General features: G+C 39.2%; 1 protein-coding gene across 1 annotated transcript; it reads left to right on the top strand.

Moving 5' to 3' along the window:
• Positions 1-103,310: 103,310 nt before the first annotated feature.
• KCNJ6 (potassium inwardly rectifying channel subfamily J member 6) lies at positions 103,311-264,167 on the top strand. The gene is made up of 5 exons (XM_050713249.1): positions 103,311-103,558; positions 123,397-123,475; positions 151,940-151,988; positions 220,357-221,277; positions 263,842-264,167. The coding sequence occupies exons 3-5, from the start codon at positions 151,964-151,966 to the stop codon at positions 264,165-264,167; spliced, it is 1,272 nt and encodes a 423-aa protein (XP_050569206.1). The 5' UTR covers positions 103,311-103,558; positions 123,397-123,475; positions 151,940-151,963.
• Positions 264,168-288,358: the final 24,191 nt, after the last annotated feature.

Here is a 288,358-nt window from a genome sequence, read left to right as displayed (position 1 = left end):
AAATTAGACTAAAAAGTAGAATTCAACACAACATACACCTAGTTTGCATAGGTGCTGATCATCAAGTCTTCATTTACAGAGTAGAGCACAGACAGGGATATTTTGATGGAGCATGTAGATGTATCAGCATTCTAACAGAGTGTAAGCAACAAGATCTAATAATTTCTCCTCTCAGTTCATATCATGTTGGGATTTATTTTACGTAAAACATCCATTTAACAGCATAAATTGGTGATCTGGGCTCTCTCCAGAGGCAATGTGGACAGGGAACTCCAGGGGGCAACCCACTCCACCTAGTTTAGTCATCTAAATGGGGAAGGAGAAAGATATAGCTGATGATTCATAATAAAAATAAATAAATACCCCACACCTGATTATACCTCTTAAAAGAATGCTAATCCCCATGCTAATCCCCATCTCTGAATTACAAAATATCTTTACCTAAGGTGAAACAGGCACTGTTAGTAATTCAACTTTCTGTTTCATGTTGCTCTAAGATTAATCTATTTCCCTCCAAAATGAGTCATAAGCTTCTGGAAGGAAGACTGTAAACAAGACCACTCAATATTCAACCTTCCGCATTGTTCTGTAAAGAACCATCTCTAATCTAATGATCTAGTCCAGCATATTTATGGTGCTGCTCCCAAATCCACTTGTATTGCCAACAGATTATTTCTGTCTATGTAATGGGGCTGTCTATTATTTGCTGCTTATTCATTACTCCTAAAGTAATTGATGCTAAACCCATAGATGTTTGGATGAAAGCTCTGATAGATTTGCTCTAGGTTTGCAAACAAGTGTTATAATCCCCTGAATATCCATGTATTTTCAGTCGGTGTTAAAAAGCTGTGCAGCTAACTCAAGTATGTTATACAGCAAAGGCCCATGTTTTTAAGACCCATGCATTAGACATCAGTCTGGTCACAGTTGTCTAAACAAAGAGAAACAAGTATTCTCTCTAAGTTCCCACACTACAGGCTTGGTCTAGTGAAGAGGTGGGCATGTCTTCACAGGTGTTGTGGTCAAATAAAGCACGTGCTATGCTGAAAAAAAGGCTTGACCCAGTTTAATCTTTCTTTTGGCTTCCAATGCCCAGAGCACTAGCAACCCATGGGAGAGAGAAAAAGTGAAATATAAGTGAGCGGGAAGCAGGGGGTTGGGTTTAGAAAGGTTTATTCTTGTGTCTGGTTAACCACAGAGATCAAAGTCATATTGAGCAGCTACTGCTTTCTAAGAAACCAAAGTACATGAAGGGGTATCATGCATTCATCTTCATGTATGGATCTATATGGCATGTGTGGTTCTACACAGAGCAAGTTTGCTCAAAAATTGCCATTATTGTGTAGCAAATGTGAGATTTTAAGGTAACAATAATACTGCACTTATTTCCTGAATGTAAACATACATATATGCAAAACACTTGCTACATCTCTACTGGTAAATTCAAAGTGCCCTGGCCTGTTCTTTGGCACTGGGGCTAAAAGTCAAGGAGCAGCTCACTTTCATACTAATGAACTCAGCCTCTCAGACAACTCAGCAATATGCAAACTATTTATTTGGAGTTGCATCTCGACATGGAACTTCCAAACAGGGACTAAAAGACAACTGGGACAGCTGGCTGAGACCAAAACCACATTAGGGAATGCTCTAAAAGTGATACTATACAGGAGACAAATTTATGGCACCTGAGAATGTCTTCTGACACTGTTAATTTACTAGTAGCAATGCAGCATCTGTGAAAAGCACATGACCAGTAATCTAAATAGAATACACCAGACAGATTTGATGTTGTAAAATGGGTTGTGAGAAGAGATAAATATATAGTAGGAGTGACACTCAGGGTAGATTCAAAGGGATTGTTTTCACCTCATTTATAGCCTGAACTTCTAGTATAATTTCCTTGCAATTATAATGATTTATAATTACCTTTCAATGAAAGATGAAATTCTGGCTAGCAGGCTGTTTTAAAGGGAAGTGAATTTTATATGCTGTAGCACACAGTCTATTTGACAGTTCATTATAGGTTAATATAGACAGAGTTATACCCAACTCACCTTAGCAGCTTCTAATGTATTCCCCTCTGAGATCTGCAAACCTGGCTAGATGGCAAGACATGCTGTAATAGCTATATTGTATTTAAAACAGCTGTCCCTCCTCATTACCCAGCACCAACAGAATAATTAATCACCTGGGTCTGCTGTGCTGTTGGATGTACATTTCCCAGCTTAAATTTCCATTGGTTTACTAGAATGTGGAAAAAGCAACAACAAAACTGGAAGTCTGCTGTTCTTATCAGGAGCAGACTTCTATGCAATAAGAAAAAGGGTGGCATATTTCATCATGAAAGGTTTATAATTCAGCATGCAGATATACATACAGAGGTGAGGTTTTATTAAGAATTTCAGCCACTGGGCAAGATTTAAAGAAATTCCTATTTAGAAGCTACAGGGCTGAGGTTCCTGAGGACTTCTGGTGAGAAGAGGGTCTTAAAGCACTGCTATTCCATTTCTGCCATGGTAAACAGTATCTGAAATGACACACGGTATGCAGAACAGAGAAGGGAAAGCGGCATCTGGACTTCCCAATTTCCCCCTCTGCTCTGCTTGGTAGCAGTCAAACAAATGAAGTAATCCTATTATTTTTATTCTAAAAGCTAGCCACTGATTTATCTTTCCATAGCAAGCACAAAAGTCTGTGTAATCTTGTGGAGAGCTGAAAGATTCATATTTTGTTAAATGACCTTTTTCTCTTACCTTTTTAGTCAAATCATCTGGAGGCAGAAGAACCCATCATTTCCACAAATGCTCCCTCCTTCTGCATTGACTTGTAGCTGGAGTATAAGGTTATTCTTTGCATCCATACTTAAGAATTTATTATGGAAGAACTACATAGGCACAAGGACATGCATATAACATATATCTTTTATGCACAAATACGCTCTGCAGTGACCAGAAAGGATTCAGAAGTACCAACACAACCATTTGCATGTCCCAGTATACTTATTTCTCATTGCAGTATGACAGAGGTCAGGATATGGCCCAGAAGCGGCCCTACACAATGCCAGCACATGTTGATGCAGTTCCGTGACTTTGTACACAGATATATGAAATAGAGGCTTGAAAAATTGCCATACTACAGATGAGGGACTAACACTGTTTCTTTCCACATTGAATTATACCTGTGCAGTTGTACTGCAATTGACAAGGACAGTAAGGGCTAACCAGATGGGGAAATTAAAGAATCAACAGACTCCATCAGCCACACATCCATATGCAGACAACACTGTCCAGTTTTAAAAATATAACTTCCATTTCTTAGTTGTAGGAAACAGAACATGACTTTGAAGCCAGTGGCATTTGTCAACAGTACTCTGATAACGCTCTTAGCAAACCTGACTCAAGTGAAGTAAAACTTACAATCGTTTTCAATAGTCTCATATTCCTCCTCCCCCTCAATTTCCTGCTCATTACAAATTGCTTTTCTACCTGATAAATAAAATCAATTGACTGTGCTCTCTTCTCAGTGTATTTATGTACATGAAGAAGACTGAGAACAAAAATATTATGTGAACCACCCAGCTGCTGTTTCGCTTGCTGCTCCGGGGCTGTCAGGATCTGAACTGCTGTTGGAATCACTGACAGAGTTCTCGTCAGAGAGGAAGGGTTACTTATATCAAAGCAAAAGCAGTAAGGTAAGACAATCTACACAGAGTGCTTAGATAGCACTGTTTACCTCTAGGATAAAGTTTCAAAGGCAACTTATAAGAACGAGTTGTGAGACTAAGAAAAGAATTGGGTAGGTTTTGAAGTTTATATAAGCCACAGAAATGACTGGAAAACAAGTCTTAGCTAATCAGTAATGGGTGTGAGAATGGATGGGACACCAGTTGGTGAAAAACATTGGTCTGTGTTGGCTTTATCATGGACAGCAGCAGCAAAGAATGTGTTGCTGAACCCTTCCAGCTTCCTGAAAATTTCAGCATCCATGTGCAGATTTTTGTTCAATGTAGTCTGCTTTGACTGAGAGTTCACCAGCGTGTTATGGGTATTACTATTACTACTAGTTTGTTCTTAGGGTTTTTTGCTGAGGTTTCAAAGCAATGGTTCATGGCAGACCTGCCACCTAATTATACATTATACATATACATGACTTAAGTTGAAGAACATTTTGGCATTTTGGCTATGCAGTTGTTTTACAAACCAAGATCTTTTTTTCTTTTCCTTTTTTTTTTTTAATAGCTCAGACATGACTACTACATTTTTGAAGCAATGATAATAATAGTGCTGAATATTCCTCCATATATTTACGCTCTAGAGTTTCCAAAGATGAGAATAAAAAAGCCAACATGCATTTCTTTTTGCCTTTTGATATTTTCCCCTCTGCACACAAAGTGCTAATGATCAGTTCTTAAATAAATGACCTGAAAAACATCTGGCAAGTTTATGGCCAAGACAAGCATTGATTCACTTTCAGCAGAGAAAGAAGAGGAAAGACCAGAAGAAAATCTACAGAAGGAATAAAGAAAAGATGTACTATTGAAATAAAATAAAATAATAAAATAAAATAAAATAAAATAAAATCAACCTGAGAGAAGCAGTTGCTGCTGTCCAGGCAAAGAAAGAAGTATAAATAATACTCACACAGAAGGAGACTACTGCAGAGTCAACTGCAGCAGGCACTGAGCAAAACAAAACTGTTAACTGAGAACTAGAAAAAATCCACATAGGTCTATCTGTTCTTGGAAAACTACCTGCTACTGCCAAGGATGTCAGTGTTAGAAATCCCTCTATTATTCTGGCTTTGAATATCTCCCAAGTACTTTTTCAACTGGTGTTGACAGTGACTTGTTTGCTTGAGTCAATGGGATGAAAAATTTTCACCACTAATGCAGAAGGCTTGCTTAGAAGAACAGTGCTTAGTGCCCTTAATACTTTTCAGTCTACCTCACACTAATATTTAAACAACTCTTCTGTGCCAACTCCTGTGAAGACAGGGGAAGCCAGTTGCTGACAACCCATGTCCAACACATGTTATTTTGTGGTACAGATGGTTTCGGGAGTTTTGCTTGTACCATTGGTAACATAGACTCAATATGGGAGGTGACAGAGCAAACAGACCTTTGGCAGCAACCACCGTCTTGCAATGAGGTATTTCATTCATGTTCAGTAGAGATTTGGAGCACCATATTTAACAGCAACACTCTTTACTGACCCTATGGGTCAGCAATCCACTTGCCTTAGGAGCTGTGGCTTTACAGTGCTGGTACTGTTCTGGTATAAACAGAAAAGGATGACTTTTGTAAAATATCTTTAGAACAGAAGGCACTCCAATGAGTTGGGCAGCTCTTCCATCAGACCCATATATTCAACTGCAGAAGTAACGAGACAGTTGGTCACCCTGAGAATATAAGGACTTGGTTCTATAACAACAACAAGAACAAATAGACATCTTAAAGACATAAAATATCTTCAATGTTTTCAATTTTTGATTCCCACAGATAGAATCCATAACCCTGGTTTTAGTATCAAGACCCTCCCTACAGAGTGCAAGGAGACAGAGTCCTGCTGAAATGGTCTGTTTCTGGTGTAACAGCCTCACAAAAGATGTGTCATGGGACCCCTAGCCACAGTACAAGGAGCCTGGATAACTCCCTCCTGCATAAAACAGCAGAGCCAGGCTAGTTTCCCCACATCCAGGTTTTTCAGCAACTCAAGTCAGCACATTTAATCTTCTGGTGGACAAAATGATCAGGCTGTGATGATAATAAGAAGAGCTGCTTTAGCACTGCTTTGGGACCAGGCACTCAAGTAGCTATTTATAGATGAGAGAAGAACAGCAACAGGGAAAAGAAAGGAAAAATGGAACTGGCTGAATGTGTGAGCGACATTTTTCATTTTTAAATTATACATCTGCAAAGTGATCTCAGGAGCTAGAAACTCACATTCTGTTCTCCAGACATCTGATTTCATCAAGAATTTTTAGGGATGTTATAATCCCTTCGTTCGCAGTTGTGGATCAAGAAAAATGGCTAAATATATACATAGTGCTCTGGATCTTCAAAGCCCTCATGACCAGTGGTGCAATGACCATTGCTATAGTCTTTCAGTGTAGGAAGCAAACACTGGCCCCTTTTCAAGGATTAAGAATCACATGGAGTCCTGTCCTCAAGACCAGCTCTCACATTTCAGATCTCCTAGGTCCCAGTGAGGTTCCTATGAGTAATTTAGACCAAATCTGTTTTTTTTTTCTAAACTGCAGATGATGAAGCAGCTTTCTAGAGAGCTATTTGGAGTGGGAATTGCTGAGGGAACAACTGAACTGCAGGGCAATTTGCTCTAGCGAAGACCTAGACTAGAGCCACCCCAGTGGCTCCTGCTCTCTCACCTGACCCCTCCAACACCTCTGCTACCCCTTGGATATATTCCCTTCTGCATCTTGACCAGTGCAAAACAATAAGGAGCTATATCGCCTGTGTTCATTTAATTCTCTGGGACTTAGTATGATCTTGCAGGCATCAATTAATCAGCTGTTAACGTGTTTTGCTTAAAAAAAAAAAAAGAAAGAAATTAAAAAAGGTGCCACACTGAGATCTGAGTCAAGGCTGAAAAACAGCTCTCCTTCCCCCCTCCTGCCCACTCCTTCTCTCCGCACCACTTCGGGTTCCCAGCCACCTCTTGAGCATCTCCACATTTCCATCCATTTCATGCTTTAGACATTCACTGTGTACTGCCTTTCCTGCAGAAATGGGCTACTCTGAGGTGGACACCCCTTTGTTTCCTTCTGTTGAACGTGGTTGGCCCAGAGGGATAAAATGAGAGAGGGAGGGTGAGAATGACGCCCTGGATCTGAGGCTGGACTTCCCTGGGACTTGTGACAGGAGGATTCCCCTTCCCGCCCCAGGTTTCGAGCACCCTGTGTATGACTGGTTTCCAATACAGCTGCCAGCAGCTGCACCAAGTGCAGGAGTGAAGAAAAGCACGATTTTTTCCCCCTCCGCATTGAATGCTTTGGCATTTGGGTGCCTAATCCAATGTCCCTGTATGTCCCCTTCCCAAGGATGTGTATGGCAGTGGGGTTTAGCCCTCTGCAGCTCCCGACTGCGGAGCAAAGGGGACGGCAACTGCCCGCAATATTGTGCAGTGCCAGCACCGTCTCCTCCCGCAGAGAGATGCCATAGCCGTTTCCACTAGATGGCATCTCTGTCCTGCAAACACCTCCTGCTCCCACAGCGTTATCTAACTCTCCTCAATTCACACGATTCACAGATCCTCTTTCCAGAGTTTAGCAATTAAATACAGGCAAATATTTCATTAACCTACATCAATTTATCTGCCATGGTGACAAAAAAACAGTGCTGCAGACTTATGGCATTGGAGTATCTTCCTTTCAAACATCCCTTCCTAAACACTGGTATGGCCATAAAAGACGTGGTAGCAGAGAATTTGTTCTCTCAATACTTCAGCACATTTTTTTCCAGGTGTGCTTTCTAATTAGGGAAATCTTTTCAATGCTGATAGTGAATTTTTGAGATTTGTCATACTTATGGCTTAATCCATCAGGTCAAACTATCAAAACAAGACATTTATTGATACTGCAAAATTCCATCTGTGATCTGTGTTATAACATGTACACACTATATAGTCTGGGACATGGTTAGTGTCGTGAATAAAATCATCTCTAACAAACATCTCCAAGTCTCCTGTACCAAAGACTCATCAGAACCTATGCTGACTGAAACTTGTAATAAATGCCCCAAATGATGTGTCTGGAGTGAAAAGGGAGTCCTACTGAAATTGGATCTGCAATAACTAGTTCATTTGCTGATACCAGGGGTAAAAGGAGCCTGTCTTTAGTTAACTGGTTTTGCCAAAATACTTGCAGCTTTTCTGTGACTGATAGACAGAACTATCCTGGAGCAAAAGGCATCTGTTCAGGTGAACACCCTTAAGGACACCAAGACACCACATACCTGCCCCTCTCCTCTATCACATTATTTATGTACTTTGGATATCCATGATGTTCACCTAGATTACAGAAGAGAAGTTGCTCCAAAGAAACTTAAAGCACATTCCTTAAAATTACCTGTCAAGGTAGGATAACACCAATGGAAACAAAGCCCCAGTGCTGTCACGCAGAACTCCTCTTCAATAGCAGTCAAGTGGCTCTGATGATAAAGTGACCTATTTATTTACTTATTTATTTGTTTATTTTAAATTATATTACCATCCTATTCAATGGCTTCTGGTTCAAGTCTTAAATTACTTACCCCAATTCCATCCTTGAGCACTTCCTTAGTGGCAGAACAATATTTCTGAACTTCTGTACTGACTTTTCTTTTGAGGCAAATGAACCAGAAGAAATGCCAGGCATCAGCCCAAGAGCTGGTGAAAAAAGCCAGATTTCTGCTTAGGGAATTCATCTGTTTCTCCAACACTCTTCTGGTGTCACTGCAGCCACTGTAATGGGGAAAATGTATCAGAGATTAGATTAGGTTTGTTTTCAATGGAAGATACCATTAAGGTGGAAATGGTGATAACAAGCCGATATGTCATATCCATTGAGATTCTCAATATTCTTGCAGTATTTGACTAAGCTAGACTCAGACCACTTGCCCCTAATAAACTGAAAACAGAGAATAGTGCATATGCTATAATAATATTAATCAAACAAGAATTTAAGCTGTAACTTCCCTGATGGCTATTGCATGACATAATTAAGACTGGTATGGCTAGAAGGGCAAGGAAGCCATACAGATAAAAATATACAACACTGTGGTAATGGGGTAATAGGGTACTGGGTGGGGTAACAGATTACTGAATTGAATGCTGGACAAGTGTCATTTGATATCATGGCATTTCCAGTGATTTAAGGATTGTGTAGTAAGCAAGAACTCTGGCACTGCCTAGTTCTTGCACATGATAATTAGAGTTACAGCAAAAATATTTTAGTAAGGAACTAATGCTATCCAAACCTCAGATGCCAGGTGACAGCCCAGGCAACCCTAGGTGAGTTGATGAGGCATTGGTCTGGAAGCCTCAGGGCCTAAGTTTAAGTTTCTCCTGTGTCTCTGGCAGACCCTGTCCCTTCAGGTATCTCTTCATACACCTCCACGCTGTGTTTTCCACCAGCACCTGGGATGTCCAGCACATCCCAGACCCTAAGTGTGACCTTTGCCTGACCAACATCTCTCACACAAGGGTGTCCTCCTCATGAAGTACCCGCATTTTCAAGTGCAGAGTGGACAAAGCTCACACACCAAGTCATTTTCCAATTGCAATCTCAAACCCACAGTTGGTACAGAGATGGCTACTACTATTCCTTCCTGCAGCTACGTTAGTTCGCATTTGTGGGGGGGGCTAGGGGGGAGGAGTGGCTGGGGAAAGGGATTATTCTGCCAGCTTATTGCTAAAAATTGTCATTGTTTTTACTATTTCCAGGAGGAATCAAATGGATTAGGTGAGAAAAAATATAACCACTGAGTTCAAAACCTTGAGGGGCTATCTGAATTTAAAATCCCTGCAAATCCACTCTTTGCTAATATATCACTAGCATCATTGCTCAAAGAACATTTGCTTTAAAAAAAAAAATCTTTCTTCTGTGGGGAATCTCCATTGTAATGATAATGCTGTTTTGATACAGTTAAAAGCATTGGCACTTCTTCATTCATATGCATATTTCTTCTAAATAAACAATATGTCAGGAGTTTTCAGGTATGTTCTTTTGTGAGAAAAAATTGCACCCCAAGCCCACCGTAATTGGTTTGACTTTCTACTGGGGTAGTCAATTCTTTAGAAAAATTAGAAGTATAATGAAGGAAAATGTCACCATCTGTCTGAAACTGGCGAAGAGTGAAAAGACTAAAAAAATGCATATTATTCCCAAAAATAATTTATCATTTTGACCCAAAGATGAAGAAAAATTTCTATGAATCCAACATTATACTAGTCATGAAATCTGTGTGCTCAGAGGCTTTGAACCTTTATGGTTTCTTCTAGACATTTGCCAGCGCTTGCTGATGTCTGTGCCAGCAGGAAAGCTCTGCAGGTGGAAGAAGATCAGAAATGGCAAAACAGAACACGAGGAGCCTGATAGTCCTAACTCATAGCACCACAGTGGCGTAGCCCCTGGAGCATACAAGGAAGGTCTGTATGCAGCCTGTTGTGGGATGATTTGTGTGGCCTGCTACGCCCAAGTAAGCTGCAAAACTCAGGTGGTTCTTTTGCAGAGAAATAGTTAGTGTAATTATGGAAGACAAACAAGTTCTGATCAAACAAGAAGAGGTAAAAGCACTCCATAACTCTCCAGAATTGTCTTCCCTTTCCAGTGCATTAGGCTTTGCTTTTTCCCTTTTCTCCCTTTTCCTTGCCCTACCTCTTTTTTTTTTTTTTTTTTTTTTTTTGAATGTTTAGCCTTTTCTCTTCTGATTACAGCCTAGCTGAAGTAATAAACCTCTCTGTCAGAAAGCCCTGGTAGGATTTTTATGTCTTGTCCCTGGTGGCACAGTATGTTGCCAAGGTAATAAAACACGCGGAAACTTTTGGAGTCAATGAAGTCCATGGATGTCTTCCTGTTAATTCTCAGGATCTCCCTTGATTTCTTTGACATACCAGAGCTCCATATCTCTGACTCCAGACGCCATTTCTGCTGTAGTGCTGATGCCTTAGAAAATTGTTTCATTTCAAGAAGTGCTTTCATCAGGAGGAATGGTCACCATTCTTGCTGCAAGATGTGCAGCTGGGAACAGTTATACCACCGGAAATCATACTCAGCTTTACCACGTGTCACCACTGCATGTTGTGACCAGTCCTCTCATTTTATTACCTTGCCAGTGCTACTGAAGCTAGACAACAAGCAGGTAATTTCAGAACTGGCTGGAAAGTCTTGATTTCACAGGATTTCTGCTTGATTTTCTTCCTTCTGTTTATTTCCACTTTCTGAAGTTAAAGCTAAATATATATACAGAATTGAAGAGAGAGAGAGAGAGAGAGAAGAGGAAAAATAAAACAGAGATTAGTATTTTCTCACTTAAATTCCTCCCAGTCCAAAAATCCCACATTGAAATAGGGGCAATACTGAGAGTCTCAGGAACAGTAGCACTAATATATAGCATCTGATATTCATAAGATCTCACTGAGCTTCACACAGGAGGTAAATTCAATCCTCAGTGTTTTATAGATGAAAAAAAAAAAAAAAAGTACAGAAGAGAAATAACTTGCCCAAGATCTCACAACAAGTTTAACAGCAGGACTGAGACTAGGACACAGATACTCTGTGGTGTTTCCCACCAACTCAGCCAACTTGGCATCATGTTGTGCTTCCATTATTGAGCTCCAATCACCCTCAGACCCCAAACATGATTCAGCCCAAATTTATCAAACATAAGTTATCACTGTATGAATGTTTTAATTCTGACAAGTTTTTAGTCACTCGTAACTCTTTAGTGCTTCATCCTTGCTGTGTCCATTTCTTTACAGCTCTGTTTCTGATTTATATCATAGTGGTCAAGATTTGTATCAGTGTACATCTGCTATCCATCAGGAATTTTGCCAGAGATGATATAATTCACAACCCACAAATCAAGTCTTTGGACTCTTCCTAGAAGCAAGGAAGACAAGACCCTAACCAGCAAGTGGGAAGGGCCATTTGGCACACAAGGTTACTGCAGCCACCTCTAGTCTGCCCTGAGGACACCCCATGAGATGAGCCAAAGAGTACATGGGGACTCCAAGGCATCACTGTTGTCCTGATGGTCTGGCTCACCTAGCAGAAAATAAATAGTACCAAGCAGGAGATGGTCTAGCTGATGAGCATTTTTGATGCAGCAGTCCAGCCCAATCTGTGGGAAGCTGGTCTTTGCTACTGCCCAGAGCTGAAGCTAAGTCTTGTCAAGTCACACAGGAGAGAACTGTGCCTTTATGTTCAGCTGCTTCTCTTGCACTCTTGTTTTGCTGCTTTGCTGCCAAGATGCTGAATTACTTTAATCAGATATATAGCAGAGACTATGGCTATCCTCCCAGAGCACTCTGGGCTTGTCCTGCCCTAGAGCAATCACCTACGATCACTGCAGTCAGGCACTCAGAAGCAGAAGTAGGAGTACATGACTTTTTCTTGGCAATTTGTTAAGGGAATTAGGGAGCAGGGATAGAGGAGAGAGCAAGACTGAACAACCCACAAGGAAGCCATAGAGGAAGAGAAGATGCACTCCTGTCATGCTCTTGGGCAGACATTTTGGAGGTTGAGAAGAGCAAAGAAGCATGAACTCTGGATTTAAAGCCAGTTCAAGCTGTTTACAACTGCAACAAATCTCTGCTAGCAAGCAAGGGAGTGGCAGAAGCTCCTAGACCATATCTGAACCCATTATAAATCAGGAGAGTTGTGTTTGTGTCTCTCTAGACAGCAACATATCACAGTCTGCCTCCAAAATGGGACCCACAGAAAGGAGGAGAAACTAGGACTGCATGCTGTACTGGGGGTAATTGGCATTTCTTCCACCTTTTCACTTTACTGCCATATCTGTATGTGGCCACTTGAGGTAGAGTTAAAGCAGAAACTATCGTATTAGAAAGGAAGTAGGTTTTCCTTCAGATTCCAGCAGGGAAGGTTTGAAGAAACCTAGCTCAAGAAGATTATTTCAGGCCTTCACCACTCACTGCAGCATTTGCTTTCCCATGTGTTCCTCAGTTCACAGAATCTCTCTTCTTTATTCTTTTCTCATCTCTTCTTTGAGAAACTCCATCCCTTCCCTGCAATGAGCTTAATATTGCTCAGGACAGACCTATGAATCCTGCAGGTTAGTCTGTTTTTTCCCTCCACTTTCATGTTTGATCTGAAATCATAGCTGCTTTAAAAGGTGATCCTAACCTAAATTTTGAGCAATGTTGAGCCTCAGATTGTCAATCAGAAAACAGAAATGCCCGTCCAGATGTGTGCTGGGAACTTCGTAGGGTTTGGCATTCCCTCTTCATTGTCATGCAGACTTCTCACAGTGCAGGTTCCTGCTTTAAAATCTCACCTCAGCAAATAATAAACAAAAATAACAAAATTTCTTAGCAATAGTATCACTGAGGTTGGCTCCTGGGATGTGGAGATAATTTCTACATCATTTCATTTCCAGAATAGGATTGAGAACAACTAAGTATGGAATGAAAAAAAAAAAATCAACAACAGTTTACAGAAGGGAATTCTTTTATCTCACACAGGACTTTGTTATAAGTACAGTTGTTTTGCTCTTTAAAAAAAAAAAAAAAATCTTTACAAGCACAACTCCAGAGGGGTGTAACCATATACAGACTCTGAGGAGGGGAGTTTTAGGGGATTAAGTTTCTTCATTGTTTGGCAGACTGAAGAAGGGTTGGCAAGAGGAGTTTTACAGACTTTGCAAAGCTTCTGGGGATACAATAAATGGGAGAAAAGATGAGTCCAAAATCACCTTTTATACAAGAACATCAAAAAGGTATTTCACAGGCAGAACAATCACCTGTTGTGGTGGGTTGACCTTAATCAGCTTCCAGACAACCTCTCACTCCTTCTCCTTCTTCTCTGACCTTGGTATTTGCAGGATTTTTTTTCACACTGTTTTGTTTCCTCACTCCTCTCTCACAGTTGTCACACAATGATTTTTAACCTTTCTTAAATATATTTTCCCAGAGGCACTACCAGCTTGGCTGATGGGCTCAGCTTTGGCCAGCAGTGGGTCTGTTCTGCAGACATCTGGAGCTCTTTCTGTGCAGCACAGTGGCTGCCCCAGTCTCTTCTAACAGAGCCAACCACTGCACCTCAACCCTGCTGCTAAAACCTTCCCATGTAAACACAATACACCTGTAAACTCTACAGTGTTGGAGAAAGCAACAAAACCTTTACCTTTACCTCCAGCCATTCTGCTAATTGACACTCAGGTGTCCTTATAGCACCTCTGCCCAACGTCAGGGTGCAGAACATTGCCCTCCAGCAGACAAGCAAGAAACAAGATAGGTTGCTGTGGTTGGTAGGGTGTGTGCACTTCTGTGTACATTCATACACTGTCTTCAAGAAAGCCCAGAGTTTCTAAAACTGTAAGGGAGATAATCCCTACAATTGAAGGTTACTTTGTGCTATGAAATAGAACAAATTGCTGGAGACAGTAGCAACTCTCCAACTATGTAAGAGATGCTACAGTGAAACTGCTGCTTGGATTGGCAACTTACAAGATGATCCCATGTTCAAGTAAAATGAATTTAGAGTTCATTTTAAGGGCAACTAGCCTCATCAAGCAAGCAATGTTCATTTTAAAGGCAACTAGCCTCATGAAGCAAGCAATGTACAATAAAGCAAAAAGAGGAAGGGTAATCAAAAGTCATTACTCTCATCTTCAGCAATCTTAAACCAATTTTATTAACCGTTTTCTGATCTACAGAGATGTATTAACCAAATTTGTAGAAGAGTACGAACAAGTCCCAGTAGTTACATTACCCTGCCCAAACCATTATAGACTGATCATTGGTCAGACAATTAAGGATAATTAGGTAGATTTCTTATGACCATGTCACTCTTAGTTTGTAGGTTAAAATAAAATGAAAAGCGTGTAACATGGGGGAAAAAAAAAAAGGATATAATTCTGTTTGGTCTTTTTTTGGCAAAAACACAGTCAGACGAATGTGTTTAGAGAGGGGGAGCTGTCCATGAAATGCATGGGATCTCAGACTCTCCCTGGTGTTTAGCAACCTTTTGCAGTGTAACAGAATCCAAGTCCAGCCTTGGTCTAACAAGCAAAGTGGAACCAGAACAGTGGGAGAAGAAACGACATGACTTGTCCAAAGGCCACCCAGCTTCTTGGCTGTGTTGGGTCAGGCTTGCAGATTAGGTTCTCTTCCTCCAGTCCCTCCTGTGGCCTTATTCCTGTGCTTAGAAAGGGGGAAAGGAGGATGAAGTTATTTGGCTATTGAACTCCCATTTCAGTCAAGTGTGACTTTCCATTAACATTATATAAATCACAAGGATCTAAGCCAGATAGCTCTGAAATAATGTTCACAGTAAATTGTTATGCTGGACCAAAAGGCTTCTATGTAATATAAAAGATTTTAGGAGGAAATGAGGTGATTCCCTAGACAACAGATCTGGATTTAAACAGCTTAAGGAAGTTCAGAATTGCAATTTTTTTCTTACTTCTTATTTCTGGCAAGTTCCAAAAAAGAGAAGAGAATCATTTTGGGTGGAGGGAGAACTTTGGATAACTATTTAAAGAAATATGCATAATCATTTGAAAATTAACAAAATTAAACTGTATTGTAGTCTCCCATGCTTGTTATCTTTCATTGGCTTCATTTCAAATTTTTTCTGCTTTCCCAGTGGAGAGTGTGTTTTTCTCTTTTCTCATCCTTTGTACTTAAAAATAAATAAATAAATAAACCAACAAATCCAAACATTTGAGCAAAAGAAAACTCCAGAGTCAAGCTAGGAATGTTCTGTCCTTATGCAAGCCCCAGACTAAAACTTCTGCAATTGCTACTGTGAGAAATGAAGCAGAGCTTCCTTTAACATAGCCTGTTTTCTATACAGATGTAATTGTATTTTCTAGAAAGGCTAAGGCCAGTGTCTCCCATTAGCCTGGAAAACAGTTACCATTCCTGGAAAACTAAAAATAAGGCCACAAATGAGAGACATGACATAGAAACTTATAGGTGCTAGGAAAAAAAAAAAAAGAAAAGAAAAAAAAAGACAGTATTTTAACTGACTATAAATACATGGGGAAAAAAAAAGGCAAAAGAAAAACTTGTCTGTCAACATTTTAAAATAGGATTTAAAACAGCAGCTGAACAAGGAGGTGTTACTATCAACATTGTCCTAAAATTCGGTGCATCTTCTGCCCCTGATCCACATAGAGGGAAAGTCCCAACTCTTTTGAAGTGAAAACCTAGCCCTTCAAGTCTGTTTCTGACAGAGCTCCCCAGGCAACATCCTAGAGCTCGCAGCCCCAGGCCAGCTCAGACTCTGCTCTGGATGTGCTCCCTTGCATGGCCGGTGGGACAGAGGGGACCAGAGTTTTTGGACCACTAGCACATAGCTCTAGTATAACCACCAGTTTCAGGGCTATGAAATACACCTACACAAATCACAAGTGAGCACAGACATGCCTCAAAAAATAAGCTATCCTACCCATCCACCCTGCAGTATCTCACCTAGCTGCATCTAAAATCACCTAGATTCTTTCTTTGGGCAGTATATACGTAGAAATAATTTTAGTGTCAGATTCGTTTCACCTGTTTTTATTTAGAGATGGGAGGAAATCCCCCTGGAAATGTCAATTTCTCTCACTTAGAGAATAAACTCAGATAATTGCCCTACACGAGACATCTAGCTTGCAACTGGGTAAAATAAATCCCACCAACAATTATGATCTTAAGAAGCCTCACAGAAAATCTCCTCCCCTTGTCTGGGATCTCCAGGTGTACTTAAAACCATTCCCCATGGTTGTAGGAGCAAACTATGCTACAGAAAAAAAGGTATTCAAGAGGCACAGCATATGGATGTTTGTAAATCACACACATACCACGGCCAAACCATTTAAGTGTGTAAACCCCTGCACTGACAATGCAGATTTTCATTAAGGTCTTGTTTACACAGGGAGACCCCTTGAAATTAAATGCCAGGTGAAGAACAGAAGCAACATGCGGAAACTGTTTACATATAGTCAACTTTTCACTTTTCCTATATTTTTAACATTTTAAATATTGTTGCATACAAAGGCCTATGGTTTCTTTTCTTTTCTTTTTTTTTTTTTTGGGGGGGGGGTGAGGTGTTTTTTTCTTTCAGAGCCTAGGAACATATTTTCCAACAATTTTCATGGGAAAAAAATAAATATGAAGGCACTTGAATAATTTTCAAAATTCAGTAGGAGATGTTCACTTAACTCAGCATCCAGCTGTTAGGTCTAAGCTTCTTGGCTGAGCTGAAGAGAAAGCCAAGAGTAGCTGAAGACTACGGTTATTTTCCTGCCTACCCTAGGGCAGCTGGAGCATGGACTCTTTCCCATCAGCCACTTTCCAAGTCCCTTTGGCTGAAGGGGCTGGATTCTTTAGCTGTGTGTCTGTCTGCTTTATGTTATCAAAACAGTGCAAAGAAGCCAAAGGGTAGGGCTTGCTCAGACCTTCTATAGATTTTGGGTGCAAAGGGTTAAGACACCCCTAAAACCACAATCTCCAGAACAAACAAGGCACAGGCTCAGATGCATCCAGGGTACAGTGTCTAGTGTCAGTGCAAGTGCAGAGATCTGCATGAAATATTCTAGGATGGCCAGCCCTTAAACCTGCACGCTCCAAACCAAGAAATTTTTGTTGTTGTTGTTTTGAAGAGACATCAAAAATGCTTTCTTTTTTTTTCTTTTTTTCCTTTTTTCTCTAAACAGAAAGGACATGGCAAGACTGAATAATTTGTTTAAAAGCAGCCTGAATTACCCAGAGAAATATGATACTACGGAAGAACAGCACAGTACACAGCACAGCAAGCAGATAACATGCAGAGATGCAGATTTTATTGAAAAGCTACAACCTACTGCAGCAAACTACAATGACAGAAAGAGGGAGAGAGATCTTTTCTTGTATTGTTCACAGTGAAAGCTGTGTAGGGAGGGCTGATTTCTCCCTTCAAGGCTGAGCACTTTAAAATGCCAACACTGTTAACCACTTCACAGCACGTAAGAAAAAAAAAAAACACAGAAAACTTTGCCAAAGGTAGGACTCGTGAGGAAACAACTAGTTAAACTGCCTCCTGCTGCAGTCAGTGGGGTGGGATCAGACATGGGCAATGTGAACCAGTACCACTGGCAGAAAAAGACCTAACTTATATCTCCTTAAAATCAAGAAGTCATGCCAGACAGAGGGTCTGGGGTGAGGGGGATGCCAAATTCAGTGAATGTGGCACATTTGGTATGAACTCTCATTAGTCACTTGGAAATTATGCTTCTTTTTAGCCAACAGAGGTGGGAATTAGCTTGGTTTTGTGTATCAGATAGTAAGATAGGTATATAGATAAGAACATACATTTAATCACAGAAAGACAAAAATATATTACTTTTCACCTACTTGATTTCATCCTATTCAGAAGCAATCTTGAAGGAGAAAACATCATGCTCTCCTGCAGCACAGCAGAGCAGGAGCAAGCCCCAAGTGCTCTTTTGGACTGAAAGCCAGAAGAAAGCTGAATGTGTTTTCTCTGAAACATCTGCATTGCCAGCACTGGAAAATGCTCAGGATTTCTAAAAGCTGCTATTGCAGATAGTTTGGCCAAAGCTGGCACTTGAAAGACAAATCATTCAGAATCAAACAGACATAGTCCTGAACTTCCAGACTAGCTTATACCAGAAAGCTGATGGATAAACTGAATATCAGAACATAAGTAATAAAAGAAAGGTGAAATGGAGACTTTAACAAGGGGTTTGCAGAGAGGCTGTCTGACACACCCTCAAACCAGGGATTAGGCAAGGTTTAAGAAACCCATGAACTTGGTGATGTGTGTCTGCACAATTGCAACTTTCACCCTAATCAGTCTGGCAGTTATAGAGGAGACAGTGTCCTGCCTAAGTGAATATATTCAAGTGCTGCTGTAATTCAAAATTTCATATACACTGACAAATAATTTTGCATACTTACCAGCTCTGTTTAAAACAAGGAAACAAAACAATACATCTTAATAACTACAGTGATCTGATTTTCCATATGTGACCCACTATGCAGCTTTTGTCAGACATAGATGGATTTAATAAATATAGCTCTGCCTGTATCAGTATGGAGGTATACATACATGTCTAACTACTGCAGTCAGCTGCAGCTACACAAGTGCATTCACCTCCCCACTGTATTTCTATAAAACATATATCCATATATAGCAACAAAAAACATTACAAATACATAAAGAACTATCATTAGTCCATACTTAAACTTAGTAGGCTAAACTAATTTGAGCAAACATTCAAAGATAACATGCAAAATCAGAAGTGTAAGAGTTATATCGCTGTTTCATTTCTATAGTATTCAGATCATCTTTTCTTCCCATCATCTTCCATACTGAGTCTGTCTTTTCCCTTTTCCAATTTTTGTACGACCTCCTGTGCCATCTACATAGCTCCCCTTCTCCCCTGAAATCTCTTTTAGAGTTTCTTCATTCTTTCTTATATCTAGGTACTCCAGAAAGCCATGCAAAGTGTTTTTATTCATGAAGAGGGGTGGGAAGTTCTAAAAACAGCAATTAAGCCAAATCCAAACCTACAATTTCACAACAGGCTTGAAGCAAAGCTAGAAAAAGCTAGAGTCTAGAGCGCAGAGGAGGCCCCCAGTCTTACAGCAGCACCAGTTCAGTCATGTTGCCTGCCTGAGACAATCAGTCAAACCCTCAATTATGACACATAAATATGTATCTTCATGTGCAGCACTTACGCAGTTGACTTGTGAAGCATCAGCCATCATTTATAAATGCTAATAACACCTTTCTGCAGATTACTATATCATCTCTTTCTGATGTTTTGAAATTTGGTGTGTCCTAAACATTGGTGTTTATTTCCCTGCACAGTCCACATCTTTTATGGTTTTTAAACACCTTTCCACTTTCTTTACTTTACTGGACCTTTCATTTACTGGACCTTGTTGCTTTGCTGTATCTCTGTACTATACAACAATATCTGTTTCTATCACACAGTGGTATGGTACTCTGCCTTTATTTCAAGACAAACAGGTATGGATATTGATGCTATTATTTTGGCTACCAAGGAGCCCTTTAATTGGAGCCAAATGCACAAACAGAATCAGCTGGGAAACATGATACATCACACAAACTACTTTTTCAGGGATGTGCCAGGTTTGATGCAGGGATATTGCCATGCTTGATGCAGAGCCAGCTAACTGGGCATTTAGACCAGATGGGCAAATGGGCTCTCCTTAGAAAATATACTCAGGTCTCAAGTGTTTATTTCAATCCACATTCCTCAGTCATCCTTATGGTCCTCACGGTTTTACTCTGACCTTAGTCAAGCCTTAAGAAAGCCTGTAGTTTCTTCAAGCAGAGCTTCTCAGTTATGGGAAGGACTGGGGCTGGGCAGGGCTCACTGCTGAGCCCATAAATACTGTGTGGTTGCAGATGTCTTGAGTAATAGAGGTCTCAAGAATTAAATTCAAACTTGCCCAGAGACAAAGTAAGTATAGTTCCAATGGACTACAGAGGATGCACATCAAAGACCAGCCTGACTCTCGGTGGCAAACATTCAGAGCCAGAAACTGCTTTGTTCTGGCAAACTGAGCCCCTCTCTGCCTCTTTGCTCTCCCCTGTGCACAGCTCTGAACAGCAAGGTGAGAAGGAAGACAGGCAGCACATGTGTGCTGGCACTCTCTGGAGCAGGCTTGCTCTCCCTGGGGAAGCAGAGGCAGTTGAGCTCAGGTTACAGCAATCCCCAGGCTGCTGCAACCAGACACAAATCCTTCATAATTGGCTTGCTGGCAATCCCGGCCCCAGCAGACCTCGGCTGCTGCAGGGACTCTGACCCCAAATGCCCTGTAGTTCACAAAGTATTCCTGTATCTAAAAAGTTTCAGGTCTCATTTTCCACTGTTAACACTTTCTCGCAGAAAGAAATGCTGTCCAGGACAAAATTAAATGTATTTGCTACCCACAAGCTATTATTTCTTTCAAATAATGCTATAAAGGAAACCTATAGTCTGTTGTGATCAATGAAATTCATGCCACCTGTACTGCAGTGGAGACACAAGAAAGCAACCAAAAAAATATGAAGGCTGAAGAAGAACCTATGAACACTAATTTGTTTTCATATTGTTGTAGTACCTGAGACAGAGCTAGCAGCAGAGAATTGCAAGAGAGTTGAGAGATGAAAATGAACTAGTTCCAGCCTCCATGACAGATAATAGCTATGCTCAGTAAACATTTGTGATAAATGAGGGAATGAAAGCAAATCAAATATTGCAGCAACATAAGCTCTTCTTTTCTCAGCAAGGGATGCCTAGCATTTTTATGCCAAGCCCACAGGCTCCTCAGTGACATCCAGTGTGGTTCCCCTTGTTCATTCATGTGGACAAGCAACAATTATTGACAATTAGCATCTCTCCTGATGAAGGCAAATTAAGTTCTGTGACAAAAAAAAAAAAAAAAAAAAAAGAAAGAAAATGAACACTGGCTAAGCTAGCATGTATATCATTTAGGTGCTTTGTAATTGGAAAGCTACCTGGGTTTTGCTTTTTGGCTTATTCAACAAAGCTCTATTAAATGAGGCATGAGGTGAAATACAGTAGTGATTAACACAATGTCACACTGTGACAACGCACAGTACTTTAGGGAGGTTGGGAATTAATAGGTAGAGGCCACATTCACAACACTAATATCCAGTTTTGAAGTATGATTTCTCTGATCCATAGACCAGGTGCTCCAAAGGAAAAAGTGAGCAGCCCATACCTTTGGTGACATTACAGTCCTCTAGCATTCAGCTGAAACAAGTTCACAAGGTTTCATTGGTGTACTCCCAGCACTTCTGTGTTGTGCTCATCATCGTGGTTTCTGAGCAGCTTTCTGATACTATATCAATCATAGTATTAGAGATGGGAAGAGAGGAAGCAAGAGCAAAGGGAATAAACTATGCCAGAAAGTGAAGGGAGTACCGCAGTAGCCATCCTGGGCACTCAGCTGTCTTTGTTGATGTTGCTAGTGGGACTCAAGGTCACAGGGACTGAGGGAATGCAACCCTCTCACACTTCTCTTGCATCAAGAAGAGGACATGACATACATCTAAATGCAGGGGAAAGCACTTTTCAAGACATTTTCCTTCAGTGAAGTCCTACCAGGAAGTGCAAGCACACGGGTGCTTAGGAGGGCTATGGCTTTACATCTTGCTGGGGCTGGTGGGCTGAGCCAGGTCTCCCTGTCTTACTGCGGTGGTTTGTACCTTGCTGGGCAGCTGAACTCCACCACAACTGCTTTCTCACTACCCCTCCTTAGAAGAAGTGGGAGAAACAAGCAAAGGCCTCATGGAAGCACAGAGAGAGAAAAGAAATCACTCTACTTCCCATCACAAGCGATGTGTGGCCACGTCCCAGGAAGCAGGGCCTCAATACGCATAGCAGTTGTTTGGGAGGATGGACATTTTCACAATGAGAGCCCCCCTTCTCCTTCCACTTTCCCACCTTTTATTGCTGGTGTGACATCATATGGCATGGAATATCCCTTTGGTCGGTTTAGGTCAGCTGCCCTGGTGATGTCCCCTCCCCACCTCTTGCCCAACCCCAGCCTGCTGGCTCCCGGAGGGGGTTGGAGGGAGTCCTGATGCGGTGCCAGTATTGTGAAGCAGTAGACAAAACACTGGTGTGATACCAGCACTGTTCTACCTACAAGTGCAGAGCACAGCACTGTATGGGCTGCTGCAGGGAAAGTTAACTCCATCCCAGCCAGAGCCAGCACACTTACTGGGATCTGCAGAGAAGCTGCAGCCCTCTCCTAGAAATATGTGAACAGGCAGCACCACAGCAGGAAATCAAGACATAGAGACATTTCCATAAAGACCATAGATTGGTGTCTGATAATACACTCCTGGCCAGAAAGCTGTTAGATGTTCCTGCCATCAATTCAAGACTCCATCTTCAGACCTTCTCTAGACTTTTTTATTTTTCTTATTTGCTCAGAGGTGGACAAACCCACAGAGGAGAAAGATTAGACAGCCCTTCTGGGTGAATTTATCTCACCCCTAATGTGTGGTCTAAGCACCAGGCAGAATAACAAAAGAAATCCAGGAACTCAGGACATGAAGATGAGAGCTAACAGCAAAGAAGTGGTGAAAAAGACTTACATGTGCAAAGCAAAACAAGCTGCTTAACTACTTTCAGCACTGGTTCATACCATCCAGGAGAGCTCACACTCCCAGCAGCTGCATCTCAGCTGAAGTAGTAAACTAGCAGATGACAATCTGAAGTGGCTCCTGAGCCTTGCCAAGTGTCTTATAGCTGCAAGTTCCAGAACTGCCAACAGAAGAAGGTTTTGGAACAAGATTACTGGTCATATGTGTGCCAGTGACCAAAGCTGTTCTGAAATGGTCTTTCTCCTGCAGGGAATAGCTTACCAACTGCATCTGTGCACATGTTGGCTTGGCTTGTGCACATATGTGCATGGTTCAGACATAACAGCAAGTTAAAAGAATTGTAGGGCTATGTTTTGGGACCAAAGTATGCAGTGCAGGCCCACTTGTGAACCCTCACCTCTATCAAATCCTAATTAGAAAACATGAGAATGCCACTGCATAAACAGAGAAAGTTAAAGCACTAAAGTTCCTATGGAAGCATACCCTACTAAAACCAGAGCAGTAGCGCTGCCCGAAAGCTCAGGTGGACATACTGTTTAGCTAGAACATGTTCATTTCATAAGAACACAAGAATGTGATTGTGTGCTTTCATTTCATAAGAACACAAGAATGTGATTGTGTGCTCTCTCCCACACACACACCTTCCCAGCTTTATTTCCCGTAACACTGCTCAAGTGATAACCACCAGTGGCAGTCATGATGGATGCCATCCGGCTCACAGTGGGTCACAGATTCGGGGGAGATAGATAATGACTCAAGCCAAATTTGGAAGAAACTAACATCTGCATTTGGTATGCAAATATGACTGTAATTCAATCATCTTACCCCATAAATAGTGAGAAGCCCCACAGCCCTTTGTGCTCTCTTGCATGGCAGTGGGCTTCACAGCAAGATCTCCCCTTGAGTAGGGATGCCTCTCCAGGTTAATCCTGCTGCAGAGATCCCTTCCACCTTGACATCAAGAAATTCCTTGCCACTGCAGGTTCTTGGTAAGTGACTAATGGTGTGCTAAACTTTGTAAGCTTCATGAAGGTTATATCTTTGATTGTGCACATATAGTCCTTTAGACATGAACCGCTGACCACGTCTAGGACTAGGAGTGGATTCAGCTGAACCTAAACTCCTTATCTCTTCCATTCAAGTAGTTTAGAAAGGAAAGGGGTCCACTCTGAACCTCATGACTCAACGTGAAGGTCTCCTGGACAAGCATGTTTAACCCTACATGGTGAATAACTGAGTGTACCTTGCCATTGAATCTCATTAAGTCACTGTCTAATTACAATCAAGCTTTGTTAAATCACTATATTATATCAATAAAACATATTGCTGCTTCTCTTTTATGAGTGAACTGCATTACTCCTTCTGCAACAAAGAGAGAAAACCTATGCACTTCAGAATGACAGAAGCACTCTGACCTTGGAAAGAAATTTGGCTGTCTGTATGTGTGCCCAGAAGACAGAACATAGGTATTAGATTGCTGGCAGTGAAAAGCAGTATCCTGTACCATAAACAACACAGAAAGTACAAGCTGCCCAATTTACACAGTGCTACTGCACTCTCTACAGGCTGAATCTGTTTATCAAAACAGCAGCATCCTCTGAACTTGGTCAAGAAAATGATATTGTAATGTGGTTAGTTTCACAGAGCGTACTCCTTTACTTAAGCCCAGAAAAGTGTGGCCCATGCAAGTGGAAGAAGGGACAAGAGGCAGGCTCCAGTATCTCCATGTCCCTTTCCTCAGGCATCATCTTCTCTGTCACCCTGCTCTCTGGAGGGAGGAGTTCTGCTGGATCATGGACTTCAGCAGCATGAGCACAGCTCTTCTGTAGGACATTTATGGGCAGATGCCACCCAGATCAGAGGTCAAGACAAGATACATCAACCTCCAGTCTCAGGCTTTAGAGGCTCTAAAAGCCTGTTTATGGGAAACAAGCTGAAAACTGAAACGAAAAATGTGCAAATGTTAACAGAGCAGGCCCCCTTTAGTAAGAATGTTCCGCTTCCACAAAATGCCTCTTCACTCCTGCCCAAGCATGACTATTTCAGCTCCTTCTTGTCCTCAGGGCTCTGTTCAGCTCTATCTGACCGGTGTGTCCTCAGGTAATCTGAGCATCATCAGCACAGCCTTCAGTCAGTTGTATTTGCTCTCAATTTCTATAGATGACAGGGTAGGTAGGTGATCTTCTTGATTCCTGTTTCTCTAAACTCTTTAATGCTCATACAGGCTTGCAAAGGCCAAAGTCACCTCCAGCAAATGGTACCCATGCTCCCAGCTCACAGTCAAAGGCACCACTGGCTACAGATCCCCTGATGTGATTCATGTACTGGGTGACCCACCGGACCCCCTCCTTCATTGCATGTCTTGATGTGCTGATATCATGCTAAACATCTGCAGTGAACAAATAGAGCAGGACAAACTCACCATAGGTATCAGGAATGTTTTCTGTTGGGTCCTGGAACAGGAGTAATCATGGATAAAAATCACTCCTCTCTCCTACAGGCCTCTTTATAGATCTCTCAGCATGAGAAAAGAATCAAGGGAATACCACAATACTGGTTGTTTATTTGACATGCAGACTTTAAATGCATTTCCTGTTTTGTTTCAGCTTTATATGCAGTACCAAAAGTACAAAGATGGCTGAATCAGCATGAAAAATACTATGTTGAGTCAGAAAATGGATTTCCATTTTAAACAGGACAGAGAACTTATTATATCTAATAAAATATAGCGATGATCATTATCAATTCAGTATAACAAAACACCAATTTCTGCTTAGGAGATAACTAGTGGGTTTATGCCCATATTTAATTCACAGACTAATAATTTCCTCCTTACTTATTCATAATTATTGAGGAATGGTTGCTGCCAAATTCAGAAAAATGTACCCCCAGGAGTTTGGTTTTGTTCATTTGGGCTTTTCTGAACATGAAGGATAATCTTTTTACTAAAAGATGAGCCCAGTTCTTACTAAATGGAGGGCCTCACTAACCACAATTCTCATATTTTCTGAGAAAATTAGTGTCAGTCAGGTATCTAGGCAAATTCTTTCAGAACAAAATCCTGTTCCTTAGTTAGACTAAGTCCTTGTGATGTTCATCAACAACAGAAGCTTATATAAGTTTATATGGCTTAGATCTGGTATGCTGGGCCATATGGTACTATCCTTTTATAAAGAGAGGTCTTCACTAAGATGAAGCACTCTCTCAAAACTGATGGCATGTGTTTTGTAGATTTCTGTACAGTAGCTGGTGTTGCTGGGAAGCTTAAAATACCACCTCTAGTGCATTCAGAAATAACAACAGGTATGTTGGGGAGTGTTCATTGTACCTAATTTTAGGCATATAACCTTGCTGTCTGGTCTTCTCAGGACATCCTGGAGTTAGTGGATAAAGACAGGCTTCTCTCAGGAAGACCCAGAGTCCGTAACTTGGGTTTTGACTTGTACTCACTCCCCCATCATAATCTTCCTTGCTTTGCAAAAGACAACCATCTTCCAAAACTAAGTCTCCTCGCTTCTTTTGTATGGCTTGCTTGCTTCAGGGAAAGCTTCAAACCTGTGTTTAGCAATATGTTTCTAGCTACAGTTGGGCAAAAAAATATTTTTTCTTCCTTAAAGAAATGCATACAGATGCAAGTGTCCTTCTGCAAGTGTAAAATCAGTCTTCTTCAGCTCTTTCAGGAAAGACAAGAGACCAGCTAATCACTGGCTGTGGGATGCAGAATATCTGGGGTTGACCTTCTTCTCTACTGTACATGTTCCAGAGTGTCTACTTCCCATGTGAAAGCTTGACCCCTTCCTTTAGGATATTTTGGAAGAAAGAGATGCATTTTGCTCTTGGTATCCTCTGTTTTACCTCTTGTCTTCTGTCCCAAAGATTCCTTTCTGGACTGCAGATATGTAGGCTGATGAACACGTGTGGTTTTTTTGAAAGCAGTACAGGCCTGAAAATGTCCCAGTTTTTCCCACATTTGACAAAAATACTTCCAAAACCTGAAATACTCCAACCTGCCTAATTCTTACATCAATATTTAAATATTCAAGCCAGAATGTTCCACTTTTCAGAAGTAGTGAACAACCCAAAATGCAGTCCAAGTAAGGTACATAATATTCTTAATTTGAACTCATCTAGGAAACAGAAGCCTGGTACTTCACTTGTCTTGGGAGAGAAAAGGATGTTTGAATTTTGTTAAATACAAGAAATCACCAGGTATGGTAAACCGTTGTAGAGACTAATTTGCTAAATAAGAGGTCTCTTAGTTTATGAAAACAATAGCTTTGAAAGATAATGACTGTTTCTATTCAGCTCACATTAAGGTATTTGATACAGTTTTACATCTCAAGACATTTAATACAGTTTTTATTATGCCACTATAGTGTTAATGTTATTAGCTTCATCTATTCCTACTTGCTATTCAAACCCCCTAGCTGACAGCTTAAACCCCTCTGAGTGGGAAAATGTATGAGGCATTATATATGAAATGTCTAATAACCATGTCTACAGAGAGAGACAATAAATAGCATTTTGATGGATACTGAAAGAATATTTTGAAGATACAGGCTTATGAAATGAGTGGGAGTGGAGGCTCATGATCATATTTGATTCTTCTGAGGTTATGACTGTGTATTCATTTTTACTTTTAAAGAGGCAGGAATAGCACTGCAGAGTGTAAGCAAATTAACTTCTGTAATCACTTCAGTAAAAGAAAATGCTGAGCAAGTTTACTGAGATTTTGATCACTAAGTGCAAATAGTATAATATGTTAACAGGTCATCAGTCTGTCATTTAAAATAAGCAAAACAATTGCAGGTGTTAAGGCTAAAATGAGGCCATAGCATTGCATTATTTTTCCATAGAAAGTAGGTATTAAGCTATTCTGATGTCAAAGCAAGATGAACTGAAAACATCTCTCTATGATGCTCAGTAGGTTTATTAAGGTGCCAAAACTGTTCCTGGTAGTGAACTGATAAACAATAATCTTCCTTGCATCCTGATTAAAAGGTGAATCAATTAGTCTTCCTTAATGGGATTCTGATTTACAACAAAACCACAGCTGGTTTACTTCAAAATAAGGGAATACAGAGCCTGAAAAGCACTCTGAGTGGAATGAAATGCTGGCTTTCTCACATTTTTTAATCCTTGGTCTACTTAATGGAACTAGAAAAGCAAAATGTACTGATCTGAGCAAATTCAAAGTCCTAGAAATATATGATTATCTGTATCACCAGAAAGTGCGTTCCTAATATACTAGACCTGCTGCACTCTTTTAAGACAGCTAATCAAAATGCTGGGAAACACTCGCTCATTAAAAATACCAGTTTCCAAACCGTTAGGATCTGGACCTGTTTTCTCATTATCTTGTAAGTTCTATTCACTACATTTAGACAGAAAGGTTCAAATAAGTAAGCTGCCTTTGTCTAAGCTTCGTGCTGCTCTTTGTATTAGAAGCCACATTTTGCTTGCCTTGCTGAGCTGGTTCTCAGCTTTGGATCAATAAGAGAGCTCCTTGCTTCCCCTCAGTACTATCATCTCATGAAATAGCTAGACTGACCCTTAGTCTTTCTCTCCATCCTCTCACAGCTTACTTTCCAACAACTTACTCTTTTTTGTCTCTAGTCTGTGTAAATGTAGTGTATATTTTCCTTAACTCTTTTGTGCACCCTCTTCTGCTGCCACATAGCAGAAGGCCATGTACGTTTTGGGTTGGGCTTTCCCTTATGTAGATATATACCCCGTTTCTGTCCTATATATACCATGTGGTATATATATACCCTTAAATTATCCACATCTATATCATGTGCTCTTTAACATGACTTAACTCTTCCACATGAGGGTAACAAATCCATCTCCAGGAAGAAAAATTATTTCAGCCTTCAATACAAACACATATATTTGTTTGGGTATATAGAAGATATTTGTGTCAGAGCCAACAGTAGGTGAAGTGAACAAAAGAGGTTCACTCCATCTTTATACATACTGAAAGATGGCAGTCAAACAGTTTTTATAGAGTTAGAGTACTGTCCCTCCATATACCTTTCCATTCTCAGAGTTGACTCACGGCCCACCGCTGCAGGAATCCATCTTGATTAACATTAGCTTGCCCCTTGGCTCACCAGGTATGCATGTCAAGGAGTCTCATAGAGCTGGACAAACTGAACCAGGGCCAGAATGGTGAAAAGATGCTATCATCTCTTTTTAAATGCTTATGAGATTTTCTCAGAAGCTGGCAGGCAGAGAGTTCCTGGATGGTAAATTGATTAGTATTAGTGAATTAGTTCATTAGTGCAGAGTCAGCCCACAAACACTTCAGACACTCACTACTTTTGTCCATGTGTTGGTAAACTGCAAGTAAAGTCTAGGCAGAACTTTTCCAAAGTACTTTGACTTTTAATTCCTTATGGACATCTCATGCAAAATTTATGATATTTTGTGGCCTAGGACGTGAAATTTAGAGATGTGTTCTGATTTTAAGTTCTAGATTTCAGTATTTTGCCTTGTATTTGAGCACATACCGAAGAAGTCTAGGTCACTGTTGGTGTTATATGTACAGAGAGGTTCAGTCCTAATGCCACTTGGTTCCTTAACTTTTTATCTAACTTCTTGTAAGCCCTGCAATATTGCACAGAACAAACTCTGTGGGTAGCTACAAACCCATCTACCTATGTGTGCTGCTTTTGATGATGAACACAATTAAATCAGAAGGGAATTAAAATACAAAACGTTTTTCTTTTAAAGAGAGGGACACCCACTGATGGAACACTTCCTAAATATTAAAAATAGATGGGTTAGAAAGGAACATAAAATGAGGGACAACCTAGCTTATATTTTAATTATCAAAGATAAACTATCATTGCCACATCAACATTGGAGTGTTGCTGTAATAGCCCAGAAGTGACACTGGATGTGGAGGCTGTAGCATGTATTCATATCAAACAGATACTAGATGGGCATACTGAAACCCAGGTGTCCCCAGCCCAAAAGGGGCACAGGTCCAAGGCATGCTTTCCTGACTTATTGAGCTGGCTGTTCTCCTCTGCCAAGTGGAATAGCTTTAAATGAAGAAATAAATCACTTCTTTTAACCTGCTAGCAGCCTTGTGGCTCAGGGTAGCTCTAAGGGATGAGCTGGAAAGTCTGAATCCCTGAGAGGAAGGAAAGCATGCAACCCAGTCTCTTCCTGCCTGTGTTCCCTAGCCACGAGCAGTGGCATTACACCCATCTCTGTTAGTTCCAAGGATGGTCATGGCTCTGTTTCATTTTAAAAAGAAAAAACATTGGGAATTACTTTCAGAGTCAGCTCTCATGAGAGAAACATCTCTCAGTAGTGCTGGGTAAGATGTCTATGTCCCAAGTTTGAGACATACCCTTTAACTAACCTTTTGTTAATGATGAGTTTGGGTTGTCTGTGGTCTATGTTATGACACAGATGTTGGACTTCCCAGTTATCTGTGTTTACAATGCAAGGAGCTGCAGTGCCTCTCGCAGGTCGAGGGAGTCTGCAAGAGCGGGGAAAAGCATGGGACTGTGATGTACCCTGGCACAGCTCTCCCCCTTTCTGGGGAGAATCACTGGCTGCTGCTGCCTTTTCTCAGTGAGCATGGCAGTTTCCTGATTTCACTCTGCTCTTGCTAGTATAAAAGCATTCAATTTTCAGTGGGGACAGGGAAGGTCACGCATGCCATTGATGAAGAGCCACAGCATGATATTTAATAGCATTGAGAGGGCAATCCTCTTCTCACTGCTCATAGTAAATTCCTTCAGATACATTTCCTTGGCCTATATACTGTTTTTTGTTGTTGTTTTGTTTTTTGTTTACAGTTGGAACTGTTTTCAGAACCTGGATATAACCAACACAGTTAGCATTTCCTTTGCTAATATAGTGTGCTCTCATAAAAGAAATCCACTGTGCTTGGATTTTTACAGAAGACACCTTCCATTGTGTGTGTTGTAAGTACTGTTTTACATCATCTCTGGGAGAAATACAACATTTCCAATACATGCTTATTAGCTTCATTAAACAAATAATATTTCTTGCATACACAAAAGATAAAACTTGACAGCTGAGTCATAGAATAATGAGAGAGCATGTGTAGTCTCTTTGAGTGACAGCCAGTCCTTTGAGGAAACAAATCCTTTTGTGACAGAATCTTACAAACAGTAGGCCAGAGAAATCCTAGCACAAGCTTTGGTCAGTCTACATTTTAACGCTGTTAGTAAATAATTGGCCATTTCTTTGCTGGTGGAGCTGCTATCTCGATGTGCTCAGCACAGGATTAAGGAGGGGAAGTGCTATATGCTATGAATTAGTCTGAATCTGGTAGAATATAGAACTGTCTTAGGGCTATGCTAAATGGCACTTGATTCCCCTCCAAAAAAGGAATTTCTAACCCCACATGATCACCCTTACCAGAATGTCCATCCCTTGGAGTCACTAGAGCCATACAAGGAAGAAGATGACAGAGTCAACCCAAGCAATTCTTCTTGGCAAGTTATTTTAGAACAAATGAACTTTGAAGAATAATGTACTTGCATACTCCCACCTCCCAGCAAGCCCTCATGAGTCATGGGTAGAAATAAAAAACAAAGAATTAAATGTAGTTTGGGAGGTTACTAGAGCAATTTCTAGCATATATAAACTACATCAGATAACTTCATAGAGTTTTGGAAGATTTTATTCTTAAAAGATGAAGACTTACTAAAGCAGAAGCTAGCAGTCTCTTCCACTGTGTATGTTTAAACACAAATTAAGAATCCAACTGTGAGGACAAAAGAAAGGTAGCCTAATAGCAAGAAGTGTTGCGGTTGCCTAGCTTGGGGTTGGTTCAAAAGGATTGCTTCAAAAATCACAGTAAGGGTATGTTCTACACTTGTTTCAACAGCCACTCACACCTCCATTTAAAACCATAATTACAGATAACACAAAACCACTGTGCATTTCACCCAGCTTTCTAGACATGTCACAGAACAAATATTGGCAGTGAAATTGCAATGTGACTACAACTTCATCAACCAGATCTATTACTAAACCTCATGAAAATTACAGTCAGAGTCTTTACAGTTTAGTTTTCACTAGCACTAGTTTAACTTCAATGACTGATTAACCTTTCTGGAAAAAATCAGTCCTCTTTAAAGACGTAACACTCTCCCCCTAAAGTGAGATCAAATCCGTTCAACACTCCCACTCACACTGCTCTTGAGAAGAACCAGGGAAGAGAGGAGAAAATATATTTTAGAAACATGGCCAGACATTTCTTAAACAAGGTACGGTGACATAAAAAAGCAAAATCTTTCAAAAATACTTTGCATATCACTTTTAATAACAGCTTTCTCTTTTGTATCTGTTATCCATTCAGATCTGCTTTTTCCAGAGCAGAAGAGGAAACATAGTTCTTCTGTCTTGCTAGATGCCCACACAGAGGTGCTAAAATCCATGATGGGGTGGCCATTAGGATCACTGTGACTAAATCCCCCAAGAGCAGGGTTCCAGAGCAAAGCAGAGAAAGGCAAAGTTGTGGTTGAAGCAGAAACCAGGGCAGGAGTTCTGAGATCCAGGTGGAGAAGGGAATCAGATGTGGGGCTCACCATGGGGGAATGACCCATCCTCCAAGAGGCCTCCAGGAGGAAAGGCTGGGGATAATTGCTCCTCACAAGGCACCACTTCTGCACTGTGATCAGTCAGACATGATGAAAAGTTTAATTAGAGTTGTTCTAAGGTCAGGACACCAGTCACAGTAGTTAAAAAGCAATATCCCCTGTGTTTCTTATTGATAAGAGGGAATCCTACTGATTACCATAAAATCACAGAATCATAGAAGAGTTTGGGTTGGAAGGGACCTTAAAGATCATCTAATTCCAACCCCCCTACTATGGGCAGGGACACCTCCCACTAGACTAGGTTGCTCAAAGCCTCATCCAGCCTGACTTTAAACACTTCCAGGGATGGGGCATCCACAGCTTCTCTGGGCAACCTGTTCCAGTGCCTCACCACCCTTACAGAGAAGAATTTCTTCCTTTTATCTTATCTAAATCTACTATTTTTTAGCTTAAAGCCATTACTCCTTGTCCTATCACTACCCTCCTTGACAAAGAGTCCCACCCCAGCTTTCCTGTAGGTCCCCTTTAGGTACTGGAAGGCTGCTGTAAGGTATCCTCAGAGCCTTCTGTTCTCCAGGCTGAACAACCCCAACTCCTTCAGCTTGTCTTCACAGGAAAGGTACTCCAGCCCTCTAGACATCTTCGTGGCCCTCCTCTGGACTCGTTCTCATCTCTGGGGTTTTTGCTGCTTCTCAGTCTGAAGCCCCACACAAGATGAATGCAGTGCTGATATTTGCATACCAAAACTGCAATACAATGTAACAAAGCTCACAGACATGACTAGAAATACTAAGCAAAAGAGGTCCACAGGTAATATCACCTGAGATGGGATGCCGACCTTCACATTCACCTTCAAAGTCATAGCATCCCCATTTCTGTCCACATCACTGTACAGCCAAAGTCTGCTTTGTGCTTTGCTTCCTAGCACAAACGTCATCTCAGTAGTGAGTATTCATTTAAGCCCTTTTCAGTCAGTGGCACTGCACCAGTCTGGCATGCATGACACCTTGTGATGCTAAAGGTGGCTTAAGATCTTTTCATGCAGACCAGGCTCCGCAGGGACCAATAGGACACTGCCCTCACCTCTGCTGCCTGTGCCTCTGCCCGAGAGAACTTTCTTCCTCTCCATTTCTTCCTTGTCCTCCTCCTCCTCCTCCTTCTCACACCCCTTTCCCTCTGTTCAAAACAGGCAGGACTGAAAGCCCTCTCCTTCCTCAGTAGCTACCACATAGCAGCACTGTGAGGTCACATCATCAGGGACTAACAGCTTGCAAGGGATCACACTCAGTTTGCCCAGTGCCAGGCCCGCAGGAGTGTCATAAAGAAATGATCTCCAGAGAAAGACTTGCAAAAAGCCTCTTTGATGTTTAGAATGAGATACAGAGTGAAAACAATAAATAATGCAATTTTGTCTTCATTCAGTAAGAAGTAATATGCAAAAAAAAAAAATAGTTATGATTTTTCTTTTCAGATTTTTTGAAAATCAAATCATCAAGATTATTTTAAGTAGCCCCTGAAAACCAACTTGAGCATCAACTACCCTTTAAAAAGAAGCAAAGCAAGAGTCAGCAAAAGCCTTTCCTCCAGTAGCTCGTGGTGTGCTCTCTCCGTTGCCCTGACAACCAGCAGGCTCTTGGCTCTTTGGCAATTGCTGCAGATAGAAAAACTTTTAGATTTCTCTTTATAATGTTATTATTGTTATAAGACAACACACATAAAAAAAAAAAAAAAAAAAAACAGTTGTGTCAAATTTAGCCTGTTGCACCCAGGTAAAGAACATTTAGAAAGTCTGGTTTTTAAATAGCTCCTAATGACTGGGGCACAGTCTAATTTCAGAGCACTGTCAATCAGAAAAATTTTCTGTAGGTGCTTTGATTCTTCCATGGCAGGAACCCTGTAACGACCTACACTGTCTGATGTTGAAATGTGAACTCCCTGTCTGGATTTCTGAGTCTGGACTGTATCTCCTTCTCCTCTGAGGCTAATCCCCATTATCTTCAAAGGAAGCAAGCTGATATTTGTCCTAGTGATCCCAGTGACTACATTTACTTATGCTGCAGAGCTCCTGCACCCCGTTTCAATCCTATTTTGTAATAGATATCATTGAAAGCATTCACATACCCATACTTAGAAAAAATGTATGAACCTGCCTTTGTCATAATCTAGGTTTTTTTTCCTAGAAAATTAATTGTCACCTAATGTCTTGGCCATAACAACCCAGCCCCAAGAATCCAGCAGTGGATATTTTTATAACTGTGAGACTTGAACTAAAGTGAAAGCCTAGCTTTTTCCAAAGTACTAATAAATTTAAATCTAATTTTCACCTTTTCTTTTCCCCTTTCATCCAAGCTTTTCTATTAAACTGAAAGTCTGGCTATCATCATCTTCTGGCCATCTAGAAAAACAGTTATTTTAAGGGTTTATCCAAAATGGAAATGTTGCCAGCAATACACATAATAATCTAAATATAGTCTGAAAGCAATGCAAAGTAATGTTGCTTGTGTTACTTCAGCTGTCACCCAGCCCCCACTGCTGTCTCCCCCCTCATCCAGGAGAAATGGTGAGCCAGTAATCAAAACACTTCTGGGACATGCTATGCTCTCAGCTGTTCTGGTGTAAAGCTGGAGCCATTCCATCAGTTTCGCATTTTAGGTAACTCCACATTTATACTTCTAGGCATGAACAATTTTTGGCTTTCTGTGTGCTTTGATCCCATTTTGTCCAAATATACTCAAAAGTACAGTCCCTTCACCAGTCTAACATATTACCAGATACTGATTTACCATGTGCATTTTAGACTTTTGGCCAGAAAAAGCAGACATGAGTCATCTGTGACAGCATGTCTTCTGCTAGCACACAATCATCTGCAGACCATTGGTATAGCCAGTGAGCGGCTGCCTTTTACATCTCTGCAGGTCTTAATGTTTAGATGTCATGTGTATGGAGATTTCATTTCATTCTCACCCTCTCCTAAGTAACCCAGTTACTCACACTGTCCATGTTCATTAGCAGGCAAACAGACATATCATGCTGTCATTCCTCTCACTCCTATTTGTAATCTTTATATTCTTAACAGCTGTACTGTACTGTTTATTAAACAGAGACTTTCATAGATCATGCAACAGAATAGACAGATAAAAGTGATCTTTTACTCATAACTTTAAAGCTACATAGTTACATGCTTGATTTAGAACCTAACGGGTTTATTACACGGCAGAACAAACAAGACCAAAAAGAAAAAAAAAAAAGCACACCAACAACAGTCTTTTCAGTTCAAAGCATCATACTATTGAAAGGCTCATGGCCAAGAAACACAGAAGAAAAATAATCTTCTGGTATGTTTTAGCTAGGCAGACATTGCAATGAGAGTACAGTTCAGAGTTCAGTCTGCAATTTGTCCCTCATATGAAGTCAGATTTTTTGTAGGATCCAAGGTTGAGTTAGAGAGGGAAGAAATGTACCCAATATCAAGCCATATACACAGCTCCTCTAGCGTCAGCACTACATTATAAAGATTGACAAGCCGATTACAGCCACTTCGCATCTTCTGTGCAAAGCAAGTTTGGGGCCACATGATTTACATCCCATTCTTAGGGATGTTCCCCTTTCCCTTTATGGCATGGGAGCCTATCACAGAGCCAAAAGAGGAACCCAAACTTAAGGCAGCAATTGCAAGGATCATCAGAAAAAAAGAAAAAAAAAAGTTAGGTTGAAGGAGAAATAATCACATCTTTGCTCACACCTTAATGGAAAAAATATACAGTGCTGCAAATTCCCATGCTTCTGTCCAAACTGATAATGGTCAAGAAGCACAAGGCATCCAGCTACCCAGACAGAACTGCCTCCTCTCTGGCTTCTAGGCAAGCAGAACCTGAAAATGAAATACTGGCCAACCGGTATGTTAGATATATTTTTAAATTAAGTGCTACAAAAATGTTGCTCTGATTGTAAAATGAAGTGATAGAATTACTTCTGTTGGGAGTTTATTTTGGACTTAGTACAATATGCTAAGAATGAACACATTAAACTTCCTCTAAAGCTTAATTTTCCAGTGCATTATAAAATGATAGAAGATAGTATTGCTTAGTGATATGTGTTTTCACTACCACAATGAAGTAGTAGTGAGAGGCACTTTCTTACTCAAAAGCACTGTAAGGGGGGTGGGGGAAAGGGCCCCCAGTGCCCTATTCTCGTTGGAGGTTTTCACTGCACAGAAAGCATGGTGAGAAAAACCATGACTACTGCATTCTTTCAGATCAAACAGCCCTGTAAGAGCTCCTCATCGTTTTCAGGAAAATAAATAAATAAATAAAAATGGATGTATGGGGAAATATTTCCATGAGGAATCATTTCCAAATTCCTCACTGACAAGGGTCCACTAGTAAACAGACCTTAACTTACATACAGAGACTTTTTATCTATTCATTTGTGTCACTGCCCCAGAGGCTGGGCAGGAGGCCATCTGATTTTGTGCATCCCCAGACAGCACAGCATGCTGCAGATTGTCTCTTGACAGGCTCCTTTGGGCCACCCAGTGTGCCCTGGACTTTCTCCACTGGCATCCCATTGAAACATTGGCCAAATTCAAAATCTTGGTTCCCTCGGTAAAGGTGATCAGTCATCTGGATTTAGTATCTCCAAGTTAGTCTGTAACGTGTAGCTGAAACTTTTGGTAAGAAATTCTGTTCTCTCAGCTCAATGGCATTTCTTTCATAAGGATGAAGACATGGTACCTTCCATTCACAACCACCTACAAACAGCAACATAAACACTAAAAAAAAAATCTCTTTAACAATTTGCTACCAAAGTACTATACAAAAGTATTGGACAAAGCAGAAGTCAATGAACCATGGAAAGCATTTAGACACTGTGGTAGTGAGGGATGGTGTGAGAACTTTGACAGAACATATTAATAAAAGCAGATATGTTAAGAAAAAGGAAGGGACACGACTTCATTTCTCTGGTCTAGGAGGAATACTCATGTTTTTAAAGTAGTTTCATCACATTTACAGAAATAAAATGAACTAGGGATTGAGATGGGTCATTCGAGCTTGAACCTTCCCTTCAAACCTTAGGCTAATGAGGCATATTCCCCAGAGTTCACTGTGGACGAGATTGATTCCTTAACAGACTCTGGATTTGCACCAGACCACATTGTCACAAGGATGCTGAAAGTGTAAACTACAGATATAGAAAATAGTTAAAGGTTCTTCTGAAGTGCAAACAACCAAGTCTGTTGAGCACATACTTCCTTTTAAGTTTCCAGCTTTAAGCACAACCTTAAACTTAGACACAAATTTAATTACTTTGCTCAGACAGAACCCTTGAGAGCTGTTCACCCAAATGTGAAGTGCGAAGCAGAGTTTAAGACACATTTTCAGCCTCTTTTAATTGTCAGTACCATAATTCAGTTTTCCCTTAATAACATCCAATGACATTTTCACATCAACACTGCATCCTACAGCTTTCAAGAAAAGCAGAACAACAAAATACCTTAAAAGTCACAGTCCCCTTCAAAGATAGGTGCAATTCACAGAGAGAGGTTATTATCGTCACCACCACCATCATTATTGTTATTCTTATTAACTAGGCAGCTGATATAACCAGAATGGGGAAAAAAAAAAAAAAAAAACTTTCAGGCATAAATTCTCCTTCTTTCAAGCTATCATTTCCAATACAAGGGCAAAGACATTGCAGTTCATTACAGAGAAGAGAAAAGAAGAAGAGACAACGGATGGTGACAGGACTGTCTCAGAAAAAAACAAGGCCACCTATAAAGGCAGAATGAAATAAAATGCCAGAAGAGACAAAGGATCTGGGCAGCACACTGCACCTGCCTCCAGTTGTCAAAGAAAGTGCATCTTGTAGCTAACAGCAAGTGTAGCATCCATCAGCTTTGCTCAATGTTTGGGTTCAGGGGGTATAAAAGCAAAATCCTGCCTTGTAGTGCTTAGGTAGATGACCAAACCACCTGCAAACAGGCCTGATCCTGATCCCAGCTAGGATCAAGCTCCGTTATCATAGATTATTGAATATTAGCCTTATACTCTATTGTCTTCCCTGGAGAATAATATAACACACACAAAAAAAATAATAAAATTCCCTCACAAAAATTGATCTACTCTGTGTAGTTTCCCTCACTTATCATTGAGCACTTGTATGCCAGCAATAGTTAATACCCAGCCCTGATTTCCCCTTTGTCCTAAATTTTTCTGCTCCTTTTCAGTTAGAGATGCCAAGGCTCATAAAATCAGAGCTCTCTACAATTAGTTACTGTATGAACACAAGCCTCTGTACCGCTTTGCTCACTGCCCAATTCTCCCCATCAAAGCAATGATCAGTAAGGTAAAGCAAAAGAGAGACTATAAAAACTGTGTGCATGTGCATGTATCTCTATGCACACATGAGGTGGGAACAGTCCTCAGCTTATTATGTGGAAACAGCTGAAAAGAGAAGTTCAGAGCAGGACCTTCACAAACTCATCCTCAGTGATGGGTTCTTAACAGAGCCCCCAGGCCATTTTCTGCCCAGCACATCACCAGCTCAGCCTTTTAGCTAATGCACTTCCATGTTATCTCCAAACGTGGCATCTCTTGCTCTGCTTGGCATGACCCCTGTGAGAGATGCTCTCAGTCAGCCCTGCTGATACCATTGAGCCCTGCTTGGCTCACTACTGCCTGAGAACACTGAGTACATACATGGTTTCTGAGGTCTGGACACAATCTCTCAGGAACTTTCTAGTCCTCTGTCTCAGTGAGGGTATGAACACATCTGCTGTCTCTCTGTTCACATAAGGAAATGGCTGCCTGCAAAAAACATTCCTCTTGCACATTACACAGCAGTAACCTCCAAGCTTGGACTCTGTTTCCCACTCCTTTATTATATACTTATTTTTCTTTTGGGTGGCTTATTTGTCATGACCAGCTCTAGCATCCCTTAGGCAAGGCTAACCCAATTGTATTTCAGAGTTTGCAGTATTCTAGCTGCCTAAAGACACATAGACATGCAGGGGGTGACTACAGCCTTTATATATATGCACAGGAGTACAATCAAACTGAACGATTAAAATATATGCCGGTGATTTAATCAGATGAAGACACTTCTCCAGCTCCACTGAAGTCAATGGGGACACCCACTCATCATTCCTCATGGGCATTCTAGGACATTACACATTGTACATATGCAAGTTTCCACTATTGTGCAATGACACTGAACATCAGCTGAGGATCTCTCCCTGGCTGTCCCAGTCTTGCACAGAACAAGATGTAAACGATCTTCATTCATTTCAAGGAGTCACAGAGGATATTCAGACATCAGGAAGTTCAGGTTTATCCAAGGACATATTCCTCTCCTCACATGCTTGCTGTAGCACTTTTAAAGATTATGGCCACTCTCTACAGTGAGATCTATGCCTTGCATGATCTTTTGTAGAAAAAGTATTCAAAGAGAATTCCCAAAGTTGCATATTTTGCATTACCTTCCCCAGTTGGCAAGGGTGAAATTAAATTTGAACTAATTAGTCAAAAGTGATGAAAGCCTGAAAATAACTTCACACTGCAATTTAGAACTAGTAGCATTTGTGTCTAACTCACCCATTAGATACTGTGAGCTGTATTCAGACTTAGACACCTAAGTGTAGCATTGTAGCACCTGAAACTTAGACTTCTCACCCCACCAAGGTGATTCAGATGATCTAAATTAAATGCTTACGTAATCTTGGAAAAACAGAGTTACAGGTGCTTCTAAAAGCCTTCAGAGGGTGTTCCAGTAAACCTAGATTGGTAGTGCAGAGCCTGCACTTTCCTGTGAGACAATTCAGTGGTCCTACAGGGTGAGTCTTGCAATTCAAAAAGCTGAATTTTGTTTCAGCCTATTGCATGGAGGAAGCAGGTACCCTTTACAAGTTAGACTACTAGAAAGTGTAACTGCCAGAAGAGGACACTTGGTCTGCCAGCCTCATGTAGCCTGAATCCAGGAGTCCTGCTGACATACAAGTGTTTTATCTCCAGTCAGACATTTGGCTGCTGGACCATTTATTGCTAGTGTTAGGGGATGTAGCCCTATGTCATGCCATCTGCCAGCCAAGGCACACACTGAACATTACTTTGGGCTATATAGGATAATTGGGATTGGGTGACCATAGCACTGCACCTGAAAGAAGCAGGTCCCCTGTCTTTTGTCACCTGGATGTTGATTGAGGATCAAGTCTGCACTTGCCAACTGCCCTGGACAGTCTTCCACTCACTTTATAGAGCAGGTTTCTGCAAAGCACTGCTGAATCCTGGCAGATAATATATGCCCCTTCCTTTCTATATTCGGCTTCAGTCAATGTTCCTGTTTTTACAACAACGTGAAGAAAACAAAATTTTTTGGCTGTTATACTCAAAGCATGAGATTTTGCCCCAGTTTTGATTATCACTAGGCCCTGTACACTGTGCACATCCTCATCTCTGGATTACCCAGGGCCTCAGTAAGGATATCCACTTCTTTTTATCAACATTTGTGCTTAGCTTTGCGAACAAACTTCAGTCCCATCAACTCCAGTGTTTAAAATGCTTAACTAACAGGAATGGAGACAACCACATGCTTAAATCCTTTGCTAAATTTGTCTCCCAGAGAGGAAGAGGATTACGATTCATGTTCATTGATTGCATATGGTTTTAAACTATTACAGGTTCTACTGAACTTTCTCATTAGCAAGCACAGCAGGCCATTCACTTTAAAAAAGCACTATTTATTTTATTTTTTCAGAATGCAGTTTTATATTTTCAGTTAGTACATGAAGTTGAACCTGAACTTCTATATGGACTCAACTCAGCTTTATCCACCTATGAAATCAGCAGATTTCCATCTGTTTAAGGGAAACAATAACCACTATATTCCAACATGAAGGAAATTAGAAACCTCCCCAGGCCTTAGTTCAGTCAGTTTTTCTTCATGTTCCTCACTGTTCAGTAGAAAGCAGTGTGCAATATCCTCAACTATCCAAGGTATTTCAGGACTATAGCACTGAACATAATTGTAACGGTTAAAACGTCTACTTAGCAAGCCCTAATTGAATATGCAAATTGCAAAACCTACATTAACATCTCAGAAATGTGTGATTCTGTACCCACTAGTGTTTATTTGCAGTTTGAACAGTTTGTTTCTGGAAGAAGGAAAAAAAAAAATCTTTCAAGCTTGTCCATTAAATTATTCTACCAGCTGTCACTTTATTAAAAGTCTGCAGTTAATAATAAAACTACTTTAAACCACACACCAGAAATTGAGAATTTAAGAACAAGCGTCCTTCCCCCAAGGCTTCCTTGGAAAGGTTCTAAGATTCACTGACAACCTCAAATACACGTCTCATCCTGCCAATATTCCCGCAGTACAGCAGAACCTAACAGAACATGAATGCAGAATTTCAGATCTGAAGGTAAGGGAGAATAAGATGGATTTGTTCTGTGAGAAAAACTGCCCAAACACAGCACAGAAATTCTGACAAAAACTGAAACTACAAATAAACATTTGTTTTTTTTTTTCCTGCATTTATAAACAAGTGGTGTAAATTAAGAAATAAATCAGAAAGAAATAGAACACATGATTTTGTAAGACATGAAGGAAAAAAATGGAAGAGCAGTACAAAGCAGAAAATGTAATACTCTCTTGGGCACTATTGAGCAAAACATCAAAATTTAGATTAAAATGTAATTTGAGGTCAACAAGGGTCAAGAAAGTCAAAATTTTTAACCAGCCTTAATCATCACAATTCCCCAGCAGAAGAAAAAGGACTCCTAATGGAAAAAAGAAACGACAGTAAAAATCTCATCTCACGTATGTACAAACAAAAATTTACACCCTCAGAAATAAATCATGATGTTAAACTCATAAATTTCGTATCACACAAAAGAAGATGAATTGTGGCATCAGGTTAGTAAGACAATACAATTTAAGGTATGGGGCTGTTGCTAAAGCCCTGCTAATGTGAATTTTGCTAGCTCTGCACCTCTAGCTTATTGGGTTGCTATCTAAAGCTCATCCAACCGGAATTGGCACAGTTTATGTCCATTTGTTCTGTGCAGGAAACAAAAATGAAACTACTACTGGATTTGAGCCATGACTATCTCAAGTGTGGGGCAAATGAGGTAAACACCAAACCGAGACCCTGTACATAAGTGATAGTGAAAGTCTGGAGCTGGGGAAAAGAGACAAACTTTCATTTCATCACACTGCCATCAGCAAGAAGGAGGGGGAGAAGTTGCTACGCTTCTCCTATATTTGTGAACTGGGAAAGTGTACTACTGTGATCACAGTCACTGTGATAATCTCCAATTTAAAAATACATAGTTTGCATTTCCTTGCAAGGAGAAAGAAGGAAAGAAAGAAAGAAAACAGACGGAACTAGCATGGATGAGGTTTTATGACATGCCTCTGTGACTGTTGCTGGTCAGAAAGAATAAAGAGTTTCAGAAGAATGACTTACCTCAACCAAAACGAACAGTTTGGTATTGTCTAGGTGAAAAAAGCAGTCCGCCACTAGTTCAACCACCAACATAGAAGTGAATCAGACTACCTGCTCATACATTTTCCACTAGGCAGTGATAAATTTTTGTTTATGGATTTGTTGTTTGTTTTGTATTTTTCAGCCTTTTAGTCATTCCTCATTTCTTACAAAACTCATCAAAAAATCCAAATTGTGTTCAGCTGGTAATGAATGGGATAAATAGTACTTCCAGTCTCTTAGAAGTTGACAATACTCTTGTTCCAGCTGGTCAGCCCTCAGTGATGTTACATGATGAAAAGTAGCACAAGACTGGCATCAAAAAGGAATTTTCCATGTGGATAACCTAAAAGGAACAAGGACATTACATCCCATAAGCCCTATCTATCCATTTTGGAATCACCCCCAAAACTTGGCGTTCATATATTTTCATGCCCAAGAGAATGATACCAACATTCTTCTAGCCGTATGTCAGTTCAACTCATTACATTAGGTCAATCCAAATTCCACTGAAACTCATAGTATAATGTTCATATCCCCATCACTCCAATTTATTCCACTGCTTTTAGAAACCATGAGTGCTCTATTGTATCTGAATGTCAGTATGCTTGCTAAAGGCCAAGACCAAGACTGACCTTTTCCAAGACTCCTATTGACTATCACTGGATCACAGACATGCTGATGGAATAAGACTCCCTTTACTCACATTCAGTCCTGAGAATAACATTTGCAAGAAGAGTAACCACAAGGCTTGGAACAGAATGAAAATTAATACAAAACTATATATTTGTAGTAATGATGACACTAAAAATGTCTAATTTTCAGGATCACAAATTTCTTTAGACTATACTTCAACCAACAACTCTTCTCTCAGTGGCATGTTTGGTCCATGGGATTTTGTAAAAAACTTTTTTTTTTTTTTTTAACATCTTTGGTTGCTGCAAATGCTTATCTTGATAAACTGGAAATTTTTGAGATTAATTAAATCTGTTTACATGGTAATTTTACTACTTTTTTGTCTCTAACCGCTTCCTTCAATTTTAAATAGATTGTCTGATAAATGCACAGTGATGTCTGACAAGCATTAAGCACTAATCGCTCATTTGTGGCATAGATCAACAACATTCAAATTTAGTGATTTCAGAGGGTGAAATAGCTGCCAAGAAAATTCAACAACAAAAGAACAAAGACTGAAAAAAATAAAATTAGCTCATCAGTTATGCAGAGAATCACACTGTAAGATGCCTGTCATTGTCATGGCCCTGAGTACCCCAGAAGGCCTGACAGCCAAATTCACCCAGAACACACATCCAGAAGCCCAGGAACCCCATTTCAGATAAGCCTGGAGACATCGGTGCCTGCCCCATCAATGACACAACAGGTCCCCAGATCTGACTCTGGCTCTGCATCCTGGGTTGGATCTCAGCCCTGTGCTGCAGTAGCTCACCTCCCGGATGGATCCCAATGACAGACATTGCAGCCTGTCCTCTGCTCTGTTTCTGGTTCTGTCTCTGTCCAATGGATAAACTTTGGCTCCACATCATCTCTTTGTCTCTAGCCCTGGCCCTGGGTCTGACCCTCTCTCCCTGCTCGTCCCTCAGTATGGATCCTGGCTGTGGCTTACCCCCTCACCATGTCAAGGGCAGTTGATGGACCCTGCTGCTGCCCCAGCTCTGCCTGCTGACCTCACGCCCCAAGGGCAGCACTGGTGACACCTTCCCACCCAGCTCCCCAGCCCTGCAGGAGCAGCCAGCCCTAGTTGTGCCCTCATAGACATTTCTAGACCTGAATATACGAAGCCTGAACTGCACACCTTTTTTGAACAGCAGAGAGGATCCATTTAGAAGCCATGACAAATGACTCTTTTTCCCAGTAAAGTTTTTATAGCATTTCGAAACCCTGCAGCACCAGGTCTTTTTCCTCACTTCCTCTTACATTGTTCAGCATTTTATATGTAGCAACAGGCTGAAGTTAGGGTACAATGCTGTGATAACTAATTCCTCCAAGTGTGCGTTATATGTATTTGAGTCTCACACAAATTTGTATTAACAACAAAAAGCAAAATTAAAAAGAAGGGGAAGATCTCCTAAGACTCTTTATAAAACAAGACATTTTGGGAGTTCCCTCCCAAACCATCTGCACCAAAAGGTTGGGTCTGCAGAATTTCCCAGAACAAATTTACCGGCTACCACTCCTTGAGCTCAAGCCCACTGGTTTCTTCAGCCTCCAGTGTCTCCAACACAGTCACATGTCCCTCTTCATAACAGTTGGTGAACAGGCAGTTTGTAGGACTCCACGGTCCTCAGCCTGGAGTAAGGAGGTGCTCTTCATACTCAAGTCACAAAGCAAGAAGAGCTGCCAGGAAGCACTGAGGAAAGACTGGGTGAGGCAGAAAGGAGACTGTTGTGCCTTGCTTGCTACCCTGTAGTCTTCTTCATTGTAGTCTCTGCTAAGAGCTGCATCCTGAGGAAAAAAATAAAAATAAATAAATAAAAAAAGAAAATTGTTTACTGTTTTGTTTTCTCACTCATTTCAGTAATGTATTTCATCACATCTCATAGGTTGTAACTTTAGACTAACATCTTTATGTAACAAACCTTATTTTTATTTTAGTGTCACTACTGGCAAGATTTTGCTTAGTAATATCACAGTACTACTACAGTCAAAAAAAAATAAAATATTTAAATTAAGTCTGATAACCTACAGACATGTAACAGAACATATACCTTTACTCATATGAACTACTACTTCACTAAAAGTTAAGTTTATAAAGAAATACTTGAATCAAATAAGCGTATTTGTTTTCCCACTAAAAACCTTCTTTGTGGCATAAAGTCAGTTACTGTGAAAAATAGAAATGATTAAACTTTCAATAAAGTAATAGAGTGACTAGATTTTTAAATACACACAGATTTTCATTTTCTAAGTGACAGATCTAAAATTAGGCTTCTAAGCTTCCATACATGGGATTTTCAGAAATAACTGGGCTGATTTAAGTGTCTCACCAAATTAAAAAAAAAAATCCTAGTAAGTGCAGTTTGCTTCTCTCTCTTAACTTGTCAAAGTTATTTGAAAATGCTAGCAGACACAGATGTGACATGAACAACGTTTATCAATTCTGGTTTTCTTAGTATATTTTATTTTTTCACTGTCTTTTCATAGGGAGCTTGAGACTGAGAAGTACAGTAATTTATATCAAAGCTGAATTTCTATTAGTTATTTAAACTTTAATAAAACAGGTACAAGACAAGAACATTCACCACTTACGATTTTAAAGTATAATTCTAAATCTAGCTTTACATATTAAAACTCATTTTCCAAAGTTATACACGCTGGCATGGAGTTTCTACCAAGCACCTGACATAAGGGAAGTAGAAGAACAGTTTGCTAAAGTGTTTTCCATTGTTCTAGGCACATTTTCTCTGTGCTGACCCAACACTAAGTAAGCCTAAGTAGAAATATACCTATTATTAAAGAAAGCTCCAATACAAAGGTGTGTGACAAAAATAATATATTTTTGTGTTTCTAGGCTTTCATTAAAACTATTTCCATTAATTAAAAATGTGGATTTCCACTGTAACCAGGTATCTCCAAAGGATGAACTAGATTCAGTCACAACACTGTCATTAGCTGTTGTGAAGTAGCAATGCACTCCCCATGATCTAGGAAGTCTTGTAATCCAAAAATGGATGCTGACAAGACAGGTATTGAGTCCATGCAGATCCAAATCTTACCTGTTTCTGAAGAACTGCGTAAATGCTCCATGCTGGGACCACCCAGCTGGGATTTAGCTATTTTATGACACATCCAATCTGTGCTGATAAAAGAAACAGTTCTAATTTGAGATGGTTGCACAACCAGAGCGGACAAAAAATAGCCTTAATAGACACTACAGTATCTCTTCAATAGCCTTTACAAGTTTCTTATTAAGAAAACTTTTCCTTTACAAAAAAGGTAAAGAAAGTATGTAATCTTTTCAATCACAAAGTCCTTATCAGAACATAAATATTTTCTTCCTGGTATAAAACGTTAACAGTAATTTCTGGGACAGGTGGGATCAGTTCTTCACTGTTGTCAAATTGAATTAGCTTCATGTGATACACCTGAATAAACATAACTCAAAGGTAGCCACAGGCTTCTCAGTGTACTTGCACAGGAGACAAAGACCCTAAATGATTTTTTTCTTCCATTCACTTCATCCCTATTTCTTTAGTCTACACAGAGTACCTTTTCCTGCTTCCCAGTGGAATATACTGCAAAAAAAATAAATATTTCTAAATCAAATTTACTTCCTTTAAAGACAGAGCAGCATAGGAAGTCATTAAGTATGTTCAAGTTTGAAAATTACATATTAAAAGCAAAGAGTGTTACTGTAGAACAACTTCTCAGTGTTTTCTCTTTGATATGAGTTTTCACAGACAAAATTATTAAATGCTTCATTGACTGTCTCAAGCTGTCTTGTTCTGTGGTTAAGGCTAGCTGTCGTCTAAATCACCGAATGTCTGCCATCTAGAAGTTAGGCTACTTGTTCACACTCTTGCCAAAGTCAACAGAAAGCTAGACAATGCCATAAGGCAACACATCCCATCCTCAAACAAGTGTCTCAGATTGGCTGGATTACCACCAGCAACTGCCTCAGTGGGTAGCCTAGACAGTACATACAGATAGATGCCTCATGCAACCTATGATGTCTCAAAGGGCATTGGATGCCTACGCTTGGCACCTACATCATGCTCTATTTGGATGTCACATATTTAATGTTTTGTTTAATCTGTTACCCCTGTATACATGAAAATGATAGCTACCATGCATCATTCCCATGGATAGAACTACCAGGACATATTTTGTTTTAAATAGGGATTGTCATAATATTCTAGCTAGTGATATAGGTGAGCATGGACAAACACACTTTGTGAACAGATGTCAGGTTTTCTGGCCCCCGTCTCCTTTCAAACAATCTCTAGGTAATCTCACAAGAAAATTCTTAACCAACTCTTTACTTCTCTTACATTTTACTGTTGGAAGGACTAGCAGTGACACCATTGTGTTTGGGACTGATATCATCGTTACTTGTGTTGCAATAGTAATGAAGTCATCATCATTGTCATCATTTAATTGCTTTAATACCTAGAAACTTCTGTTCAAAGCAGTAATCTGAATGTATCCTGAGAAATTATTTACCGGTGTCAGGATTTAATGCAGTTGACAAAATAATTGATCAAAATCAAAAGATGGTAATAATGTAATACAGAGATAAGTATATCTTTCACTTGAATATTTTTAATTTAGTGACTTAATTTAATAATTTAGGAAACTAATTTAATACTCTTTGCTTCTGATTTGTAAATCCATCAGTATGCTTTAATTATTTCATTTGATTTTCCATTTTCCATTAATTTCTGTCAGAAGAACACTGCTCTAAGATTTCAATAATCTAATCTTCTATTTACTTTTGTTGATTCATAATTTAAATTTAAAATTTGATTTTCTCTTTGATAACTTAATCTGGTTCCTAAACAGATAATATACGGTGCTAGAGTCAGATCTCTTGCAGGAGGCAATAATCTTCCTCTCCTTTCAGAAATCACCTTTCAACCCTCTCAAAGCATTACCAAAATGAATAGGCTGAGGCTAACTTGTTTACTCTGAAATGAGCTCTCTAAACATCTAGATAGGAAAGGAAAGTTCCTCCTGACACGTTGCTGATTCCTGCAAGGATTACAGAAGTACTGCACAATTGGTATTACAATCCCAAATCTTCAGCATCCGTATTTACAATTATTATTTTACGCTATGTTTTACTTCAGGCAAGTGAACACAATCACAAAAATATCAGTTAAAAGCATTAAGTCAGATGATGTTTACTAAATAAAACAGAGACAAATACATTAACTATCTAAAAATGTAGGTTTATATATAAAGATGCTATTACAAAGAAAGAAGCATCTGGTGAATAGGAGAGTTTTGATTTGCTAGAATTAAAGTCAACTGAACCATTGTGAGAAGACCTGATTTACTAAACTCTCAGAAGTAACAGCACCTTTTACAAACTCAGTGAGATTCAATTGCAAAACAAATTAGCTAATAGGGAACTTAATTAGCAATTTCTTACACGCAAACATCTAATAGGAAAGAAAAAAGAACACACAGCTGCTGCCTAGCCCTTCTGTGAAAAAAGTCAGCACTATATAAATGAGTACAAGAACCAATCACTATAGAAAAGCAAGAGATGTTATTACTTAAAAAACAAAGTATATCTACTGTAAATTCAGAGATACTTAGATTAATCAAAGGTGAAAATACATGCGCAGTAAACTGCAAACAAAAGAGAATTCTGAACAATATATAAAATTCACAGTCCAAGAGATGTATCAATAAAGTTTCTCAACACTTAGCAGTCAACACGACCCCAGTACCTCCACGTGGCATATTTTTCTAAGGCATCATTAGATCTATAAATACATTTCAAGAATTCTGGCCCCTTTCTTTGGGAGTATAACTCACAAGGCTAAATGAAAAACAGTACCCAACAAGTGCTTAAATTAAGTGTTTGGATACTTTCAGAAATACCTTTGTGGATTGAAGTAAATCACTCATCACATGAAGAAATGTATTTACATTTCAGAGGGAGAGAGGAAAGTACAAAATAAATGCTCTGACCCTAGACTCAACCAATGCAAACATATGTAGTGCTTAAACAGCCAGTCAGTTCTGAGAGGTTATAAATTAATATTTTTATGGTCACTTTGGCTACTGTCCCTTCAGAGAAATTCAAGACAGCTGTGGAGATACTAGCCCTCTTTCACGTCTCCATCACAACAACATCCATTCAGCCTCTCTGGCCTCCCCCCAACAGAACATTGTCAATGATTTTGGAGGCTGCACCCTGCTCTTACCCCAGGGAAAATAAAGGGCCTGGGTATCTCTGTAGCCACAAACAATGGTAGGTCACAGCCCACCAGCAACTCAGTCCCTATCCCATTCTCCAGTGATGTCAATCATCAGTTTTCAACTTGCTGTTATACATAAATCCCTGGTTATGAAAATAAAATAAAATAAAATAAAATAAAATAAAATAAAATAAATCCTTTTATCTCTCTCTTCTACCAAACAAGGTACATAGAGGAGGGAAAGGAAGGTTGCACCTTTGCTCCTCAGGAAGTATAAAAATCCAAACTGCTCACAGAGGTTGTTACCATACTTAAATAACATGTTTGAAACACTTTGAATGGCAAAGAAGGAGCTTAAAAGTATAAACATAATTTGTATTCTTAGAAGATGTCTTCTCCTAAAGGCTTTTCAGGCTTAGATGTTAAATATCATCCAATACCACTGTTCCCACAGGAGCAATTGCTCCTTCTGCAGATTCCTCAGGGCAGTTCAGTGCCAAAATATGAGATTTACACATGGGACCACAGACCAGGGGTGTCCAGTCATGCAATGGGAGATCATATCTACTACATGAGCAAGGAGGCTGTAGGGTTTGCCTGCTGGAGGGGAGTGCAGGGACATATGGAGCACAGTGCCACAGTTTCTCCTGCCCCTATGTACTTATGCACCAGGTGCAGCTGGGGGACAGACTGCAGAGCTGTTGGTCAAGAGTGTGTGGATGGGAGCCCTGAGGGAAGGAAAGGTAGCAGCAGCAGCACTACTGTGTGAGACATATCATTGCAGTAGGCAAGTGTGAGGAGACAGGTGCTAAAGTATCTCACAGTCACTGCAGGAGACTTAACAGGCTTATTTGCAATCTGCAGAGTATGGAGCTAAAACAGAAGGTGAAAGAAATCCATATGGGAGCCTTAGTGTTGTAGGGAGTTATGGACCAGACAAGCAGTATCAGAGAACGGCCCAATTCTTTGAATCCCAACAGACTGAGAATCTACAGCTTTCACCATATCAACAGGACAAAACAGGAGTGGGAAGACAGCTATGCCCAGCTGTCTGCTCTGTACACATCCTACCACCAAGCACCACACACAGATGTTGGCAGGTACAGAAGACTACTGCTACAAGTGGCAGTCATTGCCACTGATTTACTGTTTCTGTACAACTACATTTTTGTCTCGCTCAAGTAGATAAAGAAAAGATCTGCTTTCTTCTGTTCTCTAGGGACCTGCAAAGAGATCATAAACTGATTCCAGATACAACTCTAGGATGTCTCTATTCATGCTCCAGAGCTTCCCAAAAATCTACACACTTTTCAGTGGTTTCTAACCATTACTAATTATCCCATAAGTATTTAATAGTCCTTTCCCAACTGTTCAGTAAGTTTGTCTCATGACATGGATCGATGTCCCTTTGCTTTGTTTTCCTATTTCACACACTCAATCTGAAAAACACTGGATTATGGATATAACTTCTATTTACACATAGCAATGCTACATCTGTTATGGAATCTGTTTTGTTTCCAAAACAGAGCATTCATTAGAAATATTTCTACAGACTATACCAGTTATTTTTGCATGTGATACATAAGAACCCTCACAAGGATCACTGTGGAATTGTACACATCCACAGGTGGATGTTGGTTGCAAGAATATTTTAGTGAATCTCTTTGCAAGCTTGATGGAAAAATGCCAAGGACGTCTTACATTTAGAGGATGGCACCTCTGAATTACCTATCTATTTAAGGTCACTATTCTTGTTGCAGAGATATTGAAGTGCAATAACTTTCAAGGTGTGGAATAATTATTTTTCTACATATGCCCACCACCAGGTACCTAGCAACTATCCAGGCCAATTAAAATAAAATTAACCTGTACAAGTTAAAGTCAGCACTCACTATCAAGTGACTGTGAAAGGCAGAACACTTTTTAGCATATTAAGAATTTCTAAAACTATAGTGAATCTTATAGCTGACAGAAAAAAAAAAAAAAAAAAAAAACAAGTTACAGAAAGAGAGAATATACCCTCCTTAGTGATCATGTAGGATTTCTTTAGAAGACTATGTTCCCTTACACTTGAGAGGAGATTCTTTTGATTACAAAACCAGGAACTAGCAAGGATCAGTAAGAATCTAGAAACCATTTAAAGACTCATTTGCTTTCTGCCAAGCACAGGAAAGAAAAAATGATTTTGGCTTGGAGGGAAAGAGAAAACTTGAGGAAGAAAAGAAAAGCAGAAAACAGAAAAATACCGTGTCACTAAAGATAAAAGTTTAAGTTTTGGCATCTCATTTGTCTTGATAACTTGATAAAGGAATATAACAGATATTTATTTCCAAATTTAATTTGTACATATTTGTTGATAGGGATGTGCCCTTTCAACTTTTTCATAACCTACTGGAGATAAACATCCTTAAAACTGATCCTCCAGCAATTTCAGAAGCCAACCTTCCATCTATAATTAACAGTTGTTTTCTTCTTCCCACAGTTCTGACCTATCTTCTATATGGATTTCAATAATTTATTAGGCTCTTTATTATGTCTAATATGTCAGACAGTCTGTCATAAACAGCTTAAAATGCAATAATCAGGAAAAGAAAGTCACTAGATTTATCAACAAGTAAGTACCCAGCCACAGGCAGATTTAAGCATGCATTATTTCATCATACTTTCCAAAACAACAAGACTGGCAAGGAGATACATAAGAACTTGTCAATTATTGTGATAAACAACCTAACAGATATGATAATACAGTACATTAATTAGTCTTTAAAGCCTGCCAAAGACTTATATGAGTGACAGATGGTCAGGTTGCCAACTAAAGGTAAGATGAGAATGAGAGTTATGCACCTGAATGTTATTTTTTCCCTGGTGAAGAGGAAGTTAAGGAGAGATGACTCATTAAGATAATCTGCAATTAGGAACAAACCGGGTTTCATAAGAGTAAACTCAAAGGCCAGTTTTGGACCTTATGGTGAATCCCACTTTTTACGTTTTTCCATGAGCAGGAGGACTAATGAAACTGATTTCCTAGAGATATGTGTTCTTCTTCTCCTGCTCATTGTCATACTCCTTCATTCATACTCCCTAGCTCTTGCATGACACCCTCCTAATGTGGGAACACAAGAACAAATGTTGATAATATGACTAGAAACCACATGTGGTCAATTAATTGCAAATGTTTTGCCTATCATGGATATCTGTTAGCAGCTAATTGATTAACAGTGTAGAAATGCTGTGCCCTGCCACAGCGGGGCAATAGTTGGGGTCTATCTCTTGCAGATGGAAAGTTTCACAAAAGTTATGAAATTTTAGTTATCTTAACGATTTGCAGTTCAACTTGCCCAACCAATTTAAAAGATATTAGAGAAAGGGTTTTGCTGAGACATGGATCATACCAGACTTATTTATTTTGGAAAACAGCCTAAGAAAAATAAATGCAGCTGATGGTATATAGGAATATATATTACTGACACATTGGGATTCTGACATCTGATTTGTATATTTGAACAAAGTTCAAGGGAAAGCAGAGGGGGGATTGGTAGAAATCATTGGTGATCTTTAATACCCTGGTGCAGCAGGTGCTCCCCATTCATCTGGCAATGCATTGATGTACTAATTTAGGTATCACCAAACTGGTGATATATACTGGCTACTGAATTTTGCCTATTTAGGCATTTATTGCACACAGCATGATGAGAAAGGCTTATATGCTGAAGCTTTACTAGGGGAGCCCATCATTGATGTCCTACATTACTTCCCATGAGGGCCCACCATAACAGCAGTATCAGGGCTTGCACGTACCTTTGAGCCTTACGCTGTCAGGACAACAGCATAAAACCCACAAGGAAAATGTTACTACCACCAAGTCTACAGAAAAATCTGTCAAAGAAGCTTAACTGAAAGTGTACAAAGGCATAAGTGGAAAGTGGGCTGTGAAGTTGCAAGTGAAAAGCCTTTAACAAGGGTTAATTCAACTAAGAAACTGTGCAGCACATTGAACTGTTAACATTTAACTTGTCATTTGTGGAGGTTGCTCAGAGCACTTCAGACTGTGAAAGTCAGTAAACAAAACCAAACTCTATTATTGCTTTCTGTGGAGTAGTCTGCTTCCTAGCAGCATAAGTCATTGTCAAGAAGTGGATATGCAGTGCATCTGCAGCTATAAGAGAGCTATGAACTTTCTCTCTCCTCGAGCACTGATTTCAAGGTGCCAAACCCACTGGTTTAAGCATCTCAGACAGTATGAATGTTCTGACAGTGGTATAGCTATGGCCAGCTCTATATCATGCCTCTGCAGAGCCTGTCTTTGCCCCGTCAGTCTTAGCTGTGTCTCTGTGTTGTGGTCACAGCTTGGGGCAGCATCTAACTCGTGGTCTGATTGCCAAGTGGCAACAAAGCCCTTTATCCATGAGCCATGAAGAAATACAGTCTAACTCAAAGAGGCACAGGCTCAAGAAAATTGTTACCTTTTCTCACAAGTGAACCATCCCACCATTCCACATGAATGTGAACATGAGTTGTGGACTGAGGATGTAAGAGCACAAAATACCAACCATGTATTTAATGAACACATGACAGATGAGTGAGTCTGGTGTGAAAGGTCTGCATGTCTCACCATTCTTCTCAGATGTATAGGGGTGGATGGGTTTATGCCTGAGACCTGCTGTGGAAAGCTCATTAAAATGCATGTAATATGAAACCACATCCCCAGCTCATTTACCACAGGTGGAATTATTTTATTTCATCACAGCTGAGGATCTGGTTATATTGCAGAATAAATGAAGGCAGATTATTTCAGTTTGTAGTCAAACTGGCTGCTCAGCTCATTTTGGTCACCCACTAGCATATATGTTGTTTGGTCCTGGCTATATGAAGCAGACAGTCCTCTGGTGCATATAACACCTTCATCTATGCAGGTGATGTGATTTTCATGACCAGAACATGCCCCCAGAGCCACTGCAGCTGCAACATGGGCAGACCCAGTGCAGGACACAGAGAGTCTCCAATCCAATTCGAAAAAACAGGTGGTCCCAGTGAAGGTCTAGAATGCTAATGTTTCTCTTTATTAAATTCACCTGCATTTATGCCCCAATTAGGTTAGTGGTTTCCTTTGCCAGGTCATTAGCACAACTACAATATTTCACTAATGACAAAGAAAATACCTGGAAAGGTTAACAACCTTGGACAATAACTTTCCAGTGAGCAAAGATCTTTATGCAGGATAAGGGAGATATTTTACATGATCAGAAATTCCTGAAAGATCAGTTAATCTGTAGGAAAGCTAAAGAAGGAAAATAAAATAAATAAATAAATAAACAATTACAGAAATCTTTCACAATTTTACAACAAGAAAATATTATAAGGAATACGTTTTACATATCTGAAACAAAAGGAAAATCAGGTATATTCTGTATACCTTTTCCACCAGCTAACCCTTATGTCTCTATCTTGCAGAGTTTTCAGAAAGCATGAGGCATCTGGCAGCTGCCAAATGCTTCCCTATTGCACTACCTGAGTCTATAAGCCATGCAGGTCTCTAAACCCACTCCCACTCAGGGTACCTATACCTCGGATAAGTTTTCTGTGTGCCACAGGTCACTTGTGCACAGTACAGTGGCCACAAAGCCAGAGAAAACCTGGAGAACCACATGCAGATTCAGTGTTTGTGCCTCCAACAGTGTCCTTTCCCAGTGCACCCTTACTAGATGACCTCTTGCTGCAGCTAGTTGCATCAGTTTTTTGTCTACAATGTGATCCTCCAAGCAAGTGCATGTGCATGTGCACACTTCCTATCCAGTACTGCAGGAGAAGGAGGCTGAGTCTAGCTCAATTTCTTTAAGATGACTGGCTCAAGGTGACATTTCTTGTTCAAATCAAAACCTATGAAGGAAGTCAAAGTAAAGCAATCCTTCCAACCTATGAGCCCTGCAATCCTCCACAGGCCTCCATGTAACCCTCAGAAGGAGGGATCCAGTTCTCAGTTCCTTCTTGAATGAGGTGCTGGCCAGGCTGTTATTTCTAATAGAAAAAAAAAAAAAAAAGGGCAAAAAAAAAAAAGGCAAAAAAAAAAAAGCTGTTTTTGTATGCAAGTTGGACCAGACAAAAAGACTGCTGTAAGTATGTCAGTCCTGCCCCTTGAAATGGAGACTGACCTTAGATCACTCCTGATTCCTCCACACACCAGCAATACAATGCCATCCTGGAACACAATTGCCTTGGAAGAAAAATGTTGTAAAACAAGAATTTCAGCTGAAATGCTTGAGGGGGAAATAAGGGATAGCAGCTTCAGAGTTGTGTAGGGAAATAGTGGCAAATGCTGGAAACAGCTGTTGTCTTTTGGAAGTAGTTTGGTCTGGTTCTGGAGAAACTAGAGCTAGTTCCCAAGCTATCTGTCAAAAAGCTGCTTGTACCAGCTACTTTCCCCTGGCTGCTGTTTCCTGTCACCGGAGCAGAACCACCTGCACTTGGTTCGGTAGGAAACTGTTCCTCTGCCTCTTGCTGCCCCCTGCTTGGGCATGGACCCCAAAGTCCTCATTCGGTCTGCAGTAAGCTCTCCCTGCTGGATTCCTTGTCTCAAGCCTCAGCCGACAGTAATGCTGTCTTCTTCCACCTCACCATGCAGGTGAGAGCCCTTTGGCAGAAGGATATCCCAGGGACACTACAGAAACTCAGATCTAGCTGTGGCACAGAGGGGAGGAAGCATGCCACTGCAGCCAACAAAAATGGGCTTGGGGGATACGGCCCCCTCAGTCCTCCACATCTTGTGGCATGTTGTGTTTCAGAAGATGGACTGTCCTGCTTCCCATGCCTAGCATCCCTTACACACCACACAGATAAAATGCCACCATAGCTAGGAGGGCCATGCTGGACAGATATCTATCTTTGCACAATAGAAGAGATGGTTACAGACTGCAGAACATAACAACAGTGTCTATGCTGCATACTGTCAAATTGTCAAGTGACATCTAAGCTACTGGTGTCATCTATCCCACTGAGATGCCCCAATATGGGGCTCAGCACAGACCAAATCAGGCTGTTTCTTCTTCATATTTGTATCTCTGTATTTCTTTCTGGCACCATCTTCTGAATGGGGCATAAATAAATTAAAAAAAAAACAACAACAACAACAAAAAAAACCTTCTAATATCTCCACAAACCTTCTGTGACTCTTGTCCTCAGTTTAGGAGATGTCTTTGGCCACATATTCATTGAGATGTGTGCTCATTTTGTGGTGCACTCCATGTACCCTGGCACCCCACAGTGTTCCTAACTGGATGCCAGAGCTTCTTCTCTGCTCTGTGCCCAGGTTGGATAGAGCCACTGACCCCCAGCACCCTTACCATGCATATCCAGTGAGGGCCTAAGTTTTGCTTGTTCCAAAACTCATCTTTCCCCAGTCTAGTGAGGCAAATGCACTGCTTAGAGTCCTTTCCCATCAGGCCCATCAGTACAACTGCATTTACAGCGCTTCCTCCTCCTTCTTTCCCCACTGCAGCTATCCAAACAAAATGTCATCTCCCTTTACATTTTGGGAAGTGCTCCAGTGAAATAAATGCACACAGCTTGGACAGCGATACTTTGGAGGTCCTCTCAGCACTTTGATGCCATGGACTGACAGGCTATTTGTCACTTGCTGGCTCACCCAGATAGAAGCTGAGGCAGTAAGATAATGTTGTCCCCCATGCTTGCTTGTGCTATGGGCTGTGTCCTTTGGCAGTGAACTCTGCAGCCAGGGTGAGTGTGCTGTCATCCCACTGCACATTGCAACTTGTAAACTCTTTTATGAGAAATCTCTCTTCAGTTGCCTGCCAAGTTACAGGGATAACCAGCAATTCATCACTCGCAACAGTCCACTGTATCTATAGCCCATCTAGCAGTTTCCCATTCTGCTCTGTTTTATTAATCCCTGAGAGTGCATCAAGAATTTGTCTTGGATCCCTTCCCAAAGAGGAATGCTGGCTGCCAAGAGGATCTCCTCACATATGGGCCTCCAGTCCCCTTACACTCACACACGCATGTTCCCACATGTCCAATGAATCAAAAAGCTTAGAAAAGAGTGGGTAGATTCTGTTGAGGTTACTGTACTCGGCTGCACTTATTGAAGTTAGAGTTACAGATTTATTTTAAAAGCATCTACAGCTGAATTTAAATTTGATTTCCTCTGGCAACAAAGTTAATGGGGCTTTTTTTCCCCCCTCACAGAGCTGTAGGCTTCTTAGCCTTAATACTCAGCAAACATGAGATTGATTTCCATGTAAATTGCTTCCTCACTTGCCCTCAAGCTCTCCCTCTGCATCACCTCAGGCATCATTTATTTTTCAGCCAGTCCCTTTTAGAGAACTTTGAACCTCTCAGAAAAAAAATAAAAATAAAAATAAAAATAAAAATAAATCTTACATTATAGTGCCCCAAAAACTACTGCACAAATTATTTCATGGCATTATCTAACCTGTTGATAAATTCCTGCACAGAAATATGTAACTCCAGCCATGGGCAACATCTCCTCCGTCACTGTGAGAAGCAACTTGTAGAAGAGGACTGCACTGTGCAGGTGCTTGTGCTGCGTGACATCCACAGTGCTAATGGGCTTTGGTCTGTGAGGGTCTTAGGCTGGTTCTGATGCCTTGGCAAGTCTGGGCTTCATATCACAGGACAGATTTTTGCAGAACAGTTAGTTAATTTCCCCTGTTTTTTACATAACAAAACCAGGTCCACACCAAGCTTTGGTTAGTCTAAATTTTTAGTATTAGTATTGCTTTTATTGTGCAAGGAGTTTTTGTGATGACATTTTCGCCACTTTAGTCTAGGACTAATGTTTTTTATTCTACATTTACTCCAAAACGCACATACACAAAAATCCTAATTAATTCATTTACTCTCGGTAATCAAACTTTCTGTAGTAGGTAACTAAGTAGCTGAATAAATTTGAACGATTTCTTAGGGACATTTTAGTATGAAATATTTTCTATACAAAATCTGTTATATTCAAACTTGTGACAAGCAGGAAGTAGTTTCCCTATACCACAAGAATTTTTAAATAAAAATAAATAAATAAATAAAAATTCTGTCTGTCCTGTGTCAAGACACAGTGAAGAAATAGAAAAAAACAACTACATAAATAGTAATAATAATAAAAAAGTCATCTGAAGTCATATCGTGTAGCTTCTGAGTGATTACAATGTTTTGCTTTTACTTCATTTTGTTGTCCTTTTTTTTTTTTTTTAAGTTAGTTTTTGAAATCTTTTGGGAAAAAACAAATTTGAATCATCACCTGGATACCCAAAAATAGTTTTCTGGATTAAAACAGTCAAATAAGAAGGTGAGTACTTTGCAAGTTTTTTCAAAATAAATAAATAAATAAATAAATAAATATATCCAGGTTACTTTTTGCTACCATATTTGCTTTTGAACATAGTTGGAGAATTTGGGAAAAATATAAAAATAAGCAAAAAGGAAAAAAAAAGAAATGTTCAATGAATTGCTGACAAGTTCTATTCAAGATATCCGAAGCACTACATCTGATTCCATTCTGCATCACATCACATCAATAATCTGCAGCCAAACCTGACAATTTCTACAGAATTCTATGAGACCATCTTTCTGTGAGAGGTTGGTTGGACTGTGAAATGTATAGGAACCAGAAATGTATAGGAACCAGACCAAAAATGCAAAAAATACAGGATACAAAGAGCTGAGCCAGTAGAATATATCTTTGCTGGTTGAAACTTTTTCAAAAAGATGTCAGAAAAGTATGTTTGTCTCAGCAGTCTTTATACTAAACCAGGAATAATCTGTCCTCCAGACCCAGGCTGAATCTAGCAAATACATATCATATACTCAGTTTAATTTGAGGAAATTCACTTTGTTGTTCATATCTCATCCAGCTGAAATTGAGACAGCCAAGTTAGTGCACTGTCCCACATAAAGAGCTTGCATGGCTATTTTAGGTTGAAACAGTCAAAATGTGAGTTAATATTGCATGTACACATCCTCATTACAGAGCACATGATTTTAATAAAATACATCTAGTGTTACAACACATTGTCAAATCCCAAGCTGAAAATTTGGATGCAAATGTCTAATGATCGAACACAGGAATGAATTCACAAGTTCTGTGCCTAGCATTGCAGAAAATAAATAAATAAATAAATAAAAAATCACCTAGAGTCGATGCCTCACCAAAATATTCCCTTAGCCCCTTTGCAATGAACAGGGAGTGAAGGACACAAAAATGTTCCTTCCCCTGCTAATTCCTAGAATGTGAAATGACAGTGGAAGATTTTTGCAGCCATGCACCGGGCAGATTTAAAAAAGAAAGTCTGTGTGTTTCCCATGGGAAAGAATACACAATTTCGAGTCAGATTGCATTCTCACAGGCCAGGCAACTCCAGGAGTGAGCACAAGCACAGGGTTAGAAAAACAAATTCAAGTAAAATGCAAAGCGTGAAAAGAAACTGGAAGCGGTAGAGAAAAATCCTGTCCAAACAGGGAATATGGGTTGGAAATGAGCTGTACTTTCTGCTTGGTGGCTGTGTGGCAGAATGGCAGCTGCTCTCCTTCGCCTCAGCACTGAAATAGGCTGAAGGTGATACAGGAGAAATTGGGAACCCCAGGAGCCCGCAGTTGTCAAGTCTTTGCAACACAAATTAAAAGAAACCACTCGTTAAACATGATTAAAAATTGCCACCAATACTTAAGAAAGAATTTTTGTGCCTGGAGTTCTTTCAGGGATGTTATAGTTAACAAAGCCCCGTGGCTGTGACACTGGCACCTGACATGAGAAAATACCTAACACCATGCCAATGAGAACAGAGGACAGAATTTGAGCCATTTAGGCATCTCCTGGTTAATCACTGCCCAGATATGATGCATCTTTTGTTGGATCCCATGCCTACATCATGGCAAAATGTCATTATGTTCTTCACAATGAAGTGCCAAGGTTCTCATAGGGTCCTATGGATATTTTGCATGCAAATTCAATAAATGAATCGATAAAGACAGTTAGGATTGAAGACATCTAGGGATTTTCCATAGTTTCCTTGAAAAACAAGGTTTATGCAACTGTATGGTCAGTCTGCTGGTCACCTCCCTCCAATCACTTCTGAACGTTTCACATGAGATCACTCACATTTAGTAGCACTGAGCAACCAAACAGTGCATCTGTACTGGTAGATCACCTTATTCCTTGCTGAAGAAGTAATTCACAGGCATATGTGATGCATACCTGTTGGGAAGCAGCTTTCATCAGGTTAGACTTGACTCTGTCACTTTGAGGCAGATTTGCTACCATTGAAACTGAACACCTTCAAGCCTAGTGTGCAGGGAGTCTTTTGTCAGTTCTCAACACACTTATACCTTCACAATGTATTTTCAGCTTCTAACTACCATCGTATCCTGTAAAAATGCTATTCTGGAAGGCTAGATCAAAATCCTGACATTATTTCTGGAACTTTGAGCTGAAAAATGACAAGAAATTTAACATTTGCTCCTTAGATGCTCTATATGGGGCCCAGAGGAGACCCAGACAGACAGCTACACAGTACGTGTGGCCAATCCACTCCAGAAAGGACAGAAGCTGCTCTGCAGCATTTGGCCTCTGGGTCAGGGATTGCTCCCTGGAGCAGCAAAGCAGAGCCATTTTCAGGAGCTGGGAACATAATATACATATTGAGACCAGTGTTTACAGCACAATAAGAAATATGTCAAAGAATGCATTAACCACAGACTGGCAACATGAAGATGATGCCCATAAGAGAAGAAAAGGTGAATGGCGGGTCATTTTCAGGTGCTCTGCTAAGACTGAATATCTAGGACAGACTCACTGTGTGCATTTTGTGGTTAGCATTTAGCCTTAAGTTTTGCCATCCTCATACTGTTTACAGACTAAATTCACAAATGGAACAAACCATGACAATGAGCTTTTGCAAGAAACAACGATCTGTGCAAGAGCTTAATGAGACAATCAACTCATAAGGTCCCAAAATACACTATTACACAATATGTTGCCAAGTAGTTAAATCAGTGGCTACTGAAAGAGAATAACTGGAGGACTCTTTTGCTAATGAAATAAGTTATTATTTCTCCTTTGTATCTCCATACTAATTTATTGAAAGAGATTTCTAGCAGAGATGTCCCCTTGAGCAGGTGTGAGCTAAACATTTTTCTTCCCAGCCTGTCCTGGAGGGGAGGAGTGCTGGGATTTGACTCATCTGCCCAAGAGAGGATACAAACTTGCATCCCCAAGGATGAATGTTTCCTGCTAGTCTACAATCTGTGTTAATTTCTTTAACTGTGACACAAAAAAAATACAGCAAATATGTAATATCTGCTGGAGTGATGGTAGGACCAAGCAGGAGACCTGCTGGAATTTTCAAATTGTCTGTGGCAAGTGAACACAGAACCATGTTTCATGGAAACAGTGAATTGAACACTCGCCTGATTTAGCAAAGAAGCTGTCTTTATAATTTGTCTTTCACCTAAATTTTATGTCCCCTAGTTTTATTTCCAACAAGTTTGCTTTTGATAGACTGATTTTTTTTTCCACTTGCTCCAAACTTCATCTCCCTTGAAACAATTTTTTTTAATTAGACTTTTTATTTATCAGTTGTCAAGTATAAAACCTATTTTGATTCAGCATGAAACCTAGTTGTAATACAGAACAAAACTGAAGGATTGAATCAATAGCAAAATTTGGTCAGCTGGTCTTCAATTCATGTTTAAAGAAAATTTACTTTCCAGTCTGTTGAATGTTGAGCTGGCATTTGAGCAATGAAAGGAATGCAAGTAAGGTGTCATTTTAAAAAAGAAATTATCAGGAGTCCAAATCTCAAATAATAACAACAACAACAATAATAATAATAATAATAATTTTAAAAAGTTGCTTGTGCAAGTCAAATTCCTGTAAAGGAAGAGAGGATGGTGGGTAGGGGCAAATATTTTGAACACACTTCTGACAATTGGCCAAGCTCTCTTTACACAGCTGGCATCTGTCTCCATGGCCTTCCAGGACAAGGGCTAAATACAATTGTATGCAATCACTGGGATCCATACTCCTGAAATATCAATCAAATTGAAATATTTGGTAACATTTTGAGGCTGCTTTTCATTGCTGGAATGTTGGCAAAGCTGATTAGGAGGACTGACAGTCAGATGTCCTGTTTGCTCCCAGATTAATCTGGCTCTTTCACTCAGCAATGCAAAGATGCATTGATTAGAACTCATCTGAAACCATGCAGAGCCCTTAGGTGCTCTTGTTCAGTAAGTCTGCTTAGGGGAAAAAGGTGAGTTATTGCACCTTAACCTTGTGTAATATTACTTCTCTTGATGGAAAGAAAACAGCTCTTCCAAGAGTGGGCTGGGAGAAGAACAGGACCAGCTATGTGATTTCATTTAATTTAAAAAGCAGTTTTTATAAGCATCTGAGTACAAGTTTCTGATTCTTCACTGTACAGCAGGGAATATAGTACTTGGCAAATCAAGTGGGAGGTAAGGTTGGAACTGATTAGAAGTGGTTGAAAGGTTTCTTACTTGGTTTTAGAAAATCATTGTGGATTATGCCAGCAAATGCCCTCTCTCTCCCACCTCCCCTCCCAGTTCCCCTGCTCCCCGCAAAAAGAAAATAAAAAAACTAATACAACTTTCAGAAAAGTGTTAAAATGGTTGTGTTTGGTATGAAGAGGGGCTTTATTTAAATTCAAATGAAAACTATTGGTGATTGGACTGATCTTTTAAAATTACATTTTGGGCTTCATGAAATTTTAAATAAAGACAAATGACAGCAAGCATTTTTACTGCAGTAAATGAAAAATGTAAGGGAATTGACAGTCTCCAAAAGCTTTGCAAAGTGCAATATCTGGAATTCACTGAGTCTTAAGGAGAAAACAGGAAAAAATAAAATAAAATCAGAGAAGAAATAGTAAAACTAAATGGTGGGCAAGGATATTATGCTACACCTAGATAAAACACTTGCATGAAAAATTTGTGTGTGACAGATGAAGCTAAACTACAAGACTGCTTAGTACAAATTACAAGCACAGAAGAATTAAGAGTAGCATGGCATAGATTTTTTAATCAAATAAATGAAGTATGCAACAGCCTGTAAAATCCATTCAATATAAGCCTGATTTAAACTCAGTTTTGATCACTGGAAAGATGACAGTGGACTTCGCATCAGGACCCAGGATGCCAGCACAGTAATTTGAAATATAAGCTGAGACAGTATTTGAAATGTGTTTTGAATAAGACCAAGAATGACTGATACTATCTCTATAGAGCAGTCTGAACTGTGGTTTTGGAGAGATGAAGAGGGAGTGCCTGTTCAGGTTGCCCTGGTTTTAGCTGGGATAGAGTTAATTTTCTTCACAATGGCTGGTACAGTTCTGTGTTTTGGATTTAGGAGGAAAATAATATTGATAACACACTGATGTTTCAGTTGATGCTCAGAGGTGCTTGCAGTAAACCAAGGAATTTTCAGCTCCTTGCACTGCCCTGCCAGCGAGGAGGCTGGGGGTGCACAAGGAGCTGGGAGGGGACAAAGCTAGGGCAGCCAACCCAAACTGGCCAGAGGGATATCCCATGCCACATGGCGTCACATAGAACAGTAAAATGGGGGAGTTGGGTAGGGGGGGCTGCCATTGCTTGGGGACTGGCTTAGCATCAGTCTTCTGCTGGTGAGCAAATGCATTGTGTATCACTTCTTTTGTGTATCTTTTCTTTTTTTCTCTCTCCATTTTCTTTTCTATTAAAACTGTCTTTACTTCAGCCTGAGAGTTGTACTTTTTTCCCCCCAATTCTCTTCCCCACACCACTGCAGCATAGAGTGAGCAAATGGCACCGTGGTGCTTAGCTGACTGCCAGGTTGAAAGACAACACAGGTGCACAACACTGCCAGCACACCTGCCTGCAGTGATGGGCGGGAATTCAGAGAGCAGATGCAGTGATGTTACTGTGAAAGCAAAGCGTTCAACAATGACATCTCCACCTGCTGGGCAAACATGAATCCATTGCTATGCATAAAATAGAAACACCATGTGTATTTTAAATGAAAACAGGCAGCAGGGTTACTTTTTGCCTACTACTGAAGATTTTCAATGGAAGAAAGCTTTTACCAGCTCTCTTAATGGGCAGGCAAGGTGTTAGGGCCTCCAGAAGAAATGAATTCAGGAGGTGATAATGCACTGTGAGAACTACTGATGTCAACTAGGGAAAAGACAAGTGAGCTTAACAGTGATAATATTAATCTTAGCTTTGAATTGTATTCACTTTTCAGATCATTTGCTCACACAGTATCTAGCACCTGCTGTCTTAAAAATACAGATCGCTGTACTTCTTATTGTTGAAATCCATTTTTCTCTTTTAAGAGGCTCAAGCTTGGCTGTACATATGTCCAGACATTGTAACAAACTCTGTAAAGACAGACCCCTTTCTATTATCAGTGGAGGTTCTAGCAAAAGCCCTGGGAATCCCTTTCAAAGCAAGCTGTCCTGTTCTATTTGTAAACAGTGAAAAAAACCTGTATGCACTGAGAGGACTTCTATTAGAAATGCCGTTCATCAAAACCGGATGAATACCTGCACAGGAGCAGACAGCAGACTGAAAACTTGTTTGAATAAAATGAACATCATAGGCTAGTTTGAGTTCAGTATCAGTAAGAGACTTGAGCAGAAACCTACAGACTGTGTTCCTTTCCACTAAATGCCACCAATACCATTTCTGCCATAAGCTCACGGATTCTTCTGCAAAGATCCAGCACTATGATTGGCTGCTCCAGGTACTTCCAACCAGTGCACAAGAGGGATGCAATAAAAGGCTTATAAATACATGATGCTCTTTTGCCAAAAGCCTTTCCTAGATAGGAGAAGGTAAAGTTCAGAGATCTGCCTTAATGCAAAGTATCTTGCTCATGGAATCAAATGGCAGAGTTCATTCAGAACCACAGCTGCTAGGCTCTCACTCTATCAGCTAGTTTTACAAAATATCATTTCCCTTTGTTACAGTTTGCAGAAACAGTTGGTGGCAAATATTGAAAATAAATTGGGTGAACATTCATTCATTTTATTAAAATGATGTAACCACATTTTATGCCACTTTAGTAGGAAAATCCTAAAGCAACAGTGAGTTTCATAAAACATTAATTTTTCTAGGGTATGAAATAACTCTGTCTTTGTTGCATAAAGCTTAAATTGGCAGCATGGGAAAAACATCAGTACGAGGCTTAATGAGAGAGCTGATGCTTTCCAAATGCCTCTCACATTTTCCAAGAGTGTTACATGTTGGTCTTCCAGGTTTACTACTAGCAATTTCTTCACTTTATCCCAGTTACTTATACTTGTTTCTCAGTCACTCCTTTCTCTTTTTCTCTGTTTCCTCTCATGCTCTAAGTATGACATCAGTTTTAACCTTTGACATGGTTAAATCAGCCACTAAATTAGTTGTTACAACTCACTTTCTGCTGCCTTTACCTTATTAGACATATTGACAGTGCAAAATTAACAATTTCACATTAAAAAGGGGGAGGAGGGAAACACTGAGGTTTCAAAATTAGTCCTTGTGTGTAAGGAAATAACAAAATTGTGGTTTTCTATTTTACCCTAATTAAGCCTTTCAGTATGTATGCATGATGACAAGTACCTGGTCATGTACTCCTTTCTTCCCTGTGGGAACCTTATCTCATTTCATGCACAAAATGGATGATAATTGCCCAATGGATTGCTCTACAGTTGCTTTTTACTGCTGTAATTCAGTCTGTGATGCAACCCTAATTTACAGCCCACCTTGCAAAATCAGCATTGAAGACTAAAGTGTTATCTTTCTGATTGATCTGTCAATAGGGCTCATGACAGATATATGGGAGATTCCTTCCAGCATGGAAAAAAAAAAAAAAGTACCTTCAGAGCTCTCCAGTGACATTAGGTAGGCCTTATTCTTCTTCCTTATACCTGGACAGCTGGAACAAATAATCTTCTGGAGGTGTTTGTCTCTCTCCACTGACAGAGAGAGAGTTTGCATGATAAGCATAACTTTTAATAGCTTAAAATTAGGCAAGATTTATTGATTTGACCAGCATTATTGTGCTGATTCTGCAGTGCAGGTAGAGAGACGCAGCAACTCTCCAAGGCAACATGCAACCTTTTGCAAAAGAAATATCTTTTTCCCTTCAAATTGTCTCCATCCTCCTTCAGCATGCAGCTTTCAGCTTCTGCTAGTGAGGTGAGTTTCTTCCCTACAAAGGTCTTCTCTGCACTTTACAGCCCACCAGCAAAAATGATCAGGATCACTGATGGATTAGGAGCTGATTCTTCTACTGTCTCTGCTGATAGTATTCATTGCCAGACCCTTATAACACTAAAGTAAGTTATATGCATGCTAAGATGCGAAATTTTAGGTCCCAGCAAACTGCAACACCAGAAATACCTCAGGATGCCAATCATTGATACAGACTTATAGCTCTGCCAAGGAATTTCCCTTCATCAGTGTCCCCAGTAAAGGATTTAAGCCACCTGTTTTTAATCCACTTACTTAACTTTGTAGTTTGGAGGACCATGACACTTAGATGCTGTCACAAATTTATTTCAAACTCTTGCTGAGGCAGTACTGGAACAACTGCGGAGTGAGCATTAGAGGCAGCATTACCACTAGCAACAGCTGAAGTGATGCCTGCCCACTGCCCGTGCCCCACACAACCAAAGAGGCAGGGGAGGCAGAAAGAGGGAGAACAGCTAAACCTGGCATCCTGCATTACATAGATAGTAGCTGTCTCTAAGACAAGGATAACAGATTTCTACCTTTATGTCCATCTTAACAATAAATGATAAGCTTATACCTTTTTGTCAGAGGGCATGACTTTGCAAGATAGCAGATTCTTTCATATCCTGTGGTACCATTTGCACTATTCAGTTGATAAAGAAGTCTCATATTTGCATTTGTGCAGAAAAAAAAAAAAAATTATCATGACTTACTTGCTCAGGTAGAGCTTTATAGATGCTGTCTTAAGTTAGTATCATTTGCTTATTGGCTGAAAAACACTATTGTGCAATGCAGTAAAAATCGTAGGTACCTCTTGGGGCGTGTAAGCCTGGAGGGTAACTAGTGAGCAGATATTGTTCTTGTACTTTACACAAGAGCAAATGCCATCCCATAGGAATTAGTTGATGTGCCTTGAATGTTCACAGCAGATGTTGTGAACTCTCTTTTCCTAACAATATTCTCTATATTTCAGTGAAAGAGCACAAATATTATATCTCTTTGCCTCAAAACACTAATGAACAAGCAACAGAAATACTCCTTATAATAATTCAGTATCCTTTCCTTGCTATTATAATTCTGATTTTAAATTAGAACCATAGTCAGGTGGTGTAGTCTGAGATTACAAATTTCAAGCAAAAATGAGTTATTTTTTCCTGTTGCCATTCTTATAAATTACACTTTCTGGAGCAGCCCTATTGCAAAATATTGGGAAATACATGAACTGTTAACCTTTATATTTGAATGAAAGTGCTAGGCTAATAATAAGTGGTGAAAAAGCTGTATTTGTTCTGCCCATTTAAGAATCAAGATAGTTATATAGGGCATGATAGTACAAATGTGTTTACAGAGCAGGAAAGGCTTCAGAAACAAAGGAAGGAAAATATAACAACTCGGGTTGCAGCTGAGGTCTCATTGAATAACCCACTCAAAAGCACATCAGAAAAACAATGACTTGGTTGATTTCAATGGTAAGAGGATGGGATAATGCCAGACAAAGGTCCAATGCATAGCAGTAAACAAAGGGTCTAAGCTGAATGGAAAATCTGCCAAGTTTATAACAAACCTTGCTGATTTACATGTGCTTTCCACTGTTATTAGACACCTGCATTTGGAGATCTGATTGATCATAAGTACGTGCAGGAGTTGCATGACTGTAACATCCATGTTGTTGATCACATAAAGTATATCACATAAAAATTCTGTGATACTTCTCTACACTTGGCATAGGTACACAGGCAGTTATGGCAATCCCTTATCCAGCATCTCTGTGTTTTGTAGTCACCTTTCTCATTTTCAGCCAGGGCTCCACTACAGAGTGTAACCCATTAAACTCAAAACAAGAAAACTGAGAAATGCATGTATATGAAACATTGTTCTCCCTCTCTGATCTTTATGTAATTCAGCTATTGTACTGTGACCATCACTACACTGCAGTACCTGCTTATCTTTAAATAAGTATATGCTTATTTTTAAGTACATGAGGAATCATATTCATGTCAGTGCATCGGTTCCCATGTCCTAACTTCCCTATGTTTATATTGCATTGTCCAAAAGGAGATTTAAGCCACAGAAAGAGAGGACGTGAAGTTTTCTCTGTAATTTCACATCTACCCAGCATACTGGGAACATAAATGCCTCTCAAGCCCAGTGGTGAAAACAAAATCTATCTTCCTGACATGTTGGGCAATAGGATACTCACTGAGTCTTGCAGCAGGACATCTTTACTGCAGACAAGCTGTGTTTACAGAACACAAGAGCTCACTTCTGAAAATCAGAAGAGAATACCTGATATCCAGAGTACTTCTCATACCTGAAGGTATGAGTTTACATACAACTTTTGAGATTTTTCTTTCAAGTAATTACGGATGTGTTTCAGCAGTCTGAATGTCAAATCATTCTTTGCCTACATTTGAATCTATGGGTGTTTACCTAACAGGGATTGTTAACAGAATGGGTCAAAAACCCAAGGAAACACATTAAATCCATGTAACCTGAAGCTCAAGCAGTTTGGTAGGTACAGGGTTACGTATACACATGTGGACAGGCAGAGTGCAATGATGGACAGAGTGGTTCGTGGTCTGAATGCAGCCACACCAGACAGTCATTGTATTGTGCCTGTGCAATTCCCTTCATCCCTCTGTTGTTTCCCTTGTTTAAAAAAAAAAAAAAAAAAAAAAAGTCTAAGTCAAAAGAAACAGAAAATCCCTGTTGGACAGTCCAAGAAACAAGGGGAACATCTCATGTAAACCTGAAAGAGGAGGGATAACTTTTCTTGCTTTTTGCAGAGGAAGGGAGGAGAGCTGTTCTTTTCTCCTATCTCTCTTACCTTCACCTCTGAGGGTTACAACATGTTTACAGTACATAGTTTCTGTGAGGATCAGTTAGCTAATATTTGTACAATATTTTGCTCATGGAGAACACTATGTAAGTATTACGATTAAATGAAAAAGCTTACTGCAAATGTTACCCACAGCAAGTGGGATAAACCAAAAAATTCAAGACGGGATGTGAGTCATCTGCCTATAATGATAGCCCTGTGAATTCTGCTGCTTTCAAATACAAGCATCAGATATCAGATCAAGATTAATAATTGTAGCCCTGTTCTGAGGAAGACAGAAATGCAGAGTGACTCGTGTGTAAAAGCGAAGAGGAAACAAGAGTCAGCACTGTCATAGATGTCTCCAGAATAATCCAAAGTCATTAAGACTTTGCAATCACTTTCCACCAAGCATAAACAATTCACAGAGTTAAAACAAATGCTACATAAACAAACAAATGTTGAGATTTTTTTAAGATATAATGATAGGTTGCTCACAAACACATTCAGGCTTTGCTAGAGGATACTGGCTGAGAATATAAAACGTTGCCTATTTACATAAAGAGCCATTTTTAGTTTGAATTTTAAACCCATTCAAGTCAATGACATCTGCCAATTTTAGAAACAGTCCAGTCAGGCCTACCAAACAGAGAAGCAAGCATTGGCTTGCCTGGAATATCAAATAATAATCGAGAGCTCAAATATCCAAGCATTACCGTAGGATAACAATTTAATATGCATCTGCTGATCTCTTATATCTCAACACATACACTACAAGCAGAAAAGGTAAAGTACTGAAGTACTTTGACTTAACTCAACCAGCTTTCATTGAAGAAGCTAAGCTTGCATAAATTACATCCTGTTCGGCAGGGTAAATATAAAGCGTGCATGATCATGTATCATCTGTTGTATAAAGATCTGTTGCCCTCTGATAACCTATTTTGCTACTTCTTCAGTGAGTATAGCAAAACTGTTTAATTTGGTGTAAAATCTGTCTTAAGTTCTTTTACCTCTGCTCAGATACTGTTATTTTTAAAGAAATATAAAAATATTTTTATATACAATATAAATATAAAGGTGAGTTTTGGAGGAGTAGTGATTCGGTTTGCAAGCAGTAGTTACAACCTACAAGCTGTACAGGATATTGTAGCAGGTGCATCTTTATAGTTCACAACAGTGAAGGAAAGATAACCTTTGTGGGTCTTCATGGAAAACCTGGGCCTGTTATTTAGTGTACCCACATCCCCACTATGAAGTCAAACACTGAAAATAAGAAACAAATTTCAGTATTTAGATCACTGTCATTTTCTACTCCTGCTTCAGGATAAACAGAGAACTGGAAGGAACTCTGCAACTTTTTCAATGTCGAGCAACTTGAGTGACTTGTGTTACTTCTACTCAACAATATAAACATTTTTTTTTTTGAGTTTTTGAGTCTGTCTCACACTGTCTTAAAAAACATACAAGAAATCTTGTAACTGCAGCTATTCAGGTTGTCCTTCTGTGCTCTCAGGTCTACTATGAGCACTTTAGATACCAAAAGTAGTTGGCAAGACAGCAAATACTTAAACCTGCTTTTTGTATTGTACCCTCTATGAATGAGTTTCATTTCATATACTTTAGGCAATTCTTTAGTGTCAGACAAGAAAAAAGTCTTCAAAGCATAATTTGTCTCTCTTCAGTGGTGATAGGTGGGGCCAGGAATGCAGCATAGACTAAACAAGAACATGAATTGAACAGGTACTGTTTGCAGTTTTGGGCACTACAGTATAAGAAGGACATAAAACTATTAGTGTCCAAATGAGGGCTATGAAGATGGTGAATGGTCTAGAAGACAAGACGTCTGAGGAGCAGCTGAGGTGCCTTGGTTTGTTTAGCCCAGAGCAGAGGAGGCTGAGGGGAGGCCTAATGGCAGCCTGCAGCTCCCTCACGAGGGGAGCGGAGGGGCAGGCGCTGAGCTCTGCTCTCTGGGGACAGCGACAGGACCCGAGGGAACGGCATGGAGCTGGGACAGGGGAGGGTCAGGCTGGGTGTTAAGGGAAAGGTTCTGCACCCAAAGGGTGGTCAGGCACTGGGACAGGCTCAGCAGGGTCATGGCACCAAGCCTTCTGGAGTTCAAGAAAGATTTGGACCATGCTCTCAGACATAGGGTCTGATTTTTGGGTGGTCCTGGGTGGATCCAGGAGTTAGACTCAATGATCCTTTTGGGTGCGTTCCAACTCAGGATATTCTGTGATTCTGATTCTATGAGCAGGTGAGTCAGTTGACGGTAGTGTAATTAAAATTTCCTGATACAAAATTATCCAAATAGTCGTCTCTGTGCAGAGGTGAGTTGTTAATATATTAAGACTATTGTCTTATCTAATCTGGTTAAGTGTCATAAAGTAACACCCACACAACAAAAATCCTGAGGAGAACATATGTATTCGGTGGACATGTAGAGAGTTCTTCCAGGAACCAAGAAATCCAGTACAGTGTTTTTCAGAAACATGTAGAGCGGCTGACACAGCTTTATGTCACCAGGCAGCAATACAAGGCAGTTTTGAGGTTCTGGCATTGTACTGGCAGTGACCATTTCATGACACCCATTACTGTGCAGCATTATGAGAAGGAAAGATAAATATGTGTATATGCATACACACATCTGCAACAGATATATTTGCCCATTCTTATCACACTATTCTCATTTAAAATGCTCTCAGAGTTCCAAAACAGTATATCTTTTTATTTTACAGAATGGAGGAAAAAAGTAAATTGGACTCTTTCCAGTCATCTCACAAGTCAGATGGTAGATGCCATGTTTTTAACCCTTCAATTAATTCTAGAAAATAATACTTTCAAAGTTTAGTTCTGTGGTATTTATCTAATACACAATGGAAAGAGTAAAGATCACTTTTCAGCTGGACAAAACATCAGCTGATTAGACATCTCAGTGCTGAGCTAAGCCCCAGATTTGGGTTTTAGCCTGCATTTCAAAACAAATATGCAAAATGTAGTCCTTTTATAGCAGTATTTTGATAAGTCTTCATTCTCCTAATCAGTCACATTGTTAGAATGGCACTTAAAAGAAACTGAAGCTAGCAATCTAATAGCAAAATCCATATAGGCCATTGAATCACCAACTTTATGAGTCACCAACAGTACTGCACACGTTATCTAAAGGTAATGTTTGGCAAATTATTCTGTTTTGACAGGGAAACATATGCTTCTGCATTGACTGACTAGGTGTTGTTTTAACTGTAAGGCATCAGTCTAGTGCTTGCCCATTGCCTTCTTCCAGCTCAGACTATGCTGAATGAGCTAAACAAAGTAAGTAAGGGGCCCAGTGATCAGCCTCCAGTTCATGGACTGGTTATTTCTCGAAGAAATCCTGTCTCCAGTCATCTAATCCTATCTGCAGACATGGGTCTCCTGGCTTCCCTATTTACACCCAAAGCTGGGGAAGAAAATCTCTTGAAGTCAATTTGAGTGATAATTTTGGACAGACTCTGGGCTAAAAGTTCCATAGTTTTTAAACTAAGATTTTTGGCTAGGTTGGATAATATATATATACGTATACATATATATACATATATATATAAAATCTCACTACTTCAAAGTTGGGCTGTTTTAACTGTAAACTTTATTTTCAAAGAAAATGATAAATGCTGGCGTTCTGGAGACACAGATGCCAACTAAGTGGCTAAATCCTATAGAAAATGGGCAGAAGTTGGGTGTTTTGTGCCCCATATGACATTAAATGTCTCCCACTAACCCTTTCTATTAAGCAACCAACAAAATATCATGTTTTCAACTTATTTACCTGAGTCTTCTTACTAAATTTGTTGAAAATGTTGATCTTAGTATTGGACATTTTCATTTGTTTCTTCTTAAAATTATGGAAGGAAAAAAAAAAATCCACAAGAGTTTATCCACAGCTGATGGTTATTAACCTGAGGGAAAACTGAAGTGAAGTATACTTTCTGGACAGTAGTCAGTAGTCAGCATCTATATTTTAGCTTACTTCTTGTTCAGTTACCTGGTACACAGCTTGTGGGCAGCTGATTCACAGCCTCATTGTCTTCTCATGAGTGAGCCATTCTGGGAGCTCCCTGTGAATGAGACCTATCCTTGCCCTGCCTTGAGTGGTGCTGAGTGTCCCATCTGCCCTCAAAGTCAAGGGGCATTCAAAACATCTCATATTTTATACATTGATCCCTTCAAGTGTCAGAAGAAAAAAAAAAACAACAAAACAAACAAACAAACAAACAAACAAACAAAAAAACCCACATACTTTAATCTGTAACCCACCATAGCTTTCTTTCCATTTGTGTTACATGATTACGCTCATGCCCTGGAGCACATGATAAATGAGACTGTTTATCTTCCTGCACGTAGGATATTGATAACACTCTTGGTAATATTGCAGTGAGACTTTCTACTACAGTTATATTGTCCAGAAACAGAAAAGTTACTTCTGCTCTGCTTTACAGGTACATTGTGCATCTGTTCAAAATGCACTTTTTACCCTTTGGAAATCCCTCTTTTCCTCAATAAATCAGCACAGTTCTGGACTACTTATTCATATTAGGGAGAGAAGGAAGGGAGGTTGGCCACCTTAATTTAATTTCCTCACTGAAGTGGAGCATATTTTGATTAAGGGAACCACAAGGAGACATTCTCTATAGGGACCCAATATCTGAAATTTAATTTCCTTCTTACTTGCCTGTATGTTGTTGTTGGAATCAACAGACAGAACAGCTAACCAAGTGATGAAAAGACCTACCTGAAGGTGCTGTGACTGCAATTTTCTTTTCAAAAATCCTGCTAATGTTTCATGGATTTTGTGGCAAAGAATTGCAGAATTTATTATACAATACTTTTTTAAATAAAATGTATGAAGTGCTTTTGAGATGCAGGAGGTCAGCTACCTGTGCAGAGTAAATTGTACAGCAGGATAGGAAAAGGAAAATCCCAGATCTGGGTATTTTATACTCATTTAATAACTGTTACTTAGTAGAAATTCAGAGCCACAGTTCATACTAGCACAGCTGGAACATTGGAATGGAGGGCTACAAGCTTTACAGGAGAGATAGGCTGCATCAAAAGGAGTGTGACCAGCAGGGCAAGAGAGGTGATTGCCTCTTGTGGGGACCCACCTGGAGTACCACATCCAGGTTTGGGGCCCGCAGCCAAAGAAAGATGTGGACCTGATAGAACGAGTCCAGAGGAGGGTCAAAAAGATGATCAGAGGAATGGAGCACCTCTCCTATGAAGAAAGGCTGAGAGCTGGGGATGTTCAGCCTGGAGAAGAGAAGACTCTGGGGAGACATCATTGCAGCTTTTCAATACTTAAAGTGATCTTATAAAAAGGATGGAAAGGGACTCTTTATTTGGTTAGATAATGACAGCACAAGGGGGAACGGTCTTAAACTAAAAGATAGATTTAGATTAGACATCAGGAAGAAAGTCTTCACTGTAAGGGTAATGAGGCACTGGAAGAGGTTGCCCAGAGGAGCTGTGGATGCCACATTCCTGGAGGTGTTCAAGGCCAGGTTGGATGGGGTCTTGACCAACTTGATCTTGTGGATGGCATCCCTGCCTATAGCATGGGAGTTGGAACTAGGTGATCATTAGGATCCCGTCCAACCCAAGCCATTCTATGGTTCTATGATTCTAGCTGTAATTAACCAGTGAGGCATTTTGACTTGTCTGTGAACAATGGATACAGATAACCCTATTTGCTTTTGATTGAGATGGCAACATTATAAAGTTGTCTCTTGCCACATTTTTCTTCTCTCTTCCTTTACTCTCCCTTTGTGTTCAGCAAGTGTTATGCAATGAAGTTAATGGTGACATTAATAATAATAATAATGACAACCAAAAAAAAAAAAGAAAAGATGTATTCTAAGTCCACAAGAACTTCTCTCCATGGGGGGAGACAGGCCTATCCCAATCCAGATAATTTTGTCCCCAGAGAACCATTAAACTTCACAGCAAGAAAGGTTCCATTTATGTACCAGGGTAGGGGACCAGGCTATATTTTGTAGGTACAACAGCTCTCTCTCTGCTCTGAGGTTCTGTGAAGTTATGCTTGACAATGATATATTTGGAGCTTTCATGTAAGCTTGAATGAAATAAGAGCAACCATAGCACTTGGTATTTTATATACACACATGCACACAGGATTATTTATAATCAAGATGATTACTTCCAATTTGAGAGTATCTTGCTGTACAACATGATGCCATAAAATGTATATGATGCCTGGGTTGTAGGAACAGCTGGCACAGTTAGTGGAATAGAAATTTATTCTTTTAACCCTTAACAAAATAAAGCATGTAAAATTTTCAAAATTTTGAATTCAGTGATCCTACTTTTGTGCTTCAGGACTAGCACTAATTTCAGTGCTGTGCTGAACTGGAGTCATAATGCTTATTGCCAAATCCCATTAGTCCCAATGGGGCCTAAGGAACACAGAAAATACCTTTCAGTAACTTAACAGAAGTTTGATACCACAGCTATAATAAAGAGTTTGCCCAAATGTACAACATTATTGATAATGCAGTTGAAACAAACAAACATACAAAAAAAGCCCCACAAACCATAAAATATGCAACTACAAACGGCAGTATATTAAGTCAAGTAGTAAATATGAAACTTGATTATTTATATAAAGTATTTAGAGACAGGAAATAACTCCTGGATAACCGTTTCAACACCTATAAAAATTGGTAAATTGGAGCAAAGAAAAGAACACAGGGCTTTAACAAGTCTTCCCTCCTGATAGCTGGATTATACAAAAAGAAATTCATTATTTTGTTGCTCTCTCTTTTCTTCTAGCGGTGAAAGTAAATGTAAAAGCAACTCTCAAACAGAGTTTCCCTTAAGGCTCCTAAAATAAAAACAATACTCAGGACAGATGCCAAAGTACATCCCCAGCTTTTATGTTTATCCATTTTTCTAGTGATGTGCATAGTAGAGGTACATATCAGAAAATTAACTGTACAATATTCCCTTTCATATTACAAGCAATTGCAGTAAACTGATGTAATACGTGCAGCAGAATCTCACTAATTTACACGAGTGGCTGGCAGATGAATTGTGAATTACCACAGATTTCAAATTAATGAATAATCAAAGACAAGCAGCGAGCAAGCATAAAGCTTCACATATTACACTTCATTCATTAATACTGATAGCTACCCTTAAGTTCTCTTATTTATGATAATTCAGAGTATTGTCTTGGTAAATGAAGTGTATTAGATTTTGTACCAAATCCCACAGTCCAACTCCAAGACTTCACTGCAACATGTCACTTATATGTTTTACAAAGGTATAACAGAGACTACTAGATTCTTTCTGAGCATAATAAAATGTGCAGATTTTTTTTTCTACCTGAGTTCTGAGTAATATGAAAACCAATTGCTCCAAGTCATCTCCTGAATAAGGTTGTCCTCACAAACTTGAACAGGTGAGCCCTGCTGGTAAATCTGGTAAGAGTTACTGCAATTTATAAAAATGAAATCCTAGTCTAACAAATTTAAGCAGACCTAACATCCATATACTTGAAACAGCATATTTTGGACATATGCTGTGCTACTGATGATTTTAAGGTTTTGAGATTTTATTTTTTAATAACACACTGAAAAATCTGATTTCTGTCTGAGGTTTTTACATTGCCCCCACTGCACAGAAACTAGAGGTCTTACTATTACTTTCCTAAGTATTCATTTTTCAGTCTTTCTACCTATCACCTCATAAACTGCATGCTCTGCCTCTTGCGAGTCTGACCTGCCTTTTAGCATTATTAAAAATACTCAAGGTTTAAATTGGATCTCTGGAAGATACTAGGTTCAAGTTCACATTCATAAAATAGAGCTTCCGTATATGATCAAAAATATTAAAGAAAAAAGATTTGCCTGGGTTTTGCAATCTCATTGTTAAGGCAAAAAAACACCAGTTGCATCTTAGCACTTTCCAAGTGAGCAAGTCTGGAAAATGTATATATACGGGCACTCACATACTTACTTTGAGAATGATATAATATAGATGCAAAATGCTTATCTTGCTAAGCAAACGTTGCATTAAAGGAGTTTTGCTAAGTATTTCTACAGGACTAGTGTTTCACCCAACTTATTAGTTTATTTAAACTGCAGTCCTTTTTATTACTATGTTATTCGTTTTCCTTAACTGTTAAAACAGGATATAATAACCACCATGTTTTATTGTTTGTGAAGCTTGCAGGGGGTGGAATTTTGTTTTGATCTGTTTTGTTTTGATTTATTTGTTTGTTGTGTTTAGTTGTTTTGTTTTGATTTGATTTGATTTGGGTTTTGTTTGTTTGTTTGTTTGTTTTTGGGGGGGTTGCTTTTTATTACTTTTTGTAAGACCTAATTTGCTTTCTTCATTCAGAGCTTGTCTTGCCATTTGTGGAACTATGGATAGATCAGATCCATGGTTTATACAGAAGTCCATTATTACAATGGAAACTATATGAGAAGCAACTAGCCTAGACCAAAGTTCCATAGTTTACAAAGCCTGTTTTCTGGCAAGTGATTCCTTTTCAGATTGTGTCCTGGTACATCCCATCCCCAGGTATTTTGTAGAAGGATGGGACTTAAAGGCAGTACTAGTTGCTGTGAGAATACTTCTGCCTGAGAGAATAAGAAATTCTCAAGAACAGTCCCTGTGTCTGGGACTACAAATTTAATGCCTTTGCTAAAGCAGGAAAATTGCTGGGAGATGGCTGGGAGATGAGTGGTTGGAAAGCTGCCTGGCCGAGAAGGACCTGGGAATACTGGTTGATAGGCAGCTGAATATGAGCCAGCAGTGTGCTCTGGTGGCCAAGAAGGCCAACAGCATCCTGGCTTGTATAAGAAGCAGTGTGGCCAGCAGGTCTAGGGAGGTGATTGTCCCCCTGTACTCGGCTCTGGTGAGGCCGCACCTCGAGTACTGTGTTCAATTTTGGGCCCCTCGCTACAAGAAGGACATGGAGGTGCTTGAGAGAGTCCAGAGAAGGGCAACGAAGCTGGTGTGGGGTCTGGAGAACGAGTCTTACGAGGAGCGGCTGAGGGAGCTGGGGTTGTTTAGCCTGGAGAAGAGGAGGCTCAGGGGAGACCTCATCGCTCTCTATAGGTACCTTAAAGGAGGCTATAGAGAGGTGGGGGTTGGTCTATTCTTCCACGCACCTGGTGACAGGATGAGGGGGAATGGGCTAAAGTTGCGCCAGGGGAGGTTTAGGTTGGATATTAGGAAGAACTTCTTTACTGAAAGGGTTATTAAGCATTGGAATGGGCTGCCCAGGGAGGTGGTTGAGTCGCCATCCCTGGAGGTCTTTAAAAGATGTTTAGATGTAGCCCTTAGTGATATGGTTTAGTGGAGGTCTTGTTAGTGTTAGGACAGAGGTTGGACTAGATGATCTTGAGGTCTCTTCCAACCTAGACGATTCTGTGATTCTGTGATTCTGTGAAAATTGGCAAATAAAAATTATCAATGTGCATGAGGTACTTAACAGGCAATGAACAGGGCTGGTGGAGTTTAGACAGGAAAGGATATGTCTAGGACATCATTCATCTTGTCCTAGGGTTAACATCTCAAATAGATTGAAAACAGCAGTATCCATTCCTGGAAATATGCAGCTGTCTTCAATGACTACAGAAAGTCCCAGGTGAGTAGTACAGATGCAGATGTCTATATTGGATTTGTTTAAAGTTAGGTAAGGGAAATTCCACCCTGAGGGCTTACATGACTTTTAGATAAAATTACTGAATAAACTCTCTAAGAAGAAATTGCAAAACCAAAGAAAGAAACAATTGTCATTCAGAGTTCTAACAGCCATAATTCTTTGGAAAAGTTCCAGGAATCTTTTCTATTATCATGGTCTAAATGATCTTATAAAAATGTGGTTTTTCTCATATTTACCTGTTGTTCAGGGATTGCATGCATCGTTTTCCCACACCCTTCCTTCACTTTCCAGGCACAGCAATAACAAACATCTCTCTGCAACAAGCATTACTTTCCATCATGGAGTTCACTGTTCTCTTTCCCTTCAGCCAAGGTGCTCCCTTACTCTCCAAGACAATCCCTTCTCCACTCTCCAAACTCTTATTCATTGAGCTGCCTCTTTTTTTTCTCTTTCTTTCTTTTTTATTTCCCTGTCCCATATCAGTCTGTGCTTGTCCTTCTGCTTTTTCTCTTGTGTTTCTGTAACAATTTGGAGCTGTATTTTACAAGATAGTCTTTGAGTGCTTTGGAGTTTTCTGAATTTCAAACTTCTCTGGCACTATATCATGCCTCACAACATTTTAAAACCAAACCAACTAACTGATATCCCTGGTTAGCTAGTTTCTGCTCCCTTCTGTGCAACTGCTGTCTAAATACAACAGGATAGAGCCAGCATCTAACCACAGACTTAAGAAGTCTGAGAAACAGATTACTTGGTACCTGACATTTTGGTCTACTTGTTCAGTTTGAAGAGACAAGGCACTCTCTTAAAAGAAGAGGCCTTATCTCCACTCTTTCACATGTTATAGGTCATACTGCTGTTATTTTTAACAGCTTCCCCTAGCAAACTCCAAAATATATATTTCAAAATTTCTTGAATTTTTCATTAAAAAAAAATGTACACTGTGATTGAATATGAAATGGGCTCTAAAACTGATACTATGATGAATTCTTCTTCTTTCCTTAGGTCTTGGTATTTGTGGGTCCCAATCATTTGAATATAAAGCTAATGAAATCCCCAGCTGGAGACAAACAGGAGTCTTTTCATGTCAGCTCCACTGTAAATATTAGACATTTGCTGATGCTTAATAGTCTAAACCCTGAGTCAGCTATCAAAACTCCACAGCTCATAAGGGATCAGGCTGTGCTTAATATCTCAGCATTCATATCTGAATTGACTTACAGCTCACATTAAGTAAATATATTCTTAGCTCTACCCATCAAACTCTGTTAAGAGGCATAGAAGTAATGATGAAACCTGTGCAGTAACTTTAGCTTTGTTCTTCATCTGACTTATTTACTGTTGCAAGCTAAAGTAATTTTCTGAAAGACTGAGTGAAAAATCATCTCTTAAAAATTCAAGGCAAGATGCATGCAGCATGGAAGGAAAATGTAAAGGGATGAAATGAGTCAGGGTACCATAGTGAAAATCTTTTGCTGTTGTGCCAGCAATGTATAACATTGTTCCCAGACCAATGGAGACTCTAAATTAATGTTTGTTCTTCAAATGATACTATGAAGTAAGTTGGCAGTTTTAGTTCAACTGTCAAATAAAAAGGACTCTATATCACCCAGGTCATCACACTGTCTAAGACTGGCAGCCAGATTTACCTTAAGTCAGCAAGAGGGGAAAAGGTTGAAATATAGGTTATGAATGACTTAACCCTGCAGACAAAAGTGGTCCCTCAAAGGACAACTGCTGGGGAAGCTGGAGAGGTTGGGGTTTTGCTCTCTTTTGTTTTATGTTCCCTGAAGAATGAAACAAAACAAAGCAATAAACAAACAAGCAACAAAATACACAAACACATTAAAATAAATAAATAAATAAATAAATAACTGTGAGGGTATAGGTGTGGGGCTTTTCTATCCAAAACAAGTTCAAAATTATGGTGTTCCTAGCTGAAGCTGAGAGACACAAGAATTTCCATATCAACCTTTCATTTACACATTCGTATCAAGCTTGGGGAAAAAAAAAAAGAAAAGAAAGAAAAAAAAACTCAAAAAGAAGTCTGTAGCCAAGATAATGAATTCTATCATACATCTTTAATTTAGATTTGGGGAGATAAAGTTTAAAAAATATATCATCTTCAATTATTCTGCAGGCAATATAGACACATAGAGATTCTACACCCACATAACTCATTTGTGAGGCCAGCAATATTTATGACTATAAAACCTTAGCAGAATTTATAAAAACATACACTTTTCTGAGCGAAACTTCACAACTATTTTTATTTTCTGATAATTTAGCTGCAACAGAAAAAAAAAAAAAAAAAAAAAAAAACACATTCTGTGAGCCAAGTTCTCAGCTGTTGAAACTTAAGTCAGTGGCCATAAGTGAGTTTAAATGACCAAAGCATGTGGTTGAGAGAGTTAACCCCTTCAAATCAAGAACAGCTCCATAATTGTGAGATATAGCTAGGTAAAGTCTACTAAAACGACACCTCTGTTTTCAGAAATATTGGACTTTTTCGTACCGAAGAGAAAGTTGCCCTTTCCAGGTCAAGTCATTTATAATATTAAGACCAAATACTTTTTCTATTGCTACCTTAGTACCTTCTGTGTACCTGTTAAAGAAGGTAAAATCTACCACTGTACTATGAAAAGACCCTAGTTAGGCTTTCACACTTCTTAGGGAAAATAAATAAATAAATAAATTTTAACAAGTCATGGATCCAAAGACTTTATTTCTTGGTAGGAACATTCTATGTTTATTTTTAAGAAAGCTCTCTATTTTCTGCAGTCCCTGTCAAATGAAGAAAAATTAACATACATTCTCATTTTCCTAGTCATATTTAATGATATATTGAGATTTTCTTAAAAAGGGTGGCTATAACTCTCAGGATATTTGTAGATCCACTGCTCCCTGCTCATTGGTTCTCTGTCCTCTGAAAGAATTGTAGAAGTATAGTATTTTCAGATTTTAATACAGAAGAACCAAAGCCAACGCTTCTTCTACTTTGGAATTCATAGTGCAGTTGTCATTTACTCTGCTTCAAAGATGTCCTCCATTTGAGGATATGACTTAGATCTGTAGGAAAAGGACCAACTATAGAAGGAGAAGATGATCTGTTGTAAGCAACCCTTGTAGACAACTCCAGATAAACAACTTCAGTTAGTCTGACAGAATCCTGAACAGAGGATGCAATGAAGACGGAAACAGGCTATTTTCTAAACTGATGCACACGGTTCCAGATTCTTTCAGTAAGGCAATCAGTACCCTCACAAATGAAAATGCTCAAACAAATATTAATGAGTACATCATGAGTCCTTCTACAAAATATTTAGAGCTGTGTTATTTATCACTGCACGAAGTGCCTGCATGGTGAAGGTCTAATTCATAAAAACTAATTTTTCTAAGTTTAAGACAAGAGGAAATGGCCTTAAGTTGCACCCAAAGAGGTTTAGGTTAGATATTAGGAAAAAAATGTTCACTAAATGGGTTGTGAAGTATTGGAACAGGCTGTCCAGGGAAGTAGTAGAGTTACCATCCCTGGAGGTCTTCAAAAAAACTGTAGATGTAGAGCTTAGTGACATGGTTTAGTGGTGGACTTGGCAGTGCTGGGTTGAAAGTTGGAGTAGATGATCTTGGAGGTCTTTTCCAACCTAAATGATTCTATTATTCTATGCTGCACTTTAGCCTAATCTAATGTAAACACAAGTGTTAAGGTTATTTATATAGATAGCAGAAATATAGTCCGCATTACTGGTTTGAATAACTATGGAAACTGGAGTGCAGGACTTCCTATTGTATTTCTCTGGAAGTAAGCTTATACAAACATACTCGCATACATGGAAAGAAAATAAATAGATAGATGATAGATAGATAGATAGAAAGATAAAGAACGTCTGCTAATATGTTGGTTGTCCAGCTTCTTTGCTAACATTAGGTTTATATATTTATATGTTTATTTAAATTTATATATTTATATTTCCCCAGTTACAAGTATATGCACACTGTCAGAGTGACAGGCAATATGCTTAGAATGCTTAGAATGGTTTGTGCAATGATGCTGTTGAAGATGCTACTGAGCAATAGTCATTGTGTTTTGGTTGAATTTCAGGCAGTATTTGATGATGAAAAACACCTGATGGATGTGACTAAAACTGACATATGTGGTTTTTAAGAATAACATATTTCTTTTTTCTGCTACATATCAGAAAAACACATAAATGAGAATTAAGTGTATAGCTGTTCATAACCATCCAATATCTTCCTGTCCAAAACTCCGATTAGTTAAAGCAAGTCCTTTACAAATACAGGTTTACAGATTCCAGGAAAAATTCTTTTTAGAATAACAACAGAAAAGTCTCACAAGGCATGCTCTACAATTTAAAGAACAAGATAACAAGTGTACCCAGCATACAGTGTATGAGTGTCTCTGTACATTGTTTATTTGATTACCGAAGGATATGCACAACACTGCAAATCACAGTACCATAGTACCACAGTATCATAAATGTCATGAAGCCCAAGATGTCTTGATGAATACCTTCAAAAATTCCTTTCTAACTATGAACTTTGGACTTTTTCAATTCTGCATAAAATAATGCTGTGAATATTTGACATAGTGTCATGTGTCAGGGATCATACTCAGTAGGTACATCATTAAAATGAATGGATTAAAATGAAAACGACAAGGAGAGTGGGAGGAAGGGATGGAAGCCAGGTACCAGGGTAGGAAGCTAGCTTTCAGGAATGATCTCAAAATATTCTTTGTTTTGGTCAATCTTTTATGGTTTAAATGAGTAATGAATTACATTCCTGAGAGATGTGTATAAAGTAAAATCCATGGTGATATTTTTATAGGCATACTGAAAAGAATTATTAGTTTACATTCTAATCTTTAGTAAGTATTTTAGTAATACAATCTAATGAATAACAGATACGGCTGTGTTTTCACACCATAATTGCATTACATGTCATTCACCCCGTTGTCTCCTTACCAGATGGCATACTGTTAGAATCTAGTGGATATATAAATGATGGATTTGGACTGAAATAAAATCAACCTTAACTTGTGAAATGCACTTTACATTCCATTGCTGGTTTCAGGACAAAACTCTGAAATGTAAAAGCTGGAAAACCAGCAGAGGGAAATCACCAAGAAATATTATAAAGCCATACAAATGAATCACAGCAATTCATGCACTCCATATTCTATACTTTTTCTGCATGCTCAGCTCTCATTGATATAGTGAGAGTGGGAGAAATAAAATTACTATTTATGAAATTTGTGGAGGACACAAGGAGTGTTAAATACTATTGAGGACTGATCAGTTATATAAAGCAATCTGAATTGCTTGTTAAGCTGAACCTGTTCAAGTATCATATATGTAAAGAATAGAAAAAGCAAAGTTGTAGAAGCAAAATTTGTGGTGTTCAGCCAGCAAAACTTGTAAGACCTTAAGAATAGGCACTGGTGTTTTAACTGGCAGAGCTTCTCAAATGGTCTCAAAGTCAGAGGATTCACACAAGCCAAAAATTCACACATCAGCACTGAATGGGGTGGAAGGGCGGGGGTTGGGGTGTGGGGGAATAAAGTAAACATGATGTTTGTGTTGCCACAGAGAGAAGTAACAACAAGAAGATGATCGTACAATGACATTGGTAAGAGTCACATGAGTTTGTTATTACTAGCTCTGTTGTCCACATTGCAGAAATTATAAATGAAAAACTGGGGAGAACTATGGGAAGAATAAATATTCCCAATAGCTGTTGAAGGCACTATGCAGATTGAAAAACAGAAATTTGACCAAATGTGATAGTTAATGAATAAGATAACAAACTGACCCAAGTACTCTTTCTAAATATCTTGAAGTTGAGAAAATGCCAGATAATAAAGCATTATATGCTTTATACAGTCTAGTGAAAACAGGTTTTGTGAATGTTGAATAAATAAATTCACACCAGATATAACACTATTATTTTTGGCAGAATTATAATTAACCTTATTTGAAAGATGCCATGATGCCTTCTACTCGCATGGAGATATTTTTTTTCTATTATTATTTGGAACATACTCTTTAATCAAACACTTAAGACTTACGCAAAAATATTTGATAAAAGTTATGAAAGAAGTAATATTAATTTGGGGGTGATATTTCTGAACCTTAAAATCTCAACATGGTATTCATGGACCAAAGTTATTTGACATAATCTCATATATAGACAGAAATCAAGGCAGAGATGCTGCCTTTTAAGTAAATGAACTATGACATCTTTTGTCCCACTATAACAGCATAGATAAAATTTATGTTTTTTCCTATTTTCTGATATTTTATATTTAAAATCCATTTATAAGTGAAAAAATAGATAAGACAATGTTTATATCTTTTTCTCCCTTATTTATTATTTATACAGTCATCTCCAGTGCAATCAATTTAATCTTAAGTACAAATGGTATCTACCGCTAAAGCTACAGTATTAACCGTAATTAGGGTTTCCAGTGGGATACAGACCCTTATTTCCCTTAATTTCTGAACTACAGAAAAGGACTGGAGGACTTGGCTGTTAATCCTGGAAAAATGAAAGCCATAAAAAAATTTGATTCATCTCACCAATAGACCTATAAAACCACTATTAGGCTTTTATCAATAGGAACAACTTAGTGTGGGTTGTACATGTGCAAATGAGCACAAAATCACAGCTGGTATTTCTAATTCTGTCCAACCCAAGAGATATATGATCTCAGAAGTATCTGAGATAATTGTACAAACTAAATCAAACCCAAAAACTGAATTCCCAAGTGGAAAAAATCTTTAATGTGTCATATATAACTATTGAACCATTTACTTTCCATTTACATACTCTAATTTTTCTTGTCACATATTATAATTATGAATATAATAACCAAACACGTGTTTACACATCTCCCATCCACCACTCTGAACAAAACCTGCTGAGACAGTACACAAGCTTGTTGCTCTAGCATCCTATCCAGAGGGATCATAATAAGCCAGCTTGCAACTTCAGTAGGCTTTAAAACAGGAAATTATGCTGAACTACAAATAACCTTGTCTAAAAGTATTTTGTATGAGCAGAGTGGATACCACACAAGAAATTGCACAAGAAATTGCATTACATGAGAATTTTGAATAAATTCTCTTTCTTTCACTGGTTTACCCCTATATGAAGAAAAGCATCACTTTTCTCACATATTACAGTTCAAGACTGACCCCGTTCAAATAGCATGCAATGGTTATAATTACAGCTTTAATTCTAGACAGGAGATAGCCTTGTTACGGTGAGTGTAATTCACAGGAATTTTGACAACAGTGGAAATGAGAAAATCTCTCTTCTAATGTAACAACCCGTATTGCAGCATTTCATCTTTCCACAAGGCAGAATGCAGAGGCTTTTCAGGACAAGAGGGACTTGGAGACTTCAATAAAGCCTCATCCACACGGTAAGAGGAATTCAGATCTGTGGGGATAGAAGGGAAAGGGTAAAACATTGTAGCAGTGTGTACCAATTCAATTGCTAGAGCTCTGTTTATATTAAATGCAATCCTGTGAGCAATTGACTCATGAGTAGCTCTCATGTTATATGCAAAAAGTAATTAACAGAAAAAGCAGGCTGTGCATAAATTCTTCCTCAATTCAAGTTGTGAAAATTGCAAGCTCAATGCTGAGTAGAGTTAATACAGTTTATTTTGTTTGAAATCATCATTCAGGTTATATCTTTAAAACTATTTTGTTTGATTGTTTTTAATCATATATCAAGCAACCTGTTCTATGAAGTTATACATCAGAGTTTGGGGCACAGATTCTATAAATACCTTCAAAAGTCTCATAACAACTGTGATATCTGTCTGATATGTGTTTTACAAATACCACTGCATATTATACACATATATTTAAGTACATTTTAATGCATTAAAAACAAATGCATTATTTTGTCTTGTTTTCTCCTATTCTAAAGATGTACAAACCCAGAGTGAACTGAAGGATGACTTCCAGGAGACTCACTCCAGCCACTGCTTAATCGCTATTAGTTATAGTCAGGGTTCTGCCCCAGGGTATTCAGACAGGTATCCTTCCAAAAGCGTTAGGAGTCACCAAGCAGGGGAACTGGCCATAGGACTTTATTTATATCTGAAATTGAGAACCGAAACTGTTTCATGGGATAGAGTGCTTACATTTTTCTCTCCATGTGTGTTCCACTAGGCAGGGAGAAGTCTCTTGTTTAGCACCTCTAAATAAAGATGCTGAATAAGTGACAGTTTATTTATGAAATATTGTATCATTTGGTATAACTGCAGCTGGCACAAAAATCCGTTAAACATATGTGATTGTTTGCAAACTTGTCCAGTGAAGGTGAAAACAGTAATATGTTTCTTCTTTAACCTTTTTCACCTGAAAACGTCAGTTGTAAATCACAAAGTTTTACAAGTCATATTTAAAAAGAAATCTGCATAAAATATGCATAGATAATATGTATTATATGATAGCATTCACTTGTCACTGTACTGCCTGTTTTGTAAGTGGGAGTTGTTCATACAAGTGCGTGAGGTGCATTTCCATAAAGCAGCACGGCCCCACCCCTGTGGCTACATAAGGGTGGCTCTAGGGCTAATCTGTTAAACAAATTGGTAAACCACAAATACACCACTTACTTTAAAAATTGCATTCAGGGACAAATTAAGTGTAAAGCACTTGCCTGAGAGGCAAACTCCAGCTCTGTCCATTGCTGACGCAGGGCACCCAGACATGCTCTTGCCTGCAGAGCAGATAAGCTCCACTGTGCTTTGCTTAACCCAGCTACCTGCAGTATATCACACCTGCTCTCCCAACTTTGTCACATACAAGCCTGACACAGGGCAAATGAGAGGGCTGGTATCCTTCCTGTGTGACTGCTAGGATCACCAGCTGGCAGAGCAGATGGGATTTGTCAACAGTTTGAACCTATGTAGACTACCTGCCTGACAAAGATGGGTCTGAGGGGTTTATCTGCCATCTGAGCATAAAGCCGTGCTTTAGTCTGCAGTACTGTGTATGGAGACATTTTGCGACTGAGCAATTCCTTTGTAAAAGGTATGATTTTCCCATGATCATATATAAAATGAGAGACAGAGCTGGAAAGGGAATCCAGGAGTTCCAGACCAAAGTATCTTAATTTATAACTAATAGAGACAGAAAGATACAAGGGGAGGATGAGAGTGCCTCTGTCAGCCTTCGGGGAAAGTCTTACTGACAAGGAGTAGTATTTCACAATTTAGCATAAGCAGGTTTGATTTCTAAATGAGCAGGCACTCAGAAATGATTACCAAAGACACCCTCCATATTTACATGTCTTCTGTCCCCATGTTCCCAGCAGTTCAGCACATCATTAGAGTACTGCCAATTTCAATGGTTGTTTACCAGAAAATGGTACAGTGGGAAGATGGTTGTGTTGGGTAAACTGCTGTCTTTCTCTCACAGGGCTGACATGGAGTCACAAGCACAGAAGGTGCACAAGATCAGGCTGTCTTCCTCCATTTTTCTTACAAGTCAGTACTTCATTTCTAACAATATTTGGACACCTCAAGGCTCAGCAATAAGTTTGAAATAGGAAAGAGCCAGCACTTACAGGGTGAATCCATGGAGTAAAAAAAATAAATAAAAAATGTCTTCCGTTGAAATAAAAATGATGCTGCAAACTACAGCAGCATTATACCAGAGTTAGGAGAATTGAAGCTGGTATATAACCCACCAAGTATCATAGAGAATCAAAGATCTAAGTACTTACACAAACAGGAACTTTATACATCTATACATTACTGTGCAAGTTCATGCTCCCCCTCCTCCTTTTTTAACCATGAACAGAGACATAAAGTATGGGTGAACTTCTGAACCTATTTTACTGCAGAGCGCAACATGACTGTTAGGTAAGAGGGAAAAAATCTTATGGACAGTCAAGATCCGGTGGTCTGAGAAACCTCCCCCATCAACAAGCAAGAGCGCACTTCAGAGATACTACATAAATCTTCTGAGAAACAGATAAGAAAATGAGCAAGGTCATAAATCCTTAATATTTAACTCCTCTCAACCCCACAGAAGAAACACTTTTTCAAAGAGGCAACCAGTAAAATCAATCAATATAAGCCATAAACAGATGATCGTGTAGGGAGTGAGGGGAAATTCTGACAGTTGAGAGAAAATAAAAAAAAAAAAGAGAAAGCTAAGAACTGCAATGTCCTGCTGATCTGCTCAGACAGGAGAGATAGTATCTTGGAACAGGTGACACAGTTTTGTATCCCAAATAATTAGGAGATTCAATATGTATCTATCAATAAATGTGGGTTGAAAAAACACTCTCTAAGTTGACAATCTTTTTTTTCCTGCTGAGTGCAAACAGAATTGGCTTATGTGATACAAATGACACCACAGAGCATTTCATGCAGTTATAGCCAAACACTCCCTAATTAGTATCAGCTATTAACCTTCAGTCAGTGGTCATTGAGGTCAAGACTGGGGATTTATAATCCAGCCAATTTACACCTATCTCCCTGCAGAGTCAGGACTGCAGAGTGGCCTCTCAGCAAAAGCATTTCCTATGCAAGCAAGTCATTAGGCCCAATTAAAACTTGATGCAAACTGTACAGTTGGCCTGTCCACAAACCAAAGTAGATTTCCTAGTTAGCTGGAGGTAAACTAAGGCTGGCTGAAAATGTTTCAATCAATACTGTTTTTCTGCAGGAAATATGTTTTTTTGATAAATAAAATTTCATGAAAACTATCTGCTGTATACAGAAAAGAATTTGCTTTTGTCAAAAGCTAACTACCACAGATGTTTTGATTCATTTTAAAATGTTGTCATGAAAAATCACTCATTCTGATATGCCTGTGCCCCTGTTCCAGACTATGAGCTGGGCCAGTGGAGTCTCCCAGGCTGTGCCACAGAGCCAGGATGCACATCAAGGACTCAGTAAAAAACTATGGTGCACGAAAGAATGATTGTTGCAGTCTACTAGCCCACCCACAGAATGGTGGTGACAGGAGACATCTAAACTGTAACATCTACTATGTACAAATACATCTGTTTTCAGCCAAAGTTTTTACACAGAACAAATATCATCTCAAAAAATCTTATGAATGAGTAAAGCAACATGGGCAAAGACACAAGACATGCTGTTTAGGCAGAAGAGTGCAAAATTGCCTCTCGAAAACATCAGTAATCTCAAAGGACTTGATCCAAACTTATTAAGTTAATGAGACTCTTTCTATTAGCACCAACTGGCTTTCTATTTGATCCCACGCAGCAAGATGGAAATTTTATTCCTTTAAAAAACAGTGTGGATTAAAAGAGCATTTCAAGTGAAAGGGCCTTTATACTCTTACATAACAGAAGTCGTACTTCTGCTATTTAACCAGAAATCCTGAGAGTCGAGCTCAGTGTAGTGCATTTCACTCCATGCAAAATTTTGTAAATATTTTGATGGATAGAAGGGAGCCCAGAAGCCACAAAAATTGTAGAGCTTACTTTGCTTGAAAATGAAATATTTGCTTTTCAGTGTTGGAGTTGCAGTAGACCCAATGTAATTTAGACTCTGGCAGATCAGGAAGAATCCACGAAAATACTGGCAGCTTAAACTGCAAAGTGCTAAAGAAGCCTAGAATGCCCCAGGCTACTGCCCACTATTTGGCAGGGCTACCAAAGGACTGCAAACTTATAGCTATCCTATTTCTTTCTTTCTTTTTTTTTTTTTTTTTAAGACATTTATATCAATCTCACACTGAAATGTCAGAATGCTGGGAAGCAGAACAAAGCTGGGAAGACACACAGGCTAACATCTAAGAAAGGACAGCCAACATAGGCAGAGAAGTTAGAGAGAAAAGCAGAAAGATATTACCAAAGGAAAAAAAATAGAAAAAAAAAATAACAACAACAACCAGCCACCAGCTACCCTGGCAGTCTCTACTTGCCACTCAAGGAGTCCTGACTGGACTTTTACATGAGTGAGTGCTTGACAAATAGGCCCATGGACACCCAGAGGCAAAGCCCTTTCTGCTGTGTTTCTTCCTGGATGGGAGAACAGAAGTCTGCACTAGAAACAGGCAGATGAAGCTACGTACAACAGGAGCTTCCCCATACGGGTCATAGCACTGAAAACAGCCCACACGTGGCTTCACAAACCTAATTAGATACTGCACAGGGAAACGAGAAGATATTTCCGTGTCTAAGTTCCTTGCAGCCTTTGGCTCCTATCCAGAGGCTACCAGCAAGGTTGCCAGCAACTGCCAAGCGTAGCAATGGTGTCATCATGTAAACACCTGTCCACGGGACCACAGCTATACAGCTCACTCAAAAAGGCCGCCAAACAACAGATGGTATCGACTTTTGATCACTACCAACATGGATGGGATTTGAACCAGTGAGTTAGAAGTAAAAATATCTCCAGCTCATTTCTTATTCTCTTCAGCTATTTTTCCCCCTGCTAGCATTATATATTATGTATTACCTTACATTAAGTCCTGGGGAAGGACTTGATTAAAAAAAAACATCCTTCTTCTTGCTGTGTAATACAAAATAGAAGTGGCAAACTTGGATGCCTACTGTTTACATTTTACAGTAAGAGGGCAATTTCACACTGCCTACTACTGATGCTGCAATATTTCCATATCCACTTTTTTGTTGTTTGTTTGTTTTAACTCAGTTCATGCCAGAATTAAAATTAGAAGACTCATCAAAAATGCCATGTCTTCTCCATTAGAAGGGGTTTGTATCAGTCCTCTGCCTGTTTTTTTTGTTGTATTGTAACATTGATTTACTTGCAGAACCAGGTCAGCTCTGTGGATGGCCTAGATAAAACAGCGGGGATTCATCCCTTACCCAGTCCCTGCTGCCCGTCAGCCAGCCTGCGACTGTGCCCCTGCCCATGTGACTGTCTCCACACGCGGTTGCAGCTCTGGCCCTACAAACCCAACCATTTCCTGCAGAAGCCCTCAAGATAAGGAATTTCTTTGTACCCAAAAACATCCAGCCTGCACTCACCTAGACGTCCTTTGCCATCTGCAGAAAGTCAATGAATCAAAATCGAAGCAGAAAGCTAGAAGTTAAAAGCATCTGAGTGGATTGCTGAAAGCATACGTCGTATGGCAGGCGTGCTGCAGAGATGTGTGGGTGGCTGGCTGCTTGTCTGGCTGCCTGCCCGCCGCTCCTCACATGCTGGCGGTACACCTCCAGGAATCTGCCCTGCAAGGATCAGCTTCAATGGCACAGACTGCACACTCTTCAGGAGATGTGCACAGACTCCTGGGTTTGGGGAGCTTTTAGGTCTGTGGTTATTTAGGCTTCTGTTTATGAGCCTGTTGTGTAATAAAAAATGTGCTAGGGGAAAGCGTAGCTTTTCCATATCTCAGACGTTATTACTTTGACAGAAATTAAATTATAAGCCCTTATCACCACTTAGGAGTGGAAAGCACTGAAAGCTACAAACCTCCTGGGTGAACTCCTAACCCTATGGAAAGCAAGGGCAAAATTACTACTGGCATTAATAAAACCAAGTCCTCATTCAATACAGAGGGTGGGGGTGCATTTTCACAAAGAGTCAGGATTACTTATTAACTGACATGCAGAGACTGTGGCAAAGGCTGCCCACGGTCTCATCAAAGCTTATGGAAATATTCCTAAGATTCTCACTTCCATTGAAACTGCATGTACAAGCTAAATAAGAATCTCCTAAACCCAATATGTGTTTTGGTTTAGATACAACTTATTTTCAATAGAGCATGCTTAAACAATTACATGTTTTTTGTTGTTTTCTAAGATTAATATCTATTTGGGAAAATGAAAGTAGGAGTGCATTATTCTGTGTTTTATTAAACCACATTAGTTACCAAGCTTTAAGTGGCCTTCTCAGTAGGAAATAAATCTCACCACACTGGCTAGTAAGTTTAGACTACAGATACTGTACAAAAGCAAATTGGCTGTGAATGCATTATTTCTAATACTGTATTTCTTTTATTATGTATCTGCAATACCTGTCTTTCCTAGAGGCAAGATGTAAGAAATGTTTTGCTGTTTTCAAGCAGAACTAAGGATGTAAGTTTTGCGACATAATTTTTCCTAACTCATCCATTTGCTTATTCTGAGATCTCCATGGAACTAGATACATAAATTTTAGGAAATTCAGCTGCCTGTTTCTTTTCGCCTGAGCACTTTCTGGCAAAGGCAGATTCTCCAGTGACGCTAATGACTACAGATCCTTTGGCACACATGGAAATACAAGTAACTCCAATGGAAATCTGCTCCAGGTAACCAAAATACCATTTTTCTTAACATCTGCTAGGTTTCACATTAAGTTGTATCTGGGTACAAATTATTTAAAGAGAACTGATAGCTCTTTTTCAATCCAAGCTTTGAATTTAGACCTTCACCTTTCTCTTTGTCATTTATGTCTGAATAGGTATAAGGTTGCTTTAGAACATGCAGACCTGCCATAAGTTTATCTCGTCCTGACCAGAAGTCTATTGTGCTTTGCCTCGAGATTTTTCCTAGCTGTGTGCTGCTCCTTCACTGACTTTTCTGTTTTTCTCATGTAGCCACACTTCTGCTCTCACACAACTCCCTGGTGATGCCCTTTTGACTGAATGGAAATGCAACCTTTTTTCTAAGTTTGCCCTCTGAGTCCTTCTCCTGCTTCTCAAGAAGCAATGCCACTCAGTCATCTTTCAGTCTTCACAGTGTATCTCAGGACAGGATTCACACGAGCTAATTCCAGCACAGATATCTAATCCACACTGGTTGTAAGAGCACCTGTGAGAGCTTCCAGAGAGGGAAGTATCAGCAGGGGATAATTTATCTCATTGTTACTGTAAATGTATCCTGAGCTGGCCAGGTAGATGTGTCTCCACAAAAAGGCTGAGAGGTTTAAAACTTCAAAAGGCAAGGAATTAGGTAAACATGAACTACAATGATGAAGTTTTACTTGGAGAAAGCTGTTACATGACAAGGAAAGACATAAAAATAAAAAGCACTTAGTCATCACTCTTGCACTCTGTTCTTCTGGTTTCTAGAACTCAACCAAGCCAAAGATCCAGACCATCCTGCACCATTTTTTCCTGCTGCATCTGGGTGCCCACAGCATTTGTGGTCCTCAACCCTCCCAGCACTTTCTCAAGCTCTCCTTGAACAGCAAGTCATGAGCACCGTAATGGGAATTTTTCCCTGCCTCTTTTACTTCCCATACTCAGTGATCTCCAGCATCTGCTTCACTGAGAAGGCTTTGCAGCTTTCCTTAAGAAGGAGCAAACCTCTCCCTTGTAGGGTTCCTCCTCACCCACTCTTCATAGAGGAACACCACCCTGCTGGGAACAAATAAAAAAGCCCAAATATCTTCTGTCACAATAGGATATGTCTATGACATGAAGAACAGAATGGGTCTACTTCTCTGCAGATCACAGAAAGAGCCTTTCATTTTGCTCTTAAATTTTAGATTATTATTAATCCAAAACGGCCAAAGATACCAGTGCAAAACCAATGTTTAAAATATCTTATAAGATGGCAGGGGGCATAGCAGCAGCTTTAGTGTTTTGTTGTTGTTGTTTGTTTGTTTGTTTGTTTTTCTCAAACACACACAAAATAAGCGCTAATTCAAACCTTGGTTAGACAAGACACATCAAATCTGTTTCTGCACACCATCTTATCCCAGGCCATAAGGTGATGTGAAGATGAGTGTGTGTGTGTCCTTGTGGCCATATTTAGGACAAAATTCTCAGGATATGTGTCAGGCAAGGAATCCCAGGAGCACATCCAAAACTTTCAGTACCACTTTACACTATATGAAAGAGCTGAAGGAGGGAAGGATCTCATAATCTGGTTTATTACCATGAGTAACATGTTCACCTCTAGATTTTCAGCAATTTTTCATTTTGAGACAAGTTCTTTTAGCTGGACTTTGTAAGGGACAAATAAACAATTGCTTGTTCCTATTCTAATGCATTATCCATGCACTGTGAATCACCTCATGAAAGAAGCAGCAGTATGTGTATTTCCATTACATTTAGTTTCTTTTGAGGCAAGAGAGAAATGATACACCAACACCACAGCTGGTGTGTCTCTGTTATCATAGACTCGGACCAAAAAATCTTAGAGATTAATCTAATGCCTCTCTTCAATGTCTATTTCACTTAGTTCAGAATTTACAAGGAACAAAAACCAAAATGTAGTTAAGTTGTAGGAAGAAGGGTATCAGCTTTTAATTAAAGTGTTGGGGTTTAGAATTGCTAGCACTGAGCTATGCAGTAACAGTTTATGGCTGACATGAAACAACAAATGCCTCTCACATAAGTCCATTTTTCCAGATTTTTAAAATTAAAATTTTAATTTTAAAATTAAAAAAAAATCATATTTGTGTTCTTGCTTTAGAGAGGCCATATATTTTAATTAAAAATCATTTAGAACCAGTAGGTTTCTGTAGCCAGACATCACGCTTCTGTTCATTTCACCAAACTCAATGCCTATGCTTACAAAAGACCACTCTTAAAAGAGGGATGTGTGCACTTTTACTCCAAGGTATAGCCTCTTTAAGATTCATTGGTAAACAACAGGTGGATGGAATCTGGCTTCCTTCAAAACCCCTCAGCATGTCCTCTGAGTATATTATTTCTGTGTTAGGGCATCTGTGATTGATATGAACAGTCTGTAGTAGTTTAACTAATTACCATGTTTTACTTTGAAATTATGGCAGGAGCCAAAAACCTGCTGTTTCTTATAGCTGTTTCTTATCCCTAAATCCAAAGTAAAAAGATTTCCTTTTTATTATTATTATTATTTTATCTTTTTTTTATTAACCTTAAATTGCACCAATATATTCATAGTGATTTCTGAGACCTTTTTTTTTTCTAAATTAACATTGCCATCTTCAGTTTGTTTCCTATCCACAGATTTGTTTTTATTGACACAGATCTTTTGCACTTTTAAACTCAGTGTCAATTTACCTGTGTTCTTTGGAACAGATAACTGTGATGGCAGAAATAACTCCAGTATGACCAAAAATGAAGGGATTGATGAGTATCTGAAACCCTTTTAATACAACAAGAGATACAGAACAGGTAGAGGCAATATCAGCTTTCAAATCTAACCATTTAGAGCAAGGGGTTTCTTGCTTAGCTTGCTGTGTCAGCTTGAACTGTACCGTGTTTCAAAACATTATTATTTTGTAGGAGCATAAGGCTTTTAAACTACTTATTATACACTTTGGAGCCTTACCAAAGACACCAACCCCCAGACAAAATTGTAATAAATAGTGGTAGAGAGAAAAGTAGATACTTCAAAGCCTAATTAAGTATTTTGATTAGTTCATACTTGCTGCATTTTGGCTGCTGTTTATAATTAATTTTATTATCTGATGTTAGTCAGTGGTGGTATTTCAACTACTTCTTTGTTTACTTAATTGGGCAGTTTATAATAATTACTTTGGAGAAATACATTTTGCTCTTTGCTTTTATAACTGATCACATTTCACTAAGCCTTTTTTGCCCTTTCAGTTTCAATACCTTTCATAACACTGGCAGAATTTACCCCAAGCAATAAACAAGCTTTCAATTTGCAGTGGCAAGGTACTGAGCCTCATTTCTTACCTACAGTCAAAAACAGACCTTCCTTTACCATCAGCCATCTTTTTCCTGCAATATGCAACCTATTTCCCTCTAGCACCAATTTGCTGTTTGGGTTCATAATAGTGAATTCTTGCACCTATGAAGAGGCCCACGGCAGAGGAATGTCAGTCACTGAGCCTTGCCATCAAATGACTGCAAAATCAGAGCCAGTAGCACTTTTGACTTTTAAAGTTAGTTAATTCCTTTCTCCTATTTAAGCAAGCCAGTAATTTAGTAAGAAGACAGAAGAGCAGATATCCAAAACTGATTTATATTGAAATATGTTGATGCAAATTGAGGCAGTATTCTCTGTAAGACAGAAAAACTGGGAATATCATAGTGACTTGCATGACCTTGAAGACTAAAGTAATAGGTATGGAATGAGATTTAATAGTACAAAGTGAAAAGTCATGCTTTAAGGAGAAATTCCTGCCATCAGGTACAGACATGATTGGACTGACAAGAAAAGAGAGAGAATTGGCTGTATCCTCCTCAGTCAGAGGATAACAGAGCCACCAGTGCAATATAACCATAAAGAAGTAAATGTGATCGTACATCATATCAGCTAGGACATTTCCTCTAGAGTGAGGGAAATACTCTTTCTGTTGTGCATGACACTGATGAGCCCTTTTCAGTAATACTGTCAAAATTCTGGTTCCTCCTGCACAAGTAAGATGAATTTAAACTGATATTGTACAGAGCAGGACCAGCAAGCTGATCAGGAGAATGGAGAGCTTGAGGTATAAGGAAAAGATTGCAAGAACTCATCTAGTTTACCTTATGAAAATAAAGACTAAGAAGGGATTAAGTTATTTGCTATAAATACATTGGATCAGATGAAGGGAAGGGAGGAAGAGATGTAAACATGGCCTTAAATTTATTGAACAATTCACTACCGGAACAAAAATATTTCAACTAGATGTGTAAAATTTTAAAGTACAATGCAAAGGTGGATTTCTAAGCATCACAAGAGTGAGTAATGTTTGAGGAATTGTAGCAAGAATTAAATAAATAAAACACCAGAATGATTTTACAGTAAACTGCAATCACTGAAAGAAAGGAATGCCATAGGAAGGATCCAATGACCTTGCACCTTGTTTCTGGGTCTTTAGTCCAAAGCCAAAGCAGGTTAACACAGCTGAGTTTTTATGATCCATATATCAGTAAATGGGAGGCTGGAGTATACAAGGTAGGCAGTAACTGAAAGTAAAGACTAGATGCAGTGACTGAGAAACAGTCCTGGACTGCTCTATAATGTATATAAGGAAGACCACAGATGCCATATTTACCCTGGCCACCATAAGAAATATTTACTTCTTGAAAATTAAAATTCATAATTGATTAAGAAATCCCAGGCAGAGAGAGAGAGAGAGAGCGCTGAAAGGAGTCAGTTGTGATAATAATAAATAATAAATAAATAAATAAATAAATAAAGTTGACAGAATTCCACATAAAAGGAATAAAAGCGGTTTAAAATAGAGCAAGATTTGATTAATTAAATTGGCATGATAAAAAAAACACTGTTTCGTATGATTCATATGTATACTAGAACTTAAGTAGAAAGAAAGAAAAATACAAAGATATTTGTTCTCCCATCATGAAGCTACATATTGCAAAAGACAGTTTGCCCATCAAGTGGGATACTGTGGAAAACATGCTGAGATTTTTCTTCTGCGTGCGCCAAAAGTCCAAGCTTGACATTGCATCTCTGTGACGGTTGCCAAACAGCTTTATATAAGCAGTTTTTATAACATTCTATGATGAGCTTTAGGATTGCTTATTTGTTTTGTTTTGTTACCCTGTTAAAAAAGTACTTGATTGCAAATAGGAAAGTTGCTTTGTTGTGTCAGGTATGATCCAAAAATACCAGCAATGGTAAACTTTGTCCTGCAGAATACAAAAGATAGATAAAGGGCAAAGGGGATAAGGTTATTGCAAACCTCTCCATAATAAATCTTGGCCACTGTGAAACCTAACTCCATATTTATAACCATTCCCTATCTTGACATCCAGAAACAGGAGTGCTAGCAAGTGAAACAGAAGCCTGTGCACAGTAAAGCAATCTTAAATATCAGACAGGTTTTCAAAACAGCTGTGCTAGGTTTACCAGATTGCATTATGGAAATGTTAGACACCAAAAAGTCATGCATTGATGTGTAAATAAGGAAAAAATGGGGGTGGTAGGCTGGGAAAGAGAATTCCCTCTGGTATTCTTCCTGCCAGAAAACAAAATCAGACAGCTTCCACCCACTTGTCTCTCCTTATCTCCCCTATAGTTTCCAATGGCTTGCTCTGCAAGATTTCTCCAACTTCAACAAGCCATAAAACCTACTGAGCATTCTAAACTACTGCTAGATTAGCAAATTTTGACCCTTTGTCAATATTATCAGGTTGTGTGAACCAAAACTGTTTTAACTGATCTTTAAGCAGAAATTTTTAACCATCACTTTTCTTATTGTTGTGCAAAAAAGCTCTCAGTGTCAGCATATGGTCTGAAGCAATATCTAGACTTACACTTTCTAGGCCAGTGAGATACAAGTGTAAAAATGAGAGGAGGAGCAAAGGAAGCTCTATGCAAGGAGACTTCTCCAGATATGCCAGATGATTTGTTCCCTTTGTACATCAGAACTCCCTCAGGCCTGATCTGTATGTGCTTTTTGCTTTGCAACAGTGTCTAAAAGCCTTGGTTCACAACCAGCTAGCCATAATACTGTCAAAGGGTACATCTTAGACACAAAACCAGATGCTTTCTGATGCATTCAGGAGTAATTTTGATATCTACAGGTTAAGCACCATAATTCTGAGAACTTCGGACAAAATTTATCTTACAGCTAAACAACAATCCTTTAATAAGACAAAATAAAACTATTAACCTTTTTAAATAGTTAGAACTCAGAATTCATGTATGAAACACTATTCTGTGGCCAAAATTCTTCTGCAGACACATTTCAGACTCATCTGCTCACCCCTTCCAGAGGAAAGGAGGAACATATACCAAGAAAAGTAGACATTTCAGAACCCAGAGGGAAGAAACAAGAGCTCTGGCTCAGTTTCAGCAGACTTCAAATATGTCATGTTGTTTGTCATGCATGGGACTGCATTTGCAGGATGCACACAGCAAGCAAACCCCACGCATGCAGGACTGGCATAAGTGATTTTGTGCATTGGAAACTGTCGTGCAGGTAGCAAGTTGATGGCATTGCCTGCACTTATGCATGTGAATTAAATAATGCTAGCATGAAGTTATTGTCACGAGTTTGCAGGATCAGGTCGTGGGAATAACGCATGCTTTCTCATTTTGTACCAGGAGCTGTAACTTCACTGAAATACAAGTATCTCCGGTTGGCAAGCATACATCAAAATCACTCACAGGGAGGTGCTGGCAAGTGGCTTCACCATGTGTAAAATTGCATTGGCAAAATGAAAACTGGAAGGGAATAATCATGTGTCAGATTTTAGATTAGGCAGATAGTCTCCATATAATCTCTCTGCAACCTCCGCACAATCTCTACACAATTAACTGTTGGTGAGGGAGTAAACCTCCCAAGGGCAATCCATGACCCAATTTGGTTTAGGTGCTCTGAATAGCCCTCTGGGGTGTCCTTTCTTTCTCCGGTGGCCTAAGAGCTTACTCTTCATGTAATCCCTATGGTTAGGCACCTAAAGTAGAATGTACCAATTCTCTTCACCTCCTATGCTTATCAACCTATGCCCCTGCTTCTCCTACTGTTTAAGAAACATACTCTTAGTTCCAAAAGCAGTTCCAAAAGCATTTCCAAAAACCTCAAGCTGATATAAACTTCTGCTCCTGACATAAACTGCTCCCTCAGGCAAAGCACAGGTCTGGTGAAGTCCGGTTGTTTCTGGGACTATCTGTCCAAAGGGGAGAGGGAGGGATCTCTGAGTCAAAACCCATTAACTGAAATCACCTTGAAAAAGCAATACAGATTTAGAGACTGTCAGTTCAACCACTGAACTGGCATTTAAATGAAATACAAGGGGAAAAGAAATCTCAGCAACATACGGGTCAGACATTTGCCTGAGACTTGAAGAAGTAGTAGGCATCTTTTCTGTGTGTGCGAGCATAAATATTAATAGACTCTCAGAGGTTCTGCAGTGAGATTCATGGAGGTGGTTTTGAGAAAACTGCAACTGAGACAAATAGATTGAAGGGGGACAGCAGGTTAAGTATAAAATTATTATTTGTGCACCTGTTCAAGAGACATTTTAATTTTTGAGCCCCAAGAGAAAAAAAGTGCCATTTGGAACGCACAAGAGTTTGTTCAATTTAATGATTCTATATGGTTCCAAGCTCAATGTAACCATCCATATGCTGTTCCTCTTGAAATATTTAACAATTAATAAAGATAAAAGGACCTATCACATATCACGTGGTGTCAGGATCATGAAGTCAAGGATAAGCTCATACATAACCTTGTTACACAGACGTCCTTCCTCCACTTTGAATATACTCACTTTTCCTACTGTGTTGGCAAATGAAAGCACGAAAAATTAGTAACAGGTGGAGCAGGCTCTAGACAAGCAACTTCAGCTCAAAGGGCAGATACCATTTCAGTAGATGTGCTCCTAGCCTAATGGAAGAGATCTTAAAGAAAACAGTAATTTGCAAGAAGAAATTAATAGTCATGCAAACCTCCAAGAAAGAAGAGGTCTTCTATTGCTCTTTTCAGTGAGGTTCCTTTTTATGGCAAAAGCTAAAGAAACTAGAACACAGCCATTTTTTTAATTAACATGATATAATACATCCACAACAAAAATGCATGGACTTGGATGAGATTAGAAAGGAAAAAAAAGAAAAAAAACTCCCAGAAAGTACACTAGGAAATGTAGGAAGGTGTGAAGAGGAAGGGTGAGGTGAGAAAGGAAATGCAAATAAGGAGATTTCACAAGCTAAAGTGGTGCTGGTTTAAAATCCTACTTTTGTCTCAGAAGGAGAAAAAGATAAGGTCACTGGTGATCCGTGGTCACAGAGCACAGATGAGCTGTGGAGCTGATGGTTGTGCTTGCAGCTAATCTCAGAAAAAAAAAAATGCAGAGAAGCTGATTTGACACAGAATCATAGAACGCCTTGGGTTGGAAGCGACCTTAAAGATTGTCGTGTTGCACCCACCCTCTGCCCCCCACCATGGGCAGGGTTGAAGTGGAAGTGCAGACTTACTTGTTACCTAAAGAGCCACTACCCCATTCTGCTACCCACTGCATAGCTTGGAATATGGGTAATTTAACAAAGTATAGTCAAGAGAGATAAAAGGCAAGGTGAAGCAACCTCGAAAGGATACATCCTACAAGGAAAATGGCCAGGATGATGTCTGGCAAATACCTTCTTGGTTCAACCTTTTTAGCTAGGTTTTGTAAGAGAAGGAGGCTTAAGTAAATTGACCGTCTGTGTCTGAACATGTGCACCTGCCTGTTTGTCTGGCAGCCACCATTCCTTCCTAGGAATGTGGAATCTGGTGGCCAGTTTCAACCAAACCTGAGTGGTACAGTAGTGGCAAAGATACCAATGGGCTAATCCTCGAGGAGGAGGGTGGTGGAAGATGCTATTAAGTGTCGTAAAATAAGTGGAGGCTTGCTTGCAGCGTGAGACCAGCCCTCAAGCACCGTAGAAGCCCTGCGGGACACAATCCCTTGTCTGCTGCTCTCCACTGCTCACCTGGCCACACTCTTGCTTCCTCCGGACGCCTCACTGGGGAGGACGCACCTGGGGACAGAGAGGGACGGTCCCACGCCTCCACCTGGACCTTGGAGCACCCAGCAGGGCGACAGGCTCCCGGAACAGACTCCACACTCCGCGGGAGGGCGGTGCAGGCTGCGGGCAGGGCCGCCCCCGCGGAAGAAGCGCGCCGCCCCCGCCGCCCCCCGCAGCCCGCAGGTGGCGCTGCCTGCAGCCGCGCTCAGCCCCGCCGCCGCCGCCGCCGAGCCGGCCGGGCTAGCGCAGCCCCCCGGCGCCGGCCGCAGCCCCTGGGCCCTCCCGCGGCTTCCTCGGCGGGGCCGCGCGTCCCCCGCCTCCCCTCCCTCCTTTTTCCCTCCCTCCCTCCATCCCTCCCGCCGCGCTCCGCGCATCGCCGCCTCCCCCGTCCCCACGCCAGGCGGACACGGGGGCGCCGCCGCGGCCGTCCGGTGGCCCCCCGCTCCCGAGGCCAGCGGAGCCGAGCGGAGCCGAGCCGAGCCGAGCCGAGCCGGGAGCCGGCGGGTGCCCGTGGGTGCGGCGCGGAAGGTGGGCGAGCGGCGCGGGGAATGGAGGACCCCAAAAGCAGCCTGGGGGCCGTGTGACAGCCGGCAGCGCTCGCACACACGCAGACGCTCGAAGCGGCCGGGAGCCGGACCCGGTGCAGAGCCGGGCAGCAGCGCCCTGCCCCGTCCCGCGGGGAGCCAGCATGGAGTAAGAGCAGCGTGCCGCCACCAGGTAAGGAGGACAGGGTTCCCCGAAGGGACTCGGAGGACGTGAGGGCTCGGGGGTGGCGTTTCGGTGCCCGGCGGCTCGTGTCCGACGCGTTTCTCCAGCCCCCAAAACACGCACCCCCCAAGAAACGCCCTTCCCCGAGCCCCCCGGCAGCCACAGCGGCGGTGCCGGGAGATGCGGTGTGCGTTACTTATGTAACCGGGGGGCGAGCGGTCTCAGCCGCTCCCCACTGGGCAACCGGCGAGCTGGCGGGCGGGGAGCCGAGAGGGGACACGGGGGGGAGGGCGGCGGGGGGCTGGCGGCCGGCCCCTGCGGCCCCGTTTCCAGCTGCCGTCGCGGGAGCCTCCCGAGAAGGAGCCCCGCGCCCTCGGGCAGAGCGGTGCCGCCGCGGACCTGGCCGGGGCTGCGCGGGGGTCCCCACGCTCCGGGGCTCGGCAGCCGGCACCCGCGGGCAGGGCTGAGAGGGAAGACCAGGGTCGCCCCGTCCCGCCCGGTCGCCCCCTCCCCGGCGGCGCTCCGCCTGGGAAAAACTTCAAGGGGAGGGGTGTAGAGGGGCTGTTTTGGCTGCTCCCGTCTCACTGCTCCTCTGGGAGGCCAGCGGGGGGCGGCCCCGCTGGGGGGAGCCGGGGTCGCGCTGGGCTGAACCGGGCAGCGCTGAGGGCAACCGGGGCCGGGCTGAGGGGACCCGGAGAGGTGCGGAGGGGGCAGCGCGGCCCCGGCCCCGACGGACGGACAGGGAGGGAAGGGTCTGCTCTGGGGTAAAAGAGCGGCGGGAGCAGAGGGGACGGGGGGTTGTTCGCGAAGGGGCTGCCCGTCTTCTCTTCGTCGGAGGGAGAGCGAGCTCTGTATCACCATGGCGACCTGAGGGAGGAAAGAGCTAAATAAATAAATAAGTAGGAGATAACTCCCCCTTTCCCCTCCCCCGGCCCCCGCCGCCGCTGCCTCCCCTTTCCTTCCAAGTCCCGTCGCAAAGAGGTGGGGAGAAGAGATATCGCAGACAAAACTTTCCTCTCGTGGTAAAAGCGTTAAAGAGGCCGGGGGCCGCGGTGGGGAAGGGATCTCCGCACACAGCCGCGGGGATGCCGGTGCCCGGCGTGGAGAAGGGAAGCCCCTTCTCCAGCCGCGGCGGGAGGTAGGTTTCGCGGGAGGGAGAAGCTGCTTCCAGGCGAGCTCCACATCGCTGCTTACACCAGCCTCCCCCTCCGCTCCCCGGCCTCTCCCCTCGCTCCGCGCTGGCCCCCGGGGCTCTGCTTCCCCCGCTTCAGCACCGCGAACAGCGGTGGGTTCAGCACCATGGCCAGCGGCCGGGACCGCTGGGGCTCCGGGAGGCAGCGGGAGCACCCCTGCAGGCGTCCGCGAGGAAGAATCGGTTGCCTCTCTCAGCTGGGGACACCCCTGAAAACCCCATGCTGCTCCCCGCAGGGTGTTGGGAACCGTAGGAAGCCTCACCTAGGGCCGCTAAACTTTCCTGAGGCAAACGGCTGCGGGAGCTGAGAGCGCAAGTATTAACGAATGGCATGCTCGAAACGAACTTGCTTGAGCTTTCTTGTGAAGAGAAACAACTTCTTGTGAGTCTTTTGTAGTGGTTCTCAGTAGCTCGTTATGGCTCCCCAGCAGGACCGTTCACATGCACAACGTCCATAAAATGAGCCCTGCAGAAATGGTGAAAAATATATGCTCTCAACTTGTTTTCCCGAGGAAAACTTGTGGAGAAATTGCACTTAAAGAAATTGCAATCTTAGCTTTGGGAGATACCACACTGCTGAGGTGTACAATTGCACAGGTGAAGTTTGTGCCAGTCAGACAGGAGTATTCAACTTATTAGAAAATCACCTACTGATCAGGAACTGCTCTCAGACATTTGGTGCACAGTTTAAAGAAATATACAAAGGGGGAGGGAGGGAAGGATTCAGGCTGGTGACAAAAATTAAGAAAATAAAAAATATATATTTATTACACTGATAAGCTGTGAATTATTGGCTCAGTGTTGCTATACATATCTCGTACTAGTAGTTATATACGCAATTACTGCTTCAGACTAGGAAAAATATTCTAGAAAAGCAAACAGCATAATGAATAATATTCACTAGGGAAGACAGAGATGGATTAGTCACTTTTGTGCTGTTCACTATGTCAGGATGTTCTTTTCAGCAAACAAGATTTATTTAACCTTACCCTGGTCCTCATGGGCAGTAAACTATAGATACATGCAGAATTATTGAGTTTGAGTCTATATTCCCAGACAATTGAGGTTATGCTTCAACTATAATCACATTTCAAATTCACACCTGCTTCTAGATTCCTTCTTTGCTATAAATTATCCATTTTAAATAAGTCCAGAGACAATCACATAGGTGATTCCTATCCGTGCATGGGAGGTAGTCAGGATCTCTACTCATGCAGGGACCCCAAGTAAATTTATCTCTAAGAATTATAGATGAAGTGAAGTCCTTTAGTAAAGAACTGTAGATCCACATTTTGCCCAAACTACACTTCAGGACAAGTCAAGTGAACTAACAAGTTAAGCCTTTATGGAAATAAAGACATGAATTTCTTAATGACAGGCCCAACATTTTCAGGCTTATCTCATTAGGAGTGTAGAAATTAAGGACTAAACTGTAAGTATGGGCTTCGGAACTCATTACTTTCCTGTGGGAAAATGGGAAGAAGTAATAGATTACAAATCTTCAGGGCAGTTACTAGCTCATTTATTATACTTGAAGCTATTGATTTTGTTATGTAAGGCAATACTCCTGCAGTGTCAGAATAATTTTATCAGATAATTACAAAATGATTTTACCTTGTAAGCAACAGAACTATATATATATAGATATGAACATCAATGAAAATCCCACAACCACAACCTCAATCAGTTTAGTAAATGACAGAATTCTTTATAGAATTTTTGCCAGTGCATTTGCACAAAATTTAATACAAGCTTCCCAAGATGCATTATTTTACTGCAGAAAACATTTTTTTCACAAGCATCTATTTGTAAACTTGTTTTATATTCATTCAATTTATGAAAGAGAAGTGTGATTTAATTTTCATAAAAAAGTCCAACACAAGGAATTTATTCAAATATTTCATAGATGTTAATCATATGCTGTTCTTTCTTTCACCTATAAATACCAAGAACTCTGGACAATGTTGAAGTAAGCTTACTGGTTTTGTCATGATATCCTTATAGTATTTTTTTTCAAGAATGTATTTATGTGTTTCTACAAAAGTAAGAAGTAAAAGAATGCATATAATTCAGATACATTAAGCTGTGTCTTAAATAGTAGTGGTTTATGCCTTGTAGAGTGCATGTATGTTCATGTTTTTTTCTTTTTTATTTTCATTGTTATTAAAAGCATTAGAGCTCTGATCAGTGTTTTTATCATCTGCTTGCTACAAAATGTTGCTTTTAACTAGGAAAATTAAACACTGACAGTTTTAAAAGAGAGAGATGGTGTTTATTGCATTTATGTAGATACGTGATATTTAGTGGTGGAGGCAGTTTGATAGTAGAAAATGATATTCCTAGTATATTATATATCAATATTTAATAATGATTATGCAGAAACTGACCAACACCTTTTAAACAATGAATGCTAAATTTACTGGCCGGTAGACCCAAGGAAAAAGTTCTAATCTCATTCATGCTTGACAGAGATTTCCTGGAAGATAGTTGTGTGTATTTTTTTAAACTGTGTCAGATGTATTACTAAAATGCTATTGGTATTTGAAATACAGTTATATTACCTGTGTTATGAATAGCTGAAATTAAAGACTTGAAAATAAGAGGTTACTAAATCCACTTTTTCATACAACAATACAATTTTTAATTATGTGCAAGGGTGCTGACTCTAATGGAACCTGGAAGCTTTCAGCTTTTCAGATTCAGCTAAGTACTACTGCCAGTATTGTGGATTGTGTGTCAAAAGGACAGCCCACCCCAATTCAGCATACTGAAAAAGTGAATGGTAGCTGTCCTGTCCATGCAGGGGCTGGAGGAGGAAAAAACTCAGAAGTCATGTGCAGAGATTGACATTTTTTAGTCATTATATACTTTGGTATGGCAACTGCAAAGGTACTGTGCTGCAAGTATGAATTATAAGGAGGCTCAAAGCACCATCCTCATTTAACATATCACCCATGGTACTTCTAGTAGGATATCATGCAGGGCTAAGAGAATTTCACAACGAAGGAAATATACCTTATTTACAGCTTAAAGGAACATTAAAATGCATTTTTGCTAGCTAATGACATGCACTTTATTGTCAAGCTTATACATATGGCCAGCAGAACATCCTGCCTTCTGGTACAGGGAAAAAAAAATAAGAAAAAAAATAAGAATAAAGTTCTTAAATGATGTGCAATTTCTACCAGCAGTTCAGGTGAATGGATCCTCATGGCCACACAATGACCAGTAAAATCAGTGAAGATCTCTGTAAATGGAGGGACTGTATACAGTCTTGACTGCAGAAGCCCCAGTTAATGGCAGAGGTTGCAGGACAGTCTCTAACATAAACAAGAAGAACTTTTGCTCTGGAGTATTAGTTAATAGAGTTTCGTATTAAAAAAAAAAAAAAAATCACCTAAAAGGTGAAAACCCATGGGTTCACTGTTTCTGTTTGTCAGTTACAGCTTCAGGTCAGCCATTAATGGTATCTGCATATGAGGTACATGATATTACCAGTATAAGCATCCACAAGAACAGGAATCATACCATTATTGTAGCTCTAACTGACAATAAGATCAGAAAAAAAGGCATTGCTTTATTACAATAGTATATATTACCTTAATATTAGGAAAAAAAAAAAAAAAAAAAAGGGCCTATTCTATCAGGCTTGTCTATACCTCAAAATGAATGCAAGAATTTGGATGGAAGTATATGTTTATAACATAGACAATTCTTCAGTTTGAATATTATTTACTTCCAAGAAACATTTTCTTTCTCGTCTCATTTTGGTAGGAAAATAATATAGTATACCCAAGGGCATAACTAGTTAGAAAACTTGAAAGGGCAGAAAACTTGTTAGAAAACTTGAACTCTCTCACACATAGCTTGCAATTCACAGGACTAAATCACAGTCCTAGAGAGATATAAGTTTTTAAAGCATTTGCATTAATAACACTGTTAGTGCAGACAGTGAAGGCTCATTCAAACATCTAAGTCAGAGAGCCTGATATTAAACCTTACTGCCAATGACCTACCCGTTCATGTACATCAGAAGTGGTTCATACTGAGGGAGCTAACCTTCAGACTTTGCAACGTATGTAGAGACCTGAGCCTTCAGAAAAGTATCCCATCCAGAGGAAGTATCTGACTCATTCTAACTCAGAGACTTCAGGTAATTGTTGCAAATGTAAATGTGATCTTTGTCATTCAGTTGCAAGGCAGTGACACCTGATCCTTGTGTGCCCCAATGGCTAAAGAGAGTGGCTGGAGACAGTGTTGGTGTGGAGAGGAGCTTTAGCACAAGCTTTTTCCTACATCTTACCACAGCCCTGCAGACAGACCCTTAACCTTGAATTTCATTTCCCTTCATACCTTTTGACCTAACTGCATCAGGTCTTTAAGTTCAACCGCACCTTTAGAAAGAGAAGTCCTAGTTCTGATTGCTGCTGTCATACCAGTCACAGCAATTCATATTCAAATAAACAGTAAAGATCATGGGTTTATACAGCTGTACTGTGTTATTCTGTATTCATTTAATCTAGATAGACTGTTGGAGCCTGACTGGAGGAAGCCACCAGTGCACAGGACATATTGAGACTCTCTGGAGCAGAATGCTGGGGCTTGTTTTCTAAGGAAAGCAGAGTGCTGACATTTGTGCTGAATCCTCAGGAAAAAAATAAATAATAATAATAAAAAAAAAACTTCTGGACAAGAAAACAATAATGTGCAGATTGAAAGGGTGAAATAGAAGGCTGAAAGAAAGAACAAGATGATGAGAGAGAGAGTGCACGAGAGCATAGTTAATTCAATGCTCTAATCAACTGTGTTCTGCAGTGCTTTATCATAAGCATCCCTGCATTAGGCTCACCAGCTCAGAGCACTTTGCAGCATTGCAGGAAATCCTCTGCTTTTTGCTTTCTATTTAAAACAAAACAAAACAAAGAAAACAAACAAAAAAAACCTCTCATTGTATCTAGTCAATACAGACAAGTTTGTCAATGAAAGCAAAGGAGAAATTATCTCACATAATTTAGTATTTATCATACTCAAGACATTAGCAATTGCCTCAAAGTATTAATTTGAAGAATGAGAAAATAATGACATTTCCTACCTTCCTACTTTTTCTCCCGCCATCTCCTGTTGACACACATAGTCTGCAGTTTCTATCTGCTTGTAGATCAATTTTCCATTCTTGAAAATAAGCATTTATTCTAAGTGATTGTAATTAAGATGCCTCTTCTTCCAGCTCAGTATCTGTCTGGACATGAAGAGGTAATTCCTCATTGATTTCCATGAGGCTAGATTTCCGCAGAAAAATCTTCAACAGTCAATGTCTGCTTTTCAAGAATAGTTTTCCTGGGCTCCCTGTAGAGTTGGTGAGAAGAGACGGGTAACTCTAAAGTGAAACTTCAGTCCAGCAAAGGTCTCAGTAGACCTCTAGAGATGTCACATTTTGGTGCTTCAGGTTTCATGGGATGCATCTCAAATAAGTAAACCAATGTGGCATCCTATTTGTGCAGAAGGTGTGGAAGATGAAACCCTGTTTTCAGAGCTTCCAGACGGAATTGTACCCACTAAATTTCTTGATTTGCGTGGTCCTACATCACTGTTTTCCTGACTGACTTATAAAAATCTCAAGAATACATGGAAATAAAGCTTGGTGTTATTTTCTCCCATTGTTTCTGATGATCTTCAGCTGCAGCATGGAGCAGCTCAGCACTTCCTGATCTCAGAGGTGGCCTTAAACCATCAGAACTGGAAACAACAGCAGGAGTGGAGAGAACATAGATATGCAAGGGTAGAAGGAAACCTTTTTTGGTAATTAAAACCAGTGGTTGTTTAAGGACATCAAGAGTGCCATCAGTTGCAGTGGGCTCTGAATCATGGCCTCTGTGTCAATGTGGAGATGAAAGAAGGCTGAGCTGGAAGGGAAGTAATGGAAACTGTGCCAGCTCCAGTGGAAACAATACAGACATGGTGCTGTATTCTCCTTAGCATGCTACTTGCTTTCTCTGGTACAAATGCAGGAAAGCATATTGGTTTGTGCTTCAGTCCTTTTAGATGGGAGATAAATAAAATGCCTCATTTAATTCTTTACTGAATGGGAACTAGGGATTATCAAATCTTCACCCAGCATTATTTTTTACAGGGGAGGAGGAGAAAGGAGGCTATTAGGTTGCAGCCCATTAACACTACCCAGTGTGGTGTGAACATCAAACTGGGGCTGCACCATAAAATGCAGTGTCTCTCCAGTAATGTTGCAATTCTCGGATGTTACAAATTGCTGTATAAGAATTTTAATACTTCAGGTAGTTAATCATGTTAAATAAACTAGATACCCGTTTATCTCAGCAAAGTATCCGGCAGGGATATGAACAATCTTTATGAAGCAGCTGTATTCCATCTATTAGGCATAATTACATTAAAGTGCAAAGTGCATTAGAAGTCTTTCAGGATTAAAAACAAAGTAATGCTAATCTACTTTCCAGAAATATACTGAAGTTATTAATAAAATCAGAAAGAGAAGCAAGCAAATAGAAGATCCTATGTATTAAAAAAATTGTCCAGCAATATGTGCAATATTCTAGTGATGGTGACTATAATTATATATAGGGTATTTACAGTATGATTTTGTGGTAGTTGTTGACCAGTGTTGGTTTGGCACTTGTGAGTGCTATGAGCGCATGTGAGAACACAGATCTCATGTAACTGTTCTCTAAACATTCATTGCCATTACTTCTTTCTCAATATTTGGATTTACATATTTAAAAAGTGACCACAAACTTCTACAGCATCCCAGTGCCAAATTCTGGGTCTGACTGAGTTCTCCATCTCTAGTCAGAGATGCTACACACAAATTTAAGACAGTCAAAATCTGGAAGGGGTGGGAGGGAGAAAATGTCAAGAGAGAAGGAATAAAGACATACAAAAAAGTGAAAGGAAAAAAATAAACAACCCTTGAACTGGATCATAAACCCTCCCACATTCAGAACAATTAATTCCACCGTTCTGGGGTCGCTCTCTGAAAATGTAAGGCTATTTCCAACTTCTCAATATTGTTGATTGCTATTTCCCATCTCTCTACCTCTTGCAACTAATGAGTTTATCGTTTTCATACAAATCAATCTCTTACCAGGTCACAGGATTCAGAAATACATTTCACAAGAAACTACAACATAGCTAATACACTAAATTAACACTAGCAGTGTCCTTGCCTTATGGACATATAAAAAATAATTACTAAAATATTCTAAACTGCTATATAGAAAAGAAATAGTATGCACTGTGTATAAGCTACAAATGTCTATTATTGTCACGCTGCATTCCAGCATTGTGTGCTGCAGGGAATAACTTTGTTCTGTTCATGAAATAAGAGGTAACAATAGCAGATATGAAAAAAATTCATCTCCAAACAGAATTCAAGCAAAAATACTGTATAAAGTCAAAGACTTAAAAAATAAAGAAAGCAGAACTAGGAAGAAGTTCTGGGTTGAACTGTTTTCAAAGAAAAGAACTCATGGTTTGTTTGTTGTTTTGTTTTTAATTACACCCGCATTCAGAAGCCAAACTGGTGGGTTTGGGGAGTCACACACAGCTCACATCTTAGAAGAGAATTAAGCTGGTGGCTGGTAGGAAAAATCAGGTAGGCCCTTAGAGATGTTGAAGAGAAAAGATGTATGATGTGATCATGATGGAAAGTAATGATAATAAAAGAGACCAGAGGAAAATTTGCTGAAAATGTATAGGAATAGTAAATCCTGCCAACCCGTTACAGAAATAGAATCACGGGAAATATGTGATCTTGTATATGCATTTGAGTCAAAGAGTATTAAAGTCTTTCCATTAATTTCAATGGGTTTCATATCAGACCTTAAATGTAAATTTATTTTAAATAGGCTAGCACATACGAGAGAGTGGTCTGACATACAGTTTCCTTAGTATAGCTCAGGATGGCTTCATTACTTACAACTGTCAGCAGAAATCTTTGTATAATCCAGCCTAATTTTTTTTCCTATTTGCGCTGTGTAATTCTAAGAGTACAGCCAGGAGATGGAGAGAAAGTGATTAACTAACATATTTTAGAAGTGTCTACTAATATTCTGAATTCCTTCTTCTTCATGATGATTTTAAGATGCAGTTTCTCACATTTCACTGCAGTACAAGCACATCGTACTCCTATGGGTGTTTAGCAGCTCCCTAGGAATACAGTAAGCACAGCACATTTCCAACAAAGATGGCTGTGTATCACCCCAAACATTTACCAGAAGTTGGAGCCAGAGTATTTTTGCTTGACCTTGAACAAAGATCAGTCTGTTTTAGATCCAAAGCATAGATTTGGGAGTAAATATAAAAATACAATTCAAAGGAGATTATTTTAAAATGGATGGCTGTTGCAAATTGCATAGAATGTCAGTAAACAGCAGTAGATGAGCACATCTGAAATAGAAAAATCAGACACATAAAAAATGTCATGTTATACTTCCTCACACCAACAAATGAAATATCATCATTCTTCTTAAAAAATCAGAACTGTCAGATTTTTGCTACTGCTACTTTCCCTTAAGTAAAATTTTCCATAAAAAAAAAAAAAGTAGTGCAGGATCAGACCCATATAGATTTATGACAATAAGTCTAAGTTTAAGTTTAAGAGCAAAGCAAAAATAGTTTAGATCAGCTGTTTAGACAGACCACTATGATGAAGTAGAAACTGAGAGAAGGGAAAAGATATTCTTTGTGGAAAAGGTATTATGGCTCATAATCATGCTGGACTAGATACTGTGTGAAGACGACCTTCCCGATAAGTAAGCAAACATTAGATCAGGCCTAATGAAAAGTTATTTTCTTGAGCAGTAGGCCCATTGAAATACCAAGTGAAGTTGTAGCCAACAAGTGTGTAGGCAGGGCTACACCATATGGTTCAAGAAAAAGACAAGCTAAGGAGCTGGGCTGTGCAATTGGGAAAGGTGAGAGGAAACACCACCAACTGAATCAACAGGAAATCTTCATGTTGTTCTTTAAAACAAGACCTCAAGCAACTGCCTTATGAGTAGAAGAGGGACAAAAGTCAGGCTTCACTTTTTAAACATTACACAGAGGAAGAACTTTAACTTTCTACACCAAGCAGGCTTCTGGCTTCAGGCTAGCTTTTATTTTCAGTGAGACCTAAAGTTGAGTGAGGGTGGACCCAGAGTGTGTATTCCAAAACTCAACATATTCAGTCTAAGGACTGAATTTTGTCAGTTGTTCTCATATTCACTTGAGCTTCACCAAAGATGTGCTATCAGGAAAAAAAAAAAAAAAAAAAAAGAAACCAAAAACTCAATCCCAAACTGTGCTCTCTGGTTATAACTCTAATCATCAAAGCGATACTCAATAACCTAGAATTAGCACTTCTACTTAATCCTACACACCGATGTGGGAGGCAAAGAGGAGGAGAACAGTGTAGTTCTGTTGCAGCTAGATAAACATGTATTAAGGATTAGTACAGAGGTCAAAATTAGAACTATTAGAACTAAAACTTAAAAAAAAAAAAAAAAAAAGCTTCATCCCCCAAATAAAAAATACTTACACAAGTAACTGCAAAATAAAATGTTTTTCCTTCGCATTACCTGTGAATATATCTAATAATCAAGGATCAAATCTTGTATGTCCTACAGTCTTTCAGGATTTTGGTTCATGTGAACAGGCTCTTGTTGAATGTATGTGTAACAATTACTCTATCTTAACCTTACATTGGATCTCTAATGCACTCAAAAAAGCTTAATTAATATGATTGAATATAAGAATTATGAAATCATTTCACAGAAATATACAAAAAGTAGGTTATAAGGGACCTCTGCAGGTCTCTATTCAAACCTTATCAGTGTCAAGCAGTAGGGAATAATCACTTCCCTCATCCTTCTTGATATTTTATTACTAATGCATCTCAGTATACATTCATCTTTCGCTGATTTAAGGGTACACCACTGAGCCATGTGCACTTGCTGTCTGTAGAACCCACAGATCCTGTTCTGCAGAGCTGCTACCTAATGAGTTGGTCACCTGACTGCACTGATGCATAGCTTGCTCTGCCCCAGGTGCAGGAGTTTGCATTTGTCCTTGTAGAACTTTATGATGTTCATAGCCCATTTCTCTTGCTTGTCAAGATCCCTCTGAATAACACCCCTACCAACCTTGTGCACCAACTGCTCCTTCCATTTTGGTGTTATCCAGAGGCTGGCCATGTTAAAAGTCCCTGATGAAATCATTAGACAACATTGGCCCCAGCAGGCATGAACCCCTGGCACCACCATTAGACTCGAAACCGCACACCCTTCAAGCTCAAAGGTCCAGACAGTTCTTCACTCCTCCTTACAGTCTACCTGTCTAGTCCACTTGTCCTCTCTTTGCCCACAGACCTCATTCACAGACCCAGTCACTTCATTGTAGAAGACTGCCAGATTGGTAAAGCATGATTTTCAAAGGGCTGTTCCTGATCGTGTTCTTGTCCTTCATGTGTCTGGAAATATCTTTTCAAGAATTTCCTGCACAGTTTTGCTCAAGGACTGAAGACAGACTAATCAGCTTGTAGTTTCCTAAATCCACCTTCTTGTCTATTTTAAAAGGAAGGCATATCATTTGCCTGTTTACAGTCATCAGGGACCCCCTCATCTATTTTGATTTTTAATATTCTCATGTTCATTATTCTCATTTTTAAATTTTAGATTTCCTTCCACTTTGAATATCCTTGTCTCTTGCTGCTAACTTGGCTGCTTCTCAGTGTATAACTTGATTTTTCTATGTGAATAGTCTATCATCAGATGATTACTTGGCAATCTTTTCCAAATTTGTGTCATATTTCTAGAAGGCTTATATTTCATTTGCAAAGCTTTCTCCCACAGAAAGTAGGTGTACAGCATCCCAGTCCAAAAAGTGGTTTTGGAATTTTCCTTTCAAAAATGTTACATTCCTTCCCTCAACAAATACTTTATCTACATTCTTTCTGTGTGTATGTGTACTAGAATAGGAAGCTACATCATTTGGAGAAACTTTTAATTCATTTTCAGCAAAACAAAAGTAAATGTTAATAATTTTAATCATTCTCATGGCGAATGTTTGTTGTGTGAGTCACTCTGCACAACTGGAGTCCATAAGGTTATCTGGGCATATATAGTTATTCACAGGAATATTAAATCACCTCAGTTTTGGTTTGAGTTACTTCTAAGCCCTTAACATGAGCTGTTTTCTTCTGATATTTTCAGTTGGGTATTTTTGCTACTAGTCATACGTACAAAGTAACTGCTGCTTTTGAAGTGAACAGGAGTTTTTCCTACTCATTTCAGTGAGGAATACATTCAGGTCCTTAATTAAATTTTATCACCTACATCACATCAGTCTTCATGGAAGAATCATAGTATAGTGATATTCTCCTCATAGACGCATGAGGGACAAATGTTGTAAATGTGAATTAACAGCATTAACTATCACATAATCAGTATTTTTTTCTAAGACAGATTTCTGATTGACTTTCAACGTGACAGTAGTGATTTGAATGAAATTATTACAATTTCCATCTGCTAATAAGAGCACAGCAAGAGCCTTACAAGTAATTCTGAATCAAATATACCCCTTCTCTGCTTTGCTTTTGATCAGCTGTTTCCTCCAGCTTCTTTCTTAGCTCCAGTAATACAAGTGTCTCTAGACTATACCCTGTGCCACCAGAGCTGTTTTAGGTACTGAAATAAACTAAATAGTCATGATGTACTCCCCAAGTTGTTGATCTTTCCCCCACCTTCTTTTCCCTATGCTCCTTCTGCTCCTTATATCTGCATCAAAAAAAAATAAAATAAAAAAAGAGGCTTTTTTTTTCTGCATTCAGGTTGTCAAGTCTGCTGAACAAAGTATTTTATCCCCACTGGTCCTCTGTAAACATGCCATAGCTGCCCTCCACACAGTATTTACACAGGAGGGAGCTGCCCTCCACAGAATTCCCATAGCCCTCCTGAAGGCACTCATCTCTTTTTGTACATTCCTTGATGAGAAAGTTCACGGCTATAGAGGTATATTAAAAAGTGAACCAATTCTCCTGTTATGAAGAGTAGACAAATTCTAATTTTCCCAGATTAGAAGGAAATAAACTCTGTCCTCTAGTATATGCCCTCACCTACACTGAAATTGTTTTCATTCACCCACTGGAATCATAAATTCTTTCTCCTACCAGAATGACACACTTTGTCTCCAAGATCATGCAGGGGTGAAGTGCTAAGAAACACTTCAGAACCATAGGCAGACAGTGTACTCCATTTTCTTTAAAAAAAAAAGAAATTATAGCCCTTATTAACCTGTACACCTTCTACAGACAGTGGGACAGGATCAAAGAACACAGTCCTTAAAATTAAAAAAAAAAAAAAAGCAGTTTCATCTTAGGAAGCAAAGCAGCAGTATCAGGACAATGACTGAGAAGTCAGTTGCAGATCTCTGTTTATTCCCTCTCATACTCATCAAGGACTCTGAGATGACACATGTTCTGTTTAAAGTCAAATAATGTTTTTTCCTAATTACTAACACTTTGAACTTTTAATTAGGTTCTCAAATGAAGCTCTCCTGCCTCTAGCAATTCCTACAGAAATAAGAACATTTCAAGCTTAGCAAAGCACTAACATAGATGCAGCATACAACAGCTTGCAGCTCCACAATAACAGTGTAGTAAAAGGAAGATATGATGAAAAGAGATACAGGCCAAACTAACTCTTGATTTGCATGTCATGCAATCTCACTGTGTGCTATATGGAATGAATCTTATATTGGAGGACAGAAACAGAGTTTTGTTTGAGTGCAACAAACCCACACCAGGTAGAAATTGTATCCCTACAGAGCTAGTTCCTCAAGATGGGTGAGTACAGGTATGGAAAACTGATCCAAGGATGAAATAGAATGTCTGGTTCTCTGCTGGCATAGATGATATAGTTGCTTTGCACTGTGCTGGTTGGTTCCTAGCACCTTCGGTCTAGTGCCATGAGTGGAGAACACCACATTCCAGAACCTGATCATACAGCTCTGCTCACTTGGGGATTCCTGAATGACAGAACGATGTCATGGTCAGTGGTTGCAAACAGTCAACTATTCAAACCAAACCAGGACCACAGGAATCTACTGCTAAGTACACAATTATGCATGCTTTTTATCAGGACACTTAATTAAAGTAAAGGGTTGCAGCAATTTTTTACATTCACAGAGAGATGGACATTTTGCCCAGTACAATTATCTTCTAATTCAAATAATCCCTGTTAAAGAACCTCACTTTCTTAGCTGTGATAAACTGAAGTTGTTCACCTTTATAATGAAATTCAGTGCTCCATTCGACTGTCACTTTCCTCATCAAGCAGTTCCTGCCTTCCCATGCTGCTGCAGTATTATATAACCAGCCATGGGCAAAAGCTGGATGCAAATCCAGTTTAAGAGCCAAGTTCAATGCAACAGAGCCATATTCATTTACCTGTTTCGAGAAAGGTACAAATTCTCAGTTGACAAGTTCTCTTTAAAAAGTGACAGTTTTTAAGTGACATAAACATGTTTTTTCCGTGCCTCAAACTCTGCAGAGTCACATACATCCCTGTGAAAATCAGGATGGGAATATTTGGTATCCATTTTGCAAGAATGTGAACAGCATCCAGAAACGCTAGCAACACACCATATTGGCATTAGCATGAAGAGAAGTAAATCCTTCTTCTCAGTAAGACTAATTCCCCAAGGTGCCACACGTGCATGTGCAACATTTGCACATACTGGACATGATGCACAGGAGAATAAGTGACAGAGTGACAGATGAGGTCAGTGCTTCATCCCAGGTCTTGGACTGGATTTCCAAGGGATGTATTTCCCTTTCAGTGGGGGTTGAGAGGGAAAAGATATTGGAAATGTCACTTCATGGAATTGTGTAAGACTCATGAAAGAAAACTGCAAAAAATGAGCCATCAGATGAATCAATGATCATAAAAATTTCATCACAGGAAACCTCTACAAAGTCAGTAGATACTTGTATAGGTTTTGCAGCAGTACCAGTAACAGAATAGAAGGAAGGATAAAGTTGGCTGCATTCATTTTTGGAAACATTTTCTAGCTCCTGAGTAATTATCAACGGATATCAGGAACAGTAACATTGTCCAGGTGGGCATAAAAAATAAAATAAAATAAAATAAAATAAAATAAAATAAAATAAAATAAAATAAGTTTATTCCAGGTCTATTACCAAAGGACTCTTCAAAAATCCAGGAGATGTGATACCACCAAACAGCCTGTGTCTGAACAAAGTAAATGGAAAGTTACTTGGGCTTGTGTCTGAACCAAGTACATGAAAAGTTACTCGGGCTTATTTGTGTCACTACCCACACTTCTTACTCCAGAAACTGTTACTACCCTCAATAAACAGATCAAAATTAATCAAGAAGCTCAGAGAGCTGCAGCAAAGGTCTCAGGGAAATAAAAGGAACATGAACATCAAGAAAATGATCTTGATCTTGGCCCGTTCTTTTAGTGAAGTTCCAAGCTCATGAAGGGATAAGAACTAGCACTCAGACCCAGCTGCTCAGATGGTATAAAATGGGATAGACTTTGGATTCTTTGACCACAGAATGTTGTTCCATGAACTAGTGGAAAGAGGAGTGTCATCTCCTCAAGACAAAGAAAAAGCACATTTGCTTATAAACTTACTGGAGAAGGATTTTATCTGTCTTTGAAGGGAAGGATGACAGAAACTTTTAGTTATGTGCAAACTTGAGTAACTTTGACAAGGACTTGGAATTAAAAGGAAGAGAAACCAGTGAATTATGGACCATTCACCTCACCTTAAGCTCCTGGAAAAAAAACAAAAACTAGTTTAGGTGCTAGTTTTGGTTTTGTCAACAGCACATTGCATCAAGCCAATCTAATTTCATTCCATAGTAGATCAATATGGGCTAGGAAAGAAGCTGAGAAGGTCATATTTTTTAACCTTGTGAAGATATTGCCCTGTCTGCCACAGTATTCTAATAAGGAAGCAGTGAAACTTGGTCTAGAAGAAATTACCTAATTATGGTTACAAAACTATTTATAAAAGTGTGCCAAAGAAGAGTTATCAGTTGATAACTGCCAGTGTGAAAGGATAAAGATATTGCAATTCACTAAAGATAAAGCAATTCACTCGGAAGAGAGAAGAAGCAATATGATTTATTGATAACAAAGCTTATGTGACTTAACAAAGATTCGGTGATGGCAAGGTACACCTGATTATAACTGTCATTTGCACCTAATTACACACTATATAAAAAACACCATATACTAATCAAAGACACTAAATGAAGAACATTATATACTACATAAAGACTGCGTAAGGAACTGGGTTAGGTGACATTACATCAAGAAAACCCTCCTATTGAGTCATGAGGTTCAGAGTGGACACCCTTGCTTTCTAAACTCCTTGAACCAAAGAGGTAAGGAGCATAGGTGTGGCTGAATTCACTCCTAGTCCCAGACTTGGTCAATGGTTTATGTCTAAACAATAATATACATTGTGTGAATCCTTTATGCTACTTACCTAAAATTATAAAGTGTAATCAAAAAGCACCATTACAGTGCATGAGCATGCTGTTTCTTTCCCAATCCACTTACCAATTATCTGTAGCAACAAGGGTCCTCTCAATCTGCAGAAGTAACCTTGGTAGGCATCCCTGCCCAACCAGAGGTCCTGGCGTGCAGCCCGCTGTCACGTCAGGAAAGGTCAAAGGGCTCCTGGGCTGCTCACTATTTATGGGGTAAGATGATTGACTTAAGGTCATGTTTGCATACAAATGTTATCTTCTTTCAAATTACGCTTGAGTCATATTTTCTTCCAAATTTGGCCAACACTGGAGTGGGGTGGGTGGGTGGGGATGCATTGCTCAATTTAGCCCTTGGCTATTTGTCTTCTGTCTTCCCCAGATCCAGGATACAACATGATCAGACACACCACACATATCCATCACAACTGCCATTGATGGTTATTTGTTTAGGCCAGATGCTCTGCTTAATGCAAGGAGTTGGGAGTTCACCATTACATAAATTGTACCTACGAAGTATGATAGTATGTCAGAGGATAAGGTTAGCAATCCAAATGGCCTTGACAAAGTGATGAAAAGGTCTGAACGAATAGAATCCAGTTCAATAGCAACAAATACAGGCTATTCCACTCAAACAAGAATAATTGGCTACAAAAACAAAGGACCGGGAACAACCAGAGAATAACATAGCTTTCCTAAACATGCTAGATCTTCCGTATTCCATCCTGAAATATATGTTTCTCTGTACTCTAGGGAGTTAGGCACAAAATAAGCAGTGCATCCCACTCCTGACAGCAAGCACCTAACAGCTAGGTTTGATCATGCCTGATGACTTTTTAACATTCTTTCTTATGCTTTGCTTTCACAGAACATTTGCTCTAAAGAGCAAAGTTGTTTTACATTGTTTTTAGCCAAATGCTTCTTCAACGTGTTCAGTACTTCAGAAATGTAGGACAGCTGTTTTACCAAGTTGCCTGTAAATTACAACAGACTGATTGCATGTGCCAGAAGCATCCTGCCCTATTAGCAAATGTTGAGAAAGGATTAAGCATGCTTGGCTGCCTCACTGAGATATCTGGAGGAAGAGGAGGTAAGAAGAGGCCTTTAGCAAGAAAGGCTCCAGAACACTGACTGAGTCACCCTGGACCTGAGACCCCAGGAACAGCTATGACTGGGGAGGAGCCCTGATGCCAGTCCTGAAATGTCCTTGTCTTGAAGTCCATACAACATGTGGGCTGCATAGGAGAACAGGCTGGGAAAAGCATCAGCTCACAAAAGCATGTTCTGATAAAGATGATGCTAAATATCCATGTTGTTTTCAGTCATGCATATTGAAGAAATTGATTGTTCCTTTCTCATTTTTGAGTGACAATCACAAAAAATAGATGTTACACTGTTATTTTTTGTCACTGGCACCTAGCCCCCTGGCAAGGTTAAAGCAAGTCTTTTGGTATCCTTAGAACAGTAGGGCAGCAGAGCTGCTTCCTTTGTTTACACAATACCATTCTGAATAACCTTTGAGGCTAAGATTTTGTTGCTTTGTAATCCATGTTTTGGCAGTCTTCTATTCCACTCCACCCCTCCCCCTACCCCCCCTTCAAATTTGGTATTCCACAATCCTTGCAAAGCCTAGCATGTATATCTATCACACAGTAAGCTTTGAAGACAAATACATGTAAAATCCTTGACATCTATGACACCCATTTAGCTTCCAGTGAAGAAGGAAGGACGTTTTCAGGGTTATCTTTGCAACTTACTTTATCAGTGTCTTTTTGAATTCAAGCTTCCTAAGTAAAGCAGGACAAATAGACTTCAACATTGTGTCATACATCTCATCTGGATACCTAATATAAATGCTTAATTTTACATAAAACATTGACTACTTCTAACGTTAGATGTTAAAGAAGATGTAGAAGTAAAAATGTCAGTTGTTGACAAATAAATTAAAAAAAAAGTCATTTGGAGAATGAGTACTATTAATTCCAACGTTGATACATGGAACAAATATTTCTTCTAAATCACCATTCTTTTGCTAGGAGTTGCATGTGATGTCTTTGGAAAAAATAAAAACAAAAGCCTACAAAAATTATCCACCTGTTGATCAGATGTACAACATTAGGAATGTGTCACTGATACGATACAAAGAAGCAGAAGGTTCACTGGACATTAGACATCATTTGTCTTCCATTTTAATTAATTGTCAGTAGGAAAGAAAAAATAAGAAGTCCAAAAATAAACAATGAGCAGCTTACTACTTCTGCAATCTGCACTTTAAGTTGTAAGATCATGTGATAAAATACTAGACAGTGCTATATAATGTAAATCCTATAGGTGGGTGTTCCAGCAATAAAATTGGAGATTAGTAACTAGAAAAAAGAATCGTGATTCAAGGGAGAAGGGGAATGGCTAAGTGGAACAATGATATGACGCTCTGAGCAATTTTAATGTTTGCAGAAAGACGATGTTTGTTCAAACTCTACCACTTAAAAGTGTTTTTCTGAAATTGAGGAATAAATTGATATCTTTCAACTAAATGGCCCTTGTTCCTCATGTAGCCAGTACTGTAGACACTTTATTTTCTCCCACCAAATGAAAGCTGAGTGAAATAAAAAGTAAAAAGAATATGGAATGAACTCAATTTCCAATTACATATATATAAAGGTGCTAGCTTCCCAGAACGAGTAGGACACCTGTAATATGTTAAAAGCAATTTTATATGACTTGGAATATAAACATCCCCCACCCCCCTAATGCCTGTAGGACATGTAAAGTTACTTTGACAGAGCCCAACAGGTTATAATAATGCTAAAAATCTCATAAAGAGGGAGCATAGATAAGTAAGTCACTGTCATCATAAATTAAGCATGCCTGGGACTAACCTCTGGCACTGAGGCACTAGGACCACACCCTGTCAGTTTCCAAAAGTTATAGTTATGTCCATATTGTTTGTCAGGGATGGGCTCGGGCCCATGTTATTTCCCAGACAATACTTGAGAGTGGGAGACTGCTTGTTGGTCTAGGCCAACATTATGCTCATTGGCCTTCTAACAGTTTAAAATTACAGCCAACTGAGTTCAAGTGGCAACAACATTCATGCACATTTTTTTTACTTACACATGTAGATCTTGGATCTAAGAGACCTAAGAAGCATATTGATTGGAATCATACCAACTATCCCTTTTTGACCCCGGAAAACAGAATGTAAGTACTCTATACTAGTATTTCATCAAGAATGCATAATAAAATGGCCAATAATTGTCATCATTTAAAGTATATCTTAGTAGCAACCAGCCATTTCAGAAACAGCAGTTCTCTGAAAATTAGGAATTTAGAGTAAGCTCGACTGCTTCCTCTGCAGTCAGTGAAGAGGAAATAAACACTTCCTGTCTCAAATCCCATTTTCAGTGGGATGAAATGATCCCTGAAAGTGCCTGCCTGTTGCCTGCTTATTTCTGCCTTCGTTGTCTGCAGAAGAAGTGGCATCGTCATTTAGAAAGAAAAAAAACGAGGTGAAATGCCACCACAATTGCCACCTAAGATTTCTGTACCTTCTGCAGGCTTGGTGAATATATTATCTGTGATAAATGTGTGCATGGAAAGTTCCACTGAAAGTTTAATTTGCGGCATTCTGATGAAAGGAAAGAGACCTGATACTAAAGTGATATGGCAAGTTGATGCTAGAATACAGGAGTTCCTGCCTTTTAGCTTTTGTTTAGTATGCTGGACCTTGAAAGCAGTAACAACAAATTTGAGAGAAATAGGTATTTTAAAGGGAGAATGGTGTGGTAAAATAGCTCTTCAAAAACAGTTTGGGAGAATACATTCATTGTAGCCTCATGAATCGTTTGTGAAATATCTGCCTGTACTACTACGAAGGTTTTCAAACAGCACTGTACTTTATGAAAATGAACTTGAAGTAATATGGTCCTGATATGAGGATATGTTGTAACTAAATCTTTTTCAGATTTTACTGGACATATGTAGTGTGGAGAATAACTGTCAAATACAAATACCAAAACTGAATATTTTTTTCATAAATCTAGAAAAAATATACTAGATTTATCATAGATCTGTATATTCAGTTTACATCTTTCATAGACAAAACTCTGCAAGACATATTTTTAGATTACTGCATGGTTTCATGTGACTTGAATCTATATTTAATCCCAAATTAAAGTAAATAACAATGTTATTCCAAACTCCCAGAAGCTGGGGACCATTCCAGCAGGTAATTCAATACCAAACTGAAGAACTTGACATTCAGTGGGCAGAAAAATAAAAATATATCTCAACAAAAGAGGTGATTAATTAGTTGAAAAACCGTTAAAGTGTCACCCTGGAACCTAGGAGGGACTTCTATCTAATGTAAAGAGAGATAGAATTGCATTAAATGTTCCTATAGTTACACATTTGAGAACTCCCTAAAATCAGGTGATTCAAAGGCAACTTAAGAAATTTATTTATATCCCCTCTCTCCTCTAGGATGAATGTGGATTTAGAGATAGATGCTTAACTGTTGGCACACTGTACTGAAGTCCCTAGGACATCTGGTAACACAAATTCCATGCTTCCCATGAATCTGCAGTCAAACCTCAAACATTAATAGCAGCCACTACTTTTTTCCCAGGTCTGTTAAGACCTTAGATAAAATTCTACTTTCTGGGGCCAGGGCCTGTGAACTAAGGGAAACACATGACTCAAATATACATTTTTTTCTATTATTGTTAAGAGTAGACATCATCATTCATTCATTTCTTCTTACTTTTGTAAAAATCAGTCCATACCAAATAATCCTAGCCTAGTGGCTTGTCTTTGCCAAAAGTATATTTTTTCCAGGCTGTTTTCAGGTTTTGTCAGAACTTAAGAAGTGGTAAATCCACATCATACCTGGCAGCTGTGCCCACAGGTTATTACACAAATATTACTAAACTTTTGTGCTTCTCTTTTTGTTTCTATTTGTCTGGCTTTAAATTCTCTCGGTTGTTTCTCATTATACACATCTTCCTCCACTGCATCAGAGATATCTGTGGTTCTAACTGAACTGCGATTAATTACAAACATGAAATTATATTGTCAAATAATTCCACATTGATTACATATGGCAAAGGCTTCCAGGATATGCTGGCTTAAGATAGGTATAAACCAGAACCTTAAAAGAAACCCATATTATCACTCCTTCCAGACCATATGACCTAGTAGTTCATATGCAGACACATGCATTTTGTCATAATTTCCCTTTCTCCCCAGTGTTTTGTAGCCATCTGTATCTACCTTCAAGTATGCTGCACTGAAGCTTTTTTAAGCCACAATACATTCAGTTATTAGTAAGTACAGAGAAATGCCAGCTCATAATAAGCCAAGATGAAATATTTAAATATCCACTATTTTTTGTCAGTTCTGAAAATGATGAAAGCCTCCCAATGCCATTATAGATTCAGTTCCATGCCTCTGCTTCAACACTGCAAATCTACAAGCAACTCTTATTAACTGTTTTTCTATATTAAAGGTTATATAGTCAGAAGTCTGTGGAGGACTTTGTTTCACTGTAAATAGCAAATTTTCCTCACCAATTTTCAATGTGAATCATTCTTATATTTTTCACTGGTACTGTCAGCATAATATCCCTTGCAAGCATATTGGAGATACTATACTCATAAGTAAAATCCAACATGCATAAGAAATGTATATTGTTGTCTGGAGAGAAGAATTTTCCTCGAATTCTTTTGCCATACATTGGCTTTTCTATAAACTTGCCATGAAGGGAATTCAGGAGTCAATATGGAAAAAAGAAAGGAATTCACAAAAATCATCAGTAGGAATAATGAGGAAAATGTGTGTAGTAAAATAAAAATGCAAATTAAATGATGGATGGGTGGGTGGATGGATGGATGGATGGATGGATGGGTGGATGGACAGACGGACGGACGGACAGCATGTGCATGTTTGCCCACATGTTTGCGTACATCAGCACATGCAAAGCTATGTCTGTGCATGCATGCACTAGTGTATAAATTCAAAGGGACAAAAAATTCAGCAGCCTGACTGTAACTGAGTTTGCAAGAGTCACCCTTCCTGTGACAGTCAATTTCTAGGTATGATCTGCCTGTCTGAAGAGGTGATAACACAGCAGACCATAGAGCTATGTGGAGATGCTGAAGCAGCTCAGATATAGGCAGGCAGGTTCATCCATGTAGCATTATTTAAAAGGCAATCAAGGCATGTGTGTCTGACATTGTTAGCCCCTCATGATGCTGGTTGTGTTACAGTTCTGTCATGCATGCTTCATAAACATGGATGAGTCCATTACCAGTGAACACCTGAAAGACAAGAAAATAACCTGAGATACAGAGCTAAAACAGAGAAAAAAAATTTAACCTTATTGTCTCAAAGGATTTATCCAACACAACTGACTGCAAGATTCAAATTTTTACTGCCCCAATTCATTTATTACAGAAAATTTGAGGGAAGATAATGCTGCCACCATGTTCTTTTTAACAGATCACCCTTCTCAATTAAAAAGCAAGCAATGCATCTCTGATGTACAGATATTGCAAAATCTTCAAAAATTCAGAAATCTAATAGGGGTAAAGCAATTCCAGTTGATGACTAAGATTGTTTTCTGTGTTTAAAAAGGCAGTGTGTTTTGTTCTTGTAGAATGTTGAACTGTTCTTGTGTGTTGCTGCCATTGAGCCTGCATTATAATGGAAACATAGAAGATGCCAAGCCCCGGCATGTGTTTCTAATTAAGATTCTTCATTTTTTGTTCAGATGTTAGAGGATGACCTGATTAGCCCTGCCAATTATCAGAGCTCAGCTACAGTGACTTCTTATCTTATTCAATAACTACAGTCTGATTTGCATATTTGGAGAAGAAAGAACAATATACCTCAAAGAATAGGGCAAATGTCCTGAAGTCCGTTGACAATGTGGAAAATTTAGTGTGGATCAGAGGGGAACGCTTCCAGCCAGTTTTCTTTTCTCGAGCCTTCCATTTCCTCTCATACATTGTAATAAGCAATTAGCACAGCTCAAACTACAACTTACAGACTAACTGTGCAGGCAGATGTCTATTTTTCAGGTACAATTACGTGTAATAGAATTTATTGCAGTAGAATTACCTGAAAATTTAAAACAACAGGAAGATTTATTTCTTACCATCTAGGATTCCTCAGTGATGTTATGAAATAAGAAGAAACAATAAAATCCTTCCTTGAGAATTAGTGTCTTTTGTCAGCTAGCAAACAGTGTACTATTTAGAGAAAGCAAAAAATACAGAATCAGTGAAAACAACTGGCATGAAGGGTTGTAGATGAAGTGCCAGCTTAAGTTTGAGCTTTGAAAATGCTTTATAAGGTTATGTTCACATAAAAAGTACTTCAGTATGTCTATTAGGTAAATTGTATACAATTATCAGAAGATACCTTTTTGTACAAGTATTACCTTAGGTTTTAATTTCAGTTTGTGGTCACATTCAGACTGTGTCATGAGAACCCTTTTTAAAGCTCTTCTAGATAGTACGAAGGCATCAGCCACCTCTCCTCACCCCCTCTGAAGACATACACATACATATCTTGCAGCCGTTTTCGGTGTCTCATCTTGCACCAGCAACATGAAAGAATAGCAAGAGAGATGAGGAGAAGAGGAGCAAGTTCACCAGCTGAGAAAGCAAATGTTTTTAGAATAGAGCTGCATACGCAAAGACTTAGCCTGGAGGTGGGTGTTAAGATAACTTTTCAAAAACTGACAGTAAAAGTGCAGTGCCCATAAATGGTGGGCCAGATGGTTATCTTTCTGCTGTAACAGGTTATGCTTCAAATACTGCAACGCATATGTATTTGGTGTGTGAGATGATTTTTCCTCTTGGTGACATATATTCCTAGCCATTGCACCCAAAACTTTCTGTATTGATAACACCATAGATAGACTGAGAGTTTTCCAGGCATTGGGATCGCAGGTTTACACTTTCTTGACAAGGTTGTCCGTAATCTTGCTTTCTCCTTGTGGTTACCCCAGGCAGCCTCTAACACACTTACACATATTGAACCATATTTTTACTATGAAGAAGATCATGTCAAACAGAACTGAAAAGACTATATATTTGGGGCTTGTGAAGATATTTACTGCACCTCATGAAATGAAGGATGACTTCTCATCCCTCACCATACTGCCAATAAGTTAGATCTCTGGGTTCAGACCTTTGTATGAGTTCCCCATCTAACCAATCAAAAGAGACAGAGAGTGATTCCCCATGCCATCTTTAGGAAGGAGTAAAGCTGTGCAGAAGTAGAATGCTTAATTTCAGCATAAGTAGATGCTTAATTTTCAGGTGTCTGAAGTGAAGGCTGTCCTGAGAGTGTTTACACAGTGCCTTAGTGCAGGAGAGAAAGCCTCCTATAAATGCTCACCCTGACATACTACACAGTATATTCCCAATGGGGACCACTCCAGCCTAAGCAAACACAACCTGACTCTCTGGGAATCTAACAGAGTTAAAAATAAAAAATAAAAAATAAATAAAATCTTTAGTTTGAAAAATGTATTATGATGTGTGTGACTGGAATTGTTAATTTGTTTCATTGAGGTTTAGAATGTCTTCACCTTTGTCTTTCAAAATCTTTTTCAAAAATAATTTTACTCCTGGAGCAAGCTTTGCAGAGTTATGTGGGATTACAGTTATGAAGATTGTACTCTGCTAGAACTCACTAGCCTGAGTTGCACTTGAAACTCCCACAGACTTGCACTAGAAATTTTAGGCTCATCAGTCTCAATGTAACTTTTCAAAGTGTGATAACAGAACCCATGTCACTCAGATGTTTTTACATATTAAACTGCATTTTGCTGAAGTCTAGATCCTGAAGTCTCTCTTGTTACTAGTCCTTTCCAGTAAGGTTGCTTAACTGAAAGTAGGAAGGCTTAAGGAGTAGGTAATTAGTGTGCTTACTGTGGGAGGGAATTTGAACAAACAAAAGAAAAGCAAAAGGAGTTATAAGCTTCTGTGTAATCATGAAAGGAAAAAAATAAGAAAAGCCCTTTTTACTGTACCTTAGGGAGGTTCATCACATCATGTTTCAATAACAGGAGTGTTCTCAAGAAAAAGAGGCAGGAATGTACAAGGTTCTGTCTTTAGACTCCTGCTGAGCAATAATGGAAGTATAACTAATTAAGGGCCTGAACAAGGGCTCATTGAAGCCAAGTGAAAGCCTCCCACTGATTTCAATGGGTCTTGGATCAACTTTAAGTGTGTAGAGTGTAAATATGACTGCATTAAAAACATGATAAGCCAATGTCTGCTTTCAGTCAGGGCTGGTTATATTATGCCAATCCTCACCCAGAGCCGGTTCACAGCTTCCCAGGAGAATCAAAGGTTAATATTCCAAAACGGAGAGCTTGAGCCAAGCTACTCCTGATCTGAAATGGGTAATGAGCAAAGCTGGTAGAGAAAGGACTTGGTGAGAAAGGCTTGCTGCTGCTCCTGTCCCTGAATGGATGAAGGACAAGAAATTAATACCTCTGCAATTGTTTGTCCCCATCTCTTTGTACATACCCATCTCAAGCAGCCTGAATTTCCAGAGCTTTGGCTAGATCAAGCTGCAAGACAAACACAATTTTGAAATTCCCAGTAGTTTAGTGTCTACTTTTCCTATGCATTTGCCTGTACACAAAGCCAGTCCTGCTTTCACCAGTGACAATGATCTTTCTATCATACCAATCAGGTAGCCCTTCTTTCTTAACTTGTAAGAACTGAAAGCCAATGACTCTATCAAGGAATGACACTGATTTTATAATTACTTTTAGCTCAGAGTCCCGACTATTTTAGTGCTAAACAGTTTGTAAAGAATGGAAAATCTTTAAGCGCATTATATATTAGCCCTCAGTTTCCCAAAATATTTCTTTTTAACTGCTTAGCTATTTACAGTATATATTAGCCTGCTTCTTAGTCAATGTATATCCTCCCCAGTTCCCAAGTGTGGTCTGACTTCATACGCACAAACTTCATATGTCTGTTCCTGAGTTTTCTAAGGACTGTTACACAGGGGACTGTAAAAGTTGACTCAGCAATGTCATAGGAAAAAAAAAAAAACTAGCTTGAAAGGCTATTAGCAGTCCAAATAAGAGTTTGGAGAACCAAACCATTGATTTTCAGTGTGTTACTCTTCTCTTTCGCATCTTGTTAAACACGTAATGTCAAGCTGATCAGGAGCCTTCTTGCATACATATCTGAAGAGCAGCCACATCTTTTTTCTCTACCCCAAAACATAAGTAGACAAAAGCCTACCCACACAACAAACATCTGTTTACTCTCTTGTATTCTGATTCATTGGAAAGATTTGCAGAAGAAATGTAATGTAATATGTTGACAAGTGGGAGGCGGGTTCACTCAACTGTGACTAAAAATTATCCATGATGAAAAAAATATGTCTTCTTTCCATTCCTGTGATAATTCTAAGCTGTAAAATGATTGCTCTTTTCCCACAAAAAAAAAAAAAAAAAAAATTTTTAAAACCCGGGGTGGGGGGGGGCAGAGTGAATTAGTGAGAAAACAAGAACTTGTCAAAAAATTTATGGAGTTAGGCCTGTTATTAAACGAGTCAGTTTAAAGTCATGGACTCTGCCAAATTTAACACCCTCTTCAGCCTACTGAAAGAGCAAAGTTGAATTAGTAGACTCCTTTGCGATGGCAAATATTTTAAACATCTGAAATGCTGGAACTCTACATGCCATGCAAATCAGATATAATCCTCTGTACTCTAGTTCTAATCAAAATAAAAGCATATCCTCAGTTCAAGCCAGAAAACAGAAAAGTTGGGCAAACACACAAGAGCATACATTATGCAAGCTGGAATGAATAAATAAATAAATAAATCTTATTTCCCAATGACCAATAGGAAAGGAAAAATAGAGTCGCAGTCAATCTGTTGTTTTTTTCATTTTGTTTTGTTTTTGAACAATTCCTTATTTTATTAATTGGTTAATGAATGGTACAGCTGAATTCAAAAACCTACCTTATAAACATGCAGTATGCACACAAGACTAAACTGACCCTGATGGGAAAACAGATATGACTGATAGTTAATCTTTATAAGATAGGTTGCAAAAAAGTAAGTGATTTCATACTGTTGTTTGTTCTCTGGGGTAACTCATAACACTACCTTAAGTTTGTTCAGATTAACTCCTTAGGTACTATTTTACATATACTTTCTTTTTAATCAATGACCTATTGATCACTAGTTGTGATAATCCTTTTTTTCTTGAGAAAGAAAGAAGTAAACATGGAAAAAAAAAAAAGATTAAATCAAGAATAAACAAGAAAGTCAGAGACAGTAAAGAACCTTTAGAAAGAAAAAATAAATGTCTCTAGAACAAAAAAGAGGAGATTTTTCCCCTTAGACAAGATACAACATGTATTCTGAATGAGCGTATAAAAATGTTGACCAAAGAAAAATATATATCTCACTTCACAAATTGATTTATCCTCATAGTCCTAAACCTTCACACTGAAAGTATTCTGAAACCTTATGTCACTATTACCATTACCTTGCTGTCACGAACTGAAGTCCAACAATGTCTAATGAATGAATTAATCATTCTGTTGCCCTGTAGAAAGAGATAATGCAGTTTGAGTCCTGATATCAAGCAACAGTTGATATCACACATATGATAGCTAGAAAGATAGACAGACAAACAGACATTTGTATATATACATACATATATGTATCTTTTATTGTGAAAAAGTATGTGACAATAGTCCTTCCTTTAGACCAGTGCAGCAGATGGTGATTTTGGATATCATGAGCAAACCCTAGCTCTGTGTTTAGGTAGATTCATTCAAGCTCAATGTGGTCAAATACAAATATCTCTCTTCTTATAAGTTTTTTGGATAGAAGACAGATCTCAGTGCAAATATCTTTAGACTATATTTCATTAATGAACAAAGATTTGGAAAGGGGAAGCTCCTTATTTTATCCAAATTAAATGATACATCTATAATCCAAATCAGTCCATTTATTTTTAGACAAAAGTGAACACCCTAGGGGATACATGAAAAAGCTGTATAGATTGGTTTGTGTTCTAGCAAGTTCAGATATTTGGCCTACAGCCTAAAGTGATTACTAAGCGGAAATAAAATGGATATTTCAAAGTTCCATTTGACTTATAAATCTTTGTTTAGTAGGAAGTACTATTGACATTTGTTACTGTTAAATTTTAATTAGTCCAACTTGAAAAGTCAATGTTTTAACCTAATGATTTTTGAACAAGAAAAAAAAAGCAGAACACATTGTTGGGCAATTGATAAGGAATGATAAACACAGGAATTCAGGATACAATTTTGCTACTACAGTTTTTCTATTTAACATCTTTGTCGGTAACGCAGAGAGTAGAATCAAGTGCAACCTCAGCAAGTTTGCCAATGACACCAAGTTGTGTGGTGAGGTTGACATGTGGAAGGGAAGAGATTCCATCCAGAGGGACCTTGCAGGTTTGAGAGAACCTCATAAAATTCAACAAAGTCAAGTGCCAGGTCCTGCATCTGGGTTAGGGCAATCCCAAATGCAAATACAGGCTAGGCAGAAAAAGGATTGGGAGCAGCCATGAGGAGAAGAACTTGGGGGTGCTAGTTGATGAGAAGCTCAACATGAGCCAGCCAATTGTACTTGCAGCCCAGAAAGCCAACTGTATCCTGGGCTACATCAAAAGAAGCATGGCCAGCAGGGCAAGGGAGGTGATTCTCCCCCTCCACTCTGCTCTCATGAGACCCCCTATGTGGAACACTGTGTTCAGCCCTGGGGTCCCCAGCACAAGAAGGACATGGACCTTTTGGAGCAAGTCTAGAGGAGGGCCATGAGGATGTTCAAAAGGCTGGAGCACCTCTCCTGAGAAGACAGGCTGAGGGAGTTGGGGTTGTTCAGCCTGGAGAACATAAGGCTGTGGGGAGGCCTTATAGATGCCTTTCAGTCCCTACAGGGGGCCTATAACAAAGCTGGAGAGGGAATCTTTGTCAGGGAGTGTAGTGAAAGAACAAGGGGTAATTTAAAAACATCTTTAAACTAAAAGAGGGTAGATTTAGATTAGATATAGGGAAGAAATTATTTACTATGAGGGTAATGAGGCATTGGAACAGGTTGCCCAGAGAAGCTGTGGATGCCCCATCCCTGGAAGTGTTTAAGTGCATGCTGGATGGGGCTTTAAGCAACCTGGTCTAGTGGGAGGTGTCTCTGCCCATGGCAGTGGGGCTGGAAACAGATGATCTTTGAGGTCTTTTCCAACCCAAACTATTTATTTATTCTCATATACACCAAAAATTAATAGCAAACGAACAAATTTTGTTGAGATTATACCATCATTTGTATTGGCTATTTTTACACCACAGATTCCTACCAACAAAGCACTGTTTAGAGATTTGGCAACTTGCTGATATAGCTGTTCTGACAGTATTTCTTAGGACATATCCACCCAATCAAAAATGCATATCTGTAATATCATGTCTTGTTTAACTTGAGACACATGAAGTTGTCACAGAGAGGACGCCTCTTATTGCAACTCCAGAACCAATTTTCCAGTAAAAAGTACAAACATTCCAATAGCAGTAAAGAGATCCTTATACAAGTATAGCCATTAGAATAAAATACATTAACACATACAATGCAACTATATCACAAATACTTCTCAAAATATATTTCAAAACCATTTTTCAACATTGCCACTAAATACTTGGTGCTAGTTACCACACAGATTACAGCTCACCTTTTGAAGAATTAGTATTGCAGTACTAACAATTGTAGATATGTAAAACTTCCATGTTGCTTACATACTCTCATTTGGAGTAATTTAACCAATGTGTCCGTATTGTTTTCCAGAAAAGAAAAAAAAAATGAGGGTCATGTTCTTTAAGTTTTTGAGGTGCCAAAATAGGCAGATCTATCCCATGAAATGCTTTCAGAACTGGCTGGACATCTACTCTCATTCATTTATCAGTGTCAGCACCAGCCTAGATGTTTTTGAAATTTCCACCAGTCTCCATATGTACTGTATGAATACATACTCAACTGTATGAAGTTCAACAAGGCCAAGTGCCGGGTCCTGCACCTGGGGCGCAACAACCCCAAGCAGAGCTACAGGCTGGGAGATGAGTGGTTGGAAAGCTGCCTGGCCGAGAAGGACCTGGGAGTATTGGTTGATAGTCGGCTGAATATGAGCCAGCAGTGTGCTCAGGTGGCCAAGAAGGCCAACAGCATCCTGGCCTGTATAAGAAGCAGTGTGGCCAGCAGGTCTAGGGAGGTGATTGTCCCCCTGTACTCGGCTCTGGTGAGGCCGCACCTCGAGTACTGTGTTCAGTTTTGGGCCCCTCGCTACAGGAAGGACATGGACGTGCTCGAGCGAGTCCAGAGAAGGGCGACCAAGCTGGTGAGGGGTCTGGAGAACAAGTCTTACGAGGAGCGGCTGAGGGAGCTGGGCTTGTTCAGCCTGGAGAAGAGGAGGCTCAGGGGCGACCTTATCGCTCTCTACAGTTACCTTAAAGGAAGCTGTAGTGAGGTGGGGGTTGGTCTGTTCTCCCACGTGCCTGGTGACAGGACGAGGGGGAATGGGCGAAAGTTGCGACAGGGGAGTTTTAGGTTGGATGTTAGGAAGAACTTCTTTACCGAAAGGGTTATTAAGCATTGGAACGGGCTGCCCAGGGAGGTGGTGGAGTCGCCATCCCTGGAGGTCTTTAAAAGACGTTTAGATGTAGAGCTTAGCGCTATGGTTTAGTGGAGTACTTAGTGTTAGGTCGGAGGTTGGACTCGATGATCTTGAGGTCTCTTCCAACCTAGAAATCTGTGTCTGTGTCTGTGTCTGTACTCCAGAGCTCAATGTCTTCTATAATTTGACACAGTGTTTCTTAGGCTGGCAGGGTGTAAAATAGCAGAGAAAAGAGACCACAAATAGAAGAGAGTATTATGGTCATTGTGTTGTGTCTTTTCTGACCAGTGCAGCCAGTAAAGTTAAACCAAAGTCATAGCCTTCTGAGCAGCCCAGAAGGATTTAAATTGTGCACAAGGGCAGGCATACTGATGAATGAATTCCCTGCAGGGAACTCAGCAATTCAGTCTGGGGTACTCCTAAAAGGATATTGGGTAGCTTCATGGGTTACAGCTGATTTGACAAGAGTGATAAATGGAAATAGAGGCCACAAAATCTCCCGTCTCACCTCCCCCTTTCAATTCCACTCTTGATAGACTGTACACATATTAACAGCTTTCTATGCCTTTCAAGGATATTTATTTCTGGCAAGGACATATACTTTTCTGACAAGGTTTACAGAACATTTTGTTTTGCACCATGTATATGCATGCTGCTGGATCCTATTTCTATTACATATTCAAACACTACACATAAGATTGCCATCACACAATCTGTCTTGTGCTGTCCCAGGGAGAAGAAAAGGTCCAAACTGTGATGTAAAAAATAATTCTCCCTTTACTAATTATCATCCAGAATTTTCAGACCTGGTCTTTCTTTCCTGTTAAGAGAAAAACACTACGGTACCTGTTCCTCACCTCTCCTCATCCATTCTTTCATCCATCTGCACTGTTGGTAGTAACTTCAAGGAAGTTTCTCAATACCAACACATCTAACCAGGATGGAAGTATTCCATCAATAGAAGTCATCATGCCCTTCTCTATTATATCACCACAAAACAAGTTCAATGGCATTTAACCATCCACTTAAACAGGTGTGCCATTGCTTTCATGATTAAAGAGATTTTGCAGCATTGTTACTTCAATCTATGATGAAGGTTAGCAAGAACATGTGTAGACTTTGTCAAGAACTTTAGACAATCAATAATTTTCAGCTCAGTCAAAAATACTACAGCACTAAATGTACTTTGTATAGTCATCAGCAGGTGAGCTCAAGAATTATCAGAGCTAAGGTATTTATACTACCTATTGAAAAAGAACGGAGAAAACAGTGTTAAATTAATCTCTGAAAGGGATGAATTAATGCATATTTTACATTAAATTAGTACTCTTTTGGTACTGCTAGATGACTTTAACTGGATATGGATAAAATGAAAAGTCAAACTCACTTTTTCATGGATGAGGTCAAATCCTAGAGACTTCCATTTAAATAAATAAAAATAAAAATAATAATAATAATAAAGTAAATATCCATTGTAGTCAGGACAGTTACACATTGAGTTATTCTCCAAGCCTTACCACATACAGAATAAGGAGGATGTAACTTTATGCTCTTTTCAGAAAACAGGGCAAGCAGAGGGCTGTAGCAAAGCAAGAATACAGAGCTACTCCATGTGTAAAAGGTGTGCAAGGAAGAGCCTATGGAATACATTTAAAGATAATTTTTTACCTGATTAAAATTTTTATCTTGTACCTAGAAACTCATAACCTAACCAAATACACCAAAGGCAATGATTACTCTGGGTCTGAAATTGTGCCCCAGGTATTAACATCAATGTCTCCAAACAGAAGAATTCAGGCATTTTTTTTGCCAAATATCTGTCTTTGCTGTAGCATCTCCATTAAAGTGCAAAGAAGAATTCACCAGTTTAAATTTTCCTTCGGCACTGCCAGAAAAGACCAGTGATTCATCCATCTAACTGCCATTGTTTTGGCTGGGGAAAAAAAAAAAAAAAAGAAAAAAACCTTGGATGCACATGTCCACATAATCTATTGGAACCTAAAAGTTATCTCATTTCCAGAGTGGTTTTATTTAGTTCCCCTCCCTATTAAGCTGTTTTCACTTTCTTCTGTCAAACAAAAGGAAGCATCTTGGACCTTCAAGGTCTAATGCAAAACTCCAAAAGCTCAGTTCTTTCCCCTTTTCCTCAAACATCTTACACTAAACCCATCAAACAATGTCCAATCTCCTGAGACAGATCTAAATAGGCTGGTACCCTTCACACAGTGTGTCTTATGAATAATTGCTCAAGACTCAAACACACTGCAGACATATTAGCACAGTACTACGTCTAACCTAATAAATTTGGCTTCTCAGCAAACTGATTAGCTCCTCTAGGAGATTCTGCCTTGCTAACACAACAGTTCTGCCTCTGGTCTCCAAACCGGGGCTGTGCTCTACCACAAAACTCATCCCCCTGCCCCATCAACTAGTCAGACTCTCACATTGTCCCCCATCCCCAAGCAATCCTCTCTTTCATAATTCACATGGATTTCTCTGTCCTTTGTATTCCTTTGACCTCCCTCAAGGGAAGAGGAAATATTTCTGTGAGATATTTCCTTGCCCCTATCTGATATTCTCCCTCTATTGCCCCCTTTTCCCTATTCTTGCAGCATGAGCTGGTTCTGCTGAAGGCAGGTCATTTCCTCGGGACTAACTACAAAAAGTCAAATTCCATTGTTTATCCCCATAGAAATTAGGAATAAGGTACCATTTTATATGGCTATGCCTGGTAGAACAGGTCTTGAAGAATAAGTTCAAGATTTTAGCTCAATAAAATAAATAGCAACAGCAGGGAAAATGAAAGGGGAAAGGGAAAGGGGAAAGGGGAAGGGGAAGGGGAAGGGGAAGGGGAAGGGGAAGGGGAAGGGGAAGGGAAGGGGAAGGGGAAGGGAAGGGAAAGGGAAAGGGAAAGGGAAAGGGAAAGGGAAAGGGAAAGGGAAAGGGAAAGGGAAAGGGAAAGGGAAAGGGGGAGGGGGAGGGGGAGGGGGAGGGGGAGGGGGAGGGGGAGGGGGAGGGAAGTGCATTAAATGTACCTTCTGTAGATCTGAGGCCTTCCAATTCAGAGAACACTAAGAAAAACAGGTTTAAATCACAATGCATTTCAACAAATATACAAACGAAACATGAAGAGTGCCATATTGGGCTGTCCATCTACAAGGAGAGAGGTCCATGAGGAGACAGGCCAGGGGGTGGGTAGATGATTCATGGCTCTTTTCAATTTTTCTAATCTGGCTCAGATTATAATCATGAATTTCAGTAATAGAGATACTGCAAATAACTTCTGTAATAAAAAAATGTACTGCATTGTGCTAGACAGAATGAAGAAATGATTTTAAAACATTATAACAAAATTTATGCTGAAGAATACAGCCTAGGGATCTCAAAGTAGTAGGACAGATTTTATTCACTAAAAAAACTTCAGTGGGATATTTCTCTTTTCAAATAAGGAAGTATAATATAATTATAGTATCATAAAGAAGTATAAAGTGCCTGAGTTAGATACACTGTGCACATCTTATGGAAGTGGAACAATGACATGATCAATCCGTTAGTTCTTGACTAGTGTTAATTATGTGTTTGGGCATGCCAAATAATTTTCAGGACATGTCTAGTAATATGGACATAATTTCCTTCTCCTTCAATCTCAGATTCCCCCCAAATCACAAAATAAGTGATTTTGGAAATGATGTGACCTTGTGGATAAGGTCAAATAGAGCCCATAAACAAAAAAACAACAAGCATAAGGAACCCCTTCTAAGCAGAAAATTAAAAATAATCTGAAGGTGCTAGAGGTCTCATGCCTGTTTGATAATGTGAGAAAGAGTTCTCCTTCAAAGGCTGGAGTAACAGAAAACAAAAGGTAATTACCATCTGACAGCTTTCTGTATATACAAAGGATTGGTAGCTCCTAATGGGCAGGTGTCCACATTATAAAAAAACATTAATTAGTACCCCTGTTGGCAGGCTCAGCTGAGAAAAACATGACTAAATGAGCATGGAACTGAAGTGCCTTCTGTGATGATAATTGCATATACCCACATTTATTATAATTTTGGGATGTGATTTTCCATTTGGATCTGAATCACTGAAAGGGTCTAGTTGTTGTGACAACATACAGCGATAATGACTCTATTAAAACACTCAGGGCCTAATTTCCAAAGGTATTCATCACCCACAACTTTAATGGGATCAGAAAACTTTTGGTAACTTGGAAAATTGTGACTCTCATCATAATTTCAGTACAGAAAATGAAAAGTAGGAATTATGAGAAAACCACAAAATAGCAGCAACTGTGAACAAAATGGAATAGCAACACCAAACATTAAAAGAACAGATTACATAAAAATAAGGAAGACAGAGAAGTTTGAAAGGAAAAATATTTATTATTATTATTGTTGTTGTTGTTGTTATTACTATTGTTTATCTTCCATGAAGAGAAAAAAAACTGTAATAAGTGTTGATCCTGGTTATTATGTATAACAGCAACTTCCTTTAGCAGCAGAAACAGAAATTTAAACAGTATATTAAAGTTGAATAATAAAGTTCATATAAAATTTGAAGGGAAATTGTATTTTTCACGAGTAGATTGTAAGCAAGTCATGAATGATATGGAAAAGGCTGTTGTGATAGAATTGGACCCTCAGAAGTATTGGATGAAACCTTTCACAAGAGGCTAATCCCTAGGGTGTAACACCGAAATGTTATTCTGGGCTCCAATATACTGGGGACCACATCTGAAAAAAAAAAAAAAAAAAAAAAAAAAAAAGACCAACAGTTGTAAGCTGAGAAGCTCTGGGCCTTTCTGGTGATGTTCCATAAACCAAATTTATCTGGTCAATTGCAGAAACAAATACACACCATCTCATAAAGCCCAAACAAGTCATTTTCCCCTCAGGTAAATGTTTGGAGTGCCTACATTTAATTTTCCAATACTTTTTATAATCACTATGTTAAACATCATGTTGTTTTCATGTTCTTGATATGAAACCTTTTGTGGTCATGATTCATACCAGTCTGTAATTAGTAATTACATAGCAATCAATTTAGCCAAGTGAAAATCATTCTGATCTGAACAGGTGTGTCATTGGTGTTGATTTCAGAGGATGGGCAGAAAAATGAAGATATCTGATTACTACTGCACACTCAGAGAAAGAAAGAAAGAATTTATTTCCACCCAACAGAATTCAAACTGAGGTAGTCACTTTAATGCTTGGCTTTTCAAATACTACAGAAGAGCCTGCAAGGAAGTCAGAACCTTAAGCCATGACCCTGTACTTAGACAGCTCTATCCAGACTGAGCCTACCTGGGGTCTGACCACATCCAGCAGCAATTCATGAAGACATGTAACTGGTCCGAATGCACTGAATTTCACAATCAAAGCCTTTATGCCTGTGTTGGATAGCATTTTCCAGGCTTCTGCAGCTGAAACTGCTCTTGAAAGAGAAAGAAAAACAAAAAGAGATAAAACATAGTCTATAAAGTTGCACATCAAGTTGCATACGAACTGTTTTATTGTGTAGTTGGAAAAACCCAGAAATGCTGCAGTATGAATGACTGGAAGAATCATAGAATCATAGAATGGTTTGGGTTGGAAGGGACCTTAAAGATCATCTAGTTCCTACCCCCTTCCATGAGCAGGGACACCTCCCGCTAGACCAGGATGCTCAAAGCCCCATCCAGCATGCACTTAAACACTTCCAGGGATGGGGCATCCACAGCTTCTCTGGGCAACCTGTGCCAGTGCCTCACCACCCTCATAGTAAAGAATTTCTTCCTAATATCTAATTAAAATTTACCATTTTTTTAGTTTAGAAAAGCTTTACTTTTTAGGAAAAAAAGAAAAAGAAAAAAAAAACACATTTTAAATAAAAGATGTCAAGAAACAACAAAGCATCTTACCTAAATCTTGTTCCCATTTTCTGTGAATAAAGATTAATTTAACCTTAAATTAACTAGAGTTGTCTGAAGTGTTAAACATTGAAGAACTACGCAACAGACATCAAAATCAAGTCAAGCTGCAAAACTCTGTTTTATGACTTTAGGACTTTTATGTATCTCATCTATTTAGCACAGTGGTAGAATACCTATATTAATAGGACAGTACGGGAACTGTAATGTGCTTATCTCATTAGCCAGGTTTGCAGTTAACTGAATGAATGTTGGGCACAGTCTAGAACTTGGGGAGAAGAAAAGGTTAGTAGAGTGGGAAATAAAGGCATTTTCAAAAACAAATTTTAAATATGATCATAGCATACAGTGTTATGGAGATACAGTCTCCACAGGCATGTGGCTGCATTAGCTCATGTCAGTGGTGGACAGGAGATCTCTGCACTGTGGCCAGTGTGCTAAGACATCCCAAGTAAGCAAGTAACTGCTCTCAAGCTGACAGAAACCAAAAGAGATTCCCAACTGATAACCAATTCTTGCTTGACATACTGATGCTCCATGATGCTCTTGGGAGTCTTTGCTGTCTGGTATTGCCCTCACTGAGTGCTGTGTTCATGTAGCTCTGGGACAAAGTGAGCACCTCACACATTCATACTCAGGCTGGACCTGAGCATATTCTGTGCTCTCTGCACTCTCTGTGTCATTGTACAAGGTGTTCATCCACACCAGGAGTGTTCAGCTTTCAAACAGCTCCTAGGACCATCGGTAGCTCCAGCTCTCAGTCTATCATACTGCTGCTTCTACCTTATGCATGGAGGCTTTTCAGACAAGAGGGAAGAAACGTTAAAACAATCAAAAAAGTTGGAGGAAAATGTAGAGTATTGTAATGTCAAAGAAGCAGGGACTTTCCCAGATAGTGAGTGAGGGAAGGGTGTGTGATACAGGAGGCAAGATGGCTGAAGAAATGGTAGACGTAGAAAGGTGATGGGCAGCCTGCCTAGAGACATCAAGGTAGAACAGAGGAGCCCAGAAGATGTATCTGCAAGAGGTAATATCATCACAGTTTAATATCTTCATAATGGAATAAAGTGCTTTATCCCATCCCTATTAGAGCACATATTTTAGCCTTTAGAAAATAATAGATATAAATATTTTATTACCATTAACACTTAAATAGATTAAAAGCAACATAAATGCCTAGCTTCATGACCTGACCTTTTATCACCTTTTATACATAGTATTCTGGGGATGGTTAAACTTAGAGAGAACTCCAGCTAGCACATTTTGAAACCTCCCCAAGATATGGAACCATATATACAGTACAAAGTGTATAAAATATAATCAGCTGTACTGTCTAAGGAATATATAGATTTTCTCTGTCTGGCTTGTTAATCTTTAGTCTGATTCATATAGAGTTTATCTATATATTCAGTTATATATTTCAGTTTAAACGTATTCCAACCCCGAAGATGCAATACAGGAGATGTCTACATGGCACATGGCACAATACAACCATGTCTAGGTAAAAAGCTAACAAGTACTAGTGGTGCAGTTACATTAGTGCAAGGCTCTTGCAGACCAATTTACTTGTTGACAGCTATTGCTCTTTCAGTGGCTGCTTGGGGATATCTAGGCAGCATTGCACTATGCTGAGCAGGCATTCCCTTGCCGAAAACAGCCTTTTGTTTTGGTTTGAAACAATAAATTCCAATGATAACTCTAGCCTCAGTTCACAATAAGCATGAGTCTCAGAGCAGTCAGACCCTTTGTCAGCATGGTCTAAATAAAAGGATAATGGCAAGAGCAATATTAAAATTATTTTCATCCTGTGTGGTATTTTTATTAATGAACATTTTGCACTTCTCTGTCATTTATGATCATGTATAATACATCACAATAGATTGTACATAATATTAAAGTAAGAGTATCAACACAACGTTGAAAGACCTTGGGAGATGCTATGATTGAGCATGTGCAGTTCAAATAGTAGGCAGTCCCTGCCTCAAAGATGTACAGTCTATTTAGATAAGATAGATAGTACTTGTGGGTTTAAGGTGTAGAGAAGGAGGTGGATACACTGTGATTGCAACAAACAGCATGCTGGTTTCACAACCGTTCTTATTGGAAATGTGGGAGAGTGTGAAGAGGGGGAGAAGGTTTTTTTGTTTTGTTTTGTTGTTGTTGTTGTTTTTTGTTTGTTTGTTTGTTTTTAATAAAGGAACAAGTTAAATGGAGAGAAAAGGGAAGGGAGAAAGCATTTTAGGAAAGATGATGAGCTGGATAAGACAAGGGAGAAGCAGCAGCACATGAGGGTGAGAAGAACAAGAGGTAAAAGATAGGAGCAAACCTTTAGCACAGCAGAAGGAAGGCAGTCAATACCACAGAAATTCCAGAAAGAATTACCTGTTAGCCATCTAACAGGTAAGTATTTAGTCTGATTTAGTCATGTATACTGCATTTCTAATGAGTTGAGAACTGCCAGCAGTGATTCATCTACTCGAGGCACCCAGATTAAGATAGACTAACTTTTCTTTAGATGTTCAATATTTGCTCTGTTGATAATACAGGGAGTTTAATTTACTTAGACTGTATATTCACAATTTTAGGTGGATAAGTTTATGTGTATAGTATGTATATCCACATAAACTTAGGTGGCATGAGTCCCAAGCCATATGTCTAAACGTCCCCATATTGATTATTTCATCTGCAGCTCCTGTTATTATCTTCATTAGCTCTGAGAGGCTGGCAAATTGAAGGCCAGGGTCTGACTTTGTCCATTTAGGGAAAGGGGGATTTTCACCCTATGTTGGAAGGTTACTGATAACAAAGTAATCATGCAGAAAGTACTACACTATCATTTTCTGAGTTATCATTGTGGAAGACTTAAACAAACCTTAAACCTTAAACAAAGTCTCAGTTCTCAAATTCAGAAAAGCTGATTTACCACAATGTTTCTCTATTTTAATGTTGTTGCAGTTTCACTGAAAAATATCTGTGTACAGGAGTAGTAAATAATATGGACAGGGAGGGATTTTCATTATTAGCATTTTTGCATCATCTGACACACTGCTTGTTCATTTTCAACGTTTGCTTTTGAAGATTCATTTTAACAGATCTAACAAGAAAAGGGTGCTAAAATTGGAAACTCTGTGAGATACTTCGGTATTATTCAATCTGGAGCCAAATCTGACACTGAGGACAGTTTTTGCTTAAGAACTTTCATACAAAACAAGATCACAAGGTACCTGAAGAAATAGGTTCAGTTTGAAATGTTTGATCTATTCTATTCACTTATGATTTATTTTTTACAATACATCAAGGCAAGTAATAAGCAAAGCATACTTTATTAGATCATTATTCTCTTAAGTAGTTTAAATAATCGTTTCTAGATTTCTTTGGGCATGCTTCTACCTATAATTATTCATGTGAAATCCCTAGTTTATAAATAGTCTTCAAGTGATTCTTACAAAAATCTGGAGTTTAATGCTATAAGAATACAAACAACAAGATGAGTCTTTCCTTTGCAGGTCAGAGAGGCAATGAGTTCATGAAAAACTAAATGCAGACAGTATTAATATCTGAAAATAAATAGATGGGCATTTTTAAGTCTGTTTACTATAGCAATTCTCCTCTTTTATGCTTCCACCAACAACTTTTTTTTTTTTTTTAATATAAGGAAGCTGTTCAAGGTACCTTTTATTTCCTCTATTAAAATTCAGAATATATTAATAAATTATGACCTAAAAAGGAAAATAGCAGTTTCTTAAAAGTTTGATCCACAGGTCTTTGAATTGTTAAGAGCATTTCCACTGATTATATAGCTTTTTAACATGCATTAATTGTATACAGTCACCCTTCCAGCCGTCAGGAGATTTAGATGACAAAGCATATGTAAAATTATCCACTCCGTCTTGAAGACTGTTTGCTGAGATGTAAGTTATGCTGGTTTGTCCAATATAGCTTTAACAACCCAAAGTACTTTTTTGCTATACTTTTTAGTATAGCATCACTACACCATTTTGTTGCCAGGATATTCTTCTTCATTTTCATCTTACACGTACACTTGCTAGTTTCACATTGTTGGCTACTAATGCTACATTTAAGCTTTAACAACGCCATTGCAATTACCTTTGTCCATAATCTGTTAGAACATTCAAGCCCAGTTTCTCAAAAGCAAGCAGTACATACAGTGCATTGGCTGACAAAGTACAGAAATTGAAGTTCTCCTAGTTAGGCAACACAACTTCTTCTTATAAAAGATGTGTTTTTACTGGGATCTGAGGCAATCAAATAAATATTCGGGTATTCTGTAGGGTCTTTTTAATGGCAGATGAAAATTAAACTGACATACTTTACCCACTAGAGCAAAGAATCTGAGAACGTAAACCTGCCTTTAATCATGTAATAATACCAGCAAATTATTTAACCCCTACCTTTGGTCTTTCTCCTTACCCCAGATATTTCTTTTTTTACCTATAATGTTCCCATTAGATTCTTAATGGCTATTTCACTTTGCTACTTAAATTACTCTTCTACAGTTGACAGCAGAAGAAACAATTACTTAACAGCATAATAATGTAAAACATAATTTTTTGTAAAATAATCTGTATATTCTGGCACCGTTACCACAATAAACTAGGGATAATTAAAAGTTTTTAGTTCTCAGATTTGCAGACAAAAGTAGTTCTTTTAATATTATTTTTTAGATTCATGTTCTCTGCACTAAATTTTTAAATGGAAAGTTTTTTCATTTATTTGAGAAAAACTGAAAACCTGAGATTTACTGCAGCTTATATCTCTCTTAAAATACCAAAAATATAAAGTCACTTTCTCTCTTCCTTTGCTTTTGTTTTTGTTCTTTTTTTTTATTATTGTTGTTGTTCTGTAAATATGAGTATTATCTCTCCTGCTAACATAAATTAAAAACTGTTTTTTCTTTTTCTCTTTATATTTCATTTATTTATTTTTCTTCTGGTAGATGCAAGTACACTAGAAAATGTTCATACATACTCAGTAGCAGTCAGCAAAAGCTATTTATGCTCCTCCTGTTCCCAGAAAAACTTTCTACCTTTGGAACTACCATATGCCATCCCCACTATATAATACAGGAATGTTTGTATCTCCTTGTTAGAGAATGACAAAGTATTTGCAGTGGATTTAATGCAATACTCTGTGAGCTCTGTATCTCGAGTTCAAGGAGAATTGAAAAGCTTCTCTAGTACTGCTGCTGGATTTTCTGCCTAAAATATATATATATGTGTGTGTGTATATATATTTGTATATATATTTTTTCCATACATATTTCACAGTCCAAGCATGAAAGATGGGTAAGTTAACTAAAAACTATGAGAAATGTAAAAACCATATTCTAGTTCAGAGAAATAAACTCAGTTTCTCCTGTTGTTAATGCCAACTTCCTCCATGTAAGTCTTCTGGTATCAGAGCTACTGAATGTGCTTTACAAAATCTGAACACTTTAATGAGCCATACTCACACCTACTGCTCAATAAGTATAGTGAATCCAGGTAAGGTACATCCTCAGTGAACTCTGCTCACTTCATCTATTCAAATACTGTATTTTAAGTTCATTCCAACTAATGCAAATTGAAATCGCCTCTTGTGGCAAGCACAGTATATTCATCTCTAATATATTCTTAGCCATTCAAATGCTGGTATCACTGCAAGGGAATATGGATTAATTGCTCACATTCTCACCTTTGAAGCTGAGGGTGAGGCCAATTTGCCTGAGAACACATTGTTCTGGGTCTGGCACAAATATAGCCCGTACAGGCCCTATCCCAGATGTTAATTCTAGAAGACAAACAAACCAGGAAGATAGGACTAACCATCCTACTTGGGAAGGGCAAGATGAAATAATAAAAATAAAGAAGACACATACCATATTTTAGTTTCAGGGTGGAGAGAGATGAAGGCAACTCAATAAATTTAGACAGGTCTTACTTACGGCAGGTATTTTAGTAATAGTAGAAGAACGCAGCAACACAGCTCATTTTATTGTTAAAGGTCCTAAAGATGAGCTATTAAGCCATTACTTTTCTTTGTTGTATATGTGTCCAGATAAAAATGAAAGTTTCTGTGGTATTTTTCAAAAAGAAGAGCTCCACCTCCTTCTGACAATCCCTCTCCACCTAAAATAAGCTATGCTTTCGAGAGCTAAGTGTAGGCTATTGCTAAAATGAATAACACATAATGAGTGCTGCATTTGCCTACACATCATCACTTAACAACCAGTATCTAATTCATTACTGTAAAGCATTTTAGGGTGTCATGAGTATGAAAGACACTACATAAAATGAAATTCTATTATTCTCATTTAATAGTATTTCAAACATAACACCATTTCCATGTAGTTTGAAAAGTAATTTAAGATATCCCAAGATAGATTACTCTGAGTTAAAATTTCAGAAAAGGTTCTTCTTGTTCATTGAATTTGCATTTAGCAATTGAATAGCTATTGCCTTAAAGGATATATCAACGAAATTACTAGGGATTTGCCACTGAATTACTTTTGAAAGTAACAAACCTTCAGAAAAAAAATGTATAATGGATATAATGTATCTCAGTTCTGATCCATAGTTCAGTCGGTACAGGACTCATGAAGTACTATTAGAAATTTTAGCCAAAGTTCTAGATTGCTTCAATAGATTCTTAGCATGCTGGTGCAGCTCTTCATTTGGGAACTGGCAAAAGTACAAGAGTATTTTCAGCTGTGCAGTAAACAAACAAAACAAAGATAATGCTCTCATCAATTTGTCTTAGCTGAAGTAAACAGCCATTGACCAGAAAGTTCCAGTATGTACCCATGTCCTTCGATTAGAAAAATTACAGGAAGATCATCACTCTCTTTCTCAGTAATTTTTCCTTACAACACAAGTATATTTCCTTACAACACTCAATATTTTGATTCCCATCTGGAATTTGTTGCAATCCTCATTCTCTGTTAATGCATGACACTGAACATGTTAAGTCTGCAAGGTATTGTTAGCACTATTAACATCTTCTCATGCATGCTTTGACAGTACCTATGGCAGAACATACAGCAAGAGAAGTCAGGCAGTGAGAGCTTTATACAAAGGTGCCTCATTTTCTTTGGCTGAGAAGCAAAAGAGTAATTTAAAGTCCACAATTTCTGTGCATGTAATGATATGATAAAAAATTGAGATTTAATTCAATTTAAGATTAAGGACTGCACAATCTCAAAATATTGCAGTATTGAGCAACAGTTCATTTGCCTTTACGAAGCTTATAGAAAGGAAATATCTCTATATTTTTTCTGACTGTACAGTGGGAAAAGATGCCATGGAATGATAATTAAATTTCATAGCAGTGTCAAATAAAACCTTTAAAAAAAAAAAAAAAGGAAAAAAACTCCCCTAGGAAAAGAGCGTTTGCTGCTTCTTTCTCACACCCTCAGCTGAATAATGACCTCAATTCTCACTGACAGTGCAAAAAGTATAAAGAGTTTTAAATATCCATTTTTACTAGTTTAAGTCAGCATGCTTCACACACTAATTTATATATCATGCATATCACACATCACATATTTGTACATTTCACACATCATTGTACTATATACATGTATATGATTTCAAATACGAAGAGCAGGTTTTATTGCTTTTTATTCATCCAGGAAGACAATAGCCATCTCACACAGATATGCAAGGGTAGCACATAGCTGCACACAGACCAGTCTCTTACAGTAGCAGAATCTGTCTTTGTTGCTCCCCTAAGGTTGTTGAAAACTTGCATTCCTGGCCCTAGAACAGGTCCAGTTAGCAAGAATCCATGGACTCAAACCCCTCCAGAAATCACTACATGCTGACTAAATAGCTACAAAAAGATATGAGCCTATGAGAGATAAGAGCACTAGGAGAGATGAAAAATAAGGACTGAATTGTTTGGTGTACTTTCTAAAGTTGCAGTTCTTGTTTTCCCAGTAATCTTGAGGAGGAATACTACCAGCGAGTAGTATAAAGAGGAGTTCTGACCTGAAAGGAAACCACACCTGCTGAAGATAGGATGAAAAAAAATGTTTTAATGGCTTTTTACCCCCATGCTAGTCTGTCAGAACTCATTCTGTTGGAAAGGATGGAATTTCTTACTTATTAGCCATCAAAATCAAATTTCTTAGAGTTGTTTCAATTTCCTTAAAATTTGCCATTTTGACAAAACAGATGAGTGAGAAAATATGCTTTGAGTTTCTAGAAGGACTTCATTGTGTGTATGTGTGCACAAACTAATATTCATTAGGGAAGGGGAAAAAATTCAAAACCTGAGAAGAGTTTCATACAGATTCTAAACATCAGTGATAACAGTAAAAAGTTTTTTTTTCAAGAAAATACCTGGAAAAAGGGATGTCATTTTTTGAACCTCTCCTATTGAGAAACCACACTCCTACAAGACTACCTCTGTCTTCTGAAGAAGGAAGATCAGAACTTGAGTAGTCCTGGTCATTTCCTTCCAGAAAAGGCAGCCAAACTCTTCCTATATTTTCAAGTGCAGCAATTAGCTGAATCTTGTCAGTCATTTCATGTTGTCTCTCAAATATGGAAATTCACATGGGTGACAGTTTCATAAGCCTGAAAACCTTAGCTTCTTGCCGTACATGATATACCCTAACTGCTGTAGAGAAAATCTGTAGTCTCTTTAAAAATAAATATTTCTGTTTCATGCACTTACCTGTCAGTGGTCTCCAAACACTACTGGAGGAAGAAGTAGGAAAAAGTACATTCTGCTAGTGTTTGCCTGTACCAGCTTCTTCAAAACAAATATTTGATCATTAGCAGAATTCCAAGGCTTAAAAATGTATAACCTTTTCTTATATATTTTATTTAATACTTTCATTTAAAAGGGAAATAGTATACTAGTCTCCTATGTCCTTACGATAGACTTCATTATTAGTGAAAAGTATGTAATAATATGCAAGAGAAAAGTATTAATATTTAAAATCACTACTAGCTATTAGTCTAATAAATCCAACCTTCCATCTTCAGGGCTCCACATTGATCTTCCCCAACTGTTCATTCTTGATAAACTGTGAGTTCTCTAGTAGGAGGGGGTGTTTTAAGGTCACATTATACAGCAACATGGACAAAAATTATTGATGATTTTCACAGTGCTGTGCTTTGCTTTGATGATTAATGCTATGCAAGAAATTGCTATACATTAACATTAACTTTTTTTTTTTTTTTACTGGCACTCTTGTGCTATTTCTAATGCTAGTTCTCTTTCTTCCTCGTTTTGTGGTTTTGTTTTGATTTGTTTTGTTTCTCTTCCACAGTCATGCATGAATCTGATGCTGAATGATATGTTATCAACATGGCTTATAGCATTAACCTTGCCATTGATGCAGGATATAACCTTAAACCCTTCTCTTAATACTAATTACACTAAAGGGTATGCATAGAGTAGTGAAGCATTATGTCCTGTCATGGAGTTCCTGTCATGAGTTCCAATGTTTCCTATTGCTATGATATGTGAGCTTTTGTTTGCAAATCCCGGGCTTTCTGAATTGCAAGTAGTAGTATGTTTGGTATAGAAAATTTCTTTTAGATTTTTATACCAAATAGAAACCAGTACTGGGATAAAACAGAAATGAACAACCCTCTCTCTTCTCATATCATAGTCAAATAGCATTGTAAGACTATGTCTACACTGTCAAATAACATCTGGTCAGGGCTACTCTCACATTCAGTTTACCCCAGTACTGTTTGTTCATACAGACTCAGCCAAAGAAATATGGTGCCACACTGAATCCTGTCCCCAGCCATCTCAGCAGCTACCGAAGGCCACCTCACACAGAAGTCAGCACCTTGTCCCAGAGCTGAGATAGGGAGCAAGGGACATCTACTTGGGGTTACAGTCCATTAAAGTTATATCTTGGAGACAATTCACTCTGTTTATATTTTGGGGAGAAAAAGCTCCTTGTATAAAAAGTCAACATCTGCATACTCATGTCCTATCAGTCCCTGTCTCCTGACCTCAACAGGAGCTTAGGCACAGCTCCCACACCCGTTATTAATAGAAGCTGATACCCAGTACTTTTCCCTTCATCTGGAATTGTCAGCTGTGATTAAAGCTAGTGAACATCTAAAATGTTTGCATTTCAAAGACAGCTGTGGTGTAATAGGCAGGTAACTGTTAGCTCTGCTTACCCACAGGGCTGAGAATGAGTCACTAAAGAGGCTTGTATAGTTTCTGGGATCATAAGGGTCAGAGTAGCCATAACAACTTCTCAGAAACAGCTAACTGGGTTTTAAACGTCTGTGAAGGGTTGACATTTTTAATTCAACCCAAACTCTTGCTCTGTAATCAGTAGGTGAGATGCAGCCTCCATGAGGCATGCTTTTGGGCATCAGTCCCTGTTAAGGGAAACTCCACCAAATCTGAGTTTGACCAAGACTGACCAAGCCATCTGCCAAAACAGGCTTAGTTACTGCAGATACAAGTGCATGAAACAAGAAAACAAAGCAGACTAAAAATTTGATTTCACAAACAAGTGACAAAGACAAGCAGGTTTGAGTGGGAGTCCCTCACACACCAAAGGGAAAAAACAAACAAACAAACAAACAAACAGTATTTCAGTCAATTCATTTAGTTGTCAGGCCCAATATCACGTCATTCATTCAAGCTTCCATTGGAAATTCATATATCTCTAAATAAGCTTTTTTTTTTTTTCCCAGTATATCTGTTCTGTGTGATGGCCATTTTCACACATTTTGTCAGAAAGCCCCAACACACTTGAAAATTATAGTACAGAGCATAAAATGAGAGAATTTCTTTCTGCATTATCACAGTGAATGAATAAGTTCCATTACTCCAACCAAATACACATGCACACACAGAGAAATAAATATGTTTCATCCTTCAAAGTTGATACAATCCAGAGACTACAGTAAACAAAAAATAATAATAATAACAGGGGCACTGGCTATTTAGAAGCAAATATATATCCCTAAATACAATAGAAATATATAAAGGAGTAATGTCCTTCCCTCACATTGCCACTTGCACTCAAGTGTATTTTATATATATATATCTATATATTTGTTTTTTATTTTGTCTGTTCCCCCAGGAGAAGTCCAAAAGAGAAACAGAGATGGCCAAATTGACAGAGTCGATGAGTGAGTACAACAAATAGGAAGTTCAACTACTTTCTTTTTCCATCTGTTCCACTGCCTCACATAACACCACAAAAACCGAAAATAGTGCTTGCATTCAGGAATCTCATTCCAACCCTGTCTTCACTCCTAATTTCATCATAAATCATTCCACTCCTGCCAAAGAAAAAGAACCCCTACTGGAAGGACTATTTTCTTTGTTCACTGTTTAAATCACCTGTATTTGGATGTAAATCCAGCAGAACTGCTATTAAACTTCATGAGCCTTCAAGAGAATGTATCTACTTGTATATGTAATGAGTGTCTAATTTATTTGATTCAGGTTAGAGTGTAAATTTCTTCATTAACTTACAAAAGGTCCCACTAAATCCAGTGCAATTATTCAGGATTGTGCCAGATTTATCCAACGGGAAATATGCCCAGAGATATTTGAAGAAAACTTTCCATTGATTTCACTGGTTTCTAAGACACATGCATCGTCTTGAATATGCAACCCAGAAGTCATTTGTGCTTCCTCTTTAATACCAGATCCAGATAATGGATTAATGCTTATAACCACTTGTATCTGAGAGACTCAGACAGGATAATCTATTCCAGAATAAGATTTGGAGAGAATTTAGGAAGAAATCCTGGCAAACAACCATCTCTTTCCCAAAACAAATCTAGCTCCACAGCCTATGCAAGCTTAAATAAATTGACTTGAAAGAGAGAAATCTTTTACTCTGTTTAACCAGAACCCATAGAAAGACAGAAACACAGACATACATAAGACTCATTTACATTAGGAAGTTGTTTCCAGTTTTTGTTTTTGTTGTTGTTGTTGTTGTTTGTTCCAAGAACTGTTCTTAGGGGAGCACTCTCATGCCTTTTTGCTATCCTGTTTGCTCTGCTTCCTTTTGAAAACGTTGACTGTATTTCTTTACATATGTTATTGCAAGGTAGAGTAACTACTGTTAGCTATAAAAATGTATATATTATTTCAGTATCAGAAGTGATCTATCCCACAAAAAATGCTGCAGACCTGGGAGAAAAAATAGAGGTATCAAAGCATCCAGGTATTGGAGGCCATATTCCTAAAGCTTTGTGCACACATACAGAACTCAGAAATCAGTCTAAGAGCTCCCCTCCCAATTGGGAGAGCCTTACTAACCAGTAGCAAGCTGCAGGGAACAGTGTAAGATACATGGCAATCTACTGATGGGTAGTTAAACTCTTGTTCAAGCACTGGCTGGAGTTCTTTCCATTGAGCTGTGCATTGATATCTGAATGCTGCTGTTTCTATTTCTTGTCCCCCACTCTGCTTCTAGTAAGACCAGGCAAAATTCAGGTTTCTATGGGCAGTGAAGCAACAAACTGGCATATGGGCAAAACAGGTCAAATAGTTCTTAAAAAAAGCAAAGGTTGTTTAGACCTCTGGTTTGGATTGCAGAGCCTTTTTCTTGAAACTGAGAAAATAAATAAAGGCCTCCAGAAATAGTTTGTTCATGGCACCAGTATGGCAAAATGATTATTTGCCCTTCACCCAAAAGCTCTGCATCTTCTGTCTTTCCTCTGTTCAACTTTTTGCACAATTCCAAAAGTAATCCGTCACCTTCCCTCCACTTCTCTATTTTGTTCTCTCTACCAAAATGCTGTGATGAAGTTACCAAGTACTGTTCTGTACCCTTACTTCTCCATACGGATTCTCTGAATGTTTTTCCAGTAATAAAATCTCAGTACCTCAGATTCATGTCATACTGTGCACTAAAAGGAACACTGGTGCAGTAGTTGTCCCAAGTCAGTTATCCTTACTAGCAGGGACAACAGTTTATATTTTGTCACATTCTGTATGTTCATCTGGCAGTGGAGGGGGAAATCTGTCATATTATAGATAAAATTAGTAACAACAAAAAAAATGTTTAAATACCTTCTGTCCTTTTTCTATAGGACCTATATGATGATGGAGAGATATGAGGTATCATGACAGAGCCCTGCACTTGCGTGTGTTGATGGAGCAGTCTGCCTTGAGGGTTAAAATAAGAAAAGAAAAGAGAGAGAGGGAGCGAGAGAGAGAGAAATAATTCTGATATAAAAGTTAAAGTGCAAACTAGAAAAAAATGCTGTGCTGATAGTCACTAAGAGCTGATATATAAGCAGAAATGTGTAGCACATAAGAGCACTCTTTGCCCCAAGTTATTATTTTACAACACTTGCACAAAATTAATAGAAAGCCACCATAATTGCATTGAGCCCCGGGGAGCTGTCCAAGAACTGCTTTATAATGCCTTAAAATCCATATGTATTCTGAAACTTCTTTATAGCCTGAGTTGGGCAATTTACCTCATATAATCTTAGAATACTTGAAAGCTGAGGTACAAATGAAACCAGGAACCAGAATGTTTTCCTTATGCTTTTCTTTTTCTTCTGTTTTTCTCCTGCTTCCCATGCACTGTTGGTCATTTTTAAACCAAATGATGGTACTATCTTTGTTGGGACTACCTAAAGCGCAGCAAGCAACATAGTAGAGTAAATATTAAGGAGCACAGGAAGGTAGCAGAAGTTTGGTCTGCTGTATTTAGAATTATAGAATCACAAAATGGTTTGGGTTGGAAGGGAAAGACCACCTAATTCCTACCCCCCTGCCATGGGTAGGGACACCTCCCACCAGACCAGGTTGCCCAAAGCCCCATCCAGCCTGGTCTTGAACACCTCCAGGGATGGGACATCCACAGCTTCTCTGGGCAGCCTGTGCCAGTGCCTCACCACTCCCATAGTAAATAATATCTTCCTTATATCTAATGTAAATCTACCCTGTTCAGTTTAAAGCCATTACCACTTGTTTTATCACTACACTCCCTGGTAGAGTTCCTTTCCAGCTTTCTTGTAGGCTTCCTATAGGTACTAGAAGACCACTATAAAGTTTCCCCACAGCCTTATGTTCTCCAGGCTGAAAAACCCCAACTCCCTCAGCCTGCCTTCATAGGAGAGATGCTCCAGCCCTCTGAACATCCTCATGGCTCTCCTCTGGAACCACTCTAACAGGTCCATGTCCTTCGTGTGTTGGAGGCCCCAGGGCTGAACACAGTGTTCCAGGTGGGGTCTCACAAGAGCAGAGTAGAGAAGAATCCCCTCCCTTGACCTGCTTGCCACACTGCTTTTAATGCAGCCCAGGGTACAGTTGGCTTTCTGGATTGCAAGCATGCACTTGCCAGCTCATCTGGATTGCAAGCATTTACTGCCAGCTCATGTTGAGCTTCTCATCAATAAACACCCTCAGGGCTGCTCTCAATCCATCCTCCACCTAGCCCATGTTTGTGTTTGGGATTGCCCCAACCCAGATGCAGGACCTTGCATTTGGCCTTGTTGAACAAAATGAGGTTCACACAGGCCCACCTCTCAAGTCTGTCAAGGTCCCTCTGGATGGCATCCCTTCCCTCCAGCATGTCAACTGCACCATACAGCTTGGTGTCATCAGCAAACTTGCTGAGGATGCACTTGACCCTCTATGTCACCAACAAAGTTAAACAGCCAACGTTAAACATTTGGCCAATATGAAAAATTAGATACTTTAGAGAAACATCCTGTACTGAACTATTCAGTCTTCAGGAATGATCACCATTTTGAATAAGAATATTTATAAGACCCTTAGTGAGCAGCCAAATACGGTGATACCTTGGCTGTAGCTTAGAAAATTCCTTTTAGGTCACAGTGTTAAAATACTGGAAAAAATATCCTCACCAGTTTCTCCTCCTGCTATCCATCTAGTCAGGGTGTGCAGCATGTTCCTGAGCTGCCTCAGGTGAAAGAAACCTGTCTACATCACAGCCCCTAATAAGCATCTGTGAGATGTCTGCCTTATGTCAGGGGCTACCTGGATTCTCCTTTTGCAACACGATGGCTCTTGGGCTTGGATAGCAGCTGCAAAGCTCTCCTCAGGCTCCTGATATTTCTAAAAGCCCTGCCAGGGCTGTGTTCTTTCCTGAGGATCAAGTGAGCTTGTCCCTTGTCTTTCATCCAGACCTATCTCTGAGGCTAACTGGTTTACAGACAAGTTTGGAAAAACTTTTCTCCCTAAGGTAACATGAAGGTCCAAGGTCTCAACTATGAATTATGCAGAAGCATGGATATAGAGCACCATATGATGACTGCAGCATAATCAACGTGTGACATGAGCAGCATGAACTTGTTTTGGGTTACAATCAGAAATGGGCATAGCTGGCTGTCTTAAACCAGTTAAACAGAGAAGTGACATCCAGTTAAGGTGCCCTCAGGCAGTGGAGATATGTCAGAAAACAGTCATGCTTGTTCTGGTTCCCAGTTAAGCCACATCATGCTCCTGTGTTAGACCAGTCAGAAGCAGAAGAGTTGGTCAAAAGAAGGATGTTTCTTCATTTGTTAAAAAAATATATATCCCAAATGTGTGTAATTATAATTTCAATGTTAGTGAAACAACGAAGATTGAGACCTTAGATGACTCTGAATAGAACTTTCTAAATTATGTTTGCCATTAATTTTACTCAGAAAGAAAAAAATAAAAATGTTTCAAGTTAATTTGAAATACTTTTCAGGAGCTCACAAACCCTAGGAAAGGTCTGTTTTGCGATAGAGTGCTTTTCACTAAAGTTCTCTTTTTATCTCCACCATCTGAATCTGGTGTCCCTAGTGCTCTCTCACACTTGTAGAGAGGCTTTATGAAGAGAAAAAATATTTCTGCTTTGAGTTACTTTAAAGTGGCAGCATTTTCAGATTTACATTTACTCGGGTAGGGTCTGGATTTTTTTCAGCAATTCTAATTATTTTGAGTTACTGTTTTAAAACATGTAAGAAAAGAGTTTGGTACATTACAGTAAATACATATCCAATATACTATATATTGGTATAGAATATTGTGAACTTTCTACTTCAAATGTTTTCCCCCTATACTGCCCTCATTTTCTTTATGTTTTTGTTAAGAAACATGACCCTCTTTACCATTACATCACAAGTTGGTGGTACATGTGTAAATGCTGTCTGGTGTGAACACAACACCAGCTGTACACACACAAAATTAGGAATTTGAAGAAATGATCCTAAAAGCTGTATTTCTGTCTCAAAGGTCTAGAAGACTGAGTCTTTTGCCTCATAAAACAAATAAAAGTACAAATATCCAGTCCAACATTTTCCACTGATATTACATGTGATTATTTAATTAGAAAGAGCAGATTTTTACTCGGCAAAATTCAAGTGCAAAAACTCCAGAGTGTTCAGAAAACTCATACATAAAGGGACTCACATTCTCAAGAAAGTTACAGTCATTTATTTTCAAGATACTCAGTTATAATTTCATGGTTAACCTTTTTATAAGAGCATGCCAATAGTAGAATAGTAAGTTTGTTTTTTTTTCCAAAATATGTGTTTTCATCATCTCTTACATTTTCAGTAACACAAGAGCTCTGCTATGATAGATATTTCTATAAAAACAGTTTCATAGCAAATATTAAGCCATAGAGCTACTTGTTTTATTAAATGGAATAACTAATTACTGTTGACTTGAAGGTGTATATATAGATTGATATAGTTTCTTTCAAAATTGATTACTTAAGACTTTGTTCAAATTTAAACTACAACTAACCAGAATGTGTATTTTGTTATTATTGTTATTATTTCATCAACAATTAACTAATGCATATAATGAAATGAACAGAGAGAACTGTGCTATTATAATTAAACAAAAATACAGTCTATTCCACATAGTAAAGGTCACGTTTGGAGAGTAGAATGAGATTCTAAAACAGAACTTCATTATGCAGGACAGCAGAAAGTTCTTTTGTTTCAGTGCTGCATTAGAAGGGGTTTAGAAGAGCTATGAAATAATAACTGCCCTAAGACACAATGTATAGAAACTCGTCTTAATCAGGAAGATGATTGACAGTATTTCTAGTACTGATTATAAAACAATGTGAAGAGTTTTTGCTCTTCATTCTCTTAGGTTCCAGGTGTCTTTCCTTTAATTTCTCTCTGCAAGTATGAGGGACAGAAAAATTATTTTTTTTCTAAATGACAATGAAGACTCTCATATAATCCTATGATTCCAGAAGCTTAGTACTACTTTATTAAGCTAAAATTTGCGTGAAAATTAAACTCAAATTATCAGGGATGAGAAAACCAAGAGCTGAATTATAAATGAAGTAATAATTTCTGGTTGTTTTTGTATTTCTTTTTCCAGAAAGAAGCTGTGAGTGTAGATAGGCTATGTTGTAGTGCATATTACTGAAGTACAGTATTTCCTGTTACCTACAATGTTAACAAAAAAAAATATTCTATTCAGATTGCATTTTGCATGGTAGGTGTGTGTGTCAGTCCTACCATTAGTTTTTATTCACTCAGGCTTAATCATTTCTAAGACAGAGGCTGTAGTTTGTCTGATAATATCTAAGAATTTTCAGTGCCTTTGCTTTGCATTGCTATGGTCCCTATCACAGTGGAGCTAGGTTATTACAGTCATATGCTTCCTAAAGTAAACACTCACCTTCTACACTAAAACTAAGTGGTCTAGGCACAAAGACATCTGGAAAAAAATCTTCCCACAACTCCACTCTCTACAGAACTCAAACAGTCATATCACTACAACATCTGAACAGCACTGTGAATCTGGATGAGATTAGGTATGAGGGAGAATTAGGGAGAAGAGACTCTTCAAAGGGGACACAGATGTTGTTGGACATGGCTGGACTTTAAGCATGCGTGGAAATTTAATATCAAATGCAAAAGTCACTTCAGATTTTAAGTACCAGTTTTTGAGGACCTCTTTTTGGGAATGAGCTGCCAAAAATGTCAGTTAGGTGGCTAAAGTCTATGTTGAGACGACATTACCTCATTCATATACCCTTATAATAAGCTATGCTGGTTATGGTCACATACAGACCAGTCAGCATTGCACAAGCACTGACAGCTCTGTATCTCCAGCTGTTTTGTGCTTGGTTTCACAATTTGAATGCTCTCCTAATGCAGAACTTTTTTGTATTTATTTAACATGTGCTTAAATCTTCCAAAGGTGCTATTCATCAACAGATTTTGTTTGGAGAAGTGAGCAGTATGCAGTGCTGAAAGAAAAGCCCACACTGTACATGTAATATTCATTTCATGTACATATTCATATTCATATAGGATATGAATATTCATATTCAGATAGGATAAGGAAGACATTAAAAATCTCTGAGACACCAATCAATTGTCTTCACGGTGAGCAGTCAAGATGAATGAAATGGTGAAAAACAGGATCAATGTTTCTGAAAGCTGTAGAAAACTATCTAACTTAGATGTGACTTATTGAGCTATCGAGCAGATAAGAGACCGTAATGGATTTTAGTTCTAGGAAATAAACATAACATGATCAATAGCAAAGAACTGTTCAACAAAGGACAATAGCAAAGAACGGGTCAACTGTTAACAGAAAAACAATCCAGGAAAAAAAAAAAAAAAAAAAGGTATCTGAGATATACAAGAACAGCTGTTTAAAAGGTAGCACCACAAACATATTGGATTCTTAAACTCTTAGACTTTGAACATGAGTTGCAAAGGTCTCCAGAATCAATGTCTGGAAACCTCATAGAATATGGTATGATAAACTATTTGATTTGAAAGAAAAATATCCCACTGTACTGCAAAAAGAGAGCAGTTGCATTATTCAAAATATTCAATATAAACAATGAGTGAAAGGTCTTATCATGGTATTTTTGACAGATGTCTTTTAAAAGCCTACAATCGGGTATTAAGCTAATCCCTAAAACCAGACTATATAGTCCCTGCATTTTTCACCTGCCTCCATTGCTCTTCATACATTTGAGAGGGAATATCAGGGACCGTATTAACCATATTACAGACAAAACAATACCAACAAGTTAAGTTCTCTCTTGTGTACAGAACACATCAAATCATTATTTCTGAGCCAGTGCCTGTACTCATACCTCAGGCTCCTCCAACTTTATTTACCACTATTTCTTCTGCCATAAAATATGTTGAACTACATGCAGGAGAAAACCAAAAAGACTCCAGTGAGAGTCACTCCCAGCAATAAATGAGCTGTTAAAAAGAAAAAAAAAAAAAGTAGAAAAAAAAAAAAAAAAAAGGAAGAGACCTGTAAATCTGTCCTCCTTCCAGGCAGTGCAGCACTGTTTCCTTCCAGATGCAGGGATTGTGGTGACTGTGCAAAGTGGCTCTTTCACAGTCCAACATCAGTCTGTTACAAAATCCAGTGTTTCTCCCTTTGCCATCCCAGTCAGATACATTGTACAGACACATCTCTCTGACAGAAAGGGAGGGCACAGTTTTGTGCACCTCTCTGTTAGAAATATGTACTGCATGAAACTGAGGTATAATTAGAGATTGCTCCTTTTTCCTACTATCATCCTTTCTGTAAATAATTCCCCTACTTCCCTTCTTCAAATATTTGCCAGCTTACAAAAAAAAAACATACTCTAACCCCCTTATTTAAACTGTAGGGTTAGGTTTTATAATCTCAATTCAACATTCTGTGCCTCCAGCCTTTGTTGTTCTTTACTAAGCACCTTCCACTTTGTCATGATTGTAAGCACACTTTTTAATCCATATACCTATAAGCAAAATAATGAAAAGCAGTAAGGCTTGCTGAAAAGAAAAAGATTACTGGTAGCAGCAAAAGAAGACATGCAGCTCTTACTCACCTAATTGGCAATTAAAAAGAAGTGCTTAAGAAATGTGGTGTTTCTTTAACTCTCAATACAGAAGTAGCAGCAACAAAGTTACTTTGAGAAGCGTAGCGCTTGCATTTGTATATCCCTTTTCATGTGGAATTCATCCACTGGATGTTGGAGTCAGAGCCCAGATACGACATTCTGATCCTAGTTTGCCTTAATGTCTTACAACTTCATCGAAAATAAATAAATAAATAAATAAATGTTGAACTAAGTGAACTTATCAGAATCAGTATTTATACAAAATAAAATTCCATGTTTCCTCAGGACAGACACAGCTCAACAGATGGAATAGCACCATAGATAAGTGCACTTCTATTTACCCAACTTGACAGCACCAGCTTGTGGAAAGGGGAGCTGGTGAAAAGACAAGTTTCAGAAAATCTTAATGCCATCACATTTAGCAACACATCTGAGGAAATACTTTCCACAGAGCATGTAGTTTATGGAACAGTTTGTCACAAAGTACAATAGAGTAGGCAAAGAGTTTAAAGGAATCCTGGCTGGCGTGGACTACAAACATTCAGTTTAGTAATTCAGATATTAAAATATAAGGAGTTAGAAGGTGATAATCCACTAGGAGAAAATATAGAAGGAAGTGATATACTAACCTATGAAAACTACGTAAAAGTTATTCTGTGAATGGTTTATTCCACATCAGTCTGCTTGATATACTGCTTTATATCTCCCTCTTCACCACTTATTACCATCACCATTACTGGCCCTACAAGAGGAGTATCATTAAGTAATTATAAGATAACTTTCCCCATCTTCTTATAACTTTAAGGCCAAGTACCCTTTTAATCCAGCATCAGTATGGGCCACCTGTGGCTACCTAAGCAGTTGTAAGAGCTTTAAGTACAGCTTCAAAATTATTTCATTTTTGTCCCAAGACCCTGGAGATCCTACCAAATAACCAAAGAGGGCCAAGGTAGCAGCTTGTAAAGAGGCAGAAAACCAATGACATTTCTGAAGCTGTAAGAGTTGCTGGCCACCATCACAACAGTTTTCACTGAGACCTGTCCTTCCCTATCTGGGTCCTTCCTCACCTTGTTAACATGGGGACTGAGAGCAGTGTGGCCAAAGAGACTAGAGACAAACCTCACAATACTGTTGGCTTGTAAAACATAGGCTTTTCTCCTGATATCCATCAAGTCAGTCATGTTTTAGTTGTATGTAAGTGACTGAGTTCAGCCATTTGATGAAATTTAATTGGTTATTTTGTTTCAGAGGTCAGATTTTATGCTCCTGTCCAACTCCAAATCTGTCTATAAATCTTCACGCAGCTCACACTTTATGCACAGAACAATATAAGGCTCTGTTCTACTACAATTGATTGTGAATGGCATACAGAGATGATTATGCTTCCAAATCATGATACTTTAAATTACCACTTCAGTTCATTCACAAGAAACAGAATGATTGTCATCATCTGACATATTTATCTTTGTCAAGCTGAGCCTACTATCTCTATATTGCAGGTTTCTTCTGTTGCTCCTAGGAACTTAGGCAATGGAGTCACGTCACATGTCATGAAGGGTTCGCTAATCTAGCTGTAAATCAAAAAGACAACAAATACCACAATTACTTGTCCTTAAAAGTGGTACATTTTTGTTGAGTTTAGAAAACCTATATTTTCACTTGACAGGTTTGGGAGGCAGTTTAAATATCTCATTCTGCTCCATTTTCTCATATTGTTTGAATAGTTATTTTAATGATAGGCAAAGAATAATATCCTCCAAAACCTACTGAAACATAGAATACCATATTGGAGTACATTTTCTTCCTTTTTTTTTTTTTTTTTTTTTTAATCAGGCAGAAAAAATCTACAGACCTCCTGCTAAGTCAGTTTGTTTCCTATGGCATATTGCTCTTGCATGCATTTGAGTGTCTTTTTGGTGATAACATTATTATTTAGGGGAGTATTACTATTTAAGGCACATGTAGCTCATGCTGTTGTACTAATTTGTGGGTGAATGTTGCATATTTTTAGTATCCATTCAATCACATGTGCTGTAATGTTTAAAAATGAATTCATGAAAAGCATGACACAAAACCCATTAAAGTGAAGAAAAAAAACTCCTACTGTTTCTCCTACCTCCCTAATTTTATAAGGTGCTCATGATATTAACGTGAAAAGGAAGGAAAGAGACTTATGAACTCATTTAAATGATTTCTTTACACAAGCAACGCCGAACAAGTAGAACTCTGCATTAAGGTATGACCCTCCCCAACCGCCTACCAGGGAGAGCAGTCCACACAATGGAAAGACTGACAATGTCAAGGTCATGAGCCTGTGATCAGTTTTGAAAACCCAGTGTTATCTTGGTTCATTCAGTGCCCTTGCAAAAGATTTTTTGGATTTTGTCATGCACTTGATTGACATTCATAAAACTTCCCAAGGCTGCTGACAACAAAAAAAATAAATAAATAAATAAATTTTAAAAAGCTTGCAGGTATAAGGAAAACATTATAAACAACCACATTTCAAAGTAGCTTAAAATGGTGCAATTTTAAAGTAAATTTCTTTAAATCAGAACAGTTTGCCTTTTCTTCTGTTGTAGATCTGAAACAACCATGTAAAAAAATGTTGGACAGGTAGACTGGTAGCAGAGCCTGAGTCAGGCTGTTGGCACACTTCTGTTTGCTGTTCAGAAACACCTGTTGACCTTTGAGCAGATGTCTATGAAGAACAATCAGGGTTCAATAGCTGAGTCCATTCCTATGAGATGCAGAAACATGAGGAAAATGAGGCGGTGGGCTCCATAGCCAAGTTCACAGCCTGAACGTTTAATTACAAAGGATGAACCTTTTGGCCAAGAGGAGTCTGATTTGAAGAAACATTGTTGGGAGTGCAGGGCAAGTAACCGTGGGCATTAGGTTTCATTCTGTGCAAGTGATTTCATAAAAGGTGGTGTGTCAAACAATTTACACATGGGCCATTTTCAATTGGTATTAGTTCCTTCCCCAGACACCCCACTGTTTAGAACTGGTTTGTTGACTCTCTCTGCCTCACTAGGATAGTCCAGTTCTCCATGAAACATTTGATTCCTTCTGCATTTTGGATGTTACAACTGTAAGAAAACCCTTCTCTTCTCCTTCCCTTCTTCCCTCCCTCCTTCCCACTTTCACTTCCACTTCCCAATATTTGACAGAAGAACTTGCAGATCTACTTCTTCCCACCCAATAGGAGAAGGCCTGGAAATACTTCTTAAATGCAGTTGAAATTGGTCAATAGATTAAATATTTTAAAGTCATAACATTGAGGAATAAACAGAATCAATAACAGTATATGTCTTAGAAAACTAGTTTAAAAATCCAAGGTATATTAAACTTGAGAAAGGCCTTTCCAGTAGTCCTTGCAATTGTTGTTGATTAATGAAGTTATCCTTTTTCCATGGCATTAAACAAACAGTCATAGTGAAAGAATTTAATAATTTAAGAATAAGATAAGGCCATAAACCAAGAGAATTATACAAAATTTATATTGTAAAGAGAAAATATTGTACACAGAAAATAAGTGTTGAGAATATGTATTTTTAAGTTCAGTAGTGCCATTAGGTGATGAGTCTTAATTTTAAGAAACTCTTTTCAAACATCCTTTGGAACAGAAGAGAGGTATACCACTGTGACAAAAACGATGTTTTTCTTTTAAAAAAATAAAATACTCTGAGATGGGGGCTGGGGGGAATCTCATCTTTATCAAGAGATTATAATTTCAAATTAAGTCTGCATTGTGTGTTACTATAGAAACTCCCATTTTGTGACATGTTTATTGGAAAAAAAAAGTCAAAAATTGCATCTTAATGAATGTGGATCACACATAAGCTTCCTCAATATAGCAAAATAAAAAAGAAGTTTCTACCAGAAAATGAATAACTACCCAAAATAAGGTGAGCTAATTAAGGTCATGGGGAAAGGACATTAAATCCTGAAGTGACATGTGTCATGTTCATTTTTCAACACTTGTCTCCGCCTCACAGATTATGTATTAGATACTGCGGGAGTCTGATGGATTGAGAGGCTTGTTGCCATGGCAATATTTGCTGCTTTGCTGGTATTCCCTACAGAAAGTAAAGGATTTTTTTTCTACTCAGTTAGACAAATTGGCTATATATAGCAAGAGATGTTGGAGAACTGAAACAGCAGAATCTGGTGGGGGCAGGCTGCGGGAAGGACTGACATTTATAAGTTTAAGGAATCACAATAGACCATATATCTGTGAGGAGTGAGGGAGGTTGCTGAAAGAAGGAAAGAGAAAAGGAAGAGAGATGGGAGAGAGGGAAGGAGAAAAGGGGAGAAGGAGGGGAAAATGCTTATACATTCATAATATATCTTACTTTTAGGGGCAGGGAAGCCAGCAAAGGAGAATAGGTACTGTTGCCTAAGAGGAAGCTGCAACTGCTGTTTTACTATGCTTGAGATGGTTTATAGCTTCGGGGAGAGCTAAAAGGTAAAAAGCCTCTCAAATGGGCAAAGAAACAATGGAATTGCTTACCACTGAAATTGTCAGTATAAACCACAATTTGAGCTCCATATATAAGCCTCCTTCTTCTGTTCTTTTTTTTTTTTTAATCTTTGCTTACAGCATTTTTAAAGCAAGGTGTTGATACAATTTCCACCCTCCACTTGGCACAGTGAAAGCAAATGTGCTTCAGTCAGATGTTAGGGAGTACTGTCTCTTATGTATGGTTCTGTCTGTTGCTTAGAGGTGTAGGAAGAGTGTGACAATGTGGTTTCATTTTAATATTAGCCCATCTCAGCCAAGTATCTACAGATTACTGCAGAAAAGGGGGGGGGGGGAAAGGAAGAAAAAAAGGCTGGTTTATTTCTTCCTCTTTTCCACTCTTATCCCTTTTATACACAGAAGTGCACCAAGTAATCTACAGTATTTGCCTTGAGGCTTAGAAAAAACACTATTCCAGTAAGACTGATCGGGCAGCTTTAACTGTCCTTATTGCTTATTCACTTGCTGTACCCCTATCCACTGTTTCTTCCCTTTCATGGCAGACATCCATTACAGTTTTTAATTTTTAGAGTATCAGATGCATATAGTGACCTGCAGAAAAGAAGATCTATGGCAGATCATTAATACAGTCCTTGCCCTGGAGAGTTCACATGTACTAGAAAGAAGACCAAAATGAAGAATGTGTATTTCAGTGACCACTACTGATGGGTAGTTTCATGACTATGGTGCATCCTGAGGAAACCCACTTTTAAGGGATGCAAGGTGAAGAGACAGAGAGAAGAGCAGACCTATAACAGGGATCTGATTTCTTGTACATTCTGAAAGGCATAAGAAGCTTTAATTTAATAATAGAAAGGAAAAGTGCTAGCAGAGACATAAAAAACTGGGAACATGCTTGCAACAGTGAACAGTGGAGGGGGATGTGAGAGTATATGTTTGCAGAGGGGAGGAAGGGGAAATCTGAGCAGCAGATTTACAGTGTGTATCCGTATGTATCTTATACAGAATGTATATTAGAGCAGCTTTAGTAATATGGTTAGCTAGAAAAGATGTACAGGATCATAATAGAAACACTTAACACATAGTGAGGAAAAGCAGGGGGAGTTAAAGGTGGTACTGAAATGATGAAATGCTATGGAAACAAAAGGAACAGAGCCCTCTGTTCACACCAAAGACTAAAACTGGGAATGAAGACAAAAGAGGGTTTTTGAAAGGGAGGAGCAGAGCACAAAATCCTTTCTTAGACATCCTAAGGTTCAGCTGTCAGACCTTAGCAGAAACAAAATAGAAATCAGAGAATTCATTACAATTCAGTAGAAACAGAGAAAAGTTGGGAGAGGGAAGAGAAAAGAGAGAATCTTAATGTCTTATGTTCACCTGTATAACCTTACACAATTCTTTGAGAGTACACAGTCTTACACACTCTTTGAGAGTACAAGTACTAGAAGACGTCCTCACATAACTCACCATTCAAAACAACCACACAGAGGGGTAGAGGATGATGAATAAGCATCAGAAGTAGAGAGACTATTGGGATAGATGGAACGGACTAATGGGATTGGGGCTGAGTGAGCAATGGGGAACAGCACGGACAGAGGCAAGTTTTCACTCCTATCACCAGCAAATATATTTAACACACACAATTATCAGAGGTTGCTGGGGGAAGGAGGAGTTGACTTCTTGTTGTTGTTGTTGTTGTAGTTGTTGGTTTCATTTGGTATGTTTTTTTGTCTTTTCCTCTGTGGAATGATGTTTCTTTAAAAATAACCCCCACACTATAAATGCTAATATGTTAAAGAATAAAACATATTAGAATCAGCAAAAACGAATGAGAGACAGTTTTAAAATAAATAAATAAATATGGGGAGAGAAAATTAAAACTCAATGATGGCAGTGATCCAAAGAGAAAGAACAAGAGACCTGAGATTTAGAAAGAGAAGAGTACAGAAAATTCATTACAGATCTACAGAAGCATAGAAGGAATTGATGAACTCTGTTGCTAGAACAAACAAATGAAAGAGACTATTAGCAACGTGAACAGGAGTAGTTTCAGAGGAGTAGCACAAGTGAATACTTTATAGATGTGGTAGAAAAAGACAGAAAGTTAGGGTTGTCAGAGGTGAGCTGTGTCTATTTAGAAATCCTTTGTCATAGCTTCTCTATGATTAACACTTAGAATGCCAGAAGTATTAACTACCATCATTAATTAACATCATATCATTAACTAACCATATTAAATAACATCATATTAACTGCCTAATCTTCATTATGTTGCTGAGATTTACCACTGGGGGCAAAATTATGCCATATTGCCCCATTCCTGACACCTGTCTATGAAGCCAGTGGTACACTGCTCAAATAAATGCCAGCTGTACACCTGTGTATACATAAATTCTGATTTTCTTAGGCATGAACAGTGAGGATCTCAAGTGCATGGCTACAAGGCAGCAGGTTACCCTGCCAAGATTTTCAATAGAAAATGAAAAAAAAAAAAAAAAAAAAAAAGACCAGAACAAAGATCTGGATGGGATACGCAGCATCAGGCATTCCCAAGGTGGCAACAGAACAGATGTGGTGCTTTAGTGTTTGTCTCCCACCAGCAGTGGGGAAGCTATTAGAGAAGCATCTGTTATTGATTCACACTGCTTAGACTCCATTTATACTGGCTGGTTTTGGAGCCATTATAATTTACAGTCTGTCATGTAAATTGTTCTTTGTCTGTGAAATATTGATCTATTAGATATACATGCCATGCATGCACAGTGAACACATGGACTCAAAATCCTTGGGGATTTTGCTTTTTAAACAACAGATTATTGCCTACATTCACTAACTACTTCTATGAACAGCTCAGTAATTTCAGGTTTTAATGTTCTCTTCAACCCTCTTTCCACATAATCAGAAGTAATATTTGATGAACTAGGGATTAGAGACCTGAGGTTTTTTCATTTAAAATGATGTTATTTTTATGTGCACAAAATATTTCTTAAATACCGAATAGATATATACACACATATACGCACAGATTTGTGTTTATATGAATGTATAAATTAAGTGTCTTACACAAATTTTGATTAGATTGTTTAGTTCAGAGGAGATGGTGATGGAATGACTTTTTGGGTGGGAATTTGTTTTGGTTTAAAACCTTACATTGCCAGTAACATAAACGAGAAACTGTTTACAGTTGGATCTGTAAATGACAGTGAAGTATGAGAATAGCAGGTAAAAAGCAATTTGGTCTATTCATATTCTATACCCATCAGTCTGCAGTGAAAGACTTGAAGCAGCTGTGGTTTCAGAGTGTTTTCAAGCTAGGAATTGCCAGACCTATCATGCCCAGACAACCTTCAGCTCACAACACCTGCTCACACATTTCCTCCTGGGCTGTCCTGTGGGGCTTTCAACACTGTATCAAAGTACTTTGCAGAAAATAAAGGAAGTTATTGCTGTCTTCACCTTGCAGGCAGAAATTGAGACTGGAGTTCAGAATTACCTGCCAAAGGCCACTAGAGAAATCAGAGAGAAGGGCTACCACTAATGATGTCCCAGGTCCTAGTCCTGGCTTCCCAGTTGGCCTTCTGCCATAGAAGCTAAGCTTTAGCAGTGTCAGGTGCAAAAACTTGGTAACCAAGATTAAAAACAAAATCTCCAGGTCTCAACTGAGCACCCAGGAAATGAAGAGTGTGTGGTTTTAATGACAGCCAACCAGAATTTTAATGAAGTATTTCTGTAACCTTTCAAATAGGAGAACTAGATGAGAGTTGGGGACCAAGAACTAAATAACCTTCTCATTACAATGTCATCCTTTTTACACCAGTGGATTTTATGAGTGAAAGAGAAATTAGATCTACAACCAGCCACCTTTTTCATCGTATATGCCTTACTCGCCCACTAAATTCTATTCCTTCTGCAGATGGAGATTTCTCAAGGGAAAATCAAAAACAACATTTAGAGACTATATTATTGATTAAATATGTCCTAATTTTCCTAACAGTGTGGCTTTAAAAAGATCTTTTAATACAGTTACTTTTGAATACCAACTCTTCTTTTTAAAAGGGAGAGGAAACTGTCTACTATTGTACCATGACAGGATATACATGGGATGCATGTGTACATCCCAGGAGCAGCAAGCTAAAATACAGATCCCATACTAGTGCAGCAGATTCCCTTGTATGGCACAGAAATAACTGCTTGAGTGGCAGAAGGCAGCTCTCATCTTGCTTAAACTAAGCACTAGAGAAACAAAATCTACTAAAATAGCAATGTCTGTGTTAAACATGTACTAGTGGCTTTGCTACATGATCAGGTTAGTCAAGAGGAAAGAGGCACAGTTTGCTCTGAAACGCAGTGCCAATGGGTTTGATGGGCAAAGATGTTGCTAAAGCTGCAATCTGATTCTGCTGCCAGCTCTGACCCATCCCATGAATGAATAAGCCTAACTTTCATTAAGAAAGGAAGGAAGAAGGGAAGGAAGGAAGGAAGGAAGGAAGGAAGGAAGGAAGGAAGGAAGGAAGGAAGGAAGGAGGGAAGGAAGGAAGCATCAAGCCACCTCAGCATGACAGATATCTGCACCTCGTAGAGATGGAGGCTGTCAGAGCCCTCTGCACTTGTGGTGGCAGGTGTTCATTGCACTACAATCACACTCAAAGAAGATTCAGATTCTCTTCTTTCATATTTTTTGGTAAAACTTCTGGGCTACTTCCACCCATGGGTCTTAGAAAACTGAAGAAATTGGTCCTCATAAACTGAGCGAAATCTGTATGGCAGTTGGTTGTGGTTAAAATGCCTCTTTGGGATTTAACATCAAAGAAAAGTGAGCTGGCAGTATATTTGGCTTTGCACATCATGTGAAAGTCATCTAAGAGAATCACTGGGAATATGTTCTCACAGATACAGTGGAGAGATATTTTAATTTTTCATCTCTAACTGCCTACAAGACAGGTAGTAGGTCACTTATTCCTCACAGCAAGGTGAGCAACAGCAGTCACTACCACATATGAAGATAAGCATTAGCAAAACACCAAAAAACTCAAGCATAAAAAAGCTACTTGATTTACCAAGCATTTCACATTCACTCAAAAAAAAAAAAAAGCAGTAAAACAGTTTACTATTTAATTGAAGCGAACAGACATAAATTCCCCCAAATCAGTTAAACAAGTTTCAAAAAGACATGAGGATCTGCTCTCTTCATGACTTCTCCTGAAGAGGGGTGTGGCAGAAAGCACTTGTCTTTAGAATACAAGGTTTCAGTGCTGCTAATTCTCACAATGTTCATGGTAAAATCCAACTATTCAAAAATTACGACCTTGTACCGTGTTTCCATCTAAAAATCCAACATATTAATGTATTTTTATTTTGGATTTGAATTAATGCAGCAGACTTCTTTATGTACTATGGAGAGAGCAATAAGAATTTCATCTAAAAATGATCTTGAAATATGGTCACACAATGGACCAAGAAAACAGTCCTTCAGGAAGCTGAGTTTCAATGTTTTTTGCCTATTTAACAAAAAATGATAGATCTGGAGTCACTCCAAGTGCACATACATATACACGTTTTAAAATAGAAATTAAAAGAAATCAATTAGTTCTTCTATAATGTCAATTCATACAAAGCAAAATATGTATTTTGTTTTATTTTTCCCAAAATAATTGAAGGTACTAAAATGTATTGCTATGCTTTAGCACCATCCTGAGAATAAAGTGACAAAGATCATACAGTTTATTTTACTGCAGTAGTCATTTCTTCTATAGCAGCACAGAAAACTGATGGGGTAAATCCTTGTTCTCTCTTCCTGTAATCATCACTTCACATTATTTTACATTCTCCCCTCTAAATACATCCCAAGAGCAGAGAGTTATGTCACTGAAGGTTATTATTTGCTACTAGTTTCATTATATAAGCAATACAGTTCAGAAAATGATAGAAAGCTCTGCAGCTACATTGACAACACCTTAATGAATTGTCATTTTAAGATATATTCTAACTAGCTTTGATGGAAAGCAGTACACAAAAGTTATGACCTGAGTTTTTAAAAGTGATAAATATTATGAAGACTATAAAAACATGAGAAGCAGGAATTGCTTCTCTGTACCTCATGCAATTATTTATTCCAGCTTCTTAATATAAAAAAAAAGTTCTTTGAAAAATCCATCTTAAATATTATTTTAAAGCCTTTTCCTAGAAATAGCTAGCAAAAGCATTCATTTCAGCTCCCTTAATGAATTAGAAACAAAAGGTCACAAAAAAAGAAATAAACAGTTAAATGGAAAAACTGATACAAATCTTTTATTTCCAAAGTGTACCAAGAAGCTATCTTAAGGAGTGTTTACAGAAACCTAGGGTCACATTTGTGTGACACACACATAGGTGTGCACACATTAAGGTAGACAGATTTGACAAATTTTCTAAACATTCACATGCATTACTTCATATATCTGAGGTTGCTAGGGATCTGACATTAACAAAATTAATAATGTATTAACTGAAATTCACTTCATGTGTATTTTAGTAAAATTGTACAAGCAATATTTCAAATCAATGCTGTCTGGGAGACTTTAAGCTTCTGTTCTGATAAAATGCTTGTGCAAATACAAATGCAATGGATAAAGCCAGAAGCAGCTCAGAGAGACACCTTGCAAGCTTCCCCTGACAAAATTGCCAGTGCATCTAGTCTCTGTGGTCCTGTATTCTTCACAGTCATGCAGATCCTGATTCTCTCGCAAACACGCAACAAAGAGCAGTCAATTACTGTGACTTTGCAGGTCATTTCAGCATTTCTGGTCTGTCATTATTTCCCAGTTGCACAACCTAACAGAACGTAAGCTGGACAGCAGCAGGCAATTTGTGGTTCTCAGAGTCCAAAGATGTAATTGTGAGAACCACCAAGGAGCTTCATCTCATCTCAGCATGAGAAGTTATGGGAAGTTATGTGCAAAGATTCTTTGCTCAGCCTAATAAGCCCATCACAATACTTTGTGAAGACAAGGTGAACAAATGCCTTCTTTCCCACCATGCCTCCCTATCTTGTTCTGCTTCCATTAGCAGAACAGGTTAACATTACTCATATCACAGGGTAGCTTGGAAGCATGGCACCAGTGCTCTAACACCTGAGATGCCAGAGGAAAAACAGGTCCTCTCCGATAGCTTTCCATCTGTCCATGTTCCCTAACAGGCTTCTGCACCAAGGAAGCCCACAGAGTTTTATTACATGCCCACACTGTTTAATAAGGACAAGAGCAGGGATTACATTTGGCTTATGATGCGTTTTGCACTCATCTGAGAACATACAAATTGAATCATCACCATTTTCCCCTTTTAGTATTTTCTAGACAGGAGGTGGACATATCTCCTACCACTATGTAGAACTTGGTATGAATGTCTCACCCTCTGAGGACAGCCACTCTGTCCCCTGTGTCTTGTCCTTGGTCCACTTACTGAGAATTCCCAACCACACCACACACAAGAGGGGGAGTGAAAAGGCCAGGTGAATACTCTATTCCCCTATGTCCCCATCAAAAGTATAACATGGTTTTTTTGTTTGTTTGTTTGTTTAAAAAAAAAAAAAAAAGAAGATTCCAGTGACAGCATTATTGACATAAGTAGTAAGTAAAAACCTAGAGTTCTTCCAGAATAATCTACCTGAAAATAAACCCCAGACAAAACTGAAAAATGAGCATTCACTTCAGCTAAAGTCACATATCAGATAAAAGGTGTTTCTTGATTCAAAGGTTCTTCAGTATCTTTTGTGAAGCTTATAAATAAGGAGCTAAAAGTCTAGCAAAAGCCTTTTTGCTCCCATTCTTCCCAAGGAGAGCTTGGTTTTGGAGCTCAATGCTATAGTGGCAGTTACTGATGCTGAAGCCAGTGCAACAGCATGTCAGAATCTGTGATACTTCATATTCCAAGGTCAGAACTTTAATCTGTGAGCAAAAGGCGGGAAATAAAAGTATGTATAGATTAAAAAAAATAATAATTAATCACAGAAAATTCTCATTTGAAGGGTTCCCCTGGATCCCATATCCCTCAGTAGAACTGTATCTTATATGCCTAGATCCAGAAGGCCAAAATTCCCCTGCAAGGAAAAAACACTGTGCATCCAACTCTGCTACCTTCTACAATACTCTCAAACTATTTGCAGCAGTGATGATTTCTGGGTGCAAAGAGGCTGATGCACATGGACATCTTTGTCTTTTGACCCTGCCCAGAGACCACTTCTATCTAGCCTACAAACTAAGCTAGTTCAAGGCAAGTCTTCTAGCTGAACAGTACTTGTACATACTACAAACAGTGAATAGAAAGCTATTCAAGAAAAAAGAAAAGGGATTGTTTTTAACAATCCATTGTATATGGAGGAGTAAACAAAGCAAAACATCACACAACGTTTGTGCAAATGAACAACACACATGCACTGAGTACTGTAATATTTCACATTACAATTGTAATGACTCTGAGTTGCCTGAATTTTTGCTTTAAAAATGCATTTGCATTTTCCCCTAGGCTAAAATAACCAACTGCAGGCTGGCTTTTGGTATGGCAGTTTTCATGTGCAAGTTCTAATAAAGCCTTGGGAAAAGGCCATAGCATAAATTCACCTGTTTATGAGATTCTTAATGGTATTTCAACAGTCATAATATTGTTGTTGCTTTAAACTGTGTCAGTAGTTATCTAGTTTAAACTAATTGCTACAGTCCTAATAAAATAGTTTAATACTTAGAATGAATAGCCTTCCTAGCCAAACAGACAAATGTCCACATCCCTGCTGCACTGGATTGTTGAATACAGATGCAGAACTAAAAGATAAAATCTGAAATCTGACTTTGCCATTAGAACTAAAATAAATCATCAGTTGTTGTAGAAGTGGGTGTAGGGAAGTAAACCAGATGTTGTCAATGTGAAGGAACACACCCTCCTATTAAGGCTGCCTACTTACGCTTACCCTTTTTTACCCTTTTATCTATGTGTAACTCTTTATATAATTACATTGCTTTCCTCTGCAATGTAGTCCTCTTTGATAGAAAAGCCTGCCTTCTGGAGAAATGAAGGTCATGTAAGATCACAGCTCTATTTATCAGAAATTAACCAAGAAAGCATCAATACATTTTTTATCTGATTAGCCATTATAGGCGTTTTACTGATTCCAGTATTCCAGGACAGACTCACGTCCAATGCTCAGGTCCCAATCATGCAACAAGCTTAAATGACATGGGTGGACCATTGCACTTTGTTGCTGAACTGGAGCCTCAGGATATATCTGCAGTGCAGTCCCTGCTGTGACCAAAGCTTGTGCAAGCATTCAACGCCAGTTTTAAACCAGCTGGCATGGACCTGCCTAGCAGTAAAAGAGCATCAGCTTGGAAGTTCACACTGAGCAAAATCTGCCTGATAAAGATACAGCTCTGGCACAGGGTAACAACAGCTTGTTTTGGGAAAAGTGAGGATGCTCCCAAATATAGAGGTCGGCCTGAGAGACTCTGCCCAGAGGTCTGAGCTGCCCAGCAGGCAGCTCTCCAGTCACTGCAACTCACAGTGTGCCTTTTTAAGGCAAAAAATCAGCAGTCTCCGTGACATTTCAGGCTCAGTCATACCTAGTCATCAATTAAAGAATTGAATATTTACTCAGCTGGTTAGTCTAGACTGAGCACTGTCAGCTGCTTTCCCTTCCAGTTGCATATATCTTTTAGTTATCTAATACCTTATATCTTTTTAGTTGCAGATATAAACACAGCAGAACAGAACAGAAGGCACTGGTGGGCAAACCCAACTTAATGCACGAAGAAAGGAAGACACATGAAGACATCCTCTAACTGGTCACAAGCCAGTTTCCCAATTAGTAGTGTAAAATGAAGGGATGATCAGTATGACTATTGTCAGCAGTGACTGTATAAAACTCTCCCAGGCATTGACCAACAATAGTCGCATTTGAGATACAACCTGCTATCCAGCCTTGGAGACGTCGATTAATTATGCACTGCATCAGTCTCAGGGCATACACATTATTTTCATCCACATTATCAATGCTGAAAAAAGTCGTAAAGTTTTACAGGGATTTTGAGTTTTATATGTTTTATTCTTCCACTTTTCAGTAATCTCATCACCAGTGCCTCCTCAGTGACTCCAGTGACTCCATTTTCACAGATATAAGAAGGTGTGGCAATACTGATTTGTCTTTAAATAACTTTACTACAGACATGATATATTATATATACGTTTGCAAGAAAAATATTTACATATTTTTAAAGCGTTCAGTGACCAAATGTCTTCCATGTATTTGAAAATCATTCCAACTCTATATCAATACATCGTGTGCATAGTTTTTAGGTATTTCTATATGTGAAAGCTCCTCAAGCCAAGGAATTCACTGGTTAAAGCCAAAGAAAGATATTAATAATTTTATTATTATTATTATTATTATTATTATTATTATTATAGAAGACAGAATATAAAGACACTACAATTTGAAGCTTCTGAGATCAGGTCAAGTTTTATTTAAATGTGCAAGGGTAAAATAATCAGTTCATGTATTCCATAAGCAACCTGAACTTTCATTTCCACATATCATTTACACAACAAATAAATTTCTTGCAATAATCAGGTAATAATAATTACATTTTTAAATGATCTTTTAAATGCCAGCTAGAAGCACAATGAGAAGCTCAATGCATGTTTCAGCAAAAAATATGCCTTGGCCAGTTTGTTCTGCTATCTACTGGGAATGTAAGCAGTCTACTAGACCTCTGGTATGACAACTGATGTTACCACAGGGCAATACAGGGTGGATTAAGGACAGAATTATTTCCAGCTTTAACTCTTGGTATGAGTCAAGCTCTTCATACTACTTAGCATTTGTATTTGCTTAGGTTTAATAATATATCTTCAGTTGTTTGAAGGCAAAAAGAAAATAGCCAATTTACTAGGAATGTTTGGGCAATGAGAATTCAATTGATTTGATTTTTGTTATTTAAAGGCATTGCCATATTATATTTGAGCTCCTCTGAAACATTAATTTTACCTTCTCATAGGACTGCAACGTGAGGCGGTGTTGTTCCCTGAGGTGAAAACACAGACCTATATTTTCAAAAAGTCTGAGCTGAGCTGTGATGCACTGCAGCAGAAATGTCGCTGTTCAAAGGGAACTACCAAATCCAAATCCCCCAGTGTCAATGGACATATGCCAGAAATTAATAATAATAATAATAATAATAATAATAATATGATTATAAGACTTGCCAGAGATACCAAGGTATGTCTGAAAATACTAGAAACAGATTTCCTGCGTTCTGCACCTTGGGCCCATATTCAGTCTTCTTCTGGGACACATTGTAGTACAAATCTAACTAAGGTTTACAGAAATACCCCAGGTCACCCTTAGAGCTCATTGCTAGCTTCTCAAATAGCATAAATATGCCAGTTAGCCTGAGAGGAAATCTGGTCTCATATACACACTTTGCACAGGAAACCAATACAGAATTAATCATTTGAGCCTAATCCTGTTATTCAGCTCACAAGTAAGGAATGGGCTGCTATGTTATGCCTTCAGTGGCTTTACCTTTCATCTCATTTGGAAATAAGAAGCTGGTAGAATGGATTGCTGCCTATGAAGATGGTGCCTTCTCCATATATACTACCCAGTGTCGGATAAATTTTTGCAGCTTTACAGGCAAAACTGCTTTTCTTTTACAAAGTCTGGTTGCTCGTGTGCTAGAGATGACATACTGTTTGGCATCTGGGTATGATGAGCTCTCCCTTGAACAGCAGCCTGGTGTCCATTTGACCTCTAAGATGGGAATGAAAATTTCCAGTACACACACAGTTCAGAAGCAAAATTTTACTTTTCATGACTGGTGCATGCACACCAACTGTTCTCTTGTTTGTGTCTGTGCTCAGCTGCAGTGCATATATTTCTATGCATATTTGCAGCAGAGGCAGATCTCAGGCAGAAGGGTAAAGGCAAAGGGGAATCACAGTTCCCTAGTATGAAATATATTAACTGGCTTCCTGACAGAGAGAGTTCAAGGCACCTCACATGCCTTGCAGATCCCCTTGGACCAGGGGTGCAGAATTCTGTATTATTTGTGCTAGAAAAGGCCCTCATCGATGTGCCAAACTGCCATTAACTAATCAGTGAGCAGCAAATACAGAGTAGTTTCTCTTACTGCCTTCTGTAGGAAATGCCCCAGAGTGAATCTTTCATTGAATTCCCAAAGACTGCTTAGGTACACGGAGAATTTTTTAGTGTGCTGTGAATTCCTTTGCACAGAGTAACTATTTTGAGGACAACTCAGAAATAGCACTGGGAATTCTCTGGATGCAGACAATACAGATCCACGTCAGCTGGCTGTCATTTTGACAAGTAGATGGCATGTCAGGAGTATCTAGAGTTTTTCTCGTTCTCCCTCAGGCATGCGCACATAAAGCCTAACCACCTTTACTCTACAGTGCTAGAAGAACAATGCAGTATTTTAAGAGCCCACGTTTGTCTGTTACTGTCAGCTCATAGTAAAAAATACTTCTGAAGGAAATCAGAGGTTTTTTGCTAGATGGAACTGTGTGCTCGGCAGCTGGGTGAAATGTGTCACTCATACAAGGAGAGTTATCAGTCTCTTAAAGTACCACAGTAGCACAAAGGCATAGAGAAGAAGAGATCCATATCAGATTTTGCCCTGATGCGCCTTATGATATTTGGCAGAGCAGCTCCAGCAGTGGAAAGGGTGGCCATGAAATGCAAATATATTTGAACTCTAAAATGCAGTCCCAGATATACCGAAGAACTTGATGATTTCTCTAAAGTGGACATAAAATACAGCATATGCTCTTGCTTTTTACTGGTAATAGTATCAATATATGCCATTTTATTTTATTTCTGTACTCTGAACTGTTGAATTAAATGCATCTTGTACCTGTTGTTACCAGGAAATATAATACATGTATGCATATGAATAAATAGATGCAGGTATAGATATACATGGATAGATATGCATGAATGCCACTCCACCTAACCCCCCACCCCCAGTTAGTTAGCACAGAACTAGAAACAGAAACCAAATGACTGTAACTTGCTCCCTCCAAAAAAATAGCCAGGGAGAGCCCTGCACTCCCAAATTCCTTACACAAGAGATGTTAAGAGAACTTCAGATCCCTGGGAGACTTATCTAATTGTTATTCCTGAAGCACTGAGAATGATTCAGCCACTCAGAAAAAAAAAGGCCTTAGAAACAAAATGCAACTATCACGTTTTGTTTTTTCTTCATAGTCTTTGTGACACTTCTCAGTAATTTGCCTGCTGTTTCAGAGAAATTAAAAAACTGTGCCATCTGATCAAGAGTGTTCTTTCTTCCTTTGTCCACCTTCCAAAACACAATTACTCCTCTGGGGAGGTAGATTATCCTCATCTATTTTAGTGTCATATGATACTTATATGCAGATCAGTAACTCACAGGGGTTTTTAGTGTCTTGTTTTCATAACTGTCACTGAAATCCTTTCCAAGCCTGCCACATCAAAATGCACCACCTTTCATTAAATGTCATTTGGATTGTGTCATCAAGAAGGTGCTTTTATTAATTTACATTTTTTAGTTAAAGCATACATGCACATGTATTCCTTCTTCCTTACGCTTGTATTCTTTATGGTCTTGTAGGCAATAGCTTGGTCTGAAAGCTTCTCAAACTCTCTTACCAAGTTCTACAGCGGGAGCACTGGAGCCCAGACTTGAAGGAATTGCTTCATGAAATGAGCTAACTCTCACCCAACACGATACAAGAGCCAGCAAATGAGAATTGAATCTCTAGTCTCTTAGGTCTATCGTTCCTTTACCAGAATCGATTCTACTCATTTTCCTGTCTCTATAAAATATGGACAAACAGAAAACTTTATTGTAGCACCATCAAGCACTGGAAATGTTGGAAAAGATAAACATTTTTCTTATTAAGCAATTTAATTTTATCTTTTTCTTGCAGTAATGCAAGCTGTTTCCCTCCACCTGAAATAGTCCAGGAAACATTTTAGGAAACATCAGAATAATCAGTGACACCATCTAACTCCCAATGCTGTCAGGAAGCTTTTCTTCTGGGGCTTCTGCATAAGTTAGTTTAGGTGTCCAATTTAAATTCTCTGAACTAGGGAGCCTTGGAGGAGATCCTATGCCCCAGCTTCCTCCAGAAAGAAGATGGGAAGATCAGTATCCTAGATGATGAAGCCTAAATCTGCATGTATTCATTTCAGCTGTAAGTTTCCATGTTCAGATTACAAGTCCAAGCCAATTACCCTAGCCTCTGTAGGCATAATTCAAAAAAAAAAAAAAAAAAAAAGATAGCAACAACAAAAACATGCTTCAGATTGACTATTTGTGAAGGAATAAATGGATTTACAAAAGTAAAGAGAGGTCATTTCATTCCTGTAATATCTATGAGAAATTCTTCCTCATTGAAAACCTGTAGTAAAAGTGCAAGAGGCAGCAATGTTTCAGATAATGTCCCAAGCAGGTCACCCACTCAAGCAAGCAACCTGGGGGTTTTGGTACTATGCATGTGTCCTCATACACAGTAAGGGTTAGGTGTAGGCTTAGTTTTGCTTCTGTCAGCCTTACAAGTGAAAATAAAAGTTTTTAAAACTCAACTTCACTTTCCAAATCAAAAACCAGTGAATTCTGAAAACTGTGGACAAGTGAAAATAGTCCCTATAATTTACTCTTTCCTAGGTAGGACATTTAGAGGCATGTCTACATGCTTTCATTGTCCAGTCATTTATTTTTATTGTCATTTATTGTGATAGAAAAAGGAGCTACAAATGGGAAGATGACAAAAGAAACAAATCAAGTAGTTACATCTAATGCAACTAAGCTCCTTTATTAATTATTTAAAAAAAAAAAATGAGGTTGGCTTCTAAGGGTCTTAATAAGTTTTCAAAATATAGTTTGTTTTGATGGAATAACTGCACGTGAGCTCCATTTGTTGGGATTTTCTCATTGTTAGAAACACTAAAAAGGATGAACACTAAGAAAACATTGAAACATGCCTAACAGAGAGGGTCTGTCATGCCATGGGACCCACAGCTTGTCTAGCAAGCCTCATGACCCTTTGAACTATATGTATATCTTACCTTCAATAAACTGTCTCTGAACATCTGTTTGTTCAACTAATGATCATAAGGAAATAAGATTATGTTATTCTAGGAATTGCAATATTTTAAAGATAGTGGCCTAGCTCAGTAAGTCTTCCTGCTTGGAGTTTTTATCTAAGCAGAGAATACCATGGCATATTGCTGTTTTCCTGCTCTACCAATGGACTTCCATGTGCTGCCCTCTTGACTTAGAAGGCAGCTTCCTTCTTGACTCTATATTAGGCTTTTTGTCTTGATAAATGTGCTTAGACATTCCCTTCGGTAAAGCACAGTATCGTCAATGCTTACACTTGTGAGCCACTATGTGCAGTCACTTCTTTCTCTATGTCTCTACCTTTGGATAGAAAACACATACAATCAGACCCAAAGTACACTGAACATTCAGGGAATCAGTGAATAGATTTTGATCAGCAACCAGAAAAGGGTCAATGAAGGACTTGCAGACATGTCTGCAACTAGTTAGCAGAATCATTGACTTCTACCATCCTTGCAGTTGACTGTAGACTGTGAAGGGAAAGCCTGTGAGGGAAGTCCCACCTGTTGTAGGAAGCTTGTAGAGAAAGAAATATAGTAGTGGAACTAAAAGAGCCTGTGGATTGTGTAGTGCACTCAGCCCACAAGATCTTTACAACGTGTCATATTCTAGCCGTGCTGAATATGGATTATAATAGAAGAACAACCTTTAAAAAAACTCTGAAAAAATACCTCTGTTAAAAGTCTCTTGGTTACTTATAATGTTTTACAGTTGCAGTGCATCACATACTATATACTGTGTCTTTTTACCATAGTGAGATAAGAAGTATTTCTATTCCTGTTCATACACAATATCCCCCTCCACATAACAGAAAAGTCTTATGAAGAAAGCTTGGTGGTGAGAACTCACCTTAATAATGCAGAGGGAGATATACCAGTTGCTAAGACTCCAACACCATGAGCCAAGAAAGATCCATGTGTTTCACTTTCCTTGTAGTCTTTTTCTGAAGAGACCTTTACAAAGGCTTTTAGGAGTTTTGCAGCCTGCTGGCTGAACCCGTCATCATTCATTAGGATTGGATTCTTTCATGTGAAAACACTTCAGAACTTCTTTATAACTCTAACTACTTCAGGGAGGAGAACAAAGTGTGACATTCTTCGGGTGACATATATTGCATCAGGACATAACTGTCTTGCCGTGTATAGCTATGGAGTAATTTTTAATAATACAGTTTGCATTACAGCTTGATGCAGAGTTCTCAGTGTTAAGGGAGAAGACACAGAACTGACACAACATCAATTCCTTAAATTATCTTCCCCCTTAACAAGGAAGAGTATTTTGTGACTATCACCGTATTCCTGTTACATTGGGATTTCAGAAAAGAGTCCCTTCCTCCATGTTTGTCACCCAGCCACTTTATATTAAATATGTTGCTTGCACATACGATGCACATTTAAAAAATGAAAGGTTAAGTTTCTGATTTCTGTGCACATGAGCTTAGTCTGAAGTCCATGTGATAGCTGGTAAGTAGACAGAACATTAGTTGCAGCAAACTATTTCCTTTAGTGTCCAAACCTGAAGGAAGGCTTACTCAATGAGGCAAACAAAAGGGCCAGGCAAAAGAAAAAGGTGTGGATTTATAAGCTACTTCAGCTGTTTGGGAACTGATATTTTGTTCAAGGCATATTTAACATCTCCAGTAGGAAATGCAATGGCCCTGATCCTGTGCCATTAGCCATGCTCTCAGGCAGGAGCTAACTTGATTCTGATAGACCTTTGCTTCCCTACACTTATCTCTAATGAAGTATTGAAGTTGAGACCATCCCCTACAGTTTCACAATATTTATTATCAGAAGGCAAGCACCCTTTTCCAGATTCTCCAAGTTTAAGAATATCTAGAAGAGGATTCTTTAACTTGGAGAAGATGAGTGTCCCATCCTTTGGGGCCAAAGTATGGCAGCTTGCTCAGAGTCTCAAACATCACTCAGAAAACAACCAAGAAAACCGAGATATAAAGCTAGGAGAATATAATTGTTTTTGCCAGACAAGTGAAAATGTAGAAGTGATTGCCCAATGTGTGACACCAGACACAGTTTTTTGGCCTACCAGCATTATGAAAGAATATCCTGGTCATGTAAGTTCCTATTCTGGTGTCTGAGAGAAAGTTGTGGGAATATGGACATTTACAGTCTCTAGAACCAAAGATATGTTTGACCATCTCAAAGCAGTTCTTTTGGACAGACGCTTCCCCATTTCAAATTAAATGTCACACATGTGGGAGATGCAGAGGGAAGAAGACTGACATCTGTTTCCAAGGCTTTTTTTTTTCTTTTACATTTACTCACTCACACATATCCATTCATATCCATCATATAATTTCTCTGTCCCAAGTAAGGGGACCACTGAAGAGCAGAAAGGAACAATTAAGACCAAGAGTTATAGCCCCGGGCTCTGGGCTCCAGGGAAGGGACAGAAGATCTCTTAAAGAACTATTTTCTCTTTTGCAATCCTTAGATCCATCACTGGAGAGGAAGTAAGGTCTGACCCCAGGCTGTAAGTGTGCATGTGAAATCAATCCAAACCGGTATGTGCTCTGTCATCACCTATGCACAACTCTCTTATGCAGATTTTGGCTTCTTGAAGAAATAAACCTTTCTTCCCCAAGGGAAAAGAGTCTAAAGTGTTTAATATAACAAAAGGGCTTCCATTTCATCTGTTTCAGGATTACTAGTGCATTGAGACAGTGATTGATTTAAAAGTATAACTTACAGGAAATGTTTAACTCTGAGAGTGCTAAGTGCTGACCTGGAAGAAAATCAATCATTTAGCTCTTGCATGCTGTTGTCTTGTTGGTTCCAAGCTCTGGCCTACAAACAGGAAACTTAGTTCAGTTGCCTTTGAAATTAAACAGCTATATCAGACTTAGCAGTCTGGAACTACAAGAAAGCATCAGTCAAATAGCTTAAATTATTCACATTCTCCACTTGCTCCCTTCTTTCTCCCTCCTCATTTTCCTCCAAATGACGAAAAGCTCTGCTGCAGTTTTTGTCATGGAGTATCAAGCAAATTTTCTTATGTTCTGCAGGTATCAGTCATAATCCCATACATCTGAGCAACTTAAAAATGACTGTTGCAATGTGATCTAAGCTGCCCCAGAGAAATAGATCATTAGGTGCAACAAAACACATTTTTGACAATGATAGTCATGAAAGTCTTCATAAGAGCGGAGAGAGTTTTTTCTAAATCTGGAGCTAGTCCCCTAGGCCTGGTAAATTTCTCCCTTCTGCACTATGCATCCATCCCGCTTGACCAGCCAATGAGTTCACCCAGAGCAGGCCAGCCTTGCTGCACATCACATCTTCAGCTCCTTTCCTTTGACAGTCAGAGGAAGTCAAATGTGCCCTAGGAGTACATGCAAGCAATAAACAACTTCACAGGAAAATATGGTATAACAGAGTCTGTTCCTTGTGCTACTAGTACACATAAAATTTTTGCTCTCATTATTATTCCTTACAGACATGGTTCTTTCAATTGTTAACCAAAATATATATTTCAACTGTTGTCGTTGTGGATGAGAAACTGATAAGTTACGTCGAGATAAAAACTTCTCAAGCCAACTTCAGAACAAAATTCTTGCAACACTATTTCTGTCCTCAGAAACAAGTAAAATTAATATGTAAATTCCTATGTAATCCACCAAGAAGATGATGAACTGTCAAAATAACACAAAACAAAATCTTATTAAAGAAATAGGAGCTATCAGTGACAACTGCTCATTGGCAACAGAATCATCAAGTGTACAGAGCAACATTCCTGCCAGGCACAATATAGCAGAAGAGGCGTCAGAAAACTTTCTAAGGAAATCAAATGATATTTGACATACAGAAAGTGTGAGACCCACAGTGACGCTTCCTCTCTCTTACCCAGCACAGTCTTTCTTAACATAGTTCTTTCCACAAAACAGGGTCCCTATGAAGCCCTCTAAAGAAGCAGAAACCAGCAGGGTCCATCCCATACCCATATGAACTAAGCCTGTAATTAAACTCTTATTGCAGGACAATTCTGCACAAACCTTCAAATTACATCTGAAAGTATGCAAGATATGTTCTCTTGCTTCAAATGGTGCTTGTATCTTCTGTTAAGTTAACGTGTAATGGCAAGGTACCTTCTGCTACAATGGTGAATGTACTTCAAAACTAGAAAATTACCAAATACTGTTTTATCAGAAGTTGAAAGTATCAAAATCCCACTTCCTCACTAGCAGGGTATTTTTCAGTCTGAATCTTCTGTCCACTACCTCCTTCATCTTTCCCAATTCCTTGGACTGTCTTTCATCTGGGTACCATAAAAACCTGCAGGCAACCAAAGAGATAATCAGCTCAGTTTTATTTCCTCTTGCACTACCACAGACTTCTGCCAACATGAAGCTGCCTAGGTCTTGTCTTCTCCCTTCTCCTGTTTTACTGCAGGGTAGTTCCAGAAGGGAAAGGTCCCTGCAGGGCACTCTGCAGTACACTTTGCTCTATGTGTGGTAAGTAATATTTGTGCTATGCATTATTTGAGTTAAGTGAAAGAAAAGGGAGAGAAAAAGCTACACCCCACTCCATATTCAGTAATAAGTGGCCTTAAACAACCTGTTCATAAAAAGACACATGATGTTTTAAGTTGTAGCTTCCTTGGAAAAAGAGGATGCAGCCTCTTTTTTGTTTGTTTGTTTCCCTTGTAAAATAGGGAATAGATACTTTTCCCAAGAAAAACAAATCACTATACATCTTGACATTCTAGATTACTACAATTTCATTTTCATTTTCTGCCACACATTCGTTAATTTAGCTTGTTGGCAACCCCAAAAGCAAATGAGGAGAATGCAAAGCTCTCACTAGCATGCCATCATGAGACCATGCTCCCTGAGTGACTGTGGGAAGCCTGAAAGCACAAGAGCAGCCCAAATCCCTTGAACATTTTGAAAAGGTGCTATAATTGAATCTGCTTCATTATAAAAGGGCAACCATTAGAAGAGCAAAGCCACATTTATGAAGGCTTGGGCATTTTCTTACATTGATTAAATACTGTTTAATACCTGAAAATGACAGGGGAAAAAATAAAATCAGGAAAGCCCAAAGGAGAGAAGCGAGTCAGCATGGCAAATAAATCTGCAGTGATTCTCGCACAGAAAACAGTTATTTTTATAGAAAAATGACAAGGAGCAATACGCAGACCCATTAGGAAAATTCTAGCATCTGTCTATTCATCCTAATTAAAAGTATCAAATGCATTCAGCACATGTAACAATAGCTTATTATCATCATCTCTCCCATTTCTGTAAGAGAAAAGAAAACTCACTTCTTATGGCAATTTGAATTCTAACTCAATGTCCCATCACATGAAATTTTTCACTTCATCCTTCCTACCATGTTCCCTGCATATTTGCCATATTTACATATTAACACACCTTACACATCAAAAAATCATTTTCTTCCTTCAGAACAATTCCTATCAGACAGAAGCAATTAATGCATAAGTAAAAAGAATGAAATGCAAAGCTAATGGCAAACTTACCTATTAATCTGATAGCTTTGTTTTTATTAGGTATCTTGAGGATAAATGCAGTGTGACTACTCATTTAAATATTCTTTGTGGGTATTTCTTTGAAAATTTGAATTCTGGCTTTTGCACATTGTCTAGATTGAACTCATTATTGTTTAGAACAATTTTTAGAATGTTAATCCTGCTCTGAATAAACTGAATAATAAAACACCCCCGCAAGTGTTGTTAAGAAAGTCAGCTGCACTGACAGTGCCCTTCCTCTCTGAAGGAGATCTCATTGCATTTCCAGAAGGCCTGGTTACAGGAATCCACTCTCAGCTACTCCCTGTCAGAAGGCAGTTCAAAGGATCATGAAGGAAAGGTTGGGATCAGTTAATTTAGGAGTACAGTAAAGACATGGAAATTGGATTTTCCACTCTAACTTGGTGATTTATTCATAATTTGAAACAGCTGAGTTTTAAAATCTATGAAGTTATCAGAAAGGATAATAGTTACTAGCATTAAGGAGTGAGAAAATATGACATAGCTACTTGCCCAGGGGCGAGAAAATATTGGGGGTTCCTGTCCTAAGCTTTAATGTAGCAGCCAGGCAAATACAGAGAGTTATGGACTTCAGACAAAACATTTTACTGGATGTGGCAGGGAGGAAAGAAATTAGGAAATGTGCTTATTCAGAAAAACTTCATATTCCCACTCCTTGAGTATATACATTATGGAAGAGCATTTCATTACTCAACAACACTATTTCTTGTTTCTATGGGTCCTGTCTAATTCAGTGCACAGATATGTATAATGTTCACTTGACTGGAAGATATTCAGTGTTTTGTTTTATCCTTGTTGTTAACGTGGCTTTACACTGTCTCTTGTAAACCATTTACCCACAGCTCAGCAAACAGAATTACTGACTTTCTCATGGGTTTTGCTACAGAGCCACAATAAGACAAAAGAAAACTGACAGAAATTTGCACAATGTTGCAGAGGCTGACCTTAGTAATAGACTGTGTGGAACAATGGATAATTGAGCCAGGCTTGAAAGCATGGCAGCAAAAAGAGAAATGGCAGTAGATAATTACTTTATATTATTAAAGAATATATCTCTTTCTCGGTTAACACCCAGGCCCAATTAATGGCTCAATTATATTCTAAAATAATTGGTTACATTACACTAAAGCCATGTATTTTTTTGTATCCTCTTTCCTCCTCTCACTAAATATATTTTTTCTCCCTATGTCAAGAATAAGTTGGGCAATGATCCTGCAACCATTTCTGTTCATGTTGGCCCCTGCATCCATGTCAACCTTTGCTGAATTTACCAAGGCATGAGAGAGTGCAAGGCAAGGAGATCACGCTACCTAGGCAGGGTAGATTATAAAATCAAAGCTCTTAGACTTGCGTTAGTCATACATAGCTTTAGACACCTACCTGAGGGGGCTGCATTAGAAGAAACATGGTCAACTTCTGTAGAGAAAGGAATACATTGCAATAAAAGATTATCCAGTCATATAGGCCATATCATCCCTGGATGGTACTGAACTCTCTCCTTTGACCATATGAGGGGCCTGTGAACACTAAAATCTAAAATTAGGTGTTTTAGCTGTGGTATCCATATTTATGCAAGATCCAGGCAAGCAGTAGTCTAGAAAATATTGAGGATAAATACTGAATCCTTCACTCTGGAGCTAGATAGACATATTCTGACAAATACTTCTGAACTGTATATGAGAACAGTATGAAATCATGTTCCAAACCAAGTCAAAATGTGCTTGGCTGTGACTCTACTCTGCATATCCCAATCCTTCAGCTAGTATGCATTATCTTCATATTAAAAGTACATCACGTGAAACATAAGGATGCCATATGTCATCAGATAACCACTATATGAGAAAAATTACATTGCAAAACCACAACAAAATATAGATATTTCCTCTTTGATCAAGCCTGCTGAAGGAATGGTGAAGGAATAAGACTAGAATAAGGCTCAAATAACTGCAGCTCTCTTGCTAAAAGCAAGAGTCAAAGCACATGAAGAGCATGCAGAAGTCACCCTGTCTCACTATAAGATAATTCTCACAGACTGGTTTCTTGTACCTTACAAACCCATCCAGGGTCTTGCTTGCACTATAGCATTTTCAGGCTGAGGACTGGTAACAAACACAGCAAAGAAAAGAACAGAGTGAAGAGGCTTCATGTGACTCATCACATGAGCAAAATTTAAAAAAAAAAAAAAAAATCAGACACCCACCCCTTGACATTAAAGAAAACTCTCCAACAAACCTGGAAAAGGCAAAACAAACAAAAAGTTGCCACAAAAAAAAAAGGAAAATTGTGTAGTTGTATAGATCTGTATCATTCAGGCACTGGTAGGGGCTGGGGCAGTTCAGTGGGACCAAGGCAATCAAGCTGGGGATCTTGCTGTACAACAAGGCCATCTTGAAAGCACATGTGCTGAACAGGTCATGCTACAGCTCTGCTGTTCTTACCATCTTCAATAAACCCATACCTTCATGTCAACAAGGAATATAAGCTCTTCTCTGCTGGAAGGTGAATTTTTTTTTCCCTACTTTCTCTACTGTTTTTAAGGCCAGAAGAGACCAAAAGCTCTGTATAACACCTGCAAGAAAATTTCATCCAGTTACCCTTTTAGAGAGGTTATTAATTTGCTAATGTATTCCTCCTACACTCCATTTCCCAACTAAAAAAGAACTCTTCTGCCTAAATGCATATTGGTTTGTTTGTTTGTTTTTGTCCCCAATTATATGAGTCGATCTATTAGGATATAATTTCCTTCTGCAGGTAATCTGGAGTCACCTTACCTTCCATGTGGGAGTAACCTAAGGAACAATTTCCCACCCTGTTAAAAATAAGTAACTTCTTTCTTGTTTAGATTTCTCTTATGGCTCACAGGCTTGCCGGTCCCATAATTTCTTCCTGTTTCCTGATTCTGATTTCTCTGCAAGCCCAGAAGAAAGTTGCCACTATTAAGAACAAAGAAGAAATACATCTGAGTACTATCTCAGAATGAAGGAGACACAAAAAAGTAACAAAACTCCAGAATAGAAAACCAGCTTCTTTGCTGAACTGTTTCTTTTTGTACCCACGTATACTGTATCTCCTAAATTGCCCATGCATCTCATCCTTCCTTGCACCTGTCTCAGCTTTCAAACCCAGCACTTCGCGCAAAAGACATGCCTAACAGCATATTTGTAAGTGCTGAGAGATAAGGAGAAAAGCTGCCTCTAATGTCAGACTCGGAGGCAGGGTGTCTGCAGACTGCATTTTCCCCTATAGGAACCATCCATTGTTTGGCATGCAGTGCAGTCTTCGTCATCATCACCACACGCTCCCTACCACTGTCCTTGTAAAGCAGTTCAGACAGAGGGCAATGAGCCATTTCCAGAGGGAAGGGAGGGGGATTGTGTGTAATATCTGTCTAAGGAAACAAATGGGCAGGATGTGGAATAGATCCCAAGAGAATCCTGATCAAGTCTGCATCAAACAACCCCTCCATATGCTGAAGGAGCATAACACTAAACTCCGTTTGAAGTTAGAAACAGTGCAGTTCTTTTCTGTTAACGCACAAGTAATAATGCTACATCTGAGTGTGGGTTCTGCTGTTTTTTGGTTTTCCACCACATTGCAATATTTGAAGTACTTCTTAAAAACACCAAAAGTAGGAAAATTACGTTCGTGGGTTTCTGCTTCAAATATTTATATGTTTTTACAAAAGTGGGGGGAGGACTGCTGGGATGTACATATAGATGCAAATAAATATCTGGGAACTGATCAAACTAATTAATGCAGGAAAGTTTTAGCAATCAAAGAATACGTATGCAAATCTGGGCACAAAAGAAGAGAAGAACGTATGTTTCGTTAGAAAAGAGGTGTGGGAAGGCGAGCAGACAGCCAGGAAGTGAAGGATGGAGTTGTGTTATTCAGCAAACAGTTCTCCACGTCAAAGGGAAATCTGTGTGTTAGGTCAGACAGTTGGCACATGGAGGAAAACAAGAACAACAAAACCCTTAAAAGGTAGTCAGCACATGCTTTTGGAAGGGGTTTTCACTCCTCACCACCATACTGTACTGTACAGCATGCCAGTCCCATATAATACAATCCTGCTGGGGCAGGGCAACCCTCCATCTCTCACTCAACAAATGGTGTCCCGGCCCTGCCAACCACAGAGCCCAAATCTTGCTGGAGCAGAGTCCCCAGCCCTCCCCCAGATTGTGTAAATCAAGCTAAAAGCCATGAGAACTGTATCTGCACTAGAAAGATCTGCTGAGCAAATGTCTTGGTTTGCAGCTGCTGACCTGCTTCCTGATGGGAAAATGTTTTTCTGGTAGCTATCTGTTACCTGCAGGCTTGTACAGCTGGAGAAGGAGGTGGTATTCAGGGGCAAACAAGTGAAGTGTAGCCAGCTTACATTAACTGTGTGCATGGATGCATGTAATCTCTGACAGGCGACTCCCATTGTGGAAACTGTGTATTGCAGCCCAGGCCCAAAGCAGAGAGAGGGATCAGAGGCACTTTATAGTAATCAGGATACCAATTTTGAAAAAAGATACGGGCATCATCAAGAGACTGAGTTGGCACCTCAGCCAGGAAGACTCAGAGCAGCTGGTGAAAGAGAATCATTTTTTATCACAATCCAAAACTCCCCTCATATGAATAAGCAAGAAACGTTTAGACTACACCCCAAAGAGATACCTAGCAAGCAATGTCCAACATTCATCTCTGGAGACTTGCTCTTCACAACTGTCCTTGCTGAAGTTAAAGACAGAGCATTCAAGATGCTTTCAGTCTATTGTGTTTATGAGTATCATACTGTCAGTGGCTATTACCTGTAGGCTGATGTGAAGTTTTACTTTAATTCTCTTTGTAGTCTTGGCACCGCTCAGCAGTAGAAATCTGAGCAATTTGTGAAAAGTTTTTCATGAGGGGTTATTCTGGTATACAGATGTTATGTCTTCTGCTGAGGTGAGGTACATAAGGGTCTGGTCATCAGTGATAAAAGGCAGGTTCTTCTCATCCATTTCCAAAATACAGAGTGGATTCCAACAGAATCAAGCTACTTTTTCAAACAATGTAATATCCCTTCTCAATAAAACAAAGTACATATTTCATGATAGCATCTGGCAGATGCAGAATTAAAAATGACTGTCTCATTTGTTCCTGCTAGAAACCTTGTTTATGCCATGAATTGAATTGTTTCTTCAGCTTATTTGAAGACAAGGTGGTGTCCTTATCATGTTTCCCTTGGTATACTCAAAGTATCCCTCTTACAGGGAAACCTTATTTTATCCTCCTTTATCACAGAAGAGAGGAGAAGAAGAAAAAAAAGGAAAATAAAAAAAAAAAAGAAAAAAAAAATCAATATATTTATTTCTCTGAATCCAGGCAATATTTAAAACTAGTATTGGTAGATTTTGAAGGCAAATCCTCCAGAAATCCTTACTATGTAAATGGTCTTCTATATACTCTCCATACAAGCAATGAAAACATGGAAAAAATCTTTTTCAGAAACAAAAATATCAAAAGGCTTATGCAGAAAATGAAGGTATATACCAGCTAGTACCTAAAAAGAGCCAGATTTCCTATTGGATGTCTATTTTTTTTAATTGTGCTAAAAAGCACTTTCAGCACAGCAACCTACTGCACAACAAAGGCAGCAAATCTGACAGTGCAGGAACTTACACTCACTTTAGTGGGAAAAAGAGGGTGTTTCAGCAAATTTCTGGTCCCAGCGTGACTTAAAATTCAATGGAAATAGCTTCTGATTGTCTGGCATGGGCTTTAATGGCTCTGTTATCATTTTACTCTTTGACATTCTGTTATGACTATAGACTTTTTCTCCAGCTTTATTATTTGATGCAATTATGCTGATGGCCCACAAGGAATTTTGATCTAGACAACTTTAACGATCAGGAAAAAAAAAAAAAAAGCGGCATTAGTAAAAGCATACGTAGTTATTATTTAAATTACAAGCATGGAGCATTCTCCTCACTTGAAATCTTATTTTTGTCTTCCCACAGTACTTCTAGCAGAATGCCTTACATCAGATCTCCAGCTAATATACATCAACAAGGCTCTAGTGAAGACAGTATCTACCAGCCAGAGATTCATTCCTTATGCTATTTTATTTTCTCAGACCTCTTGAGAACAACAGATTTTAACCCACACTTATCTCACCTTAACACACATTCTAACACCAACAGAGTTACTTACATCTTACTCCATCATTAAGCTAGGCTCAATGATTTAAAGGTCGGTGTGGTATAGTCACAATTCCACAGTAATACGGGGTTTATTATTCATTGCACCACACTCTAAGTATTGTGAGGAGAAGGCATCTAATGCAACACAAAAGCTAAGCCTGCTCTAGGGGAACCCACACCTGGTAGCTGATGTGGTTGGTATCCCCCAGGTATGGAAAATATCCTCAGCCACATAGGTATCACAGCTGTGGCCCTCTTGGCCCCAGCAGCAGGGCAGGGCACTTCTAACACCCCATCAGGTGGTGGTATCCTATCTGCACCTTCAGCGATAAGGACAGCCATGAGTTTGCTCTCAGTGGTATCCATGTGTGGAAGCAAATGTCCTGTAATTATATTCTTACCAGGTCCCTGCCCTCAATTCTCCTAGGGGGACATCCACTTGCAGTGGTTCAGTGCCTTCTCTTGGATCAGTTTTCCTCCCTCTCAGCTATCTTTCTGGAGCTCCCTGTTCCCCCAGCAGTCTGCAAATCCTCATGCAGCAGGAGAGCTCTCAGAGCTGCTTTGTGCCAGTGGTTACAGAGAGGTAGGCAACACAAAACTCCAGCAATGTCATTATAGCCCTTTCATTTGCCAAAAGCGCTCCAGCTGTGCAACGAACCACCAATGTGCACAAGAGAGATTTCCCCTAAAAAGCATTCTATGGCTGGAAGACCTAAAACTTCAAAATATCTGTCTTGCAATGTGGCATGATAAAAGTTAATTTTTGGTTTTCAAAAGGCTTTTTTTTTTTTTTTTAAAGCTGAGGCGTCTGTTGGAAACCCTGACAGATTAGGATGCAGACTGGTTTTGCTAGAAAGGAAGGAGATATGTTCTTTTATTTGTATTTCTTTTACGAAGCCCTAAGATTGGAACTTCAGGAAGCAAGAAAACCTTTTCTTAATTTTTCTGCTCTTATGACTCTCAGAATTGTTTCTTTTTATTGTCCTACTTTCTTTCTGGGCATTTTTTTTCTTGTGTGTTCCTTGTAAGCTAAGACTAAGAGTCTAAATGACTGTTACTCATGATTACAGGGATTGTACAGATTCGACCAGAACTTGAGTCTACCAGAAATTTGAAATTAAACATAAAGAACCCAGGATGTTTCTGAGGCTTTGGTGAATTACCAAAACCACATTGAACCCCTCCACCTTTCTTCACAGTTCTCTAGAATACGAAAACACATACATTTTTCCAGATTCCAGAAAACACTTATGTTCAAAATTGTACCTACTTCTCAGTAGAGAAGCCAAAAATTGAGAATCTCTTTCACCAGCTGCAGCATTTCTTTGCTTTGTCTCAATCAGAAGAGGAATCTCATTTAGGAGTCTTATTTGTACCTGAAGTATGAGACTGGAAGACAAGCATCAGGACTATTCTGGTTGTATGGTTACTTCTGTCCTGATTAATATTACATCTTTTTAATTCCTTCCATGAATTACCACTGAATGAACTGAAATAACCTTTAGGTCAGTCTTTCCTGTGAAGTCGTGGAGGGTCTTTATTTAGTTTTGCAAACTGTGTTTACCATAGAATCATAGAATCATCAAGGTTGGAAAAGGCCTTCAAGGTCATCTGGTCCAACCACACTCCTACCACCAATAGCAGCCACTAAACCATGTCCCTAAGTACCACGTCCAACCTTTCCTTAAACACCCCCAGGGACGGTGACTCCACCTCCTCCCTGGATGGCTGGTGAAGTTTGGCTATGGAACATGTTGCCAAGAAGCATCCAAAGGAAATTAAAATAAATGTGAAAGATAGATCCAGTTTTGACCCTAGGCAACTGGAGTCACAGTCAGTATTGGAATTTAACATGAGTTTGAAACAGGAGCACACTTTACTTACTTGTTCTTCTACTGGGGGAGGGGAGAGTTTAGCATGTTCTCCATGAGCCCTGTGGAGTGCAGAGAGAATCACAGTTGTATCACCATATGTTAATGCATTTACTGAGTACTGCATTTTAATAATTTTCTGTTGCAGTGAGTGAAAATCTCATTTGGCTGTGATTTGCATTGTGCCGGCATTAGATATTATTCTGTGTTAGATGAAAATCAATGCTGTCACTGAAGTATCCTTTCCTTTCATTACTCTAAATAGTATTTCATCCTAATACATTGAATCATTGCAGTACAAGCAATAAAAATCAGCAACTACTACTGTTTTATTTCAGGCTACAAACAACCCTTAAATCATCCCCTCTTCACTGAAGGGTAGGATCAAGCAGAACAAATATGGAGAGGCTTTATTTATCACAACTGCTATTTTTTCCCTAGAAGCAAACAAAAGGGACTATTTGGGGATGGAGAAAGGTGAACAGCATGAGGAGAGATGGACAAGGCAGCACAGCGCAATGGGATCATGCCTGTTTGGGTAACAGTCAAAAGACAACAGGTCAAGCCATCCGAATGTTGTCATCACGGGTGGAATGACAGGTGCCAGCAGGTCCCAGAGTGAATGCATTGAAAGAGCAGATGTGACCAAGGTGAAGTAGTAGTGCTGCACTTTGTAACACCATACACCAGCTACAAGAGAAAAGAGACTGATCTGTACTTTGCACGTCACCCAAAAACATGAACTTGAAATTTAGATCATGCCTAATGTACAGCACGCACCATAGCTGTCTAGGTAGTCTCAGCAGCAAATGAGACTGGCAAACTTATCTGTTGTCCAATAAACTTCCTGGATTTTAAAAAGTTCCTAGTCTTTGCTAAGGCAACTATCTTGTGTCCACCCAACAGATTGTGACCAGCCACACGCCCTGGGGAAAGCAGATTATCAGATCAGAGTCTGCTCCATGGATCAAAGAGGAACAGATGTGCCCTCATTGGGCCAAGAATACTGAATGACTGATTCACAGATCAAAGATGGCTCAGTGCTTAATAGTCACATTAGTGCATTCTTATATCAGAAGTAACCCAGAAAACCTCAACGCCCTGACAGATTAGCCTGCTCATCCCAGAAAAATACTTCCTTCACTCCCCTGATCCCCAGCAGTTATTTTAGTCTTGATGTAGGGCACAACATCTGTCAGTTCCTGGATAGAAGAAGCTGTTCTAGACACAGCTTCATCTCATAAAGACTTTGGCTATTTTTCAGAATTGTGCTACAATATGCCACTTCTCATGTGAAAAGACAAAGCAGCTTGATGTTAGTAGCAGTTTGATTAAATATAGGAAAGAAAACAACATAGGAACAGTAAAGCTGTGGAAATATTTTGCACTGCTCTCAGTGAAGTATATGTCTTGCTCCTCACCCTCCTGACTTCTCCTTTGTCTCCCAGAGTCCAGGTTGGCCCAGCAGTTTTGCAAAACTTCAACAGCTTCTATACAATTTGAACAAAATATTTATGGTACCTTATATTTCCTCTGGTGGCTTTGTGCTCTATGTAAAGTGGCATGAGGCAAGACAGAGGAACGTCCAAAAATCCATCAGGTTCTTACAACATTTCTACGCATAGCTTGATAGGGGAGCAGGGGCCAGGCACCCAAAGAGGTTGTTGGAGTGGTTCTGGCAAAGAAATTCCTTCAGAAAGCTTTTTCTTGAAGTGTCAAAATGCGTAGTAAGGTGGGTTCCAATTTCAGGGAAATTAGCACTAGAGGGGAGTTTCTAAGACTGCAAACTGGGCCATCAGTTCAGAGGGATTGCAGAAAGGAAGTAAAGCTGAAAAATCTGATCCTTCCTAGACAAAAATGGAGGTTTTCCACTGATTAATTTTATAAAACACATTCTTAAGGGTTTGGTTCTACTTCAATGCAGAAGGAAAATTTCAGAACCTTGAAAGTGGTCACAAAAATTGCAGAAGCTATCATAAAATACCAATTGCTTCCTGGCCAGCTTGACTTCAAGTCTTTAAACAGTCTTAGGTTCAAGTTTATATTTGCAAAGGTGCACAAATACCTCAAGTGTCTTGCACATTGCAATTTCATACCACACATCTATTGCATCCAGATTTAGATTACTTCTCTTGGGAAATGAAAGCACATTCTGGGAAACTTAGCTGATTTCCAGAGCCCTTCTGACCCACCATGGAAGAGTGTTTAGCCTATAGCAAATCAGAGCAAGGCATCTAACTCCCACTGCAGCTGTAGTGCATTCCATGTGCAGGGCTGGATTGCAGGACTGTGCCCTTGTGGTCAGGAAGAACAATGTATTTTGTGATTCAAGTGCTGGCAGGCAGCAGATGAAGCCCTGCTAATGATCAGGAAATCATTTCTATGCTAGTACAGAAAAAGAATTGAAAAAAAAAAGCTTCAAACATTTTCAATGTTACAATATTTTTTAAAGCTCTCACGCTCTTAGGGGTTTGGTTGTGGTTTGTTTTTTTTTGTTTTAGTTGTTGGGTTTTTTTCATAGTTTTTTAAACCTTGCAAATTGTAGCTAACTTAAAGGCCTCCAAAGACTGCAGGTATAACCTTAATTGCTCTGGCAATTACTTGGAAGAGACAATCAAAAGGAAGAAACATGCATTTGACTTTACATCTCTGTTGACTCAGTCAGGTACTTTGGTTTCCATGGAATCTGTGGTATCTAGTTTTGTTAAGCCTGTTAATTTACAGCTTTGATAGCAACCAGTTTATTTTAAATTTGTATTATGATAGGAGTCCCAAGTGAATTACACCTTCCTGCCAAGATCCAATGCATGATAAAACATACTACAAAGAAGTTTTCTTGATTTTTTAAGACAACTGGGTAGCAAAACTAAAGACGTGATTAAAAGCATTAACCTCACTTTTGTAGATTAACAATTTCAAAATCTTATTACTATGTTTTTACTTTGAGCTAATTAAAATTTAAGGATGCACCTTGGAGGTGACTGGTTACCTAATAAGCACTTATTTCAGATGCAAGCCAAGCATGCTTGATAACAAACCTTTACAAAGCATTTCTACTAGATTTTGCAATAAGCCATCTAATGGATATTACAGAATGAATGAAAATCAGTCTAGATGGGGTTATCAGGTAGGAATATATTCAGGTTTCTGTGACTCAGCCCAGATAAGGAGTCTGTCTCTTTTTGCAAGCAGCAAAAGCAGTCAAAGTACTCCTGAGAAGTTATTTTTACTGTACTGGGGAGAAAAAAAAATTAAATCTAATAGGTTTTCTTTAGACTTAATCAAAGTGGGAGTTGATTATGTTGGTGTTTGCTCAGTACTGAGAAGAGACTCAATCTCATTATTTGCTAAATCATTAACAGAAAAAAAAAAAAACTTTTTTTGGAAAACTGGATTAACGGAGCAAATCTGTTAATAGATTTTGCTGCTGGACATCTAATTTATCTCCTTCTGTGTTTCTGCATCTTTATACACTAGGAAAAAGAAAATCCACTGTCAAGATGCTTTGATAAAGTTCTACTAATGAAAGTTAATATTGTTTAAATTAAACTTTGCATTAACTTGCTAGATTTCACTTGAAAACTTCAGCCTATAGTTTGGGATGTAGATAACATGGTCCTCAACCAGTACAGAGGTGAATGCAGGTCTACTGGTAGTTAGGTGCCACTATCCATAAAACTAATGCACAGCATTCTATATTTGGTCCTGTAGAACTCACAACAGCTGGACAGAAATCTTTGACGTAATTTATTTAACACATTTTATCTTCCCCGGACTAGGAAGAACAGAAATGCAGCAAGGTATTACTAAATACTGAACAATCCATTTAAAACTGAGTTGTGCATGCTTTTCTTAATCACCGTTTACCACCCAATTAATGGCAGGTTTGTTTTTCCTTTTAATAGTCCGTAAGCATTAACATCTGATATCAATTTAGAGAGTTGTGTTTTTTTTTTTCCCTAAACAGCATCCTGAGGCTAAAGTATGCTAAAAGCAAATGGCATAATTTTTTAAATAAAAAGACTGCAGACATTTGTCAGAAAAGTCTTCATTATGTGTCAAATGAATTGAATATCCATGCCAAGAAAGCTGAATACGGCTCACCATAGCTGTGAAAGAGCAAAGCACTTCCTAAAGGATGAGACTTCATCCTTCATAATAAAATGGCAAACATAACAAGATTAAGGCTAACTCACAGTAACATGAGCATCTTGCTATAACCTGGTCTCTCTCAGAACAGTGCCAGTGTTCAAAGCCAAAGCTTTTTAACAAAAATCACACAAGACTGCCATGAACAAGAGGCAACTTCCTCTGGTTAGGGGTTCAGGCAATGGACTGCACTAGTATGGTAATAGCTGGTTCTGGAGCTGGGCTGGTGTGCCCATGCAACAGAGCACTGCTCTGCACTGCAAAAGTGCACTAGCTTGGGGATCCCAGACACAATCCAGTGGCTCCCTGCTCTAGTGACAAATTGAGAGCTTCCTTGTGTTCTTCTATCCCTCGACCCCAGGAACAGCAATAGTGTCATGAGATTTATATGACTAGTCCCAGCTGGAGAACAGAGCACAGATTTCAAATGCAACATATTGAATATTTGCAGCAAACTCTCTAGGATCATTTCATCAAAGAGAAGTGGAATGGAAAGAAAAATCTCAGGAAAAAAAAAATTCTGAAATGTTTTCCAGTATGTTTCAAGAAGTCATGAGATGTTATGAATGTTACAGTGTCATGAGATATGAACAGAAAATAAAGGAACAAAAAATCATCAAGTTCTTCTCTAGAAATTTTCTTCTGTGCTCTCTCTGGTGTAATTTTGGAGGAACACTAGTTTTTTGTTGAATAAAAAGCACCTTGTATGACATATCTCTTGCTCAGCTCCATATCTATTTTCCATTTTGGTCTTTCCTTATCAGCTGTATGCTCCACAAATGGAAAAGGTCCCAGCAAAGATCTGACACAAGAAGTTTGCTCCAAACACTAGAAAAGAAGCATTAAAAACATGTATCACAGGTCCAGCCACTAGAGGGGACAGAAGACACTCAGCCAGATCAGTACATGAATAAGCGAGCAGAAGGCAGTATGTCCTGTATGTAATCAACTGTAATGAAATTGTTTATCTAAAACCTCTTGGAAGGGCAAAATGGAAAACACAGACACAACATAGAAATGTTCTGCCTTAAAAGTAAGTACCTGCACATAGCATTTAAACTCAGTGATAAAATTTTAACTTTCAAATGTGCAAGCCAGGGAAGCATAAAGACTCAGTCTCAAAAATAAAAAATATAAAATAATAATAAGTAAAAGAAAAGGGCCTGCCTGGCTGTTCTGCAGACAGAATGCTCCTGGGAGCAGAGTGTGATAATTAAATTCACACTAGCGCTCAATTTTCTAGGTGGAAGAAGCTCTGCATTTTCCTCAGACAATAGAAACTGTAATTGTACTGCTTCCTTCTCCCAGGTATTTCCCTCTAATTCGAGAAATAAACAAAATCAATACAAAGTTATAGGATGAAGTTTTGGTTTAACACCTAAATATACATTTATTCCCAGGAATAATCTTACCATTTACCATGAAAATTGCAGCCTACGTTCTGTGTTCTGCAGTGAAAGTTTATAGACCTACACAGCTAACTAGGTCTGGTAGTGCTGGAAATTGTAACAGAAGATGAACACTGGGTGTGTTTGAAAAAACAAAATTTTAAGGAAAGATTCTGGAAAAAATAACAACCTGAAATTAAAGTAAAAATAGTCACAGTAAATAAAACTGCAGCGATGCCAAAACACTTAACTCTGTAATTCCACAAAAGGAAAGATTTAGCTTCTCTAAGGTCTGAGACAAAGCTTAAAAATGAGAAGGAGAAAGAAGAAACATGAGAGGTGGAAAGGGAAAATCAGTAATATTCAAAGGAACCTTCAGTTTTAGGGTTATATTTTCAGACCATAACACTTTGTCTCTTGCCCCCAGAAACGTTGCTCTTGACAAGTGCCACTTTTGCTCGACAATGTCCCAGTAGCAACCACATGGCCAAGTGCCATTTTTAATATATTCTCCACTGGTCAAGTAGCTGAACTCTTACCTTCTATATGGCATAGGCCACTTGTTTCCTTTCTCAGCACATGGTTCTGTTTAACTTCAATCAAAAGGGTGCCCTTAGTGTTGGAGCTGTTGTGGGGAGGACTTAGTTTAAAAGATATTATTTAAGGTAATAAATAATTTAAGGTAAATTAAGAAGATAGAGCTTGTAGAAGGGAAAGGAGATTTTTTTTACTGAAAAAGAATTACCTAGAAGAGTACTCCTGATAGGAGGTGACTGGATTTATAGTGTATGCACTAGGTTAGTACTCAAAATAAATCTGCAAACTGCCTCATCTGAAATGCTATGGCAGGCTGACAGATTGCACAATAGAAAGAAGACGTAATATTGATACAGTTAACAGCTACCTTGGCATGAATAATTACATTAATACCAGGTACTGACTGCTGAAAGACATTGTTTAGACAATGTCTGGGTAGTAAACTGTATTTGAAAAGGCAGACCAATATCTCAGCTGTGACTTCTCCAATTTCTCATTGTCTGTTTCTAATTTATCCTCTGTGATTTACACCATCTACAGTCCAGACATTTAAGAGTCTTTCAAAGCTCTACTTTTGCCCACAAGTGCAAAGCTGAATAGTTGCTAAAGTATTTAGCATATTTGGTGAGGAGTTCACCATCTGATAACTTAAAATGTTCAGGGTGCTTTTACTGATAAATTACGTTAGCATGACTGGTACCTTGACAACTCTTTTGGAAATAGTGCACAATTCAGAAAAGACCATGAAAATATAAGACACTAAGATGGTATCGATTTCCACCATTTCTGTAACTAAAACCTGTGCTACATAGCTCTAAAAATAGAAGGAGCTATAAAAATACAAAGAAAAATGACAAGAGAAAAGAAAAACAGAACATCCAGATTGCCTTTACATTCAGAGGCATCCCAGTGCAACTTGGAAATCAATTATATTTCTCTTTTATTTTAGACAGAAAAGTTATTGAAGATAAAAAGCCTAGTGAAAAGAAATAAAAAACAAATCCCAGCACACAACCTGAGAATTCTTTGCTGATTTATTCCATTGCAACTAACATATTATGTCTCACACCTATTAAACTCTACTTGTGGTTTTTACCTCTTTGAAACCCTTCATCTATAACAGGCTCTCTCCATTTTCAGAGCATCTCACTTTTCCACTCCAAAGGACTACCATACATCCACCAATACATAAATAGAAGAAACCATAGATTGTAAGTAAATGCTAGCAATAACCCTAATCAACAGACTGAGCGGCACACTCGTCTCATATTGGTGGTTGCAAGGCTCAACAGAAAAAACAGAACGTTTTCAAAGAATCTAATACTTCAAATATTCCTTTCCATATAGGAAGTTTCCTTAGAATTTGCAACTAGCAGAAAGTCTGATTGTCTTCATCAAAGTGGATCTATTAAAAATAAATATTAACATGGCCATTAAAATGAGAGAATAATTTGTTACTTTTACACAATTTTATCAAACTATTCAGGACTATATAAACCACCAGCAGAAAGATCCTAAGAGGATCTTTTTACTTGTCTCCATAGTAGGAACAGGATGTTGTAAATTCTTGCTCTCCTTGCAATATTGAAATATTTACATTGACAGTATGTTATCCTTCCTCAGTTGCATTTCTCTTTGGTTTTGCACCATGAAAGTTCCTTTATAGCTTTTGAAGAGAGACAATGAGTATAAACTAGAGATACAGATGCTTCTGAGTCTGTATGAAAGCAGTGAAGTGCTCTGGGAGGACATGTATGCAAGGAGTGTTTAAGAGTACAGCCTTCCACATTCATGTGTGAGAAGTTTTGCAGCCAATCCTCAATCCAGTGCACCAGTTTCTTAACTTACACACAACTTCCTATTAACATAATGCTAAGACAGAGAATGCTAAACCCACCTCTGACCTGCATTGTTCAAACACATCCGTAAGAGCCCAACAGCTCCAGAAGCATTGGAATATGTCAGGCTTTCAGAAATCAGCAAACCCTTCAGAGTGAAGCCAGATTTTCCAGTAATCTTGCAAATTATATTAGCCAGTGTAAATCCAAAGCAGGAACTTGCATGTATCTCCTCATGTTAAAGTCACATAGAAATGTCAGAGAGGTTTCTTGTACCAACTCTCCTAAAAGACACCAGAAAGCACATCCTCATTCCCTTTCCTTCTCTATTGGCTGTATTTGTGAGCAAGCCAAATGGTATAGAAAAGTCATTCTCACTATTTTAACAAGACATCTGCATACAGTTCCTTTCTTTCATTTTGTTTATTGAATACAAGCTGGCTTTTGTGTTGTCAAACACTCCTTTGGGGAAGCCCTAAAAAATTAAGAATCACCACCCTGTAAGTAGGCTGGTCGACAGAGTCAGTGGGAAGAGCTGTGTGAACCACCTTTCCCCTGTCCTCCCATCTGCACACATGGCACTGAGCAGACCCACAGAGATGACCAGATAAAGCCAAGGTCCTTTCACCAGGACAGTTACTTTTTCCTACCTGCTGCTCTTTTCTTGAGCATTATGGGTAGAGCTTCCTTTTCAGCATCCAGATACAAGTGGAAAACAGCCACTTGCCAAGTACACCCACTGTGTAAACCCCCTATATGCATTACTCCTGTGGGCAAGAAGCTTCCCACTCCTCCTCCCCTGCAAGCCTCCCTGCCCCATGCATCCACTGCTTGAAATTAGAAGGCACAGTGAGCCCAGGAGCACCTACCAGCACCTGGATAGCCCACAGCATGGAGTTTGGCAGAGCCTCAATCATGGGAAATAATCTTCACAAAGTTTAGCATGTTACAGAGACAGTTTTTACATTCTTTCTCCTCTGCACTTGTGCTTTGTAAAAGTAAAAAAAAAGGTCCCCCAAACCAGGAGTGCTACAGCTAGGAGCTTGGCTCCCCCTTTCTGATAATTGCTGACTCCCAGCTTTCAGTGCCAAACCCCAGCACACCGGCAGTGTGTCTTCTGCAAAAGCACCAGGCCCAATTCAGCAAGAGCCACTTGGACAAAAGTGTGAAGGTGCCACAGGTACAGAGTGTGGCAGTGGGAGGTTCATCCTGTCCTTTGAATCTGGAAACACTTTGAGCACTTAATCCCGTAGCACAGGACTTGAGGCCAATATCGGGTCCAGCCCCAAGTGCCTTGCCGGGTCACAGATTCCACACTGCATAATTGTCACTAGCCCTGGCTTTACATATGAAAACAGAGCACAGACCTTCCTTCCTATGAATATCAGCTTATTTTCCAGCTCAAAATTTCTTAACCAGAGGCCATCAGTTTCATTTCATTTTTAAGTAGGAAGAGAATGAAACAGGACTGAAAGCAGTGGTGGCTTTATGAGGAGGTGGTGGAGGAAAAAAAAAAAGCCAGGAGTCCTTTTGATTAAAAGGTCAAAAAGGTCCTTTAAAGCCACTGAATCTGATGCCCAGAACAATTTGTCCCCTGGAATTCCACACTGAAATTGTTGATTAAGAAATATACATAATAAATAACATATATATATTTATATATGTATTTATATACATACATATATGTATATATATATATATTAAAATATAACTTCTCTTAGGGGGGATCCCAGGCTGCCTTTGTGTTAATGATCCTAGGATAACACCACAGATAATTAAACGTGTTCAGCCAGCCAAAGAAAGGGAGCATTTTGTGAACAGCACCGAGCATTGCATTTTCCCTACTGACTTGGAGATAACATTATACATTGCTGCCTCCAACAAACATGCGTTTCAAAAACCCATGTGTTAATCTGCATTTTTTTAGCTCTTATTATTAATTTTGCCCGAACCCATAACATCAGTACATTATGTTAAACAGTACTGAGAGGACAGACAGGATGAGAGAAGAATCAATGTTCTTTATCAATTTGACAGGGTGGCTTTACAGAGACAAGTCATACAATAATGTTAAGTATAAAAACAAATAATAAAGGTAATTGCAAGAGAGGGGGGGTGAAAGCAAGCAAGTCAGTCAGTTTGTTAAAACAGATCACAGATGAAAACCAAAATGTTACCCATTTAGCCACAGCAACCCTGCAGTAGGAACTTGCAGTTAATTTGCATGTGAACAGTATTACACTTTTATTGCCTACACTCAGGTCAGCCATGAAATGCTGAAATCAGTTGTAACTAACAGACATTTATCACAGTCAGCTGTCATTAATGGCTTGCCAGATGTTGCTAGAAGAGCTTGCTCTATAGAAGACAGTGGCAATAAATACTTTATCACAGTGAAGGTGTAGTGCCTGTCATGTTGCATGCTGGGGACAGTCCTGCAGCTATTCAGGGCATCGGCTCCTTCTGCAGGTCAGAGCTCAGCCTGGAGGTTAACAGAGAAAGGGGGGTTGCATCTTCCTTGGTACCTGCACAAGTCACAACCAGTGTGGGTCATTACGCATTTCCTTGCTCTTTCTGAAGGTCTGTGAGTGAGATTATCTCTGTTGTATTGCATTATTATAACACTCTTATCCAGGCCTCCTGCCCAGTTTTTGTAAGCAGGTAAGCCCTACCTGCTCCTTCAGATCCTGTCCACCAAGAGAGGCCAGCTGTGGCTGGGGAAAGGAGTGCTTTTTCCATCTTCCTTTAGAGCTTCTGATCATTCCAGATTCTCTGGGAATACTGATTTACAAACTCACTGCTCTCTTGGGTTTCAGAGGAAAGCAGTAAAGTGGGGACTATCTCGAGTCTGCTGACAGCCACAAACATGAGGCAGAAGGAAATGTTTGCTCTGCTGCTGCTCCCTGTTGCCTGCTTGGAGAAGCATCAGAAAAAAAAAAAAAAATGTTTCCAATGCAGCTTCATACACTGGCCTTTCAGAACCAAGTATCAACTGCACAAACTGCAGAAGGAGTAACAGCCCCAAAATAAAGGGTTTAGTCACCATTTCAGAGCTCAGTATCTGATGGAAAAAAAAAAATGTTTGTATACAGATAAGGAAGAGGTTCCTATGTGTCTCCCCCACTCTTCCTGAATACATATTCATTGCTTTGTATTCTACGTATCTCAGGTCCTCATTATTCGTTTCACACATGACTCCCACATATTCTGTGTAGACGGAAATAAATATGCATTTGCTAACACAAATAAGGTCCATATTGGGATATACGGGAGGTGTGAAAGTCAGAGACAAGCTCAAAATCTTAATCCGATCCTTAAAAAATTATACTAATAATGATAAAATGGTCAGACTAAACTGGTATATTTTTCACTCTTCTACCCACACATTATGTCTGGCTAATGCTAACTCTCAGCCACACTGACCTTTCCACAATTAATATTTCAAAGAACTTTTCTTCTAAAGCCTTTCTTTAAGCATCATCTTAGATGTGCCTGAAAATCACATCAAGACATATGCTATAAGATATTTTTATGGCAAATAGCTTATTTACAGGACAAATGATGTTTTAAGTATTCTAGCTTAAAATCTGTTTGTACGGGTCGAACTCACTAAATATTTTTCAACTACATATTTTTTTAACTTTTTTTCCCAAGGTGGAAAGTATAGCCATCATGTACAGAATCTGTACTATACTTGTAGGTTAGATTAATAAGGAAATGTGGGTGGCATTCCCAAGAGAGTTAGGAAAAGCTAATACCTTTCTTAGCCCTCCTTCACCCTTCCTCACTCCCAACACCTGTTGTAGGCACCAGTCAAAAAAAAGGCAAACAGCCCAAGTCCAAATCCTGTGTTTGCTTCACTCAAAGGCAAATCCAAATCTCACCCCATATAATGGCCATGCATGTTTAACACTAAAAAAAATAAAATAAAAAGAGAAATGTTTTATGAATGGCACCTGCCTTTACTCCTCCCTGCCCTATGACTTTTCAGAGCATTCAGTTATAAATACAAACTATTTTTATTTATAGGCAGGCAGACTAATTCATCAGATCCTACTTTTTATTTCCAAATATTGTGAAAAATATCCTATCCAAATCAATCTATGTACGTTTTCCTTTTATCAGTTCAGTCACCAATCTGAAAGACAGTTGTGTACAAAAATCATACTGTGAAGGCAAATGAGGATATATTTTCAAAGTCTGGAAAGAACTGATCAGATTGCTTCTGCATACTACCCATTAAAAGAGAGAACTGCTTTGAAATTTTGATTTTTGCCAAGAAGTTCTCTGTGTCCATCTTGCTCGCTGCTGGCTAATTACCACCTTCATAGACAATCTACATGGTGATATCTCCTTGGAAACTAGCAAGTCTAGGAAAAAAATAAGTCTCTGTATTTGAACTCAGAAATCATTTTATAGCAATGAAGTAAGGTCCAATCACCTCTGATGTCAACTCATCATGGTATTTACATGTGCAGGAAAATCATCCAATCAGAACAGAAACAAAATATCTTTCTTAGCATCTGTCCACATCTTATGAACCACTCATTAACCTCAGAGTTTTGTCAATGACTTCAGAAAGAGAAATATATACATTATAGAGTTGGGAGAATAGAAGAAGTGCCCTACCATGCCAGGAAAGGAAGAACACATAAGCCTAGTGGTCCATTCCCCCAAAACTCCCACTGCAACCCCAACCCCTCTGTTAGTGCTCTCAGAGGCAGCATCCCTTACATACCCATGACAGTGCCCAGACATTTCATTCTGCCTGTCAACTTTCCCCCCACATCTCTGACATCCCAGGATCCTCGTTCCTTTCTGATACATTCATGTTCACTGATGTTCCCACATCAGCACACATACTGGGAAAGCAGAATCAGACCTCTGGGGAAGGTCTTTAAAGGGTTTTTTTTATTATTATTATTATTTCATTAAAAATGAATCCATGTGCACTTTTACGTGCCCTGACTGAAAGTCCTCTCCTGTAGCTGCTGTCCCTGTTGAGAAAGCCTGGCCACCTACAAAGCCATCAGTCACACCCTTTAGATCAGCCAGGTGAGCTCCCATTGCGCTTGAGCTGCTGGGGGACTCAGGCACCACAGTGGGCAGCTGAACCCCTGCATCATTCCTGGCAAAGCGTTACCCTTCTGCTGCTGGCCTCAGCCTCACAAATGGGCTTTGAGTTAGTTTTAAACAGAAGCAAAACAGAAACCTATCCAACACACAAGCTAATTTGTTTGCAAATGTGCCACTCATTTCATGCACAGAAAGCAGATCTGAAGCAGCCAAGCTCTATTTTTACCATCTCGGTTTTCCATTTAATTTTGGTTTTGGATGCACAAGAAATGTGTTCTTGTTACCAGCCTATTCATTAATCAAAAGCTCTCTTCCGTGGGCTCAATACTTTTATTTACTGCACAGAAGCTCTTTTCTCTTAAAAAGGTCAGCTTCTTTTACAACTATTTCTTTAAATGAGTCCAACTACATGTACCTGACTACAAAAGACACAGAATTCACATTTTATCCCAACATATAGCTTCATGTAGTAGTTCTAACAAGAGCAACCTGTATTTCTGATGTCTATGAGCAAATCCCTGAAAGAAAGCTCATACATTTCATAGGCAAATTTTCTCCCTATACAAATCAGGGGATATACGAAAAGCAGAACAACTCTTTTCTCTCAAGACATCTCAAAGCTATTAAAGCTTTGAATTATTTGTGCTCATGCTGAGCTTCACTAGCTTCAATAAAGATAGATGGGCTTTGCTAGCTGAAGGCTAATGTACCATCCAAAATGTCCACTATTTAAAAAATATAATACCAGTTCAGTCTTTTCTGGAAAGACCCACACATTCTGTGGAAAGAAAATTTAAATCCACACTAGGATTTTATTTTTGTATTAAACTATAAATTCAGCCATCCAGAACCAAATGCCATTAAGACTCCTTAATGGATTTGCAAAAACTGCATGTTGTGTTCTAGCCAGCTGGGACAACAGGAGAACCCAGCACTGTCAAATCTTTCTGTTTGTTCAGTAAGGTTCAAGTTACCCTCAAAGTACATTACTTTTAGAGAGTCATAACATGGAAGCAACCCTGGTGAATGATCAATAGCTTTCAGTCAGACTGGAAAAAAAATATATATATATATATGAAAAATTAAGAACATAATAAAAAGTCTTTTAAGTATTTTTTAACAAAATGGAAAGGGGAAAAAAAGAAACAAAAACAAAAAGAAAACCTTTACCCAGACCAAAACAGGCATTACAAAATCTTCAATATAATCCCTCCATTTTGAGTTTATTTATTTAATCCTTCTTAACAACCTTATTTGTTGCCTAAAGCTAGGTAAAAAGTTACTGTGAAAAAGGAGTGAAAATCTGAATCCTAAAACTGTTGCTAAAATGCTCTTAGACTTCAGTATTAATTTCACAAACAATATCACTGTTTTGAAACTCTGAAATTAGATGTTTTTTCCTTCACAAAATATTTTGGAAATTCCTGTTGGTTAAATTGAATTAATCTTACAAAATATTTTGGTGCTTATAGTTCCTTTTTGTTACCTACTTCCCTATATATATATATATATATATATATATATGTATATATATAAAGGATAATAGCAGTTATAGCAATTTTAAAGCAACTCCTTTGATTCTTTCTTTTCAAACAAGTTTATAGACCTTTGTACTTTATTATGTAGCTTAAAAGAAATAACATATTAAATGGTAGTTTAGACACCACTGAATTGTTTATTTCAACATAAAGAGTTGCTATTTGTTGACATGGAAACATTTTTTGTGTGTTTTTGGCTTATATTTTCAGTCATGTTGGACCTGAGATTGTACTTGCCTGAATATGTTTTTAACAAATTCATATGTAGATGAGAGTAAAATATCCTGTACAGCTGTTTCACATTGCAGCAAGTGCATGTGGCTTTTCTTTCAAAATAAACAAAGGTAAGAAAAAGTCTCGATTGAAACTAAATATGTGTTCATTCAATCTTTTGTTCTGCTTCAATTAAATGACTTAAATAAAAAAAAAAAAAGCATGAGTTGAGTCAGGTTTATTTTCTTGCACTACAGTTTTCTTTGGAGACAAAGCTATGGACTCTGATCTAAACAAATCTGTCACTGAACATGGAAAGTCCTTCTATCAAACATGGGCATCAGTCAGATCCAGGCCATGACTACACTGTCTGAAAACAAAAGCATACGTCCCTTCTGGCTCCAAGCAGAGTGGGAGCAATGTTTTTGAAGATATTTCATAGGGAGATTGTGGGAAATAGCTATCTGAGAAAAATATATTTGACTGTGACAGGGTAGTTTTAGGAGCACCATTTATTATACCTCCCTCTCACAGATTCTTTGGCATCTGATAGTGTGGTTAACTCAGTCTGTTTTCATGACACCAGTAGGAATTTAATATTCCTGAGACCTCCACATACTTCCAAATTTTGCTATGCTTACCTTTCAGAATCTAACTGAAGATCTATAGGAGATCTAAAAACTTAAATATCAGCTAAAGTTTCAAAAGTGACTGGGAGGAGGCCAGACAGAGGTGATTGGTAAGGAGCATTTCCTTAGGAAATATAGTTAATGTACTATTCTGCACATACTGTTTCCAGGTTATCAAAATGCCACAACCTGAAACAAAACATTGATCCAGCTCAAATTATGATTTTTTTTCTTTAATTTCTTTTCCTAAATGTCTTTTTAAATGTCACTTCCAGCTTTATTTCTCTCTTTTTTTTTCTCTGCAGTCTATAAACTGCACAAAGTAGAAATGGGAAGTCAGTAGCAAGAAACTTGACATTTGTATTTCACTGCAAGTTCTTTTGGCAGAGAAAGTGGATGAAGCCACTGATGGTTGCATTATTTAGCTTACAGAAAACAGCCAGAGCCCCGGTATAAACCACGGTAAAAAATTGAAAGAACATGGCATCTGTTCAGATAAATTGAGTGATTGTAAGAGGGATAAGTGGCAGGCCCCCAGGATAGTTTTTGTGCAGCAGTATTTGTATGGAAGAGTTTGGGTTTATAAGTTATACCGTTTGTATGAACAATGTCATCTTAACCAACAGACAAGCTTCATACATAAACCAAGTAACCACCATGAGAGACAGCAGCAGTCACAAAAACCTTGTTTCCCTACCACCTATGAGAATAATCTTAGTAATTTTTTTCAAGTGTGCAAAAAAGTTAAATTAAAATCCTGTCTGATTTTTGTAAGGGAGGAATATTTTGCTCCTCTGAAACACGTTGCCTAGAAGCAGAAGCCACTGAAATCTTCCCTTGACTTGCAAAGAAGTTATAATGAAAGAAATCTCCATTACCAGATAAAAAGCAAAATAAGTTCTTGACTGTTTCACTTTTCCCACTCTTTCCAATACTTTTTGTAACTTCATCTAACAGTAATAGCAGAAGGAAAACCAATATACTTAGGCAATGTCTGTGACCTGGGGGCAGCCTGTTTGGGGTACAGCTGGATGTAAACTGAGGGGAAAAAGAGAACGTAATTTAAGAAAGGGAGTTTTTAACATTTTTTCTTTCTTCTTTTGAGAACTGGGGGACAAGGGGAGGGAATCAGTTATCTGTACTTCAAAGTCACTCTGTTCTCTGCAGTCCGTATTTCTTGGAAAAGCAGACATAGCAAGTGACAGTTCTTTCTAACACAAACATCTCATCTTCACTAATGGCTTTCTCACTGTTCTCCCAAACCCTTGCTTCTCTGGAAAGCTGCTGGTAGGCAAAATCAGCTGCAAAGTAGCAATCAATCCACTTTGTATCACAGCACACACACACACTGCTCACAGCACCAACACCACGCTGTCTCCCCAGCAGAAGGTTGCCTTGACCTAGGAAAAGTTTACTCAGTGTAGGTGATGTTTTGCAGAGGAAAGTTAAACACTCAATTTCGTTTCCGATCCTCTAAACCTAAGCTGATCAGATCCAAGATCTGGATCAATAACATAGTATCTTCTGCCTGTTTCTGGAGGAAAGTACTATAAATTCCTGCACTTCGTCTGCAAGCTTACTTCACTGCATAAGTTACTGACTTCAGTGGACTGGTACCGCGTATTGATGGAATCAAGTTCTTCCTTTCTGACAAAAATACTCTTCTCCATTCTTCCTACGCCTTATACTTATGATAGTTCATTGATCAAAGAAAAGAGAGCTGTCAGGGTATGTCTGTGCAGCAGTCAATATTGTTCCAACACCTGCTGAAGAAGCTGTATGAATATTCAGGCACAGAGCTGTCTCAAGGTTTTTCAGCAATGCAGGAAAAAAAAAAAAAAAAAAGTATATGGCTGTCCCAGGGATGAGGATTCGAGTAAAACCACTCTTACTTCAGGAACTGCAGGGGGAAAAAAAAAAAAAAACTGTCTCTGATAGAGTTGGGAGAGAAAACTACAGGGAGAGAGAACTGCTGACTTCTCCTGTCAACAGGAAAGTGGGAAAACTGTTGGTTGCAATTCCTTCTGCAAGGGTCTATTTATCTCCACCCTAGTGACTTAACTGGGCAAATAGACTTTGACCAGTACAATAGCTGCCTGCCCTCGTTTCTAAACATTTAACATACTAGAATAGGCTCCAGATCCCTCATCTACTATGCTAAACAAAAGAAGGTCAGGAATTGTTCTGCAGCCTTGCAAGCAAGGGGTACGGACCACCCATATCATGCTGCAGGGCACTTGGTCCTGAAGTCTGTGTTGCACACCAAGGTTATGTGTTGCTTGAGGCAGATGATGACATTAGGGTCTCTGGAGATGCTTGAGGCAGCAAAGCCTGCTTGGATAGAGTTGGACAATGAGAGTGAAAGAAGCCAAACGTGATACATTCTCATCTGTGCTATCTAATGGGAACAGTACCTGGCACATACTATCAAATCCCAAACCACTCCCGTGTATTGTCTCAGAGTACTATTGGCATGGCCTGAAGCCAATATGGGCAGCAGGCTAATATTTAGCAATATGCATAATCAGCACTGGACAGGCCAGCCAAGCTCCTATTCACACTTCAGCTTCCAGAAATAACCAGGAGAACTCCACAGATGTCAGTGACATTACAGTTGCAGAATTAGATGTGTCAATTATCTATACAAAATATCCAGCTGATCAGTTAAATTTTGTTTCTAGAATTTTCAGTTGGGAAAAAAAATATGGAAAAAAATCATAAGAAGGGACTAATTCTCCCAATCTCTAATCAAAAACTTGAGAACTTTCTTTTTCAATGTATTCAGTAAGGAAAATACATGCAGCCCTCACAGAAATTCCTTGGAAGCTAAAAAAAATCAACAGCTAAGATGCAAAAGAGATGCTATAGATAAGATGAATAGATAAGATGAGATAGATAAGATGCTATAGATAAGATGAAGCCAGACTTCTCAGAAGTGCATCAGGAAAAACAAGGATCAATCTGCACAGGTTACAGCAAGGGGAACTCCAATAAGATACAAAGAAAAAATGTTTCCAATGTGAAGGATACAGCACTGGAACAGGGCCCAGAAAGGCTTTGGAAACTCCTATCCTTGACCTTGAGTACCATCATCCAACTTTGAAGATGGTCCAGTCTAGAGCATGGGTTTGGCCAAGAAACATTTAGAGGCGCATTCTGACCCAAAATGTTCTATGATTTCAAGACATTTTTTAAATTTTGTTATTCAATTTCCAGCAGTTAGACCATGTAAACACAAAGTTTAAACTAACACTCAGGTCAATATACTTCCTTCATTCTTTCTCCTTTTCTTGGTACAAGTCACAGAAATGAAACTGTGAGTTCTTAGTAAATGTCTGAAGAACTACTGGAACTTACAAGTAAAAATTTTGGCATTAGCATATGTGATAGTAACTAGCTGAAATAGCTGTAGTTTAGTAAAAAGAAACTCTTCAGGGGGCACAACAGACAATGGCACTTTACAGAAATTCCGGGAGATATACATCTGAAGCAGAGGCATCAGAAGGGAAACATGTGGCCAGCTTTTGCAGCTATTAAGGCCTGTCAGCACTCTGAATCATTAATGATCCCTATTATCTCTACTACAACAGTTGTCAGTAGCTTTACCACGTGCAAACAGTAGAAATGAGACAAGGTCTCCTGTAGCCCAGTGGCATGATTCAGGGACACCTGCATTCTCTCTGCCACTGACCTTGCTCCACTGCTTGCAGCAGATGTGGTGATCATACGCATTTTCCAAGTGCACAGATGCTTTCTTTCTATGTTTCCCACCTTCTCAGAAGAGAGGGAGCTTCTGAGGAGGCCATTCTCTGCATTGGCTATGGATGGGACAAGAACGCCGTAGCAAGAGAGACTGAGGTCTGATTTTTTTCAAAAGAGGTAGCATACTCCTCTGACTTCTTTGTATGTTGCTATGAATATGTGGCATGCCAGAGTCTCTGATTTTAATGCCAGCCTTGCACACTCATCATGAGCAGCCATCTTGATTGTGCCTTCCTTGTAGCTTTCCAGTGTCTACTTTTCCATTGGTACACAAGTGGGAAGGGTAGCCATGAAAAGATAGTGAGCACGAGATAAAGATGATAGACCATCTGCTACACAGAATCAGAGGGAGTTTTAAGTTGAACATATAGTTAATGACAAAGATGACTTGCACTGTCCAGGGGAATTTGATGAATAAGAGCATGGCATAAGCCATACTGTATCTGTGATATCAGCAATAACCCACAGATATGCTAAGCCTGCTCAAAATAATGGCACTGAGACTGCACTGAACTGGGCCCCCAGAAAACACCCTGGATTGGCTCTAGTCACTACATATGTAAGGGGGTCAATGGCCAGCATATATGCTGAAGTCAAAAACAATAGGTAATTTGTGTAGATCCACACACTTTTAGGGAAAACCTCACATAGTCCAGAACTCCAGCTTGAGATTTTCTGGAAGTCAAAAGTCTCGTAAAAATGATGTATAACTAGACTAATCAGACAAGAGCAAAGGCAAACAGGATTTTCTTCTAGGAGAATAAGGAGCAGCAAACTCTCCTTATACTAGAAATCTATTTTTAATGCTAGGCATTTGCACAAGAGATGAGTCTGAATTAACATTGAGTCCAAGCACTCAGAATTCAGGTAGTAAACAAGTTTCGTAATCCAGTTTGAGGTTCCTAGTTTAAAGAAAGGCAAATGATGTTGATAATTAACTGTCTCCACACATCTTTGCAGGTTCAGAATCTGTAGCCTTTTTATACTTAACCACACACATAACACAGCCTAGTATGTTTGGCTTGCCTGTGCTTTAAATGAAGCTACATGTAGCAAAGCAGATGTAAAAACAGCATTCTGGAGCCTTTAGTGGTAAATTTTATGTCAAAATTCGTTAGAAACAAATATAAAAACTACAAGGTCAAATGATTACCAAAAATGGAATCAAGTTTTTTAAATTCACGTATCAGCATCATTTTTCATCCTCCATAATAAAAAGGTCAAGAATTAGAAATTCATGAAAATGTTCGTACTATGGAGAGGCAAAGTGTTACTCAGACTGATTTTTTTTGCAACTCTACAGGCTTAAAAGAAATGAAAATAGTAGAAATTTATTTCTACTGAGTTGGGTAAGAAGGCATTAATGAAGCAGGTAGCATGAAAAAACAAGGTGTCATCTTTACAGCCACTTTTCTAATTATAAATATACTTCAATTTGCATTTATTTTCTAGTGAAAACTGCAGCTGAAATAAATTTAAATCATACTCATGCTCTCTCTGAATTTATATTTATGATCCCACGGGTGCAAATAAGTAATTTGGCACTTGAAGAAATTTGGCAAGTCAGTGTTTATTGAATAGTTCAACATTTTAAAATGAGAAATAGACAATGTTCCCAGCTGAGTGAATAGGCAATCTTTCATTGATTTCTACAGCACAGGACCAGATCCTAATTTATTTCTTTTTCAGAGGAAAATCTGCATTTTTGATAATGACTGCTTACAATTGTTAGCTGATTACAAAAGGCTCCTATTTTTTTTTCTGTAAATAAGTCTTTTTGTCCTCATATCAAGTGGTGATACAGTGTCTCACAGTACAGATTACCTGCTTTCACTGAGAGGGATACAGCCTGAGTTCATCAAACAAGCAAATCCCCCTCTATTCCAAAAATATCTGTTCTTGTGCCCTCGATGCTCATCAGACTGAGATTCTACAAAGCTCTTAAATGGTGACTAAAACAAACCAGAGATCAGGCAAAACATTTCAAAAGCTCCCTGTCTGCTTCCTCTGTCTGACTTCTTGCATCACATGCAAGAAAAGAAACAAAAAGTCCTAGGCTTAGACCAGAGTATTGAACATAGTGGAAAATCTCCTGTAGTGTGCAATAGTATGTATGACTTCTCTTGATGCCAAAGACTAATGGCCTTCCAGAGACAATGGGGAACAGTAATATCCACCTGGTACTGTCAATATTCCATAGGTGAGCTCAGTGTCAGGAAATCTTGTGATCACAGCAAATGAGAGGTGAACACTGAAGACTATTCACAAAAGGCAAGCTTGGACCTTATCAATGCAAACATCTGCTTAATTTAAAAGTTGCACTTGTCCTATCAGGAAAGTGAGGAACAACTTGCAGACAGAAATCACAGTCAAAACTACATCTGCACAACATTTGTATCTGTGTGATAAAGTCCACGAGAATAGTTTGTAGGTTGTAAATGATTTTTTTTTCATTAGAGATTTTTTAATAAATTTGCACACAAACAGTTTACAACTATACTAGAAGAAATAAAATTAGTCTACTCAATTGCAGTGAAACTGTCACTGAACTGCCTATATCAGCTTCTATTGCAAAATGGTCAGTTACAATTTGTAATATTCTCTGTTGAAACATCTAATTATTTTGTAGGACATCCTACAGTCAAAATAAGCTATGAGCATTAAATTTAGACGAGTATGCTCTTTGCATGATTCCTTTTGGTTTGCGCTTATACAATATCATGACAAGATCTCTGAAGGACTACCAAAACACAAAAAGTTACATTGCTGATTATAAAACGATTACTTAAAGATTATGGTAATATGTTGTGTTCACAGCCACGAAGGTCATGAAAGCATAAGTACAGCTCATAGTTTGTTGTTGACACTGGATTCATGTCCTTCCACAGACTCTAAATAAAAATATGTGATTGGAAACATTGGATTGTGCCTTTCCAAGGCTGTCATAGAATAGACAAGGCTGGAACACTATCACTGGTTGCATTTTTACTAGAAAATAGAACACTCCTTAGCACTGCCTGTATGGTAAAATTCCTAGGAAAACCCCTGCTGTGGTTTTGTGTACTGAGTACACACAGTTCCCTGCTGCATTTCAGGTATTAGCATGGGACATGGACCATTCACAATGAGCAGACTAAATAAGCCTACCCTACTTTGAAAACAATGGGAGAGAAATAGTACAAATTTGGGCTGTACCACCACATTTAGCCTCCATGTTAAAGAATAAGCCTGGGCACATTTAATTAACTGATATAGACACAGCCAGTATGTACTGCTATGATGAAACACAAGTGAACTATTCAGGGACATATTTCAGAGAAGTCCTTCTTGTTATTTGCTGGAAAAATAAAACAAATCACTGAAATCTCACGTGTTTCATGTATTTGCCTGAGAGACCCACTGGAACAGATATTTTGAACAGAGTATATGCTAAATTAGCATGGTATTGATACCTGGCCATTGTGGTGTTCAAACAAACAATATTTACTGGGAGAGGGGGAAGTGTTCAAAAGTACCTTTTTTTTTTTTTTCTGTGCAGATTAATAATGTGTATATATTTTTGTCAAGAAGAAAAATGGAGAGAGTAAAAATAGCTCTCAAGTGAGATAGCTGCTATTCACTCCCTTGTTCCTGGAACCGTGACAGCCATTATATAACCAAAAAGAAAATTAAATGAAATAAACAGCATAAGCTAATTGGGTTTATATCAAGTAAAAATATAATTAGTCAAAGTATTTTGTGGCAAAGGCTCCCTCAATATGTGGCAGTTCCTCAGCCTCACTGGTGAACAGGGATCGTGCCATGTGTTTAAAACTTATTCATCAAGCATTTCCATGGAAACATACAGATGCACATTCCTTGGATCACTTACTTCAGGAATTGCTGCTCCCGTGGTTCACTCTGGAATGAGAACTCTGACCACCCAGTGATGGGCTGTAGTTCTGACCTAGAAACCTCCCCATACAGGTGTTTTTGGGGTCTCATCGTAGAGTCATTTGGGTGAGGGAAAGAGTAAAAAGGCATCTTACACAAGGAAAAAAAAAAAAAAGGAATTTAAAAATTAGTCTTAATTTTTCCTCTCAGAGACAGCCTGAGAGTTGAGAAGTGGCAGCACTGGAAAGAGCCTGAAGAGTTTACAAAATGGCCAAATGCCTCCAGGGAGATTACAATGTCTGCAAGACTGTTAGGTAGATGATATACTGAGAGAGACTTAGGTTAAATGAAGTCACTGGGTTTGGTTGTTAGCTGTCCTTTTGTGTACACAGGCAGGATCCATCTCTGGTGCCACCTCTCAAGTCTGAGGAAAATTCTCACATTTTAGGAGACCCCTTACAGTGACAGTGGCAGCCCACCAACGTGTGCTAGGAGCCCAGCAGCTCCTTGCTTCAGCTACAAAACCTATGGCTGCTTGAGAAAACATGGCCCTTAGCTCTGTCACTCATCTCATGTACCATAAAAGGCAGGTAATGCTGGTTATGATGCACATGGGTTTCATCAGCACAAAGCATTTGGAAAGCATGAGAAAAATTTGTTGTGTGAATAAAACATGCTTCATTGCTAGTAAGTACTTCTGTAAGAAATAAACACCTTATGCAAAGCAGGTTAGATGGGTGCAGCATATGACCGGAAGGCATCCCTGGGATGGGTACATCCCTTCAAATTTCTCCTGATGCCACTAGTAAAATCAGCACCTGTTTCCCCTCCCAGTCCTGTTAAGGTTTTTAATAAACTTAGGTCTAGGCTATAGTTGCCTTTAGTATCAGGTACAGACTCAAAGACAACAGGGGACACCTGCACCTTGCTTGTCTCTGTGCTCACGCCAGCCTCTAACAGTGAGGGGAAAGCAAAATATTCACAATGCCTGAACCATAATGGACCACATTAAACCAGCTTTACTCATCTAACATACATAGCATTAAAGCTTAAAAAGCCAGAGCCTTTGTAGGCTGTTCATGAGTATTTCAGGAGTTTGTTACTGCAGCGATGTGATAGCTCCTGTGGACTGAAATTTCCTTAGGCACAATAGAGTTAAGTATAAAGTGTGAAGCCCTAACTTCAAATTTTCCGGCTTTGGCTTAAGTCTGCCTCACAAGGTTCCTTTAATGCTTTTTCATTGTGTTTATTTCGTCATACATTATACAGCACTAGTGATAATCCAAGTAGGCACACTGTCACCAACTGGGATAAGTTCATCCAGAACTGACTGGTTTGGGACATGACTTCAAGTGCTGCCACTACAATCAGCCAAAATAATGCTATCTTAAGACACAGTGGCAAACTGAACAAGTGGCAGAGGATGGAGTATACAGTCTTAAAACACAGAATTGCTACCAGGTTCCATGCTACTGTCAGCTTCTATGCCTTTCTTTTAACACAAGCTATGGGGCTGAACAGAGGCAGTGGCTGTCACTGGAGCAGGCCAGGAGAAAAGACAACCAGTCTACAGCCTTTTTTTTTTTTTCTTTTTTGCCTCTTTTTTTTTTTTCTGTGTGCTTCAGTCACCCCTAAAACTTTACAGGAACGTGTGATCTACCTCCACAGGGATAAATCTGCACATCTTGAAAAAGCTACAGGTACTATGAGACTCCACAGACAGTCTGCTACATAATACTTGCTGTGAAGAGTGAGAGACCAAAACAATGTTCGAGTCATACTGACCCACCAAGAGCAGCCCCCTGAGCAAGTCCCCTCTTTGGATAAGAGTCCAGGCCTTCCCCAGTAGATCGTCCACATGAAAGGGTTTGGGTCTACTGCGCAGGACAGTGCAAAGTAGAGACACCCAAGCCCATCGGGTGCCAGAAACGTGACCACTGAGTCAGGACGGAGCTTTGGTGGATTTATGCATTCATTTCCCAGCAGGGCCAAAGGTGGTCAGAGCCAACAGGAGCTCAGGGAGATGAGGCACTTCCCCAAACCAAGATGCTTGTGCCTGGCTCTCTGCTTGAGAGTCATCACCTGTAGCAGGACTGGGCAGCCCACTGCAGAGCCTGCACAGAAGTTAGCACAGGATATAACTGTAAACAGTGGCTATTGCAGGGTGCATAGACATCATGCATGTCAACATCTTGATTGTTGAGCAAGGGCATCTCCATAAACTGGTGGTACAGTATCACATCAGTGTCATTTTGTTCAGAGCTAGGCATCCAGGCAGAGTAAGGAGGAGCCTTTTCCTTTCCCAGCCTGACTATAGAACAATAGCTATCCAGAAGGGAGAAAATTAAGAGTTCAAGAGCAGAAATTCCCACAGAAACAAGCCCCAGAGTGCAGAAGGGTTTCCAGTAAAAAGACAACAATTGCCCAAGACCTCACCAGGTCCTCGTCTTCAAGCAAAATGCATTTGATTAGACCACTTTCCTCCTCAGTAAACTCTTCTCTCTTGTACATAAACATAACTTCATAAACTAATGAAGCCATTTATCTCAAAATGCTGGGAAGCAAAAAGAAAAAAGGCAGTTACTGTTGTTTCTGGGTTTTATATTCTTGTAAGATACATACTGGGGAGCACTCTGTAGGCCCATGTCATTAGAGAAAAAGGTACACTTGAATTAAAGGCCACAAGCATCCTGAATTCAAATGAAATCATGTTCTGAAGTACTGTATGTTTTACATTACTGGGAGAAGGACACACAGTTCTCTGTCTCGGTATCAGCGAGACACTGATTTTCTGAAGAAATGTGCTTCAATTAGTCTTGGTATATATTGCACCAAAGCCCACCTTTCCTTCAACAGGAATAGGACTAGCTCTTGCTGAAAAAATGTTTGTGGTTACTGTTTTTTTTTGTTTCTTTGTTTGTTTGTTTTTTGGTTTGTTTTTGTTTGTTTGTTTGTTTGTTTTGTTTTGTTTTGTTTGAAAATCCTTAAACTTATTTAATACTTTCCCCACAGCAATGCAATTGATAGAAAAAATACCTCAACAGTTGCTCATTTGCTCTGCTTATCTTGACTGAAACCCTCAAGCAAATCCATTTCCTCATTTCTATCTACTGTCCCCCAGATATTTCTTGGTGCATAAAAAAGCTCATTTATTAAACTATAAGGGGGATAAGGGGAACAAAGATTTATTAGAACACATCTTGCATAATTTAAATATGTGTGTAGATATACACACTGTAGGATGACCTCATAGATAGGAAAGAAGAGCATTCTCCTTCAGAGTATTTCTATTTAGCAATAAATTGAGGATGCTTAACATCATTTGACTTATGCATTTCGCATCTAATAGGTGACCAAAGAACTAGGATGATAATTTTATTTATTCATAGTGGTATCGTGTTGGTAATACAGGAAGAAGTTTTTTGTTAATTTAGATAAATAATAAGAAAAATAATGTCTGCCTTTTTCTTGTTTGTTTTTAATGGCAGCTAACGTACTGGAAGAAGACTCAATGGAGCAGGACATAGAGAGCCCTGTCACTATTCATCAGCCAAAGTTACCCAAACAAGCTAGAGAGGATCTGCCAAAAAATCTAAACAAAGAATGTGCCAAGAGAAAAATCCAGAGGTATGTTAGGAAAGATGGGAAATGCAACGTCCACCATGGGAATGTCAGAGAGACTTACCGTTACTTGACTGACATCTTCACTACTTTAGTCGATCTGAAGTGGAGGTTCAACCTGTTGATTTTTGTCATGGTTTACACAGTGACCTGGCTCTTCTTTGGAATGATCTGGTGGCTAATCGCCTACGTGCGAGGAGATATGGATCATATAGGGGACAGCACGTGGACCCCATGTGTCAGCAACCTCAATGGGTTTGTCTCAGCCTTTTTATTCTCAATCGAGACAGAAACCACCATTGGGTATGGTTACCGGGTCATCACGGACAAGTGTCCCGAGGGAATTATTCTGCTTTTAGTTCAGTCTGTTTTAGGTTCTATCGTCAATGCTTTCATGGTTGGCTGCATGTTTGTGAAAATATCCCAACCCAAGAAGAGGGCAGAAACCTTGGTTTTTTCTACAAATGCAGTTATTTCCATGCGGGATGGAAAGCTGTGTCTGATGTTCCGAGTAGGAGACCTTAGGAATTCACACATTGTAGAGGCATCAATACGAGCCAAGTTGATCAAATCCAAACAGACAAAGGAGGGGGAATTTATACCACTCAACCAGACAGATATCAACGTAGGTTATTACACAGGGGATGATCGTCTCTTTTTGGTTTCACCACTGATCATCAGCCATGAAATTAACCAGCAGAGTCCTTTCTGGGAGATTTCCAAAGCCCAGTTGCCCAAAGAGGAGCTAGAAATTGTTGTAATCCTAGAAGGAATGGTGGAGGCAACAGGTAACATTTCTTATACTTTGTGTAAGGTAAATGCTTTAATTTTAGAAAGGAAAACCAGTGGTTTTGCTTCACTTTAAAGGAATCACTTCAACAGTCATTACATTTGCAAAAGGCATCAGTTATCTGGTTAGCATCAAAATTAAAAGCATGCCCAGTTTAATTGTCTGTTCCATCTTGCCTAATGAAATTAGTGTTGTTTCTGCTCTGTTTGGAAAATGGGATAGCATTTCTCATTTTCTAAATTTTTCACAGCATGTCACCCAGTTATTTCTCATTCTATTGCAGGAGCAACTCAACCACTAGGACCGTGTGGGATAAAATGCTTTAGAAAAAAAATATATCATTACAAAACTCTGTTTATGATTAACATGGAAGTACCATAGTTCCTGCTGCTTCCAATCACCCATGGGTAACTGCAGAATAACTGCCTGCCACATGAAATTCCTAGTTTGTTTGGATCCAGTCAGAAGTGATAATGTGTTCAGTTTTCTCTTTTTGCTTGTTTGTTTGCTTGTTTCTGTTTTAACTTTTAACTTGGGGCTTGTTTCACTTCAGTTCACAAAAGATCTCTCTGATTTTGTATTTCACTGAGGCTCCCTACACACTGCAGAAGTGTACAGAACACTTAAAGCTGGTACATATAAATAAGGCATATTATGTCACCAAAGTCTTGTAGAGAGGCTGTTTGGTCATTAACTACCATTATACAGCAGAACATCAGGTGTCAGTCTACGCAGAGAAAATAATGCTTGGAATTCACAGTAATGGACAAGCAATGTTTCTTCTTTGCATTAAAGCCAGAATAGTAGGAGGATGCTTTCTCTCAAACTGCTGTACCTACTGCAGTCAGAGTGCTGATTTAGGAGCTGCAGGGATGTTTTTCCTGTTAATGACAGCATCAATCTCTGAATTGAGTAAACATAAACAATACAAGGGAATGGTGATTAGGAAATGAAGAAATAATGTGCTTGAGGAGGAGGAAATACTGAGTAGAGAAATAGAACTAGATTTGCCATTTTTCTCCACTACTGTAACAAAAGCTAGGAACGTTTAAGGATGCAGATTACACTTCTCTGACAGAAGTATGACCTTCCTAACCCTGACTCATGTTTTGCAACTGGAGACAGGAAATAAAGAGCAGACTCTTACCAGAACATGTGTGTGTGTTTCACACATCTATTATGTGGTGTCAGAAGAAAACTGCATTTGTCACCATATAATAAACGTGTGAGACAAAAATGGAGAAAAAAAAAATGAAAGGAACTTGGCAGAGAATCTGAAGCAGTAAATGTAAAGCTTCCACATTTTCCAGGAAATAGGTGGCACTGAAGAGAAATCAAAGAGATGAAATGTTTACTGTTTCTGATACATGCAGTAGGCACAAAGGTTTCAAACATCTGCATCACCTTTGGATGAGAAGATGAGAAAATTGCTGTTTTTTAGCTGAAACATTCTGAAATTTCTGTACTACAGTCAAACGAACTTGACATCCCAAAGAATGGTAGATATTTCCAGGTTTACTGAACAACGCTTTCCAGAAAAATGATTGTCAAGTAGTAGAAGTATAAAAGGCATCTCACTGAAAATACATATAAGATCAAAAGACTTCTGCAGTGTATCCAATGTAGCCATACTCACTTAAGCCTTGGAGTTTTTCGCTATTTCACCCTCCCACCCCTACCTCCTATTGACCTCTGCATAATCACACAGACCTCTATGCCCTCCTTTGATGCTCTGATACTGACCCCCATCTTCCACTCAGTCATTACCAGTTTTCACTGAAGAAGGTTACCTCTCAGATCGCTTGAACTGGCAAAGCTATGCTAAAATTCTAGAAGTCTGGAAGAAGTCCATAGTAATAAAGAGACTGGACACAATGGTTTGAAAACCTGTTGAAAACAGGTTTCAGAAACACCAGGGTAAAGGTGTTACTCTGCAGCTGGATAGGCAGCTACATTTGCCATTCTCAGCTGCTGCATTTTGTTCTATTTGGGTCATCTCTCTAGCATGCATATAACATGAAATATGAGGGAAGGGTGCCGTATAATGCCCCTTAACTGTGACATCACGAAGACTAATGTCATAATTGTTAGTACATTTTCTAAAACATGTTTGTGTGGTAGCTACTTGTGTTTTTCCACATGCATTGTGTTACTTTTGCTGAAGGTGCAACCAGGCCAACATTCCACCAAAACTCAACACTTTCATTTTTTATCTTTACAAATATTTTCCATTTACACATGCAAACAGTGAAAGCAAATTTTGGCCATCATATATTCACTTTTCCTTCTTACACCAAATGTAGAGAGAGAGCAGCAGGAGACGTTACTTATTGCAGCAATCTCCAACCCTGTAGAGCAAGCAACATACTACACATCACACCTTCCAACACTTCTCAAAGTCATAGGATATAGAAATATTAAAGCTAAAGTTAAGAATCTGCGACCTTAGCTATAGCAATATCATTCAGTATTGTTTTACATGGGACAAACACAGCTGGATATCATTATCTTACGCTATTCATCAGAAAAGTCACTATTATTTTTTTCATTTGGTTGGTGACCAATTCTGATCAAGTGAAAATAACCCTTTCTCGGTTTTCAGAGCTTCCCCACTCTGGCAACATTTATCTCTTTAATGAGTAATGAAGTAACATAGTGCAAAATGCTAAGTATAAATATTTGCTATTATTTTTATTAATTATTGTTATTATTCTGTTTAAAGTTTTACTGAGCAAGTGATATCATTTTATCCTTACATAATAGTTTTCACCTTAAGGGATCCAAAAGCACAGCTACATCTAGTATGAAACACAAGTGCTTATGTAGTGTCATGTAAACTCTCCACTACATGTTACGACAGGAAATGAAGAATAATGCATCTTATGAAAGGAAATTGAAATAATTAACCAAACCAAAATTTAGAAGAAAGATCAAATCAAGGACTCCTTAATTTCCCTTGGAGGCATCACCATACTTTCTGAGATGTTCTGAGAAATGGAGTAGATATGCTTCTACCAAGGCAGATATCAAAATATTAGCCCAGGGAAAATACACCTTCACTATTCACATTCAATGTACCATGAAGATTCCTCTGAGGGCAGAAGCTTCACCAAGGTACTTCCAGCAAGACATGATGTCAGTCTGACTCCTTCATACCATATCAACAAGAACTCAGAACAACACTGGTTTTAAAAACATGGGTCCTTTCAATATGCAGTTTTCCTTATTTGTTTACAACCTTCAGAAACATCCCTCTGGGTTCAGAGGATAATACTGTTGCAAATATTTACTCCTGTGGCTTTCCTGATACTGACACGTATCTCTCAAATGCACAAAAATAATAATAATAATAATATCAATGGGTGAGTGTTTCTGGTCTTGTTCTGTAGTGCTCACAGCTAACACGTTATTACAGCCCCCACCACCGAGTATTGGTGGCTCAGCTGAAGATGCAGCACCTCACACTTCTCATTTTGGAGGGCCATGCTACTTTATGAGATGAGGTCAGCTCTGCACAGCCCAGCACTGTGAAGTACATCAGGTAGCTGTGAAGAAAATGACAAGCCTTCAGGATTGGGGAAAAAAGGTACAACCAAATGTCACCATATCTAAAGGACATATCTGTTATTTCCAGCTTTTACAGCCCCTGTTCTGTTTCCTACTATGCTAACAGCAGGTAGAGTGCAAGTGAGATGCAAGAATCAATACTAACTCTGCAAGAACTAAAATAACATCTAGCTTTAATAGGGAAGTGGTTTCTGAGGCACTTTTGCTTCTTTTAGTGTCAGAATACAGCTGTGGCATTGAAACAACAAGACTCTGGCATCCCTCCCCTTCTTATGGGAGAGCTGCAACACTAAATGCAAATCTACTAACAGGAAAGAATATGACTGAAACACCAATCTCAGTACAGCAGTATTGGAAATTTACCATTTAAAATATTTGGTTTATATGTAAATATCATTACTGCTTTCATGCTATTTTCTAGAGATAAATTAAGAGATTTGCTAGACTATGTAGATAGGTTTATTGTAATGGAATTTGAGTAAATTATTTTTCTTCTTGGATCCACCAAAAATAAATAAATAAATAAATAAGGCTTAAATAAATAAATAAATAAATAAGGCTTAAAGATACTGAAACCTGTCACCCCTAAGCAGCATGCACAAAAGCTTGGATCTGAAGAATTTATTTATTTGTCTCAAATTTTAAAAAGAAATCTACAAATAACACGTTTTATGATAATTTAACAGCTGCTTCCTAACAACAGGCTTGACACTGTTAAGCCTTTTAAGCTTAAGTGAAATCTATTTCTGAGGGAGGTCTTGTGAACATTAAAAAAAAAAAAAAAAAAAAAAAAGAGCCATTTGAAAAGAATTAAATGAGACTTTCAAAGGTGTAATTCCAATATACATAGAAAAAAAAGGAAAGAAAGAAAGTAAAAAAAAAAAAGAAAAAGACATGGGAAGTCCTTTGAATCTGGGGAGCTGAAATTGGAAAGCGAGATATGTGAGATGAGAGAAACCAAGAGGGACAGAGAGAAACAGAAACTCAGGGAGAGGGATTTTCAAAAAAAAAAAAAAAAAAAGAGAGAGGAGAATCCCAAACAGTCAGTAGCCTTGGTGGTAATGCAGTTCCTGACTTGTAAACAACATGGTTCAAATCCCTCCTCTAAAGCTGCACTAAATTACAGAAAAGAACCTTTTTCAACTCAGGAAAGTAACATTTTTAAAGTAACAACAAGAATTCAAGGTACTCTAACCAGCAAGACCCTCAAACTTGGTGAAGTTGTGTCTGGCCAGTAGGGTGCACTAGATGACACTCTGGGGATTCCCTCTGACTAAAAATAAAAACATGAAAAATGAAACAGTATCTGAGAAAGAAAAAAAAATCAACACATTTATAACTGTCAAAAAAAAAAAGGCTACAAAACTGGGCATATAACTTTAGGTTTGTATGGCTAATTCTACAAATAAACTTACAATAGGGTGCATTTATAATTCTGACACATAGGCAGCTTGAGAGCAGTATCTGCAGAATGGCTTATAGATACATAAACAAACACACTTGCCAGCTGTGGAAAATGTGTGTGGAAAGCATTAGATGGTTATTTATATATTAAATGATGTTATCAACTAGAAAAACATTGTATAAAGCTGTTCCTGCTCTTCATTATAGTCCCTTTGACTGACTGATTTATTGTCTTTTTGCTTTCACCTTAATGAATTGCCATATTTATCCCTTATCCTTGCCCAATCCTAACAAATACCTCCCTTTGATATGTATGTCAGCAGTTCCAGCCTTTCAAAACATCTCAGCAGACTTTGCTCTCTCTCCAAATAAGCCTTGCTCGGGTTACAGTTTTTCACCAGAATTTTTTATTGCTCTTCAAAGAAGAGATGTTTACACTCTAAAATTACTTCTTAAGGGTATGTAGATGAAAGTAGAAAAGGAATCAGTATTTCTCACACCCAAGGGTTTCTGCAAGGTAACTGGTGAAAGTAGATTAGATCATTGTGCTCCAGATGTGACAAATGTACATTGACTGAAATGTAATTTAAACAGGGTTAGGAATAAATGACTTCTATTCTAAGCTGGATCATCACCATCTCAGGAATGAGAATACAATAGCTCTCCAGTTCTTAGGTTTTTTTTTCCTTCTGTCTTAACATTTCTTGGTGCTAGGTGCTAGGCTTAGACATCTAGGTTCAGCTCGTCCTATATCCCATTTCCCTAGTATTTGCCAGCAATCTCTTTCTCTTACAGTCCTTGCCCTCCTTATTTTTTCTTTTTTTTTTTCTTGATTATAAAACAGTTCATTTTTATTAATTTTAACACAGAAAATGAGGTTGTTAGCATAAGTGGTCATGAGCCGGAGCTCCAAATGTCCGCAAAGAAGACCACTCCAATTTCATTGTGAAGTTTCTTTCAGGAAGCTTCCTCTAAAGATGGAAAAAATTAAACCATTTGTTGAAGGGGACCATAAGACCTAAATGTAGCAGTTACAATTTCACAGTACTAGTTTAAAAAAAAATGCAACATGGTAAGAAGTCAAGGAGTTAAGTTCATGAGAAAAGATATGCGCTAATTTTGAGCATTTCAACTACAATTTTGGAGTGAGTGTCTATATCACTTTCAGGGAAGGCAGGGAAAAGGAATTACACATTTTGTTTAACAGCTTTATCCTCTGAATAATGTTGTACTATGCAAACATTTTACACAGTGTTTGATAATAGCCTATTATCCTTCCTTCATACCTTTCTCAACAGTTAGTTGCTCAACTCATCACAACAGCAGCTACTTCATCACCCCTAAACCTTTAGATATAGTATTCAGATTCGAGCAGTAAATCATCTGCTGACAAATAAGATCCCTAAAAGATGGGTTTGAGATCCTTCTTGATGATGATGATGATAATGATGATGATGATTGATGATGATGATGAAAATTCCTTGTAGCAAATTAGATATTTTTTTAAAATTTGTTTTGAATACAAATCAAACTTTCAGCAGAAGAGTTTCATTTTGCACATCGTGCCCTTGCAAACTGTGTTAGGTCAATCTGGACACAGAGAAAGGGCACTTCCAAGTTCTGTGCATGCTTCCATAGACCTCCACAATTTCTGCTTGCCATCTTTCCCAGCACAGTGGCAAGCAGAGACAGATATCCACAATTTTATCTGTGCTCACCAGTCCTACTTAAGTATGGGTCTACACATTATCCTTTGCAATGCTCATGATCTCCAAGGCCAGAGGAATCACCGGAACACAAAGCTGTGGTGTAACACTGGCCATGCTATTGCATCCCTAGCAGAAGGGCAGCAAAGCTTCAAGCAACAGTGTTTTTCAGCTGTTTATTAGAGAAGCAAGGCACTTGCAAAGAAGGTGCTGTAGATGTCCTTTGGTCTCTAGACCCAACTCAGATACCAAGAAATGATTGTGTATTACCTGAGGGACCAAGAAAGCAGAAGATGAGCTGCGCATCAAGGTGGTTGGTGTCCTCCATGTTCACACAATCTCCACCACAAAAATATCCAATTTGCAAAATAAAAGCGATGATGCCAGACAAAGGGCACAGTGGCCATTTATCCAGGTCAGAGGACTCCCAAGGCTGAATTAGTTCACTGAGCATTTTTTCCCTTGCTTCCAAAGTGGAGACATGATTTCTGAGCACTCCTGAGAAGTGCTTCAGGACAATAAAGAGCCTTTTGCATTTCTGAGTGCATTTAAATATAGAGGCTATTTATTAATCTGTGCTTGTTCATATTCTCTATTTGGTCTTGGAACAGTGTAAATGAAGGGTCAACACGAAGCAGCTGATTTGGAAAAGAAAAAGTGAAACAATCATTTCTATAATTTGGGAGTTTTATTTTTGATCATCTCAGGTAGTTATCAACCTGGACAGGAAGGCTGCTGAGCACCATGATGAATTTCCAGGCACACACTGATTTGAGTCAGTGCGGTGTCTCACCCCTGGAACTTTTGCTGGAATTAATTCATTCTTTCATGTTGATTACCTTGTTCTCTTGTGTTTGATCTCCAGATATGAAGCATACTTAAGTAGTCTGCAGTTCAAAACCTTGAAAAATATTTTTGGCAAAATCTGTTCTTGCCCATATCTCTAAAAGATCTTTTCACTTTTCCCTTTGGTGTCTATTTACTTCTACATGTATAATATTGTTTCCTCCTGTTCTGTCTCACTGAATTGTAACAAAGGATAAACATGCTACATTACACTTCTTGATAGCAGTAAGACCTCTTGAAATTTACAGATATTTATATCAATTTCTGATGAATGTGAGCAGATAGGTTATTCACCTTCAACAGAAAGTTTTCATAAAATTGAGTACAGCAGTAACTGTAAAGTCAAAAGTGACCTAAAAGATTGAAGAGTGAGCAAGGAAGGCTTTTTTTTCAAAATTCCAAATCGACATCTGACATTAAAAAGAACAAGTCTACGGATTGCAGTTAACCCCAATGGCTACATAAAGTACACAAAAAAGACAGAGAACACTTATGAGTATATGCTTTATATCCTAGAAAGCTGTTGCCACGACTAAAAACTCCATTTATGGCATAGCTTCTGCATATCCTGAGGCCACAATATAAAAGTCCACAAGGGACAGAAACAAACCATGCAGAATCTCAGGTGATCTCAGAGGTCTCAACTATGGCATTTCAGGAAGAATTAAGCACATGTTTGGACGCACTGGAGTGTTCTGGCTGGTTTTCACCACCTTGACACTACAAAGCAGACAAGCTCCAGTTTAACCATGCATCCAAAGGGGGGTCAGAGAGCTGCTTGTCTGTGTCACAGAAGATGAGCAAACTATGGTGGTTTTACCTAGCTGGGAAGCTGAGCTCCACCACAACCGCTCTCTCTCTCCCCTTCCTCAAAGGGAAAGGGGAAGAAAATATGATGAAAAGGGCTCAAGGGTTGCGGTAAGGACAGGGAGATCACTCACTAATTATTGTCATGGGCAAAACCAACTCAGCGTACAGAGATTAAAGAAATATATTACGTATTACTAACAAGCTAGAGAAGTGAGAAACAAAGAAAACAAGCTAAAAATACCTTCCCCCCATCCATCCTCTCCAACTCCTACCCCGAGTAGCACAGGGGAACAGGGAATGGGGGCTGTGGTCAGTCCCTGACACTTCGTCTCCGCCGCTCCCTCATGGTCACTCTCTGCCCCTGCTCCTGGGATGCCGTCCTTCCCGAACTGAGCCTGCGGGGGCTGCCCACAGGCAGCAGCTCTTCAAGAACTGCTCCCACATGGCTCCGTACCACGGGGTCCATCCATCCCCCAGGAGCAAACTGCCCCGGCACGGGTCCCCCACGGGCGGCAGCTCCCCCCAGACCCCCTGCTCCTGCGGGGGCTCCTCTCCACAGGCTGCAGCTCCGGCCCGGGGCCTGCTCCTGCGAGGGCTCTCCATGGCTCACAGCCTCCTCCAGGCCACATCCCCCTGCTCCACCGGGGGCTCCTCCCCAGGCTGCAGCATGGAGATCTGCTCCGTGTGGGACCCATGGGCTGCAGGGGGACAGCCTGCTCCACCAGGGGCCTCTCCACAGGCCGCAGGGGAACTGCTGCTGCATGCCTGGAGCACCTCCTGCCCTCCTTCTGCACTGAGCTTGGGGTCTGCAGGGCCAGTTGTCACTCCTCACTCTCCCAGCTGCACAGCAGTTTTTTTCCCTTTCTTAAATCTTCTCTCACAGTGGCACAAACAACATCACTTATTGGCTCGGCTCTGGCCAGCAGCGGGTCCCTTTGGAGCCAGCTGAAACTGGCCCTTATCTAACATGGGACAGCTTCTGAATTCTTCTCCCAGAGGCCACCTCTGCAGCACCCTGCTACCAAAACCTTGACACACAAACCCAATACACAAACTAATACCATGCTAGTGAGTCTCAAACCAGGTCCAAACAGTAGTGTAGACGCTGATTTCAGAGTATAGAAATAGACTATTTATGCTGAGCAGCCACACATTTCCAGGATTCATGCCTGCCATTCATAGCAGAACAATCCATCTCTGCTGCACACCTAGCTGGCTTTTTTCACTGATTGAGAAGGACAGTCCACAGCTTTAACCCAAGGACATGTTACTAAATAGTCATATTCCAATGCAGCATGCTATCAGCTTGCAGCCAACAGATTATTTTAACAAGTCATTTAATGTTAGATGCCAAAGTCCCATAAGTGACGCTGAACATCTATGATTTAGTACAATTGGGTTGATTTTGACATTAAAAAAACATTTCTTCCTTTGACAACATATATGGCTGCTAAGCAACCCACATTCTGGTCATACTCCACTCCTCCCTTCTCCAGACCTGCTGTATTGACAAAAGAGATGGAAAGAGAAAGAACATCTTCTGGGAATGATGGCAGCCACTGTGACAATGAATGTGAAAGAGAGAAAGAGCTCATGCAATCAGGTTTGTGCTCTTGCTTGCTCACTCTCACCTTCTTTCTAACCATTCCCAACAGAATTAGAGAGAATGAAAGGAAAAAAAAAAAGTTTTCAAAGATTTCTGTTCTTCCTGGTTTTGACAATTTTCATTTGTTGGGATTTCTGTGGAATGGAACAAGACTTCTGTTTAAAAAGATGGGATCTTAATAAAAATAAGATTCTTGAATTGGAGCTATTCCATTCTTACAACTAATCCAAACAAAGCACCTTGATTTAAAGAAACATTCAAAACATGAAAACAAAGCAAAAAATGAAAGTCATCATTAACAAGTTTTCAGTGGCTATCAGAAACATTTTGAGATTTCTGAGAGATGACAAAATTTTAGTTAGAGGCAATATTCAGTGGGAAAGTTTGAATCAGCTCCGCTAACTTCTCAGAAATAAATAGTGGGAAAGGTAACACACATTCCAGGGAATTTCCTGTCCTGCAAAGGATGCCAGGTTGTAGCTTCCCAGACTCCTCTCAGCAGTTTAATATTACAAAGGCAGGAACTGTACAAATAACTTCCCCTGACAGTACTGGTCAGCACTTTATCTCACACCCTGAGCACTAGAGGAGGGAAATGACATGCTGTTATGACTGTGTGAAAGCAGGCCATTGTCACAGCAAGGGAAGGAGACAGCACAAACATGTTACCTGTTTCAGGACTGCTCACTGCACCGTGATTGGCATGTTGATAAGGGAGCCAAAGCCCCAGGGATTTGTCGTTGAGTTTATACCTGTTAGTAAAAGGAGATGGAAGAGGTCAGCATGTCCCTGATGTCACAAAAGTGATGATGAGATTAAAAGAGAAAAAAGACACTATGAGGAAGGAAGCTGACAAGCACCACTGCCTACCTCAGCCCTGAGGTTCAGGCTTTCCAAGGTCGTGAAGGGGCTCAGATTCATGCATACAATGAATGTTGCTGCCCACACTAAACTCATTGGAGTAAAATGAGTAAAAGTCTCTGCAGATACAGTCCTAAGCAATTCATTAAACTACAGCTTTTAGCACAGGCTTTTAAGAGAGTGAATGCTGCACATCAAAATAAGTTATTTTGACAAACAATGCCCACTGCCTCCTGAGCTGCGTTAGTGAAAGTATAAAAAGAAGCTTGAGGAAAGTGACTGCTCCTCTCCATTTACCACTTGAGAGGCCACCTCTGGTGTGCTGTGTCCAGTTCAAGATGCCCCAGTACAAGAAAGACATGGACTTACTGGAGCAAGCCCAGCACAGGGCCACCAAAATAGCTGGGGGCTGGATCACAGGACACAAGTGTGAGGAGAGGCAGAGGAAACAGGGACTCTTCCATCTGGACAAGAGACAGCTCAAGGGGAAGCTCATTGCTGTCTGGACTGGCCTAATGATAGGTTAAAGAGAGGACAGGCAGGCATGTCTCAGAGGTCCAGGGTGATGGGAAAAGGGGCAATAGGTACATGGTAAGACACTAGGAAAAACTTTTTACCATATGGCTGATCAGACCCTGAAACAGGGGCCCAGGGCGAGAAGAGAACTGCCATCCCTGAAGGTGCCCACACATTGACTGGATAAGCCCCGAGCAACTTGAGTTATTTGGCTGTGCAGTGTGCAGTGTGTAGGACCAGATGACTGCATAGACCCCTTCCAGTCTAAATTATTCTCTGATTATAAAAACCTAAACCAGCTTCTCCTAGTATGTTATAGCTGTCAAGAATTGAATGGCTCTGAAAAATGAATAGCCCAACTAACAGCTCACATTGTTCTCCCATGTCACCATTTAAGACATCATGTTTTATATACCTGAAAGCTGCTCTGTGGCAACCACTGAACCACCGGAGACAGTTGTGCCTCAGAGATGAGAGGTAGAACTGGGTAAGAAGTATGAGTTCATTGCTGTAGGCAAGCAGGCAGGCAGGCAGTCCATGCAACGAAGCTCCTCCAGGAGGTCTGCTACAAGAGAATATCTTAAACTTCTAAGGCAGTGCTTCACCAGACAACTGATCTTTGAAAAATGATCCAAAGATTGCATGAAGTCACAGTGTTCCCTGCTTATCCTGGATTTTGTTCCATTCCCCTGGCTGTAGTCACCCTTTTCCATCTTTCTGTCCCTCTAGGCATTGAGAGAGGTTGGGATGGGCATTGAAGATTGCTGCATTTTCCTGCTTCTCTCTCCATCTAACTACAAAGCAAATTACAAGCAATTGCTTAGTTATTATTATTGTTAACATTATCATCATCACAGCAGATAGCCTTGTATCAAACAACAGTGTCAAAAAGTTTAAGATTTGTCTTTGGGGGAAGCCCTAAGGTACATCAGGGCTGAAAACTTTTATTCCACCTTTCTGACTAATGTAGACTAATATGAATTGAAGAGAGAGGGACTTAGCACTAAAGGAGAAAAATCAATCTGACTACGGCTGAGCTGCCAAGCACCACCATAGCAAAAAAAAAAAAAAAAAAAAGACTCAGCCAGACCAATTAAACTGTGCTGGCACATTTTTAACTAGACATTAGGTTCAGATTTTTCACTCCTGCTTAAAAAAGTATTAACTTACTACACTTAGATCACCAAGATGGGAAAAGTCCTCCCCTTTTTGTAATTTTCAGCTTCTTTTTCCATTAGTCCTTTATTACAGTGGGAGCTTTTGGCTTTTGTTTTGGTTTTAGATAATAAGTACAGCAATGAGAGTTTCTAACTACCAGTAGGGTTATAACAGATGCTGTGAAAAAAATGTAGATGAATCCAAAGCCAAAGGTTTTGAGTCAGTCAAGGATTCTTGTCTGGCCAAAAATCTGCTTTGAGGGCAGTAGCCATATCTACATGGCAGTGAAGTGGAAAGGGTTCAGCTTTGCAGTCTGAGCAAGATGTCTTTCTCCCGCTACAAATCAAAGGCAGGCTCTCTTGGGAAGACAGAAGCCAGCAGCTGACTGTGCATCACAACAGCCCTGCAGTTCACCAGCACACGACTAACAAAGTTCAGTGCTTTTCAGGTAGCAGCCATAGATCTGGCCCATGGTGTGCGGCCATATTGCAGCAACTCAAGCCTTTCCAGACCTTTCTGCAGAGTCTTCCTTTTAGAGATGAAGGCTGTAAGTAGCATTAAGTTGTGTGTCAAGACCACAGCAAAACAGTCACTTGCAGCACTTCCACCATGAGCTGCAGCGTGGGTCAGGGCAGGAAGGTGAGCCAGAACTGAGACAGAGAGGTTGACATCATCTCTAGGGGAGGCATCAGAGCAGTTAGAGCTGGATGAGCACAAGCCCACCATTCACAGTTGGCCTCCTCCAGCTTTTCCCCTGAAGAACAACAATTGTTCTGTTTCCCCACCCAAATTTTGCAATGAAATCGCTCATTTATTTATTTATTTATTTTTCCATAGCAAATAATAATGAGACAAATATCTAACTCATTTCAAAAGACAAATATTCCAAAATAGATCCAGGAGTCATTTTCAACTTGCAGATGAATTAGAAACAGCTGAATGAAAGTTGCCTGTCTATGCTCTGGGACAGCTTATTCTACTACAGTGCACAAACTCCACTTTCACACTCTCCCCTCAGGGCTTGAACACAGCTACAACAGAGTTTTAAAACCCTGTTAAATTACTCAAGATCCAGAGCAACACCCAACATAAATCTTAACCTTGCCACATTTACCTTCTCTTACCCTATAAAATGCTTTCAGAGTATTCAAAACCATCAGTGACAGAAATGCAGTCCAGAAACATCCCCTACTAATGTGTACAAATGTTTATTATAAAATTTTGAGCCTGATCCAAAGCTCTCCCAAATCCATGGAGTAGGTCTCAGTCTCTGGTGGCCTTTGAATTAGGACCCCAAAGGAATAAATTGAATTGTGCAATGCCTGTCAGCTCTCTAATGGCCTCAAAGAAGAAGCAATTAAGACTCTAATTAAAAGACAAATGGAAGATTAGAAGCAGATAAATGTTTATAATCTAGATGAAGTACCCATATGGGAACTTTTGCCTATTGAAAGGGGACTTGATGACATTTGCAAAGACTCCATACCTATGGGATGAATGGTGCTATCAGGCGGGATATCTTTCCCCTGTGCATGTTGTATTGCAGCAGTCCTTCAGTCACTCTGTTCTCCACAGTAACTTTTCTTTCTGCATATGCATGGAGTAAGTTGTTCTACAAAGACAGCCCAAACAAATATTGAATATTTTATCATACAAACTCTTAAGGGTAAATGCAAACACTGCTCGGACCAATGCTTGGTCCAGGAAAATACACCTCAGCATATCTTCCTTTCTTATGTACCCAATTCACTACCTCCTACCAACCTTTCCATCTGCCATATGCAGTTCAGTACATCATCTGCTACACAGAAAGGAACCAAGAGCCAAAATCTCACCAGGTATTGCAGGTTCATTACAAATATGTGCTAATTATTTCATTTAAATTATAACAGAACTAGAATAAAAACCTAGATACTCTTGTAAACACACACAGATCTCAAGGCTGATCCTCCTTATGGCAGCCAAGACAGAGAACAGATCCCTTTTGAAACTCTTTTCATTACACTAGGTGAATCAAGCAGGTCAGAATAACAATGACAGTAAAAAAAATAATCCATGAGTTCTCCTGGATTTTTATTTTTTTTTTCCAAATTAAACCTTTCTCACGTCAGCAGCAAGGAGGTTTTAGATCATGAAAACCTGTTCATGATATGAGGTCTTAGACGTCACTGTTCTGGTATCAACATACTCCTCTCCTCCTCTTTTTTTATATCTTCACATATCTTACATATCTTTACTTTTTTTTTTTTTTTTTTTTTTTTTTTGAGGACCCAACAAGCCAAATAATCTCTGCATATCCAAGTATTCTTCTGGATAATAATGGAGCTCAACAGCACAATCTGTGATGCTGAAAAGACAGCAGACAAGTTTTTCTGATGACTGCAAAGCAACCCCAAAAATACACAGAAAGCAATAAATAATCATAGCCATTTCTATAAGAGCAACTCATACAGTATCTTCCACCCAAGGACTGCAGAATGGCAAGAGGATGATAGGCTAGTGGTGTGGTCTCCTGTTCCCATGTTCTTCAGCTAGTTCTGACTTCTGGCTTCATGTAGTGCATGACTGTGACATAGAAACCCATGTGGAGGTTACATAGACTAATCACACATCTTCCAGGGGCCAAAACAATAACAAAAACATCCAGTGATGCAATATCAGCAGCCAGGCTAGATGTGAACAAGTATTGGCTGAGTCACACCAAGCTGAAAGGGGATTTGTGTGACTGAGGAAGACAGGCGTGATGTTGGTGAGGAATTACAACAAACTGAAGGAATTGCTCTTGGCACTTGACAGGCACTTAAGCACCAATTAGAAGTGACATCTTTAACTTAATATGGCAAAGTCACATCTTATCCACTAGTATGGGTAAAGTATTATATATAAAACAGCTGGATGAAAGTATAAACAAAATATTTAAGTTATTTTGTAAGGTCTGTCCCTGAGGATGTAAGAGAGCTGCTCAGCTAAACTGGCTTCTGCTATGTGTTGTTTCTTCTGCCATCTCAGTATCTATTTATGCCAAGCCCCTGAACTTTGGAAAAATGAAGACAAAAACAAAAATTTGTGTCTAAAAACCAAATAAATAAATATCCAGTGTTCTTTGGGCCAAATACGAACCACCACTTTGAGTTGTGATTGATGCATGAGAGAGATTGTTCAGTGCATTAGTGTCAGAAAATACCCAGCTGAGAGGGTTTCCTTGCCAAGCCATGCTTACACAAAGGTTGAAGGCTTGGGACCTGAGGAGAGGGAGCCTGGGGAGCTGAGCAAGGCAGAATGCAGCAGTACCAGTGTGAGAATAAAGGCTCAACTTGTCAAGCTTTCTAGTTCTGGTTTGCCTCTCAGCAGTGTGTTTTATAGATACCGAGAGCAAGACTAACATTTATGGATACCTTCTCTGTTCAGGACTTCACTCCCACCTCACAGCCCAGATCCATGATAGCACATTGCATTTCTCCCCAGGCAATTGTGAGGATGTGAGGACGACAAGAAATGCTTGTCCCACAGGGATGCAGGAGGCATCACATATCTGGGACCCCATCAAGCAGGCCGAAGGCAGCTGGAGTCTGCCTTTCAGTAACACCATCCTCCTGCTTGGACATGTGCTCAGCCCCTCAATGGGGGTCTTTTTGCAGCTCACTAGGGCTACTTCCATAGGGACTCTGGTGATGTCAGGACAGAGACAGACCAAGATAAAGTTTCTCATCTATCCCACTCTAGAGACAGCAAGGAAAGGATTATGGGGAAAGGAGTCTGGTCAGAATGCCACCATCCACTAAGGCATGACCTGGATCAATTCCTCAGGGTGTCTCTGAGTGCCACAGTGTGTAATCCTCAGGTTGCTTCTTTTTAAACTGTTGAACAAGGAACAGCCTCATTTCCCCCGTAAAAAGCCTGCACTGAGCTATCTCTGGCCACTTCAGACAGATACCTTCCAGGTAAAAGCAGCAGTGCATTGTACAGAATGCCTTAACTCCACTATTCCAGCTAGGCAGAACTTAAGAAGATAAGAAAAGAAAAAAAAATCAATTTTAAAGCAATTTAATATTTAATCTGAGGATGAACATAACTTACTTAAATGGGCAAAATACATAACACACCTATATGTTGTATAAACAATAGGGGAAGTAAATAGCACTGAGCACCAACAGGTTTACTGACAAAAGATTACCATTCAGTGTATAACTGATGCTGTGAAAGCAAAAATTGCAGGTTAACACATAAATACATACTAGCATTTATAATACAATTCAATACATTATCATGTGATATAATGTCTGTCGTGAAACACCATAGTATCACAAAACTGAATGATGAACCGTCTCATAAAAGAAGGATACTCCACCTAGGTGGTGATAATATACAGCAACTGTATTTTCCATATACTTCATGTAATTGCAATAAGTTTATGCCAGAAAATCTTGTAAAATTTGTGCTGGGATACTGGCGTTCTGTACTCCAAACTTTATGAGCTTGAACTTCATTACCATGAGTCTGAAGGCCTGGTGCTAAAGGGACCCTGAAAACTGTTGTAATCTGACAAGAAAAAAATAATAATAGTATTCTCAATGATTTTTAACCACAAATTGCAAAAAGCACTGAGCTTTACATTACAATACATAGGAGTGAAGCAAAAGCCGCTCAAATATACATGGTCACTCAAATCCCAAGCAAAGTAACAAGTGAGTAACAGGGTTTTTACTTTTCTGTTTTCTAACTCATTTGTGGATATGGTGTTTACATACGTGGGAAGAAAAGCTAGAGAAAAGTGGAGGAATTAATGCAAATCAAAACATATTTGCTAAAGCAGAACATCTTGCAGGCTCAGAGGCTAAGTTATACAGCAGTAGGTGTCATTCTGGCTAGAGTTCAGGGTCAATGAGCTCCTCCTCTGCAAACTCAGAGAGCAGAAATTGTGCTAAGAAAGAAAGTAGCTGCATTCTAAAATCTGGCATAAAGCATCTAGAGCAGAGATAACATTTTACCTTATTTTTCTATCAGCTTGAAAGTTGCCCAAGTTTGTCAAGGAGAAGAAAAGGAAATTTTCTTGTGGAAAATTTTTATTTACAGCACAAACAAAGTACAGAAAGATATTCCTATGAAATGCTACCCAGGGGTATATGATGAGACCCCCAGGATGAAGCAGCTAGCCAGTGAGTGTGAGAACACCCTGAGTTCACCAAAACCAACAGAAAGATTCCTGTGCCTTTGAGTGAAGTCTAACCATATCATCACAAGGACTTATTACATTTACATAATCACTACACTGAGATTTGATTGCATCCAGACCACAAGGCATCCAGACCACAAGACATTTATTGCATCTAGATCATTATTAGGTTTTCAATGCAGGTTTTCTACTTCCCTTTTTCAATGCAGGTTTTCTACTTCCCCAATTTGAACACCCAAATTGGGCACATCCAAGTCTTTTTGCCTCATTTGGCTTTGGGTGGGTCTCACAGAGAGAAAGCAGGAACAGACCCCGTGTAGAAGCCAATCTCCAAAAACCAGACATCTTCAGAGTGCGGCAAAGACAGACACAAAACTCCCAGGATGAAACAAGAGTAGACCTTTCAGCATCAGCCAGTGCCCATCTGCTGAGGCTGACACCCAGCACCATGCTCACTCCACCAGTACTGTCTCTGGCCCCCCAGCTGCTCTGACTGCATCAGGCTGCTTGCGGTGGTGCCAGCTTTGATCACTGCTGCATGTAAAGGCAATGAGCACATGCCTTAAACCAAGGCATGAATTAAGGTGTTTGCACACATGAACTGGGAATCCTGGAAGGGGCAAACTCCCCATGCTGGAGCAGTGTTGTCACTCACAGGAAATAAAAAAATAAAAAAAATATAAAAAAGGCAATAGTGTCAGGCAGCCTTAAGCTAGGACTCTGGTCAGGCCAGACAACGAGGTTAAAAAGAACCAAGAATGAAACAGACCTTATGAATAGATCAGAAAATAGATCATTGGCTACTGCATTACAGACAGACAGGCAGACACTGGCATGACCTGGATGAGAGAGTAACCCCCTCTCACCTCACCCTCTGCCTCTTTGTCTCTACATCTGAAAAAGTGAGCACACAATTCCCCTAGACTATAACTGTACAATTCTAACAACTTAGACTCATTTTCTAAGCTATTTGCATGGCTGTGAACAATTACAGAGAAGGCACATCAACAGAGAACCAAGCCCTGCATCTAAATGTTGGTAATGCACTTAATAATAACAGCCCCACTTTCCTGGAAGAGATCATTAAACCTGTTCAAAATACAGTATTTTTTTTCCAAATGATAGTATTTCTTCCCTCCTACATCCTATCTACCTTAATCATCTGACTCCCACATAACTGCCTCTACTTCAATGACAGTCTCCTCTACTTATTTAAAAGTCATGTTATTTCCACTGCCATCAAAAAGGCATGATGTTCAAGTGAAGTTATTAAGTTTCCAATACAGGGATCAATGTGTGGGTGCTACTAAAGCAGACTCTTAGCAAAGGAAAAGAGATTCCCTCCCTTCTAACAGAGGGTTGAGACTTGCTAGGAGAAGGGAAGCCTTCATTTATTATGATGTTTTGGCTGTCTTCAAAGAAGGGAAACCTGCATCCCATTGTCAGCCCACTGACCAAGTCCTGGTTACAGAATGAAGAAACAGGAGCCCTTTCCTCTGAGGGTGAAGAACAGAAAAACACTCCATTGTTTTAACCAGCTTGCTTACCTCCAAAGACTTTCAGCCTAAACATTACAGATGTTGGGCAAAGTACAAGCCCAGCTTTCTTCTGGAGGCTCCGTAAGACTATCCCGTCTGCCTGTATGCAAACCAGAGTCCAAGTGAACCTGATCTGTCAGAGCTAAGAGCAATTAGGTCTGAACCACGTGCTTGATTCCCACCCAGCTACTATGTTTTTCATATGGGGCACAGGAAGATTATTGTGGAATAAACTCTGAGGAAGCACAAGTGAAAAATCGCTTCAGTTCTGACCTACAGCTTTTCACCTCAAGCTTTGTATCCATGCTGACAGCATCATGGACTTTAATCCACTTTACTGAATCATAACTAGTTTTATACCCGCCCCCATGTGTAAGTACAGACTTCGTCAAAAGATACCAATTTATTAATTTTGTGACACTGATCTGAACTGAGAGCTGGGAAATTAATCTCAGACCAATTATGTGTTTTGCAAGAGTTTCAGCTTTTTTTCCACACAGCTCTCTCAGCAGCCATCAAATCACCCAAGATCTTCATTTGCTGAATCCGACCTTCCTGAAGTTTCACTTCATTAGCTGCCTGTTCCACCAGATCTTTCACCTCTGCTCAGTCCCTCTGAATTCAGCAAGATGAGAAGACCGAGGGACATTCCAGCTCCTACAATTAGAAAGGTTTATGAAAACTGGATTACGCAGCACCTATACTACTAGTGAATGAAATCCTCCAGGTTTAGTATTAAAACTTCTTTGTTTCAAAACCTGTCAGAGCCCCTTAGTCAAATTACAGCCTTCATTTAGCTCAAGATTACACATGACGATGTGTCAGTTTGACAGACAGGCATCTGTCATTCTCTAACAAGGAAACAAAAAGAAAAGAATAGACAGCAGGAAAAATAAAGTAAGTTTTCTTTTCTCCCCCACTGTCCTCCCTTAGGGCGGATTCACCTCACAAAGCACAGATACACATTCATCTCAGGTTTACCTGAGCTGATCACCTCAGAATGCTGAATCATACAATTGGTAGCAAGAAAGTTACCAACACCAGGACCACGATGGCTTAGGACACAGATAATGCATAAGCATCTTGCCTGAACATGTCAAATGTGCTGTGCTCACACTGATGTGAACAGTTCAAAACTTCTCCAGCTACTGTTATGCACATTTTAAGTTGTGTTCTGGTGCTGACAACCTAAAGATATATCCTGAAAATCACGTCTCTCCATGCTGCCAAAAGCAATGAGTTTTAGACTTACATGTTCTGGAATCAAATCTACTTTCTCAAGTTCTCCATGGTATATTGAGAAGCTGTACTTATCCACAAGGTAGAAAGGGGCATGCCTGCTCCCATGCCTGGCACTTCTATACAGCTTCAGTTTTCCATTGCACAGCATTTTTTGTTCAGTCTGAATGTTTTCTATGGTGCTTCTGCATGGCAGTCCTTCAGAAAAGTGCAGCATAGCAGCAGTCTTTGTGTTAGCCTAGAGATTTAGTCCTTTCCAGAACATCAAAGCCTAATGCAAAACGAAGAATCAGCCCACAACCTCACCTGCTTAGATGGTCGTGACCCCTGAGGGCCTGTCCCACTGATCCACCCACTTTGTTCATAGGTGGCCCAACTGATTGACACTCTGCTTCTTCACATGTGTTAAAATAGGAAGAGAAAAGGCAAATTCAGACCTGCCTTTTCGTCCTGTCCCCAGCAATGCATGTACCCTGAAAAAAAAAAAAAAAAACTCTTGACCACTTAAGTTGTTATTCTCTCCTTCAGATATCCCAGTGCAGTCTCCTTTCCCACAGGCCTTTCCTGACTGCCCTGAGAAACAACAGCCCTTTTGTAAGTGATGCTTTTCCCAGGAAGGAATGTTCCCTGATGGTCTCATTACTCTCTACCCAGGGAGCTCATTTTTGTCCCATTCTCAGACAGATCCCTGTTGTTGTGATGTCTATGCTGCAGATGTTATACAGCACTACTGAAATGTATCAGAAGTGGCCATTCCCATCCCTGCATCAAAAGAAGCATGTCAGATGTGATGGCGGCTATTCTGCATTTGTATTAAAAAGATAAAGTCCAAAATGCTAGTCTTGCATTTCAGATAAAAACTACTGAGTTTTAGGAACATATTTAGTTGTTGCAGTTTATTCCCCTGTCTGTTGCTTCTGTTAAAACAGAGAAGTTCCACTTTGACCACCCTAACCCACCTTGGAAGCAGTCCACAGTTATTCTGGTCTGGGGTAAAGAACATCTTGAAAATAAGAACAAGTTTTTGTTCTTGCTATACAGACCAAATGAGAGTTAAGATGTGTCTCTGGACATATCAGCATTCTGCGTGCATTGGACCCCATGCTTTTATGCCTTGCTACATTGCCTTGCATTGCCCAGACAGGAGATGAAGAAGGACAGTACAGGCCTAAAGTCAGGTCTGGAGGGTGGTGCGGAACCATCTCAGCAGCACAATGTTTAACAGGAAGGGACAGTGCACAAATTGATTTCTCTGTGCCATATTCTGCTGTCTACAGGACAAACACCATGTGAAAGACTCATCTGGTGTCCACATAGTTATGTTCAGTAAATACAGACAACATGCAAGGCCCAGGCAGATGTATTGGATGACATGCAGACAGCATTTGTAGGACAAAGAGAACCGTCGGAGGGCTCATGGTCATTTTAGAGGAGACAATGCTATTCCTGTGTCCTGGTTTCAGCTAGGACAGAGTTAATTTTCCTCCTAGAAGCTGGTAGGCTGCTATGTTTTGGATTAGGATGAGAAGAGCACTGATAACATGCTGATGTTTTAATTGTTGTAGAGCAGTGCTTACACCAAGCCAAGGACTTTTCAGCTTCTCGCTCTGTCCTGCTAGCGAGCAGACTAGGGATGCAGCAGGAGCTGGGAGGGGACAGACCCAGGACAGCTGACCCAAACTGGCCAAAGGGGTATTCCATACCATCTGACGTCATGCTGAACAATATATAGGGGTGGCTAGCCAGGTGGGGGGGGCCGGCTGCTCGGGGATAGGCTGGGCATCGGTCAACGGGTGGTGAGCAATTGCATTGTGCATCACTTATTTCGTACACATTATTATTATTAATACTATTATTATTATTATTGTTATTATTATTGTTATTATTATTTTCCTGTCTTAATAAACTGTCTTTATCTCAACTCACAGGCTTCACTTTCCCCTTTCTCTCCCCCATCCCAGAGAGGGAGGGGGGAGGGTGAGCAAACGGCTGTGTGGTGTTTAGCTGCCAGCCAGGCTAAACCACAACAGTCCTTTTGGCGCCCAACGTGGGGCTCAAAGGGTTGAGATATTGACAGATTTGACCAGAGTGTGTTAAACTAAAATTGGTATAAGTATTCGACCTGCTTAATAGTTGCTAGTCACAATGTTGATTGCCTTAATCTCAAGTCTGCTGTGCCTGTTTCCCAAATTGAGTTTTATAGCACGTTACTTTCTGTATGTGCTCCCTGTCGTGCTGTTTATCCTTTCCAGGCCCTGGTTTAAGATTGTTATGGTACTGTGTGGTGTAACGATGGCTTATGAAATGATGAGATTTCTGGTCATGACTCTAACCTGGTATTTGTACGCAGCACTGTCGTTGACTCTATACTTCGGAAACCATATCTCAGAAACTATTAGCAATTACACCTATTGCCTTTTTTCATCAGGGAGTCAATCTGTGGAGGGGACAGGGGAAGATATTTTTTCCTACCTGTTCACTCTCCCTTCCTCCTTCACCACCCCTTATGGCACCCAATGTGGGGCTGAAGAAGCCCCAAAAGGACTGTTGTGGTTTAGCCCGGCTGGCAGCCAAACACCACACAGCCGTTCGCTCACCCTCCCCCCTCCCTCTCTGGGATGGGGGAGAGAAAGGGGAAAGTGAAGCCTGTGAGTTGAGATAAAGACAGTTTATTAAGACAGGAAAATAATAATAACAATAATAATAACAATAATAATAATAATAGTATTAATAATAATAATGTGTACGAAATAAGTGATGCACAATGCAATTGCTCACCACCCGTTGACCGATGCCCAGCCTATCCCCGAGCAGCCGGCCCCCCCCACCTGGCTAGCCACCCCTATATATTGTTCAGCATGACGTCAGATGGTATGGAATACCCCTTTGGCCAGTTTGGGTCAGCTGTCCTGGGTCTGTCCCCTCCCAGCTCCTGCTGCATCCCTAGTCTGCTCGCTAGCAGGACAGAGCGAGAAGCTGAAAAGTCCTTGGCTTGGTGTAAGCACTGCTCTACAATAATTAAAACATCAGCATGTTATCAGTGCTCTTCTCATCCTAATCCAAAACATAGCACCCTACCAGCTACTAGGAGGAAAATTAACTCTGTCCTAGCTGAAACCAGGACATCCTCTTCATCATAAGCTTCAGGCTGTTTATTGCCTCAGAAGTATGTGTGAGGACATGTGAGGATATTAGGCTTCATAATGCCTGCCTTAGCCTCTTCTGCATTTACCTGAAGTGGAGGAGAACAAATAGTCATGCTTTAGACCTATTCACATCTCTAGCACTGGACTAATTTCAAAGAGATCATCCAAGCTGGATCTTTGTAGGTCTCTTCCAACTGAACTATTCTATTCTATACTATTCTATTCTATTCTATTCTATTGATGAAAAATCGGAAACAGCAACCTTCTCCTCATGTGTGGGAAGCAACCAGACGTGCTTGTATAGTCTCCTTTATGAAGTCAGAATTAAGTTGCAGGAAGTTTAAACTATGGCTATATGATGGTACCAAATTGTAACAGTGACCCATTATGTTGCCTGTACACTGTTGTTTCCTTTTGTAGATTCTTTGTTCATGTTGGTTTACCACGGTCTTGTATTCTCATCAGAAGGCTGAGGCAGAGAGCAGCTCTCTCCATGGAGTCAGTCTTTGTTTCAGTGTCTATTCCTGGCTTGGAGTCAGACTGACTTAAGAGAGCAGATTAAAACTGGCCAGATAGAGTTATTACTGCTCCCTGCCAGCCTCCTCTTCTTTCTGACAAACATTATCACAGTTGGGGCTGTTTTAATGGACACCATCACTGCCGCACCCTGTGGTTTTCAAGGGCCTTTACAAAAACCTTCCAAAAACTCTGGGTTGAATCATGTAAGCACAGAGTTAGTAAGCAGGTGCATTGCTGGATCTGGGTAGATGGTGCAACCCACAGCACTATCCTTTAGACTCCCCTGTGACTGCACAGTGGATGTGTCGGTGCACACACACCCCATCCCAGTCAGCATCACCTCTCAGAGCAGCTAGTGCCTAACTCAGCACAGTGTGCACCAAACACAGCAAAGTGCCTGTAGGTGTACCTCATGAAAAAAAAATATATATAAATGTATATATATATATGTGTTTTGTCAGCACAACTAAGAGAAAGAATTAGAATTGAAAAAAAAATCATTTATTCCTTGACATTTTTCCTACTTTCTTCCAAATATGCAGTCAAAAGCGGCATGGACACACATCTACAGTTTGGTTAGAGGAGCAGCATCATGGCTTCCAATCTTGGGACTATTTGCTCTATCAGTAGCCTCTAAAATCATTTTTTGCAGTCAGCCTACAGCCCCAAGGCAGTAGTCACTCAAGATCAGTTACCTCTCTTGTTCCACTTCTTCTCCAGAAGTGTTTGCTCCTGATGTACCAGGGTTCAAGGAAGATCCCTTCTGGCTGACCCATATTGTTCAGCAGTTCCCAGAGAACCTCCAGTAACAGAAGAAGACTGCTATAGTGCCCTTTTGCACCACTGAAGCAGTACGATGCAGCATTAACACGTTGAAGGATCTAGTCCATTAACTTTCAAAATTAGCTTATCAAGGGAGATGGAAGCGGTTGTGAGAAAACATTTAAAGCGCCTTGCAAATACAAACTGTCCTCCTGTAAAGAAAGCATCATATCTCAGCAGTTATATCTGTAGCTTTATCTCTTAAATATGATAATGTGAAAAGGCTGCAAAGTGAATTTCTCTTTGCAGCTGCCATCTTAATCTCCATCTTTCTCCTGTTAGCAACAGAGCTGCAAGCTACAGTATTATTCAGGAGTTGTGCAGAGTCAGGGCTCTGATTATGCTCCTTCTTTTGAGATGTTTGCTCACAGCAATTTAGTTCAAGGTACAACAATAACCCAAACAGCAGCAGGCCAGCCTGATCTGGATTTAATGTGGCACTGTAGATAGTAGAGAGCTGTTGTGATATTTTTGCTAGGTATCACAGGAGCTCATGAAGTGGAATTATGCCTTTCAATGGCACTTAGGGACATGGTTTAGTGATGGGACTTGGTGAGCGAGGTTGGTGTTTGGACTTGATGATCTTGAAGGTCTTTTCCAAACTTAGATGATTCTACCATTCTATGATATGAATAACCCAAATTATGACATCCTTATTACCTTGGACTGATTTCCTTTGAAAGAGTTCTTTTGTTGTCCCTTCAAATGTATGACCACACTTGGATTCAGAAGCATTCATGTGATTCAGCAGTCACATGAAAAAACGGAGAAATTCCCCAAAGACCAAGGTTCCTGAAGCACAATGCCATTCCTACAGAGACCTTTAATGTCCATTGCCATCCAGACCTTAATCCACTCCATTATAAAAGCCAAGAAATGTAGCAAGAAGTTACTTTTGATTTTTGTGAAGCTTAGATTGGACCTTCATATTTTTGTTGGCTTTGGACACGTCAGTTTGTGGTTGAAAGCCTGTAGAAATGGGACTCGTGATTAGCCCAAAAGGCATATTACAGCTAGAGGGGATTGTATCATATTTCTCTTTCTCATTATCAGTTAGGAATGTGAATGAGATATTAATTGGCCTCTCCTTCCCTCAGGGACACACATCGACACACAAACAATCTGGCCAACTTCACAAAGGGATTTGTTAAACGAAAACCTTCATACAAAACTTTGAGGAATGCTCCCTGAAATATTGGGCTTGAAACCTGTATTCAGTCATGGGAGCAGCATATGATTAGCTGTGCTTTTATCCCTGTACTGGCATCTGAGATTTTCATAAATTTTTTTTAACATTAGTATGCCTGGTGAAATCAGAGCAACCCTTTTGCTCTGTGATTAATAATGTGTTAAGCCAAAGTTACAAATTATTTCAACTTTTCAATGGTTATGGGAACATTTACAAGACTGATGGTCAGACCATGTACTGCCAACAGGCTGAAAGAGCTATCATTTATTACAGTGCTTTCTTGCAGCCAGAGTGTGTAATACGACCCTGGTAAACTGTGCAGAAAAAGAATTACGAGTTGTGCTACAGCATTTTCCTAATTAGAAATCAAGTGAAGCTTCCTGCACTACAAATGTTTTTGTGTGCGGGGAACGAGTGTGGGGAGAGAGAGGAAATACCATTAAACTTCTCAAAAAATGTAAAACCCAAACATTTCTGTGCCATGGTGGCATAACAGTTTTGCTCACTGTTGGCTGATTTAAACCCATCATAACACACCAGTATTTTTGTGGTGATTTGTTTTTCATTTTCACCATATGCTTATAATAGCCAGATCTATCCATCATTTCCCAGTTATTTTCTTGTAACCATGTCTTAACCATCCCAGTGCCTCTCTGGAGTCTGTTAATTGTCTTCTCACTGCTGACAGTTAAATTCTCCTCCCCTCATATGACAGAAGTAATTTTCATTGGATGATAATCAACCTATCTCATTAAGCATTTGAAGGGACTGAGGATTTCCAAGGCTCACACATCAAGGATTTGTTATTGTGGGATTTGTATATGGGAACTCCAAAAACACTGAACCTGGTAGCTTCGTGCATCTCTGTACATCTGTATATGTGTGCATGAGTGTCATGGCCCCATGTTATCACAGCACCCACAGGCAAATTCTTCAGGAAAGATTTTGAGTTCTGTTGAGACTCTGGAAATTAGCAGAAGTTTGTTTTGTGTTGAAATAACAGAATTTCAAGGAAAAAAAAAAGTTCCAAAACATTAACTCTCCATGAAAACTGCATCAGTGCTTCAGGCCAAAAAAAATCCTCCTGGCTCACATCAAAAGATAGCCTGCATGCACCCAGATGGCAGTCAAAATGTGTGTATCCTCACTACAGTAGTATTTCTTTGCTACACACCTTCTATGAGGCCTTGGGGCAAGTCACCATTCTCTGCCTCACTTTCCCCATTGTTTATTACAAAAAAAAAAAAAAAAAAAAGCAGTAATCTTTCCCTGTCTTTGAGACTTTCAGATAAAAAGTCATGAGAAATAAGAGCTAAACGTTACTACTATTATCATTTCTGAGCCTCAGTAATTCATTCCCTGTTGGGCCTCTGGATTCTGAAGTAAACTGATTGGTATAATACATCCTTTGTGTGTATTATTGTATTTGCATTGACCTCCATTTCCAGTAAAATCGGAGTAAAATGTAATTTAAAAATTGATAGGAAACACAGGAAGCTAATAATCTTGTTTGTACCAAACAAATAGAAGATAATGTTCTATACTCATAGGCACATAGCATGTGGCAGTTCTGTAGTCACTTCTTAAGGCAGTGTGTAACATCAGGGTTTGGGTTTAGGGGGTTCTGCCCAAAAAGATGTCGATCTCAGATTTACCAGACAGGAGTTCAGCCTCAGGAGATGACGAGCACCCATTCACATCAGGGCCCAGATCTTCAGCAGTACTCAGAGAGGCAAGGGGAAGAAGCCAAGCTGGCACCTGCCACCTGTCCCAGGTTGAGTTAGATAATAAAGTGCCTCATGCAGAGTTTTTGTTTCTTTTATCTTTCTGTTAAAAATAAATGAATAAATAAATTAAAAAAAACTCTGCCTGGAGTGAGTATGAAGTGAAAGCAGTGGTGGTGTACTTCATTTGGCATCCAGGGAAAACTTTTATCATGGAGGGATAAGAGAGACAGGCTGACTGCGTGCCACATAGCTGGTTAGACCCAGAATTCCTCCAATGCTTTCTTGAATTCCCAAACACATGCTCTCTTTGCTTGCCTGCCTCATCTCCAAACTCTTGCATTTTTCCTCCTGGGCTTTGTGATTTACATGGTTTGAAAGAAGCACAACTGGCTTTCAAGCCATCCCTGTGCTCCCTTGTCACCCAAGCCTTGTTAACTGGAAGCATGAAGGAGAGGAGTCAGTAACCTTCCAAAGGGAGCATGCCAAATGCTATTTCTCTTTCCCATCCTAGAGGTTAAGTATGCCTTCGGAACTCAGCAGGAGCCAGGGGAAGTTGGCTCACAAACAGTCATCTGCTATGTGGCTTGGGACTTAGCAAGGATCTCATAGATGTGTATACCTGTGAAGATGTGGCTCAGGTTCACAGTTTGGAACATCTGTGTCCTGGTGGAAGATGTTCCTAACTTGAACCACTGTTAACTGAGACTAGAATCTGGCTTTGTGTTTTCCATTTGCTGTGGCATACATTTTTTAAACAGTCCTGTTAGACACTCATACACAACATTAATGGCAGAGCTCTTTAGTCAGCAGTGCCTGGGTTTAATCTCTCCCCCTTTTACCTTTGCAACTCAGAGCCTGTTCTAGTTTATTCTCTGAGAGGCAGGACATCATCAGAGTGAAGGATGTCCAGTTTTAGCCAAGTACTCATTATACAAAGCATACATCAATGAAGTGCTCCAAATTAGCAGTGGTCTGGCAGCAGTAATAAAAGCTGCAAGAAAGAGACTGTGTAATTGTGCTTGTCGTGAAGAATATAGTCTGCAGCTGGTGCACAGAAATGCTTCAAACCTATATGGGAGTCAGAAGAAAATCGAGTAGGCTACTAACCTTTAGTTCAACCAGAGCCCAGCAAGATACCTCCTCTGACTACTACATTCCTGTCACAAGCACACACCATCCTGGTGGTATGTTATGTCCCTGTCCAAACATTTCAAAAGGAACTTCTAAAATAATCTCTTAATAATGTTTTCCAGGCATTGCTTATTTTTTCTCCGTTTAGATATACGCACACTTCAAAGTCTTTTTGAGCTGTCTCTTCTGGTAGAAGACTGCCACCCAATGACTGTTAGAGCGGAATGAAACAACCCACAGAGGTAAAGCTGAAAGCACTCAAGTGCCTATGGCCAGGAAGGGCTGGAACAGAACATGCCCTGTGTACCCACCAGCTTTCATTTAGCATTGCAACACCCTGAGACGAACAATTCTTTGCCAATGTACTTTGTGATCAGTGTTCCCTGAGAAAAAGCTCAGCATTTTTGGTCAACACCAAGCCCAGCCTCAATGATAAACAAAAAATAATTCCCCAGTAAAACTAGACAAAATTATGCAGGCTGTTACACAAGGTGCTTCTTGCTTCGAATGCCTACTCATTTTGATTGAAGGCTCCTCTGCAGTATTTCAAGTACCTCTCCTCTGGGGACTGCACAATTTGGGGTGTGAGTGCCCTTTTCTCCTTGCTTCCTCACGCAGCCTACTCCAAGACTAGCCACCTCTCCTCAGACTGATTATTTTTTCTGTACTAATGCAACTAATTTTTCTCACCAGCTCAGATAAATATTGTTAAAATTATAGAGAATTTTGGGGTGCTAGAGTCCTGTTAACTCCTTGTTGCTTCTATAAATGAGGTATATAAGCCAAAGAAACTCTGAATTTCTCATGCTCCATCACCAGTTTGAAATATTTGTTCCAAAATCAAACAGCACATAGTCACAGATTGATTTGTCTATGCCTTGCTCAGGAACAGATAGTTTAAATATTTAATAGACATGAACAAGGAAAGGAGCAAAATACCCTTTTGCTGGTTTTGCTTCTTTTTTTTTTTTTTTCTTCTAAATGAATTCAGACATTGAGTAAAGTGCTAGATTGAAAACCCTAGAGTTTGAAGTGTGTTGTTCCTGTTTTTTTCCCAGAATAGAAATATCAGGAGAGTAGTACCAAAGATTTCCTAAAATCCCAGCTCTACTGCTGCTATTCTCCTTTATTAGACTCATTGCTAAATTCTAGGCAGTAATTAAAGATCTGAATCAGCTTCATTTTTGCCACTTCAAATAAAACCAAAATCAAATAAACCAAGATTTTTTTTTCTAAAATGGTGATTGATCTACTAGAAGGTACATTAATAGCACCTACTATCAGACTGGATGCCACACAGCTAAAATATGGATACAGATTTTGACATAACTGGAATATTAAACACTGCTTCAGAAGTGAAAGATTTTGCATCTCATTCCCTGAGGCAACCAGTTTTTGCTCGGGCCTGCACTTCAAAATATGCTGCTAAAGTTGACAGATAGACAATATTATTAACCTGAAAGCATCAACTTATCCTAAGTCTCATCCTATGAACTGGAAAAAAAAAAAAAGAGGAAGAATAAAAAAAAATCTGAATGCACTTGTTATTTAGTGGGAGGATTTTAACAGCGCAGATGATTTTCTTTGCATAACAGCTAGAAGGCCTGCAAAAGTTCATCAAAAATCTGGGCTACATTAACTCTTGGATTGGCTGATACTTTTGTTACAATAATGATAACAACAGCTGATTCAATGAACCTAATTTAAATTTTAATTAGAGATCATCATTATGGCAGATGAATTTTTAAGCTCAGTGTGTTTAACAGTTTCCCTTTAAAAGATTTTCATAAAGGATTCAACCAGACTCTCTAAATAATAGCACAAACAAAAAGTGTGGTTGCGTAAACTCTCTCCTGTAATGAAAATGAAAGGGTATAACTCTACTATTTAAAACTATCATTACAAACACTAAGAAAATTAACCCAAATATTCCTCCTCCTCCTCCTTTTCCTCCTCTTTCTACTCTTCCTCCTTCTCTTCCTCCTCATCCCAGAGCAGACACATTAGCTTTGGGCCATGTACAGTGTGGGGTGCCTTCAGACGGGACCTCAGCCTTGAGGCCCTTCAGCTTTTACAATGAAGAAAGTAAAACTATTTCTCAAAGTCTCTAAGCAAAATTTCTCCACATACCACGGGCTTCACTACCAACAGGTCACAGGCAGGATAATAGGGCTAGAGGCAGGTCCATGCGTAAGCCGACAGAGAGAAGAGAGGAGGAGGTGTTGGCTGGATGAAGTAAGCACAGGTCCAGGGACCAGTGAGGGGGTTGCTTTGTTGCTTATTTAAAAAAAAAAAAAAAAAAAAAAAAAAAACAAAAAAAAAAACAGAAAGCAGTTTTGCTGTTATTAGCCAGAGCTGGACTAATCCAATTCTCACATACCCCCCTTTTCCATCTCCTTTTCATAGGCTGATGTGTGATAATGGCTGGCCTTCTCAAACAGCAGTTTCAGTGATAATGTCAGGATTCAGAGCTTTTTTCTGAAAACCACTGAGCAACTCTGAATCTACACAAGTCCTCTTGGGACTCTTTCCAGTGAAATATAAGTCAAAATTACCATCTCTGAAACTAAGATATTTTTAGAAAACTGATTTCTTCAAGTTGTCTCTCCTAAAAGCAAGTACCACCTACCCATGTTTAGTTTGTTTTCCAGCCCACCTAAAAGGATGCACTGTTATAAAACCACCAGCCAACCCCACCAACAAATTTTATTGCTTAACAAAAATCCAAGAGATTTAGGATAGAGAATCATTTATTTTTTATTATTATTTTTATTATTATTTTTTAATGATGCTTTTCCAAACATCACATCACACCAGCATCTGCCTGGCAGAAGCAAGTGCTTTACCCCAAACTCTCTTTCATCTCCTCCTCCTATTTCACAACAGCTAAACCAGGCTTCAGAAATGCCATTAACCACAAACATCCACTAGAATACTTTGTGGGTGATTCACAGATTTTGTTGTCGAAAAGCTAGTGATCTTCCTTATTTCCTAAATTTTACAGCATACTAAGCTGCATGTTCACACTGTTTTGTCTTTAATCTTGGGTTCACAAACATTTTCACAGTAAAATGTGACATTTTTTATAAAAAGCTATGTCAGTAAACTTATTGCAGAGCAAACCTTAAATATTCTATTCTTTTTTTAAGTAGCATTTTAAGAAGAGAAACAAAAGCCATCCAAACATGCAGACTCAATTTATGCTTTTAAGATATCTACACAGCAAGAGGTGAAAAAGATCACATGTATTTTAATGAAATGTTTATCTCACAGTCATGGCAGCACAAGCGTGTAGCAGGTACAAGCCATTATAGAAAATGCTGGTTTCACAACAAGCATCATTCTGACAAAAGTTGTTGGTTTTTTTCCCAGACATCCCTTGGCATCATGGTGATGTGGGACTTCACCAACGCCCAGACATGTCTTGGTCTATTGGCAGTCACAGTTACTACTGTGTGGTTAATGCATGTTCCTCAAGGGAGATACGTATGCTATGCATTATGTAGTATAGAGCCAATATAGCTGTCAGCTATGTTTTTCTGCAATAGATGGACTCTGTGTATATGTCTTAAAGGATACCATCTTAGAATAGCTCTCACATAATCAATGCTTTTCCCCTTTTATGAGGCCAAATACTTTTAGAGTTCATATTCTCAGCATTTAAGCAGGCAGCCTGTAGAGCATCCAGCTCTGCCTAATGCCACCCATAGGCATTGCCTCAGGGACACTTGCTACAGACATGTCTGAGCTATTGCATCTTGCAGTGTTAGCCTGAACGTGTTGGAGAAGAAACAGATCCTGTCAAATTGCACATAAAAGCTAGAGTTTTCAACAAGTCATGGGGTTTAATCAAACTCTGAATTTTGAAGTGTTAGAGGATACATTTTTCTTTTCTTCATTTCCCACCTGGGATTCTTATCTGTTCCATCCCCATCTTCTGCCTCCCCAGCAAGGGATAGAGAGAGAGGAACAAGCTGCTGAGGTGCTGGTCTCATTCAATTTTGGGATCTATGCAGAGTTGTGAACAACAGGAGCTGTTCTATCTCTTTCTTCCCCAAGATGAGCAATGCTGCTTCTTCACCCTTCTGTCATCCAAATCTAGTTTTTCCTATGGCCCTCCAGTCCTTCATGAGGTGAGAGAAAGGGCACGGGACTCAGAGACCCTGGAGGAAGAGGGACTCCCTTTAGCCTCTCCCAGCCGGAGGTCAGGTCATGGGAATCCCGATGTGGCACGGCATCTCAGCATGCTGGTGTGCAGCTGGGCAACCACATCTGCTCCTCTCCTGTCACTTGTATGAGAGGCTTTTCCCCAGCAGCTCTGAATATAGTGACTAGATTGACCGTAAAATAGACTGAGCCCAAAGTTCTTTCCAATACCGAGGTAACCAAACTGGAATATTTGTCTGAACTGTTTATTTTCTGAGGTCCTCTGGTATGAGAATTAAAGATGTTGCTTCAGCCTATGGAAAAGAAATAGGAAGGCAATAGGAACTCATGCAAAGGCAGTGAGTGATTCTTGCTGCCTCTGTTACGAAAGCAACCTAGAAAAGCAGCTGGCTAGGCTGGAAACCATAAACAGAGTTATTAGCCTAAATGAGCTCCCAGGGGTCTTCCCCACACCCCCTGCTACCTAGGATCCTCTGCCCTGATGGGTCAGGTTGCACCGCTTCACAAACAGCCTTGCCAGGATGGAGGCAGCAGCAGGCGGCTCAGCTGGAGCCTGCTGCCTTCACGGCCCGCTCCCTCCTGTTTTGTCAGGAAATTGCAAAGCAGGCTGCCTGCGCACCGTGCCGGAAGAGACAGTCCAATCTGCAGGCCAGAATTCAGGAGGAAGCCCACAGATCAATGGCAATGCATTCTTAAAAGGTCAGGACAGATCTTCTGTTTCATCGGCACTTTGCATTTTGCAAGCGGAGTCACCAAAGATATAGCTATGTACTGCAGCTTCTTTCAAACATGGTTCTCTTATATCCTTCTCCTGCGGATATCTGGTAGGAGAACTGAAGCACACTGATGAGATGTCTGAAACAGCATTGAAACTGTCAATGTATCACAACACTCAAACACAGAGTAGGGTACAAAATCCCAATTCTTCTTGTTCCAGCTCCACCTAACCAAGTCTCCTATTCCCAAGGACTCTGAGAGCCAACTTTGCAATGTGCTTCTCCCTCTGGTCAGACTCTGCATTGTTTGATATATTGAATTTCACAGATTTAGTCAGCAGAAAAATGCAATCATCATCCATTTGAAGAGGCACAGCTGAAAAAATGATTAAAATTCATACGTATCAGGCAACTTGATTTGCTGGGCATGGCCTGAATATAAGGCTAAATGAAGGTTAAATATTGGCTGACTAGTAATTGTACTGTCTCTTTGAGAAGCTGTTTATTGAGAATGTATATGGCACTGTAGCTAAAAGTGGCAGCACATTTGGAGATTGAATCAGATGAGCTTTTCTGCTTTCTGCGTGTATCATTTCTCAGACTAACCTACATGCAGTCACAAGGCAAGAAATTAGACACAAAATATCCAGTGAAGGACATTTCATGTACTCAGTGATCCTTGTGGGTCCCTTCCAAATCAGGTTATTCTACGATTCTATAATTCCTGAAAGGAGAAATAATAACTGAATAAGTTAAACATTCCTAACCCAGCATTTTTCCATTGGAAAATATCGTTTCACTGACACTGAAATCTCCCGCGGGGATAAAAACAATGTGCATTTTTAGATTTTGAAAAAGACTAAAATATGATTGTCTTATTCTAATTCAGATTATACTAATACATCAAATTTGAAAAAGCCAGAATGAAAACAGAATGCTTTGACTGACCCAAGATGGACTTTATATAGAATATAATTCAATATTAACTCCATTTTTCATACCTGTTTTTTGTTTTCAGTTTGTTAGAAAAAAATAGACTTTGGAATGTCAGGAAGTCCCACTGAATTGAAATTATGGTTTGTCATCTGCTTAATTTCCTACACATATTCACCTCTTGTGCAAACGTGACCTACTAATGTATCCCTTCTCCCATGGGGATGTGATTTGACTGCCATCCTCACCGGTCAGGCCAGCCTCTCTAGCTCGCTCCATGGATACTTGCACTTTCTGATGTAGAGTTTGTCCCATGTCTCAACTCCAGCTGTGAGATTTAGACAAAAGCTACCAAAAAGATCTGTGATCATAATTCACATATAGAATTAGATAAAGATATAAAATTTTAAATAGGAAGATCAGCCTCTCAGTCTGATTAAATAAGAAATATGAAAATATAACCACCATGTTGCTCAAATCAACTACAGAAGGAAAATAATAAACACGAGTTTATTAAAAAGGGGGAAAAAAAAGATTTTTTTTTAAAGAATAATTTTAATTCCTTACATTCCTCTAGGAAAAAAAAAAGTTTCTCCCTCCTCCCTTCCTCTCCCAATCACACACACACACGCACACACAGTGAGACAGCAGTGCAGCTGGGAGGTGGAGAAGACATACACACCATTCCTAGCCCACAACAACAAGGATGTCATGCACAAATTCCCAGGCCTGCTGAAGCAAATATGCATTGAAAGACTCACAGGCACCTGTCTGATTTTTATTACTTTCAAGAGCATTAGGCATTGCTCAGGACTAGATAAACATCCAATTCCCAGTTGTGTTCTGAATCAAGTTATCAGACCCACAGGGAATTTCCCATTGCTAGCTCTGAATGAAAGGCAATGTAAATTTTTTACCTCAAATAAAATTATATTTAAAAACAAACAAACAAGCAAAACAGTTGGTTTCTTGTCAAAAGGACACATGCAAAAAGGAAAGGGAAAATGTCTTATCAGAGCATGAGAGCATGCTATCTGCGATATTTTCTGGTAACGACAAGTGATGGTTTCAAGCTTTAGAAAAAGTGGTGAATTCAAGATACAAGATGAGTTTTTGCTCTTTTTCTTTTTAGATTGATAAAAGAGAACAAATTGACTAACAGAATATTTCTGACAATAGCTTGGTGGCACAATGGAAATTTTATTTTAAACCTATGTCCTTCTTTCAGGCAATTATTTTCACACCAGGGAGAATTCTTTAGTACAAATTAGACAGTGGAAGTCTAGATGAGAAAGATATTATATCGCAAACACATCTACTGCATTTAAATCTTCTCAGCACATCCCTTGTGGCAGACAAATAAAACAGACCCGGCAGAGCTAAGTAATTTACCAAAGCCCACACAGTACATCTGCAGGAGAACCAAGATATAAATCTGATGTTGTTGACTCCTAGCCTTTTGCTTGTTTTTAATAGCACATATTGATCTTTCATTGTCCTTAATGTCTAAAAATAGCAGACTCACAAATCAAATCTTGCACGAAATACATTTGAGACCGAAAGGTCATCCAGGCAGAGACCATCTCTCTGTACATACTGCTTGGTGGTACTTAATGAATAGAGGAGCAATGCTCAGATGTAAACCCAGAAAGTCACTGTAGCTTTTGTGCGTACCATACCAGAGTTTAAGAGATAGGTACACGTTCATCTAATTACCTCAGTATTAGTGCTGTATCACAGTGTTTAAGTTAAATTCCCCTGTCTTTTCACCTGTGCCCCAGGTAAGGTGCAAATTTGGCTTTAGTGCTACAGGTCAGCACCCCCCTTAATTTTCATAACTCCTACAGCAAAATAATTTCATCATGAGCACTGATGTAGAGGCCATAAGGGTAGAGAATTTCGTATGTTTGGTTTTGGTTTTAAAAGCTTCTTATTGTACAAATGAAATTTTGGACAAAGACTGAGATCTCTATAGTGATACCTCAGCAGAAGATTTTATGACTAAAGACAGGGTGAAAGAAGTATAATAGGAACATTGCATCTGCACCTGAAGGTCTCGGCTCTCAGCTGGAGACCCCAGACCAAATTTTATACTCCTGTAGATGAGCAAAACTTCCCTTGCCCCAGAAATGGGGACACCATTTTTTTCTGTGGACACTCCAGTCCTCCACTGCTGAGATCTTACTCCAAAATGAACCATGGAGCAAACTTCCTAAGCGAGGACTGAAAGCAGGTGGTTCTTATGGGATAGCTGGTTCAGTCTTGTGCAATAGAAAGTCTGTCTCAGAGGATATCCATGGTAAATGGAACCTAAAATCCTCTTGACGTCATGGCCATCAGCCAAAAACATGCAGTCAGGAATAGCCTGCAATACTTGCCCCTCTCACTTCAATTCATCACATAGCTTATAATTCCTTTTTTGTCATAGGAATGGAATTTTAAAATAAAAAGCTCTGTTGTCATAAAGACTGCCCCAAGTAAAACAAAAGCTGAGTGGGGCTGTCCTTATGCACAATCTCCGATAGGCTGACACAGAGCTGCAAATCACGGTGTTTCAGCCCAAACACATATTTGATTCCATGATTTTTTTCCCCTACCTTTCTTTTAGTGTTTTGTTTTTGAAGTCTCCCATCAGAAAGTGAAATAATACATGGTAAGGGTATGTGACACAGCATATTATTGTGTAAGCTAACAGAGAAACCTTAAATTAATTGTGCTGTGAGGAAGTGCATCAAGTCACTCTGGGTCACCATACTAAGCCCTTATAACACTATCAGACAGTGGTAAGCGTAAGCCTAAATAGTAGTAGACAGCGTGAACAATCTGTAATCTCAAAATAACTGTACCAGGCTACTTTTCAAAAGTGATGAATGTGGAGGTGTCATCAACTTTGTTATTAATTCTAATCAGTCAAAGGTGGAGTTGTAAGCTTACCTTCATATCAGCAATAACTGGAGGGGATTATTTTGTCATTTTCATAAACTGCACTATGCAAATATTAAGCACATCAAAAGTCTTTCATTCTAGCTGCAAGAAAAATTACTGACAGGGTGCACAGAGCCTGTGGGAGGGAACCACATTAGCCCGTGCTCCTAGGCTTTCTGGAGAGGAACACCCCACACGTTTCAGGAGCCAGAGCGCGGTCCCAACTTCTTGTCAAAGCAGTCTGGACATAGTGTCACAGATGTGACCAAGTCCTCTACAGCCTAACCTGTGGGCAAATAGCATCCCCACCCCAGCACAGATACCTTGTGGCAGGAGCCCAGCTCTATGTCAGCTTTAAAGCAGACAGAAAGTTAGCAGGCTGACTTCGGCTCACAAGCCACTCTTCACAGTGCTACTCAAGTCTTGTTGATCCTTACCTGTTGAACAAGAATAATAAGCATGTATAGAATAAATAAGATTTTTAGGTACATTGGTTGTATGGTAATGGGATTATCCAAAATAGTAACTAATGGCTGATTTCAGATACATGGAACTAATCCCAGCACTGTCAGCAGGACCTTTTTGTTCCCATTCAAAAGCAAAACTATAAAAATGCTGCAATATTACCTTACCTGCTTTAAAAAAAAAAAAGTCTCCTTCGCCAAAACCCCTAATTTATTTTGTCTCCCATGTTGTAACAAGGACCAAAATTCAGCTTGTGACTCTCTCTGCATAGTGCCAACCCTGGAAGGGGGACAAGAAAGCAATAGGAATGGTATCCACAACAGTGCCATTCTTTCAGGAAGAAGTGGCAACTTTTATGACCCTGGCTACAGCCCATCAAGCTCTAACTGCACGTTAAGTATAATTAGAAAAAGAAAAAGAAGAAAAGAAGAGGAAGAGGAGGAAGAAGAAGAAGAAGAAGAAGAAGAAGAAGGAGAAGAAGAAGAAGAAGAAGAAGAAAAAGAAGAAGAAGAAGAAGAAGAAAAGTAATATAGCTATTAATTTTACTTCATAGGTAACTTGCCCAACAATCAATTTCTTAGGCAATGCTCAGTCGTGATTCCCTAGCCTGTGCAAACATAAAACAAACAGACCAAAACACTGCTATTAATTTAAGGTTAAGACCTAAGACAAAGCTACAACGTATAGGGGCTGATTACCACTCATTCAAAATGCTTTGAGTTTAGAGGAGTGAGACAGCAGCCAAGGGGAATCATCAGAGGTCTCACCAGCTCACAGCGTGGTGAAAGTCCAGCATGCAGTGAGATGAACAGGTGTCAGATAAAGCCCACAGCAGTGCAACCTAGTCCTCCCTCTGCCTTTCTCCTGCACCAGGGAGCAGGGACAGATGGAGCAGGAAGCTGTGGAGCTGCCTCACAAGGGTTTACAGGGGCTGGCAGCTGCCCCACACAGCCAGGATTGTCCTTCAGTCACCACCAGCCACCCTGATTTCACTGGACTCCCGTCAGCCATGGGGACTTAACAGGGCCTGAGTGTCCAGCCTCAAGGTCTTCACTGGACTGTGACGCTCCTGTTTAAATAGACCACTCCTTCCAGTTATAGCTTTAATTAATTTTAAATTAATTATTTTAGTCTCCCAATTTTCCTGTTTATTTTGAAGAAGTCCAATTAACGCTGAACTAAGAAGCTCAACAGGCTCCCCAGCTCTCATCTGCCCTGAAGGGATCCAATTAAAGTCAGACACTAGTCAAAATGTCAAACCACAGCTATTTTTAAAGCCATTGTACAACAGATCTATAGCTACATATAAACAAGATGATTACTAAATAAATCAGGCAATACTTGTAAACCTAAAGCCTAAAACTCCCTCACTCAGGATGCAGCTTCCTCCATCAACCAAGAGCATGTTCAGAACTTACAGCAAGTAATGAAAGACAATTAAAACCATGGTGTATAATAAAATGTGTCCAAATCAGACAATAGTATATGATAAAAGTGTAAATGCAGAAAAGATAAGAAGTTCAAGGACATCTGGGCCAGCAAAGGAACAAGCTAGTAAACCCATGCAATGCAGACTTGCAGAAATCTCTCTGTTCTGCTTCCAGATCCACAGAGGTTCACTGGCAATCACTTCAAGGGCCTCTGCAAACGTGGGACCTTTTAATCTGAAATCCTTGTGATCCACTTACAGACTTTTTCTGTATCAGCAATCACAAACATTTAGAAAACATTATAAGGCCTTTCTCATACACACAGCCCTCACTAGATATAGCCTTTTTCTTGATTTCAATGTACTTATTTCAAAAATCCTAACTCTCATCCTAGGTCTGAAATGATTTTGTCTGTCAATAGGAAATGAACAGGTATTAAATCATTGTAGAATGGGAGACTGTATTAAAAACAGAGATGGGTTAAAATTTCAGATTAGGGTTAGTTTTTAATGACCTGTAACTCAAGCTTAATTCAATTAATCTTCTTGACTTCTGCAGAAAATTACCCTCCTCTTTTCCAATGGTTAAATGAATTTTTCTTAATCGCAGCAGGAACAGTGGGTATTTGGTCAGAACACAGGAAGGCAACGCTGTTTCAAAGGCACTTCAATATTTTTTAATTTAACTTCATCACCTTTCTAATGAAAACTTCAGATTTCCTGCTCACTTCAAAGTTAAATTTCTCCAGCAAATGGATTAGAGACATGTGAGTGTTAGGAGTGACAATACTGCTTCAGGACAACCCATCCAGGGGTCACTGGTCTCAGCAAGCCATCAAGGAGCAGCAAAGAACAGGTAGGAAGCCAGTCCAGAGTGGTGTCTGAGATAGCAAGGAAGAGATCACAACCACCCTTGGCTGCTTCTGGCCCTCTCTGCCTGCAGTTTGGTGATGCCACCATCTCTGGGGCAGGGAGGTCCTATCAAATACTGCACCTGCTCTTCTGGCTCTGCCAGAGCTCTGCAAAGCAAATAGCCCTTTGGGAAGGTGCTGCACATCCAGTGAATTTGTCTCTTGTATATTGCTGCTGAGTTCCTCCATCATTTGGCGTGGAAGAAGATCTTCTTTAGAGTAAAAAAATTGCACAGGAAATCTCAAAAAATATGATTTTGTCATATGATTTCCAGTGTTCTTCCTTTCTTCACACCTGTGAAATGAACAGTAAAATGGTAAGATCTTTATATTTCTGTTTGTGCATTACTTGAGAAGTGAAATGTAAACATGACCTGCACTGTAATACCAAAATAATAATAATAATAATAATAATAAACAAAATAAAATAAAAAATGAAGGTCTGAGTAGTCCACTAAGGGAAAAAGAAAGAGAAATTAAGATTAGTAAACACAGTAGAAGTATGTTCACTTTTCTGACCGGTTCTAGCAGGTAGAAAAAGTGCATCAGTCTTCATGCTAAAGCTTCTCTTGACAGTCACCACTCCTCAGTGTCTGATGTGTGGCAATAAATGGAAATTACTACTGGAGAAGCATGGTAACGCAGTGTGGTAACAGCTGGCAAGTGGCTTTCTAAACATGGCATTATAAATGTAAAAGGTAGAGTACCAGGAACGCCTTGGTTTCACTTGTCAGAAGTGAGTTACCCAAGTTTGAAGAGAAGATTCAGGAGAATGAAAGCAGAATCATTGAGAGCAGTTAGCACAGTCCTGAAAGAGATCAGAAACTAAACTACCCATGTTTGCTCTTCCTGAAACTCTCCGTGTGACTTCACAGGGGAAATGATGTGCATGTCTATAGACTGTCCTTTTGTGCTCCCAGAATGAAAAATTTTTTTTATTGCTTTTGATTATCTTCTAAATAACTGATGTGTGGCAGACTTGTTCAGAGGATATATATTGGTATTTATTATTTGACGTATACTGTTTAGCTGAGGTTTGATTAGTAACATGTAGTTAATAATGTGCAAATAATTAAAGGAAAACCATCACATCCTCTCTATGTAAACCCAATTTGTTGGGAATATGCATTTGCCTTATATATTCCTTTTTGCTGATATTTTTCCTGATCTGCTGAGTTTTCCCTTCCACCACTGAGCAATAATATTTTATTTTCTGCCTGAGATGGGATGGGTTCTCCAAGTCACAGCTCCCCAACACCGCCAGGCCTTTCTTCAGCCAGAGGACACCCTGAATTAGACTTCGAACTTGGAATGGCTGCTTATCTCCATATCTCTTAACACAATATATTATCTTAAAGATTTATTTCCCTACAGCAGCTCACAGAGTGAGGTTCAGCAGAGCTGTGAAGGAAAGGTAACAAAGTTCACAGTTAGTCCCAGTCATCCGAATTCAACACCACAGACTATGACAGTGTTCCCCAGGAGCTTTGCTGATGTTTGTGCATTGGCCACCAATCCAAATCTCGAAGAAATGTGACTAAAAGGTGTCTCCAGCCCTTGGGGGAGCCAAGTCAACCTGTGGATTACAGGCTCAGAAGTTAGCTCCAACAGAGAAAAGCTTTTACCAAAGTTTGTCAGTTAGCCTGGGCAAGTGCTGAATGTGATGACGTAGGTTTGTTACACAAATCACCTGCCAGGGATGAAAAGGATGTCACAAAGCAAGTCACACACATTCTCAACAAGCAATCTTAGACTCAGCAGCAGGCAAGTTACTCACTGATGAAATACAGAAAGAAGAGCTGCATTTAATGAAGAAATGTTAAGACTGCTCATAGACGCACTGCATGTAATTATATATGTACTTGTAGAAGGAAAAGGCATCAAATAGGTTACACGCCATAAAATTCTTTCTAAGCTCAACCTCATATGAGGTCAAGCCTATTACCTTGCTGGTATGTGTCTTTTTACATAAACTTCTCTGCCTATTTGAAAAAAATAATTAAGGATTTGAGAAAGCAGTGGGTCCTTATTAAAGCACTTCTTCCTTCTCTGTTACAGGAATGACGTGCCAAGCTCGAAGCTCATACATTACGAGTGAGATCCTGTGGGGCTATCGTTTCACCCCTGTCCTCACTCTGGAGGATGGATTCTATGAAGTTGACTACAATAGTTTTCATGAAACATATGAGACCAACACACCAGTTTACAGTGCCAAAGAGCTGGCAGAGATGGCCAGCCGAGCAGAACTGCCCCTGACTTGGTCTGTTTCCAGCAAGCTGGACCAGCATGCTGAGCTGGAAACTGAAGAGGAAGAGAAGAATCAAGAAGACCAAAATGAAAGAAATGGTGATGTGGCAAACCTAGAGAACGAGTCCAAACTGTAGAACCACCAGAGGTGTAAGAACCACATGACTTTCTTTATCTTCTCCCTTTTTGTTCCCCTTTTCTTTCTCCCACACACTTTTATTTTCTTCCCTGTCATTCTTAATTCTGGGAAAATAAATATTTGAGATGTGAAATATCTACCTGCCCAATTCAAACTCAAGAGATTCACAGACTAAGCAAAGGTGTAGGTTAAAGCTGCAATACCCATTACTTCCAGTGGAATCTCCATCCCCACCCTGCTAACGACTGATGGTTTCCTCTGCACCTCTCTGAGTTCAGACCTCCAGGTTTACTAAAACTGACAAAAAAAGCCACCGGAATATAATCAAGGTATATAAAAAGGAAAGGCTAATTGACGTTCATCAAAGCAATGGGCCTTGACTCCAGTTTTTTATATATATTTCAGGACAGTTTTGTAAACTTGTCAGCAAGCCTTTATCAAATGGGCCTTGCAGCTTTAAGAGGAAGGTGAGCAGAGGGCTCTGCAACCCAACACGATACTGTACATATGCCTTATGTAATTACTTTCTCTTTACATTTAGTAATAAACAACGCATGTACAAAAGTATTGTAGTAAAGATCTTCTAAATAATGTACATAGTTGTGTAATTAATGTAGGTTTAGAAAACGAGTTCTAGAAATACCGGGATGCAAAAACAAACTACCCATGAAATAAGTACTTCTCTTCTAACATTTGGAGTGTCATACTGATTTCTCCCCTTATATCTATGGGTCTTTTAGTGCATGACATCTTCTTCAGCATACCAGACTGGCAGCTATTTAGAGTACCTCACTGTTTCCCAAACAGGTCATTTTTCTGACTCTAAAAAGCCATAAGTCTGGGAGAGGGCAGGGTAGAAAAATTGTAACATAATTACTGATATACTGTGAAAATGTTTACAAATAAGGCAAACCATTCCTGGGTATTTTCTTGGCAGTTCAATCTAAATTTAGACTGTGGCAAACAAGAATTTCCTGCGTACTCCTAGTCTAGCAAGCATGTTCCATGCAGAGGTATTAGCCTTTATGTGCAATATCCAGGGAAACGTCTCCCTTCATCCAACCCAAACCATGGGATTTAAATGGAGCAGCACAGGCCATTGAAAATCGAGCGTGGTCCTGTAGTGAGCAGATCATAACCACCCAGCTGGGAAGGAAACAGCTGAATTTCAGCTGAAGCCATAACGGAAGAAATTCTCTTGCCAACAACATTGGTGCTTCATCGGTCCCCAAAAGAAGTCACAAAACACGTGCCATCCCTGGGTAACAGGCTTAACAGGGCTTCTCAGCAAAACACACAGATCCTGCCACCCATGTTCAGGAGCAGGGGTCCCTAGGTTAGCTCCTTGGCTGCTGTAAACCACTGTAAATCCTGTACATCCTGACTTAACAACTTTAACATTACCAGCTGCATAGCTCACACCACAACACATTCACCAGGAGGGGAGCTGATCCGCATGGCCCTCAGTTCACAGCCTCGCTATGTGATGGATGCTGCTCCCATGGCACGGCAGTGCCTAGCACCAAGGATTCAGCTAGGCCCAGCGTGTGTAAAATGCTGCTTCTTCAGCACAGGTTGTGATGCTTTTGGTGGGCTTCCGCTCGGGCCCATCCACAACAACATTTCTGTCAGTGAAGGAAAGGAAGCTGCAGCCTTAATTTGTTTGTTTTGGGTTTGTTTGTTGTTGTTTTCTTAATACCTGCCCACTGCAGAAAGGAGGAATACATTGAAGGGAGTCTGAAGCATTTTTGTACAGAAACATTTACATTAAAATGGGAAAAAAAAAAAAAAAAACAACCCTCAGGAGAATCTCAGTGGGCAGGTAGAAATTTTGCACTGTGATATAGCTTTCACTCCAAGTCCATACATATTCTCTATTTTTTTGCTGAAACAACTGCCCCTTGCCAATTGTCACCTAGTGTGGCTAATCCACGGGGTTTTGCAGGTCCTCCAGCTGTGCTTAATACCAAGGCACAAAGAGCAGGGTGTGGAAGAAAGGTTTGGCACCAGGGATGGGCAGGTCAGGCTGGATGGGAAGAATCTTTTGTTTCAGCTCTGAGCATCTTTCCTGAAAGGCTTTCACAGAGCAGCGTGATGTAAGTAATGGTTCTGAATATGGATTATTTTTTTTTTCCCTCCTGTTGGGATGGCTGATTTTGTCAACCGGGTAAAGGTTATTTACGCTAAAGTTTCAGGAGATACAGCTCCTTTTGCTACAGACCTTTTAAAGCTTGGTCTTCTTCCCCGGTACCAGAACCAGCCCAGCACTCCCATTGACCCACCGCAGCCCATCTGTAAGGCCACCCATGAGGGGCACCCAGCACTTTAAAGGTAGGGTCACACCAAAGCTCTGCTGGAAAACATAAGCCTTACAGCAGAAGACCCAGGGGTAGCACGTCGGTAGGGAAGAGCCTGTGTGTGTCAGTCTGCAGTCCTAGCAAAAGGTGCATGAGCTGAAGGCAAACCATTCCTCTGAGGATAAACCTGCTTTTTACTCTTGGAATTTACTGGGCCACTCTATAATTCATTGCTACAGTTTAGGAAAAGTTTATGTTGATTAGAACAGCAGCTCAGGGCCCTAACAAAACCTTTTTTTGTGTCCTCAACCACAAAAAAATAGACTTTACACCGCTGGGGCATGCGCATGTGTAAGCTATATTTTTGTGAATAGGGCACTTAAAGCTTGAGGTGTGTGTTTGTTTCTCTCTCTATCCCCCTGTATTTTATTGTCTTTAGTATTCATGTAGTATGGACTGTAAAGTTTATGAAATCTCATTTTTGTAACATAAGCTTAAAAAACAGAAGCCTCCAAAGCTTTCAATGGGGAAGCTTCACCTAAACTTTGTACTAGAATGTCCCTATCAAACACCTCTATTTTTCTACAATGATTGATTAAGCAGTTTAACAATGTATTTTGTGTCAATGATTTCAACTGAACTGGTAAAAAGACAATTAAGAATTGAATGCTGTTAATTAACAATGGATTTTCAAGCCGTACATATTGAGTGGTGTTTTCATTATAACAACTTAACCTGAAAACTTCAGCTCCTAAACCTTAACAATATCCTTTGAAAACAGTGCCCAAATGGAATATTGTTGGCAAATCACATTTAAGGATCATGAATGATGTAATGTTTTTATTTAATTGGATACATAATTAATCAAGATCCATTACATACCTATATATTTCATTAATACATTTTGATGTCTTTTTCTCAGCTTATCTTGTGATTTCCAGAAGCAAAAGAAATTCCAGAGATAAATGTGAGTTTGCAGTCATCTACTGCAGCACTCAGTTCCTTCTTCAATGAACAGAAATGCTGCAGAGATTCTTCGTACAAACTCACGCAGTGTTGTACTGTCATCTCTGGCTCCTTCTCTTTTTTTTTTTTTGGTTGTTTTTGGTTTTGTTTTTGGTTTTGGCATTTATCTTTTGTTTTGGTTTGGTTTTAGAGGGTTTGTTTGTTTGTTTGTTTGTTTATTACAACACACTATTTTTTTTTCTTTCCCCACAAGTTTCCAAACCATATCTTTCAGCTGGTGATAACAGATACAGAAATATTGCTTTTCATGGGGCAATGCAAATTTATACTGGGTGAGAATTTGACCTTCATCAAGTACTGCAAGTTCCATCTTACTATTTAGCAATAAATACCATCTTACCAGCATTGAAATACATTTCAAATACTATTTCAAAGTAAGCAACAAAAAATACAAACATCCTCTTAAAAGTATATAGCAGTTATGATCCTAGATCTTTGTCCTACAGAACTATAGGTATTGGCATTGATGTGAGCCATCAAATTTAACTTTGGTGATCAAAATGAAATGTCTTGTCTGCTTCTGTGAAGGGCCTTGCTGCAAGCTTGTAGGTCTCTATACCAGAAGCATAGGTGGAGGGGACTGCACAGCCCTGAGTTAACAGAGCTCTGTGCATCTCTTGCCGTACAGAGGAAGGAAGTGGTGTGCCAGAAGAGGGTCTCCAGCCACCACCTCAGGTAGGACAGTGTGCTGGCAAAGGGGAAAATGCTTGTTGGATGGTTAGAGCTTGTTCTGGCTCTAACCTCCTTCAGAATGGGCTCTGGATTTACATGCCTAGCTATCGTGTGCAAAGGTTTTCAGTTCTGGGGTTGTCCATATTCCTCTGCTGGAATTAAAGGGGAAGCTCAAACCCTTTAAAAACAGGGAAGAAATCTGTCTTCTCTTTTCAACCGCAGGGCACAAGTTCCCATTTTGATCAACTATGTGGCATTACACTACCGAGGAAAGGGGAGACCTGGGCTCAGTGCCCTTTTCAGCCCAGGGAGGTTCAAGGCCACACCCCACTCCTCCCAAGAAACAAACCTGCCATAACAGTAAAAGCAGTGTCCTAACACCTGCACCAAGGTCAGATGGGTTCTTGAATTCTCCCACTAGCCCAAAGAAACTTTAAATCCTTCCCTTGGTGTATTTTTAACAGAAGAATGGAAAATTCCCCATTCCCTCAGTCCCTAACAGCTGCTATCCTATTGACTAGGGCACTCCCAGGCTGCGTTCAGATACATGTGCCCTCAGGCTGGGGAAGGCACATGATTCATGTTTCTCACCTCATCCAACAGTCATCTGCTCTCTGCAGAGGTACATCACTGCAGCCTTTACCTATGCTTCTGAGTGCAAGTAGCCACCGTGTCTCCTAAGGCCCCAAATCCTGTGAGGTCTGGGCTTGATGTGCTCTGAACACCACCCACCCGAGCAGCCTTCCTAGGAGGTGGAGGCGGAGGAAAGCCAAGTCATTTTATCTCACTCCAGCTGCACTGTGAGATGGGTACAGAACTGCACAGCCCTGCAAGGATGCGTGATGTTATGCCTAGAAAACCTTCCTGGCAGAAGTAAGGGGTAACCTCGGACTTCTGGCTCAGGGAGATTTGAACTTAATGATGAATTTATACCACTTGCTCAAGATACCTGATGTAGATATGAATTATAGGCTCAAAGCTTGACTTGACTTGTCTTTATGGCAAAGGGAGAGTCCGGCACCTTGGGTAGGACATTCCTTTAGCTAACAGCAGAAGTTCTCACTGTGAAACTTCGACTTTTTACTATTACTGCAAATTCTGTCTGTCGAAATACCTTTCTTTTCAAAATATCAGCCTTGTTAACAGCCATGTTACCTCATTCAGACACTACTTAGTCTATAAATCAGACCTAACAAAACAAGGACCAAAGTTGGCTTCTTTCATCCTTGCTCCTTTAGCTCATAAACATGCTGTTTGGAAATGTGCTTGGAAAGCAGACATAAATGTGGGCTTTGTGCATTAAGTAGTTCTTAGAGACAAGACCCGAAAGCCATTTAATATTTATAATAAATGATGTTCTTTTATGCTTCCTGAGTTAACTTTAAACTTCTGAGATTTGGCTTTTTGGAGGGGAGGGGTGTTGTTACACATTTTAGTGCACATTTCATTTTGTGTATTTAGTTCAAGCTTACTTCAACCCATTTCCATTTTCTTCAGCTCCCCTGGATTTTCAGAAATGTTAATCTAGCAATAACTCCAGTGTAATGGAGTACCTATTTTACCACTTGCCATTCTTCCATTTATTGCCCACATACTGGTGCTGTAATGCAGTTTCATGTAGACAGCACACAGACATCATACCCAAAGACAGTGTTCCAGAGAGACCTGCATATCTTGATATTTCATCTCAAGTGTGAAATCTGTTTTCTATTTCAAGTGAATTCACAAGTATAAACCACAGTTCTTCCCTCATCATCTCTAACTTGTGTCATCCACACAGAATAAAGATTTGGGAGTTTCAAGTAATACCAGCTGCTCTGAGTTTTTTTCTCAGGATAGAACTGGGGAGAGCCCTCCCCAATTTTTTTTAAATTTTTTTAATCAAAGAAGGCAGTCAGGAGCACCAAAGCCACAGCTGCAGCTCTTTGGCAGCCCTCTGGAAGCTACTGGCTCCACCATAAGTCAGGAGGACCCAAATTCCTCACTGAAATGTCTGTATTAAAGGACATGTGATGTGGTGCTTGAGGAGGTCATGTTCTAATTCAGAAAGGATGTCAAGGCAACATACAGTTTATATACATTCAAATTTGGGGGGCGGCGGGGGGGGACTCAAACTGTTACACTTTATAATGCATCTTTTTCAGGCCATTAAAGAAGTTATTTCCTTTTCTCAGCAACAACTGGATGGGATGCTACAGCTAACCTCCTAAATCTCTACACGAGATTTTTCAGAAATGCTGAACATTTACCAGCTCTTATGAAAGCCAGTAGGAACAAGGAGGCATTTCTGGAAAAGAGAGACCATCTGCTGAGATGACTATGTGAGAACTTTGTGCTGCCTTTTGTGCCAGCTTTTAGGCTCCCTGGGAGATGATGGAGTCATGATAGGTCTTCACCTCACTGAAATGTCATCAGCATCGAATACTTGCCAAAGTCTTAAGGCAGCCATAGGCAGAATTTTTACATCCTTCAGTTCTGCTGTAGGTTTTAGGCACACATTTTTAGGCAAATTAGGGATCACTGAAGCCACTGCCAAATGTGTTAAAGATACTTCCAGCAAGAACAAAAAAACGGCGTGACTCTCTCAAAGGCAGTTTATTTGTAAAGGGGTTAAGGCACAGTAGTGGAGCAAGAAAAGTAAGGTGCGCATTTTGTCCTTGTGCTGCAGCTTCTGTAGGAAAAGATGTAATCCATGACTTAGCAGACAGGCCAGCAATTCTCATTTCTAATGATCTCATTTCTTAAAAAACAAGAAAACAAGATATCCCGCTTTCTAGTCAAAAGGTTAAAAAGGTTCGCAACAAATACAAAAGGTCCCTGGAAAGGGAAAGGAAGGAATATAAATAAGGACAAAGGCTACAGAAGAAACTCAACAAAAGTCTTGACCAAAGGGCAAGGCCGCTGGAATCATGTGTTGAAATCTAAGGAATGCTGCTGGTCATTTTTTACTTTTTATACACATGCATCATTTCCTTGACATTCAGACAACTACTATTAATAAATATAGTAAAGCAAAGCGTAACAAAAACTATTGTTTTAAAAACTTGGCTAGTTTTTTAGCTAGTAAAATCATCAAAATGAAATCTATATAATGAGAAGAGACAAGGAAGATAATTCATCACTTCAATCACATTTAAGTAATACTAAGAAAAGACAGTGTTGCTTATAAACTTATTGAATTCAAAAGAAAGTGAGGAAATATTCCATTCACAGAAACCACTGCAAATCTTCAAGACCTTATGTTTAGGGTCTTTTACCACCATTTAGATGACAAGGAAGAAATCAGCTGTGTACTAGTACCTATGGTATTGATTTTAGAAGAGCTTTTAGCCCCTGTAAGATGTGAAATCAGAATGAACTTAATGAAAAATCACAGCAAAATAATGTAATATGATAACTAATACATGTAAAAGGAGTAAAACCTCTGCTTAGCCTCACTTTCCAGAGAAGAAACAGAAGAATAGAAAAAGAAAACTGCATAGAAATTTTCCGGGAAAATGGCAGAGAAAAATGTGGCTTAATTTCATATATTTAAATAAGAATTTCCTTTTTCTGTTTTAATGAAAAATATTTGTGTGAAAAATCTCTTTGTGTCAACACTCTGATTTGCTAAAAAAGAAATATGCATGGCCATAAAAATGTGAACTTTCAAAAAGAATTCTTGTTTCATAAATTAAGGATTTATTTTGTTGTTTCATTATTAATTATAACGTAATCTGTGGATTTGTACTGACCATTAGAGATAGATCAATGTAGTGAACTGCTTCAGAGAAAAATTTCACAAAACTTAAAATAGATTTCTTGATAAATCAGAAGGGAATTTTCTTTTCACAGTTTTTTCCTCTCACATTTCCAAAATAACACAATGCGGCATTCCGATACTGGAACAAAATGTTTTGTTCAGCTGGAGACTTTCTTGAAATAGGCTGAAAAATCCATTTTTGCCATCTTTGCAGATAATGAAGAAATTCACACTATCATTTTAATGTCAGTTTACCTACTGTAAAAATGAATAGGTATGAAATTTGTCAAAAAAAATGAAACAGTGCTGGAGCTATCTAGCAGTGTAGGAAACTGCCACCAACCTTACCCTTGCAGTATGAGTCAGTTATTCCTATGATTCCAATTACAGCTAAAATTAAGCTATTCCCAACATTACATTCTGAACATTTTCACAAAAATGGACTTGTAATATTGATATTGTTCTTGATAACCACTGTCAGAGGAGAAGCCTGCCTTTCCTAAGGAGCAAGAACCTGGCTGATGGCAAATGTTGTGACCTTACAGTACCTCAGAGAAACCTTCAACGATAATAAATTACAAATTCGTTATCAATTTTTTGTTTGTTTGTTTGTTTTGTTTTGTTTTTGGCAATTCAACTATCAGTAAATAATTGACCCTCTTCTTGGAAGCCCTGGACAGAGCCTTCAAAACAGGGAACATTTTCCTCTGGCTTGCTTGCTGGCCCTTCAGCTACTGGCACTGCAGTCAGGCAGCTGGCCAGTGAGCCCTCCAAGTTGCTTCCTCTTAGCATTTCCAGTACCAAACAACACAGAATGAACCTTACATGAATACAGTACAGACAAAAGCAAACATTTTCAAAATGATGTGCCTAAAAATCTCTATGATATGAATCAACATTGTTCTCTTGACCTACAGAACTTCCTAAAATCACTTTTCCGTTCTTTAGTGTGGTCATTTTACAAAAACTAGCTAAGAAAGTTAATTCTGAATATCATCATATTAAGTAATTTAACTGTAATCCAAACCACCAAACAACAATATTTTAAAGGTCTACGCAGTTTCCTGTAAGTAACATTACATTTTAACATCACTAATGGCTGGAGCCAGAGCCTGAGAAACAATTACTACTGTTTTTTCTTCCATTTAATCCAGCAAACAGGCAAACAGAAATTAAAGCACCTATTTTAGATAAACATGACTGGAGATTTTGAATTTAGTTTACAAACTGCTTTATCAATAACCACAAATTTCAAATTTTTCCAAGTCTCAATTCTGATATATCATTTCCAGTACAGTAAGAAATACTAATGTAATCAGAACTTCCGTTTTATGGTATTGGCAGAAATTTTATTCAGTTAAAAGTGAAATCTTTCCCACACCCCTTTATTTTGAGACATCTGTAACCTTAAAAATCTTTCTGCTGCTAAGCAGAACAAGCCGGTAAAGACATTTTTTTCTAAATCCCTGAAAGACGTAGTCATACCTTTTTAGTGAAATACCAAATAATTTTTATCTGCCTTTCTGCATATATCTCCAAAGTTAAGCGATAACACAATTAGGTTAGCAAATAAGAAATTCGTATCTTCCCTAAAATACTTCTGAAGAAGTTTATAAATAAATTAGTAGAATTGCACATGTGCATGTACAAATCATTATAGTCAGTATAAACGGTGGAATCACAAGAAAAAAAAAATCCGTAGAAAGTGCAATTACCTACTTGCTCTCATAGCCTTGTTCATCATCATTCTGTCAGTAAGAGAAGATAGGAGGTAGGTATGAAAAAGTAATAGTTTGGCTCATTAACCTACTTTTGAGGTATTTTGTATTTCCCTAGAAACAATTTCAATACATCTGTGAATGGGTAATTATGAAAGCATATTTATTAAGGAAGCACAAGTAAATCATGTACTTAGACAATAATTTAATTTTAAAATAATATATATATATTAAAATGTTGTTCCAGGAAAATTGTTTCTCTATTTTTCAAACAAAAAGGATACTAATAAATAAACTCTTTCCTTTGAAACAATAAACAACTTTGGACACTGTCTTGTGACTGAATTTGCTTGTGTTTAATCCACTGAAATACTAGTGTGCTATTATCAGAACAGACAGCTATTGGTGAGATCTTGTGGTCAAAGCCTACACTACTTTGTTCATAGCCTAGAGTAGTTCTGGCTCTACTTTTCCATTTTTGATATTCCAGAATATTTCTTGTGCCATTCCAGGACACAAGAGAAAATATCACACACATATTTTGAACACATTTTTTCACTGGACTTCTACTCTGTGGTATTAATTGAACTTGGCGTGGGTACAACTGGAGCTGGGATTTCTTCCCATTTGTATTATAGACCAAGAAGTAGCTTTGTGAGTCTGCGTTCACCTGTAGGTGGTGTACCTACAAGGCTCTGCATTTTGAGAAATGATGGACGTACAGCAGGTGTGGGCAAACAAGTATCTTATTTCAGTCTCAAGCCTGGAAGCGGGCTGTAGCCGGATGCTTTGGTTGACTCACATTCTACTCCTCACAGCAAAAGGCAGATATGTTCCTTGGCAGCACGTTGCATTTAACTCTTGGTTTATTTAGCAATCATTTTATCAGAAAATTGGCAAAATGCCGTCTGAGTAAATGTGTCCTATTAGCCTGCAATCTCACTTTCATCTGGCCCACAGATATGAGCAGAACTGCAGTGTATACAACTCAAGCACAAACTGCACAGACTCATTGGTCTGTGAGGACCTCTTCACACGGGTAGCTAATGCAGAATGTGTAGGTATACATCAAACACTTCTTTTATGGCACTACAGGAATATGCACAAACACTGGTCTGAAAGCTGAGTATACTCAGTCATAAAAATTGTCTGTCAGGATCTACACATGGTCAAAATTGAAGATGTCTGTGTGTCATGAGTCCAGATCACATCTCTTCTATAAACACAGTTCCTCATTGTTAGCCATTTGGGTTGTATCATTGCAGATAAACACCGAACATTTTCTGGAGAAAAAAAAAAAATAGAGTAAAGGAGAAAAAAAAGTCAGTCTTCTTCTAACACTTAAGAATGCAGTAACCTTCTAACAGACAAAATACTGTCTCTAAGAGGTGGTTTTCAATTATTACAGCGTTACAAACTCCAGTGTTTAAAAAGGTAAAAAGTTACAAGATTATCTTAACAGGCTTAATATTTAAAATGGTAGGATAATTTTCATTAGTTCTTAAACTCCTAAATTGCTGAAGTGTTTATGAAAGTTCAGCTTCCAGTCATTTCTCAAATAAGATCTTTATTGTTGCTACTAGAATACATGAAATTAAACAATGTTCTATTATAAAACAGGACAATAGGACAAAGATATTTTCTACAGCTTATATTTCTGTGGAGTTCTGCTTTACCTATGTGGGAAAAACAGTTGAACTGAAAATACAGATTTTTAAAAAATGGGTTTTGGTGGGTAATTATCTGGATCTCTGAGACATTTTAAATCTTTTTCAACACTTTCAGCTTTATATAGCATTTTCTCACATTATATCAAAGTATATTTTCCTTCATGCTTTCTCTAAATGTTGCAACACTAGATTATCATGTAACATACTATAATCAGATTTCAGATCAATGGATAATTCTTTAAATGTTGTTTATATTTAAGTCAATTTTAATTTTTCCAGGATTCAGTTTTCCCAGTGACAACTCAGTTTTCTGTTCTGTACCCTGTCTCTTGTCGCATCAGGCATTCTCTTATACCAAATTCTGGCTACCCATTGCACCATAAATTAAGGCAAATCTCTGCTTCTCATTGTTCATGATCTTCAGAATTTGCTTCTTCTGAAAAGCCCCCAAGAGTTAACTCTAGCTCAACCTTAGTTGATTGTTATTGGGAGAGTAGAATAAGCTGAAATAAATCAAAGCCATTTAAATTCTAAGTGCCAAAAACTGATTCGATGCAATCAAATTAATCTGCTTCAAATTATACCACTAGATAATTTTTATTAACTTCCTGGGTAGATGAGTTTCAGTTATAAAACTAGAGGCAACAGCTATATATGAAGAGAAAATAAAAATATGCAAAATTATTGTTTAAGTTAGGAAAGGCTCCAATATCAGTGAGCATGGGGACTAATCAGCACTAAGGCCTTTAACTGTCACCAAAAAAGAATTAAAATAGAAACTGCAATGAGGAAAATTAAAGCTATACATACAGCTACTGTGTTGCTGTTTATGGAGAGTTTTTCTCCAATGCAAAGTAGAAACACAAGGAAGACAAGATGACTTTTGATAATTTACCATTAAATTCATCGTATAGAAATCTGCATCTAAATATAATTCTAATTTGAATTTGTGGGCCATAAGTCCCTGTTTTAGTGACATTGACCCTAGTGACAGACACAGCAGGACAGGAACAGAGAAGTAGATTAAAGAGATGTCCACAAAGATGGCTGCTGAATTTTTGTTAAAAGATGGAACAGGACAGCAATTAGGACAGGTAGAAGAGAAGAGAAAGGGCCCAAGAAAAGAAGCAAGGTTAATTCCCACAGAAAGCTCTGGAAATACTGAGGTGTAACTTTGTAGAAATGCTGAAAAAGTAACATTAGCATGAGTTCTGTGGAGACAGGAGACCCCGCAGAAGAAAGCCAGTGGAAGGAAAAGCCACAACAATGGTGCGTTGGTGTTTCAAAGGCCCAATGGGAGGACACAGCAGCCAGGTGCAGACAGTGGATCATTCAGGTTTCCTTGCAAAGCCATCTCCCCAGATCCCCATGAGGGTTATTCTGCTTGAGGGAGAGGGTTGGATGAAGGACAGATGATAAAAAGATGCCAGCAACTGCAAATGGCACATTCAGCGTGTCTAGAGACCAGCAGGAGGAAGATGGGCAAGAACGCTCATGCTGTGATAAAGATGTCAAAAAAAAAAAAAAAAAAAAGCAGATAAGAAGAAAAAGGGGAAGAATGTGGAATAAAAATGTCTGAGAGATCAGAGACTCCTGTCGTGGGGCTCCTTTGGTGGGGCATGGGAAGAAAGAGAACAAAAGCAAAGGTCTTTCTACCATGGCCATAAGCTGCTTATTCTGTTCCCCAAAGTTCTAGCTATTGCTCAACATTTTGCAAATACTTGATTCACATTTGCTTTCCATATGACAGGAGAGAAGACTTCAGAATACTTGATAGCTTAATACCTCCTCTAAACTGAATATTCAGATTGAATAATTGATTTCAAAATTTTTAAATAAAAATATGAAAAGTGAGTAAGAGTTTCAGTGAATTAAATGTTCTGAAATGAACAAAGTAGGTTAAAACAGCACACCTGGGAATATAAATCATTAAAATACATACCAACTCCCACACTTGACTTCTAATAAACATTTTTTTCTTGGTAAATAAAGTTGGTAAATAACTGAAAATCAGTTTCTATTATTTTATTTTGTTATGGAAACAAAGAAGAGGAGAAACAGCATTATCCATGATTCAGTCCCCCGCTGGTATTAAAGAACCGAGTCTATTCAGATACAGGTTTTTATATTATGTCAATATATTAACACTCCCTGCATGTCACATTTTGCATCACGTTAGATAACCTCTGTAAAAGGACCAAGAATAACAACAACAACAAAAAAAAATCCTACTTCTTCAGAGAAAATTATTACCTGGCACAAAACCAAGAAAACTATTGCTGCTATACAATCGAACCACAAAAATACAACCTCCAATCAACACCTATATTTTAATGGTGTAAAATGCAACAATTATGCTGTTTGTGACTTGCTAAAATGCGCTGGAAGAAGTACAAGACAGTAATATTTTCATCAACATTCTCATTGTAATTCTGTGAATTTTCAGATAAGAGTTGAAGGTATTGTGACACCAATTTAGGAAATTTTGTCTTTAGGCAAAGGAATGGAACTGTGCACTTAAGGTCATGGGTGTGCACAAATACCTTTCCCAAATTAGAGTCTGTGGATATTATAAGAGCTACTCAGCACATTGCGGGATCATTTTAAAACCATTTGGTTTTGTAAATGATCTATCATTGAATTCCATTTAATATGGCGGGCTGTAAAGCTGTTATACTCATACTCCTCGTTGAACAATAATAACTAGGGCACACAAGTTATTATAAGCATACCAGCCTAATTCCAGAGATACGTTCAACCTGTCATCTGCATGCAGCTCTGCTCTTCATGAGTTGAGCTAGGGAAGTCACATCTCCCTCCAAGTGAGGGATGGTCTTATGTGACAACCAGCAGCCACCAGTAGAGCCAGATGAAAACTTCCCAGAAAAATTTTCTTCCTTAGGAACTAGAAGAAAAATTGCTGGTTTACTAAGGCTCTGCCGGTTCCCAGTGAACAAGATCAAACACAAGCAGTATGGATGTGAAATAATCCATTTCATAGGATTTTTGGTTGGGTTTAGTTATGATAGTATAATCCATGAAATTGATGCTTTTCTTTAAATTTCTTAAAACTCAGGTTATGTGGAAGCTGAAGATCCAAGGGACATGCAGCAACGCAGGAGCTGGTACTCTATGCTAATTGTTCGTGCTATTGTTGGTTAACAATTTGCCATAATTACATCAGGTATTTTCATATTAATAATAAAAGACATTATTTTTGGAGGGGGAGAGGGGATTTTTGGGGAAGTGGGTGAATGTTTCTCCTATAAAATGCAAATCAGGCCAAAGTTGTTCAAATGAATGTGAACAGATTTCCTTAGCTTTCACTGTGGAGAAAAGAGTGAGTTGTCAGCTAGCTCTTCCTTCAGTCGTACTTCATGAAAAAATAGTTATCACTCAAGTAAACCAGCACCTCACCTTTTCTGCTGACCCGATGCTATTTTTTCTTTTTTTTCCATATTTCTGTCCAGACTCGATGACTGGAAAGGTTGGTTCCTGCCCATTAAAAATTATAATTGCATCACAAAAGTAGATAGATTTCAAATGATTTTTTGAGGTGTGGGTGTGGGGTGGGTGTGTTGCTAGCCCAAATTCTTTACTTTCTTTGAGCTATATCCTCTTGGCCTTATTCCTCTCATGCTCCACTCCTGAGTGATGTGTACAAGTGTTTCGGCTTCCCCTGCTATATCAAATGTAGTCTTGCTATGGTCATCTGATAAAGCAGTTCAGCTATTTCTGTAAAGCTTTTCTTCTGGTATGGATTTTGGTTAGTTCCACAACTCTGACTTGCTTATGGATCTCGGATGCTCCAACTCTAGAAACTTGCATTTTATGTTCTATTACTCCACCAACATGACTGAGAGACAGCCCCTGCAAACATATCTTACTATTTTTACAAATCCTTCTAATAGCATTACCTTCTCAGATTTCTCCCATCGGCTGCTGTGGGATTTCTTCAGTGTCTCATTATTATTAATAGCTGTTCATCCTTCATATCTCTTAACTCAAATTCACTTTCAGTTATTTCTGTGTTGACAGTTGCAGCCTCTGCTCTTTATCTAATCTACTGCGTGCATCTTCCCTTTCTTGAATTATGTTCTCCTGAAGCATCTTAGACCAAGTTTGAACTTTTGTCTTTCTGCCCCTAGAAATATAGTGCAAATTCCACCTTCACTTCTTTCTAGCAAAAAGCTTTTAAAATTCCTTAATGAATGTCAGAATATCCTTTTAGTTTTCTCAAGCTGAAGAACGTGGTCTTGTGGATTTTTTGCTCATGGTATGTCTAGATAAATTCCACTTAGGCAAAAAATGATGCTTGACTCAAATGTACTTTCACTGTTTTCCTTATTCCTTCAGCTAACAGAGTATTCCAAGCTTTTGCTTTTTTTCTTGCTTGAGAGCAATCACAAAGAACACAGTGTTTTTCCCCATTTCTGGACTGAAGGAGCAGAGATACACATTCACAAGAACAAGTGTAATATTTTGCCATATTTGCAATGCCAGTTTGTGCCCATAAAAGATTTGTGAAGAACTTCTAAATAAAAAGATGCAAGGCTGAAATAATGTCACAACATGCAAAGAATAGACCAGGGGTCAGCATTGCCACAGTGCGGATGGAAAGGGGGCTGCAAACATGACTTTACTCTCCTCTCCCATGATAGGAGACAGGTACTGCTCCTGCAGATGTGACAGGGAGAACAAACAGGCTATATTTCTGAAGACATTTAATTCCCTCTTCTTCAAACGCAAGTTTAAGAAATATTCAGTCTTTTTTCTAAATTAATACTTGAGGGCAAATTACATCAAACATATGAGAGATGCACTGGATTAAAAAAAAATAGGCTTGTTTAGTAGGTTTATCTCCAGTGTACCACACGAAAATAAATCTCATTAATAATTTCTCTTAGGAGAATGTCTTATAATGAAATAAGTTTAAAAAAAAAAAATCAGTGTTGAGGCATTTGTTTTAATTGGTTTTAACCTTTGCAGTCTAAATGCAAAGCATGAGGCCCGTTATAATTTGGATAGTTAGTGCTTCTAAACATAGTGTCAGAATGCAGTGAATGAGGGGACGGGTTCAGGCCAACACACATGCGGTCAAGTGAAACAGCCACTCCATCTGTGCTGCAAAATCAAACACACACACGCAGAGCAGCAGCTATAATTAGATATGAACAGACCATTTCAGATGTGTCTGGAACCCACTTTAACTCCAATATTTCTTAAGCATTTTTGGGTACACTATTCTACTGAAATCTATTTCAGATAATTATGAAAAGTTTGTTACTTTTTCAGGTTTTGGTTTTCTTTTTTTTTTGTCAAACCAAAGGAAAAACAAGTCAGTAGAAGTGTGCATGCTTAGATTTACTTTTTCCTGGTTCTCCTATTACCCCTTCTAAATCCTTCCCTCTCTCATTTGGATTTTAAAACGTGCCTTCTTGAACTCACAGCTGTGTGAGTTTGGCCAACATTCAAAAAAGGGGACAAGGAGCTTTTTATGTAATATAAGGGAAGCCAAATGTGGACTCAGTGATGAAGGAGAAGGTTGCAGGACAAGCGGGCTTTGATAAAGCCCATACATGGTCACAGAAGAGATCCTCAGTATCTTGTCCTTAGCTGAAGCAAGCACCAAAGTTTCAAAGAGAGTAGCCACAGTAGAAAGCAATACCGGCACCTTTTTGTGCCAAGAAGCAGCAAGGAAGATTTCTCCAAACTTTCAAGAATTAGAACTGAGTAATGCCTGTAAGGTTGAGGGTTCACGTTCCTCATAAGTATCTGTTATTTGTTTTGATTAATCATTATCCCTATGTTACATAGTGCTTTCTTTTTAGTCCTTGGTTCCAATGAAAGTTAAGGGGAATGAGTTATATTGGCTTAGCAGTCAAAGGATAGAAAAGCTTTGACTGTCATTTTCAACTTTAATTCAATTTTTTCAAAAAAAAAAAAATCACAGTATTTTACCTTATGAATCAACAGGTGAACAGAGGTTTCCACTATGCCATATGGAGGTATATTTTTAATTCTTCTATGTGCTTTTTGCCCCTTCTTGTTAAACAAACAGCCTGAGTCTTTTCAGTCTCCCTCCATGAAAGCTTTCCCATTCCCTTTGTCTTTTCTTCACACTCCTCTCTGAATCCTTCTCACTGGATCTTTGCACTGAGCTGCAGCTATCCAACTGCACACAGCTTGCTGGTCAGTGGCTGCCCCAGCTTGGTGAGGCGCCTCTCAAGTTTCTCACAGCTTTCATGAACTTTGCCCAGGTTTACCGTCCTGTGTCCTCTATGGAATTTGCCATTGTGTTCCTTACCCTGTCTCCAACTGTCTCATAAGGATACAGATGCTAATCCAGGGCCTTTTGCACGTCACCTCAGATATTGTATTGCTTTCATTTGCATGACTGAAACTTCTACCCCTTAAAACAGTATCTTGCTGTCCTTCCCTGCCCCCAGGCTCCCAGAGAGCCTCCCCAAGAGGGGAAACCATATAAGCAGATGTCTTTGAGTCTCCTTTACACAGTCACAGCTATGCAGACAGGGCAGGAGCCATCCAGTTCCCTTTGCTTTCCAGATGATGGAGCAGAGCAAAAGACCTGCACTTCCCTGTTAAGAGCAATGTTTGCTTGCTTTTTTTTTTTTAAAAAAAAAAAAAAATTATGGCTTAACTTTCTACTAGTCAGAGAGTTCAGAGCAATTCTACTGTTATTTGTTCTATTACCAGACACTACAACTTGGCTTGCCACTTATATCCATCACTTTGCTGATATTTTTTGTTTGTTTTCTTGTGTTATTTTTAACTTGTACTACACTTCAGTCTCCTTCCTCATCCAACTGCATCTTTACTAAGGAAGTCCAGAGGAAATATCAGGCTTTTGACAGCTCTTGAACCAAGCTAACCCAAACAAACAGGAGCTCAATGTTTCTGGTCTGAATTTACCTAGCAATGGAGCAAAAGTCTGCATTAATCTTCCTTTCCAGAGACACGTGGGGTGCTCTGAATGGGCCATATACAAAATGAGCTTAATCTTCAACAAGCATTTGCATCATGTCACAGAGAAGATACCACTTATTACTTGAAGGCAGGAACAGAGACTGTTTCTGAGAAAAAAACACAAAGCCTATTTATACCACGGATGAAAACTGATCAGCTCACAACTGTGATATCCTGGGTTCAAGTCATAAATAATAAGGAGATACCTTATTCTTTTTGCCTAGTACATAAATACATTTTAACTGAGAACAGTCATAAAAAAATGAGAAAAGTCTGCACATCAATGTTTCCTAGGTTAGACAATTACAGATAGCTCTACTTTGGACTTTGGGATACTTTGGTATCCATTTTTGGATACAAATCCCAAAATGGATTGTATCTCCCAAGTTTTGCCTTAGGTAATAGTGATCTTCTGCTCAGGGAAGTCCCCTATCTGTTCTCTAGGAACAAAGTTTTCTCAGCCTTTTTCATACCTGGAAAACAAAATCTATAAAGATAAAACCAAACAGATAACAATGAAATATTGGGAGGAGGACTAATAAGTATAAATGAAGCATTTATGGTGCTCAGAAATGGACCTGAAATGTGCCTGTATTAATGATATAGACAAACACAGGGAGGACCGGAGCCTCATCACCTCCAGCCACCTGTCATTAGAATTAGGCTCTTCTTTAGCCAAGACATCTTTACTAGATCTGCTTTCACACAACAAGCACCCTGTGAGACATTGAAGTTACAACTACCTCCACTTCAAAGGTATGGAAAGTCTGTCATGACTAAGGCCTGGTGCCTTACACCTTTGGAAACTGCCCAATTGCTTAACCATACCTCCATAGGGGAAGGAAACTTGGTCCTTTTGGTCTTCTGAAACCATCTTCTTTTACTTGCTTTCCATATTAGTTGTCCTTGTTCAAATTACAGCCAGCTACAGGAGTAATGAGCTACGTGCTCATACCCTTCCTTGAAAAATTTAATTTTCAGAATAGAAAAATAGGTAGACAGGTCCAAGAAGGGGGGATGAACTTTGGGCAGCATAAGCACCTATGTACTCACAGAAGATGACTTTCCCTCCTGCCCTGGAAAACAGGGGAATTCAGAAAAGAGGTTTTAGATAGCTGTCAAAACTTGTTTTCTTATAAAAAATACCATAGAATTAAGATTATTTTTTTAGAGTTTCTTACAGTAATTTTCAAATAATTTCATGATAAAGGATTAGGACTTATTAAAAATTATTATTTCTGACTGTGATGAAATGGAGTGAATGTTATCAAACCAGACATTACCTTCCAGATATTACTTGTGCCTTCGTTTATCTTCTAAGCTATGACTCCGAGTGACAGACAACCAGCTTTAATGGTAATCTACAGAGTTTCTAGAAGCCTTACAGAAGGGGCATGTGCATGCAAAAAGTAGTGTATGCACAAGAAAGCCAGTGCATAGCTACAATTAGACACAGTACATGCAATATAGTCAGTCTCTGCAGGTCTGCAGTGTTCTGGATGCCTTGTTCTGCTGTGCATGCAGAAACCACCTGCACAACACACGACAGAAGAATCAGCCTGTACAAACACAGGCAATGTGATGAACACAGCATGAACAACAGCACACGCACACACATTATAACCTCACTCGATTCATTACAGGGCATTCTTGCAACATTTTTTACTAAAACACATGGTGTATAGTTATAACATATACATTCATCCAATATCCATCTTGGAGGGTTGAGTTTCTTTTCAGAAATATCTCCTTTCAGAAGAAACATACAGAAAAGAAGCAACCAAAAAAGCCACAAGTTGAGCAAGGCAAGGAGACTTCCTAACCAGACTCCCCTGTGCACTAGACACATCTGTGCCTGATTATCATATTAAAAAAGGAAAAGATGCAACTTATAAGACAATTATCTCCATGGATTTTTATTTATTTAGCAAAATAAAATGCTACCTCAACAGGAGTGATAATAACTGAAATTCTGCATTACATTCTCTATTCTTCTACCTTTCAAAACTGATGAATGATATACTTGTCCCTTTTTCCTCCTATTTCTTATCCTGACCTCTCTCTCACATTTTAAAACTTTAATGACAGTTCAGTGGTTGTACTCATGTTTAGAGACTATGAATAACTTTCAAAAGGAAATATTTGTTTCGCTTGATAATCCAATTTTCCTAAGGATTGTTTGATTGGAAGTACATTGTACCATTCAAAAGATTCAACACTTATTCCAGAATTCTTATGTTATTATGTTCGCTGGCAGTGACCTTGTCAAAAAGCAAAGTCATTGATGGTGCCATCCTTAACAAAGGCCACTTTAAGAAATGTAAATTAATTTCTTGTTTGTAGTAGAGACTTTTAAAGCTTGAAGAGGGGTTTTTCTTCTAAAGATTAATGATTTTATAAAGATACTGAATGGCTCCAACTGTCACGTCTCTTATATGGGGAGAAAAAAAAAATGTTTTATTATTATTTGAGACTCCCATCCATCTGTGGTCACACTGTGAGCTGTTAAGGATTTCACAGTTGTAAGGCCTGAAATACTAGCTTAAAAGCTAGTTCTCCATTTACAGTGGTGTCCTGGTTTCAGGTAGGACAGAGTTAATTTTCCTCCTAGTAGCTGGCAGGGTGTTATGTTTTGGATTAGGATGAGAAGAGCGCTGATAACATGCTGATGTTTTAATTGTTGTAGAGCAATGCTTACACCAAGCCAAGGACTTTTCAGCTTCTCGCTCTGTCCTGCTAGCGAGCAGGCTGGGGGTGCAGCAGGAGCTGGGAGGGGACAGACCCAGGACAGCTGACCCAAACTGGCCAAAGGGGTATTCCATACCATCTGACGTCATGCTGAACAATATATAGGGGTGGCTAGCCGGGGTGGGGGGGCGGCTGCTCGGGGATAGGCTGGGCATCGGTCAACGGGTGGTGAGCAGTTGCATTGTGCATCACTTATTTTGTACACATTATTACTATTAATACTATTATTATTATTATTATTGTTATTATTTTTCCTGTCTTAATAAACTGTCGTTATCTCAACTCACAGGCTTCACTTTCCCGTTTCTCTCCCCCATCCCGGAGAGGGAGGGGGGAGGGTGAGCGAACGGCTGTGTGGTGTTTGGCTGCCAGCCGGGCTAAACCACAACAAGTGGTTCCTAACATATTTCTGAGTATCTCATTAAAAATATGGAAGAAAAAAAAAATACAGTTTAAACCACCCTGGAAATACTGCTCTTATATGGACCTATTATCCTGATGGATGAGTTCTGGAGGATCTCACACCAGCAACTAAGCACCTCTGCCCCAGCTGTCAGTCTTAATGCTGCCAAAGTAGGCATGGCAGAAGGGAACGTGCCTACACCTCTGTCACTTTGGTTTACTGGCCAGCACCTTCATTTAAACATGCCTGCACTAGCAATATGAGTAGAGGTCCAAGGTTCACTCTGAAAAAAATCTTCTCTCTTTGCCCAGTTCTGCTCCAGGAGCCACCAACATCTGTCAGAGCTGGTACCACCTGAAGATTGCACAACTGTTGTTACAAGACTCACAAGAAAACTTTCATCAGAGCTCTTGTCACATACTGCCCATCTGCACACTATACCATTTATTTCTACAGGCTGAAGAAGCCTGATCTACCAAAGGAGTGCTTAGTTCTGAGAGGGGACCAAAAAAAAAAAAAAAAAAAAAAACAGAGAGAGAGACAGAGAGAGAGAGAAAGGGAGTCTCAAGATAGCCTTACCTCAAGATGGCTTACACCAGATTGAAAGGTGCCAAGTACTCTGTTTCCTATGAGGAGTTTCCCAAAAGGAGACCATTCAGATAGGAGCCATGCAGGTTTCTAGAAACCTTTCACACACTGAATGGGCAGAGGAGGAGACTTCTTGGCTATAAAAGGGGTAGAGTTACAGTCCAGGGGACTGCAGAGATTCTCAGAGGTGTCAGTTGGTGAACAGGATTCCCTAACTTACCCTAAGGACCACTAATATCTGTCTTAGACACATTTTCCCTTTCTGTGGTGATCATTTGCAGGTACATCAGTCAATCTCTTCATGATTTCTACCACAATGAGTTCATAATCTTGGACACAGATAGGGCAACACAAACACAGTATCACAGTAAAATAAGGCAGGTAGAGAGATAAACTTTAATGTGATGAATAAATAATGGCTGTCTTCCTCCTTTCCTCTGTTCCCGCTTTCCTCTTTAGCTCTTCAGAACTTGGGTTCTCTGATGACCTATCTAAAAATGTAAGTGGAGCACTGAGATAAGTAGTTTCATTGTGTTCTCCCATTTCTTGATTTTGCCAGGACCAGAAAATCTTGAGAAAATGAACCTTTTGTGGAGAAGGAGCAAAGTGGTAGACAGACATAGTAGAAAGACTTCAAAGATTGTTGTTATAAGAAAGAAGATGCAAATGCTGAAATCTGGTCTAAGTAGAGCATAGTTCTTCTAGATTGATCATGATGAAGTTCATTACATTTTCTTCTCTGCATTACCATCTTTGTTACCATTCTTAATCCATGAGAAGCAGCAGTGATTATAAGCAGCTATATGACATCATAAGTTTTGGATGAGAGTTAAAGCAAAAAATATCTTTATTTTGTTATTTCTCAACTGTGTCTTTCATTGTACAGCTCAAAGAAGGTAAGAATCAAATTACTATTTCTGCTCATTGAAATTATTATGTTAACCCCTCACGGTATTCTAGTCTGTTTCACCAAAGCTACCTCTAGATGCTATGTTGGAGAAGATATAACAGCTACAGGGAAAGAAAAGCCAGCTTGTTTTAGTAAAGATCTCGTCAGGTGCCAAGTGGTATATTGTGAACACAGTTATAAGTTACAGTTGTATTATCAATATGTGCTTAAAAAATCATACTAGTGTTTGTCTAAATAACTTCTGTTTGAAGAAACATTTTAGTATCATTCTGGAATTACTTGCAATATTTGGCCAGAAAAGAAAAAAAAAAAAAACTATACAAAACAAAACACAAGATGCCATAAAGATTATTTCATTTTACAGATAGATCAATGATGCTTGTTATAGATAAGGCTACGTAAATTACCTCTATCATGAGTTCCCATTTCCAGTCATTAATTCAAATTGTCAATAACTACTACATTTAGCAAATCAATTATCACAAATCATTTCCACTTCAAAAGACCAAAGTTCCAGTGTTTTCCGCTACAAGAAAAGCATTTTCTTTAAACATATGCTTTGCATCATTTTTTAAATACCATATTGCTAAAAAGCTTACAGCCAAAAAGCAGATATTTGAAATAGGAAAAGCCCTTACTGAAATTAAATTTAGTATGTATTTAGTGAGAAGCAATGAGCAGTACAACATAAAAATCACTTTTCTCTTAGCAGGGGAAATCCATTTCGAACTGGCACAGATTTGAGCAAACTGAAGGCTTCTTTAACTTCTTTTGGCCAAAACCACAAGCAAAACTTTCCCAGAAAAGGGAGGGAGTATATTATACTTGCTACATCCATGGCCCATGCAACTGGTACTTGGATGAGAGCAAAATCTCTTCCAGATGTTAATCTCTAAAATTGGATGATATCATTACGGGACACTCTGGTTTTACAGCTGATTTCCATGTGGTATAAAGAAGCTAAAGTAAAGAACCATGACACAACAAGCCTTTCACCATTACAAAGAAAAACTCCTCAAGGCACAGAAAGCTGAGAAAGAAAAATAAAATGGATTTACCGTAGATGCCAAAAGGCCTTGATGAGAGAGACAGCACATAAAAAATCATCTGAGTAATTAGAACCATGTAAATGCCAGAGAGCCTTTTCAACAATGGCTTGTTAGATTAGAGGAGAAAAAGTTGCCTCAGAGGGGTTGAGGCCACTTAAGCATCTGCTTTTCTTGAGCATCCAAGTGGTCAAACTCCATTCCAAAGGTGCTCCTGGAAGGCAAGTTCTATGGACACAAGCTGAATGATTTGCACAACTTGTCTGAATGCTTATTATCAGGAAAAACATTTCCTCATCCTCAGGAATGGAATATTGTCACAGAGGCAGGACCAAAACTCTCAAGCACTTCAAGGAGAAACAAAGAATGAAATTCTGTGTTG

Source organism: Cygnus atratus, chromosome 1, assembly GCF_013377495.2.
Source record: "Cygnus atratus isolate AKBS03 ecotype Queensland, Australia chromosome 1, CAtr_DNAZoo_HiC_assembly, whole genome shotgun sequence".
NCBI classification, from domain to species: Eukaryota; Metazoa; Chordata; class Aves; order Anseriformes; family Anatidae; genus Cygnus; species Cygnus atratus.
The sequence above is the reverse complement of the archived record's forward strand: the minus strand, read 5'-3'. Positions and strand labels throughout refer to the sequence as shown.

Bases quoted from the DNA above. Each gene is read 5' to 3' on its own strand.
- KCNJ6 (XM_050713249.1), top strand. From the start codon at position 151,964: ATGGCCAAATTGACAGAGTCGATGA. The intron at 151,989-220,356 runs GTGAGTACAACA...TTTTAATGGCAG, and splicing joins CAAATTGACAGAGTCGATGA to CTAACGTACTGGAAGAAGAC. The intron at 221,278-263,841 runs GTAACATTTCTT...TCTCTGTTACAG, and splicing joins AGGAATGGTGGAGGCAACAG to GAATGACGTGCCAAGCTCGA.